Source organism: Ceratotherium simum, chromosome 10 (assembly GCF_057802395.1).
Source record: "Ceratotherium simum simum isolate JZ-2026a chromosome 10, ASM5780239v1, whole genome shotgun sequence".
NCBI lineage: Eukaryota > Metazoa > Chordata > Mammalia > Perissodactyla > Rhinocerotidae > Ceratotherium > Ceratotherium simum.
Genome location: NC_141909.1, coordinates 22,014,853 through 22,303,210, shown reverse-complemented (window position 1 = coordinate 22,303,210; position 288,358 = coordinate 22,014,853). Strand labels below are relative to the sequence as shown.

At 34.9% G+C, this 288,358-nt stretch overlaps 2 long non-coding RNA genes across 2 annotated transcripts; both read left to right on the top strand.

Moving 5' to 3' along the window:
* Positions 1–20,565: 20,565 nt before the first annotated feature.
* On the top strand, positions 20,566–22,750 carry LOC147916075 (uncharacterized). Its single transcript, XR_015553329.1, has 3 exons — positions 20,566–20,764; positions 21,561–21,748; positions 22,341–22,750. It is a non-coding gene; the product is annotated as an uncharacterized LOC147916075 (long non-coding RNA).
* A 51,184-nt stretch (positions 22,751–73,934) lies between these two features.
* Positions 73,935–213,387, top strand: LOC147916074 (uncharacterized). The gene is made up of 2 exons (XR_015553393.1): positions 73,935–74,101; positions 208,849–213,387. It is a non-coding gene; the product is annotated as an uncharacterized LOC147916074 (long non-coding RNA).
* The last annotated feature ends 74,971 nt before the right edge of the window (positions 213,388–288,358 follow it).

Below are 288,358 nucleotides of genomic sequence, written 5' to 3'. Positions count from 1 at the left end.
AGAAAGATACACCATGAAGCACCCAGTAGACCAACAATTCCTGGAGCTTCCGCAGGGCTGGGAATCATTTTTTGTTTCTACCCGCTAGTGTGGAGAGATCTTGTAATACACAAGGCATTGAGAAGAACTCTTCGAAGCATCATATCTTAGTAGTGGGGCTGAATTAGTACCAAATAAAGCAAGACTGTTCTGGAAACGTTAAGCAAAAGGTTGGAAAAAATGATATATCATGGCAAGACAAAGCAAAAGTAATCTGAAGTAGCAGCCCAAGGAATAGTTCTAGGAATAAAGAGAGACATTCCAAAACGTAAGAGGGGTAAATTCATCAAGAAGTCATAACAATCCTAAATGTGTATGTACCTAATAACAGAGTATCAACAAATATGAAGCAAATATTCATAGAACTGAAAGGAAAAATGGATCCCATTTTTTTCAAGTAAATATCTTAACAGAAAATTATGTTATGTATTCATTTTTATATTATGTATTATTTATATGTGTGAATTTTTCCTCCCATCTTAAAACAAGCACTCTAAGTGCAGATATTTTGTCTTTGTTCTCAACACATATCACTGAATAAAAAAAAAGTGGTATTTTGAAGCAAAGTTTCCCCCCAAATTTGCCATTTCACTTTTGTGCTATCCTTAAATCCTTACTTGCAACCTTCCTATTTTCTTCACATTGTATGTCTTTATTATTATTCCAAATTGTTTCCACATTTTCAAAGATTGCTTCAAACTTCCCAAAACTCTCCTTTTCCCAAATACGTATCTCAAAATTTTTGAGACCTGGGCTTTCTGGGTGTCTGATACTCAGAATGGCTTCCTTTTCACCTGTTACAACTCTCAGATGAGAGTCAGGCTGAAGCCTCTTCTTCCCTGAATTATCAGTTACCACTTTTCTATCTTCCAGAAGTGTTATCTCCCCTCTACTGATTGTTCCATTTTTGTAAATGTGGTTGGTTTAGATCTTCAATATTCCTTTGAAATAAATTTAACATGGTCTCTTAAAAAGGGAGAGATTAATGTTTGTGGTGAGACAGCTAACAGAATTAGGAACTTTGCAATTTTGAACATATTTTCTGCACTTCGGTCATCATTTCACATTTAAAAGGGGAAGTAGTTTATTGGAAAGCAAGTTTGAACAATAATTAAAATTTTTGATAAATGCATTTCTCCTTTTTCTAATTTTTTATTTTTAAGTAATTATAGAGTCATAGGGAGCTGCAAAAATAGTACACTGGGGTCTCATGTACCCTCCATCCATGAAGGAGATAAAAGTCCTGCCTTCCCATTCAGCCTCCTGGAACACGATCTCACAGGGAAGCAGAAGGGGTGCCTCATTACCACTTCAATATGACTGATGCCCTATCAGTCAGGTTTGGTGTGGTTTGATGTGGGTGGTTTTAGAAGTCCATCCACCTCTTGTGCCTCTGCTGGGGGTAGGGGTGGGGTGTGGAGGGTGGGAATGGTCATGTGTGGGGGTGGAATTGTCCTGCTGGGTGATGGAGAAAGCTCTGGCTTTCTCTAGACCTCCTCTTATATTACAGGGGTAGGAAAGGGGAGGGGCGCCTCTTATAGCCAGGCAAGGGTGGAAGTCTCTGCTTCCCGTGCAGCCTTTGTTGATGTGTGTACAGGTGGAGGGAGCCGCAGGTTTTCCCCATGGCGCTGGGCTGGAGTAGGGAAATCATATCTAACAGTTTTCTATTCTGCTAGACTGCCCCTTTCCTGGTCCTTTGGCTAGAGAAAGTGGGCTCTTCTTGGGGCTTTTTTTCTTTTTTAGTTTGGTCTTTTGGTGTTTCTAGGTAGTAGGTTTCTTCAGCACCCAGTCCAGGAAAAATGAGGCAAAAAGAAAACCCTAGGGAATTCACTGCCATATTATTCCGCAGTTATAAAAAGTCCCTACTTGGTCTGCCTTCTCTCCAGTTTTCAGAGTCTTAAGTTCGTTTTGTAGTTTTAGCTATACTTAGCATGAATAATACTGAGAAGTATGTCTATTCTATTTTGTCTAGGACTTGAAGTCTGTTTCTCTTTAAAAGCTGACTTGGTATGGAAAAATTTACTTTTAAAAATGTTAATTTAAGTTATCAGGTGAATATTTACTTTAAAATAAAATTCTTCACCTTGCAAAATATTCCACTGTGGAATTACGGTAACATCTCCGCTAAGTAAATTTAATATATGATCCAATTTCTTTGAATGTAAAAAGGTACATGACTTTTCAGGAATACATCATTCTGTAAAATAATTCAAATTTGTATCAAAAATTCTAAGACTAGCACTGGGATGATGATTTTAGAAACTACCTCCTTTACCTTTAAGGCATGCTGTGCAGTCTTTTTTACTTATTTTTCTTTGAATTTGTATTAATAGCAGGAACTCACAAATGTCCGGCATTCATTACAATGCTTTTTTGTGCTTTAACATATGGTGTAACCTCTACAGACAGAGAAGGCAATGCCATTTTCTCAGTTAATATAAGAAGGTAAGGCTAAAGGATTTGCCCAAGTTCTCAGCCTGAATATGGTACGAATACGAGTACAAGATCCTTGGACCATTAATATATCCATAATGCACATAGCTGTTACACAAAATTTAATTGGAACTTCATTTTCAATTTTGTGTGAATCATCAAATCTGTAGCTAAACCAGCATAATCTGGGAAAGTGTACAGGTACAGTCCATTATTAGAAAGAAAATAGTTTTACTATTAAAAGGTCACTAATGTGGCCAGACTCCAGAAAAGGATGAAAAATACTTCTGTCTTTTTCCCATTAAATGCTATTTGTCTAGCTTTGATAGTGATGTTGGAGTCTGTTCTTCTGTTATCTTCCTCCATCTTCTCTACTTTAGTCTTTTAACTCCTCTGCCCTCCCCCAGAGTCCTAACCCCTATACCCTGAGGTCCTTGAGATCTTGGTTATCCTTCTAGTCTCATCAGCAGTAATTATTCTGCTTCATTTTGGAGGTCGTCATCATCTTGGTCTCACTTTGAAGGACTGGCAGGTTTTTACTATGCCACACTGTGTGCTACTTCAACTTCCAGATTCTTAAACTGGGGCTTTGAAAAAATAAACAAACCATCTCCTTTATATTGTTGAACACAGTGACAGGAAAACTTGAATGAATCATGCTCATGGAGTCTGTTTCTTTACTCCTCCCTAAGTCAAGCAGAACCAGATATTGAGTAAAAGAGATGTTGAGGCAGAATGAAAATTTTGCTTTGCTATAGGTGGTTTAGAATTTTTAACTTAATCTTAAATGTCCTTCCATCACAAAGGACTGTAAAGATTAGAAACAGGATCTTCAAAGTCAGTAGAATTTCAACATGTTTATAGTATATTTCTAATTATTTTGTATATGTAAATATATATTATAAATACATAATATATAACAAATATAAATATTTATATTATATAATAATTCAATACTCCAAAATAAAAACCAAGCAAATGTACTTCTCCTGAGAAATTGATCTCTTAGTTAAATAGAAAATATATTTTATTTTTATGAGTGACTCCTTTTAGTGAGGTCATAATGAAGTCAACAATGAGGTCCACTTGGAAGTGGAACCGACAACAAGCAATGTTGGAATAGCTAGTCTGGTAGCTGAAATATAACACCCAGAAGATATAGTGACAGGTAATAGCTGGATATTGATGTACAAAGCAGTCAAGGAGGTAACAGATGGCATAGAGGAATATGGATGGATCATGATGACTAGAAGAATAGGAGAATGGGAAAAATGGGAAAATTTAGGTAGACTGTTGGGACCACAGAACTATGAGTACAGCTGTCATTCCCACTGCTACCATTTTAAATTGGAGCAGTGGTTCTAAAGCAGGTGTGATGATGTACACGTTAGAATCACCCAGGAAGCATTTCAAACATACCCCTGCAGACTAGGGAACATATGGGGAGGGGAGATGCTAGAAAATAGACCCCTGGAGATGTTAAAAAGTAGATTCCTGGAAATGAAAGATGATTATTTTGCCCATAAAGAATTATTTTTCTATAGTTTAGCTTTCTGCACACTAAAACAATTTAACTACTACATATAAGGTAATCTTGTTTTGATTTCTTTGGCTTATAATAACCTTAAGCATGAGGTATTAATTTATTAGGGCTGCCGTAACAAAATACTAGCCTGGGTGCCTTAAACAACAGATATTTCTGTTCTCACAGTTCTGGAGGTTAGAAATCTGAGATAAAGGTGTTGGCAGCGTTGAATTCTTCTGAGTTCTATCTCCTCGGCTTGTAGAATGCAGTCTTCTCCCCGTATCTTCGCGTGGTCTTCCCTCTTTACATGTCTGTGTTCTAATCTCTTTTTTGAATTAGGGACCATCCCAATGACCTCATTTTAACTGAATTGCCTCTTTATGGGCACTATCACCAAATGCAGTCATACTGCGAGGTACTTGGGGTTAGGACTTCAACATGTGGGAACACAATTCAGCCCATAATACATGGTGCGTTTTAGTAATTCTAATCCAATATTCTAAACATTAGTAAAATTATTATCACAGTTGTAATTGTGCATACCCCTTCTTTAAAAAAAAAATCCTTGTAGCTACCTTCTGGATTCATCCTCTGATTTGTTATTACTGTTAAAACGGGTTTCTGCTTTACTGTCTTTTTCTACATCCCTATCTGAATAATATGTCCTCTGTATCATTCTACTCTGTCACTAGGACCTTAAATGGATCTTGGCACTGAATGATCAGGTAATCTCTCACTGTTATTTGAAAGTAAACTCTCATAATTTTGTTTTTCCTCAATTCCCAGAGTTACCAACCTCTTCAGTCTACATAACATTTTTCTACATAATGCTTCAATCTCTTTTACTTTGTACTGAATCATTGATGGCTCGCTTGAACTATAACCTGCTTCAAATATAACATATTTGATACAACCTCATAAATACCATGGGCTTACTGAGCACCTCAAATTGCTCCGAAGTCCTGCAACTGTGTCTGTTTCCCATTGCATGTCATATCCCAACGACTGGGTCAGGTTCAAAGTTGCAGCACATTTTTCTCTGCCTGATCCTCCTTAATTAGCACAAGTCTGATCATATCTAGTAGTTTTAGAAGACAGCTCCAGCTGCCGGAATACAGTTTATGAAAAATTCTTTCTGGAACACTTTATGTATAGATTAATCCCTTCTCTTGATGTCATGCCTAAGACCCATAAAAAAAAAAAAACCAACCTGGAGACAACTGCTTTTGTCCCCTGTGCCACTCTGTACTGCACACTCAAGAACATATGGGGAGGGGGGGTTGATAGACAATAGACCCCTGGAGATGTTCAAAGTGTACCTTTGTCACACAAAGGAAGTGTCACGATTTGCTTGCTCATGTCAGACTTTCCTTGTGTTATGTTGTTGTTTTATAATTGACTAAGTGGACAAGGTTTGAGGACTGCTCTGCAGATCCAGCAACTCCTATCTTCTTTCAGGTGAAGTTGAACTGTGAGTTCTAAGGTCTATGTTTTGCAATAGGAGATAGGACAGCAGTTTTGACTTGGAGACTAAAGCACATTTTCTAAGCAAGCTTTCACTCTGGCTTTACTCTTGGCTAAAAATGTTGTTCTTTCTCTCTCTGTTATTCTTTGAGAATCCTCATAGGGTAGGGGTCCTATTAGGCACATAAATCCCAAACCATAGTAATCTTTACTAAGACTGCTATGTACAAAACAGAGCTGCAGGACTGACGGTAATGCTACCCAGCAAATACAAATTCAGGATGCAGATACAGGAATAGCAGTTACTAGTATTGGGGTTGATGTCTTTTGACAGAAGAACCGATCAGAAGCCAAGTTTCTAACCAGTTTTTCTGAATTAAATTTCAAAGATCTGGACAACTGAACTGGGGAGACACAAAGTTCTCACTACTGAACATTGCAGCTAGGATGTATTCAAACTATGGGGATATGATATAGAGTGAATATATTTGTGGATAGTAAAACAATGTTATAATTTTACATTAATAAATTCCTTACAGGAAAGGAACAGGTCTAATTCATTGTATTATCTTTAGTGTTTTGCACAAGAGCTAACCTGAAATAGATACTAAATAAACTTCCTACTCAAAAATTAAGAAAGACATTGTTAAAAGAAAGACTAAAAGTTAGTAAATATTCATCATTACATATGTGCCAGACATTTTGATAAGTGCAGGAAATGCAAATTTTAAAAGTCATTGCTCTTGACCTAAGGTCTTCCAATTTTACTGGAGAAAAGAATGAAGCCTGGATGAAGAAGAGAGGAAAATGCTCAATGAAAGGGATATAAAGGTGGAAGAAAACACGAGACATAGAAAATGCACAATAAGAAAGAAATAACAACATAGGATGAGAAGAAAAAGGAAAGAAGCAAAGTAGTGCATACTGAAGAGATGAGATGATACTGCAAAGGAAGGATAAATAAATGAAGTGGGGAAGGAAGGGACAGGGGAGTAACAAAGAAATATAGTATTGAGGGCAAATTAGACGGGAAAAGAGGACCAAAGGGAATAGGAATATAACAAAATGTTCCTACATCTGCTGTACTTAATTCATTGCAGTAGATGATATGTGCTTTTATTCTATAGGTTTAGTAGTAACTGACTTGAAATTAAGATATTTAATTTTGAGATTTCTTTTCAACACGCTAAATTGGAGTCACTGATTGAATAAATGACCACTATGTAGAATAGTAATGATCAAATTTTAAAAGGGTAAATACTTGACAGAAACCTGCTGCAATAACACGTGCTATCTTATGTAACAAACACAGAATTTCCATTAACTCCAATTTAAATCAAACTAAGAATTTATTATGAACACTAAATATTCTTGTAAAATTATTTAAGAAATAAATCTTCCATTATGATATAGGAAACATATAGCTGAAATAAAACACAGATGCTAGAGTTTTTTTTCCATTAGGGGTTTATAATCAGTCATAAAATATGTGTGCCATAAAATTGTGTAATAATGCAATTTGTGCCTATAGGCACATTCTCTCTCTCTCTCTCTCACACACACACACATACACAGTTCTTCTCTCTGGGTAATTTCAATTGTTGTTTATACTCTTTTTAACTGTCATTACCATTTTCATTTATTTTTCTCTGTGACTAATTGCTCCCCACTCTAAGGATGTAATGAAATCTGAGAATAAAAAGAAAAACATCCACATGTTTCTCTCCCACGTTCTCCACATCCCTTACCAAAATCCATCCTGAGGTCTTTTAAGCTAAGAAAAAAAAAATGATTAGAGAGAGCCTCTGTTTCCTGACTGCAACAATCTATATTCATCTTTGTTGCACAGTAAAAAATATCAGATTGGTCCAGCCCCTGGCATTGCTTATTTGTATAGCCTCAGCCTCCAGCACCGGGTACCAACTAGCCCCAGGTATGATCTTGCCCCAAGTGGATCTAAGCCGTATTTTGAGATATTCTAAAATCTAAAATTATCTAGTGAAAATGAAACACATGCAATCTAGGTCATTTCATACACTGTTATTTCAGAATATGCTACAGCACGTGGAATGAGTTGGTCATTAATATCAGGGATTCACAAAGTCTGGAAATGTGCCTAGAAATCAAAATCTATCATAATGCCATTATAAAAATCAGGATGAGAAAATAACTGCTACTGCGTTGAGAAAAATAAATGTTGCTTGTTATCATTTGCCATCTTTATCTGAAATATTTTATAATTATAAAATGATTGACATGCAAATAATTCTCATCATTGTAAGGTAAAATCCACAATTAAATTATATTATTATGACCTGAATAAAGACCATGGAATAGGATAGTAAATATTCATGAACACATACATTGAAAGAAGTGTACTTTTTGTTACCCCAAATTTGACTGAGTTCCCTAAAGAGCCAGTGAGTTATTTTAGACTGGCAAGGAGGAGCAATTCAGGAGGAGTTCACTATGTGGCAGCCCATATTAGTACCCATTCCATTGAACATCCTGAAAATGAATAAATCGTTCTCACCATTACATATATATATATATATATATATATATATACCCAATGTGAGTTAACCACTTTCATAGATTTAGAATGTAATGTCAGGATGAATCATTCTCAAGCATGCTTCTATGCTGAAAATTAATCTTTCTCTGATATTCTGTTCTTCCACAATACAGTAAAAATGCTTTTTCAAACTATTTCCCCTTGTTTTGCTCCTCTGTTACCTACGCTTTTCAACTAAGATATTTTCTGTTTCCTGAGTATGGCGCCACTTTCTGCCACTGAGTCTTTACCTTTTCCAAAACCTTAGAATAAGTCATCGGTTTCCATGATATCGGGATACCTCCTACTTCTCCAATCTCCTCAGCACCCAGTCCTTTTCAAAAATCCTACTTGCTTAAAATCTTACTGGACTAGATCACGCATTCTTAAAACCCATGATATGGTCACCAAAAGGGCTAAGGGTGTTTCTTGGGGAGGGGAGTAAAACATTCTTAGATATTACAATGGTTTGTGGGTCTCCAAATCTTAAATGTATACAACAAAATTTTCATCCTTAGTATTTAATTCGTAGGATTGGGTAATGATTAAGAAAAAATTGTCTAAAAAGTCTCCTTGTGGGGAGGGAAGTGTTAATGAAAAGAAGATTGGGAGGAGTGGATTGGAAGGAGTGGAGGAGAAGATTGGACTAGATCATCTTCCCAGAATTCCTCATATATTTGTAAAGCTCTGTGTCAATATTCGTGTTTATTTCTCTACTTGGAATGACTTTCTTCACCACTTGGTAATTCTCCTTAGGGAATCATTCATTTGTTTAGATACAGTTCATACGTTAACTCCTTGCAGCTTCCATGAACACATCCATTCCACTTGCTGCAGGAAGATTTATTTTTTTCACTTGTGTTCCCATAACATTTTACAGGTACTTTGCCTAACTGTATACATAACTACTTATTTATATATTGCTCTTCCCCCATGAGAATGTAAGCCCCTTAATCTTAGAGTGCATATTTCATTCACCTTTGTAATTCCTAGCTCTAAGGGGCACATCTGATACTGAATAGGAATTTCATAATTGATAACTGCATTGTTTTCTTCCATTCATATCAAACACTTAGCTTGGTGCCTTGTACAAGTAGGTGGTTAATAAACACATATGTATTGAATTTGAAAATACATGATAATTGAATAAAATATCTCTACTTTCCATAATTTCTCCCTGTCAAAATATAACTCATCTTTTAAAATTTGTTTCCAAAGTTAAGTATTCAATTGAGTGTGTTTAAAATTTCTTTTGAGTCTAGATATCATTTATATATATATTTATCTTATAAATATTTTTGTTTTGTTTAATAGATCACATATATTTCTCATTAAGTTTTGATTCACAGAGTTTGTAAGAATTGTGTCATATTTACTCTTCCTCAACATGTAATGCACTGGAGGTTCATTATTCATCACATCATATTGAATATGCATTATGTTATATCAGGATTAAAATAGACAAGCGTGTCATTGTAAATGAATAAAAATATATAGAAAAACTTCCTTGTGAAAATGGTATGATAACTCTTTAAACAAGCATGTAAGTATTGTATTTATTGGAAAGGAATTTTGTTTCTACAGAGAAAGCTTATGGGAAGGCAAGTATGAGATGAGAAAGTAAGTAAATAGGTCTAAGAATAACAAAGGTATTGTTAGCATATTAGGCAAGATGGAAGAAAAATTAGGAGAAGAAAGGCCCTTTTAATAGAGAAGTGACAAGTGAAATTTGATAATTTTTCTGTGAGAGAGGAAGAGGTAAATATATAGCCCTACTTAATTCTAGATAAATTATAGCCCAATCTGTTCACCTAGTATGAAAAAAGAATATTAAAGTCACATTTAGGTTTGTAGAACAGAGACATAAACTGAGTATGTGCTTTACAAGTTATGTTGGCACCTCAGTGCTCTGTATAATGAGCGTAAATATGAGACTGTGTAGATGACAACAAAAAGGCCTGCCTGAAAGAAATATATGTATCCTATATGTATATCTATCTGTATCTATTTATATCTCCATCCACTGATCACTATATTTATATATGTAATACAGTAAATATAAATTCACTACATATCGTTATTAATATATTTATTTTATATCTATTTTTACATAATATATATTTATATATGCATTTAATAATGAATATAATTATGACAGATTATAGGTATAATAATATAATCTGTTATTTTTATTAGTTTTTAAATTGTCTTCTAATTTTAGACAACATTTAACTTAAAGGAGGTATTGTTTTATCCTCCAAATGTTAATGAAAACATGAAGTAAACATATTAATAATGAAGGTCAAATTATAAATTTAGTCTTTCTGTCAAGCTAATTTATAAATGACATTAAGGAAAAATCAAATACATCAACTATATTATTGAAAGTACTCAAAGAGAAAGATTAACATGCCAAAAAAAAAAAAATCTTTCATATTTACTTAAATCACAAAGGCAGATGAATGTAATTTACAAAAGCCAATGGAGAAATTTAATATTGGAATAAAATAATACAAAAGATTAAAAGTAATTAAAATGCCAAGTGAATTTTAGAGAGATGGAGGCCCTATATAAACACTCTTCATGTTGAACTATTTTTCAGAATGGAAGAGATTATAAAACTATAAGGAACCAACATGCGTGAAGACAACAGGAGATAATGAAAGGAAAAGATTTCTATTAAGGTTTATATCTGATACCATGGTATCGGACATTTCTTGTGATGATAGTGTAGATCCTCCTATATTTCAAAACTTTCTTCAATTTCTAGCATAAGCATAAACGACATTCACACTTCTTAATAACAAAATTATATAACATATCTTCGTCTAGTTGAAAATAATATAAATGCCCTTCTAGGCTGTAAAAGAAAAGGTCCATCACACACTTTAGCACAGTGGTATTCTAAGTAAATCGGGGTTAGAGATCAAATAAATACACTTAGAATAGTTAGTTCCATCAGCACACTCAGTAGGCTGCACTCTTCCTTGTTGAATAAAAATTTCAAAGATCACCTCCAATCTATTCACTTGCTAAGAATTTCACTTATCACATATACAAAATGTTCTCCTCTCCTGGTAATTAACACATTTCTTGGTAGCAGCCCAATAAGTAAAAACAGTTTCTTCCTTTATTGTGCTGTGGACTTAATCTCAACATGATGCCCCTCTCTGCCCACCCTAATTAAGAAAACCGGCATATGAAACTTTCTGCAGATGGATTAACAGCAGGGGCTGTACAGACTTCCTTCATAGGCTTAATAGTTCTATCAGCAGCCCACATCACTTGAAAATCAGGAGTGCTGTCTACAGTTCATGGGCTTCCTGAGCCTCCAAGCTTCCTGCCAATGTTCGTCTACAACGACTTCAAATTCCTCTCAAGGTTCTCCAGAATACTTTTCTACATGTCAGTTTTTGCTGCCACCATTTTCTCTATTTTTTTTCCCCTGGCTCCCACACACTGTGTTGATTTGGACAAGAGATGATTCTTGCCATCTTAACAGTCACACATCAGAATTAGAGGCCACTGGATTGAAGAAGATAATCAGCAAAATGGAGTAACTTCTAGCTAAAAAAGTTCACCTGGTTCATTTTATTTTTTTAATCTTGGAGAGCAATTAGAATGCTTCTGTGTCTTATTGGGAGTCTATATATGTTGTGTTTTTTCTGTTTTGTTTTGCTTTTACTTTTGCAAGTTTTACCCGCAGAAACAGATCCTGGCTTAGTTCTATCCAATTTATATTTGTCTCCTATGGAGAAAGAGCAAGCAAAAACAAGCAGCCCAGTTTCATCCCAGCTGCTCCCATCTGGATATCTCATTCTTTCTTTCTTTCTTTTTTGTGAAGACATGACTAATGCATCCCCACTCTGGTTTTCTTACGTACTCCTAGTGCTGGCCAAAGATGGAGCCTATTGCAGAATAAGTGGCGTTCACAAGCGTCATGCTTAGAACAGGCTCTCACTCCTCTGTGGCACCTGGTCTTCACTTATAAGCTCTAATGTAAAAAGAGATAGAGAAAAACAGACATATAAAGACTGATTCCTGTATTCCTTATTTTCATATTAGCAACCCTTAGAAAATCTTGCATGTATGGTGATACCTTCTAATTTTCAGTTAACATGGGGAAAAATATCTCATGTAAGAATTTACAATAATTTAAGGAAATACAAGGTTATATCAGTTGGCTGTTACTTGCATAAAACATAACCTGTTTTAATTACTAAAGGAAAAGGCATGTAATTAAGCCTCTGAACTCCCAAAATCTCTAGGAGGAACAGAGAGCTGGGTTTGGAGGTTACACAGGCAGGAAGGACATCCAAAGCACACAAGTGTAGTTGGTGCAGTGATGCATTGCTCATATCTCCCCCTCTAGGACCAAGATGCTGGCATTCTTGGATGCTGAAGGCTCACAGATTAGTCTATCTCAAGGAACTGCCCTCAGCCAAAAGTAGCTGCCTCACCTAAGATTATACCCCACCTTAGAACTAACCCACATCCAATGACTGGTTTAAGTGGATGCAAAGCCTGGCCTCCTTATCTCAATTTGGAAAAACTCTGAATCGCTATCCCAGTTCTGGAGTGTCCCATGGGATAGGCTGAGGGTTCTGACTCAGCTTCACGGCAGTTCCTATTCTCTTCTCCAGTCCTGCATCTTTCACCCTTCCAAAACTATGGATCCTGAAAGCACTCTCCAGTAAACCTGGGCTGGTATCTCCCCACATCAGAATCTGTATCTCAGGGAATCCCATCTAAGACATGGATTATACCACCCCTGACCCCACTGACGTTGCCCTGGTCAGAGACGTGGTTGGCACCAACCACTGCACCGAGCAATGGATTCCAGAAACAGCCTCTGACATATCAGAAAGCCACAATCCTCACTAAAAATGTAATTGTATGTCACCTGTATCCTCAGATTGCTAACTTTCAAGTGAAAGTTTCTACTAAAATTTTAGAGATCGTTTAGTCCATTTCCTTGGGTAGGCGTTATTAGCAGCCATGCTTCATAGCTTTTCAATATCTTCAAGTAAACTTCCCTTTACCGGGGAATGAACTACAGTATAAATCCTTCTCCAAAGGATAAGCAAGGAACTTTGTTTCCCAACTTCCTTTGCTGCTAAAGGCACAGACTTAGGATCTGCAACACCAGTTACTTATAGCTTAATGAGACTTTCCTTTTAAGGAGAAAATATAGTACAAGTTCTAAATTATGAACATTTAAATGAAATTTTTTTCAATCTCATTCATAAAGTTGAAATTTATACATATTGTATTTTGTGTTATATTAACAATAATTTTGATAAAATAATATCTGATCACTATTTGTCTGAAGTCCTATATTCAGCGAATCCTAAACAGAATCTCTACCAATGTTTTATTCTTCAATGAAATTATTGTAGAAATGAAAGCATTCATATTGAAGCGTGGGAAGGAAAATGGAATTCTGGTGCCTCTGACTTCATTTAATTTTTTAAAATTCATTTCCCTTTGCTAAAGGTGATATAAATTTCAAGTTTCTGCTAATTTTAGAGTTGCACAGATAATCTTCATTTAGCCAAATTAACCAAGTGCTTTAGTTTCTGTTTTATTTTCTAAATAAAAAAATATTGTACAAACCATACATATTTCTCACAAGTACTCCTCCCAAGTATTAATTGTCATTATTTAAAACAAGGTACACTTTAAGAGATCAGATTTGAGTAAAAGATCCTAGGCTAAGTTGTCAATCAACTACAAGTAAGTAAAATAAAGATCCTGTGCTTTTTCTTTGATATAATGTGAATCTTTTATTACATGACGTCTATGGATATTTCTGTTTCTAATATTTCATCATTCTATGATTCCAGATAATGCTGCTAAAATTAATTATGATAAACTTCAGGTGGAGTACTAATGTAAACACCCACTCTTCAATTTGGCAGACAACAGAAGACATGAATCTTTCAAGACAGAAGGAGAAAACAGAACCCTTTACACAATTAATGCTGATAAATTGAGTGAGCAACAAGACTGGCTGGAGGCAACATTGGAGGAGCTGCAACATCATGGCATGTCTCCAGTTTCTCAGTTTTCTCTCATCAGCTCCAGCCATCTTGGTCAAAAGAATCTTTCCAGCTCCAGAATTAATCATTTTCATGCTTCTGAGTACATTCTAACTGGGGGAAATCATAATTATATCCAGGAAACTGTCTTGTGACTTTGCATCTTGTCCAAATGCCCAGACCCAAGATTTGTGTTATCCACTATGGATTCCTGGGCCCCAATATTGTTTCTGTATTGCCATAAACCAGAGAGTGATAACTGGGCCCCAATTTTATCCCTGCAACACAGCACTCCTTCAAGTTACCTCATTTCTCAAGGCCAGGCTTCTGAGTGTCCTCTCTTATTTCCCTTGCTCTTGCTTTTCCCCAACACAGACAGAAAATTAACTCTCAATTCTTTTGTCCTCAATTCATTATTCTCTATTGAGAATATTTAGGGAGTACCTATAATATGGCATACATTATAATAGTCACTTTTCATATAATATCTTATTTAACCGTTACAACTTTACTATGATGTATGTACTTTGTTCTCAGACAAATGAGAAATCTCCTCAGAGAAATCAAGTAGGTAATCCAAGGTCATACTGCTTAATATAGAGAAGAAATTTGTATATATTTCATATATATAAATATATATATTTTATTCCAAAACTTTGCTCTTGAAACATAGAGTTGTGAGCTAATTACCTAACCTTATCTTTCTCCCTATAAACAAATTGTTTTAAACTTTTTTTTTTTGGTGAGGAAGATTGGCCGTGAGCTAACATCTGTTGCCAATCCTCCTCTTTTTGCTGGAGGAAGATTGTGGCTGAGCTAACATCTGCGCCAATCTTCCCCTACTTTATATATGGGGAGCTGCTGCAGCATGGCTTGACAGGCAGTGCATAGGTCCACGCCTGGGATCCGAACCCACCAGCCCAGCCCTCTGAAGTGGAGTGCACGAACTTAACCACTACACCACCAGGGTGGCCCCCAAATTGTTTTAATTTTGACTGAGATAACTGTGATTTTGGGTACTGTGACTTTGATAGCCTAACATATCTTTGGTAAGCAGCCTCAATAGCTGATCTGTTCTCTCAGTAACTCTGCTACTCAAATCTTGGTGAGGTTCAACACTCCTCCATCACAACACAGAGCAAATTAATTGGTACTCAAGATAAACTATATATTTAATCCTGTCTGTGTCACTTTCATTCAGTAGCCTCTGCACCAGTGTTACTACCTAGAGCCTTCAGACATATCTGAGTCTTACATTTTGTCAGCTGCCCCGCCCATGTTTTTTAACATCCTCCTTCCCCAGGATGATAAACCCTCTCTTGTTACTCCTCGTTTCTCTTATCAGTAAACAGAGAAACTAAATTATTTTACATAAATTTTTAATGAAACATTACTTCACTAAGGAAAAGATATAACTCAAAGGATATTTAAAAGATTTTTAAAATTTTTATTATGGAAACTTTAGGCATATACAGAAGTGAGAGAATAGTATAAGAAGCCCTGATCTACCAAGCAGCCAGCTTCAAGAGTAATTACTTAATTACTTCATCCACAATCTAGTTTCATCTTTACCTCCTTGAATTATCTAGAAGTAAGTGCCCAAAATCATACAATTCATCTATAAATAATTCTTACATATTTCTAAATGATTAGGATTCTTTAAAAAATATAACCATGATACCATTATCACATCAGAACATTAAAATAATACCTTAGTACCATAGTTATCTAGTCAGTATTCACATTTGCCCTATTCTTTTCTTTCCTTCTTTTTTTTTTTTCGTGAGGAAGATTAGCCCTGAGCTAACATCCATGCTAATCCTCCTCTTTTTGCTGAGGAAGACCGGCTCTGAGCTAACATCTATTGCCAATCCTCCTCCTTTTTGTCTCCCAAAGCCCCAGTAGATAGTTGTATGTCGTAGTTGCACAACCTACTAGTTGCTGTATGTGGGATGCGGCCTCAGCATGGCCGGAGAAGCGGTGCGTCGGTGCGCGCCCGGGGTCTGAACCCCGGGCCGCCAGTAGCGGAGCGCACGCACTTAACCACTAAGCCATGGGGCTGGCCCCTCTTTCCTTCTTTTTTTAAGTTGGTTTGCTTGTATGAGTATTCAAACAAGTCCACAGATTGCATTGGATCGATACGTTTCTGAATACTATTTTAATCTATAGATTTCCCTACCTTCTTTTATTTTTCTTGTAATTAAAAAAAAATGTTTGGTTATTGCTGGGAAAACCAGGTCATTTGTGCTGTATGTGTCTCACATGCCGAATTTTGCATCTTCTAGTGCAATTTAATTTCTCCTTCCATTTCCTATATTACAAATAGACTGATAGATCTACTGGCTTGATCCAACTCAGATTTTATATTTCAGGCTCTAAGAGTCACAGGTAGTATTTAATATTACCTGTGTGTGGTCTTCCTTCTTTTTTTTTATGTTAATATTGATTAGTGGGTTCAAGTGTTGTTAGCTTAATCCTCTTGAGCTTCTCTCCTAATAATTTAGGCAGTCATTGATAACCATTTTCTATGTTAATAATTTCATTAGTGGTGAATGATGATATCATCAATATGATGATATTCCAATTCTATCATACATTTTACCCTTTATTAACTAGAATGCCTAATTTAAAAATTAACTTCATAAATTATTTAGTCGTAGTTTGTACAAGAATTTTAGGATGAATGCTTCAGTCTTTGCCCTTTATTTCTCAGTTTTCAGAGTGCTTTGATTATCCAGTATCCACCTAACAAGTCTAATGAGTTTTTTATTAAGTAACATTGTCAATTCATGAACTTATCATATTTTATTAATTATTAATTTCAATCATTTTTTCAGTTGGTTCCGCTTGTTTGCTCAAATTGCCTCATCCCAACAATAGAAGCCTCTTCAAATTGGACCTGGATACTTATGATATGCTCCTGGTAGTTTTTGATAGATTCTTTGATTTTTTGGGATGTTTGAGATCAACTCTGTACATTTTTTGCACTGTATCTGGATTTAGCCATTTCTTTGAGGACGCTTGATTCACTCTAATGGGAAATGCTATTTAGAAGACCACTGTCTGTTTGCCAACATGCTAACTGCTACATGGTTGGTCATTGTTTCTAGGCTATGAGGCTTGAAAATATATATGTAGAGCCAGCCCTGATGGTGTAGTGGTTTAAGTTTGGTGCTCTCACCACTTCAGCAGCCCACGTTTGTTTCCCGGTCGTGGTACCACACCATTCGTCTGTCAGTTGCCTTGCTGTGGCAGTAGCTCACACAGATGAACTAGAAGGACTTACAACTAGGATATACAACCATGCACTGGGGCTTTGTGGGGGGGGCGGGAAGAGGAAGATTGGCAACAGATGTTAGCTCAGGATGAGTCTTTCCCTGCAAAAAAAAAAATATATGTATATATATATTTTATATATATGTATAGAAAGGAGAAAAAATGTGTTTGTGTGTGTGTGTAAGGAAAATATCTTTCCATTGCCAAAGCTGAACTAATAAAATGTTATCAACAATATAGATACTCTAGGTACTGAAATATTGCTATGTTGTGGTGGGATATTCTTTCTCCTTTTGAGCTAAGCACTTTTGCCAACTTCTCATAAGTCAGTCTTTTGTGTCTTAACCCACTCATTGGTAAAATGAGAAAAGTTATATTTCTTTTCATCCATATGACAGTGTTATGATGACACATTTATAAAAATCTGGAAATCTTCCAAAAATAAAAATGATGCAGTCAGCTTTCAATCATCAGTAGGCAGCTTGCTCTTTGGTAAATCTTTCAAAATTTTTGACAAGAAACTGCTAAATGATTTATTTTATTGGCAAAACTTTCTGAAAATGAACCCCCCCCCCCAAAAAAAAAGAATAAGCAAAAGCTGTAAGAGTAGTTAATAGCCAAGGAGTCTGGTTACAACAATCAAAGAGGACGCAATCACTGACACACTGTTTGCCAGGTGCAAAGGGAATAATTAAGGTACCTAACAAATTCCATTGCAAAAAGTAGGATACTATTTTGTGCACCAGACTGCAGCATAAGACTCAGGACCTATAAAGACCATTTCGAACAATGGGACCATCTGTAGAGGAGCGTTTGATGACATTTTTGAAGCATCTGTGATGAGATGGGTCACTCACCCAGACTTCAACTATCTCACCCTCACTGGGGTTCAGTGGAGGAACTTTGAAGACACCCAATGAATAGCCGCTACTGACATTTTCTAAAAATAAGACGTGAGAAAGGAAAGTTTCAACAAACTTCTTCAATTCATTTCCACTCAATAAACATTTTTGAAGGCTCACTAATGTGCACTACCTATGCTGCTCTTTGCATCTCTCCTATCTATCAAATGTCCTTCTTGTTTCAGATCCCTGTCAGATCTATCCTTCATGCTGCTGGTATAATAATCTTTTTCAAACATACTCTTGATAGGGTCACTTCTCCACCTCAAATCCCCGGGATAAAATCCAATGACTTTAGCAAGACACAAATGTCGTTAATGATTTGTCTCCTCTATCTCCTCTCATATCTCTTACTTATCCCCATGCCCCTGACATGCAAAGCTATTTATATGTCTTTTGGTATTATGCACATCTGAGACTTTTTGCAATGCTCATGCTATATCCTTTTCCTGAAATGGTCATTCTGTCTTCATAGGACTATATACTAATTGGCCTGTAGATAACTCACATAGTCTTTACATAGAGTCTTCCATGATTTTTCAAGCTTCCTTAAATATTTGAAGGTTCTCTCCATTAGAATGTGAGCAATTATAATGTAGAAGGCTGGATCATGTTTCTTTGTATAACCTACCCTCACTTCTGCAACAGTACCAGTAAAAGTAATTTTTTTAAATGAGTTATTTAATTATTTAATCAATCCTACAATATATCAAACAGTTGCCCTTCCATCAGAGAAGTCCTTGGTATCTCAAAGACATACAGAATCTCTGTTTCAAGGGGATTTGAAAGAGAACGTTTCTTAGTAGAAAGCTTTATAAGTGTCTGAAAAGCTAACAATGAATGTGAAGCATGAAATAGATTACACTGAGAAATTTTATACTTGTCAGGAAGGAAGTTGATTAACTTTCTGGATTTTCAAAGTGGCAGTTCATTATTTTATTGGTTTCTAGCACAAGGGAGACACCTGAGTTTAAATCCAAGTAACAAAGGGATTCTATAAACAAATAATAATTGCATTTGTATTGACAAGCATCATTGCCTCATTGCCTCAAAGGATGCCAAGACATCCTCCAGGCTGTCTTGCTGCTCAGGCCACTGCAAAAGCAGCAGGCTTGGGAATTAGGGGACTTTCCAAAGTCAAATATCCGGGTAGCGACAGAAACTGAAACATGCCTCCATGTCTGAACTAATCCACTGTGCATTTTACTATAATGAGGGCTATCACATTACAAAGAATATATATCACAGTAAAGTACCTTCATTAGATTTTATTAGCTTTAAAATTAAAAAAATCATTATTGACCAGCATTTAAGTTTTAGACTCAAATTTTACTCAAAATTATTGTCGTACTTTTTCTTTCTCATATACACATTTTAAAACCTACCCTTTCACATTGTTTGTTCAAATTGAATTATGTCTTAGATCTTTATAAAAGGAGCGTTACAGTCCTTTCTAAGAGTTAGTCTGTTTGATAGCCATGTTAAAGAAGTTGCATTTGTCTTATAGCACTGAGTAAGGTTAGTACATTACAAACAAAATTAATGAGGGGAGAATAGAGCAACTAACTTTTTATATAAGAAAGTAGGGATTATTTAAAAGGAAGCAAAGTACAAATAAGCAAAAATATCAGAAGAGAGAAGAGTTGAGAAAGGTAAAAGAAAATAGAAACGAATGAGGCATTATAATGATTAATACTGTTAATAAATATTAAGTAGAGGGTATAGAAATTAAAGTGATATTGATATAGTAAGAAAAGATTTTTACATCTGAAAGCATAGTAAAAAATAATTCAGAGAGACGTCGAGGCTGGCAATTTCAAATAATATCAAATAATACTAAATGTTATCACTGTGTACAAGAGGTGGTTGTAGAATCTCTGCAGGATTTTAATAAATTTTTAATTAACATTCATCTGCCTGAAATGCAGAGATGCAAAGTCCGTTGTAGGAAGAAGGCAAAACTGATAGATCTCTCACATATACTCTTTACTATGTAGACACAGGTAAAGGAAAGATGTCAGTACGGTAATATAATATATAATAAATATAATATAGGGAAAGTGATGGTTCAAACTTATAAAGTACATGCTTGGTGATAAGGATGACTTGATATAACATAAGAATAAAGCCAACAAATACATTCTCTGAGGATGTCATCTAATGTTAACACCTTCCTATTTTAACAGTTAACATCTATATATGTGGGTGTTTTTCTCCATTTGTAATTATGCTACATTGTGATTTAATTCCATCATGAAAATAGCCTGTAAAATTAATATTATTCTACATTGTTTCCTGTTTAAGATATTGCTCTAATGCCTCTCCCATCCCTTCATCTTGCAAAATATTCAGTAAACTTAAAATCACTTTCTGTCTTTCTTCACAGAATTTTCCCCATCTATGAAGCACTCATATAAGATATTTTAAAGTAGTAATTATCTTCCCAAGATTTTGATGGAGGCTCGTTTATTACAGAGGCTGCTAATTTATCTTTGCTCCCTTCCAATGAAGTTTAATAATATCTCTAATGGTAAGCAATTCCTTCTAATAGGAGAATGCTTTACTCACTGTACTCCACTATGGGGTAATATTAAAAATCTTATTCATTTGAACTAATAATTTCTCTTTCTTTAGTATATACAAGAAAATTAATGAAAACTAGATTTTTTTTAATATTGGAGTCAACTTCATGTACCTCATAATAAATTTCCCAAATTTAATGCATAAAATATTGAGAGCTTGAGGTATACTTTAATATTATAAATTTCTCTTTGAAAAATTTGCTTCATTGTTAAGCCAGGTTCTAAGGTTAAGCAGATGTAAAAATTCATGACTCTTTAAAGGTTTAAGGTAAACTTTGCAGTATGTACAAAAGAAAGAAGCTTGCATTAGACTTTTTAAAGGAATACCAAATACTAAAAGATAGATTTTTTTTCCATGTAGACATAAAAGTTACTCTACTTTTGGAGAGATGGATCCAGTACTAGTTGTATAATTATAATTTTCTTTAACTTTTCTTATACTTATTTTCCTGCATTGAAACTGTTAAATGAATAAATTATAAATCATAAATTTACCAAGGCCATCATAATAAATTTGGTCTTTTTGGATAGAGAGACTTATCACTTCAAGTGGAAGTGGACTAGAAATCAACTGTTTGTAAAGTGGTAAACACATTTTTTCCAAACTTTGACTATAATAGAGAGATTATAAATGAGATGCATTATCTGCTATATTTAAAATAAGATAATATAATACAAAATTTGAACATATTCATGTATTATATCTAAGATTTTTCTTCTATTCTTTTTTTATATTGGATTTAGTAGTCCAGCATTTTCATATTTATATTGTAAGAGACTTTTTCAAAAGCATACTGACATCTCATTGGATTTGTAATCATCTCTCATACTCTGCTACAAACTCTGGCATCAGCTCTGTCAGGACAGGAGTCTCTGACATGTTCCCTCACTGCCATATCACCAGCACCTAGAAGAGTGCCTAGCACACAAGAGTAAGTATTTGTAGAATGAATTAAAAAGTTAATGAATAGATATTGATTTACAAATTAATTTCCACAAATAATTCAATTTTAGAAGTTGTGTTTTTCTATGACAAGCATAACACATGATTACTGCCCTCAAAGACTTTACCTTAGACTATTCTTTGAGTTCTAAAATCTTAAAATCCATAGGCATGTATACACATGAGACTCCAATAATCAGTTCACTAATAGTCACCAATATGCAGGTGAGAGGCCTTAACATAGACTAAATCACACTGATCCAGGCCACGGAACATAACCATCTCAGTTTTGATATCCACCAGGTCCAAGGCTGCTTTTATCAGAACCTTAAGGCAATGACAACTCCATCCCCACTGTCCCGTCATCCTGCGTCACACAGCAAGTGTTAGTCCCCCTTCTTCTCCCACAGACCTTGTTTCCATGTGTGAGGGTGAATTTTATGTGTCAATTTGACTGGCTGAGGGATGCCCAGATAGCTGGTAAAACATTATTTCTGAGTGTGTCTGTGAGGGTGTTTCTGGATGAGATTAGCATTTGATTCAGTAGACTGAGTGACAGAGAATTAATGTGCTCTCTGCAGGCATCATCCAATCCATTGGGGGCCTGAATGGAACAAAAAGGTGGAGGAAGAGTGAATTCCCTCTCTCTTCTTGAGCTAGAGGTCCAGCATCTCCTGCCCTTGAACATCACAGCTCCTGATTCTCAGGCCGTCAGATTCCAGGACTCACACCAGCAGCCCCGTCGTTTTCAGGCCTTTGACTTTGGACTGGGAGTTCAGTTCCCCTGGTTCTCAGGCCTTTGGATTCAAAGTGAACTGTATCACTGGCTATCCTGGTTCTTTAGCTTGCAGATAGCAGATTGTGGGACTTCTCAGCCTCCGTAACTGTGTGAGCCAATTTCTATAGTAAAGCTCCTCTTACATATATCCATATATATCCTATTGATTTTGTTTCTCTCAAGAACCCTCACTAATAAACATGATACTTGGTATGTCTTCAATTCCGTATTCTTTTTTCCCTCTTGCAATCTCTCCCCTCCACTTTCTGGAAATTTATTTTCCATTATAAATAAAATACTATAAATCTCTTCTTCTTAAAACATGTCTCCTTTACTTGATTGCCTTCCAAGGACACTGCATCCCTTGGATCCTCTATATGGAACAATCATCAATTTTAGAAAGGATTATGCTAAGTCATGTGATGAAAGTAGGAGTTGGCTGCTATTAGCGTCTTTGAAATTAACAGCACTAAGGAGTGGAGACTTTGTATTTGAGTTACTCTGGGATTGAGATAGAGGCACTAAAGATACTACAAAATATCTTTTCTCACTATTAATTGAGTGGTCAGTTTTAGATTTTTATCAAATGATGTCTTGACTTATTGCTCCTTAAGCCTGTTGCACAGTCGTTAATCTTTGTCCTGGGAATGCCCTTTCCTTCTTTACCTCATTACATCTATATTACTCCAGGTCAAGTCAGGAAAAGAGAAATCACTCTTCTTATTTCAGTGAGATTGACATTAATACGAGGGATTGGGATACTCAAGTGATGGAAAAGCTGGAAGGGCAACCGGGGAGGGGGGGGAGGTGAGACAACCAGCATTTAGCAACATCTGAAAACTTCTGCCACTTCCTTTTGCTGATAAAACAATGGAAGATGCAGTTCTACCTGTGCTCAGAAACCAAGGCATTCCGGAAGCAGCTAGAACCTTGAGGAGAGTAGGAAATAGGAAGGTTCCCAATAGAAACCATGATCACAGAGTAAGGAACTGTCTTTTGCAATTTGGCGCCATGTAGAGACAGAGTTGCTGCTGGAGATACCACCTTAGAGAGATCAGGAGAGAGAGAGAAACACCCTGGCCTCTTGTTCTTCCTGTACTCCAAGCTTCTGCTAGTAGCTTCCATGGCTACATCTACCAGGAAGCGAGTTTTCATGGAAACCTGGAAATTGGGGAACACTGCTATACAGAACAGAGCAGAAAAGGGACAGGGAGGAAATATGAGAGGTAAGAGGCAAATGAACAGCACAATAATAGGCTTCTAGATAACAAATGCTTTGTTTCTTCTTTTTCTTACCAAATCTTTTGTTATTTAATTTTTTTTTTTTTTACCCTTAATGCATTGGTTCAAGCTCCCATTTCAATATTGGTCAGAAATGACAATAATAGGTACTTACATTTTCTTTCTTATTTTAAAGAGAATGATTCAAAAATTTCCTCACTAATGATGGGCTGTGTCATAGGGTATTGTTTTTGTATGTATTCTTTATGAGTTTAAGTGAGTTACTTTCAATTTTTAGTTTGCTAAGAATAGTTATCATAAATGGTTACGAAATGGATGCGTTTTTATAAGTTCTTTACTTATCAATAGAAATGATTCTATAATTTTCCCTTTAATCAGTAAATGTGGGAAATATATGCATATATGTCTATTTGTTAAATCAACCTGACATTTTTCAGGATAAATTCTATTTATTCTCATTATATTATATTATATTATACTATATCTCATTATATATATATAACTTTTTTATATGTTATTGAATTTAATACTAATTGCTTATATATTGTTAAATTTTTCATCTTTGTTCATTGGTCTCTATTTTCTTTCTGTACTCTTTTCTGGTATAGTATTAAGTTTAATGAATGAAGAGAATGAGTTTCAGGATATCCCTCATTTCTATTGTCTAGTTTTCTATAATATTGGAATGATCTACACATTGAGAATTTGGTAGAATTAGTTGATAAAATCTACTGGTCCCAGTGTTTTCTTTTCATTAGTACTTCAATTACTTTAATAATTATATGATTATTCAGGATGTTTATTTCTTCTTGATTTAGCACTAATTATATTTTTCTAGATGTTTGTATATTTCTGCCTATGCTTTAAATTTATTTAAACAATGTCATTAATAGTGAACCCTCATTTTCTTTCTAATCACTGTTGTATCTGTCATTAATTTCATATTCATTCTTAACATTGATTTTCCAGGTGACATCTGTTTTCCTGGATAAGCCTAAATAGCAGTTGATGAATTTCATTACCAATTTCAAAGAACCAATTTTTGGCTTTGTTGATTCTCTTTACTAGCGTATTTTTAATCTTATTTATTTATTTTCTTATATATTTTCTAATCACTGGGGTTATTCTTTTGTTGTTTTTCTAAACTCATTAAAGTTTAACTTTATTTTTTATGCATTTAAAGCTATGCATTTTCCTTTATATAAAACATTTGTTGCATCTATCAAGTTTTGACAGATACTATTTTATTATCTTCCACTGCTAAAAAGCATGTATATTTTCATTATATACGGCTGTCTACTACATTTTCTACAAAGATGCAAGTATATAACCAGTACTGTCCAATGTGACAGCACTAGCCACATGTGGTTATTGAATACTTGAATGTGTCCAGTGCAACTGAGAAACTAAATTTTTAAATATATTTACTTTAATTAATTTAAATTTAAATAGCCACATGCAGCTAATGCCTACTGCATTGGACTGCTCAGCCTGAGAAAGACATGAGGCAGTAGCTTGTACATGATGGTTATATAACAGAAATGCTTTAAAGTAGCAGTTATACTGGAGGCAAGACACTCCTTGATTTCAAACTTTATTACAAAGCTATAACAATCAAAAAAGTATAGTATTGACATAAAAACAGACATTTAGATCAAGGGAACAGAATAGAGAGCCTAGAAATAATTTCACACATATATGGTCACTTAATTTATGGCAAAGGAGCTAAGAATATACAATGGGGAAAGAACAATCTCTTCAGTAAATGATGTAAAAACTGGACAGACGCGCAAAAGAATGAAACTGGACCACTGTCATACACAATACACAAAAATTAACTCAAAATGGATTAAAGATTTGAATGTAAGGCCTGAAACCACAAAACTCTTAGAAGAAAACACAGGCATAAACTCCTTGATATTGGTCTTGGCAATGATTTTTTTAATCTGATACCAAGAGCAAAGGCAACAAAAGCAAAAATAAACAAGTGGGACTATATCAAACTAAGAAGCATCTGTAAAGCAAAGAAAACCATCAACAAAATGAAAAGGCAACCTACTGAATGGGAGAAAATATCTGCAAATCGTATATCTGATAAAGCGTTAATATCCAAAATATATAAAGAACTCATACAACTCAATAGCAAAAAAACAAACAATTCAGTTAAAATATGGGCGGGGGGGCCGGCCCTGTGGCTTAGCGGTTAAGTGCACGCGCTCCACTACTAGTGACCCAGGTTCGAATCCTGGGCGTGCACCGACACACTGCTTGTCCGGCCATGCTGAGGCCGCGTCCCACATACAGCAACTAGAAGGATATGCAACTATGACATACAACTATCTACTGGGGCTTTGGGGAGAAAAAGGGAAAAAAAAAAAAAAAGGAGGAGGATTGGCAATAGATGTTAGCTCAGGGCTGGTCTTCCTTAGCAGAAAAAAGATAAGAGGAAGATTGGCATAGATCTTATCTCAGGGCTGATCTTCCTCACCAAAAAAAAAAAAAATATGGGTAGAGGGTCTGAATAAACATTTTTCCAAAGAAGACATACAGATGGCCAACAGGTACATTGAAAGATGCTCAACAACACTAATCATCAGGGAAATGCAAGTCAAACCACAATGAGATATCACCTCACCTGTTAGAATGGCTATTATCAAAAAAACAAGAAATAACAAGTGTAGGTGATGATGTGGTGAAAAGGGAACTCTGTGCACTGTTGGTGGAAATGGAAATTTGTGTAGCCACTATGGAAAAGAGCATGCACGTTCCTCAAAAAATTAAAAACAGAACTACCATTTGATCCAGCAATTCAACTTCTGGGTATTTATCCAGAGAAAACAAAAACACTAACTCAAAAAGATATATGCATCCCCATTTCATTGCAGTATTATTTACAATAGCCAAGATACAGAAACAACCTAAGTGTCCATCAACAGATGAATGGATAAAGAAAATGTAGTGTGTGTGTGTGTGTGTGTGTGTGTGTGTGTGTATATATATATATATATATAGTGGAATACCATTCAGCCATAAAAAAGAATAAAATCTTGCCATTTGCAAGAACACAGATGGACCTTGAGGACATTATGCTAAGTGAAATAAGACAGAGAAAGACAAATACTATACAATCTCACTTATACATAGAATCTAAAAAAAAAAAAGAAAACCAAGCTCATAGATATTGAGAACAGACTGGTGGTTGCCAGAGGAAGGGGATGGGGGTGGGCGAAATGGGTAAAGGGGGTCAAAAGGTACAAACTTCCAGCTATAAAATAAATAAGTCATGGGGATGCAATGTACAGCATGGTGACTATATTGCATATTTGAAAGTTGCTAAGACAGTAGATCTTAAAAGTTCTCATCACAAGAAAAAAACTTTTTTTGTAACTAAGTATAGTGATGGATGTTAACTAAAATGATTATGGTGATTATCTCACAACGTATACAAATATTGAAACATTATATTGTACACTTGAAACTAATATAATGCTATAGGTCATTTATATCTCAAAGAAAAAATAAAAATAATAATAAAAAAAAAGAATAGCATTATCCTGCAGACTGGAAAACATCTAGGATTGGGCCAGGGAACACTTGGCATGTAGAGAAATCTTAATAAAAAACTATAACACACAAAAAAAAAATGAAGCAGGAGTTGTTTCATAATGGTTGTACATCTGTAGGTTGATATGTATAATTCACTAGAGAGGCAAACCTTGATGATTTGTAAGAGGGGAAATCACATGAGTTATATCCTTGAGTAGACAAATGTGAATGATTATGGGATAGAGTGTACAAGAGGAAGACTTAGCATCAGATATAGTACCAACATATTTTAAAAATTGTTATGAGAAGCCTAAATCTTCATGCCTTGTAGCAGAAGATGAAGCAGGGTGTGTGAGCATACACGCAGCTGTGATGATGACAGTATGTAGTCTTTTCAATATCCCATCTCCCCTTCCTAATTATTGAATAATCTTTGTATTACTAGAATTGGACAATATTTCCAGTTTAAAACTAAATGTCATAGCCACTCTTGCAATAGCTTTGGCCAGTGAGAGTAAGCATGATTCATTGTCTGTGATCAATAAAACAAGTATTTTCTCCCTTACCCATTCTTCTGTCTACTCCCTTAGAACGAGGAAGAGTAGGCTGAAGCTTCATCAGGAATCTTGTATCTCTGATGTATTGAGAACAGAAGACACTTAAATTGTGAATCCACCAGCAGACATGGACTGTCTACCTCCAAATGTGTTTTATCTGAAAGAAAAAGAAACTCAAACTTGTTTACACATTTTTTAGTGTTTATTAAACAAAATTCTTGAAATAGACATAATTTGGAAGTGAGGTTTTGGTAGTAACACAAACTAAAATGTTAGCTGAACAAAAGCAGTGAAGAGGCATTAAACAAGTTTCCCATGGTTCAAGATAGAGTTGGTATAAAGGAATAATAATAATTATAAACATTTGGTTAAACCATTACTTGACATATATCTGAAAATAGATCACATGCTTCAGAGACTGTAAAACTAAAGAGAATGGTAGGAAATGCTTAGAATATTCCATGTGATGGCTCCTTCTTGCTGTTATTGGCAAAGTTCTGCAAGAAAAAGACAAATCCAGGATAATGTTATTGAAGCTGCAAGCAAAAATGAAAGGAAATAACTGTTTTGATAGTGGGGATGCTCTCTGCCATGCCCTGCAATCAGAGTTCACTGAGAGTCCTGGCTGCACTGTTCTGTAGCCCAAACTGGAGCCCTTAAAGCAGTTCTTGCAGAGGTAATCTTAGCAGGAGAGAAACTGTATCACCAGACTTTTTAAAGCATCTTCCACTGATAATCCCTGCCATATATTGAGATGAAGCCTACCCATGATGAGCATACTAAAAATGTCATCTACAAAAAAATAAAAATAAAAAAAAAATTAAAAAAAATAAAAATGTCATCTTCTTAATTATAGTTTCATGTGGTTGCAGGGGAACTGACAATTTAAGGCAGGAGAAGATAAATGGAACATAGTGGTCAGGAAGTAAAACACAAGAATCTTTGTGCTTGAAAATTATATCTAGAAAAGTTCTTGGTTGTAATTAGTCACACAAGCAATTGCCCAGAAGTAAAGAAACAAGTAGCCTTATAGAATTTGGAAGTGTTAATTACAAAAATATTTAAAACCTGGCTGGTTGTACATATACCTGTGCATGTGACTATACAGCCCTTAGAACAACCCCTGGCCCCTAAAACTGTCCCAGTCTGTGAAGCGTTCTGTGAAACCTCTTCTTCCTCAATGCTCATTTCAGAATGAGTCATAGAGGTAATGAGTAATAAAGAAACATTTGATGAATCACGCAGAGACAAGCACAGGGGAGAAGCAGAAAGTAAAGGCCTTATTCTACTACCTGCGTAAGAAATGTTAGCTAGTCCTCATAAGTGGGTTTTGATAATTGTTCTGAGTCAGTGCCTGGTGTGTGTTTTCTGTTCTTCTCTTTTCTGACTGGGAAGGTTCTCTATGCATATGTATGTACATCTGTGTGTGATTTTCCTCTACATTCTCTACTATCGTATATTGGGTGTGATGGGGCCAGACATATTGTTTTGCAGTTTATATGTTCTTTCTCCTCAGCAAAAACAACATCCAGATCAGATGGAAAGGACTACATATCACTCAGCAATCTTATAATTTGAATTAAGACTTTGAGGAGCAGGGGGCTGTTCTGAGATTACTTGTTGTCTATCCAACATCCATTCTCCCCATCTTCCTCAACATAGAATCACTGTGTTATTAGTGCTGCCCTGTGCCCAGATTTCCATGAGGATGGGGAGATGATAAAATATAAGTAAAGAAAACGAGTTAGCACTTCTTGCAAATGCCTTTAAAGGGTGTTGATTGAGCTGGAGATGTGTACTTTTCCCTTTGCCCTGCTTTTTCTGCCTGGAATGCAGAAGCCATGATTGGAAGTCCTGTAGTCATTTGGTGCCCATGAGTCCAACTTGAGGGCAGAAGCTATTTGTTAAGAATAAAGACCAGAAAAGTAAAAGAAGTATAATTCTATGATTACTAAGGAGCTGCCACGGTGTCCCTGGATTTTGTCCTCACAGATTTTATGTGATTTAAAAACATAAATTAGGGGAGGGAAAAAACCCACTTGTTCCAGTCACAGTTTGGGGAGGTCTCTGGACTGGATGGCAATTTAGTTTCCTAACCAATGTAATGTAGTTCTCTTCTGATGGCTTTTGTTTTACCAGTGAAATAAGAAACAAACTCTTCAGCTGAGAGTGAGTAGGACGTTTAAAGAAATGGGAATTTGGAAAGAATGGAGATGTGAAATAGATTTTTAGAGAACTGGATAATAAATAGACTAAATTTATATATAGAGAGAGCAGAAATATCAAGCAGCACTGAAGGCTATCTGAGTCATCATGGATTTAAACTGAAACTAGTTAGTAAATTTGTGTCTTTTTCACCTGCCATCATTAGCTAGTGTAGACAGAGAACTGGATTTAAACCTCTTATGGTTTTACCAGGCAGTAAGGAGCAAGAGTATGACTCATTACTAATTGCTCACGCTCTGTATGTATCAAATGCAAACATCCGAAGAGATTATATCTTGTTGAATATAAGATATATATCACCATTACTGCTATGGATCAAACCTAACAGGTCAGTGGTTTACTTACTTTCTCCTAAAAGCAATTTAGACATGGAAGGTTCTCGTGGCATAATCAAATTCAATCCACCTATTCATGCTCACATTATGCCTAAAAAATGCAGAGGTAGCAATTATATCTATGGGTTGAAACCGTTATTTATGTTGCCTTTACTAGAGCAGTGAGAACTAGTTCACACTGAAATTTTGTTTGGAAACATTAATAAAAGACTTCAGTGAAAACAGCCATTTAGCTACTTGCCCTCTCCCCACTTTGTCTTATCTGGTACAGAGTTTTTGTCTTTTACATTAAAAATTATATAAATTATAACTAGCATATTACTCATCAATTCTTACATCAGCAGTTAGTTTCATATTGCTGAAATTACAAGTATATGTTTCAGTTTTCCCACAAGAAAAAGGTGTAAAAAGTTTCCCTTAATTCAGAGTAAAGCAGAATTGTGCTTTTTAAGAAACACATCAGTCCACTACGACCAAAGCATTTAACTAGATTGAAGATATCTTAAAAAAAAAAAAAAAAGCACTGCATTTTCGGGATTTTATTGCGTGAGTTCATGAATGTTACAATATAGTGAGCTTGATTGCTCTTAAGTGTTAAGTGGCTGAAACACAAACAAGAAAACCGGTCAATGCAACTGGACCAGGAAGAAAAAGTTACATATTGGCTATATATTTTCTTAATCATGTGCCTGAAACTCAACTTTCATTGATTTCATATAAAAGCATTTCTAATATAAAGAGCACTTCTGAAAAATGCTCCGCAAAAATCAAGTTTTGAAAAACATCCTAAAATTACTGAACACGTTTTTTAAAATCCATCCAAAGCAGAAGTTCACATCTTCATATACTTAGTAGAGAATGTTTTCTGAATAGATGATTAAAAATGAAAAAAGGTTAAAAAAATGATTTGATTTTACTGACAATAGCTAAGACTATAAGAATGTCTGACTCGCTGCAAAGTGGATAAATGAAGTAAATCTATAAATAGTAGGACATATTTGGCTAAAAGCATCCTGAAATGAGCAATACGGAGTTAAATTAATATCTGAAATGGCATTCATTAGCAATAATTATTTTAATTATCATTGCTTCTTTTTACTCAAATTTAAGATCACTGAGGATTAATGAGATCATCAATTCAAATTTGTTCCAGGTTTTCATAGGATTTCTTGACTTATTGGGTAAATATTATGCATGAAATTAGAGATCTTAAATTTAGTGAGGCTAAGTCAAATGCTGACATGATTTTTTTTGTGAAGAGGAGAGAGAAAAGCAGCCTTGGTGATAACCTAATTAGGTTGATGTTAAGTGAATGAATTTTAGGCATCTACTGTAGTGTAGAAGATAATATTCTGGATGCAGAGTTTTGTAAATTAGAAAATAAACTGAGACCCAGGTTTAGGGTGGCAACAGTTTATTTTGCCTTTAAAATAAGTCAAATATACTTTTATAGACATACACACAAATTCATATATACATATATCATTTACAATAAATATCATTTAATAATGGGAAGGATGTGTAGCTCCATGAAAGTTAAAAAGGCAACATTTTAAAATATAGAACATTTATGAAAACATATGCCTTTAGCTTTATGAAAACTCCATTTCATCATACTTGCTTTTCTCTTTTTACTGTGGATACGTAAAATCTTTATATCATCAGATACTGGTCAAAAGATTAGCATTTGGGATCCCCTGGTATAGTGGATAGCACTTAGGACAGAGTCAGAAGACCAAATGTGAGTTAAGCCTCTGCTATTTACTAATCTTCTTGGGAGTGCTGTCACATTTAAAGCCACCACTTCCTTTTCTGCTAAATAGACAAAAAAATATGATTCTTCCTAATTCAAAAATCTGTATAAAATGAAATTTTCTACACAGTGTAATACATTAGTTATTATTTTCCCTAAATAGTGTTTATAATGAATAAATGCCAGTGTAGAAAGAACTCTCTAGTGCTAAAATATCATAGGGTGCTACGTTTGGCCTGGCATATAAACAGCATTGCTGGAGCCAGCCCAGTTGGCGTAGCCGTTAAGTTCGTGAGTTCCTCTTCCGCGGCTAGGGATTCGCTGGTTTGGATCCTGGGCAGGGACCTACTCACCGCTCATCAAGCCACGCTGAGGTGGCATCCCACATAGAGGAGCTACAACCCTACAACTAGGATACACAACTATGTACTGGGGCTTTGGGGAGAAAAAAAAAGAAAAAGATGAAGATCGGCAACAGATATTAGCGCAGGGCCAATCTTCCTAAAAAAAAGTGAGAAATCATTTAAAAAAAAAACAGCATTGTTACTAGAAAGGACAATAGGACAAGAAGACTTAAAGTAGTTGTTCACATGTGGGTGTCACTTTATCAATAACATGGGTTCTGGGTCTGTAGTGCCTGGAAAATAGTTCACAACTGGTTTATATAGGCTCTGTAAACCTCGCAAAATTGGGCAAAAACAATCAATTTTCTGAGGATGTGTGTACAGTTTTTTGAAATGTTAAAGACCACATATTTATAAATGAGGAAATTTTTCTTATTATAGGAAAAAATAAAACAAATAACTTAGATGTTGACACAAGCCACACATTTGTCAAATTTTTCTGTGGTATAAAACAAGAGAAATAAATTCATTAGATGACAAAATAAAGTTTCAAATATATATTTATTTAATATAATGAATAGACTCAGTTAAGACAAAATTGAGTATAAATACATGTAAAACTTAGCAGAACTGTAGAGAAAATAGATGGAATTATGTAATTGTGGGGGATGTAAATTCATCTCTCTCAATACAAGAGAGACAAAAAATAAAAGACAACATAAATGAGGCATATCTTAAGGATATACATTGGACTCTGAACCCTCCTAATAAAATACACTTAACCCTCATAATAGAAAATACACTTTATTTCCAAATACTCATGAAATATTTAAAAATTAGAAAAATTTTGTTACAAAAATCTCTGTAATTGCAAATACATAAATGTGGAATTAATATAGACAGTAGTTTGATTACAAAATGCCATACCTCCCAAAATTACCCAGAAAAATATACAGGGCAAATCTACCAAACCTTCAAAACTCAGAAAATTCCAATGTTATTTAAATTGTTTGTAAAGTAGAAAAAAAGAAAGAAAAGATCCAAAAACATTTTATTAGGTCAATATGAGACAAACACCAAAACTTTATAAGTATACAGCAGAAGAACGTTAGAGATATATCTTGCTATGAAAATATAATAATTCTAAAAACGATGTTAGTAAACAGAATCTATAAGATCATTAAAGAATACTATATCATGAATAAGGAGAGTTTATTCCAGAATTACAAGGTTGAGTGAGATATTATATTATACTAGATAATATGATAATTAATTATAACATTTTAATGTGTACACGTTTTATACAGTTATTAAGGAGAAAAATAGCATGATTTTTCTCTTATTTAGCATTCATAGATGCTAAATAAGAATTTTTAAAAATTCAATACTTATACTTGATTATTTTTAATCCAGTAGAATTGGAATCAAACGATACCTTTTTAAGTCATATGCAACAGTTAGACAATCAAATCATTAGCAGTAAGAAAGAAAAGAGGTATTCCTATTGAAATCATTAGAAAAAAATGATACCCATCATCTCCACCACTATTTAGTGTTTTTTGTACAGTCAATGCAATTAGATAAAAGTAAAAATATAAATGATGAATATGTGAGAGGAAAAATGAAAACAAATCTTCTTATAGATGCTATGAATATGATTATTAAAAAACCAAGTCAGTTAATTGAAAAGTACTACAAAGAAAATGACAACTAGCATACAAAATTGTTGTCTGGAAATCACTAGCCTTCATATATAAAAACAACCACCACTCAAAATTTATAATGGGAGAGAAGAGACCATTTGTTACAGTGTGTACACACATACACACATATAGCAACATAAGACAAATAGAAATCAAGTTAACAAAAAAGAAAGTGCAAAACCTATACTAAGAAATATGTAAAACATGCATGAAGGAAAAAAATGTAAATTTTTTTAAAAAAGAAATGCATTTCATGCTATTGAATAAGAATATCCATCTACATAAAGTTTTCCTAGATTATTCTCAATTTTCCCTAGACTATTTGATAATTTAATTTGCACCCCACAATATCAAAGACTTTTTTTTCCTAATACCAAAGATGCTCAATCTAAAGTTCAGATAGAAAAATAAGTGATCAAAAATAGCCAAGAAAACTCTGAAAAAGAAAAACAATGAATCAGGACCAGCAAAATATTACAAATTTCTCAATAAAATAATGTAGTACTCCTCTAAGAATAGAGAGACCAACAGTTCAAACAGAATGTCCAAAAATGTATCCAAGTCACACAGAATTTAATATATAATAAAAGTGGCATTTCTAATTAATAATGGAAAGATGGATTTTTTAAATCAACCATGTTTGATAACGAATTAATCATTTGGAAAAAAAGATGATGTAGATCTAGCCCTCACATTGTATATCAGGACAAATTACCAGTAACTCGGGGTTTTAAATGTAACAAAACTAAACTGTAAAAGAAAGAAGAAAAATTGGTAAACTATCTTTACTCTTGAAGTAAGCTTGACTTTTAATCTTTAAGTGAAGGACTTTTTATCTTTTAATCTTTAGCTGAGACTTGACCTTTAAACTTGAAGTGAAAGACTTTCTATCTGTTAAGAAAAATTCCAAATCAATATTGAAGTTGTAACTCTATGTACATTTTAAAAAATCTCTTTATGCTTACATAATACATAAAATCAAACTATAAATGACACACTGGGAAAGTATTTTCAGTTTATAGCACAAGTAATGGATTAACCGCCCTACTATGTACAGAGTCACTATAATTTGAGAAGAAAAAATACCTACAAGCAACACAAAAATGGTGAAAAGACTCAAACTGTACACAGAAAAACGATTGCTAAATTTATGAGATTTCTAATCTCATTCATAAGAAAAATGCAATTTTAAAATGCATTAAGATATCATTTTTCAGCTCGCAGACTGACAAAAATCCAAGAGTTTGTGAACATTCAGTTGGAGTACCTAGAGGAAAATCTGCTTTCTAGCACATTACAAGTGGGAGTACAAATTGGTAAACTCTTAGAGAGGAAAATCTGGCTATATCTATCATCACAACTAACGTGTCTAACCTCGGACCTCCCACAAACACCCTAGGGAGTTTCCCTCTATGTATTTATGCAGATATAGGAAATTATGTCCATACAAAGTTATTTATCATAATATTGTTTGTAATAGCAAAAACTGAAAACAATCAAATGCCTATTTAGACAGGACTGGTTCGTGATACTATGATAGGCCAACACAAAAGAATATTATACATCTATGAGAAACAACAACCAAAAGAAAAAAAATATTTTTAAATGAATAAATTGCCTACATATTGATATTTTCAAGTGAAAAATACAAGTTCCAAAGTAAATCTTACAGTGTGCTTTATTTATGGAAGGGGTGAATAAGAGCACATAATCATATTTTGTAATGTAATACTGGAATGATACACAAGAAAATGAAATTGGTTACATAGGGAGGACCAAAATGGGGAGAAAATAAGTTAGAGCAGAAAAGGGTGGGATCGAAACATTTCATTGTATAGTTTTGTATATTGTTCTAATATTTTGACCAAGTGAATATACTATCTATAACTTTAAACTAAAAGGTAATGGTTCATTAAAAAATTTTAAATTGATTATCTTCCTCATTTGGTTCCTTGCTGATATAATCTTCGCCCATCCTTATTGATCTGAACACTGAAAAATACATTTATTATTATCTGAGGATTGTTGTAAAATAACAAATACTGAGATTAGATTTCTTGTGTATTTTCTGATTTCAATAAAAAGAGTAGCTTTTCAACTATTTTCCTGGAAATGCATTTATTTCATGATATATTTTTAAGTTATGTAACATTCTATAATTTAAAATTTTTAAATGATGCATCATATGTTACCACATTAAATGTGCCTCCCAATAAGAATCTGACAATAATTAATTGGATTTCACATCATATCTGTTTACTAAATTAAGGGTAATATCTTTTTACTGGTAAGGGCATACATTTTTTCTAGCATGTGGTAAAACTGTTTCTTCAGGCCAGGTATATTACTAAATACTGCTTTAAAATGTCAGCTTATGTTGAGTTAGTAAGCAGTGAACTGACAGTAAGATCAAGTTCATTAAATTACAATTGTTTCTGAGATGATATTAAATTATTTACAAAGTGAACAATTACTTGCAACTTAGGTCATTAGTGAAAAGCTTTACATTACCTAAAATGTTTGAGAAAATAAAAATCTTTCATTCTTCACATTTTCTGAATATATATCTAAACTTCTGAGAATGGATTCACACAATGCCATTGTAACAGTTATACTGAGGAAATATTTTTTAAAAGCCATATTTTAAATAAACTGATAGAAATTAGAATTGACTACTATCAAACTTCTGACAGATAATTATATTCCAATTTTAGAAAAATATAAAAATATAGGCAAAGAAAGAAGAGCAACTGCTATTCTGTAAACATTGTAAAAATCTATACAATAAGGAGTACATTTGAATCTTCTATCCATCCATTTTTCTTCAGCATAAAGCATATAATATCCTTCTGCATGTAGAAGTCATAGTATACAGTAACTGTGAGTTCATTTTCTTAAAAAATGAAACTAACTTTCAGTTCAACAGAGACGAGAATTAGAACAAAACCTGAGGACTAGAAAATACATGATAAAAGCCCAGGTTTAGGATGTAAAAAAATCTAAATATTAAAATAAGACCAAGCATAATGAGAACCAATTTTCAAAAGATAATATGTTTAATAGTCGATGATATAGAAAGGATGATACAATTATTGAAAAAGTAGAGGTTGGAGGAGGACAGTCTGCAAAAAGGCTAATAATGCCAACTTGATTGACTATTATAACAGAAAATCTATGTCAGCAATATAAAATTGATATATGTATTAAAAAGATTATTACTTTAAAAATGTAAATGTTTTACATTATATTTTGCTTACTTTTATAGGGATTTTTATTAGGGATTAATGTATGAATTGGAATTAATCTATAAATTCAAGGAAATCACAGCCAAAACACCAACAGTGGTGTGTGTGTGTGTGCGTGTGTGTGGTGTGTATGTGTGTATAAATTGACAAGGTCATCCTATATTTTCAGGAAAATGCAAGTAGTAGGGTCAATATGAAAAGAAAAAAACAAAGATGGATAATTACTTTACCAAATATAATTACCTGGAAATAAACCTATAGTTAAGTCTGTGTAGTATTGCTATAAGGATATACACAAAGAACAAAAAAGAAGAAAGAGTATTAACTTTTTTGTATGTTTGAATATTTTATCCTTTTTTTCCTTCTTTTATATTCTTGTATTATTTTAAACATGGTTATAGTAGACATTATAACATGTTCTTTGTTATCATCTGATACAAATTATTACTTTTACCACTTCTGCAATACCTCTAGAACCTTAGGTGACTATATTCCCGCCCGCCTTTTGAAATATTCTTTTGTGCATGTTAGTTCTACATATGTTTTAAGCACCACAATACATTACTATGAAATTGTTTTGTACGTTTACACAATTACAATTATTTTATAAATATAGACATTACCATAAAATAATAACCTGAATAGTTCTCTTTGGCTAAAATATTATTTTTTAAAAGCATGCCATCTAATGAAAATCATCTCAATTTTGTTTTTTCTGAATGCATGTTAATTTTGTTTTAATTTTAAAGTATATTTACACTCAGCATATAAATCTACATTGGAAGATTCTTTCAGCACTTTTCAGACATTATTCTATTGTCTTTTGGCTTCTATCATTTCTAATAAGTAAATGAGTCACTACTCTTTGAAAGTATTATCTCTAAGATACGTTCATGTTTGATGGTCTTGCTTTGGTTTCCAACATTTTCTGGATCTGAGGCTTGAAGTTATTTCATCAGTTTTGAAACGTTCTAAACTATTTTCTGTTTGGGTATTTCTTCTATCCCAGACTTTCCCTTGCCTCCTTCTCATAGTCCGATTGCACATATGTTAGATATTTGGGTATAGTTCATGTGTTTTCCACACTCTTATTTTTCCATTCTTTTTTCCCTCTGTGCTTCATTTTGATTATTTTTTTTATTGAACTGTTTTCCAATTCACTAAACTTTTCTTCCTCTATGTATAATCTGTTACACTTATACATTTCATTTTAATTTATGATGCTTATTTTATCATTTCCACAATTGTCCATTTCATTCTTATTCATACATCCCAAATATCTGATGAAATTCTCCATAATTTTACCTATTTAATCTATTTTATCTATTTAATCCATCTTTTTCTTATTTTCTTCAACATTTTAATCATAGTTATTGAAAGTTTTTATCTGCTTCCTACAATGTCTGGGTCATTTATGAGTCTATGATGTCCTACAGCTGACAGATTCCTATTTTCCACAATGATTTGGTAGTCATATAGCTCAGTGATATAAGTGATGTAAGATTAACCCTTTCAAGGTCATAAAGAATGATTCTTAAATAATCTGAGCATTCTTCTCGGACAGTGACTAGTTTAGGGTTATTAAACATTAAGTATGTATCAACCTGGACATAACGGAAAATCTATTCTGGAATTTTAAAAGTGACACAAGAGACATTTATCTCTTCCAGACACCAAACTTTATTGTCTGAGAAGGTGAATCTTGGAAGAGCTTAAGCCATTCTTATACCATGAGAGCGAATATTAGAGTAGTTAATTCTCAAAATTTTTGTCTCATAAAACCTTTAACCAATAAAAAAACTGTTAAGAACTTCAAAGAGCTTTTACTATGTGTCTCATATTTATCAATATTTAATATTTTATAATTAAGACTGAGAAATTTTTTAAACATTTAATGATTAGTTCATTTTAAAACAGCAATAAAAAATTCATTCTGTAGTAATATTACTTTTTTATGAAAAATAACAATACACTTTAAAGAGAAGTGTAGCATTGTTTTACATTTTGCAAATCTCTTTAATTCCTGGTGTTGTGGAAATAAAAAAGTCATGTGAACAAAAAGACCCCTGCATATCAATATAGGAGAGATAAAAGGACATAATTTATTATTGAGTAGGCAATCAGAAATAGATGTATGCAGGCAGCCCATTCCAGAGACTATGGATTTAGAACAAAATCTCACATAATTCATACTGCAAAGCCTAATAAAGAACAATAACTTCTTTTCTCCCAATAAGAGTTAAAGGGTTGCATCTCATGAAGGTCTCCTTTACATCTACTGAGAGGCCCTTCAATAAATTCCAGAAACATGTATTTATATACCTACAGGATTTTTGTCCCTAACTTTGAGATATCTCTACTCTGTAAAAATTGGAGACCTAGTGTACCACATTGAATAGTGTCCCCCCTAAATTCATGTCTACTTGGCAGGTCAGAATGTGACTTATTTGGAAATAGAGTTTTTGCATATGTAATTATCTAACTTAAGATGAGGTCATAATGGATTAGAGAGGGTCATAAATCCAATGACTGGTTCTCTAATAAGAAAGCCATGTGAAGACATACAGAAACACATAGAGAAAGTCATGTGAAGATGGGGACAGAAATTGGAGTAATGCAGCTACAAGCCAAGGAAACCTACACATTGCTGAAAACTACCAGAAGCTATGAAGAGGTAAGGAAGGGTTCTTCTCTTGAGTCTTCAGACGAAGCATTGATCTGCCAACACCACAATTTTGCACTTCTAGCCTCCAGAAATGTGAGAGAACAAATTTCTGGTTTTTTTAAGCCACCTACTTTCTGGTACTTTGTTACAGCAGCCTTGGGAAACTAATACGGATTTGGGTACAGAGGAGTGGGGCACTGCTGTAACAAATACCTGAAAATGTGCAAGTAGCTTTGTAATTGAATAATGGGTGGAGGTTGGAAGAATTTTGAGGAATATGGTAGAAAAAGCCTAGATTGCCTTGAAGAGACCATTGATAGAAATATGGTCAGTAATAACGATTCTGTGAGAGCTTAGAAAAAGCGAGAACCACAGAGAAAGTTCTCTCACCTTAGAGAATACATGTATCATCATGAACATAATGTTGCTAGGAATAAGAATATTAAAGGTGCTTCTGGTGAGATCTCAGATGGAAATGAGGAGCACGTTATTGGAGAGTGGTGGAAAGCCAATCCTTGTTATAAACTGGTGGAAAACTTGTCTGAATTGTGTTCAGCTGCTGGGTGGAAAGCAGAATTTGTAAGTGATGAACTTGGATATTTAGATGAGGAGCTTTCCAAATAAAGTGTAGAAGGTGCAACCTGGTTTATTCTCGCTATTTATATTAAAATATGAGAGGAAAGAGAGAAATTGAAGAAGGAACTGTTTAGCAAGGTGGAACCAGCATTTGATTTGAAAAATTCTCAGCCTATCCAGAAAGTGTGCTCTGGAAATGAGGCCAAGGGTGTTGTGGCTGGACAGTTTCACTGAGAGGTTAGATCTGTGACTTATGGATCCAATCAGTCATTTCAACAGAAGTCAGGAAGAGTTATCCAGGGAAGATCTGTAGAGAACACTTGTGTCTTATGAAGTGGATCCCCTTGACACCCATGGAAAATCAACAAAGTTTTTGCAGATTTTATATCGGTAGTCATACTGCCAGCTTGGACTGAATGGGATAGAGACGGGACAAAATGAAGACAGGCTGTCAGAATACTAGGATTCTACAGGCAGGAAACGAGTTGAGAGGCCAGACCTTTGGTTGTCCCACCATTGCATTTTGGAAACAGATGACATGTTTTGTAGTTCCACAAGCACACAGAGGGAGAGGAATTTTGCTGCAGGATGGATCATGTCCAGAATCTCACCCATACGTTATTTAGATGATGAGATTTGAAACTTTACTTTCAATCTTGCTTAAAAGACTATAATGTATTTATTTATATATATTTATAAATATATTTTTATTTATATATATTTACATATAGTTTATTAACATATATTTGTAGATATAAATATATATTTTATTAATATAAATATATATTTGGTAACATTTCACACGTTTATTATCAAGTACAAAAATATTTATGTCCTTCAAAAATATTTGAAACATTTCAGTTGATGATATTTAGATAAGATTTGTATTTAGAGTTAATGTTGGAATAGGTTAAGGCTTATGGGGATGTTGGGATGGGGTAAATGTACTTTGCATGTGGGAGAGTCTCCCTCCAAAAATCATGTCCACACAGAACCTTAGAATGTGTGAGCTTATTTAGAGATAGGAAGTTTTGCAGATGTAACTAGTTAAGATTAAGTCATACTGGATTTGACTAGGACCTAAAACCAATGGCTGGTGTCCTTACAGGAAGGTCATGTGAAGACAGACACACACAGAGAGGGGAGAAGGCTGTGAAAATGGAGGCATAAATTGCAGTGATGCAGTTACAAGCCAAAGAAGATAAAAAATTGCTGGTAATCACCAGAAGCTAGGAAGAAGCAAGACAGAAATCTTCCTCAGGGCCTTCAAAGAAAGCATGGTCCTGCTGATACCTTGGTTTTGGACTTCTAGCTTCCAGAAATGAGAAAATAAAATTCTGTTATTTTAAGCCAACTAGTTTGTATTACTTGGTTACAGAACTGCAGGAAACTGATACACTGAGCTTAATCCTTACAAGATCTTTCTTTTATTTCAAAGGTTAGAGGAAAGACTCAGGACTCAGCTTCACCATGTTTCCAAGGAAATACACTTAGAAAAGAGGGAAGGAGGAAAGGGTCTCTTTGCCTTAAAGGAGAAAATCATTTTCATCCACCTCTAAAGTAGTTTAAAAATATTTGAGGATCCCAAAGAGTTTTGGTTTATGTAGATTATATATATTTTTACTTAATGCATTAGAAATTTAAACAGAAAATTTGTAAACATTCATTTATAATGCATTTTTAAAAACAATAAAAAATTAGATATTAATGGAAAAAATGTTTTATGTACAATTTTATATATTTCCCTAAGTATGTAAATGTAAACACTGCTGATAGTAATCATCTTGTATGATGAAAATTAGACAACCAGACAGCCAAAAATAAGTGATTACTGAATACTTACACCCTAAGTGTATAAGATAGGTTTGATTTGTAGCTTCACCAAAAAAACAATACAATTCATGGATTATGTTTAGTGAATATCTTTATCCCCTTAGAGCCATTAGATTTTTATCAGTAAATAGGCTCTCTCAGTTGGTATTCTGCACTGTGATTCTTGAAATAAAATAAATTAAATTTGTGGACAGCTGAGATATTTACAGTGGACAAGTAAATGGACTCAGCAAGGTGTATTGCATTTATTGGGTACCTATTGTGTGGTAAGCATGGTACTTAGTGTTTGACTCTTACAAAAACAGAGAAAGTAAAATATTATTATCTCCATTTTACTGATGAGAAACTGAACCTTAGAGTAGTTAATTAATGATTTCAAGGTCACCAAGTGGGTAAGAGCAAATGGAGGATCTGAGTGTCTCCAAATTCATATAGTTTTTCTCCACTACATTATGCCACACTGCTTTCATTTAGAATCCCGACTTCTTGCCCCAGTCCTTCCGCTCTAAGACTATTAAATTGGGCTTGCTAATCAAATGCACTGAACCACATTTTGAATTGATGAAGCTGAGGTAGATTTTATTGGCTACATGTTGTCTACAACAAAATTAGAATTGAGCCATGTACTTTTCTTCCCACTCCACGCCTAACTCAGAAACAAAAATAAACAAGCAACTAAGGAAAATACCTTATAAAGACTGGATGACCCAAAATAACATATAATATATCTTTCCTCTTACAAATACTTCCATTACCATGGAAACCCATACAACCACAGGGACATCAATAAAGATTTAGATAGAAATCAAGTCAAGGTACTAGTCTTTCCTTTGATATTGGAGATTAACACTTTACCAATACATTTGTCTTTGTGATTCTAAGATCACAAATTACCAAATGTTTACATATCCCTAAGGAAGATCACATCAAAGGATTATAGTAAATAACAGAAGATTTCTAAAACAATTATTTGGAGCAAGTAGAAAAAAAAGGAAACCACAGGAATGCCATTATGTAAATGTATGACCACTTAAAGGAATCTAATGCTATTATGCATCAAAGGGGAGGTTTCAAATTGGGTCTCCTTCTCTTGAATCAGATCCAAGTTGGTTTTATGTTACCACATCTTCTAATCTTTGATATTTCTCATTATTCCTGTTCTAAATAAAAATGTCTATATCTTTCTACCTTCCTGTATTTTCGTCATTCATATAGAAAGAAAATAATTTATGACTTGCCAAACTACAACAGGAAGTAAAAGACGCAGCTCCTAAAAGTTTGCAAAAGATCAAGTCCCCTGAATCTTAGGCCAGTAAGATTACTTAATCTAGTAAATTGTCTCTCAACTTTTCTTAGAATAGGTAATTATTAGGTCTGTTCTCTATGAGATTAATTTGGTAAAAAATAATAGAGGATCAATTCAGTTACTTCAGTTAATCTAGATTTTGTTCTTCTTCCCAAGAAGGCAGGCCAAATGGTGGTCTACTATTGGAGCCAAATAGTACCAGCATCACTACTCAGCCTTTTCATACATTAACAAATAGAATGATGCAATTAAAACTAAGAAATTGAATTTATTGGTGAAATATAATTAAAGACAAAATCTTCTAACCCAGAAATCCTCTCCACAATGGTAGTAGAGAAAAACAACACTTTTATTATCGAATAAGCATTAGACCAGACTGTGATGTGTATTACAGGTGCTAAGAGATTGTAAAGACAGAAAGAAATCTCACTTTTTATGTAGCCAAACAGATACACCCATTTCACACATGTTCTCAAGATAAATAATAACCTATCCTCAAGTCAGAGGACTTGACATCACCATTGGCCACATACAGTTCATCCTAACTTTACCTGGTAATTGGGGTGACCATCTGCGTTAGCTAAGTAGCTTTATCCAGAGGAGAAGCCCACTGAAGTTAGGCTTCTATCCTTCCACAGAAACTGGGAGATAGGAGTGCTATCCCCTTTGATGTTTACATTTCAAAGAGATGGCTCCCACATCCTGGAGGAAAAACATTTCTGTGTCCTAAAGCTGGCCAAAGGCCTAGCTCATTTTCAAAAGGATTTATACACGTATACACATTTCAAAGAGACAAGTATTTATAATTTTGAGTTTTCTAAGGCACATTCTCTAAGAAAAAGGAGGGAGAGAAATCTTTTCCCTTACTTTCAACAGAGAGAATTAAGCCTCTTATTTTGAATTTATACTTGCCCTTACAGATGATACCATTTCTAAGAAATGTGATATTTTGTGTCTCTGCTACAGTTTTCCTTTATACACCAGAGACAACTCAGATTTAATTAGTTAATTTCATAGAAAAGGTAATCTAGAGTTTAAAAGCTATCATGTTAATCAACACCCAGCAAAATACAAAGCACTTTTTAATTTGAGTCTACTATCACATAATAATAGGATAATGTAAACAAATTGTTAAAGTTCTTTCACCAAAAACTTTCTTCCCAAATACCATGAGAAAATTGCCCTTTGATGTGCATCTACCCAATATAATTAAAAGATAAATGGTATAATTTCCAGAAATTCAAATACATGTTATATAACATCAATAGAAACTGATGATAGTTTTAGTCTGACACAGCAGAAGCTTGGATTTCCCATACAATTAACCTAACAGGATCAGTCTCTCCGAGTTCTTTTTCCTCCTACCAAAAACTGCAATAATAAAGCCTACTACTTTGTTATTGTCAGTATTACATAAGACGAGCACATGTTGATTGAGGGCTTACTATGTGACAGATGCTGCCTTAAGTAAGAGAGAGTTGGCAACCAAAAAAATCTCTCTCTTCATGAAGCTCACATTACTATTAGACACATAATATACTTATGAAAAATTACGTGGGGGCCAGCCCTGTGGCGTAGTGGTTAAGTGCGTGCACTCTGCTTCGGCAGCCCGGGGTTCACGGGTTCGGATCTGGGCGCTGACCGACACACTGTTTGTCAAGCCATGTTGTGGCGGCACCCCATATAAAGTAAAGGAAGATGGGCACAGATGTTAGCCCAGGGCCAGTCTTCCTTGGCAAAAAGAGGAGGACTAACATCAGAGGTTAGCTCAGGGCTGATCTTCTCCACAGAAAAACAAAAAAAAATTACACGTATCATAGTTTTATGTAGTGATAAATACTATAAAGAAAATAGCAGAGAAATGAGATCCATTATGAGCAGATGCTAATTTAGGTAACTGAGCTAGGAAATCCTTACTGAGAAGATGGCATATAGAAGAGATGCAAACGAAGCAAGAGAAGAAGCCATATGAATACATGATTGGAGGAGTGAAGAGGAAGTGCCAAGGCCTTAAAACGGGTGTATTTGACATGTCACTGTGGTGCAGTTAGGAAAGAGTAGGAGATGAAACTGGAGAATTAATCACAGACCAGATTATACAGATTTTTATATGATTTTATAAAAATTTTAATTTTATTCCAAGTGTGGTGAGAAGTCATTGGAAAATTTTGAAACTAGAGTTTACATATGTATATCTAATACTTCAAAAGGGTGATACTGTTTATCTTAGGAAAATTAGACTGAAACAGAGCAGGGAAACTAATTGAAACTCTATTACATCTTGGCAAGAAATTGATGAAAGTGGGAAGAATAATTGTGGTGGGAATTGGTGGGTTTAGGGAATTATTTTGTGATTTGGGTCAAGTGTATTTGCGTAAGAATGAAATGAGAGGCATGAAAGAATGGCAAAATTTAATGCATACCTTGTGCGTTTTGGTTTGAACAAATAGATGCATTTTAGAGCCACCTATTGAGTTATGGATGCAGCACAAACAGCAGGTTTTCGGTGAAAAGCTACAGTTGGACTTTTGCCATACTAATTTTGAAATGTCTGTTAGACCTTCAGTTAAGTTTGAATTATTATAATTTTAACTTGGATAATTTTTTATGACTTATAAGTATAATTTTCCTAACCTGAAAAACTACAGGAGGTTATTTTATCACATTTCTTTATATTCAAAATGAGTACGAAGACTTCCAAATGGTAAGAAACTCATCAGGGTCATACATCTACTTAGGAACAGACCATATCTCCTAAGACTAGGACACTTCCCACTATATACAACGCCTACTATTATCTTTTTGGAGAAACATCAAATATGAGAAGTGAGAGAGGAACTAAAGACAAAGTTCATTGTCGACATATGCAATTGTTGGATTAGAAGTTTTCACTTTTATTTTTTTTAGGATATGTTCTAAAACATCCAAGGCAAGACAATAGCATAATCAACCCCCTTTATATTCATTTCCCAGCTTCAATAATTATTCCAAGTTTTGTTGCTAAAATTTTCTGACTGCCAGGTAGCTCAGTAAACACTATCTCACATAATTTAAATGTCATAAGAATTGTGCTTATTACTTTACATTTATTTAAAACATAGTTTATGTGTGAGAAACTGATTTTCCCTAGGTCATAGAATTAAATGGTTTACCCAGACTCTAGCATATACCTGATGCCAAAAAACAACTTTTCCTTTGCTAGGTTATGATATAATGTATCTAGAAAATATCTAAGGATATTTGTGTGTGTGTGAGTTCGGTTATAGAGAGAGGCAGGAAGAAGTGAAGAGCAGGAGAAGGAAAAAGGAGGAGGGAGAGGGGGAGGAGCAGGAAGACAAGGACAAGGAAGGAGTTTTAAAAATCCTATCAAGATTATATACTTGAAATGATTTTTTATTTGAAGAATTTGTCTTATAATTTGTCCATATATAAAAGAATTTATAAAAAATAAATACAAAATATCTAATTAAATTTCTAAATAGTATTTTTGGAATGGGCAAGTACCTTTTTAAATTTCTCTCTAAAAAAAAGAAAAACATTAATTTCAGAACAGGAATATAGAACTACAACATAAATGACATTGAAAAGAATTGCCTGTGTGTACTTATTCACTATTAACTTTGAAAATTAGGATACGCATTCTTAAAGAATATTTAATCAAGGATATAACTTGCTACCTAAGCAGTCAGTCAATTTAGTTTAAGTATTTGAGCTGAAAAATAGACTTTTAACCCCAAAAGTATATATTGAACACATAATCCTATATAAAAGATCATTGGATTTACGATTTTAAAAAAGACTTTAATAAAATTAAGCTAAGAAGGGTCAAATACATCTGAAAAAATACAGTAAAATAATTTTCAATATATCTTCTTAAAAAAAAGCTAATGTTAAATTATGGTTACAAAAAAACTCTGGATTGGGGAAAATGTATTGAAATTGATACCACATTTAGATATAGTTATTGAAATAAATTGAGAAGAAAAAAATTTCTCATTTTAAACTAATTTAGAATTTATAATTATTTATCGGTTTAATTAATCATAGACAATGTTTTCTTATCTACTAATGATATAAAGTAGTTTCACACACTATCACACTTGTGTACATATAAAGATATAAAAAAGAATCCTTTTGAGTTCTCAATAAATGAGACACATCTTCCTCTTTCACCTTGAAAAAAATGCTGTTAAGTGGGAACATGTAAGATATTTTTGGATATTTTGGAATTTCCTTATTTCCATATATTTCTTTATTTCCATTTTCATGTTGGCCTTCAAATTACAGGGATATAATGAATGTATTATTGGAAAAAAAATCCAAAATTTATATAGACAAGGACTTACATTTTTAAGCATAAAATGGAACATGAAATTTAAATTTCACATTGTTGAAGTCAAAATGGTTTAATTATAGGCTTCTATTTCTTCTTTGCAAAGCTCTTGAGGAAACAGTAGTCATGAAAATGCTATTAATAAATCCTAAAAGAATGATATATTATTATGCCAAAGGCTAGATTTAAAAAAAAAAAAAATTCTATATGATCCCATAGAAACTAAACTCTCTCCATCTTGAGACTTTCTTTTACTAGTTATAGAAATTGACATCATCACCAGGCAGGATCACAGACATTTTGGATGCTGTTATGGGCTGAATGCTTGTGTCCCCTGCCAAATTCACATATTGAAGTCTCAACACCCAATGTGATGATATTTGGAGATGGAACATTTGGGAGGTAATCAGGCCATGAGGGCGGGGCCCTGGTCTGGTGGAATTCATGCCTTTATAAGAAGAGACACCAGAGAGCTAGCTAGCTTGCTCTCTCAATCTCTCTCTCTCTCCCTCTCTGTGCCAGGTGAGGACACAGTGAGAAGGCAGTCATGCGCAATCCAGGAAGACAACTCTCACCAGAAAATGACCATGTTGGTGCCCTGATCTCAGATTTCTAACCCCCAGAACAGTGAGAAAATAAATGTCTGTTGTTTAAGCCCCCAGTCTATTGTATTTTGTTATGCCAGCTCAAGCTGACTAAGACAGATGCTAACACCATCATGTTGTGGTTTCTCCAGTTCTGCCTTTGTCTCTGAGAAATTTTAGCAAAGGGAAAGCCTGTGTCTTCTTATTCAAAACTTTCCAATAGGAGTAGAAAGAAAAAAAGAATAAGATGTGCCATTATATAATGAGTTTTGCTATCTCAGTCTTTTCTCTTTCTTCTATATTCTAGATAAACATACTTTTATTTTTTATATTGAAGGATTCAACATTTTTCACTATATTGTTTTCGATTTAATAATATTTTAAAAATAAAATTTATTTAATATGCCCAGATATCATAAAGACTTCAATTTATTAGGTTCTAATTATGTGCCAAGAACCAATAATGGAAAATACAAAAGATACAGAACTAATAACATTTAATCTTCACACATGTCCTAAGACAGGCATAATCAGCCTTGTTTTCTGATGATAAAAATTAAATCTTAGCAAAGTTAAGCAAATTTTTCAACTTCATGTAAACAGTTAGTGGCAATGCTGGGATTCAGTCTTTATTTTATTAGATTCCAAAGGTTTGCTAAAATTATTAAGAATGTAAGGATGCTTCCTGGGGAATGCTAAGAAAGTAGCCCATAGACCCTATACTAAGCTTCTTCAGCAATGTAGAATCCTCCCTGCCCTTGGCTCAAAGCTATAAATGGACCTTTTCAGGGACATTCTCTGCCTTGTCTGCTTCTTTCTCACTTGCATAAAAATTGGAAACCTATTTCTTCACCTTTACTTCAACCTAACTAAACAGTTTAGGATTTTCAATACAATCATCATTTTTTCATTTAGTTTTTATTGCTATAGACCATCTTTATCTCACCTTGACATTTCTTTTTATTTCTACAACTTAAAACACTTTTCAATGCAAGTGGGAGAAAGAGAATAAGCTGCCCAGTTATATTCATGGATTGTGTTATCTCTTTATTCCTTCAATTTTCAACTTGCTAGATATGTTTTCCATATTTATGTTGTTTCATTTTTGTTATTATGGTACTTTCAATTTTTAATAAATACAGTATTAAATAAAATTTAATAATACATATATATTATATTTAACAAGAAACATGATCTAACCAATTAATTAACTGGTATATATTTTAATTCCTAATTGTCATTTTTTTTATATTTAAACTCAGAAAATTAAAGTTCCTGGTACTTCAAGTGGTCTTCAAGGTGAGCCTAAGAATGTCACAGAGCATGTGGACATGAGTCACTGTCTATATGCAAAGCTGCTGGGAAAGTGTCCCAAAACAATCCAGGCAGGAGAATGATTAGCTCTCTCCAGAAGGAAAATAAGAATGATTCCACACTCACGGAAAATGGGAAGAGTAAGGGTAAGAGAAAAGGTGGAATAATGAAAATCTAGAAACAGAGAGGAAGATCACCAGCCCTCTTCCAGGACAGATTGTGTTCTTACTCACAAAAATGTCCTGCCTCTCCCTGGGAATGGTTATTCTTTTGTGGCTATCAGCAAAGTCATACTCACGTTATTTTACCGGGACTACGGAATGTGAGGGAAAATGAGACGTTTAACTTCTGATTAGTAGATTTAAAAACACTGTCATATGTAGGCTGATCCATAGATTGGGCCCTGGAGTGAAGGTGACATTGGAGAGGAGATGCAGCTGACCCTTAAAAAACAAAATTCCTTCATTAAGTAGTAGATAAAAACAACAATAAACAAACACATAGAGACAGAGATTGGATTGGTGGTTACCAGAGGGGAAGGGGGGAGGGAGGAGGGCGAAAGGGATAATTCGGCACATGTGTGTGGTGATAGGTTGTAATTAGTATTTGGGTGGTGAACATGATGTAATCTATGCAGAAATAGAAGTATAATGATGTACACCTGAAATTTATACAATGTTATAAACCAATGTTACTGCAATAAATAAAAAATTAAAAAAAAGAAAAAAGAAAAAAAAAGAAAAAGAAAAAAATAACATTAAGACCAAAATAAAAATCTATATAAATCACTGAGATGTTGGAACCATTTTTACTGTAGCATAAACTAGATTTCTCTATTGAGAATCCTTCTCACACTTGATTCCCAGAATTCCGGCAGCATGGCTTATGCTTTCCAGGAAGAAAATTATATCATATTACACTGGAGAATCTGATTAGTTAAGGTAAAAAGAGATGAAGAATCTGCCAGTCAGGAGTATTATAGCACAGTAGTCAGTTGATGAATCTTAGTAGATGAGCCTGAAGTTCCTAGAAAGAAATTAATCTTTCCCACAGGAAAACCATCAACTGAGGTCTCAAATAATTTACATAGATAGAGTTCCAACAAATATAAGATTACACAAATATGTGCACATAACCTGGAAACAACCCTAAGAAGTGTGATTCAGCTAGAAACACTAGCTCTTTAGTGCCCTACTCTTCAATAGGAACAGGAAAGCAAGAATAACAAAGGGTTACAAAAAAGTTTTTAACAGAAACACAGAATCCAAAACAAACCAATAGAAAGGAATTTGGTAGAAATTTGAACTATTCTTTTGAAAAAATTTTAAAACTTAATTAATATCTTCAGATGTAAAAGAAAAAAGAATCCACAAATCATTGAACAGAATACCATAAAAAGGAACATGAAAAGAATAAGATGGAACTCTTAAAATTATGCTAAAAAGTTTGAAAAGCAATAAAATTATTAGAATATACAGCTGATGAAATAAATGAAAATTAGAAGAGATAATTTAAATAAATTAAAGAATTAATCCAAAAATGCAACATCTCAATAATAGAAGTCTTAGAAAGAAAACAGAGTAAAAGGAAGTTATCAAGGAAATAACAGAAGGCATTTTCAACAATTTCCAAACAGAAAGGGCTGATAGAGTAGCTGGCACAAACACTATATAAATATAAACCAAAAAAAATTCATTTTTGGCTTTTCTATGGACTAGAAATATTGAAAGATTCTTGCTATAAAGCACTAATGATGCTAGAAAAAGCAAATATTAAAATGATTAAAAGAGATTGAAAGAAAATACGGGAAATCATTTCTGAAGTCAACAAAAAGTATGATCATGAATGTGGGGAAGTAAGTGAGAATTGAAGACATTGGGTATTCCCTGGTTATCTATGCATTTTCTTAGAGTTTTGGTTCATGAACGGATAATGGAAAAAAATCTTTGAACCCATACTGGAAGTCTATTGTAGACAGATCATACTGCATACACATAGGACTTTAGAAAAAGTTAGATGGCAAAGGTAAAACAGAAAAAGCACACTTAGCAGTGACAGTCAACAAAAATTGTTGTCTCAACCTTGTTTCTGGCTGGAAGTTAAAAATAATAATCCATAAGAATTCATGGCAAATGGGTAGCTGACACATGGATTTCAGGTTTCAGTATACAGTATTTGTGCTGAAAAAAATGGAAAGACTGCCATCTGGAAACCAGGAAGAGGGCTCTCACCAGATACCAGAAACCGAATCTGCCAGCACCTTAATCATGGACTTTCCAGCCTCCAGAATTATGAGAAGTAAATTTCTGTTGTATATAAGCCATCCAGTCAATGGTCCTTTGTTACAGCATCCTGGCTAAGATAGATACGATTAGGCCCTCTGTGTCTGCTAACCAGTGTTTATAGAAATTAGGTTCCCACTCTCCCACTGAGACTGGGAGAAAGGACCTTTCTTGATGATTACATTTCAAAGGAATGGCTCCCAAACTCTTAAGAAAGACATTCCTGTGTTGTAGAAGATACATATACATCTCCAAAGGACAGAGAAAGGATTTACAATTGCAAGTTTTCTAAAGTAAATGCTCTAAGAAAAGGGAGATCAAGGGCCTTTCATCAGGTTTTGATTAGAATAAACTAAAAAATTTTCTCTTGAGCTTTCCCAGGAAAAAATTTAAGGAAGGCTGGGTCATCTCAGGAACACGGTATTAGGCTACTAGAAACCATGCTAGAATTTGGTCAAGATGGTTGGATGGAGTCCTTGGTGTTGAGATATGAAGATCTCAGTTGATTTCCATTTTCTGAGCTTTAAATTCCTAGGTCAAGATAAGGGTTGAGAAGCAAAAAATAAGCCTCTAGTTCTACCTTTAGGGAATCTCACATCTTATATGTGCAAGACAAGTTTTCTGAACAACAAACTTGATTTTTAATTTTATGTGTGGCTGGTATAAAATGAAAAGTGAATTCACAACATTTCCAGGTCTCTTATGTTAAATATATGGAATTGTTTAGGAAAGAAAAGAAGCCAAAGAACTGAAAAGGAGACATTTGGGTGTATTCTGATAATTATGAGTATGTCGACTCCCCAAATCCTATTAAGACTCTTTTTTCGGTGGAAGCAGCCCTCGCTCCACATTCTGAGGAGGTGTGGTAGAGTATATTGATGAGGGTGGTTAATGGTATTTCCGCAGCCATACACTTTTTCTTACAAACTTGTAGTCCACTTCCATTCTGACTCTGGGTACTGACCACGTGACTTGGTGTGGGAAACAGAATATTAGCAAATGTGATGCAATTAGAGGGATGAAAAAATCCTTGTCCATTTCAACCTGTTCTCTTGCTCCTCTACATTTACCATGAAAACATGTCCAGATTAGTTTTTTTTAAAGAAGAGGGACCATGTGAAGCAGAACTGAGTTGTCTTAGCCAAGGCCACCTGTGACACTGTGATTTACAGTAAGAACATATATTTGGTCTTCCTCCCCATTTCTGGCACTGAGCTCCTTGGAATATCTTAAGTGATAAGTGCCATAAGTCTTTTTTTATGTTAAGGAGGTGACTTTTGGACCACATCTGAGGATGGGGGCTGGTTGCCAGGAGAGCCAACCATGTGATTAGAAGGTTGGAACTTTCAGTCCCACCCTCGACCTTTGGGGAGGGGAGAAGGGCTGGAGGTTGAACCAATAGCCTATGGCCAATGATTTAATCAATCATGCCTATGAAATGAAGCCTCCATAAAAATCCAAAAGGACAGAGGTCAGAGAGCTTCTGGGCTGGTGAACACATGGAGATTCGGGGAGAGTGGAGTGCCTGGAGAAGGCATGAAAGCTAAGCACCCTTTCCTCATACTTTGCCCTATGCATTTCTTTCATCTAGCTGTTCCTGAGTCATATCCTTTTACAATAGACCAGCAATCTACTAAGTAAAATGTTTTCTCTGATTTCTGTGAGCTGTTCTAGCAAATCAATTGAACTCAAGGTACGGGTCATTGGAACATCTGATCTACAACCAGTTGGTCAGAAGCTAGTTGGGGATAACCTGGACTTGGCAACTGGAGTGTTGGGGGAACCCTCCCAATTGGGATTGGGTGTAGAATACCCTATTTACCATCCTAAGCAGTCATCTTTCAGCCTATGTGCCAGCTAAGACACAAGAACAAATCCAAATTAGGCTAGGGCTAGTGTACAAAACTGCTCTTGGTGGCACTACTGAAAAAGCAGGTGTAATATGTGTAAAAAACACATTGATTAAAATTTGAGATGTAATCCTGGCAGCATATTCATAAATATGTCTTCTCCCTGAGCTAATCAAGAGCCTTAGCTTAAGTGATATCACGTAGGTTAATTATTTTGTCCAAGATAACACACTTCGTTTGCTTCATACACATTTTGGGTGCTAAAAACAAACAACAAAAAATAAGTCTCCCATTTCTCTTTTTCCTTTTATCTGTTTCTTTCTTTCAATCCTTCCTTTCTTGCTTTTTCTCTTCCTTCCTTCCTCCCTTCTTCCCTTTCTCCTTTCCTTTCTTTTTTCCTTCTTTTTAATTAATATAATTTGACCTCCACAGAACAAAAATTCCTCCAAAATTAGACCATAAAATCATAATTGGACTCAACTCTATTTTATAATATATTTCACACATTCTTTCATGGTATTATGCTTAAACTTAGAAAAATAATTAGTGAATGTCCTTAAATTATAAAAAGGAAAAAATAATGTTTTTACACATATAAAAATACTATAGATAAATTATTAATGTATTTTAAAATAACCAATTACTTATGGGAGACAATAATTAATACTTGGAGTAAACATATTTTAAGGGCATCTTCATTTAATTTAATTGTTGCTGAATATAGAGAATCATTACCATATAAGCATGTTAAAAACCTACATTTTACAATTCAATACAACAGTATATTTACACAAGCAAGAAAGAATATAAAAAAGAACATATTTAGGGCTTAAAATTTTGGTTTACACTTTTGGGAACTGAGCCTAACTGGTATACTGAGAACATGGTGATTGTCTTTATCTATTTTTTCTTAAAAAATATTTCTTTCATTCCTCCTCCACTTAAAAATTATATTTAATGAATTTAAGGCAGAAATAAGGCCAGGGTTTTTGCTTTTATCATTTTTAAAATCCAAATTATTTAAATTCCATATGATTCTAGTTATTTTCTTTGGTCCTACAGAGAATTTTTTAAGGTTATTTTACACACACGCACACACACACACACAAAATGATATAATACACATACAATATATATTATACACATATAATATATATAATATACTGTTACTTGGAAAGAGGGTGCTATTAGACATTCACTTTAACTATGAATTAACTTAAAGTATTATTGTAACGAATAATTTTTATCCTAAAATGTATGTTATAAATACCACTGTTAATATAAAAAATCCTCTTGAGATGAAGGGTAACTCATCTCCCAATTACACTGGGTGCCATATACCCACTACACTGGAAGGTAGAAATAGAAAATGATGAATTACATTGCAATTACTTGTTTGCCATTTACACTTGCCTTATAATTAGAGTGAAGATATGCTCTACAAAAAAACAGAAAATGTTATCTCTTAGATTGTTTCTGAGGACATAAAATCTGGAGATATATCGTCCATGACATTTTGTTCTGAGAAGTATTTGCTAACTAACTATATCCCCAATAGCTAAAGAATACATGAGGTTTCCTAAAGCACTTTTACTTCTGCTGGCTACAAGAAAATATTTAATAACTGTAATACAAGAGGAACTGTGCTAGGTCCTGGAAATATGAAGATGAAACACAGTACCATTCTCTCTGCAGAAGGTCATAGGCTAGGGAGGGAGACAGACAAGCACTCATAGTCATAACAAACGAAGATACTATACTTTATTTGAAAAACTCAACATACTCTATAGGATCTCTTCTCACCAAGATACCTTTTACTAAAGCAATTAGTAACTTGGAACTCAGAGAGATAGAAGGCAAAGAAACATACAAGCTTGCTTCACACCCCAATATGTGTGCTGAACTCAGGCACCGACTTAAACTAATTTTGACAAGGGAAATGACCTAGAACTTTGTCAAAGGGTCATTACTTCATAGTATCTTTATGTGAAGGTTTTTACTTATCCACAGAGAGTGCAAAGAACTATAAAGTGTCTAGAAGTAGAATTCTCTTTTAAGTATCGTATTTATCCTGTGTAAGCCAAATAGAGATGAAACACAAAAATTATAAAACAATTTGTAAAATGTAGTTAGCAATAAGACCATTTGGTGGGTTAGTGATATTATGCAGAACTCTTTCATAGAATCATTCAGCTGAAAGAGGATGAAAAATTATTGAGTTTAACCACCTCATATGTTACAGATTAAGAAACAGAGACTTGAGAAATTAATGACTTGCCCAAGGTCAAGCACTGGGTCTTCTTGGTTCTTAGTTCAATTTGTCCACTCTAGGACTCTAATGGAATCTCAGAGGTAGAAGAGAAATAATCCTATTGCATCTGGAGAAAAAAAAACAAGCAAATATTTTTCAGAAGTCTTATTTGGCCTGTAATTTTACTGCTTTCTCCATTATGCTTCAGAGACTCTGACACAGAAGCTTTGAAAGTGGTGAGTTCTGAACACAAAAATAGAATGTCTATGGTTTTATTCATATTTAGGAGCAGCAGGATGAAGGAAGTGAAGCTGCAGCTGTACTTTTCCACGTTACTTAGCAACTGGCATGAGTCAAGAAAAATCATTGAAACTCATAGGCACTGGAGGGAGCATGACAAATGACATGGAAGAAAATCCTATGAAGTCGATCTACATGTCGACTATCAACATGCTATTAAGAAATAAAATAAGGGTCATTCGTACATTAAGGATGTAAATTTAGTTTTAAAGACTGGCAGTGACTGCGCAGGGAGCCTTCCACAGTGTCTGGCCCAGCGCCTGTCAGATTCTCCAGTCAGATTCACTGAACTGAATTATTATGCAAATACTTCTGGCCTAAACCACTGATATAGTTTATAGAAGATAAAGATAAGTTTGCATCTTAGCATTGACATATTTTGGGGGAAATTTATTAATGGCATGTTTATGATATGCCAAAATGAAAAATAGGAAATATCTTGAGATATTCAAAATGTCTCTAAAATCACCATGCACCATGCACAACTAAAATATGGAAGACTTTTAGGTAAGAAGAAATAAAGGCTAACAAATGAGATATTATATAAAACAAATCAGTTAAAGAAGGTGTAAGAGAATAATACTATATGAGTTACTAGATATTGAGAAAAGTATTTTGCTTTCAAATGTAAGTAAATGTTCCCTAAAATCACAGATGAAGAAATTATTTCCAAACAGAACACTATAATATTTAAAATTTTAGAGCAATATTGATTACACAAAAATGAATGCATACTATGAAATAGTTTTTAAAACCCTAGAAAGGATATGTTTCAGCAAAGTTTGTAGAAACCCAATATGGATGGAAATTTCATATATAGACAGTTTACCTAAAAAAATAAATTATAAAAATTAAAGGATACTATTTCAGTGACTGTGGTCTGCAAACATTCTAAATCAATATAATTTGTATGGGGCTGGCCCCGTGGCTTAGCGGTTAAGTGCACGTGCTCCGCTAATGGAGGCCCCGGTTCGGATCCCGGGTGCGCACCGACACACCGCTTGTCCGGCCATGCTGAGGCAGTGTCCAACATATAGCAACTAGAAGGATGTGCAACTATGACATACAACTGTCTACTGAGGCTTTGGGGAAGAAAAAGGGAAAAAAAGGAGGAGGATTGGCAATAGATGTTAGCTCAGGGCCAGTCTTCCTCAGCAAAAAGAGGAGGATTGGCATGGATGTTAGCTCAGGGCTGATCTTCCCCCACCAAAAAAAAATATATATAATTTGTCAATAACTTGAACTAAGCTTTTTCTTTTTCCTAATGCAAATCAGATAGGCCTGTCCAAAGTCAATCTCTGAGCTATCCACAGCCCTCCATCCTCATTGCCTTCACCTTAACACAGGCACCAGTCATTTCTCATCTGAACTACAAAAATAGCCATCTAGTGATATCACTACTGCTTCTCCAAACGGCCATTTAAAAAACTCCAGAAGAAGTCTGAGTGATGTTTATAAAACATATTTTATACACATTATTAGATAAATCACTTCCTTTCAATTGTTTCAAATGTTCTGTAGAACTCTCTAATTTCATCTCATAGACTACTTACTAAGTTTATTCATTCAGCCCTTTTTTCAATCCTGTTCTAGAATCCCTCAGGATCTGGCTGTAGGTTTAAAATTCCCTTTCATTATTATTTTTAATTTCTTCCAACATGTGCAGGTTTTCCCCAATGCACAAATAGGCTCGCTTCACCTCAGGGCCTTTTTACTTGCTGTTCTCTCTGTCTGGTATATTTCTACCCTATATCCCTGAAGATATGCTTTTCAACTCAAATATTATGAGTTCAAAGATTTTTTTTCTCCCAAAAGCTGCTAAATAGGCTTTTCTCCTAAACAGTTACTCTATATCACCTTTAAATTTATTTTTGTGAACACACTGATATCATGCTAAATTAAGTATTTAATTAGTTTTTACTTGTTTATTGTCCCTATGCCTCTATCAGTTAGCAAGGCTCTTTAGAACAGAGCCTTTGTATGAATTGTTCATTGGTGCATTTTCAGCACCGAGAACATGTTAGTCACATATTTTGCACCCAATAAATATTAGTTGAATACATGGATGGTAATCAACACAGACACTTATTGGTGGAATGGAGATACACTACCAAACACACACCCAGTTGAAGCCAATCAAATACAGGACATAATGTAGAATGAAAGGAGTAGGCAAAAAAGAATATAAGAATGTTTAAAATACTGTTTTTCAAACTCTGTGCAAGTTGAAGAGCTGGTCTCACTAGCAAAGGAAGCTTTAGAGCTGGTGCACAATAACCCATGTTCTTTTCTCCACCATGGTAAATGCCAAAGCCTTGTGTTGAGACGATGGCATCATAATGTGTTGGAGACCCTAATAGCCTAGATTCACTAAGTGATACAGCAGGAGAAAGAAATGAACATTTGACCTGTTAGGAAACTAAGTCCTAAACCCTTAATCTCATAGGAAGTCTATGGACAGACTTCAGGGAGTCAATACATGCATTTAAATTATATACAAAATATTGAGTGTATATGTATTTCTTTGAAAAAGGGGCTCATGGTTTTATCAGAACTTCAAAAATATCCTTCATTCTTTGCTATCATCACAGCTTCCCACAACCCCACAAAATAAACAAATCCCAAAACAAGGCAACTTGGTTTATATACAGGTAGAAGGTTTTCATATCAAGTTAGAGTGAGTGACACTAAATTAAAGTCCAAGTCACATTACTAATATTCACACTCTCTCTAGCGTATTTTGTTTGATATATTTTATTTATTGTGAAAAGAGGGCATTTATGCATTTATTCATTTATTTCTAACATTATCAACTAATGAGGTTCTAAAATGAATTCATCTCTTCACAGAGAATTTAATATTCCTCTAATGAAAAACCACAAAGTCAGGAAACCTCACACATCCAGTATATTCATTATTTCATTCATTCGTTTAGAATACCAGAGGTAATAGGGGGTTGTGACTAAGAGTGTAGCCTCCAAAACAGAGATTCTGAATTTGAATCCTGATTACGGATAATTATGTTACCTTGGACAAATTACTTTACAGCTCTGTGCTGCAGTTTCCTCATCTGTAGAATCAGGACTGTAACAGTGCCTGCTTACAATTCTTGTGAGAAGATTTAGTGTACCGGAAGCAGGAGGTGTGGTATAGGAAGTATAAGAGTTCTCGTTTTGCATGGTTCTGATATGCAGTAGTTTCATTTACCATAGTTTAGTTAAATAACATCAGCCCCTCAAAAACACAGTTTAAATTTCAGTTACCATGCTATCTTAACCCAGAGTATTTGCAATAAGTACAATCTTCACTGCTTGCTCTTCAGTACACAAATCATTACAGAAACAACAGAGGTACATCATACTCAGCGGCTATTCACATCACTCCTTTCAAAGTCTGTTGGTGATTGGTCACAACATTATCTGTTATTCAGTTCGCACACAGGCAGCAAAGCATTCAGTTGGGTCTCCTCCTTGCCTTGCAGAGATAAACTCATATATTTTATAAAAATGAACAGTTGAAAGACGGAATTGAACAAAAAGATGAAGGTGTAGCAAATAAACAAACAAAAAATAACATGAAGTGAAATTAGAATCATAAGGTAAATGGAGTTAAAGGAAGGAGTTATTAATATATATGAGCAAAATGATTGTGACAAAAAGGACGAGGATGTTCTGGAGGAAGTAACACTGGCAAAAAACTTCCTATTAAAGGAACTCTCAGAGGGATTTCACAACACTGAAAGCAAAAGGGATGAAATGTTGCAAGCTGACCCAAACTTAGAACGAAGAATGACAATTTGCCAAGGCATTGAAAAGATGCTCGCTCTGTACCATAAATTAAGCAATGTGAAGTAGAATGCAAGCCATGTCCGAACTACTACTAACTGTTTTACAAAGAAATAAAATTTTGATCCTCAAGGTTTCAATATTTTAAATTGTAATGTAATAAATAAATATTAATTTTACTAATGTTATCTTCTTATACATTTAGAACCTACAGTAAGAGAGTTTTTAATGTTTTGACAAAAAAATTTATAGATCATAGAACAACTGTAATCTTTCCCACTGATTATGATTGCTTTGCATGATTTCAGCTTCCATGGTCATTTTCACAGTTTGGCGCTACCATGCAAAGTGAGAACAGCCTATATTAAATAAAAGTTAGCCACAAATTATTGATGCATTTTTTTTTATCTTATCATTATTATCTGCCTTGGTGATTTTTGAAGCTTTTTTTCTTTCTTTTGATTTTTCCTGTCCGATTTTATCTTGCTTGTACAGACCTGCATAGGTTCTTAATTAAAGTATATACTCCTTTTCTGCTAGAATAGTTAAAACATATTTCACTTTCAGATTTTAGTTTGTTCTTGAGCTTGAGTATGGTATTTTTTTCATACAGAAATTTAGAATTTTTAATTAGTGAAGTTGGTTAGCCTTTTCTTTTTGTTCTAGTTCTTCTGCACTACACGTACTAGCTAGGTAGTCTCTGAGAAGGTGATTAACCTCTCAATCTTGTCTTATTATCTGTAAACTAGAGATAACCATACTACCCACTTCATACAGTTATTGAGAGAAATATGTGCTAAGCTTTATAACACAGGCTGCCCCCTAGGAAGAACTATGTATATCAAAGTTTTTTTTTTTATTATTATTAACAAGTATAAGTATATCTATTAGAAGTTGAATTAGAACAATAAAAAGACATGCTTGCTATAATTAGAAAGCTCACAGTCTCATGGGAGACAGAGAAGTAAAGTTGCTTGAGTAGTGATAAGGGTTAGAATAGAGATGAAAAACACAGGGGACTAAGAGAGCATCCCTGAACGTAGGCCAACCCATTTGTTGGCACTAGGAAAGTGATTCAAGAAAAGGTGACAATCATACTGAAATTGAGGTGAAGAAAGACATTTAAAATAGTGACAATAGGATGTGCAAAGAGAGCACGTGTAAAAGAAGAATGCTAAAATTTGGGAAGTACAAGTGGCTGAGGATGGCTGGGAAAAAGTAAAGTGTCTGAGTGTTTGCAGCATTAATTCCAACTTCCTATTAAGGAAAGGAAAGGACATATTATAAAGTGTTAAGTGAATCATTATAGGAACAATTGAAAGACATTGAACAGAGGATGGTCATACACATATTTGGAATTTATAAAAATCACCCTGGACGTGGAAAGGAGATTGTCTCAAGCACAAACAAGGCATAGCAAAACTCGAATGTAAGGAGCAGTTGGGGGAATGATCCATGGGAATCTGAATGACGGCAACAGTAATGGCTTTGTGGAATGGGGAAGATTTGAGAGACAGTAACGAGACTCTGAGACATTAAGGAAGAATAATCTACAGACTTGGTACCAAAGGGGTGTCTTGGCCAGAAAAAGGCTGAATTTAAAGATGAATTCCTAAGAGAAAAAAATCTGATTATGGAATTTAACAGCATCTAATCTTATTGTAATATGTGACACTTTTTAAATGACATTAATTTTAGTAGGTTTAGCAATATCTCCTTTATTTTAACTATACAGCTGCATATTTAACTACAGATAAAGATACTTTCCTATGAAGATAATCTGCAGGAATTTTTTAAAATAAAAAGCAATGAATTACATAACACAGTGCTTTATCTCAAAAGGTTTAAGGATTTATAACAAAGAAATTCTCAGCTCTTAAGAGCAGAGTGTGACATTCTGGGTACACTTGATTCATATGCATCTCAATATCCTTTTCATGAGGACCCTCAGGAGCAACTGCTGTCTGATTTAAGTATGAAGTACAGTGTATTTCTCCTTAGCAATTGTTTTGTTTGTATCTCATGGACATTGTAAATTGTATAACTTACGAGCTTTTTTATTTATAAGTCTGGTCTATTTTTGTGGTTTATCTACAGTAGACTTGTAGATTATTATGACATTATTTTTTATTCCACTTTGTTCTTACATCTTTTTTTCTGAAGTCACACTCTTATCTTTTCATTTTATGCATCCTTGTAAGATATATTAAATCATTTTGGGAACAATATGTGACATGCATAACAGATAACAATCATTCCTGTGGCTTGATTCTCTCTGCATTGCAACACATGTTTTCCATTCATTAAAGGTTGTAGAGTCCTCTTTATCCCTATTCTGTAAAAGCTCTCCATGTAGAATCACTTTTCAAGAGGTTGATGCGTTGGACACATACAAACATTACAGAAAAGTATCTGAAGTATACAGCTACTGCCTCTGTGATTCTGAAAGCCTTGTCTAGTCCCTGCCTTGACCTATGTCTGAGAAAATGATGATGCCTTTGGATAAATGTGACAGGAGAATAGCCCCCATAGGTGCTCACCTACTGTAGAGATAGACATCCTTCCTCACTGTGTAATAAGACACCAGCTGCCCCCTCTCCGTTTATGTTAAGGCTGGGGTATAAAACGTGGAGTAGAGCAAAGGTCTCAGTGAGACAAACATAATCCAATGTTTGACATTCCCTGAGGACTGCTAAACGCTCCTTACAAAACTCTACTGGGAATTTCAAATTCATTATGCTACGGAAGAATGATCTAATTCAAAAGCATTTCTGCTTTGATAACTTATCTACCTTTAAAAGTCACATTTCTTATTTCTATTTTCTGGCTGCATGGGGAGTAAAAGAGAACATATTTGACAGCATTTGAAAGATAATTGATGGTGACAGAGAAAATCATATAGCTTTGAACTAGAGCATAAAAATGATAAATCTATTACATGGGATCTTTTTCTCTCTCCATCTTTAGGTATTTGGTCCTAAAATGGATCTAATTCATATAAAGGCAACATTGTGATATATCAGTTATTAGGGCTTAAAAGTCTGCTACTACAAATGAAAGGTATATTGTGTATGACAGTGGAGGAAAGGAGGCTGTCTTAAAGAGAATTGTGACGTTTTCTTCCAATGTATTCTCTCTTTAGGGCAAAAGACCCTCCATTCATATTTTATGTTCTCTGGATAAAAAATGTGCTGGAGATAGAATAAGTTGGAAATAAATTCTATTCTATTCTTAGCAGTAGAACTTGCTAAACTTATTTTCTTATTAAGCATTTAGATCAATGAAATAAACTATTTCTATTTTTGGCACATTACATTCTTTATGTCAAAATGTAATTCATCCCTTTTTTCTTATACATGATGAAATTGATATATTAATTGATGTGACATTTAAACAAGCTCTTCTACTGTAGGAAAAAAAAACAAATGAAATAAATCTCTGAAAATGGGTTCTGGTATTTTTATAGAAACAGAGGATCATATGAAACTGAAATGTCTCTCTTGGTCAGAAGTAACTTAGTGAAAATAAGTTTTCAGAGGTTTGCGTATTTTTATTATCATCAATATGTAGGGAAGGTGCTAGATTTTCTAGCTTTAACTTCTCGGTATTTGTTATATAAACCTGATATTTCTTTCTAAAATAATGTTGCAGAGGTTAAAATGAAATAATACACGTAAAAGCTTTTGAGATATGTGTAGAGATTCTAGGACATGATGGCCTGCACTTGGTTCCCTTCTCCTCTGATCCCAACTCTACGTACTTTCCTTTTATCATACAACAAACGCTGTGATCTTTGGGCAGTTGGGTGCAGCTGAGGCATGGATAAAACTGGTGAAGAATATCTTCATTAAAGTGCTGGAAATGGGCTAGAGAACAGAGCATCCAACAAAGAGTTTGACCTTTAGCTCTCCAGGCTTAAGTCAAGAAATAGATGTGACTATTCCTTCACCCTACTGTCTCTTAAAAAAAAAAAAAAGTGCAAATGGTTGTTGTGCTTGCGGGTTTAGTCTTTCTTGCTTTACCCCTGTGAGAATATAGGGATTCTGGAGAGCAGCAAGGTTTTCTCCAGGGCCCTCAGCAGAGGGCTGACTACCTGCCCTGTAATGCAAGGCTGATTCCATTGTCTTTATACTTTCAGGGTTCCCACAGTACGGGGTGCTCTCACAAACACACCTGAGATTCTAGGAGCCCTGAAGAAAAATAACAGCCCACCAAAGGCAGCCCAACAGCCAAAGAGAGGATAACCAGGCAGAATAATCAGAATAGACACTTAGTGAAACTAAACTGTTTAATGAGAGAAGGGAAGGACCAAATTAAAATAAACAAACAAACACAGGAAGAGAACATAAGGAGAACAGTAAGCAGCACTAAAGTCCAAAACTCAAACCAAAAAACACAAACAAAACACTCACGCATACACACACATCCCAGCAATAACTAAAAATTATAGGAACTTAAAAAAACCCATTCTGGAGTTTAAAAACAATTTCATCTCAAATTTCATATTAAGAATAAAAGGAGAAAGTGGTCTCTATTGAGATCCAACTGTGACATCTAGAACAAGAGTCAGCAAAGTTCCTCTGTAAAGAGCCAGATAATAAATATTTTGGCTTTGTGGTAGCCTGCAAGTAGGGTAAAGTCTCAAGTCTTGACAGTAAGCACAAATACATATAGATTTATTTTTTCAAAGACATTTATTAAAGAACATATATAGTAGAGGAAAATAGATGAAAGCCAATAAATAAGTAAATGACTGAATAGATTATAGAATATCCACACCACATTATATAGTATATGTCATAATATATAATTTACCCAAGGGGAAGGGTAGTAGTTTTTTAATATAGGAAGAAGGCTCAGAAAGGGAGGAGGGGCCAGGCAAGGAAAAAACAAAAGATTAATCAAAACTCATTATAAAAAGAAATTATCATATAAACATTAATTTATGGTAATAATATTATTGCATTGTTTGTATTCAGAGGGTTGTGTTTACCCTGGCTCTGCTAAACATATTGTTATTTACACAAAACAGTCACACGAAGAATGACACACGAATTCTAAGAAGATTGGAGGACGGATGTTAGAGCAAGAAAGGCCTCAGGAGTCACATGAGTCAGTCACCTCGTTACACACATGAGGAAATTATAATGCAACAGACTGTACACAATGAGAGCGGATCTGCAAACGTATTAAGGGGCAATGCAAAATAATTTTACTTAGGATTTCTAAAAACATTTAAAAGAACTCAGTCCCTGTGTCATTATGCCAGTTCAATTTGTACATGACAAGCTAGGTTACTCAGGTTTGTTTTTTTCCTGGTTCAGTGGGTAGGAGTTCACAATCAAAATCAAAACAACAGGAAACAGCATTGAAAGACATGCACTTAGAAGACCTTGAAATCTTTTCTCATTCTAGGATAATGCTCTAGCTGTTTTATCTGCCCCTGGCTCCTAACGGTTCTCTTTGGGTTCTTAGCCTAGTATTTGACTTCTTTCTTCTTCTCTAGCAAGTGTGGTTCAGTTTTTCTTTTATATGAATTTGCTGAAAACAAACATAAAAAAAAAACCACCTATCATTGAACAGGAATAGCTTTTTAATTTTAAAATTATAAAAAAAAGACTTTCACTACTATAGGAATTAGCACACATGTCAGCAAAAACTAATACGTTTTTGATGATTTTTATACAATGCTAGTGCCTTACAATGCATTGTCTCCTTTCCAACACAATGCAGTCACTAACAGTCATGAATTTAATCCAAGTACAAAAAATAAAGTAATTCAGGGTGTTTTGCTTTGAAGATGAAGGCATGGGTATGGATGTGTGTGTGTGTGGGCGCGCGCACGCAGGCTTTCACCATAATGGCTTGTACATCACTGCATTTGGTTTGTTTTTATTGTTTTTATCAGAAAGGGAAGACTGTTATTCAAAATGACCTCTGACCATTCACTTAATAGAAATCAGTCTGTGCTACTATTGCTATTCCAATCACTAGAAACAACAAAAAAAATGGAATGGTGAGATGTTTTGCTGGAATTTTGGTAGCCAGGGAAGCCATATCGATTGACATTACAAGTGTGCTGGGGAAGAAGCTGGTTTAGATTAAAGTAATAACCATAAAACAAAAGGGATCTAGGGGGAAATACAAACATACCAATGCTCTTTATATTTTGTAGATATTTTCTCAGTATTTCTTCAGTTCAAGGTCTTCAACTTTTCCTCCCAGTTTCCAAAGCATATTTCAACACAGGCATTCAGAATGGCAAATGTTAAGCTTTTTCCGTGAGTTCGTATTTGTATTCTAAGAATTTCAGTCCCTTGAAGATCCAATACTAAACATTCAGAGGTGTTTAGGGCAAGTTACTTTTATTGTTTCTTTTTGTTAACCTATTCAATGTAATTAGCATTTTAACTAAAAGAGGATAACCTGAAAAATATAAATATGTCTTCCTTGGTAAGCAGGAAGGAGGCATGAACAGTGCATGCTGACTCTTAACCAATCTGACTGAATTTTAATTACAGCCCTACCTTTTGCTAACTCTTTACATTTGGGCAAATTTTAAAATATCTCCCCTATACAATTTTTTCATCATAAAATGAGGATAATCTTATAATCTAAAGCACAGTGCTTTTATAACCACAAGATAACGCACGTAAAAATCTTGAAAGAACCCTCATACAATGTAAGTGCTCAATAGATGCTATCTATTATTGTTAGGACTTGGTAAATGTGTTTCTCTCTTAGAACATTCAGGGCAAGCAGAAAAATATGAGAATTTCTCTGACTGTCATTTAGTTTTGCTATTTCATTTCAAATATATATAATTAACATATAGTTCCTATGGATCTTTAATCAAGTTGGCCAGAAACGTGCTTTAATTTCTCAAGAATAAAGCCCGAAATATTAACAATGAGACTCAAGAGGAGAGACGAGAGCCAAGAGAGGGTTAAGAAGTACAGGTAAGATTTAGTGAGTACCTATACTTCCCCAAGGTTCTCAATCTAGGTGAGGCTTCTCAGGAACACCCACCTTGTGTGTTTCAAGTACTCTAAACTCTAGGCTGCCATCACTCTTAGTTAAAGGTTGAGGTCACTGCTGATTTAGCCTTCAGTTCTCCTACCATTGCAACAAACGCTATTTCCTAAGGATAAGTCTTCTTTCACTGTTACATGGGTGCTTGATGGCACCGTGTTCCTTGGCCAATGCAAAGATAGGAGCACCATATCAAGCTGACATATTCTTTAGTTACTGTAATAGACTGAATTGCGTCCTCCCCAAATTCATATGTTGAAACTCTAATCCCTAGTACTACAGAATGTGACTATCTTTGGAGACAGGGCCTTTAAAGTGGTAACTGAGGTGAACTAAGGTCATAACGGTGAGGACCTAATTTATTATGATCTGTGTCCTTATTAGAAAAGGAAAATAACCAGAGGCCATGCATGCATTGAGCAAATTCCATGTGAAGACATAGCGAGAAGGTGGCTATCTGCAAGCCAGGGAGAGAGGTCTCAGGAGAAACCAAACCTGCCAGCACCTTGATCTTAGACTTCCAGCCTCCAGAAATGTGAGAAAATTAATTTCTGTTGTTTAAGCTATCCAGTCTGTGGTATTTTGTTATGACAGTCCTAGCAAACTAATACGGGTATTGAACATGGATGGGCAAGGACTCCAGGATTTGGATGTATTGCCATTGTCCAATAGCTCTTGTTGTGCTATTGTTATCATTCCCCAAAACAATCATATATGGATGGGGAGATATACGAAGAATTCCTCCATGAATACCAGGAGACCTTTACATTCTATGTAATGTTTCTCCAAATCATGGAGGAAGAAAACCTTATGGATTTTGCCTTGGTAACTTCTTCCCATCCTCAGCCTCTAGGAAAAAGTACAGGTAAAGATACCCTCATTTCCCAACACTCACCTCTGCATCCAGGTGGTAGGGGTTGTAGGCAAGTGAGATTCAAGGATTGCTTCTTCTGTCTCCAGGCTTCTCTATAAGGGTCATAAAACTTGGAGCTGAATTGAGGCCAAATACTGCCCTCTAGCCAATCAAGATAATACTGACTAATATCATGAAAAGGCTTGGATTTCAGGTACTCTGGTCAGGCCTCAAGAGCCTAGGAGACCAAAATAGTGCTTATTACTTCCATCACATCCACAAAATTCTCCAGGAAATGTAGGTCTTCCCACAGTTCCTGTGTATGAGTAGCTGTTTTTCCACAAGTCTTGAGGCCCAATGCCATTAGGTCTTTTAGTGGCTGATGTGTCAGCTCTTGCTCATATTAAGCCTGAAGAATGAAAGCTTTTTGAACTCCATATGGCATAGATCTCCTTGTCTTTGAACTTGCCCCTTTGCCTGTCTTCTGTTAAATTCTAGTTGAAAGGTCCTGGAGATTCTGGGTAGCAGTTGTGTGGGGATGGGACAAATAGTAGCCAGACAGGTTGGACCTATAATCAGTGGGTGATTCCTTGGTGATTCCAAGAACTCCAGAACATTTGCATCTCCTCAAATTCTACCAAGTCATTACTTAGTAGAATGTAAATTGCATCATGCCTACCAAATGTTGCAACCATCCTCTCTTAAGGAAGAATTTTGGAGGACCTTGATCTCTATTGCCTTTAGTATGGTTGCTAAATCCATCTCATCTCTTTAAATGTACCTATCTGTGCAACAGACTTCTAGAGCTTACCCAAAATCAGTTTCCTGTCCTTCCTGGGCATAAAGAAGATTGAGATTTCTAGGCAGGCTTCAATTCTCAGAATAACATTAAGATGAAGCTACTAGTTTTATCTTCGTGTTACACATGAAGAAACTGAGGTATAAGAAGATAAATGACTTGTTCCAGGTCATCAGCCGGTTGGTGGGGGCAATATTCAAACACAAGCAGCATGGTCTCCAAGCCTGCATCCTTAAACACCAATCTATTGCTTATTCTTCTTTTTGCCAAAATTAATCTCTCATTTTCCTTTTAAGTCTCATGTTTTATTCCATAAGCCTGTTGTATGAATTCCACCCTAGTAAAATGAGGTTGGTAAAAACACTGTAGAGGAAGGGTAGGGGGTAGGCAGGATGTGAAGGGTAGATAAAGAACCTGTCGTAATACATGAGGAGCGTAATTTAGCTTTCAGTGTAGGAGATCACGTTGGAAAGTCCACCTCCTCACCAGATAGACATGTATTGCTATTGGACCTATCAAACACTCAAGTAAGAAACTAATTAGACATCTGCTTCAAAGAGCAATAAATAACTTTTAATATATACATGAACAAAATCACCATTTAACTGATGATCATCTTCCTTAACTAACCTTGGATCATTTAAGCTTAAGCACCTTATAAAAAACACCAAAGAAAGGAGCACATGGTCAGTTAAGCCACAGGCTATTAGAGATGACCTAAGCCTGGCATCTCCCTCTTACTATGTCACTCTCATAGACTGTCAGATTTTACCCTTGGATTCCTGGATTTGTGAACAGATCTTTTTCTGCACAGCTTCTATTTCCAGTTCAGACTCCATGCTTATTGAATCAGGAAGAACTTTTAAAGGAGATATTTATGGCTAGCTAATCTGACATCTGACTGTTCTAGGAGTTCTTACTTGCTTCAAAGCCTCCTGGCCACTCTCTTGATTCTCTTCTTGACTTCCTCTATCCATTCTCCAAACAGTATCCAGCATGATTCAAAAAATAAATAAGCACATAACTAAATAAATTAGATCATACCATTTTCCACTTATATCTCTTAAATGGCTTTCCTTCACATTTAAAATAAAATTCCAACTCTTCATTATGGTCTGCAAAGCTCTGCTTTATCTGGTCCCTGGCAACCTCACAAGAATTCAAGACTTACTATAAAGCTACATTAATCAAGATAGTGTGGTCTTGGCAAAAGAATAGACAAATAGACCAATGGAACAGAATAGGGAGCCCATGAATAGACCCACACAAATATTATCAACTGATATTTGACCAAATAGTAAAGGCAATTCAATAGAGAAAGGACAGTCTTTTCAACAGATAGTGCTGGAACAACTGTACATCTATATGAAAAACAATGAATTTGTAGACAAAGATATTATATCTTTCATGAAAAAATCACTCAGTGATTATAGACATGAATATAAATGAAAAACTAAAAAACTCCTAGAAGATAACATAGGAGAAAACTTAGATGCCCTTGGGTTTAGGTACAACACTGAATGTACTCTCCATGCAAAAAAAAAGTTGGACTTCATTGAAATGAAAAACTTCTGCTCTGTGAAAGACACTGTTAAGAGAATGAAAAGACAAGCCACATACCGGGAGAAAATATTTGAAAATACACATCTGATAAAGGATTTCTATCCAAAGTGTAAAAGAACTCTTAAAACTCAACAATAAGAATATAAACAACCCAATAAAAAATGGGCAAAAGATCAAAGAAAACATCTTGCCAAAGCAGATATATGGATGGCAAAGCAGCAAATAAAGATACTCAACATTTTATGTCATTAAGGAATTGTAAATTAAAACAATAATGAGATACTGTTACACATCTATTAGAATGGCTAAAATACAAAACACTGACAACACAAAATGTTGGTGAGGATGTGGAGCAACAGGAACTCATTCACTGTTGGTGGAAATGCAAAATGGTACAGTCTTTTTGGAAGAGAGTCTTGCAGTCTCCTAGAAAGCTAAACATAATCTTATCATATGGTCCAACAACTGTATTTTTTACCCAAAGGAGTTGAAAACTTATGTCCATACAAAAGCCTGCACACAAATGTTTACAGCAACATTAGTCATAATTACCAAAACTTGGAAGCAACCAAGATGTCCTTCAGTAGCTGAATGGATAAACTGTAGTACATCTATGCAATGGAATATTATTCAGCTCTGAAAATAAATAAGCTATTAAGCCATGAAAAGACATAGAAGAACCTTAAAAGCATGGTATTACGTGAAAGAAGTCAATCTCAAAAGGCTACATTCTATATGATTCCAACCGCATGAAATTCTGGAAAAGGCAAAACTATAGAGACAATCAAAAGATCAATGGTTGCCACAGCTTGGGTGGAAGAAGGAAGGGATGAATACATGGAACACAGGGGATTTTTAGGACAGTGAAACTACTCTGTATGATAATGTAATGGCAGATATACGACATTATCCATTTGTTATGACTCATATATTTATGCAACACTAAGAGTGAATCCTTAATACAAACTATAGGCTTTAGTTAATAATAACGTATCGATATTAGTTCATCGATCATAACAAACATACCACACTAATGCAAGATATTAATAATAAGGGAATCTGTGTGGAGGGGAAGAGGTGGCATATGGCAACTCTGTCCTTTCTGCTCAGTTTTTCTATAAACTAAAATTGGTCTAAAAAATAAAGTCTATTAATTAGAAAAAAGACAATGTGGCTAAATAGAAATGTACTTGATAAGTGCCATTGGAGGTCAGAGAAGGAATCTATGAGAGTAACCTGGAAAATCTGCCCAGTGATGAAGGTGGGATTTGGGATTCGGATTAGGCCTCCAAATTACTTAGAATGTGGATAGGTAGAGAAGAAGAAATACAGCATTCCAGATGAGGAAGACAAATACAGCACAAGCTGCTGAAAAAGTCTTTGAAATGTTACATATGCTACCAAAATAGTCACTGAGGTCACCTATTGCTATGGGCTACTGCTATGAATGTTTGTGTCCCCCAAAATTCATATGCTGAAATCCTAATGTCCAATGTGAATGGTATTAGGAAGTGGGCTCTTTGGGTTCTGCCCTCATGAATGGGATTAGCATAAGGGATCATCAAAGGGATCCCACAGAGCTCCCCAGCCCTTTTCAACCATGTGAGGATATAAGAAGTCTGCAACCTGGAAAAGGGCTCACAGTCCACCAGGCCACTGCTGTAATCTTGGACTTCTGCCTCCAGAACTGTGACAAATAAATTTCTGCTGTTTATAAGCCACTCAGTCTGTCGTATTTTGTTATAGCAGCATGAACAGACTGACACCTCCTTTTTCAAAAGACCCAATATTAGTGTTTGTCAAGATTTGTTTTCAGAAACAGGATGAGCTTTTTTCCTCCCAAGTAGTGAGGATGGACTTGTGTATTCACTCGATTATGCAGCATGTGACAGACTAAAGTTAACTGGTCGGTTGAGTGACTGAAACTGGTTCTGAGTTGTATCTTCTCTCTGTAAGCAACAGTCAGTTGCGTAAGTACAAAGGAAATTTCTTGAACAGAACTTGAGGCCACGTTTTAATATCACTAGATGAAATGAGTATATAAAAAAAGACCTACTAGTTGACAAACTTTTCAAAGTCTTAGGAGCAGCTATTTCTGTCCTCTCTGCCACTATGTCTCACCACTAAACCAGGGCCCCCAGGGTCACAGCTTCTTAATATCTATTCTTTGAAACAACCACTCATGTAGGAGCTTTTTCCAAAAAGCTAAATAATGAGCTGCTACTTAAACCCCATGCTAATTTACAACCAAATCACACAAACACACTCCTTATTAAGAAAAGATATTATAATACTGGTGTCAAAGGTTTAAAATGACTGCAAAATTCGCAAACTTGAAAAAATGGAAGTTTCTGGCAACTGGATTATTGGTCTCTTAGACCTAATTATTTGTCTCTTAGATCCTTCCAGAGAGAACTCCAGCTTCAGGGTCTCCTGCCCCTGCAATAGATCTCAAGTCTGGATTTCCTGCCTTCAATTTCTCCTGAAACTAAGATGCTTCCCTTACTCTTGGCTCCCCTTCCCCAGGAGCCTCCTTCTGGCCCCGCCTTAGGAGACCACACCGATTTTCTTAGCAGCCAGCCTATGGTGGTTCCGACTGTGACCTCTATATATTGCTCTCCTAGGCCAGATAAGGATTTGTTTGTTCTTTAGAGGGAGAAATAGGTGAAAACCTCGGTGCGTTTATTACCATGACATCATTTAAGTCCTAATGTTCCAGCCCCAGTGACTAAATGTTGATTCGTTTGTGTAATTCTCACAAAAGACTCTGTGAAGTGGGTACTAATATTACCTCCACATCACAGGGCAGGAAACTGAAGAAAGAGTGGGTAAGTAGTTTAACCAGTCCCAGAGTTAATCACGATGGTTTGAGCCCAGGGGGACTGAGTTGGCCACGCACTTACCCCTGCGCTTAGGTGGTGACGATCATCTTTGGGATGCAGGCCCGGTGGGTGCTGGCTACCAGTTCTGATTGTGACAGGCCCGAGGCGCCCTGGAGGGCTAGGGCGGCAGCTGCCCTCAACCCCGCTGGCCGCGCCTACCTGGCCGCCCCGAGACCACGCCCTCACGTGCGCTGGCCGGGCGCGGGGGCGGGGCCCGGCGGGATCTCCTCTCCGGGCAGGTTAACTGGCGGCCGCGGCGGGGCCGGTGACCTCGCGGCACGGCGCTCTGAGGAGGTGGCGGCGGGGCAGCCACGGCCCCGAGCGCGGTGCGGGAGACGGCGGCCGCGCTGGCCCTCTCGGCTTTCCCGGCTCGGCGCCCAGGCCCGCGTCTGCTGGTGCTCAGGGGTAGGTGCTGGGAGGGCGGGTGCTCACGCCCCTCTCTAGGGCCTGCGCGGGGTGAGTCAGCAGGCCGTGGTTCCCGCGCGAGACCGGTGGGCGGCCGAGTTGGGGACGCGCCCTACGTCCGCCGCGAAGAGCCGGCTTTGCGCCCTCTCGAACCCCCAGCACAGCGGCGCCCCCGCGGTGTAGGCGGATCTGGTTCCTTTCTGGCTGGTGGGTTGCCTTCATGGCCCAGCTTTTGCTAAGTTAACTCTAACTTGAACTTCATCGCGCGTTTGTCTGTGTGCACGCTGCGTGCCAGGCCCTCGAACAGGCCCCCAGCCTGTGCTCCACGGCATTACTTGTGACACGTATGATGATACCTGGAATTTGTAGAGATCTTTGCCCTCGTCTCATCCATAAACATTGGCTCTGCACTATGGCCAGGGGCCAAGTATCGCTCTTGCGTGCCTTTTTCTCCAGACTGATAGGATTCAGGAGTCCAGCTACTCTCCCCAGACTCTTCCTGGGGGTGATGAGATGCTCCTGTTATATAAATTCTAATGGTAGGAACTTGGCATAAATATATATTTATTAATCGCACTTACTGTAGAAAAGCAATATTTCAATGAATAGATGTTTTTGACTTTTTGTTTTAATACTAACAGGGCATTAGGAGATAAGTTGGTGGATTCGGCCAACTTGCTAAATCTTTTGGGGCATTTTGCCTAGGAGCTTGGTTTCTTCAAATGTGCAAACTAGTGAGTGGAATCGGATGATGGGTTCTAAAATCTTGATTCTATAACTCAGTAAACAGATGCGATTCATATGAGTGTTAAGATATCCAGATAACAGCTCTTCTTCTCCCAATTAAGTTGCAACTTTTCCCCCTTTCTGGAGCTGCAGTTTGGGGTGATCTAGGAATTGGGTTCTCCATCTGACAGAAAGCCTTCCATTTGTAAAATGCCAACCTGTAAAACTATGACTCCTTCCTGAAGGTGACCATGGTCAGCGAATGGTTTAGGTCAAGTGGATGCATCTCAGCATCCCCAGTTTTCTGTCTGAGTTACTAATTAATGCTGCTTTTAGTCTTCAAAATGCTAATGATAAATTTTGAAAGAGAATCACTTTTCATTTGTACTTAAGAAGAAAGGTCTTAATATTGACCTTACACTTTTCCCCATTTGAAATATTCAGATAAACATATGGCAGAATTCTGATTTTTGCCTTGTTTTATATTGTGATGAAGGGAAATACTTCAATATCTAAGAATTTAAAACCTTTTAAAATGATACTTGGAAACAGTCTTGAGAAATCTTTAGCTTCACTTTCTGACTGAAGGAAATTGCCAGATTTTGCTTGATGAAAAACATGGTGCCTGTCTTCTAAGAGCTGAAATACCAGTTGTGAGCTGCAGGCATTTGTGAATAGGTTCCTAGATGCTGTAAGGGAATTTGTGTTCAGAAATCAAGTTGATGGCTCTCAGAGGGAGGACTGGAAGTGCTGGTTAATGGGTTTGAACCCAAGGAAAAGACCACTGTCCTCCACATACCTGGTGCAGGGGGCAACGAGGCTCCCTGCTTTCTCAGTAGTTTTACTTGCCTCTGTTGTCACATGGCTCTCTTTATATGTCTCCTTATAAGGACACCAGTCATACTGGATTAGGGCCCATCATAATGACCTCATCTTAAAATGATTACATCTGCAGAGACCCTATTTCCAAATAAGATCTTTCACAGGAACCTGGGGTTAGGACTGCAACATATTTTGGGTGGACACAGTTTAACTCAAAACACTCACCACTGCTTTCTGTTTGCTCTGGCAGGTAGCTTTGTATTTTTAGTTCTCTAACTACTTGTAATTCTTCCATACGTTAAAAAGGCTGTAAAGACCAGGGACCTGGTTTATGTAAAAGAAATAAGAAATAAGGTCTATATGCCAACCTTCAGCCAGAACTTCAAAGACAATGTTTTTTTTTTTTTGGTTTTTTTTTTTTTTGCTGAGGAAGATTCTTCCTAAGGTAACATCTGCTGTCAGTCTTCCTCTATTTTGTATGTGGGCCACCACCACAGCATGGCAACTGACAAGTGGTGTAGGTCTGTGGCCGGGAACTGAACCCCGCCACTGAAGCGGAGCGTGCCGAACTTAACCACTAGGCCACAGGGCGGGCCCCCCGACACTGGTTTTTTAATGTAGACACATACAATAAGAAAATGTTATGTTATTCTGTTATCCCTTTATATTGTAACCTAATTCTTTGAATTTGCCTGGCATCACTTTTCCAGGGAGCTCAAAGTACATCCCATGTGCTATCTCATTAATCTGTATGGTTTAAAGCAGGTGGCAATACTTACTTTTGTTATTTCCTTAACATTTAAAAATTGTGTTTGTTAGTAGAGATTTGTTTTGCCAGTCTTCAGTCTTGTTTTCAGAGGCAATCTGAGTCTTCAGCATGAAATCTCAAACACCACAGAGGAGGAAAACTAAACTTGGGACTAGCAAAACCAGTATCCAGTAAATGTGTGCACTCTTGGGAGCATAGTATAAGAAGTTTTTTCCACTCAGTCACGGTGCCCGGTTTTAACACCCATAACAACTTCTTTTTATATTTATCTATTTTTTGTAAATTTTTGGTTACTGTCTGGTAAATGTCGTCCTTTTCCTTTATCTTGATAATTCTGTAATGTTTTAAAACCTCTTCTGGAAAAAAAGTCTTAAAATTGTCATATCCTAAATGTTCTAAGATTTATATATTATTTTTTGATAGAGTTAAATCCTTTGATGTGTGTCACATCTTGTCTCATCTCCTGATAGTCTTTATTTGATTACTCTTTGGGGTTTGACATCATCATCATCCAGGTGATAGGAGTAGGTAATGAGAAAATTCCTGGAGGGTGGGGACTATGGAGATGAGTTCAGAGGAAGGAAGAGGAAAAGCAATACCCCACCTTTAGTAACTTTAAAAAGTTTTAGAATAGACTTAGATTTACAAAAGAGTCATGAAGTTAGTACATATTATTCCCATATACCTCACATCTAATTTCTCTTAACATCTTACATTACTATGGTATGGTATTGTATTGTTTTGTATTGTATTATATGGTATGGTATTTTGCCATACAAATTATTATAAGTTTATTATTTAGTGTGCATTCTTTGAAGCAAAGGTGATTCTTAGTAGATTCATATATCAATCAACTAATATTGATATGATTATTAACTAAAGTCCATACTTTATTTAGATTGCCTTAGTTTTTACCTGATATCCCTTTCTGATCCAGGATCCCATCCAGGGTACTATATTATATTGAGTTGTCATGTCTCCTTATGCTCCTCTATACTGTGACAGTTTCCCTTTATCTTTAGTTCTACATCTGTTGATTCCTGGTCACTGTCTAGGCCACTTTAGATATATTATCTCATATGTTATCTCATATGCTCCTCACAATAACTGTGAGAGGTGGAATTAACTCTGTTTTGCAACAGAACAGTCGGGCAGTTTGCCCAAGGTTGCATTATTAGTGAATGATGGGGCCAAGGATGGAGCCCGGGTCCCTGAAACTCCAAAATCTACGCTTTTGTCTTATTCTTTGTATTTGTAATAACTAGTACTGTGCTAAGGAAATTAGCACAATTTCCTTACTTGAACATTATTTCAGTCAAGCCAAGGTTTCTTAACCTCAGCACTATTGGCATTTTCTGTGTTGTGGGGGCTACCCTGTGCATTGTAGGATGTTTAATAGCATCCCTTCCCCCTACCCACTAGATGCTAGTAGCATTTCGCCCTTCCCCACTGCCCTCCACCATGTAGCGTGACAACCAAAAATGTCTCCTTACACTACCATTCATCCCGTGGTGGGTAAAATCTCCCACTGAGAACCAATGGGTTAATACTTCTTAAAACATTCTTTTTTTGTATATGACAATCTATAACAAGTATTGAATAAGCCACTGTACTGTGTTTAGGCAATTAAAATATTTGAACTTCTAAAAACTATAAGGACATTTGAAAGAAATAATGCATTATCTCACTGTTAAAGTTTTGTGGGAAAACATGGACTATATGATATTTATGTTTCTTTCTCTAGTCTTAAGCCTGAGAATGAAAATAAAATTTTTAAATATTCATTTAGAGTTTTAGTGTTTAGTAACTGTGTGTATGTTTACCTTACATTGAGGTCCAATTTTATAATATGTATATTGATCTGCTTTTAAGAATTTTAATATAATCTCACTATTTGAAGTGATTATAGAAAATTTGTTTTGCCCTTAAGTAGTTTTCACAGCAGGGACATAATTGATGCTGACAGTGTGGATCATGCTTGATGCTGATTATCACCTTGTAACTTTTGAGTAAATGTAATTTACGTGACATATCTGCTTTATGACTTGATTTTTTTTAAAGGAATTATTATAATAAGTTGATTATTAGTGTACATTCTTAGAAGCAAAGGTGATTCTTAGTGTTACGAGACCAAATGTGGGTCCCTTCTTGGGAGTTAAATAAAACTGCACCAGAAGTAGTTGTTTCACAAAGTAGAATTATTATTTTTTTATTTTTTATTTTTGGTGAGGAAGATAGGCCCAGAGCTAACATCCGTTGCCAATCTTCCTCTTTTTGCTGCAGAAGATTAGCCCTGAGTTAACATCTGTGCCCATCTTCCTCTATTTTGTATGTGAGATGCCACCGCAACATGGCTTGATGAGTGGTGCGTAGGTCCGCGCCGGGGATCCGAACCTTCAAACCCTGGGCCACCGAAGCGGGGCATGTGAATTTAACCACTATGCCACTGAGCCAACCCCACAAAGTTGAATTTTTATTTGCAATATGCAGCAAAGAAAAATGGAGACCATAGGAAATAATTTCGCAAAGCTAATGGCCCCCGTAGCACAGGAAGGTGGGTATCTTTATTTGGGGTAGGGAGTGAATATTCAAAGGGGAAGTTTTATCATCACGTGTAGAGGTGGGCATAAGCTTGTACATGTATGGTTTGAAATCATGTTTCTACATACATTGCAAGACCTAAAAATGGCTGCTTTGCCCCTCCCAGAGGAGGGGAATTTATGATGTTAATGAGGGCAGGTTACTTTAGTACAACTCTCAGCCTATCTGTGCAGGTGTCATTCTTGTGATTGTGGTCTGGGCAGGTCTGGTCAGTTTCAGAGCGACTGGGTCCAGGGCGGTTGTTGCTTAGAGCTTCTTCCTGGAACAAAGCTGAAAACCACATAAGCTCAAGGCCCCAAGATGTTAGATAAAGGAACACCTGCACCTTTCAAGAAGACAAGAGAATTAGGTTAAACACAAAGGTCAGATTTTTAAGCAGGGCAAGAGAAGCAGGTTAGGGTCCATGTCTGGTGACGTTAGTAGTATTACAAAGGTTACATTGATGTTTAATATTGTCGTAGATGTTTACCCCTTTCATTAAACTTCTTTGTTTGAATTCAAATGTATAGGTAGGACAGGTCTTTGCTTTTGAAAAATAGCTATTGTTTTCAAGCAAATATGAGACTGCTTGAAAAATGATAACTAGCCTAGATTTATTTGGTGCTTAAGAGCATGTGTAGGGTGTTATAGATATAGCTTAAAACAATTTCTGAGCCTCTTGTTAGGCCTTCCAAAAAGTTTTGTATCTGACAGTCACATTTGTTCCTATGCTTCGTTTCTTCTAGATCTGCCCTATTTTATTTGGTGTTCAATTTCCATATTTAAATGGAGGGAGGTAAAATTTCAGTCTCTGAAACCCCAGGATCGTTAATTTACATCCAAAACTGACCTTAAAAACAGTGTTTGGCACTTGCATCAGTAGATGAGGAAACCAACCTACAAAGATTCTCTTATCCAGGGTTATTGCGGCTGGTCACTAGACTCTTTGATTTCTGTGGTTATGATGCTTTTAGAAAAATGCTTAACCAGATATAAATACGGAAGCATCGAGATGTCGGTAGTGATGAATTTTAAAGAGTTGTCCAGATCATATGCAAGTGAGGTGTGAGGACAAGCTAAAGCTTAAATTCTGATTGCTAGACTTAAAACATTCATTGTATACTTCTGGTCTTTTGAATCCTCTTTAGGAATCACACTCATCTTACTGGGCTATGGACTGCTATACCAATATTCATTTTAGCTGTTATTTTGTCTTAGGTGATAGATAAGTAGTTTCCAGTCAGCATGTAGGGTATCTGTATTATTTGGCAAAGTCAGCAAAAAACCCCCAGATTAACATGGTGTGGGTTTTGGCCTGTTTGCTTGTCAAGTCCTGGGCCCATGATGTATTAAAGTATTTGTGTGAACATGATCTAGTTTGGGTCTGTGGGTGATAATGCTTGAGGGGAAATCTAAGATGCAGTTGTTGGTAATTAATGGTCAGTGAGAACAGAGGGGACCTGAAAGTGCTGAATTGTATCATGCCTGGAGGAATCTGGAAACAGTGTGTGGTTCACAGGTGCATACTATCCTGCTCGAACCTTAAATCTTTTATACAGTGTTATTCAGCCTGCAGAACTTCCTGGTTTCCCATATTCAAGCAGCAGGTTACTATGGGGAAATTCACTCTTTACCTCTTAATTTCCCTGTGAAGATTATCCTTTTCCATGTTATTAAGGCTTATGTTCCCTCCTTCTCACCGCTTTTAACCCCTTCAGTTGTCCTGTTGACCTCAAATTAATAAATGACTCAGCCTTACCTTTTAGAATTTGTATGCTAACTTACACCTCAAGTGTTAGGATTTGTGTGTTTCATCTTTAATATTATTACTAGTCTAGAGATCTGTTTTACTGGGACTTAAAATGCAGTCTGATCCCTACAAGTTTGAATCTTGTCTGTCTTCCTTTCCTGTTACCTCTTATACTTGTGTACTACGGATAGAAGCAATTTATGGTACCCTACCTTATTTTAGAAGTCACTAAGTATTTTTAAGTAGTTTGATTAAGGGTTCACAAATCATATTGTTTTATTTCTAATCCCTGTGGCTCTCTTCAAGCTATTTCACTTAATCCAGTCTCCAATGAAAGATTAACACTAAAATTACTTATCTGGTAACTAACTTTCAATGATTAAGTATTATGAAGATGTAGTATATGTTTACTAGCTATGTAACTGAGGTGTTATGGACTGAATGTATATGACCACACTCCCTCCAAATGCATGTGTTGAAGCCCCAACCCCTAGCATAGCAGTATTTGGATATGGGGTTCTAAGGAAGTAATTAGGGTTTAATGAGATCATAAGGTTGGGGCCCTGATTTGATAGGGTAAGTGTTCTTATAAGAAGAGACACTAGAGAACTCTCCCTTCCCCACACAAACTGAAGAAAGGCCCTGTGAAGACGAAGTGAGAATTTCCCATATTCAAGCCAGAAACAGCTCTCACCAGAAACCAAATTGGCCTGAACCTTGATCTGACACTTCTAGCCTCCAGAATTGTGAGAAAATGTTATTTAAGCCACCAATCTTAATTAGGTTTATTGTTATGACAGCCTGAGCAGACTAATAGGGAAAGTTTAACTCACTGAGCCCCAATTTCCTCAAAATAAGATTAATAATAACTATTTCAGAGAGTTGTTTGTTAAGATTAAATGAAAGAAGGCAGAGCATTATCACATTGTAAGTCTTCAAATGTTAGCTATTAATAAAATGAAGATTTGAAAAAATATTAAAGAGTAGATGTTGAATTCATTTAATGTCAGTTATAAATTCTGGTAATTTAGGAAGTTGGGTGTTTTCAAACAATTTAGCATTGTGGCTGAAGATAGTACTGCTACTCCTGGACTCCAGTAATGACCTGGGCTTATTTTGAGATTCCATCAAATGCCTGCTTCTGGCTCTTTTCAGTAGAAACTAAATGCTGTACCAGTGGTAATAAATCTAGTTCCATCTTGATTTATCCAGTTAATTCTCCGTAATTGAATTCTTAAAACTGCTTGCAGGCTATCTGGAAGGCTGGCAACAATTACTTTCTTTGTTTAGTACTTGCTTATGAAGTATCTTCATTTAAATATTATTTTGAAAATTAAAAACAATCAGGCTAACTAACATCAGGGTAATGGGTAAGTGGTAAACTACCCATTTATTTTTTGGTATTGGAAACATACAAATAAACAGTAAATGGCTTTGTATGTGTGTGTGTTAACTTTCATGGTAAAGATGTTAAAATTGCTAGTAGCTATGCAACAAAATTATGCTATAAGTGAACACAGTGTAGTGATTGACTGCATTCCTTATTTATTGCAATACAGAAGATGAATTCCAAATGATCTGCTTAAAATGTATGACTAGTGCATTAAATGGAGTTTTAATATCCTTCAGGAACTTATCTTATGCTTTCTTTCATCTTACACATTCTAGTTTATCTAAAAAGGTAGGAAGGTAATTTCAAGCAGTAATTTCTTCAGTTATAATTCCCCTTAATCCCTTACTGTTGTACTGGTGCATATTGTTTTCCTTTTAAGACTATCTAAAGGGCAATAATAACTCTTCAATTTCTCTGCCAAAATATCCTAAAAGTAAAGGAAGGAATATACTCAACACAAATGGAAGCTTAAAAAATTAGCATCACTGAATTTTTAGAGGCTCGCTGAAAAGTGTGACATAGAAAAGGGCATAGAAAAGTGTATGTATGTTTAAAAAAAAATGAAAAAGTTATGGCCAATAAGCTGGTGATTGACTAGACTCATGTTCCGTTGACTTGTTGAAACCTAAGGTCCATTTCCTTTTTATTGTTTTTTCTTTACTTTGTAGTTTTGCCAAATGTCAGTTTATTACAATGAAGCATAATAAGAAAGATTTGAAAGCTTGTTTTTTGTTTAGTTAAAATCTCACTTTATTTCTCTGCCCACCCTATCTGCAATATGTCGTAAGTTCCTATGTAGCAGAAACCAAATGCTTAATTTATACTGTTTAAAAAGTACTTAACTCACAAGGCTGTATAGTCAGAAGCTTAAAATATTTGTTTATTCCTTAAAAAATATATATGCATACATACATAAAAGTTATGTATGGCTGATACATGCCTTAGAGTCATGTAGACTATGAGGCCAAATCCCTGTACCACTTATGATGTTTGGAATTTTTGCTTAAACCTCTGTTAATCTGTTTTCTTTCTCTGAGAGATGATACCTGTCTCCTGAAGTTGCTATGAAGATGAGATAGTTTATGTAAGGCACTAGGAGAGTGCCTTGCAAAAAGCTGACAACTGCCAATGGGTCCTGCCTGATCTGCCCCCACTCTCGTCCCAAACCCCAGCTCCACGCCCTCTCTGATTTCACTCGCTACTCTTCTCTCGCTTGCTCAGGGCCCTTTGGGCACGCTGGACCCCTTCCCGCTCTCCAAGCAGAGCACACTCCTACTTTGAGCCTTTGCTCTCTCTCTGCTCTTTCCCTAGATACCTGCACAACTGGCTTCCTCCTTTTCAGAGGTGAAAGGAGCTATCACCTTATCAGCAAATTCTTTCCTGACAGTTCGTCTAAAATATCATTCTCCTCCTTACCCTGCTGTATTTTTCTTCTCAGCCCTGATCTAACACATATTTATCGATGCATTGTCTGTATTCTCTCACAAAGTATGAGTCCATGGCACGGGGACTTTATTTTGTTCACTGTTGTATCCTAGCATATAGAACATCATTTGGTATACAGTAGAACATCATTTGGTGTACATTAGATATTACACTTTGTAATGAATTGCTATTAAATCTTCGCAAAAGACGAAAACCCTACATTTGAGGATAGTAATTGCAGCCTTTATGGCTTCACAAGAACACCTTACCAAGATAGTCAGACGAAGGGAGCAAGCTATATTTACCTACCAGGTTAGTATATAATTATCTTGGATATTGGCATGAGTTTTGTCTACTTCTTATGAAATGCTGACTGGCTTCATATTACATTTTGAACAGTAAATTAGGCTAAAATCTGAGTCTGTGGGTAAATTTGATAAAATACAGTGAACTTTTGTTAATTTCACTGATTATGTCCTAGAAATCTTTTTGTTCATTTTGTATTTAACAGAGACAGTTAACGAACTTTGTCTGCCTCAAGTTACAGTTATAGTGTAAAAAATGTTAGACTTTATATAAAAAGCGGCATGAGAACAGAGAAGATGAAGGCAGGCAGGTGGGAGCCGGGGTGCAATGTGTTTCATATGATATATTAAGGAATTTGGATTTGATCCTATAGGTGTGAGGAGGCTATGGAAAGATTTTAAGCATGGTGAGATTGTATTTTAAAAAGGTCATTCTGGCAGCTTTATGGACAGCCTGGGAAAGCCAGTTAGGAGTCTATTGCAATATTGCAGTTTATGGAAGATGAGGGCTGAACTAAACTAATTAATCAAAACATACTAATTGTTGACTATAATTGGAAGCTTATTCTATAAGAAATTAAATTATTTTTATAATGAATAGTAACCTGAAAACATTTTATAGTTTTCTAAATTTTATAATACAGAATCAGAATTTGTGCTAGAATTTATCTTAAAAATCATCTAGCTACATTTTCTTATATCCTTGATGAAGCTGGTGCCCAGAGAGACGAAGTGACCTGGTCAAGATAACACAAGTGGGTCGTGACGGAGTTAGTTGTCCTAATTCTATGGCAATGGAGTACATGATTTTTTTTTTTTTTGGTGAGGAAGATCGGCCCTGAGCTAACATCTGCCAATCCTCCTCTTTTTGCTGAGGAAGACCAGCCCTGGGCTAACATCCATACCCATCTTCCTCCACCTTATATGGGACGCCGCCACAGCATGGCTTGACAAGTGGTGCGTCGGTGTGCGCCAGGGATCCCAACTGGCGAACCCAGGCCGCCGCAGCGGAGCACGCACACTCAACTGCTTGCGCCACCGGGCCGGCCCCCATGATTGTTTTTTTAACTATATAAATTAATGGATTAAATGTAAAATGTTAGCCGTTTTATTTCTTAAAATTTAGCATTTTTTTCTGAAGCTACCCAGGTGGCATTTTACTAGAAATAGTATTTAATATATAATTATTTTGAAACTTGAACTTGTTTTCCTCTAATCTTTCCTAGCCAAAGTCAGAGATAGGGAAGATGTGTGACTCTCTGCAGTAATTGACTGGAATACCTTCCAGACCAGATGGTGTTAGACGTGAGCAGAAATTTTCCGAAGCAACTCGATAGAACAGACTTAGTGAAAGAACTTCTGTTTGCCGTTAGCAAATATTACGGTGGTAAGGAGCCTCTGTTAGATTGCTTTTCTGAAGTTCATGAAGGAATTTCAGAGCTCTTAGGTAAGATCTTACTAGATATTAGAACTTCTCTTTTGGGGAAACAGAAAATGTTAATTGTCTTCAACATTAATCAAAATATTCAAGCTAAGTGTGGATCTGGATTCATCTTTAATATCATCAAATATGTAGTCAGTGTTCAAATTTTCTGGTCTCAAATGATTTTGACAATTTTTTCTAATAAGGATACAAATACTGTCCATAGGAGGAAATTTACCAATTGCAATTTAAATCTTGTTGATCTATAGATCTTTTCTCTCTCTCTCATTAGTTTTTATTGAAGTTTTTCCGTGGTTATTGAATAAACCCATTTGTTGTCCTTGAGTTGCCCACAGTCTGGATTTTGCTGGTTGCAGGCCCCTTTATCATATGTTCCTTTGTATCCTGTATTTCTTATAAATTGGTCATTTAAGGATAAAGTCTTCAACAACTTTTTAACCAAGTTAATGATTATTTTGGAACTGCTGCACTGGCAAGATATATTTGGTAAATGCATAATATTTGATTACTAGACAATTGTACAATTTGGCAAATTGTGCAATTACAATACAATTTTGTTATTGTAAGGATGAACGATTTCAAACCAAATGGCTAAAAAGACTATATTTGACTTATTTTTAACTTAGACTTTTAATGAAGAGTGGGAAAACTTAAATGATGCAAGAAAAAGCTAGTATGTCATCATAATCTTTCATTAAGATCTTATAACTGATACCGGCTGGTCTTTAAATGGAAGAAGGTTGAGGATTCACATTTACAGTATAATCTATTCTCCTAATGAAGCAGGAAATAACTTGTTATAAAAAGTTATAAGAACGTGTATGCAGTTTTTTGCATATTTATAGGTGAGAGAACAGAAACACTCTTAACAATGAGGTGGAAAGAGTGTTCATGATTTAAGAAAGATGAAGTTTTTCAGAGTAAGCTACTGAAATTTTAGTGAAATAGTTGGCAGAGCAACTATGTATATACTGTGGCTTTGCGACTTTTATTTTGCACATAATTGAGTACACTGATTATTTGACAAACAACTTTCCGGGGAAGACAGAACTAACTACTTAGTTATATTCGTGATCCTAAAAGGCAACATTCTGATAGACATGATAATTTCATAGAAAATACTGCAGTAAAATCAGCTTTACTAGTTGTTAAGAAAGTTGGTCATGTTTACTGCAGGCATTGCCAAAGTTTTAAGCTGAACATCCAGTGCTACCCTGAGTGCCTTGGACCACTCTCTTGTGTTTACCAGAGCTGTCCATCACTTTGCTCTGTGCCTTCATTCGTCCAACCATGGTGCCTTCTGGGGGAATCTTCCCTACTCATGTGCATGAAGTCTAGGTGACACTGGGCCTTGCCATCACCCTAGGTGAGTAGACTGGAGCCGAGCACCTGATCCAAGAGCAGCATATAGGCTAATGAGACTGACCTAGCACAAGAATCAGCCTGACCAACCACATTGTATATATGAGTAAATTAAATTATGAGGGAATAGCAATTGAGAAAATAGAGAAACCAGTCTGTAGTGTAGAGAGAAAAGAGAAGAGTAGACAAGCAAGAAGCAGAGATGTGATGAGACATCCCTGTGTGGCCGGAGGTGACAGAGTAGTAGCTGAGTTCTAGAGCGTTGCCAGCTTTTCCTTCCAAGCCCTGTGTGTTTTTTTTTTTACCTTGAGGTAACTTGAGATCTAGTCCTTGTGGCCTTGGTCAAACTGCAGTGTGTCAATATACTCTAATACTTAAAGGAAACAATTCAAAATATATCAACAGGGCCGGCCCTGTGGCTTGGTGGTTAAGTGCGCGCGCTGCGATGCTGGTGGCCCGGGTTCGGATCCCGGGTGTGCATCGAGGCACCACTTCTCCGTTCATCCTGAGGCCGAGTCCCGCATACAGCAACTAGAAGGATGTGCAGCTACGACATACAACTATCCACTGGGGCTTTGGGGGGAAAAATAAAATAAATAAAATCTTTAAAAAAAAAAAAACAAAATATATCAACAAATTACAGATTAACCATTCCAAATCAAAACTGGTATTGTGACAATGTCCTCTCCACAAATGGAAACTGATTATATTAATCTTTCAAGGAAGGTAAGGAACTCTTACTTGGGATGTGGGAAGTGAGGGTTAAAACTCAGAGATGTGGTTCTAGACGACGTTGCACATTAGAATCACTTGGGTCGTTTTTAAAAACCCTTGCCTGGCATCAAACTCAGAGCTTTCACATGGTAATATTAGAACCTATTCCTCCAGGAGGCTCTAATATATAGATAGGGCTGAGAACCACTAATCCAGAGACATTATGGTACATTACTCTGGACGCAAGTGACAACGCAGCGTTTTACTTGTAAATCTTAACAATTCCAGTTAATATCTTAAGGATTCTTTTTCTCCTAAAGTGAATCTTCATCTGATAACTTACATATTTTTTAAGTAAAAATACTTGTTTAATGTGCCAGTTAGTGAATGGTTTGAGGGTACTGTATTGTGCTCAGCCTTCAATATTTTAGGAATAAATGCCTACATGTGATCTATTCAGAAGCAGTGTTTGAAAGCATTAATTCCATGCTATGTTGTTTTGTGGATTATTTATTACCTTTGTGAGACTTATTACTTTTATGAACTTAACTCATACATAATTTAGGCTATTAAAGCATTTTATAAGTAAACAATAATACCTTAATATTTTAATCCTTTAAACTAAAAAATAATGTGAATAATATTAGTGTTTCCTTTAAGATTGTTTTTATTATTTTTTGTTTGTGTGTGTGTTCCTAGGAAGTGTTTGAATGGGAGACAGAAGAGAGTGAATGATGCATACTCCTTGATAACAAATGTATATGTCCATGCATACCTCGCTTTCTTTCATTTAATATTAGAGACTGAGCATTAAATAAAATTTTGAAAAATGTTTATAACCACCTAGTATTTAAATTGAGCATATATTTGTACTTGTATTGGCACTGAAATTATTTCCAATTTTCTTTATCATAATCTATGTTAGATATTTTTTATAAATTAAGTGCATCTCTAATTATCTCTCATAAATTCCTAGAACTGGTATTTAAGCTGTGCATATTTAAGGCTCTCGATGCATGTTTTCTCTGTGTTTATTAACCATTATTATTATTATTTTTTTTGCTGAGGAAGATTCACCCTGAGCTAACATCCATTGCCAATCTTCCTCTTTTTGCTTGCGGAAGATTCACCCTGAGCTAACATCTGTGCCAGTCTTGCTCTCTTTTGTATGTGGGTCATCGTCACAGCATGGCCGCCGACAAGTGGTATAGGTCCGCGCCCAGGAACTGAACCCAGGCTGCTGAAGTGAGTGTGCTGAACTTAACCACTAGGCTATGGGGCTTGTCCCAATTAACCATTATTTTTGAAGGAATAATATTGAATGTATACTTCAATATATATAGAAAGAGTAATACGTATATCTCAGAGTAAAATATTTAGCTTGTGTCTATTTTAAAAATAATTACCAGAAAAAATCCTCTGATATTTATATAAAACACATTTTCTACTTTTACACTAATTTGGGAAGCAGTATGCTCAAAATATTGAGACATTGTATTAGTAGTAGTTAGTAGACAATGCTTTGGTCTCCTAGTCCCTTTTTAGATTTAATCAGAGCATTACAGAGCTCACTAATAGTTTATCATTCTTGTATGTTTCTCCTTCAGCAAGTTTTCTTCAGTTCTTTATATAGATTATGAATATTTCTCATCAAAATCTTTACTATTTAATTTCTATTGATATTAAATGTAGGACCATCATTTATTATGGTTGTTTTTCGCATTGGAAAAAAGATAATGGTGTTTGTAAATTATTATAACCACTCATCCAGATACATTCTATTATTTCCTATTTATTTTATCCACTGATTTCTTTAGGTTTTATGTGCACAGAAATATTATCTGCAAATAATTATAATTTTATATCCTTTTCCACCTTAATAACTTTTTACATAATTTTCTAAATGCTTTGATATTCTTTTTTTGCAGAACTGTATTAAATAAAAAAAGAATACATCCTAATATGAAACCTGAAGCTAGGAGCTGTACTTCTAGTCTTTAACCTGTTTTTTTTAAAAGATAATAATTAATGGGAATAGAAACCTCTCAAAGTGCATGTAATGCTGATTATTGGTCAGTGAAATCACCAAGTCAAGCAATATTCCTTACCTCTTATGTTCGTTTATGTGGCATGCCGATAAGACTAAGTAGATAATAGTCTTTCTCAAATGTTGAGTTTATTGGTTTGAATTGCACATATATTTAGCAGATCTCTTTGTAGAAATCTGGCATATGTAGGATCCTTGCCATTATGCCAATATTGTAGCCTGTTGAGCTTTTCGTTGTTGGGAGTCGTTTTTTCCTTGATATGTATCACAGAAAAACCAATGTTACTACGTGTATGATGTTTATTTCCTTTTATATGGCTTAAGTCATCTGGCAGAGAGAATAAATTCTTAAAATAGCTACAACCAAATGATGAACTAATCAATAATTGTAAAAGTGTGCATAACTTTATTTGTATCTACAAAAAACCTATACAATTAGGCATAAAGTATAAATCTTTTCACTTAAAATAATTCAATTCAACAAACACTATTTTTATGGTTATTTGGTACTTTATAATACAAAGATCAAAAAAATATAATTCCTGTCCACTAGTAGCTCATAATTTTCTATTTTAATTTTTGGTATTTATTGACTTTGTTATTTAGTAATTATAAATCCCTTCCTATATGGTTGTAAGCTACAGCTGAATTTGAGACAGAATATTTGCCTTCAAAGGACTACAATAAAAGTCACTGTTTAATTGAAATATTTCACCTATGGAGAGAATCTTGTCTACCAGAAATTCTTTACATATTCAAAATCTTGAGACCTTGGCCTCGCCATATATTCCACTTACACTACTCCACTCATATTGAGATTCATGGCCCCTTTGTGCATTCTGCAACTTACCAGAGCGATTGTAGTCATTTCTTTAAGTTATCCAATTAGCTCTGCAGTGCTCTGGTCATAGTGTTGCCATTTGTCTCCTTTTACAGGTGAACCTGACATTTTACATAAACTGACTCTATAAACTTAGATTTGTATGTCCAGCATTTAGGTGTTTGCCCTTCTGATTATATGTATGTATAGTAATACTTACATATATGTATTATATAATTATCTGTATGTAATTCTTTAGAATCACTGTATGATAAACAGTTTCTGGAGAAATCTTTATTTATTTATTTATTTTTTTTGTGAGGAAGATCAGCCCTGAGCTAACATCTATGCCAATCCTCCTCTTTTTGCTAAGGAAGACCGGCCCTGAGCTAACATCTATTGCCAATCCTCCTCCTTTTTTTCCCCAAAGCCCCAGTAGATAGTTGTATGTCATAGTTGCACATCCTTCTAGTTGCTGTATGTGGGACGCCGCCTCAGCATGGCCAGACAAGCGGGGTGTCGGTGTGCGCCTGGGATCCGAACCTGGGCCGCCAGTAGCGGAGTGCACGCACCCAACCACTAAGCCACGGGCCGGCCCAAGGAGAAGTCTTTTAAATCAGTTAATTTGTTTGCTTAGTATTTATTATCATGGTTTATAAATTCTAGTAGTTCAATTCTTCACTGTCTTAATACATTGCTTCTAATGCTTTAGAGCACAAGTGAATTCCATTTTGAGCCAGTTAATTCCATTGGTTGTATTGCCTCTTTTTAAAAGTGTTTAGTATGAGGCATTACATAGTCCTCATTCCTGTTAGCATTCTCTTTCAAATACTAATCCCGTGAAAGCATTTATTCTTTGTACTCCTTGAGAGACTGAAATATAGAGAAAAAGTGAAACTAGCTAAAGTGTGATTCTTAATATTTTCAGAAAACTGGTAAAATTATATGGTTATGAAGTCAAGTGATTGAAAAGAGACATGAAAAGACTACAAAATCCTCCTTAGCCTTCTAACTTGCTGTGTTCCCAGAAACAGAACATATCTAATATAGAATTTTATCAATAAAATGAGGGTAACGGAAAGTATATTAAAAAGTGATGTTTGCAACATGCGTAATTATAACTGTCCTGGAAATGTTCTAAGTACCTAGGCATTAATTCAGAAATTTAAATATTACATTTAAAAAGTAACTCTTTTTCAATGAGATTACCTCATTGCAAAGGCAGCAATATGGATTGAAATGGCAGTAAACTGAAAACCACTGTATATTCCTGGGCATGATATGATTTGTATTAGAATTTTGTTTCTCATTTGTTTATTTTTTCTTTTGAGTTTCTCTTTACAAGTTATGGTGACTTAAGGTGGCTTTAATTTAGAAGGATTTTGTTAAATTCTGTAATGAATCTTTGTCTATAATTTTGTGTATGTTTATTTACTTAAAAATCTCAACCTGATCTAAAATCTTTTAAAATACTTTCTGTTCATTACTGTAATTAACACTTATAACAAACTATCAAGTGAAGGCACTATTTGTTCTTAGAAAAAAAGAACACGATGTCAGCTGATCAATTTAAAGGGATAAACTGAAGATTTCAAAATACTCGGAACCAGAATGTGTACTGTGGAGGATATTACCAAATTTTTAAGACTAGATGATGCCTCTCAAGGAATATAATTAAATCAAGAGGAGAGATTAAGACACTACGCTTTCAGGGAAGCTTGTAGGACAGCCTGTAATCAAATATCGTTTGAATATATACAGTGAATATCCACTATTGGAAGTTTACTTCTCTGAATTCGCTTAATTTTTAAGGAAAATCAAGTATTTTCCTTCATTAATAATGTAAATTAGTGTAGACTTAGAATTTCAGGTCATTTCATTTTTCTCACTCAGATAGGGATATCTAATTTTTCACGTCATCTAGTATATTAACATCACTTACCTGAATGTTCAGTCAGTGAGAATATTAAGCAATCTTCTGTAAATTGGAATAATTCAGGAGAACTTTGAAGATTTTTCTCTGTTAACTAGGCAGTTGGGAAGCATTTTTAGTGTATCTAGAATTCCCCTGACTCTGTGTCAAAAACTTGGAAAATGGTTTTCTAAATTACTTTCTTTCGGTCTCATGCTCTCTTGAAAAATACTTCTACTATGTTAGTCCATAAATATAATAATCATTTAACATATGTGGAAAACAGTCCTTAAAATAGACTATTTTTATTTTTGCCTTCTAAATCTTCTCTAAAACCAAAACTTAAAACATAATTTTATAAAATATTTGTATTAATTTTTTAATATGAGTAGTTCTTTCATAAGTTATATATTCAATGTGATTCATTAAATATGAGGCATAACACTATTACCGTCTTGAAATAACTAGAATATCTAGAATTTTCTCAAATACTCCATATTCAATAGTTTATTTTTATTTTTTAAATTTTTTTTGGTGAGGAACATCCATGCCCATCTTCCTCTACTTTATATGTGGGACGCCTGCCACAGCATGGCTTGATGAGTGGTGCGTCGGTCCATGCCCAGGATCTGAGCCCGCAACCCCAGGCTGCTGAAGTGGAGCGCACGAGGTCAACCACTACGCCATGGAGCCATTTTCTCAATAGTTTATTTTTAAATAAATGATTATGAATTTAGAGTGTTGTAAGTGCTCTTAGATATCCCCATTCCAGTCTCTAAAATCATAGGTGGAAGAAATGACTCTAGGAGAAATTAAGTGACTTTCTCAAATTCTTTAGCTAAGATTTGAACCAGATCTCTGGGCTACTAGTCCACGAATACTTTATTCAATTTGTTATTTGTATTCATAACTTCTCTGAGAATCTATAACATTAATAAATACAGAAATTGCTGTATATAAGAACGCACATGCATACTCAGACCCATTTGCACCCACGTTTTTTTGTGTGTGTGTTTTCCTGTTATTTAAAATGATAACTTTCTGCCTTAGAGGAGTTCATTATAACCTATAGATACTAGTGAATTAGAACAAAAAAGGATGTTTAATAATGACATAGGAAATAAGTGTGGTCCTATGAGCTCAGATTCCAGAAAGGAAGTTACGTACCTAACTTGAAACCAGCTACATAAATGAAGAAAAAGCCAAGTCCACTGTAGAGCACTTCTGGCTGTATTAAGTACAGGTGTCGATATAGTTTTTATGGACTGTAGCTGTGGGGGAAAAAAAGAAAGCCTCATCTATAACTAGCAGTATGGATGTAGCAATTGTGGAGAGGTCTTTGTATATGTAAGAAAAGACTAAGAACTTGTAGTTAATACTACCAGGTCTTAACAAAAGTACATGACATTACAGCGTAGCCCATAATAGACCAAGATTATCGTGATCGCAGAGAAGATGAATATAACCTGGGCTATGAGAAAAGTAATACTGGCCTGAATAAACAAAAATTATCTCCCTAGCTAAGGTTTGATTTTCACTGATTCTTTAGTGACGAGATCCAGCTGCATCATTATATTGTCTAGCATTCTTTCTTCTAAAAACCAGAAACTGATTCTGGGTAATTTAGGCAAAAAAAGTAATTTTTTGACAATATGTTGGCTCCTCACACTTTCAGTGGGAAGGCTCAAAAAGCTTGGAAAGAATCCAAGGCAGGATGATACAGGAGAAGTAATTCGAGCAGTACTCTCAAGTGAGGTTACCATCTCGTCATGCTGCTGCTGGGCCCTTCCCACCAGAGGAAACTTGATCTGACGCCGAAGACTTGAATATAGGAAATTCTGGGAAACCAATTGCTGATCCACTTACAAGGAGGTGGTAAAATAAACTCAAATTATTCTACGATGCATGAGCCCATAGCAATGGTGTTTACACTTTAATGCTCAGTAGGGACACAATTCATTTCTTCTGTCTGAGAACATTTCTTTCAATTAGCTAAAGATCCAATGGAGTTACTTATCTTCCTCTTCACAGTTATATCAGGAAGATATGATTTATGCAAACACCAACCAAATTCTTTCACTGTGGAATGCGCAAGGAGTGTCTATAGTGGAATATAAGGGAATATATGGTCCAATATTTTGCAAACAAAGGTATTAGGATGTAAATAAATCAACTTTTTTTGGTGAGGAAGGTTAGCCCTGAGCTAACATCTGTTGCCAATCCTCTTTTTGCCGAGGAAGATTGGCCCTGAGCTAACATCTGTGCCCATCTTCTTCTATTTTATGTGGGACGCCTGCCACAGCATGGCTTGATAAGCAGTGTGTAGGTCCGGGCCAGGATCCGAACCTGTGAACCCTGGGCCGCCAAAGTGGAGTGGGCAAACTTAACCACTATGCCACCAGACCGGCCCCTCAACTTTTTTTTTTTTTTTTAAATTTCAAAAATATAATTCTGTAGTCTCAATTTCACCTCTGCATCTTCAAGCCTGAGAATTTTCTTAACACTGTTATTGTTCAAAAGATTTGGGACTTATTTGGGTTGTTTGTGAATTTTTCAAATTATGCTGCAAATATATACTATATTTACAGTGATAAATCCCTACAACTCAGTGGCTTAAAACAGTAAGCAGTTATTACTATTCATGATTCTAAGACTCAGTGTTAGTTCTGGTCTCAGCTAAGCTCACTCATGTGTCTATACTTTGCTATGTGTTGGGGAGACAGATCTCCAACTTTGGGCACTCTCCCATGTTGTAAGTCAGCTGGCCAGTAGGAAATAGGATAGCCTTGGCTGGGGGAGTGGGCTTTCTACCATGTGGCTTCTAAACCAATAGTGGCCTAACTCATGGCAAGTGCACATTCCAAGAGTAGTGCCCAGGGACTCTTGAGGCCTAGGCTCGAAACTGCAAAACTGTCTTTCCATTGAGAGACTGAATATAACAACCAAACAATGTTTAGACTATGTATATATAAAAAAAATAGAACTCTGACCCACTATCTGCAGGAACCAGTCCAGGAAGCCAATCTATTATCTATGGTTACCAGTCCAGGAAGCGAAACTACTCTGTCAACCGGCTCAGGAAGCCAAACAATAACTCTTATAACAATCAGCCCCAAGTGGCTAGGACTTGATTAATAGCTGACAGCTTCCCTAATTTTTGTCCCCACTCACAACTTCAGACCAACTGGAGAAAGCCAAATATGTACCCCTAACCAATCACATAGGATATTCCACCTCTGGTTAGCTTGCCTACAGCTTCCCCATGCCAACAGCTTCTAATCAGGGCATACCTGAAACCATCCCATTCCCACAACACACACTTTGAAGTTTTCTCATTCTTCGGCCTGCCTTTGAGTCCTTGCCAAAATGCGGGTGAGAGTGGCTGACTCCCTTGCTATAGCAAGCTCTGAATAAATAGCTTTTGCTTGTTCTTATTTAGGTGCTCTTCACTTATTTCCACGCCACCGTGTTCTCATGGTCAAAGGAAGTAAAAAAGCCAGCCAGGTTCAAGGAGTGGAGAAAGACATTCTACCTCTTGATGGGAGGAGCTGCAAAGTCATATTTTAGAAAAGACATGGGTACAAGGAGGGGATATTTTTGCAATCAGTCTACCATACTTACCTCTGTGGGTAAAGAACTTTCGTTCAGGGTCCGGCCCTGTGGCTTAGCGGTTAAGTGTGTGCGCTCCACTACTGGCGGCCTGGGTTCGGATCCCGGGTGCGCACCGACGCACCGCTTGTCTCGCCATGCTGAGGCCGCGTCCCACATACAGCAACTAGAAGGCTGTGCAACCATGACATACAACCATCTACTGGGGCTTTGGGGGTAAAAAAGGGGAGGATTGGCGATAGATCTTAGCTCAGAGCCAGTCTTCCTCAGCTAAAAGAGGCGGATTGGCATAGATGTTAGCTCACGGCTGATCTTCCTCACACAAAAAAAAGAAGTTTCATTCAAGTAATACTGAATTCTTGATGTTCTATTTTAATAGATCTACCAATTGAAGGAAGACAAATGTAACTACTTCTAATTTTTAATATTTTAATTTAAGATCACATTAATGACTCAGTAAACTTTATAGTAATGCCCCACCCCGTGCCTTTTTCCTGACTAGATCCCTTAAATTTACTGGTTTTGAGGAAATGATTCTCTGCAGAACTCACTGTCTGTGCGTTTAATGCAGCGAAGGGCATGCATTAAAAAGTAGTGTCAGGAAATTGTTAATTCTCACTCAGGAGGCTTTGCTCCAATCATGCCTCATTTCAGGGCGGTCTAATGTGTTCTCTAATAAACTGCCCTTTTCTGTTTGTAATACAGATTTTCATGCCATTGAACTGACAGTGTCTTCTTATAATGAACTTTGACTCTGAGCTTTGGAAAAAAGTAACAAGAACTAAAACCTTCACTGAGCAATTTTCTTAGCCGCTAATGTGCAGCACTTACTGCCAGAACCAGGGAGACAATTTTCTGATTGATTTGAAAAGCTATGAGAAAGAAAAAATCTGAAGAAACAGCATATCTACACGAGTTCTTCCTTAATTATCTTTGTACAGTTAAACTTCAATAAAATAACTGTGAATCCTTCAAAATTCTATGCCTCAGTAGAGACATTAGTTCATTTCTCTTTGGCAAAACGAGATGCTGTTTGCCCAAACTCATCAAATAACGTTGTTAATATATAGGCGTACTATATTCACACAAGACTTGTTGCAGTGTCTGGTAATTTGGTTAAAATAATAATTAACAGTAAACATTTTATGCATAAAGTATTTGTCCCTGGGGGAGGATCAGAACGGAAATCTGCAAGCAGAAGGTAAATGAAAAACACAAAATTGCTACAATTAACTGTAAATTCGAAGTACTTGATAAGACATGAGTTTGGGTTATATACTCTGAAAATGTGAAGTGTGCTATGAAGAAAAAGCAATGACTTCAACCCCGTGTCACTTATAAGGCAAGTTTTCCTATAGCTTTTATTGCGAAAATTTAACATATTAAAATCCAAAAATCTTATATGAATTTTAAAATTTATAATTTCTGTCAAAGGTAAAATGTACTTAAGAAAATAGAATATATGAGAAAGAAAGAATTATAAATGCAATTTAAAAATCACCTAAAATAAGAGCCATCCTAACAGATCAGGTGATAACTCGTTGTGGTTTTGATTTGCATTTTCCTGATGATTAGTGATGGTTAGCATCTTTTCTCATACCTGTTGGCCATCTGTATGCTGCCTTTGATAAAATGTCTATTCAAATTCTCTGCCCATTTTTTTAATCAGAGTTTTTTTTATATTGAGTTGTGAGTTCTTTACATATATTAGATATTAACCCCTTATCAGATATATGATTTGCAAGTGTTTTCTCGCATTGGTAGGTTGCCTTTTTATTTTGTTGGTTTTCTTTGCTCTACAGAAGCTTTTTAGTTTGTTGTAGTCCCACTTGTTTATTTTCACTTTTGCTGCCTTTGTTTTTAGTGTCAAATCTGAAAAAATCATTGCCAAGACCAATGTCAAGGAGCTTACTGCCTATGTTTTCTTCTAGTTTTATGTTCAAGTCTTTAATCTATTTTGAGTTGATTTTTGTGGGTGTAATATAGTGGTCTAGTTTCATTCTTTTGCGTGTATCTGTCCAGTTTTCCCAATACCATTTATTGAAGTCACTGTCCTTTCCATATTGTATATTCTTGGCTCCTTTGTCATAAATTGGCCATATATGAGTAGGTTTATTTCTGGGCTTTCTATTCTGTTCCATTGATACATGTGTCTGTTTTTATGCCAATACCATACTGTTTTGATTATTATAGCTATGTAATATAGTTTGAAATCAAGGAGCATGATGCCTCCAGCTTTATTATTCTTAAGATTGCTTTGGCTATTCCTAGTCTTTTTGTGACTGCATTCAAATTTTAGAAGTATTCTAGTTCTATGAAAAATGACTTTGGAATTTTGGTAGGGATTCCATGGAATCTGTAGATTGCATTGGGTAGTATGGAATTTTAACGATATTAGTTCTTCTAATCCCTGAGCATGGAATATCTTTTCATTTGTATTTTCTTCAGTTTCTTTCATCAGTGCCTTTTAGTTCTCAGTGTACAAGTCTTTCATCTCCTTGGTTAAATTTATTCCTAGCTATTTTATTCTTTTTGATGCAATTGTAATTGGGATTTTTAATTTCTCTTTCTGATAGTTATTACTATATGAGATGTAACAGATTGCTGTACGTTTTTGGCATCCTGCCACTTGACTGAATTTGTCTGTTCTAACATTTTTTTGGTAGAGTTTTTAGGGTTTTCTATATATAACATTATGTTATCTGCAAATAGTTTTACTTCTTCCTGGAGATTATTTCTTAAGCCCAGTGTCAATTGTTTTCTTATTTATTAAAATGAACCCTTTATATATTAAATATATCTAACTTTTGTCATAATCATTGCAAATATGTTGCTTTTAAATGTATAAACTTTTTTTCAGAGTAAATCTAGTTTAATCACTGGATTAAATCTAGTGATCAATTCCTATAGATTTCTGCTTTTAGGGTATCTTAGGGTATACTAGCACAAACAAAGAATTGTGTGCCTGCTATTAATTTTAAAACTTACTTTTTTACATTTAAAGACTCAATTGTCTAGAATTTATCCTTCAGATTTCTTTTTCTCGAACATCAGGAGACTAAATTTCTTTAATTCCCCACTGAGTGAGTTGCTATCACTAATAATATATTAAATATTCAAAAACACATAATTTGGCAACAATCAGGCATGATTAATTGACACAAGTTAATACACATCAGAGTAATACACCGGATGATAGTCACCCTTCCCCAATCCACACTAAAGTGTGTTCCTCAGAGTAAAAACAGAGTTGGGCTCATAGTGTGTGAAGCATGAGCTATTATGTCATTCACAGATGAAACATTGAATTACTTCTAGTGAAATGTATTGCAATTGCATTATGCCAACTCAATGAAGCCTCAATATGAAATGAAAGTAGAAACAGTAACATTATAAAGGTGTTCAATAAGAAAGCAATAATTTCTACAGATTTACACAAAGATTAAATATAGAAAAGAGTCAGAACTATATTTACCTTCTTGAAATTTTGTGAACATCTGAGTGATGGGGATTTTAATTTCAAAATTGTCATTCCAAACATGTCCAATTCCCCAGGCAACCAGCATATCAGTATATTATCTACCTAAATGTTTAATATTACACAGTTTTATGTAATGTTATTAAAAAAAGTAAATAAATATACAACAGCAACAAAAAACTTCATCCTGGGTGGCTCTATCTTTACTTTTTTTGAGTGAAACTATTGAAAATATACTTGTGTTATATTTATTTCCATAATACTATTGTCTCTTGGTGTTCCTTCTAATTATCTGGCTATTTCTTTCTGTCCTTCATGGGTTCTACAAGACGAATAAACTTCAGCATTTTCCAGGTTTATAGCTTCCATATCTTAGCTGTTCTCAATTTGCTTACTCTGCTTGAACAACTTAAATACATTTTAAATATTGAAAGCAATTAAAATTAAATACAAATATATACTAATAGCTTTAGAAGCTATGCGTGATCTGTGTTATAACCATCTTGAATGGATTTCCACTCTTTTAAAGCACTAGGAGGGCCAGCTCTGGTGGCCTAATGGTTAAGTTCGGCGCATTCTACTTTGGTGGCCCAGGTTCGGTTTCCAAGCACGGACCTACACTACTCTTCTTTCAGTGGCCATGCTGTGGTGATGGCTCACATACAAAAAGAGGAAGATTGGTAGCAGATGTTAGCTCAGAGTGAATCTTCCTCAGCAAAAAAAAAAAAAAAAAAAAAGGCACTAGGAAAACATGCATCCACCTACTAAACTGGATAATTACAGTGCAAATCTAATGAAACTCCACAAATCCAACCTGCTCTCACCTCTAAGAAACTGGGAAATACAAATCGGTGAATGGCCCAGACCTGGATCTTGAAGATGACTCTTTCAGGTTTTTCATGTCTGTTTTGTCACGAGTTAGACCACATAGCTGCATTCAAAGATAAGCAATTTTAAGTCTTGCTGTGCTCAAAGGCCTAAGTTCCTTGGTGTGTATGAACTCAAGATATTTGAATGAGATGGGCAGCCTCCATCAACTGGAACTGTTGAACTGCCCTCTGTAGATGGGATGCTCTCACATTTGGACAACTTTATTTGGGAACTACAGAAGTTTACCCAGAGGATGAAAAGATTAACAGCCAACAATTTTTTTTGATTTATATGGAAAAGAAAAATAGTAGAGTCTGGAATTACTTCTCACTCCCATCAACCGTGAGTTCTATTCTCCAACTGAAACGCTCTTTGCATGTTTCAAGATGTGTGTGCTTCAAGCCCTGGAATTTTTGGATACCTAGATCCTGGGAGTGTTCGAGTGAGGACCACAGTGTAGTCTTTTATCAGTCTTCCCCAAAGTGCACATGATTCACAGAAAGTGAAAGGGTTGCCTGCTGTGAAGTTACTAGTCTCTTCCCTATTCACAGCACAGTGTTCAACAGTCACTCTCCCAATTTCTATAAAACCGGTCTCAGTCTGGTTTCTAGAATCCTTTTCAAGGCCTGGATATTTGAAAAAATAAACTGCAACTTCTTTGGACACTTCATACAAGAGGGGAAGAGGGCCCAGGCTTTGAGGTAAATCACTGAATTCAAATCCAGATCCCACAGATTATTACCTTGGGCAAATTATCTAATTTCTTTGAACTAGTTTTCTCATTGGTGAAATGATTACAATACCACAGTATATCCATTGGTGAAATGATTACAATACCATAATGACCCTGTGTGTCTTGACAAGAGCACAGATGAAAACCCCCAGGCACAGATTAGGTCCTCAATCAATAGTCCTTTGGGAGAGCCTATTGTAGAAGCAGGCAGTAGTCTGGGAAAGAACAGAAGCAGCAGGGCAGCTCTAATGTGAGAGATCCTGAGGGAACTGCCCCACCTTAGATGTAGTTACTATCTGCAAGATCGCTTTCTTCTCAGGACTTTGCACTTGCTGTTCCCTCTGCCTGGAAAGCTTTTCCCTGGTGTTGTTACATAGTACTCACTTTATTAAGGTCTCTGCTCAAATGTCACCTCCTCAGAGAAGCTCCTCCATCACTCTTAGTTCCCTTCCTCTGCTTTATTTTTTCCTCATTGCATGATATGTTGAGTATTTGTGTCATATAGAATGTAAATCTCTGAGCACAGGCTCCACGTTTCTAAACTGAAAATATTTTAATTCTCCTCATAGACTCTGCCGCATCACACACCAGGCCTCCCTATCATCCTGCGTTTGCTTTAAATTTATAATTTTTCTCATTTTTCAGGTCAGAATAATATTAAGAACAAATTAACTCGTTCTTTGCATACACTGCGATATTTGCAAATTCTTTGAATAACCTTAACTAAAAAGCATTGCTTCTCTTTGGTGTATTCTTCCACCGCTTCTATGTCCAAATAATTCTTGTTATTCTAGCAAATGTAATTTCTTTACAAGATTAACACATCAAGACACTAACTGGACATTGGAGAAAAACTGAAATGGAGGCATAAGTTAACAAAAACAAAGCATTTTACCAGGATGACCTCTTCATCAATCTTCCGATAATCCTTCACTGATGGTTATAAATTTGCTTCTACTAACCCGTCATTACTTCATATTCTCTCTAGATTGCAAAAATCCAGGTGCATGTCTTACCTCCCTGTGAGCCTAGAAACTCCTCGAAGGCAAAATCTAAGTCAGATGATTATTGCTTTTTTATAATTACAGTTTCATACACAGTGCCGTTTGTAGAGTAGCTGTTCAAAATGTGCTGAATGATTAATGAATGAATGAACAAGTAAGCACATTTTAATGAGAAAAGACTGTTATCTGATGACATAACACTGGCTTAAATGCTGCCTGCACAACTGATTACCCCTGTGAGTTTAGGCAAGTTGCTTCAACTTCCTGTCTTTGGTTCTTTATCTATTTAAAGGGGCTGAAACGTCTCCTTGAGAGAATTGTTTTGAGGACTAAATGAAGATGCCCCCAGTAGATATGCAATAAATGTTCCTTCACTTTTCTCTCTAAGGTCAGGATCTACTCTCTTGGAAATTGTCCCCTATCTACTGTCTTCCTGACCACATTGGAAGTGGGCAAAGTCCCCTTCCCTGGGGACTTCACTTTTTTGGCTCCTTTCCAAAGGCTGATTGGAGGCCCAAGAGTCATTTTAAGGCTTTGACTATCACAGTGACTTTTCAGCCATGTTTCTGGTTTCTTTTTGACAGCAGATGTATCTAAAACCTGGTATGCTTCTTGTTATTTTAAAGCAGTCAGCTCTGGGTACCAATAGCCACTCACATATAAATATATTTTTAAAGACATGGTTCTCAGAATAGCTAGCTAATTGGTTTCTCATCTGCTGTTACTCTCTTGTTTCTCTAAATCTGTGGTTCTCACACTTTTTGATCTTAAGAACACTTTTCCCTCTTAAAAGTCTTTGAAATTTCGAAGAGCTTCTGTTTATTTGGATTATATCTATCTATATTTACCATATAAAATTAAAACTAAGAAATATTTAAGTGTTTATTTTAAATTCATGTAAAAATATGTCCACTGCATGTTAATAGAAATAACTTTTCATAGAATGTAACTGTTTTCCAAAACATATATTTTGCAAGTCTCTCTAATGCCCAGCTTAAGGAAACACAGCTGGATTTTCATATTTGCTCCTGCTTCAGTCTCTTGTGATATGCTGTCTTGGTTGAAGTATATGAAGAAAATTCAGCCTCATATGATACATAGTTGGAAAAGGGAGGAGTATTTGTGGTGGTTGTATTTTCAGATAATTGTGGATGTTATATTGCACTAATACTGAACAAGTGGTAGTTTCTTAAAGTTTAGTTCCAGTGTGGAACTTAAAACTATATAAAGAATTATTTTAAAATCTATTGGAATATCTTGTACTGTGAATGGATCATCTTGTACTGTGAATGAATCTTTTACCCATACATAATTTTATAACATCATATATTGGCCATTTGGAAAGTATGGGTTCACTGAGTTAAGCAGTTCTTTTCAATGTTGGGACATTTTATTATACAATATCAAAAAACTACATTCATCATAATTACCGTTGGTATCGTCCTTTATAAGCCTTTAAATATTATGTCAAGCACATGATAGCAGATACAAGTTTGGACTGAAAGCTGGAATTGTATCGTTGAAAACAAACACTCGCAATTGTTTCCCTTCAGGTGACTGCCTCACTTAATTCGTTTTTAAGACGATATTTGCAAATGCCCAAGTTGGCCTAACCATAGTTTAGTTGGTCCTTAGAGTGAAAATGAGATTTTCACTCCATGTAAAAAGCTTCTAGTTAGACATGGATCTCAATTATACCAGGGCATTTCCTTGAAACAATCGTTGTTCTTTAGTATGAGTAAGGGCAAATACAAATTAAAAGTAATGAGGCATAATTCTTCCTGTTGAAAATAAGGAAGCTTCTTCCCCCTGTCTCTTTTCTTAGAGTATTTACCTTAGAAACCTTGTAATTTTAAATTCTGCCTCCATCTCTTTGAATTGTATTTAAATCTCATTAAATGCTAAATAAGCCTCTTGCCAGCTTAACATCCTAGGAAAGTTTTTCTCAAGGATCTGGAAATCATCTCTTTGGATTGTAAATATCCAAGGACGATTGTGCCCCCATCTCCCAGTTTCTGTGAGAAGGTCTGGGAGAAGGGTAGGAGTTTAACTTTTGGTGGATGCCTTGCTCCCAGTTGTAAAACTGCCTCCTGTCATAAAAATAGAAGTTTATTTTTCCATTTCCAAGCCCAATTAACTAACACAAATGGTCACCCCAATTACCAGGTGACTTTAGGATGAACAGTGTAATAAATGGTGCTGTCAAGTCCTCTTACCTGAGGACTAGTTATTATCCTTCGAACATGTAGGTAATGGGTTGTATCTATTTTTCTATGTAAAAGGGCAAGATTTCGTTCTTTGCAGTCTCTTAATGGACTGCCTATGATGTACATCTTATTCTGATTCAATACTTATTCAATAATAAAACTGTTTTCTTTCTTTACCACCTTTGTGGAGAGGTTTTCTGGGTTGGGAGAAGATTTTGTTTCCAATTATATTTCCCCAACTTATGCAGACATGTTTTACGGGTACTTCCTGTTTTGTCACACAGGATATTAAATATGTGAGCACAAGATTCAAGATTTAATTAAGTCAATAATTTATAATGCTTTATCAAGGACAGCATTAAATGAAACTTTTCTGAAAGCACTTGGCAGTGAAGAATTCAGTGACTGTTAGTGCAGCTTGGTGACAGTACCTTCACCATTGGTTTTGCCCGTTACTGAAAATATGACATCTTAGTTTCACTAGAGTCGTGGTATCCCAAGGGGTCCCCAGACTCAACTAGAAATTTAACTGAAAGTACCTTAAACCTATCAATCTTAGGTGGGAGAGTCACAAGATTAGTCTTTTTCCCTGAGCCATAAGATCTAATTGAAAGTTGTCTGGGCACCGCATTAACTCACAGTGTTTTTAGCACCTTCATCCTCTAGTGTAACAAACTGAAGTATATCTTTAATAAGTGTGGCACAGAAAGCGATATTTGAGGTTTTTCACATTGACAGTTAAATGCTCCACTCAGGAAGTGATACACAATCCTTCAGCCCATCACCCACTGGCCAGAACTAGTCACATAGCCCTACCCAACTATAAGGATTATGGAGAAGTTTGGCTGCTAGAAATCTAGTTTAAGTTACTAAACATCTGACTTGTTCCCCCAATAATAATTTTTTTAAAAAGCAGTTGGTACAAATTTTTAGCTTTTCCTTATTACTATTTCAAAATATTTAAATAGGAGGCATAGGTTATGACTCCTACAATGAAGGGGACAAAAACAAATTATTATAATTATCATATCAAAACTATTAATAGTTATTCCCTATAATCTCTTTGAGAATGGGTATTTCCATTTAAATAAAATTAATGGAGTTATTTCCTTGGTCTTAAAAATTAGAATTATTAAATACCCCAATATAAAGATGATGCATCATATTTAGTTCATCTGTTATTCTAACAGGCAATACACTAGCTTATTACTAGTCTCAAAAAACTTTATATTGCTATATGAGTTAAAAAAACAAAACACTGTAGTAGCTTGGATTGAAAACCTATTTTTTAGAAGTATATGTCATGATTTATTCAAATTTATATTCTATGTAGAATTTCAAATTTAATAAAATATTTGCTCTTGTAGTTATATTACCGGCATGGAGTTGTAAATCCATATATTATGGATTTAGCTCTGAGTCCTAGAAAAAGCTCCAATTGGTTAACACAAATTCTAGCCTGAGGATGGCAATTACATAGAATAAATCACTTGAAAATAATGTGCTGGCCATTCAAAAAATTATCAACTATAAAAATAGACCCCATGACCTACAAATAATCAAGATTATTTTCCAGATTTTGAGTTTACATTTAACAATAGAAGCAAAGAGAATTAATTGTAGCAATGTCTCTTTAAAAAAAAAGATATATCTATCTATATATATATGGAATAGTATTATCAATGATAGTACAATTAAATAAGACTTTCAAATATGCTTTTATTTAAGGGAATTTAAGAGTTTGAAAGATATTGGTAGCACAGTATGCTACCATGTGTTAATTAAGAAAATTTAATTTCTCATGTTTTCCTGTTATATCGTCATCTAGCTGATAATGCTAACATGATGTAAAAATAAGGAATAGTACTGTACCTACTAAACCCTTTAATAATAATAGGATATACTTTAAAATACCTGCTGTATATGAAGGTGTTATATAGATTGCCCATCAAATCTGCATTTAATTATAAATAAACAACATTGTAAACCGCAAAGTAGAACGGTATCCTTGAACAGAACTTAGAAACAAAAAACTTTACCAGGTTGATTGAAATTATGATGAGAATTGTTACTTCCTAAGAACTAACATGGTACTATCTAGGAACTTGCAATTAAAAGTTCACTCCATACAGGTTAATAATTCTGAAGTGCTGTCCATGTATACTAGTACTAAACAATTAAAAGGATGACAGATGGTGAGAACCAGGTTTCTCACTATTAGACGGGGAAGCTACAGATAAGAAAGGGGAGAAGGCTAAAATAAACCGTATGTTACCAGATTAGAACTGGACAATTAGTATGACCTCATGTTTAGCATAATATAGATGGATAGATAGAAACAATTGTTAATAATGTTTGTATACATGGGTTAGTATACACACTGTCAAAGCCAGAAATAGCAAAATTAAAACCACTAAATGAATAAAGTAGTATTTAGTAAGAGTTTATTGTGCATATAAGAACAGTTGGCCAACTGGGAGTTCTCAAACCAACAGTGGAATAGGGCTCAGAGGTATATTGTTATGAGATAGCTTATGTGGTGAGAATGCAGAGGCTGTTTTTTCTTTACAACAATTGGTTATATTATTAGTTTCCATAGTGATAAGGGATTGGTTAAAAGTGGTTACCTCATGCCAATTTGGGGGAACAGCTTAGGTTTCAGTTATGATTTTCAGAGGCATTTACAAGAAGTAGTGCAAGTTTTTGGCTTGTTTTGCAGAATAAGCTAAGTTAAGTTTTACTTATGTGGCTTAAATGGTTTTTTCTGCTCAGGGAATTTTTCCAGGTTGGTCTCCATTTTGTATTTTACTTTAACAATATGTATTTCCTAGTTATGTTTAAGGAGAGAACTTAGAAGCAACAATGCCCCAGTGGCAATGAGCACACCCAATACCCAGATCTTGGTTTCTAATACCATTTTCCTTGGAGAAATGGCTGATAACTAGGGCAGGGATATGGAATATACAAGATGAGCCTTAAGCATCTTGTACTACCAGAAAGTAAAGAAATGCTGAAAAGATATGCAATGATGAAGGTATATCAAAGGGAAACAGGAAAAAACTGAAGGGGCTCTCAGTGGCCAAAGCTGGAAAAATTTGAGTGATAAAATAACATAGTATTAGATTATAACACAAACTATAAAATGAAGACCAATGAGTCCATATTGACATAAATAAACAATTGAATATATAAATGGGAGAGGAGTGACAAATTTCCTGTATGAGAGAATTTCATGTAATTTATGTAGATACTTCCCCTTAAGGAGGGGAGACCTAACTCTCCTTCCCTTAAGTGTGGCCTGTGTTTAATGACTTGCTTCCAAAGATTGTAGTAAGGAAAGGAGGGTGGTTACTTTATGGTGCAGAAACCTGATGAACACTCTCAGCCAGGTGATTGAGGCTAACAGCATCAGTAATAAGTCATGTTAATAGCTCATCTCTTTAACGTGTTGTGGTAATAATGGCTCTTCACTTCTGTGGTAATCCTGCCAAAAGACCATAACTGCTTTCTCACCATGAGAAGAATCTCAGACAAACCCAAGTGAGGTACATTCTACAGAATAACTGACCAGTACTCCTCACAACTGTCAAGGTCAACAAAAACAAGGAGTCACACCCTAGAAGAGCCTAAGAAGACATAATAATTTAATGCAGTGTCATGTCCTGGATATAACTTTGAAACAGGAAAAAATGAACACTAGGGGAAAGTTAACGAAATCCAAATAAAATACAGAGTTTAGTTTTAAAAAGCCCACACTACACTCACAAGTTACTTAAAACTGCCATGAGTGGCATGGCTCCCTTAGAGTTAAGAGAAGCTCACGTATCCTCAGAGACTTATTTCTTTGATGGAGCAGACCATGTAGCTCCTATCATTGAATGTTCTAAAAATCTTAAACTATAAAAGGTTTTGCTAGGATAGCTCCACTATGACTTGATTATGATTTTGTAGTTAGTTATTCCTATTGTAAATTCACATTAAATTTAAAATTAGATTTCAAAAGTATGCATCTTCATTTCTCTTATTATGCTTGTTTATGAAACAGAGGTTTTATTAGATGTTCTCATCATCTAATATAGTTTTTGGCACACCAAGATTACAGAAAGGCCAAAACCAGAACATAAGATGGGACTTGAAATACTAGGAGAGATTATTGCTAAAAATAACCACTGTAGTATTGTACTGAAAGCATTTTTGTGATCAGCTAAGCTGGCGAAGAAAATTATCTCTAGCATCGTGATCTATTTTTTGACTGTCTTAATGGCTTCTAATATTCATGATTCTCAGGCTCAATTGGTAGATTTTTCTGCATTGACTATTTGTCATTTTTTTTAATTGGTGAACTATAGCATCTCAAAGGATTTTTAAATTATTATCAGGTTTTTACGTTTTATTCTTTGCCAGTATATCATTCAGGAAGAATGGATTAAATGTGCTGAAACCAAAAGCAATGAAAACTAAAGAAGATTCTTAATATGAAAGGATAAGATTAATATCAATGGCCTATCTGATTCAAGGCTATGTTATCTAGTTTATGAACCATTCTTTGGCTCAAATTTTGGTCAGGTATATACCTGGTCATAAACTCTGTGCTACCAAAATGAGTAGGGAAATGATGCCCTTAAACTGCAATATATTTTTATTTCTCTTACAGTGGCTTTTGAATAACTTAACCTTCAAACCACATTACCAACCCATTTATGTTTTCTTTGTATTACAGTGTTAATGGTGCCACCTTTTTTCTTATTTTTATCCCATATTTATGCTCCATAGTAATAGAAATGCTTTCATTGAGTATAATGCTTTTAAATCATTTTGCAAGTACTTCTATAGCCTAGATAGAATAAATACATACATCTTAGCCAATCATATAAATGGTAATTTTGATAAATGCCGTACATTAATACCTAATTTAGACATTTGCTTTTTTTGTCAGATGGAGAGTTCTAATTCAACTTGTTTTATTTCTCCCCAATAAATAGCTAAGTGCAGAATATAAACTAAGTTCAAGAAATTACATTTTTACAGGGAATACTCAGGTTGAGCCATAATAGTGGAATAAAATGGCAAAGTATATTTATATGATGCTTGTGTGACTTAAGTATTTGGGGGGTGTGTTTGATGTTATTTTAATGAAGAGGCATAATTCCCATAATTTTAATTACCTTTAAAATAATCAGTGTAGGATCTCAAAAGATTGAGCTTAAATGAGTCCTGCTGTCCTTGCCAACCATTCCTTCCCATTCCAATCAGCTGCTGAAACCTCACTGGGGCCAGCTCCTTTCAGGACATTGAGGGTGTCATACACTTCTAGCTGCACACACTGATGGCTACATCCACTCCTAGCTTTCTGAAGGAGAAATTGGACAGGAATGATTTCAAGCTGACCCAAAAGAATCCTGGGAACTGGCAGAGGTTCAGTGGTATGGGTATGGATAAATCGGAGGCAGAGGGTCTGAAGCAGGAGCCAGATCTGCACAGATGAATGTTCCCTGGGTCTTAGGAGAGAGAAGGCATGCTTGTACTATGGAGTTTTCTTGCAAGACTAGTTAGCCTCACTGAGTCCCAAGAGGCTGCAGGGTAGTCTGTCCCCTAAAGCTACTTAGCACTCATCTCTGTCAAGCTTTGGAGCAGAGGGAGCATAAGGAAGGATCTGTCAACTTAGTGACTCATACTCCCTCTACATAACACAAAGAGAGGCTGCTGTGCTTTTATCAATGGAAGGTTGCTCTTATTCAAGGTACTCTGAAGCTGGACTTGAGCTCCATGGAGCAAGCCAATGAAAAAAATTTCCAAGGAGACTTGGCAATAGCAAGTGGGAAAAATGTGTTAATCACAGAAATTTATCTCAATAAATAGGAAATATAATGTATACAAATAGTGTTAGTTCAGTGGGAAAGGATGTAATAATTTATACATGCTGGAACTACTGAATATCCATTTGGAAAGAAAGAACTTTGAAAACTTGAATAACATACAATTCGATGGGTTTAGAGAATTATATGGTAAAGGTGAAAAACAGGAGAAATTTAGAAAAAATAGCTAGGTGAATACTTATATAACAGTAAAGTTGGGAGTGACTTTTAAAAAAAATTAAAACAAATCTTAGGTGCTCTCAAAAGCACAGTTGGGAGTGACTTTTTAAAAAAATTAAAACAAACCTTACATGTTCTAAAAAGGAATCTAGGTGAACTTATGCAAAAGTTTAATGTTTTTGGATGTGAAGTCATATTATAAAAGTCAATATTTAGATGGCAGAAAAAAATATTTAATATATAGGTGAGAGTAGGTATCCATAATATATACAAAGTTTTTATAAATTGATAGTAGAAAAAATGGCAAAAGATCTATGACCAACTTCACATTAACTTGCATATGAAGTGTAAGCTAAATGTCGAAGTTTTTTTTCCCCAGATGGATATCACACTGTTCCACAGTTAACAGTTCGTTAAAAAGGCTATCCTTTCATCATTGAATTACGGTAGTTGCCTTTGTAAAAAGTCTCTTGGCCATATATATGTGAGTCCATTTCTTGATCTCTATTCTGATCCGTTGATCTTTGATTTCTTCTCACAATTGTTTTAACTATAATAGGTCATTTACTTTTCAAAACAAATTTTATAATCAACTTGTCAATTTCTACAAAAAAATGCTGCTGAGATTGTGATCAGGATGGTATTGAATCAGTTGCTAAATTTAGATAAAAAATGCCACTGTAACAATATTCATTCTTTCAATTCAGAAACAGGCACTCTCCCTTTATTTAGTTCTTTCATTTCTCTCAGCACCGTTTCATGGTTTTATGTGTACAGGTCTTGCGTATATTTTGTTATGTTTATCCCTCCATAGTGTTTTTAATATGACTTTAATTTTTTATTTCACTTTCCAATTGTTCAATGCTATTTGATTGTATATACTTATGAGACATATACACACACACCGCTTGTGTCACCTGGCCTTGCTAAACTCAGTAGTTCTAGTAGCTTTTTCAGTGATTTCTGATTAAAGGGAGTTTTTTTTCTGTCCTATTGTTACGGCTTTTATTTCTTATTCTACTATTGCCCTGGCTAGGACGTGCAAAACAACATTGAATAAGTGTTGAGGGGACATCTTTGCCTTGTTGATGATCTTAGGGTGAAAGCAGAGGAAAGCATTTAATCCTTCAACAATATGTATAATGTTAGACATAAGTTTTGCCTGGATGCCCTTTTCAGGTTAAATTCCCCGCTATGCCCAGTTTACTGATTTTATATTCTTTTAAATCATGAATGGGTGTTGAAGTTGTCAATATTTTTCTCCAGCTATTGAAATGATCATGATTTTTACTTATTTAGTCAATTAGTATTGTTAATTAGTGATTTCTTTTCAAATGTTAATTCAGGCTTCCATTCCTGTGATAAATCCAACTTTTTTTTATTTTTATATATTGGTGGATTTTTATCTAAAATTTTATTAAAGATTGTTACATCAAATTTATAATGTGTATTGGTCTGTAGTTTTGTTTTGTTTTTTGTTAATCAGCATGTGCTAGACTCAAATTACATAGAAAGTGTCCTCTGTTATTTTCTGAAAGAGTTTTTGAAGACTTGGCATTATTTCTTTCTTAAATCTTTGGTAGATTTCACCAGTGAAGTCAACTGGGCCTAGATTTTCTTATTGTAAGGAAGTTTCTAATTATTCAGAGTCAGATTATCTATTTCTTGAGTGAGCTTTAGTAGTGTGTGTCTTTTAAAGAATCTTTCCATTTCGTCTAAGTTGTCAAACATAATGGAATACAGCAATAGAGTATTCCATGCTATTCCCTTGTGATTCTTTTAATGTCTGTAGTACTTGTAGGATATCTGCTTTTTCATTCTTGAAATTGGTATTTTGTTGCTTATTTACTTTCTGTTTCTGTCTTCCCGATTAGTCTGGCTAGAATTTCATAATATTCTTTTGCTCTTTTAAAAAAGAAACAGTTTTGGTTGCATTGATCTTTTGTTAATCTATTTCTTTTCCATTCAGTATTTTGATTCCTGATTTTAACTTCATTATTTCATTTCTTCTGCTTTCTTCGTGTATTTTGAAGCTCTGTCATTAGGTATATATATTAAGGATTGTCATGTCATCATTATAAAATCTCTTTGTATTCCTAGCAATGTTCCTTGTCCAGAAGTCTTTTTGGATTACTTTTGATAGTGTTTTCATGATATAGTTATCCATCCTCTTTAACCTATCTGTATCTCTCTGTGTATTTATATAGAAAGTGGGTTCTTATAAAAAAGGTATATACTTGAGTCTTGCATTTTCATCCGATCTGACATTTTTATGTTTATTTGGGGTATTTAAATCATTTACATTTAATGCACTTTTTGATATGGTTAAGTTTAAATCCATATGATTAAGATTAAGATGTTTGTTTTTTATTTTATCCCGTTATTTTTTTTTAACTCTTTCTTTCTTTTGGAATAACATTATTTTCTAGATAATGTTATAGCAATTCTGTTGTACTGTAAGAATCTCAAATCAGTGTACTTCTATTTACCCCCTCCCATCGTGTGTACTGTTCTGTATTTTACTTCTGCATATATTCCAAGCCTCACAACACATTACCAGTAATTTTGTTTCATTCACTTGTTTTAAAGAAATTAAAAAATGAGAGGTTTTTATGTTTACTCACATAACTTTCTAGAACACTTAATTTCTTTGTGTAGATCCGAATTCCCTTATAGTATCATTTCATTTTACCCTGAAGGATTCCTTTAACTTTTCTTATAGTGCATGTTTGTTGGCAATAAATTCTCATTCTGAGAAAGGTTTTATTTTGCCTTTATTTTTAAAATATATTTTCAGTGTGTAGAATTCAGTACTTTTCTTTTAGTAGTTTCATAATGTTGTTCTGTTCTCAATCTTGAATAGTTACTGACACAAAGTTGGCTGTTATCCTTATCATTGTTCCTCTATATATATATTGAATCTTTTTTTCTGACTGCTATTAAGATTTCCCTTTTATTACTTTATTCAGCAATTTTATTATGATGTGCCTTGACGTGTTTTTTGGTTTGTTTGTTTATTATACTTGCAGTTCCTTATACTTCTTGGATCTGTGCATTCATACTTTTCATCAAATTTAGACAATTCGCTGCCATTTTTCTTCAAATATTTTTTTCCTGCTCCCCACCACTGCACTTTTCTCAGGATTCTAATTACATACCATTAGACTGCTGAATTTTGTCCCTCAGGTTACTGATGTTTTTCTGATTTTTTTTTTTTTCTGTCCTGTGCTTCCTTTTGGATAGTTTCTGTTATATCTTCAAGTTCACTGATCTTTTCTTCTGCAATATATAATCTGTTAATCTCATCCAGTGTAATTTGCTAGATATTTTAATGTTTATTATATCATTTTTAATTATATATCATATACCACTAATAACAATATAACAATATATATAGTAATTTGTGTTGCTTGGGATCAGTTTGCATCCAAGATTTTGTAAATGCAGGTACACAGCAGCCTATACTCTAATGCTAATATTGCCCCACTACTAAAACACAGTCGTTCTGCAGATTTCATCTGATGCCGTGTGTATTATGAAGTCTCTACATTCTGTCTGGTGGGAATGCAAACAGTTCCCAGCCCTGTGTCAGCTCCAGAAATTGTTTGATGGACTGCTTGCCAGTGGTTCTTTCTTGGGTCTTAGAGTTTTACCCCAGGCATGTACAGATCAATACTCTACCAAAGACTTGAGGGGAGGTTTACGCTATGTAGTTTTACAGATCTCTCTTTCTATGTGCAACTCCCTTAACTCCAATATTGTGCTACACGAATTATGGCCACCTTAGCCTTTCTGAACTGCAATGTCTGTCTCTTTAGCTCTGCAAGATCGATAGACTCTGGTTTCACACAGCCTTTGCTGGGACTTGGGAACAGACTCCTGCAGTAACCTAGGACAATTCTAAGATCTACCTCATTTTTTCTCTTCTTTTAGGTATTACAGTCCTGCAAGGCCTCTTATCCAATATCTGAAAACAGCCTTTTCCTGTATTTTCTGTAGTTTTCCAGGTGTTTATGGTGAGATTACAATTCCTGAGTCAAAGTTTTTCAAGCAGTTGTATAAACTTTCAAATATATAAACTGGAATATTTTCTGAGCTTTTAAACAGCTGATCTTTCTGGATCTTTTTTATTGAAATTAATTTGTTTATGTTTTATTAAAATGGGATTTATTGTTCTCTCTACTGTGAAATAAAGTATGTGATGTTTCTCCCCTCAATCTTGTCTACCTGCTGCCACAAACACACAATGCCCCCAACACACACTCACACACAAAGCACACACAGTGCACACTCACAAGTCACCTCTTTGGGAGGTCCGGTGGCATCCCTATTTCTAAGTCATTTGAGTTAGCAAGAGCATGTGACATCATTAATTACTCCTTAAAACACCACCTTCATTTTGCTTCCAGAACACCATCTCTAAACTTTTCTTCTCAGAGATTGCTGCTCAGATTTCTTTACTGGTTCCTTGTGTTCACTCAGAGTTGTCAGGATGGGGTGTTCTGGGGCTTAGTGTTCGGTCCTCTGATGTATTCTATCTGCATTTACTCCTTTGGTGATCTCATCCAGTTTCATGTACCATTTATGAGCCAACACCTACCAAATTGATATGCCCAGCCAGATGTTTTATCTGAAGTCTAAATTCACACATGCAAATATTTGCTGAACACTTGTACTTGAATCTTCATGAAATATCTACATTATAACATATGTGAAACTGAACTATTCCACCCATTCCTTTGTGCTGTTGCTTCTAAAATTGTGGTAATTTGAGATTATTGTCTAAAAATTATTTTATTTATTAACAAGTTTTTTATTACCTACCAGTTCTATTTAATATTTCTCCATTTTTTCTTTCTTTTTTTTATAATTTTATTTATTTATTTTTCCCCCCGAAGCCCCAGTAGATAGTTGTATGTCATAGCTGCACATCCTTCTAGTTGCTGTATGTGGGACGCGGCCTCAGCATGGCCGGAGAAGCGGTGCGTCGGTGCGCGCCCGGGATCCGAAACCGGGCCGCCAGCAGTGGAACCGGGCCGCCAGCAGTGGAGCGCACGCACTTAACTGCTAAGCCACAGGGCCGGCCCTCTCCATTTTTTCTTAATTTAATTTCTTGAGTACATCCTTGAATAATTATTTATGTTGATCAGGGTGGTGATTTCCTATCTTTGCATTTTCCCCAAATGTCTGTATATTGTATTCCCATTTGAAAGCTTCTGTACTCAAACTGATTTTCTTTTTCAACGGAGAAATTTCAGCCTAGACATTTCCTACAGTTTTTTTGCTCAGATATTTACCTTGCTATTTGACATTTCTTCCTGGATCACTTGTTAGCAACTCAAGACAATTACTTACCTACTGGAACTTTTATCCATCTTCTCCTCACTCTCTGTTCCTTTCCTAGTGTCCCCATCTTGGTTTACGCCACCAATATTTGACCAGTCAATTTCACCAGAAACTTGGTAGTCATCGCTGGTGGCTCATTTCCCCTTAACATGTTTATCTAAGATATCAGCAAGCTCTATGTCTTCCTCCAGGTGTGTACCTTGCATGTCTGTCTTGAAACCTTGTGTGCAGGTCTACTACAATTTGAGTCCCCAGACAGCATTTTAGACTTAGGTGCTGAATAGCTACCTCAATGATCTTCCTGCTTGCCCTCTTGCTCTTACACATGCTATTCCTCGTCAAATAGCCATGAAGCACCCTTAAAAACATAATCCACATCATAGTTGTCCTGTGACTTCCCATTTTATTTAGAATAAAGCAACCCAGCTTATGTCCTAGATGTCCTTTTGTGATCTTTTCTTCAGTTTATACCTTATCTTGACCCTCTCTCCTCCTCTCTGGCCTCCTTTGGTTATTTCTAAAATCAGTGTCTTTCCTGTCTTCAGACCTTTTCACTTTCTGTTTCCTCTTTCAAGAAAGCTTAACCTTTGATTCAAGGTTGCCTTCTTTACATTTTTCAAATTCCAAATTTAATGTCTTTTATTCATAGATAACTTCTCTAATAACATCTAATGTGCCTCCAAGTTGTACTTTCTCTCACTAAATCCTATATTTTTATGGATATATTTTAATCTATGGTTACTTTCTTCATTTATTTGCTTAGTTTTTTGGTTTTGTACACTAAAATGTAAGACCTAGAAAGTCCAGGATTATATATGTTAATCTTATTCACTGCCATGTCCTCAGTGCCTATTATATGATAATCCATAAGTAATAAGATTTTGAATGTATTTATAAACTAGACATCATATGATGACTAAATGCTTTTAAATACAATATTGCCTGTGAGTTCTGGGCAATTTCAAGTATTTATGCCTTCAGGAAAAACCTCATGGAGAATAGAACCAGTTTCTGTTTGGTTATAGAAAATTAAGATTAGGAGTTCATTCCAACTTTTGCACGTTGTTAAATAGTTGCCCAGGCATATTTGATTAATTGGTTACCATCTCTCTCTTGAAAAGAAAACTAGTGCTATCTGTAGCCAAAGATGCAATCATAAGAGCAAGTGAACCTGTACTCGTTGATTTGCTCTCTTTTTTGTCACCGCTTAACATTATATCATTTAAAAAAGACTGGAGCTTCATGGTTCAAAATCAGTTTGAGAAATTCTTCTAAAGAACTCTGATTAGCAAGGATTGGTTTGCATGATTATTCTTGGAAACCATCGCTGTGCCCGTGAGGGTAAAGTGAAATAACTGCCAGTCCCCTCTAAAGCCATATGTTTAGAGTGGGGAAGGAGCAGTTGCCCAAAAGGGTGATGTAGATTCTAGGAGATGAAGAGGAAAAAAGACATTGGTCAGTCAACAAAGATTTTCATTATAAGACTTTATGCGTTACTCCTTCCAATTGCTAAGGCTATTCACAGAACAGGAAATGAAATACATCTACCAAAACAGCAATGGTGTATCTGTGTGTCAACAAAGCATTTGCCAAAAATCTCTTATTACATTTTCACAGAAAGATAAAGGACTATTAGCCAGAAATGATTAAATGTGTTCAAAAGCTAGCAAGGACTCCTAATTAAAAATTGTGAATTAATGAGAATTTCTAGTGAAGTGTCACAGGGCTCTGTCCTTCGCTCTTACTCATTCAATATTTTTGTCAGTAACTGGAACGAGTAAGCGCCTGTGCAAGTGAAGCGAAAGCTGTTGTGGGATGGTTAATCTCATAGATAAATATGTTGTAGTTTCTCTGTATTTGAAGTCCAGGTACTCACAATAATTTTCAGAATATTGCTTGACCTCCTTGATTTACCTTAATAGACTTTTTATAACCTTAGGTTGTTCTCAGACAGGCATCCTTGGACCAAACCGTTCAAAGCTATTCACAGTTCCACAATCATACCATGATCTCCTGGAGTGTCTCTTCTCCTCTCACTAACCCCCTTTTCGTCTAGCCGACTCTTTATCATTCTCAATACTTAATTATCATAAAAACCCAGTTGAATTTAGTTTTAACTTTTGTGTTTCTATAACATCCTAAGTAAAAATGTAACAGCACACCTTTACAAAGTATTGTATTTTTTGGTTTGCTTTTGTTTATTTTGTTTCATTTTTCTAGACAAAACTGGAAGCCACTGAGAAGGGCCTGGAATAAGTCTTAAATGCCTCTGTTATTAGGCCTACAGTGCCTAATAACAAATAATAGAAAATTAGTAAGTGTCAGTTTAATAAATGGAAGTAGGAAGGAAGAAACTCAACATGATCTTGCAAAGGTAGAATGTAAATTGTAAGAAATATATATGAAGTTCTAAGATTTGGTCAAGGGAAAATTTGCAATTAAGGTAATTAGTGTGGCAGAAATCTGGTAAAGAGAATGTGTAGGTTTTAGTTCACTTCACAATCAATATGAAATAGCATGATGTGTTTCTTCAAATAGACTTCTTTAATATAGAATGTGTAATTAAGTTGATGGAAAACAACAGCACATATTTTTTCTGTGCTTACTCATTTGTTCTGTAGAATGTGCCTGGTTTGGGGATACAGGCTGGGCATGACACACTCCCTATTCTCAAAGCTCTTATAATCTTACATGAAGATTGTCAGTTATCATTCAGTTTGATAAGCGCTGGGTTAGAGAATATGACAGGAAAGAATGGGAGCCCAGAGGAGGCACCTGCTGCATCCTTTAAAGGTCTGAGTGGAACTCGAACTCCAGGAAGAAGGAACAGCTTGTGGAGAATCTTGGAGGTGAAGCACATAGCTCATTCAAGTTAAGTGTGCGATCTGGGGAGAGCAGAGATGGGATAGGCAGCTCGAATACATGCTCCGTTTTGTAAGGCACATGATCTCTCACTCTGCCTCAGTGAATCACTGGAAAATTGGGCTTTTACAATATATTTTATTATGACTTTAATGTCGCATTGAATTTAAAGTCAGGTTGTATCATAGATGTCCTCTTCCTTCACACTATAAAAAGAGCCATTTTGGATTGCCTCAGAAGGGGCTGTGACCTTTGACTAACTCTTATCTAGACTAGGGAGTTATGCACAAGCAGTTACCTCCTGCTTTTGTGTTAGGCTCATTCTCCCTCCTTCCCTCCCTTCCTCGCTCCCTTCTTCTTTCTTTCCTTTGTCAATACAGCAGTGTATTTTTTTCCATTTTCATGTGAATTATTTTTTTACAGGGAGCATGATTTCTAATGAACCATGTCCTTACCACTCCCTGCCATTTCACATATTGTCATTGTCATTGCTCTTGAAGACTTACTTTGGGCCCTAGCTCTAAGTAGAAATAATACAACATGAAACTTTTGGGGCACTTGTCTCAGGTAATTAAATGTCTTTGACTAGCTTAATTTTATCTGGCTCCTGTCATCGTATAGAAAACTTAAAATATAAATTAATCATGAATACAGGGGGAAATCTTTAGATGGTTCCTACCCCAATTGGTAGACTTATAGGTCTTTAATTAAAGTAATTGAATATAAGTATTTATGATTTAAAATCATTATGAGATATGCCTGTTAAACAAACTCCAGAGACTTTAAAATGTCTTCAATCATTAAATGGTCAAATCACTTTTAATAAAATCCACAAGCATAATTATTCCAAATAAATTATGTAATTTAACTGGTATTTTTATGTACGAATTAATTTTTTTTTTAGCTCAATTTGTGTTTTCTGTCCTTAGAGGGATGGTTGGAGGTTAAAACCCAGTGGTAGAATGAGCAACCAGCACTACATTTTTTTCTGGTGCAAGGGAACCAGATATATGCCAGGAATATTTAGATATACATAATTATTCATCAAACATGTATTTTGGTACAACATAGTTTAGGAAGTGTGATGATGAACTAAATTGTATTCAGAGGTGGGCAAGGATAATTATCATGAGTTCTAGAGATTTGGATATAAAAACCAAAGTTCTTATCCAAGAAAATGGAAGATTTCAAGGATATGTAAGAGCCTGTCATCTTTGAAATTCTCTTCTGTGGAAGAGGCAATTGGTTCTCACTACCATTTTAATTGTTGCTTTAGAATGGGGAAAAAAACACTGCAAATTTAAGTAAGGTGCAGAGAGATATATTTGCATCCTTAAAGGAGAATCATACAATTAGGAAAATATACAAACCATCTGGAAACTTATTCCCTTTCTGCCAAATATCTGTTTTCTATTTTTCCAGCTAGTGGTCTTACATCAAATCTAATCTCTGTGTAAGATAATATGCACAAACCAACAACTGCCAATGCCAACTATTTGTCCTTGGCAACATAGGGCATGCCCAATGTTTTAAGAAATAATTAGATTATTTTGGAGTTGGTGTAACTTCTAGGGTAACTTTTCTTATCACAAGGTGTTTTCATGAATAGGAGATATGTTTTGTATAAAAAAAAATTTCATTATTTCAGAGCTATCATATTTTACTTTTCATTAACCCAATAGTAATGGCTAGTTCAAACATGGGATGGAAAAGTATGAGAACTAAATTACAGTTTATCTATGCCTTCATTCCATGATAAAAAAAATATTAATCAGGGTGTCAAAAGGTAAAAAAAATAATAGCAATAAATATTGAGTATATCTGTAAATATTTCTTCATCTTATTTCTAAAATGTAGCCAGATTTTTCAATTTTTTAATTCAGGGACTTTCAAGGTAAAAAGCAGAAGCAGCCTGTCTTAGTCCATTTAGTGTTCTATAACAAAATACCACAGACCGAATAGCTTAGAAACAACAAATTTATTTCTCACAGTTCTGGAGGCTGTACGTCTCAGATCAGGGTGCCAACATGGTGAGGGTTGTCTTCTGGGTGACAGACTTCTGTCTGTATCCTCATATGGCAGAAGGGACAAGGGAGCTCTCTTAGGCTTTTTATAAAGGCATCAGTCTCATTCATGAGGGCTGAGCCCTGATGACCTGGTCACCTCCCAAAGACCCCACCTCCTAATACCATCACAATGGACATTAGGATTTCAACATATGAATTTGGGGGGGACACAAACCTTCAGACCATAGCACAGCCTAATATTAGTTTCTTTCCCTGTATCTTCGAAAAGTATGAACAATTGGACAGATGATGTTAGGGGTCCGTTAATAGGATGAGAGAGAAAAATTGTGGCAAGGCAGGACAAACAATTTTTGGAGACTAGAAAGGTGACTGTATTTGGTGACAATGTTGAATTTTACATGAGCCTTGTAAAACAGTGAAGGTTAAGAAATCCTTCCATTCTTTGTGTTTCAAGAAATGGCTCACTGCAAAGAACCACCTTCCCCATATGACTTAGATAAGGCTCATGGATGCCCTCCCTTTTTACCTATGACAGTCAGACAGGGACCCTCCAAATTCCCATTCTTTGCCTCAGAAATGATTAGCTGAACTGCTTGTCTCCACTGGTCAATGGGAACAAAATACTTGTCAACCAAACTTTGGTTAAGATTCTCTCCTTCCTCCAGGACCCTATACTTTGGCCCACTCACAGCCTGAGCCAGCAACAACCCGTCTGAGAATAGGCTGTTCTGGTGAAACATTCTTTGATCTATCAGGCCGCCCTTTCATCCCACTTGCCCATACTCAGTTCTTTCTAGCTTTGGTTACTCCTCTCTGTAAAAGAAAATCCCTTTTGCCTCATATTTGAGATGCTTGTAGATCTTATGGTCACAATGTTTTCCCAGTTGTAAGAGTCCCTTCCTTCCCTTGTAATAATCCTTTTGAATAAAATCTCTCTTTACTAAGTCTTGATCTTTCTTTTCGTATTTTAACTACAGGAACCCACATATGACCTTTGGTACCATCAAGGAGAGAGCAATAACCCAGAGGGGGGCAACCTCTCTGCAGTTCCTATGCCACAATCATAGCTATAGCTTGGAGCAACAGAATAGACCAGAAGGGACTTTATGGACTAAAACATTAGGTGTCTCCAGATAAACCTATGCAGGTTGAGGATCTGAGGAGTGATCGTGATTGATATTTTCACAATCTAGGCACAGTGGGAAGTTCAGAGGTAGAATTAATTTTGTTTATTTGTTTATTGGTGGCTTTTCAGGTGAAGAAAGGAGAGTTTATGCAGCAGCATATAGAGGGTTTTCTTATTTTATGTTTCTTTATCCTTTATTCCCATACAAATATCCCCTAGATGCAACCACATTAGTATGTCTTGATGTAGGTTTGTGGGGGTCTGTTTTTTTTTAATTTACATTAATTTACTTCAAAGATTTGATTTAAATCTCACTCTAATTCTTTTCTTCAACACTTTTTTTAAGACCTATTAGCTTTTCGGTATATCCATTTAATCCATAGCTTGTAAATGCTGCACAGTATGTTTTATCATGAATCTACCACATTTCATTTAGCTATTTCTCTAGAATAGGGCACAGGAGTTGCCTCCCTCCAACTCTGTATTAAAAATGATGCTCAAGTAAATATTTGTATGTAACTTTGTGTCTACTGTGGTGAAAAATTCTCAGGTACATAAAACCAAGAGTGGAATCACTGTTTAATTGGGCAACTCTATTTTACTTAAGTTTACTGAATGGGCCTGATTAATTATGAAATTAAAATAATTTTTAGTCTTGTAATGAGTGGATAGGAGTTTCTCATGAAATCCCCTCCAATTCATGATATCATTTTAGCATTACATTGGATTTAAGGTAGTAATAAAATTATTGTAATTTGAGCTTTTAGGATTACTAGTGATTTTAAGCATCTCTTTATGTACATATCTAATGTGATTTTTTTCTGCAAATTTTCATTAGGTTTCTGAATTGTTTCTTGCTTTGTAGATTTCTTTTTGTATACTCTAAATATCAATTTCTTGTTTTAAGATGTAGCCAATATAATCTGACTTGTTTATTACCTAATCTATATCATTTATTTAGTATAAATCCTTAATTTTGAGGTAGTCAAATCTAACAATAAAAAAACCCACATTTTTTGTACATTTTAGGCATTTTAAAAGAAGTTCACTCTGATGCAAAGACATTTTCCAATTTTGCCTATTAGGTTATAATATGTTCTTTTGTATTCCGGTCTTTAATTTCAGGCTCCCTTTTATTTATGGCAAAAAAACAGAATCTTGCTTTGTCTTTGGCTGTGTAGTGAACCTGTTTTCCCAAATCCATCTAATTTACATTTATCATCACATTAATTTTTGTAAGTTCCCATTTATGTACTATTTCTTGATCTCTCTATTTTGTTACAGGAACTTATTTATATCTATCTAAACCAAGACTATACTGTTTTCATAGCAATAGGTTTTAGAATGTCACAGTGTCTGGTATGTTCAAATCTTCTCTCCTTCCCTATCTTTTTGAACGTTTACACAGCTTTTCTTAGACTTTTATTTTATTGCATAGATTTTAGAAATTAAGATTCTAAAATGAATAACCAAATTACAACATCATGCAAGTTAATTTATAAATTCATTGAGAATTGACAAAAGTGTATAATAAATTAATGATAGCAATATTATAGCAGAGTTTTCCTTTTATTCAGATCTTTTAGACTATAATAGAGTATTAAAATCTTCCCTTTTAATTTCTACTACATTCTTGTTACTTTTTGTCCCCAAGAAAAGAATATTTTATTCTCAGGGTAGGTTAATCATTACCATATTTCTCTAAAATGCAAACCTCTCACCATCCGTATTAAAAGCTGCTTCTTTCTTTATTGTCACTCATTGGTTTCTCTTGTTAAACTACAAAAATGTTTTTAAATTGTTACTTTCATGTTACAAAATAATAGTGCTCATCTGAATAAATGTGGGAATTAGAGAAAACTGTAAGAAGAACATGCATTCTGCTACCCCAGAAAACCACCTTTAACATTTGAATTTCATTTAAGTCGCTTTTTTCTACTCCTGTATATTTTGCAGTGATGTCGAAGATGCATTTCCTTGTAGTATTTCTTTTTCCTAAATTCTACAATTTTAAAATTTTCAAGTAATTCTGGAATCTATATTTCTCTAATTATCAAGAAAAATAGTATCTTTTTAGCTTTCTCAAATATCTAAATTATAAAAATGATAAATGTTTCTCAGGTAAATAGATACATGAATTTCTACCTGTAGTCGTTATTATATTTTCCAAAATGTACAGTTCTTAGGAACAAAAGTAACAACCTCAGATGACGTTGAAAGGAAATATTTTATATATTGCAAACATGCAGTCACCTATCTATGGCCCAATTTATTACTGTTATTATTAAAATGTAGAAAATGGAAACTGTTAAAAAAGCTTATTTTTCTGTCTTTCCTGTATCCCTATAAGCATAGAGTTCAAATCAATGCAAATCCTTTCATATGGGTAAGACATTATCTGATTATATTATTTGCAGAGGATCAAATAGCATCGAAAGAAGGCAGTTTATCTCTATGATCTCAGTAGACAAATTATATTTACTCAAGGATATATAACAAAATTGATAAGAGAGCATTACAAGAGATTTTGTCCCAAAAATCTCTGTCATTCGGTTAGTAAATTTAAATCTCACTATCTGCCCACAATATAAATTGATGTATTTCCTATATTAGTATAATAGAAACCCTATTATGAAGTACGGTATTTTGTCATTTTTCTCTATTTTGTAATATATTTAAAGTTAGTCTTTTACATATAATTACACATTGAAAGTACAATTTGAAGAAATACTGCCAATAATCTGAAGGGAGTTGTAATTTAATGTGAACCTCTTAGGTTTGACACACTTTGTGAAACTAACCAGTGGTTTCCAAGAAATCAATAGTGCCAAATCAAAATCTTAAAGCACACAAACTACTTTAATTTATTGTTTGCAATTTTAGTCAAGGAGAATTAATATAGTTTTAAAAGTATTTTGCTCTTTTCCAGCTCTCTTTTCTCATTTCTGTGCCACAACAAACGGAATAGTCTATAAGAGAAAAATATGAAAACATAGAAAATAGGACCTTTAACTGTTTAGTAATTATATGTATAATGACGTAAGTTTTCAGCTGTTACTTATCTAAGGCATGACATGTCATGAGTTGAAGTGTCCTCCTTCAAATTTATATGTTGAAGTCGTAATCCCCAGTATCTTAAAATGTGATCTTATTTAGAAATAGCGTCATTGCAGATATCATTATTTAAGATGAGGTCATGCTGGAGTCGGGGACAGAGGGGCCCTAAGTCAGTATGATTGGCGTCCTTATAAAAAGAGGCCTTTTGGATTAGACACAAACACAGGGAGAACACCCAAGTGAGCACTGGAGTTATAACGCCACAAGCCAAGGAATTACCAGAAGCTGGGAGAGAGGACTGGAACTAATCATTCTGTACTGCCTTCATAGGGAGCATGGCCCCACTGACACCTTAATTTGGGACTTCTAACCTCCAGGACTGTGAGATAATTTCTGTTACTTAAGGTACCCAGTTTGTGGTACTTTGTTACCTGAACCCTAGCAAACGAATACCTATTCTGGTACTAGGGATTGAGGGGTGGCAGTAAGAAATACCTAAAAGTGTGGAAGTGGTTTTGGAATTGAGAAAGGTAGAGGTTCGAAGAGTGTTGAGGTATGTAATAGAAAAGCCTAGATTGCCTTGAAGAGACTGTTGCTAGAAATAGGAATGTCAAAGGTGCATCTGGTGAGGTCTCAGACAGAAATGAGAAACATGTTATTGGAAACTGGAGAAAAGGTGATATTTGTTATAAAGTGGCAGAGAGAACTTGGCTGAATTGTGCTCTACTGTTTTATGAAAAGTAGGACTTATAAGTGCTGAACTGGTTTCTCCTTACTGCTGTTAGTAAAAAGCTAGAGGAAAGAAGTAAGGAATTTTTAAGCAAAAAGGAACCAGAACTTGAAGATTTGGAAAATTCTCAGCCTCTCCATATTGCAAAAAATGAGACAGCATGCTCTGGAGAGCACACCAAGGGTGTGGCTGGACAAGTAGTTGCTAAAGAGATTAGGCATTTGACCTGTGGATCCAGTCAACCACCTCAGTAGAAGGAGTAGAAGGAGACAATGATAGGATGAAATGAAGGAAGTCTGTTGGACTTCCGGGATTCTAGATTCAGAAAATGAGCCAAAGAGCTATTCATCTGTGAATATGTGTTATCCTTCAAGAAAAGAGAAGATTGACTCCAAAAGTGAGTCAGGGACTGGCTCCTCCTTGGTTCTTAAAGGCAGGGATACCTCATTGGATCCAGAAGTTAGGACCACCACCCAGGGCTGACGGAACAGGAGCAAACTAATATATTACAACAATCTGTGATGTCTTATGATACTCCTTTTTAAGGACTAACATGTGCAAGGGACTTTTTACTTCAGATTCCTGGATGCCTTTGTATAGATATAAGTTAAGAGGAAACATTTTTGGCTTTGTTATGCAGACACTTACTCTATCAGCAGATAGAAAATGTCTACTGTTTTTTAAAGCCCAACACTAGAATTCTATTAGACAGCGCTAGGAGAAAAGAGTTACTAAAGAGTTAATCTTGAGATGACTCAAATTTGCAATACTAAAAAGAAAACAGAGGGTGAGTGTATTAACAACTACAATGTAGGGCTGGAAATGTTTTCTGTCAAGAATTTTTTCCAATGTTGGGGTAAAAAATGAAGATTTTAAGCATCTAATGCAATAAACCTATTCAGGAGCAGAGCAGTTGTGCTGAAACCTGAGAGCAATGTTTCCTTTTGGAAGCCCCGTGTTTGTCACACTGGTATGTCTGAGGTCTGTAGAAGATATATACACTATAAATCAAAATGCCAGGCAACTTTGAAACCGAGTGCTAAATAAAACTCATTTTAACGAGACATTTAAAGCTAATACAGCACAAAGTAGAAAGAAGTCCAAAATAGGTTGCATAGTTGACTATTCAAAAACTAAACGTAAAAATTGATATTTAAAATACCCATCATTGAATGTCAGGTTTGAAAATATATAATATCCAATACAATATTAAACTGTGGACTAAACTTTGGGTAGAGGGTCCATTGGAAGGATTAAAAAAATCCTTCAATGGCATAAATCCTGGAATAAATTTTGCAGTGTACTGAGGAATTCCTCAGGACTTGGAGCTAAATTTCCACGGAGCATCAGGAATTTCTCTGGCTAATAGAGTATGTCTGAATGGTTTAGTAACTCTTTATTTGTGTCAATTTCAAAAGATTTTGGACCAATGCAGTTTATAGTAGAGTGAAACTCATCTTTTTCTCTGAAGGACTTCTATGAAATTTAAAGGGGACCATCACTCTACAAACAGAGTTTTGAAATATTCACTTTAGGTTACCCACACACTTAATAACAGAAAGTTAACTCTTCAAGTCAACAGACATTACAACATATGCCAAATATTTTGCAGGCAAAGATTTTGTAAAATGCTAACACAATTTAGTTAATTTAGCAAAGGCCTTGGAAGCTTTTATTCACTCTGCCTCTGTTGTGAGGGTTCTAATTAAATGCCTTTTCTCACTAGGTTTAACTGTGATAAATTCCTGCTTCCAAATTAGTCTTTTGTCTTGGTTTCACTCTTGTTTTCTGTTTAAATTGTACTTTTACTTTCCAGTTTGAGGAACATGATTCTAATTAAGGCACTAGCCTAAATAAAATAGATACTCTTTGTTCAATAAATACAAGAAATACACGTGTTAAAAAAATAGTTGAACAGGGAAATTATTGTCCTATATATTTGAGTAATTGCTTGCATAACTCTTGACAGCTTAGTGGTAGAAAATAGTCATAAGATATATCTGAGTGTTTGGCTATAAAATATTAACACTTTTAACTTGTTATTAAAAATGAAATACCAAAAATATATGTCCTTTATATTTGTAAAGGGTTTGAAACTTTTATGAAGATCGTAAAAATATTTCAACAAATGTCTAGATTAATTTTCCTTTAATGTATAAAAATTATTTGTCACTATAGATGTTTCATGTAGTCTTAAATTTTAAAGATTCTCTATGTATCATCATTGCTATTATAAAGACTTAATTATAACTTTTTGATGTTGTGATTGAAGCAACTAATTTTTCACCTTGCTAAAGAAAATTTGAAATATCGTTTGTACCCATTCAAAATTATTCTGATTTTGAGGGTCTTTTTAGAGATAATAGAAATTTGCACTAGTTCTACAACTCTCGGGTTTCCAAAGTTAATTAAAGCCTTAAAATGTTCAATTCCTGAATGTTTCAGAACTAATAAGTTAATTATTTATTAATTGACTACTCCATCTTTTAGTATCAAATGTAGGCTTTTATTTGAAACATTGATAGTCTGTTGTCAAATGGTCTTGGAATTTTCATCTAGAATTGAAAGGCTCCAAGATTACCGTATTTGAACTGAGTCATATGACCACTTGAAAAAGTCATTTTCATCATAGATATTACAGTTTTTAGTGATTAATAGCATTCCACTTAAATTATTAACTATATTAGTAGTCACATTTCGCTCTATTCTTGACAGAATTAGTTTACACCATGGTTGACTAAATTTTTCTGCAAAGATCCTGATAGTAAATATTTTAAGCTTTTTGAACCATACAGTCTTTTGTCACACTACTCAGTTTTGCTGTGAAAGCAGCCATAGATAATACGTAAATGAATGAGTGTGGCTGAGTGCCAATAAAACTTTATTTCCAAAAACAGCCACCAGCCCAGACTGGGCACGTGAGCCTGTTTGCTGATGCCTAGTTTATACCATTTTAAGGGTCCAAAATATATTTTCAGTTTTCTGCTATCCATCTCCTGCTAGTTATTACTTTTACTCAATGTCTAAAATGGAGGTAATAATTTTTACTCTATTTCTTTACTTTTACTACCATCCTCATAGTTATCCAGGTACAAAATCTTATAGTTGTCTATAACCTGTTTCTCTCCTTGGCCTTTCATGTTCAATCAGTTAACGTATTTTTGTAGGTTTTAGTTCCATAGTATCTCAAATTTTATCCTTCCATTGTGTTTTCCATGATGCTACTCTAATTTAACATTTTAATACTCTTGCCTTGAACATTGTAAAAAATAAAATTCTTAATCAGTCGTTCCATAAGTTTTTTTTTCTCTCTCAATTATGTTCATTCATTTAGTAAGACATACTGGACATTAGTGCAACTCCAAATCACAACTTCATTTCTCTCTTGAGCCCACTTCAGTAAGGATTCTGTCCACCCATTGTATAAAATTACTCTTATTTTGGTCAACCATGCCCACTGAATTGATAAATACACTGGTCAATTTTCAGTTCTCGTTAAGCTTGATCACTTGGTGGCATTTGACAGAGTGCTCTTTCATTCCTCCTTGAAACGTTTTCTTCCTTTGGCTTTCAGCACTCCTCACATCCTTGGTTTTATCTCTAATGTCACTGGCTGTTATTTTTGTCTTCCTCGCTCCTCACTTCCCTGATCTCTTAATGTTGGAATTCCCCAGAGCTGAGACCTTTCCTGTTGAATAAAAATCAGCACAATATTTTTCTTTCCTGATGTGGAAGGCTTAACCTACTGTCTTTCCCTTTATGTATGGTATGGCCCATTTCAATGTTTTCAAAGGTATTGGAAGTTAATTTTTGTTGTGAAAATAGAGTTTCAATAAAAGTGAATTATTTGTTGCATATTTAATTAGAGATTTCAGCACTATAAAATAGGAAAGTTGCTTTTGCAATAGGTAGCGATAAGAACTTTTCTCCAAAGTAGTTATTTATTACATACAAGATATAGGATGGGATTTTTAAAAGCGGCGTTGTCTTTCTTGGAAGTCTCTAATCTATCCCATTACATAAGGCAGGCAGTCAATTCTAAGATTTTGTAATATAAGTTAAAATTATGTAGATTAATGTATATTACCATAAAAACATCAATAGTTTTCACAAATGTTAACAAGCTCATGGTATCTTCTAAATTGAGCCTTTGAATCTTTAAAAATAAGTGGCTGAGGGGCCAGCCCAGTGGCGTAGTGGTTAAGTTCGTGCATTCAGCTTCAGCAGCCTGGGGTTCACAGGTTTGGATCTGGGCGTGGGCCTACACGTTGCTCATCAAGCCATGCTGTGGCATTGTCCCACATATAAAGTAGAGGAAGATGGGCACAGATATTAGCTCTAGGTCCAGTCTTCCTCAGCAAAAAGAGAAGGATTAGCAACAGATGTTAGCTCATGGCCAATCTCCCTCACCAAAAAATAAAATAAAATAAATGGCTGACACTTAATTTTAGACTATACTACCAGTCTCCAGTTTGAATTTTTTTGAATGTTAAACATGCAGTCAATTGTGCAAATAGAAGGTGTCTTAAATCCAATAAACGACTTTGACAATTGTGTATTTTTTTCAAGAAGAGTGAGAAGTGATTACATCAATATTAAACAATTTATTATTCTTTAAAAAAAGTGTGGCATGTTCTACAGCCAAATAGTTTGAAAACAAGCATGTATGTAATGGTGTGGTAAATAATTTCTAAAGATGACTGTCAAAATTCTTCCCATGTATATATTGGATCTATTTGCTACCCTTGTATCTGGGAATATCATGTAATTTGCATTGAACCAATACGATGTGGCAGAAGTAAAAGTATCTCAGATCTGGCCTTAAACCTTAAAAGACCTGGTAGCATTCATTTACCCTCTTGGAATACTGAGTCACTGTGGAGAAGAGATCCAGGATATCCTGGTGGAGAGACAGTTGCCTGGTTCACATCTAGCACTGAGGTGCCAGACATTGAAGCCCTTTTGGATTGTTTGGCCCTACTTGAGCTTGCAAAGGACAACAGACCCATGAGAGACCTTAAAGAATAAACCAGAGCAACCAATTAGCTGAACTCAGGCTAGACTGCAGAGTAAGTAAATCAAATGTTATTGTTTTAAGCTGCTAAGTTTTTTGACAGTTTATTATGGTGATAGATAACATGATGGAATTGATAGCTAATACAGATGAGTGCCTTTACTGGAGGACTTCTCTAAGTCTTCAATCTGGCAAATTGTATTTTGACCTTGGAATGGGATATATTTGCAGCAAATTCTCTGGTCAATTTGAAACAAGCTATCTAGTGTGCTAAAAATGTTTAATATTTTCCAGATATTTCTGACGTTCTAAAGCAGTACTATCTAATAGAAATATAATATGAGCAACAGATACAATTTAAAAATTACTAATGGCCATCTTCTAAAAACTGTAAAAAAATAGGTAAAATTCATTTTAGAATATATTTTATTTAACCAAATGTGTTAAAATGTTATCTTTTCAATAAGCAACCAAAAAACATATTGATGAGATATTTTGTGTGTTTTTCTCTGCTGGTCTTCCATATTCAGTGTGATTTTACACTTAGAGTGCATTTCATTTTGGACTAGCCACATTTGAAGTACTCAATAGCTGTATTTGGCTAGTGGGTACTATATTGGATAGCACAGCTCTAAAATACCTTTGCTTTGTGCCTGTTATTTTCTGACTTTCATAATTTCCTACCACATCATCCTTATCCATTCAAAAATATCTGTAAGAGAGTAACTATGTAAGTATTACCTTTTAGTTCTCTTCCTAGAGTTCACTAACTGTTAGAAACATCTGCTACCTGATGTCTCATGTTTTAAACTTTGACTTTATCATTGAATGATTCACTACATATTATTCCAGTTGTTATATATGTTTTTCTTACCTGTCCTATTGAATAATAAGATACTTGAGAGGGAATAATCATAATGTTTTATTGCCTATTATATTTCTTTGAATCTAGTATGTACTTGTTAATAAGTAATTAAATAGGTTTCTATTTTCCGTTCGTCCATTCTCAGTGTCACGGTTAATTTCAATATCGTTTCAACAGTTATATCATGGTCATAGTATTCTTGGGAATTTACACGTACTGTAGCACATAAGGATATGCAAATTGCTAATTTTCTAGTGTGAGGTTTATATTTCACTATATCGGATTTTTTTACTCAATAGTACCTTAGAATTTGCAAGGGAGCAAAATATAATTTACTCTTGTTTTACTAGGTTTATTTTTCTCTTCCTGCCCTTTTACTGTTTCCATGTCTTTATATTTGTGCGTTCTTCTCCAAAATATTCTCTTTCCAAATTCTGCTGGTCCACTGACCCTTTATTATTTTCCCGGCCCTCGTTGATATAACCAGAAGATAATATGCAAAATACTTTTAACCAACAGATTTTACAAAAGTAAAATTATAATATGTTTGAAGGAACACTGTGTCACTAGATTTCAGTGTTTTTCATAATTACCAATCTAATACAATGGTAATTCATAATGACAACTTGGGTTTCATAAATATATATGGTACTTACAGCAAACGATGAATTATTGAACTAAGAATAGGTGTTAAGTAAATAAAAAATGTTGTAGATTTATTATTTTAGGTGGTTTTTAAATGAGCTTTTTAAGAGCAATTTTAGTTTTACAAAAAAAGTTGCAAAGATAGTACAGAGAGTTCTCATACACCCCACACCCAGTTTCCCCAAATTGTACATCTTACATTAGTATGGTTCTTTTGTCACAACTAATAACCAATATTGATACATTATTATTAAAACTCATACTTCATTCAGATTTCCTTAGTTTTTTCCTAATGTCCTTTTTCTTCCTAAGGATCCTGTTCAGGATAATGTCTTGTATTTAATCCTTATGTCCCCTTAAACTCCTCTAGACTGACAGTTTCTTAGAAATTCCTTGTTTTTGATGACCTTGACAGTTTAAGGAGTGCTTGTCGAGTATTTTGTAAAATATCTTTCAAATGGCATTTGTTTGATACTATCTTCATGGCAAGACTAAGGTAGTGAATTTTGAGGAGAAGACTATAGAGATGAAGTGAATTCTCATCTCATGTATATTAAAGATACATGCTCTTAATATAGCTTATAACTGTTGGTGTTAAACTTGATCATCTGACTGAAGTAGTGTTTGTCAAGTTTTTTTCCCTTTCCGTATTCTTTGGGAGGAGGTCATTATGTTCAGTCCAGACTTACGGAATGGAGAGAGATGCTCCACCTTTTTGAGGGGGACTATCTACATCTACATAAATTATATGGACTTATTCTGCACAGGACAATTACCTGTTCTCTCCTGTTTATTTATTCAATCATTTGTTTATATTAGTTTGGGCTTATAGATACCTGCTCTATATTTTGGGTTATAATCCAGTATTTATTTTGTTGCTCACATTTTTCCGGCTTTGGCCATTGGGAGCTCTGTCAGTTGGCTGATATATCTTTGTGACAGACCCTCTCACCCATCATTGTTTGATTTCTTTTGTTGTTTTATCTCCTTACTTTCTGGCACTATAAGATGCTCCAGGCTTATCTTGTATATGTCCAGCTCAGCTTCTAGAATCAGCCATTTCTCCAACAAGCCACAGTTCATTTTATTGGAGAATGATATTAGAAACTATAATCAGGGGACTGGGTATGCTCATTGCTACTAGGATATCATTGCTCCTATGCCCTCTCAGCTGATAGAGCAAGAAAATTTAGTTATGTGTATAGTAATCCATGTATATACATTTATAAATATTTCTTTATGTACCTATCTGTATCTATTTGTATTAGTTTGCTAGGGCTGCCATAAAAAATACCACAGGCTGTGTGGCTTAGACGACGAAACAATAGAAATTTATTTTCTCATGGTTCTGGAGACTAGAAGTCCAAGATCAAGATGTTGGCAGGTTTGCTTTCTCCTGAGGCCTCTCTCCTTGGCTTCAGATGGCTGCCTTGCTGTGTGATTTTTTTTTTCCTGTGCATGTGCATCCCTGGTGTCTCTGTGTAGGTCAAATGTCCCCTTCTTTTTTTTTTTTTTTTTTGTGAGGAAGATCAGCCCTGAGCTAACATCCATGCCTATCCTTCTTCTTTTTGCTGAGGAAGACTGGCCCTGGGCTAACATTTGTGCCTATCTTCCTCCCCTTTATATGGGACACTGCCACAACATGGCCTGACAAGTGGTGCCACGCTGGGCGCCCGGGATCTGAACCCCAGGCCACCAGCAGCAGAGCACACGCACTTAACTGCTATGCCACGGGGCCGGCCCCATGTCCCCTTCTTATAAGGAATACCAGTCAGAGTAGGTTTGGGACCACCCTAAAGGCCTCATTTTAACTTAATCTCCTCTTCAAAGGTCCTATCTCCAAATGCTGTCACCATCTCAGTTACTGGGGGTTAAGGTTGCAATATATGAATTTTGGAGAGACAAATTTCAGTTCATAACACTATTTTAAGCTAAACATGATTCATACTGACATCTCGCACTCTAATCTATTACCACATGGATCATTCTCTCCTTGCTTATCTGTAACATCCCACTCTAAACATGATAAACCTAGCTCCCTTCATCTGCCATCTAGTTACTTAGTTTAGTTGTTCGATTCCAGTATACGTGTCTAGCAATACCAGAATTGTTAACCTGTACTCCTGGGTGAAACAACTTTATCAACTAGAGTATAGTGTTTATGGACAGCTTCTTTTGCTTTTAGCTTTACAATCTTCATACATTTCTAAAGTTACTTATTTCAGCATCTTTTGCCCTACCCCCTCAGAGTTTATTTCATACATTTGTAGTACCATGAGATTCATTTCTCACAGTTTAAATTCTGTTGTTGGTTCCTTCGACCTCCTAAATGATTTTTTTTTTTTCCTGAGGAAGATTCACCCTGAGCTACCATCTGTGCCAGTCATCTTCTGTTTTTTAGTATGTGGGCTGCCAGCACAGCATGGCCACTAACAAAGAGGTTTAGGTCTGCGCCTGGGAACCAAACTCGGGCCACTGAAGCAGAGCCTGTTGAACTTAACCACTAGGCCACCAGGGCTGGCCCTCTAAATGATTGTTTTTTGTTTGCATACGTTAAAGTTTACTCTTTGTGCTGTAAAGTCCTATGGGTTTTGACTTATGCCTAGTGTCATGTTTCCATCATTATAGTATCATGGCCTAAAAATCTCCCTGTTTCTAACCTATTAGACCCTACCCAAACTGCTAGAAGCTATTTTTTTTTTCTTTTGGTGAGGAAGACTGGCCATCAGCTAACATCTATTGCCAACCTGCCTCTTTTTGTTTGAGGAAGATTGTCCCTGAGCTAACATCTGTGCCAGTCTTCCTCTATTTTGTATGTGGGTTGCTGCCACAGCATGGCTTGACAAGTGGTGTGTAGGTTCGTGCCCTAGATCCAAACCTGTGAACCCTGGGCTATTGAAGTGGAATGTGTGAACTTAACTGCTATGCCACCGGGCTGGCCCCCTGGAAGCTGCTTTTATCTCTTTGTTGTTTATATAGTTTTGCATTTTCCAGAATGTCATATACATGCAACCATACATTATATAGCATTTTCAGGCTGGCTTCTTTCACTTAGGAATATGCATTTAAGAATCATGCATGGGGGCTGGCCTGGTGGCTTAGTGGTTAAGTTCGCCTGTTCCACTTCAGTGGCCTGGGGTTCGCCAGTTTGGATCCTGGGCGCAGACTGACTCACCGCTCATCAAGCCGTGCTGAGGAAGCATCCATATAGAGGAACTAGAAGGACGTAAAACAAGGATATACAACTATGTACTAGGGCTTTGGGGAGAAAAAAGAAAAAGAGGAAGATTGGCAAAAGATGTTATCTGAGGACCAATCTTCCTCAAAAGAAAAATAAAAGAATCATGCATGTTTTTGCAAGGTTTGATAGCCTATTTCTTTTTATTATGAATGGTATTCCATTGTGTGTATGTGTATGTGTAGATATATATATATGTATAACAGTTTGTTTATCCGTTTATAATAGTTGATTTTAGGGCTACAGTAGGGTTATTCACTGTGATTCTTGTTCTTGAGTTTTACTCCTGTTGTGGTGTGCTTAACTGAAGAACTGTAAAAGGCTTAAGTGATGAATCAGGACGGTCTTTATTAACTCTACCTCTGAGTTTAGTAGGTGATTTACTAGTACTGAAGAAATATGACTTCTTTAAACATAAAATGCTTTTGGTAAAGGCAAACAGTTTGAAATAGCTAAATGGAGCAATATAATGCTAGAAAAAGAATAGTTAATAAGATCTTGACCCTCATTGCCTCAGACATAGGTATATAATTTTAGCTCCATCCATCATAATCCTATACAACATTTCGGAAGAACACTCTGATCTAGTTTCTTAACTTTCTAATATCCTTTTCATCTCCTTTCTAAAAGCAGATATCAGGCCCTCTCAAGACTGTATTGTATTTTAGCGTAGTTTCTGTGTTGCTCCTGAACATACACAAAGCTCTACCACCAATTTTACCGCTCTATTCTTTCTCCCACCACAGTCCTATTTCTAGAAATATCATTTAATGTGATGAGATTATTTAATATGATGAGAATTTAAAGAAGAAAGATAATACCATTAAGTGTAGTTTTCAGGAAACGTTCTTAGAGATGGTCAAATTTCAGTTGGGCCTTCGAGAATGATTAACATTGTGGTTGACAGAGAGGATAGGGGGAGCATGTTTGTCAATGACATCCCAAGCTAGGGTAGACATAGAGATAGTACTAATTTTAATATACCCATATGAGAGTAGAGAAATTGACCTTCATGTATAGGATAGCATAAGAACTTCATGGGAAATAAGTATGAAAAGAATTTGTGACTTAAATGTTGACATCAATTGCAGTAGTCAAGAGTGAGCTATTAGGTCATTACTGAATCTGAGACTGAGAAAGTTCTCCATCAAATCCTGATATATTAAATCAGGCTCAATTGGCTAAAAAGAAGAAAAAAAATTTTCCCAGTCTACTTCGAAAGGGATAATCTTTCTTTCTAACATTTACAGCATATGCTATGCACAGAAGTTCTCTCGTCAGCTCTGATAATCTCTCTGCCCTTCTTCATTTCAGAAATCTAAGACTTAATTTTCTAATCAAGGAGGAAGAACAGAACTCTGACAATAGAGCTAGCAAGTGTTTTATGGTTGATTTTTTTATTTTGTTGTGTGTTGTTTCCATTCTGTTTCCAAATCCTTTTCCCTTCTGAGTTGGTGGCAGACAGCTGTGTCTACTTTAGGTCATGAACGTTATGTTGAAGGAGCATTTATAATTCTATATTGTGTTAGGTATCCAGAGTATTTGTGACATAATAATGATGATGATGATAATGATTATTTTCATTTAAATGCTCTAGCATTAAATTTACATATAATAATCTCTTTTAGTGCCTTATACTTCATCTAATTATAGGGCTTTTGATCAACTGGTCTCTGGAAATGAAAATGATCTTTTACATAATTGGCCCCAAACCCAAACCTCTGCCTGGATATGTTGGATTTTGTCTCCTCTTACACATTCTACTTCCTGTATTTTGTCAGGGTCTTTTCTGGGGGGAAAAAAATTAAATATGCATTTTAAAATGTTTAAAGAATATTGGAATTCGTCAGCAATTAAGAATGACCAAATTATGTATATATCTGTATATTGATGAGGACTCACTCAGAACTGAACATCACCAATTATAATTTAGAAATTTTTCAAAAAGTTAATCGATATACTGTATGTATTAGAGTTCTCCAGAGAAACAGAACTAATAGGATATGTGTGTGTATTTATATTTATATATGGAAAGAGATTTATTAAAAGGAATTGGCTCACTCAATTATAAAGGTTGACAAGTCCCAAGATCTGCAGGGTGAGTTAGCAAGCTGGAGACCCTGGTGAGCCAATGATGAAGTTCTTGTCTGAAGGCTGGCAGGCTTGAGACTCATGAAAAGCTAATGTTTCCATTCGAATCTAAAGGCAGGAAAAAGCTGACATTCCAGTTTTAAGGCAATCAGGCAGGGGGAATTCTTCCTACTCGGGGAGGGTCAGCCTCTTTGTTCCTTTCAGGTCTTCAACTAATTGAGTGAGGCCCACATACATTAGGGAGGGCAATCTGCTTTACTCAGTCTGCCAATTTAAATGTTAATCTCATCCGAAAACACCCTCAAAGACACTCAGAATAATGTTTGGCCAATTATTTGGGCACCCTGTGTCTCAGTCAAGTTGATACATAAAATTAACCATCACACTATATTTTGAATTAATAATAGAAAAGAATACTAGGTTAGTGATGGAATAAGGAGGAAAATCTTGACACAAGCCCCATAATAAGGTGCTGAGATTAGGTAGGTAGAAAGATAGGTAACCTCTATCTTACAATGAACCTATTAAGTGCCAGGGTATGAATTTTTAGACTTTGCCATTTTTATAGTATTTATTATATCTTTGGCTATTTATTATACAAAATTAGATTGTGTTTTATATATTGCACTCTATGTCCATATTCTATCAGAAAACAGTGAATATTGGACATGACTCATGCAGGATGCTGCCAATGACAGCTCTAGAATGGGAGGGCACTGGAGGCCAGTGTTGCCCTTAGACCTGGTCAACAGGCCCTGAATATCACAGATACTCAAACATAAAAGATTTTTTTAGTTATTTAAGGAATTTTTTTGAAAGTTAATCTTAACGGTTGAGCAAAATGGAGTTTACAGGTGAGGAAAACGTGAACCAAGGTAACCATCTAGGCTAGAGGATGAAGTTCTGAGTGGGAGGGGGCTATGGCTTCTGTCTAGATTTTGTTTTAAGTTAGCTCTCCAAATTCTCCTAATGAAATGCCTAGGCAGGTTGGTTTCCCCAGACCACTGTGCATGCTCCCTTTTCCATGTGTGTATGAAGTAGTTGTGGAGCTACATAGAATTGCCTGTCAATTCTGAATTGGAAACAGGTGATGTGAGGGAGGAGCACTTGCTGTCTCCATGGGCAGCTTGACCTGTCAGGCCTCATCCAAATTTCAGGTCCTGAGTTTGGGAGCTGAGCTCACTCTTCTCTGTACTCTGTCTAGAACATCTGTATTATCACTCACACGGCAGAGCTGACCCTGGCAATTATAGTATTTATTATATCTTTTTTCTTTTTTGTGTGTGTGAGGAAGATCAGCCCTGTGCTAACATCTGCCAATCCTCCTCTTTTTTTTTTTTTGCTGAGAAAGACTGGCCCTGGGCTAACATCCGTGCCCATCTTCCTCCACTTTATATGGGATGCAGCCACACCATGGCTTTCCAAGCGGTGCATCAGTGCGCGCCCAGGATCCGAACCTGCGAATCCCGGGCTGCCGCAGCGGAGCACGTGCACTTAACCGCTTGCGCCACCAGGCCGGCCTTGTGTTTATTATATCTTAAACATCCTTATCTTCTCATTCTCAGTGAAATTACTGGGAAGCAGGATGCCTGGCCCTTCATGGAAACACAACCTGGGACAACCGCTTAATTTATAACTTTTAAATAACGTCATGTGGCACTCAACAACAAGGATACGTTCTGAGACATGTCAGACGATTTCGTCGTCATGCAAACATCATAGAGTACTTACACAACCTAGATGGTATAGCCTACCACACACCTAGGCTATGTGGTACTAATCTCACGGGATTACCATTGTATATGCAGTCTGTTGTTGACTGTAAGTCACTGTGTGGTGCATGACTGTATTTAAATGTGTGAAATGTGGGCCTACGTTTGCACTCTTGACTTGTTGCGTGATGGTCAAGGCAGTACGAGACACTGCATCTTATTCAGAGAGCCAGGAAATTTATAGAGGAGCACCAAGCTTCTGCATCTTATTCCTGAAGCAGGTATGGGAACTGTAGAGTGATTGTAAAGTCAGTGCACAGGAGAGTTGAAAACAGGCAGCAGAATATATAAGAGTGTAGGGGATGAGTTCAAGGGATTTAGGGGCTGATCAAAGAGTGGAAAAGTACTGGGTGCTAAGTCAGAGTGGAGAAAAGTGTCTCCAAGGTTTCCCTTGCCTCCTATTGGTCCCCACTTCCTCCTTCCCAAAAAGGAGTCCTCAGCAGTGGTGCCTGAATAATACTTCTGCCCAGTGCTTCAAATAAGAGACCTAGGAATGAAGTGACTGGACTAGGAATGCAAATATGTGAAGAACATGGTGGGCCATGTGTGACAGATAAAGCCTTCATAATTGCCTGTGGTCAGGCCTGACAGATTTTTAACCAAGAGCTGGACTCAATATACAAGCAGGCTCGGTTGCCTCAATATACAGGCAGACTGGAAAATGTTTTTTTGAGGCAGTGACATGTGATTTTTATATAAGTGGACATCAGCCAAACAAAGGCAGTATAAAGAAGGCCATCCAAATAAAGTTGTTAACATAGACTCGGACCTCGAAAGTATGTTGTTGTAAGAAACTGCACATACTGAAGTGTGCTAGGGCTGTGACATAGAAGGGAAAGTGGGTTTAAACAAGAGGAGAGGGTAGAGAAAAGGCACAATTGACTCTGAAAGTACCCACCTTTAGTCATCCTAAAATTGAGAGAAATTATCCTACAGTAGAATATGACACTGAAAGCAAACAGATAAGTGGAAATGGGAAAATACAGTCATATCAGAACACGAAAAGCTAGAAGGAATTAATAGTAATATCATCATCATCATCTAACAGTGATTGAAGATACACTATGAATTCTGTCAATTCTCTTTTCAAGTGTTCACTTTCTCTAATTGCCTCAATTTTGAGTTTTTAAAAATAATTCTTTCTTATGCTATTTTTGCTCTCTCTCTTTATGTTGATTCACTTTGGCTTCTTTAGAAAGATGGGCTTATCATTCTCTTCCGCTGTGTGGGAATATCGTTTAGAGTATCCTGATTTTAAGGGGGGACATTATTCTGCTCTTTTAATTTTTTTCCTACAATAAATAAAATTAAACACAGGAAAAAATAGAATTTATGTTTAAGAAAAGTGACTTTTTCCCCTGTACTCCAGAAAGAAGAGAGTAAGTCAGGGTGGCTCCTAAATTACCTCATAATTTCTGAGATCTTATTCTCTTCAGCTTTTCTTTCGCTGAAACTTCTGTTTTCTTTGCTGCTATTTTTCCAGTTCTGCTCTGTTTGAATTCACACTCAGAAGTTGGTCTTCAATCTGAAGCTTTGTCTGAGGGAGACGATTTCCTTGGCCAGCTCCATGAGTTCACTGATCCCTGGTGATTCCAGCACTGCCCAGCCATGTAAAGGTTCTGTTGTTCCTACCGTTTAATTGGAGCTCGCCATGCACTCCCACTTCTTTCTGCAGGATTCAGATTGGCCATTTTAGTTTTCCAGTTGGCAATTAGGATGTTTTCCTACTCTTGGGACTTTCAGAGGTTTCTTTGCTTTTTCTCTGCTTCTTCCCTCACGTAACACTATACTCATTACTACCATTCAGGTTTTGTGTATGTTTGTTTCTTCTCCACCTATTAGAGTTTTGGAGTTTTATCACTTGGGTTTGTTTCAATACAATATATTAAGTTTCTGGCTTGTTATCCTAGTTGCTCTGTCTGTTTTCTGGAGGTATATGGGAAGATTCAAAATCTACAGATCACTATCATCTTCTCAGAATCTTTAGATTTTTAAAATTATATTATACAGGTTCAGTGTTTATTAAGTTTTACATGACAGGGATTATGGTGTGTAATGAGTACAAAAATAGTTATTGTCATATTATATCACCTGTTAAGATAGTAGACAACAAATAGGAATTATGGTGCTTGGTTATAGTGGGAAACAAAATAGATAGGAAGGGAGCAATTCATGCTGGGGTGTGTCTGTCCACTTAAAGAGCAGGCATTTTTCAGGAAGGTAGTATCTAAACCAAACTCTAAAGGAAGGACATTTATTTTTTTTTAATTAGTGATATAGAAAGATGTTTATGCAGAAGGCTTGAGAGAAAAATTATACTTTCTGGTAATTATAGTTTAATATGACTGATATATATATGCCAGATAAAGAGTTTATACCTTATCTGGAGAGAAATGAAAGGCTCCTTAAGAATATTTGGCATGAGAGTGATATGATCATATTTTATAACTACTATTTATCCTTAAAGCAAACTGAATACAAATTATTGACTCTGTTTTGGGGCTGATAGGTCAGTGGTTTACCCAGGTATATTTAATACACAATAAAAATAAAAATGACCCTAGTCAGGATGCTTTGGTATAAAAAATACGGTACCCCAAGACCATTGCCCTCTAAGACCTTACAGTGAAGATGAGGTAATGTAAATAGCATGGGTAAAGTTCAGAGTTAAATAGGAAAAAAAACTCCATTGATTGGAGTGATCAGAGAGTGCCTTGTGGAGCAGGTAACACAAGAACTAAGCATATACCAAACATTTTAATTTTAATTCCTATGTTGGAACCTTAGATGATGGGCACATCACAGGAAATCTCTCTACAGAATTTTGATGATTTGTTTAAAATGTTAAGGCAGAGTATTTTAATTATTTTATTGAGGTCATATTGGTTTATGACATTGTGTAATTTCAGGTGTATATTATTATATATCAGTTTCTGTATAGACTGCGTTGTGCTCACTAATAGTCCAGTTTTTATCCATCACCACACATATGTGCCCATTTACTCCTTTCACCCACACCCCACCCCCTTTCCCTCTGGTAACAACTGATCTGTTCTCTTTATTCATGTGTGTGTTTATCTTCTATGTGTGAGTGAAATCATATGGTGTTTGTCTTTCTCTGTCTGGCTTATTTCACTTAACATCATACCCTCGAGGTCCATCTATGTTGTTGCAAATGGAACAATTTTTTCTTTTTTATGGCTGAGTAGTATTCCATTGTATATATATACACCACATCTTCTTTATCCGTTCATCCATTGATGGGCACTTGGGTTGCTTCCACATCTTGGCTACTGTGAATAAAGCTGCAGTGAACATAGAGGTGCATAAATCTCTTTGTATTGTTGATTTCATGTTCTTTGGATAAATATCAGTAGTGGGATAGCTGGATCATATGGTATTTCTATTTTTAATTTTTTGAGAAATCTTCATACTGTTTTCCCTAGTGGCTACACCAGTTTGCATTCCCATCAGCGGTGTATGAGGGTTCGCTTTTCTCCACATCCTCTCCAACATTTGTTATGTTTGGTCTTGTTAATTATAGCCATTCTGACGGGTCTAAGGTGATAACTCATTGTAGTTTTGATTTTTATTTCCCTAATAATTAGTGATGTTGAACGTCTTTTCATGTGCTGTTGGCCATCTACATATCTTCTTTGGAAAAATGTCTGTTCACATCCTCTGCCCATTTTTTGATTGGGTTGTTTGTTTTTACGTTGTTGAGTTGTATGAGTTCTTTATATATTTTGGAAATTAACCCCTTGTCAGATATGTGATTTACAAATATTTTCTCCCAGTTGGTGGGTTGTCTTTTTGTTTTGTTCATGGTTTCCTTAAGGCAGAGTATTTTTTAGTGCACTTATACATAACTTATATTTTGGCTTCTGCCAGTTATCTTCTCATTCATATACGTTTTTTTTTGGATCTACAAGCCTTTGTTTTTACAAACTAGATTCACAGGAAACAATTTTGATTCTTCAATTTCTTTTATCCATCAAACAATGTGAAACTAAGTCCTATAAATCTTATTATTATACATCCTTGTTATCACTTGGTTAATTTCATTCTTCCCGTACTGACTGCTACCACCTTAGTTTAGATCTTAGCATCCTTTTTTAATATGGCCCCTACCAATATTTTCAATCTCATCTCTTAATAATATCTTTCATCCAATGTCTGTATCTCAACTTTAAGCCCAAGAAGATGGCTTTCTATAGTTATTAAAAAGTGGGTTTTTTCCTCTTAAGTGTTTGGCTTCCAATAGGAAAAGATAGTAGGTATTAAACAAGGCTATACTCATTCTGCTTAAGGAAATGAAAAACAGTGAAGAACATTGCATTGGAAATGAAAGCCTGTTGAATTTTAACTTCCATCTGACCAATTACTTGTAATTTCACTAAACTTGTGATTTTGTTATTTAAAAAGTGAAGTTAAATAGCATGTGCAAGTTCACACATAGTTTAAAACAATGAAAGTGAGATTCAAAACTTGATTGGCTTATCCAGACACAAACTCTTAAAGTATTCCAAGTCAACTTTAGTGAGCACAGCAACAAAATTTATTTTTCCCACGATAGACAAACTGATCACATATAGGGTTGTTATACAATAATGTTTTGTTTGTTCCTTGCTTTTATTCTGGTTTTCATCATGTTAAGAATTTTGAAGACAGACCAGAGTTAAATCCTGGCTTTGCCATTGTAAAACTCTGACCTTGATAAGACAGTTACTGTCTCGGAACTTGTTTCCTAGTTTACAGTAATTGCGACAGTGAGAGATTTGGCATGAAATGTAAAGAAGAAATGTAAATTGATTATTATTTGCCTAGCACATTGCTTGGCTCATGTTGTATACTATAAACATACTAAAATTTGGTTTTGTGTGAAATTTTAAGAAACCTGCAAGAACACATATTTTATTCTTCCAATTCTAAAATAAGGACATATAATTCATCAATTCCTTTTTTTTTTCAACACATTAAAAAATTGCTAAGAGATACTGTTGAGACAGGATGATGCAGTTTTGGGCTTTGTGTTGAGAGAATGTGGTGCAATTGCAAGTTAACTGAGGAAAAAAAAAAGGTCCAGGTTCCCTATTCTTTTTCTTTCCCCTATCTTGGTTTATAGTATTTGACTTTATTGTCAGTATTTCATGGTGCTGGTTTCTGTGTTTTCAGACAGTATGTGTGTATCTTTAAAATGTAAAGTGACTTTGATCTTCCTACAAAACACACTCACAAACCTACATACACATTTCTCCTAGGAAAATTTATTGATGTTTAACTGAGCATCAGGGAAGTAAAGGAGGTAACTTGAATGAAAAACAATTCAGATTGAGTACAGAAGATGTCTTATTATGTTTGGGTCTGAATATTCTTAAATTATAGTCGTCTAAATTTTGGAAATGGTACTATGAGAAGGAAAAATATATGTATATTTTTGTGTGTGTGTGAGGAAGATCAGCCCTGAGCTAACATCCATGCTAATCATCCTCCTTTTGCTGAGGAAGACCGGCTCTGAGCTAACATCTATTGCCAATCCTCCTCCTTTTTTTTTCTTCCAAAGCCCCAGTAGATAGTTGTATGTCATAGTTGCACATCCTTCTAGTTGCTGTATGTGGGATGCGGCCTCAGCATGGCCGGAGAAGCGGTGCGTCAGTGCGTGCCTGGTATCCCAACCCGGGCCGGCAGTAGCAGAGCGCACTTAACCACTACGCCACGGGTCGGCCCTATATTTTGGTTTTAACATGAAATCAGTGTGGAGGTAGAAAATATATGTCAGAAAATTGATTGGTGGGGCCGGCCCCATGGCCCCATGGCGTAGCGGTTAAGTGCGCGCACTTCGCTACTGGTGGCCCGGGTTGGGATCCCAGGCGCGCACTGTCACATCGCATGTCAGACCATGCTGTGGCAGCGTCCCATATAAAGTGGAAGGAGATCGACACAGATGTTAGCCCAGGGCCAGTCTTCCTTAGCAAAAAGAGGAGGATTGGCATGGATGTTAGCTCAGGGCTGATCTTCCTCACAAAAAAAAAGAAAATTGATGGGCAAGTAAATAGCAGCTGGTTTTTAAAAGGACGATTAATCCTTTGATCTAAACAATTACCTACATGAAATATGTGCCAAACCTTATCAACACACCTCTCATTTTTGTTTCCTGTGACACCTGCTCGTGCCAGTTGGGTCATGGTCAGAAGAAAAATCAGTGTCAGTGACATGATTAATTCCTCACACATCCAGTCTTTATTTTTACCTAGTTGCCCATTTGGCTGATTGTTTGAGTCATCTTTCATATACTTAGAAACCAGAAAAAAAAAATCACCAGAATCTCCAAATTCAATGGGTGTGTCAAACATTCATAGTATATACAAAAGCAATATTAACATTCAGGTGATTTGTATTCACAATTTATAATTCACCTAATTTACAAAAGGTTTTGAGGCAGTATTTCAGTTTTCCATGACCACATTATTTGCAAATTAACGTTTTTGGTGGAGTGGATTCTTTGATGTATTTGGATGTAAATTCATATTAAAATATAATATGATCAATTGCTAAATATATATCCAAGGATAGGTTAGGAAGTATCTTTGAAATGCATGGTAGATACTCACTTCTTTCTCTAATCTGCCCATCAGTAGAGACCCTCAAAGTACCTTTTGCCAACCTTTGCTGGGAAGATAATGGATTAGAGAGCCGTCGTGCTGAGAGGACATCAGATATCAGATTAGGGTTTATTAGTGAGTACACATATCAGAGCTTTCTTCGGTCAGGGAAATTATATACTAGGAGAAAGGAGTAATTATAAGGAAGAGAAGGAATAAAGTGAAGGTATGTTTATTTGGGGAATGGAAGGAATAGTAGGTCAGAGAAAATGAAAATAATTTGATTTCAATTAGTAAAAAAGGAGCCACATGTCATTTTCCTATACATTTAAAACACTTCCATGATGGAGTAAAATAGCATGGCTATCCATGCCTTTTCTGTGGTTACTGCTTTTATAGGAACTCTTACATAGAATTTGTCTGCTTTTTTTTTTGTACTTATAGTTAACTCTTGGTGCTGAAAATATCTTTCACTAGAGTCAATAGTAACATCTAAAGAATCACTATAGGTATCTGAATATTTGTGTTAGCAGTCCTATAAACATGGAGGAGCTAAGTTATGAGCTTCAATTTTCTAAACTGCAAAAATAGAAAAGTACTATCTGTACTCTCTGTCTTATCTGTCTTATATTGATCATTTGGAGATCAGATGTAGTAACATTTGAAATAACTTGGAAAAAATATCAAAAACCTGTAGTTTATAGTTTCACTTGTTTACTTTTGCTTTTGTTGCTTGTGCTTTGGGTATTATATCCAAAAGTCATTGCACGTCAAGGAGCTTTTTCCTTATGTTTTCTTCTAGGAATTTTATGGTTCAGGTCTTATATTTAAGTCTGTAATCCATTTAGAGTTAATTTTTATAAGTGGTGCAAGAAAGGGTCCAATTTTATTCTTTTGCATATGAATATCCAGTTTTCCCAACACCCATTTATTTTAAAGACTATGCTTTCCCCATTGAATATTCTTGGATCCCTTGTCAAATGTCAGTTGATCATATCTATGTAGGGTTTGTTTCTGGACTCTCGATTCTGTTCCATTGATCTATGTGTCTGTTTTTATGTAGGCACTACACTGTTTTGATTATTATAGCTTTGTATTATAGTTTGAAATCACGAAATACGATGCCTCCAGCTTTGTTCTTCTTTTTCAAGGTTACTCTGGCTATTCAGGTCTTTTGTGATTCAGTATGAATATTAGGATTATTTTCTCTCTTTCTGTGAAAAATTGCCATTGGAATTTTGATAAGGATTGCATTTAATCTATAGATGGCTTTGGATAGTATGGACATTTTAACAGTATTCTTCCAATCCATGAGCACAGGATATCCTTCCTTTTATTTGTGTCTTCTTCAATTTCTTTTGTCAATGTCTTGTCTTTTTCAGTATACAACTCTTTTACCTCCTTGGTTAAATTTATTCATAAATATTGTTTTTGATGCTGTTGTGTATCACACTAAAAAGCTTCTGCACAGCAAAAGAAAAAGTGAACAAAATGAAAAGGCAACCTATGAAATGGGAGAAATATTTGCAAATCATATAACAGATAAGGGGTTAATAGCCAAAATATGTAAGAACTCATACAACTCAATAGCAAAAAACCCAATAATCCAATTAAAAAGGGAGCAGGGGATCTGAATATACATTTTTCCAAAGAAGACGTACAGATGGCCAACAGGTATGTGCAAGATACTCAACATCACTAATCATCAGGGAAATGCAAATCAAAACCACAATGAGATATCACCTCACACCTCTTAAAATGGCTATTATCAAAAAGACAAGAGAGAACAAGTGTTGGCAAGGATGTGGAGAAATGAGAACCCTACTACACTGTTGGTAGGAATGTAAATTGGCACAGCCACTGTGGAAAACAGTATGGAGATTCCTCAAAAAATTAAAAATAGAACTACCATATGATCCAGCAATTCCTCTTCTGGGTGTATATCTGAAAGAAATGAAATCACTATCTTGAAGAGATACCTGCATCCCCTTGTTCATTGCAGCGTTATTCACAATAACCAAGATGTGGAAACAACCTAAGTATTCACTGATGGATAAATGGATAAAGAAAATGTGATGTATATGCATACAATGCAATATTATTGAGCCATAAAAAAGAAGGAAATCTTACCATTTGTAACAACATGGATGGGCCTTGAGGGCATTATGCTGAGTAAAATAAGTCAGACAGAGAACGATAAAAACTGTATGATCTCATTTATATGTGGAATCTTAAAAAAAAAAACAAAAAACAAAACCGAACTCATAGAAACAGAGTAGATTGGCACTTACCAGGGGCTGGAGGGTAGGGGAAATGGGGAGATGTGGGTCAAAGGGTGCAAACTTCTAGTTATAAAATGAGTAATTTCTGGGAATCTAATATGCTGCATGATGACTATAGTTAACAATACTGTATTATATACTTGTAAGTTGCAAAGAGAGTAAATCTGAAATGTTCTCACCACACATAAACAAAAATTATAATGAGGTATAATAGATGTCTTAACCTTATGTGGTAATCATTTTACAATATATCTGTTTAAAATTATCATGTTCTATACTGTAAACTTGTACAATGTTATATGTCAGTTATATCTCAATAAAGCTGGAAAAAATATCTATACAACTAAATATCATTGTTACAGAATATATTGGGAAACAAACGATTCTGAAATTTTCATCTTAGTCTCCCTATTTCTTGAGGTCAGTTCCTGAGTCTCCTAAAACAGATTACACACTGAAACTCTTACTAATCAGGTAGTCTCCTCTTCTTTATTCTTTACTCCTTTTCTTTCATTATGTCTTTAACAAAAGCAAAACAATATTGTTACTCTAAAATGAGAATTGGCAAAGTATTCTCTTCCTGGCAAAGTATTGTCTTCCAGGCAAAGGCAACACAGTCCCTGGTTTTGTACAGTTCATGAGCTAATAATGGTTTTTACATTCTTAAATGATTTAAAAAATTATAAGAATAATATGTGATGTCATATGAAAAGTATGTGGAGCTCAAATATCATTGTCCATATATAAAATTTATTGGAACACAGCCATGCTCATTTATTACTGTATTGTTTATGGCTTCTTTCTTGTTACTGCAGTAGAGTTTAATGGTTGTAACAGAGAACCCCTGTAGTTTTCTCTGTTTTCACTGCTAGACCCACTACAGGTTGCAATGATACAGTTGTAACTTCATAGCGTTTTGAGTGTCATATGTATTACTTTATTGTGACTTGTTTTTCCCATTTATTACTAGTGTACATACTTCCCATGTCATGACAAGAAGAGAAAAATGGGCTTTGGATGTTGTGATTTTAAGTCACAGTGCAGTCACAATTATTTTGTTAGCAAATTAGAGGGCAAATAATTCACTTTATTATACAGTGACACTATAGTAGTGCTAAAAGAATATAACATACATGTACATTACCAGAATAAAGACTCAGCACAATATTCCCAACTTACAGGAAAACAGTGATCAGAAAAATTAGAAAACTGAAAATGGAATATCTCATCATGGAAGAAGTTCACACACACAAAAATAAGGATGAAGATGTAACCAAATTTTCTGAGTTAGTCAAACATTGAAAGCCATTTATTGCTGGTGAATTAATTGAATTATGAGTGATTGCAACAGATGAAGAAATGTGTCAAACAACAAGAAAAATCCCCTCAAGTTAAGACTGTAAGCCTTTCAGAGAGAAGTTGCATAAAGAGTTGAGAATTATGGGAGCAACATTCATAGTCAGTTGAAAAACATGGCAGATATTTTCATTGGTTTTCTTTGACTCTTGATAAGTTGACAAATGTTACCAATACTGTTCATTTTTTGGTTATCAGATGAGTTGATGCCAAGTATTAAGTGACTGAAGAATTAAACTCTCTAAATAGTCTGTATGGAACAACTACAAGAGATAAAATTTCAAAGTGGATGAGAAAATGCTAATTCAGTACAACCTGAAGTGGAATTTGTTAAGATGTGTTAGAGCTGATGGTGGGAAAAGTATGTGTGGAGCAGAAAAAGGATTAGTTGGGAAATTTTACAAAGGTAATGAAAATGCAAGGTGTCTAAAGCCTTCAGTAATTAATTGTTTTATTCATTAACAGGTACTTTGCAGAAAATATTTTATTCTATCATGTAAAATTTAACCAGAAGTTCATTGATGAACTTCATTTCTCTTGTGGATTTAACCATTGTTAAGTTGTGATATTTAGTCAGAAATACAAGTGGAGTAACCTCACTATCCCTATCACACTGCAGCCTGATGCGTTAGCTGTGGTGATGTTTTATTGGTATTTTTTTGAGCTTAGGACTGACATACATTTTTCTGAATTAGAAGAACCATCCTCAATCACTATAGGAAATACTGAATGGCTTTGGAAATTAGCTTTTTATGCAGAATAGATAATGTTTCTCAAAGAATGCAACCAAAAATTAACAGATAAAATAGTGCTTATATGTGAAACTTACACTACAGTAAAATCATTTTGATGACAGCTAAAATTATTAGAATCACAAGTAATATCAAGGTTTTTTTTAAACAAAAATTTGTTTTGTGAGGAAGATTAGCCCTGAGCTAACATCTGTTGCCAATCCTCCTCTTTTCTTTTTTTTTTTTTTTTGTGAGGAAGGTCAGCCCTGAGCTAACATCCGTGCTAATCCTCCTCTTTTTTGCTGAGGAAGACTGGCTCTGGGCTAATATACATGCCCATCTTCCTCTACTTTATATGTGGGACGCCTGCCACAGCATGGCTTGATAAGTGGTGCATAGATCCGTACCTGAGATCTGAACCTGCGCACCCCGGTCCACCGAAGTGGAGTGTGTGAACTTAACCGCTACACCACCAGGCCGGCCCCAATATCAAGCTTCTTTATCCACTTCCTGTGCTATCAAAAGTTAAAACAAGAAGTATTATCTCCATTCCAATACACATTTTCAGTGGATGTATTTTCTTGAATTTTCAAAGGAAATTTCCATGTTCCCGAATCCATTTAACTGTGTAACACAGGAGCTCTACCTAACCTTCAGCTGGAGGTGACGACTCTGCAATGTAATGACATACTGAGTCAAATATAAAAAGAATGTAATAGATTTATGTAAATGACTTCTGAGCAATAAATGTGCTCAATAAAATTATGCCTATGGATTAATATCAGTAACTGATCATACCTATGTGAGAAAAATTTTTCAAAGATAAAATACATAAAATTTCATTTCTGATAAGCATTAACATAAATAAGCATTAAGTTATGAAACCTTGCAGTCAGTTTTGATGATAGGAGATACTAAATTTGAAACACAGTCAAGCAAAATGTTATCAACCTCCCAAAAAGAATTTCATGTTTTCTCCTTAATAGACCTATACTATAAAAAATTACTTATTATATTTATTACATTTTAGAATTATAAATATAAAAAATCTGTGAGAGTTTTATTTCTTTTTATATAAATATCTACATAAGATTTTTGCCTCTTGGCCCACGAAGCCTAAAATATTTACTCATGTGACCCTTTACAGAAAAAGTTTCTTACCCCTGGTATAGAAGAAGTTAAAGTGAAAGTATTTCTGTAGTTGTCCTGACATCATTAACATTGTGTTATTGTTAGAGTAGCAGGTCATTGGAGAAATAAGGTCTGATGAGTGAAAACTAAAAGATAGGGTCTCCTTTCCATAATGGGGGAACATTAGGCAAATACTAGAACACTCTTTGAATGTGATTTTTGGGACAGAGCTCATACTTGAAGCTCTTGCTTCTGCTCTACTACTTCCGTAAGGAAAGAAGAACACGGGCACACAGAGACAGAATGTTTTCCTTCTGAAACATACTTCTCTTACAGGTAGAGTGGTAAGTTGATATGAGGCTTTTATTTTGATTGCTTTTATCATGAGCATCTGCTCACATTGGCACTCAGGGATTCAGGAAGTCTCATATTTGTTGCTCAGTGCCTGGATGATGGGAGGTTTGAACTTGGCAGGAGAATAAAGGCCTGTTTCAGCAGTTGTTCATCATGTAATAAATTAGTAATTTTATTGCCTTTTTGTTATTGAAATTCAGCATAACTTTACAGGAACTCAAAAGAGTATGGATTGGAAGATTAGAAGGGTATGGTTCAGGTATTCTTAAACATGTATTTATTTTGTTCATAACATTGGTTTTGTCTCAATGAAACTGGTTTCTTATGTTCATTATTTCTAACATTGTAAGTAGAAATAGGTAGGTGATTTCCTAAGGAGTCTATGGAGACTAAACTTTGACAGATGGCAGGGATCCTGTTACTGTGCCATTTATATTCACATAAAGTTGCTGAAGTTCTTATAAAACTCTTCAATGCTGAAATCATTTTCTTAAATTATCAAGGTGAGGAATCACATTGTAATACATGAATTTATTGGAGAATTGTGCTTTCCTACCATTATGAAAAAGACAAAAAGTCCTACTCCCCATTCCATCAGTAACTCAAACCTAGAAGCAGAGAAATAATGCTATTTCCTCAACCTCACCAGATAGTCTCACAGGCTTAGAGCTAAGTTGATATGCCCACAATTATTTTCCCATCATATGTTTAGTAGCTCCTATCAGGCCTGCCAAACACTAAAATTAGATTTTTTCTGGTGATTGTGGTTTGCCATGATATATTTATATTGCCATTATAAATTCAGATACAGAAGATATGTTGGTGGTTTATAAGGCATACAGTAATTCTGCTGCGTACAAGATCAGAGAACCATGGTTTATTGCAGACAGCAAAGTCTATGACAAGTTTCAGCTATATGCTGCAGAATCTCTGACATTTTCAAAATATATATTTCTCCTACTTACTGGCATTATTGGAATGGACATACATTTTGTCCTGGAATACAAAACAGGACAAAATTTAAAGGGCATTCAACTATATTTTTTTTAGAGACTGCCCATAGTATAGAAACTAGTGTATTCCAAAATTGTGTTTGAACTTGAGTGTATGAACTGTATTTGTTTTAGCTTTCGGTATTAGCAAAACTACAATACTAAAGATAAGAATAAGAAAAGAGAATTAAAATTAGATATAATTAAAGAACACAAAGATGAATAAGGTCGTAGTGATATTTATCAGTATCCATTCATTAAGATAGGGACAATAAATTAATAAAAACATCCTTAAAAGCTGTGTTCTGGGAATTCCATGTTAAAACATGTGTGAGGACTTACAGGACCTGTTCCCTGACAAATTTTACTATGCCATTCAGTTCTAGTGTTTTTGAACTTGAGGATGAAAATTCATTAAAACGTCTTAATAACCAAGGCTTTTAATTTTTAGAACAGATGTTTACATGCATGCTTCACTGCATTGTGAATAATATGACAGATGCAATTATCTTTCAAAATACTGAAATGCTTGTTATGTAGAAATATAAGCATATAAGAATTCCTTAAACTTACAAATTATTGTCTGCACGTAATGCATATATATTTTTTCATATCACCGCAAGTACTCTGTCACTCTCATCAAATTAATTGTATTAGTAGCAGCTACTTTTATACTGATGACTTCCTAGGAGCCTTGTATTCAGCTTATTGCTTTCTAATCTCTTGGAATGTTAGTGACATTGTCAGAAGATAATAGCTGTGATGTTTGATGAAAGATAATAAATAGAATTATTTCAATTTCCTAAACTCAAAGGGGGGTGAGATTGTATAAACTTAATAGAACAATTCATCATTTTGGTTTAAAGCTCAGATATTTTGAGTGTTTTCTTTGTGATATTTACTGTGTGATGTGTAAAATGATGCTAATATATTGATAAATTGGCTTTGCCATTAATATCATGAATCAGCTTGTATATCTGATCATTCTTTGAAATAATTTTCTTTGCATGTTATAGCCTAGGAAAAGTAACCTAAGGCTAGAATTTTATAATTTGATGTATTTTCCTGAAATACGGAATCTCCAGCCTTTGTCATATCTCCTTTATTGATATTAGGCTTAAGGATGAGTTTTGATCTCCTAGGTGGTAAGGTGGATAGTCAGTTTCTTCACTGAATGAATCTTTTTGCTTGGATTACTAATTATTTTCATGTTTAATTTTGCATCTAATGCCTTTATCTAAATATGGCAATATTTTCTCTGAGCTAAAATTCTGCTCTAACACTGGAACAGAACCAGACCAGTGCCATAATGTCTTGATTACTGTAGCTCTGTAGTAGCTTTTGAACTCTAGGATTGAGGGTCTTCTAACATTGGCTCTGTTAATTCATCTTTATCATTTTTTCCTTTTTATTCCTCAAACTGGATAATGTCCATTGACCCATCTTCCTGTTCACTGATTTGTTCTCTGCTTGCTCACATGTGCTCTTGATCCTCTCTAGTGAATTTTTCAATTATTATACTTTTCAAATCCAGAATTTCTATTTGGATGATTTTTATAATTTGTATCTCTTTAATGCTATTCTGTATTTGGTGAGACATCAGTCTTATACTTTCCTTTAATTTTTTTAGATGTAGTGTTCTTTAGCTCTTTGAGCACATTTCAATTACCTGATCCTTTAGCCCCTAGCCACGTTTAAAATAGCTGGCTTAAAATCTTTGGCTAGTAAGTCCAATTTTGGGCACCCTTGTGGAAACTTTGTATTGATTGTCTTTTCCCCTTGTGTTTGAGTCATACTTTCTTGTTTTCTTTGCATGTTTTATATTTTTGGGTGAAAATCCCTTTTCAAATGTTACGTATAAACTTTGGAAATTAGGTTCCCTCCTCCTTTCTAGGGTTGGTTGGTGTTGCTGCTTGTTGTAGTAGTTATTGGTTGTTGAGTGACTTTTCTGAACTAAATATGTAAAATCTGTATCTTTGACATGTGTGTTCACTGAAGTCTGTACTTGGTTAGTTTCATAGTCAGTTAATGATCGGATAGAGATTTCCTTGATGCTAGGAACAATAGATCGCCCAGTCTTTCCTGTAGGACTCTGAGTCTGGGGCATGACTTCTACAATCAGCCTGGTGCTTTCAACCTCTGCCTTAGTCTTTACTTCCTGCTTGCACAGAACCTCAAGGTCAGTAAGAAATGTGTGCTTAGGACCTTCCTAGCTCTTTCGTGAGCATTAGTACAGCCCAAAGCATGTGTGTTGCCATCTAGATTCTCAGCAATATGTCAGACCTTTTCTAAGCCCCTATGAACATCTTATTCCTCAGCTTTCTCCTTTTAAACATTTTGGTTAGTCCATTGTTTGCTCCAACTGTTACTCATCACCTGATGTTAAAACATTTGACAAGTGCCTCCTGTGAAGAAGCAGTCAATACTGGGAAATTTCTAATGAGTTAAAAAACATGCTTTTGGATTGGTTTCTTCCAGGGAACCACCAGACAGATCAAATAATCTTTTCTTTGTGAATAAAGCTTTAAAAGAGTTCAAGTTCTGATCTGCTCTCTCCAGTAGTGGGAAAGCAAGTTATTACTTTCCAATGCTGCCACAAAATTATGGAATATGGACAGGACTGCAGTAAGTAGGTGAAATTGTCACAAAACTCACTGTTCTTACGAAGATTCAACCATTTTTATTGAGTAAGTTGGTGTCTGCAACCCTTTGGTTAATTTCTAGTTATGAAAAAGGATTCTCATTATTTTTGCCAGTTTTATCATTGCTTTTTTGAGGGGGGAAACTTTTGGAGGTCCTTACTGTGACTTTTTGGCTGATGTCTGCTTATGTAAGAGTATTGTAACCAAAAATTCCAGCAGACAAAACCATATTCATAGTTTAGTTGAAAAAAAAGTTAGAGTCGTGTATATTTAGTCTGTCATGTATATAGCCTTATTCAAACTTAGCTTTACATGTTACACTGCTTTGAAGACTTTGCCAGCCACTGTGTTCAAGTACATAGCTTGCTTCGTAAAGAACATAAACACAACTGAAAATCGTATTTAAAATGTGCTCAAAACTTTCTACATACTTTTTTTGTTTAATAAATGCTCCTTTCATTTAAGAAATTGGGAATGTAATTAATATATATTTAATATATATTAATATATATTTACCTAATAAAATGTTACAAAAATATACAAAACTTGATTTCTCACCAAGGGAGAGTTGAATGGTTTCTTTTACTGAAATCAGTCACTATAAAAATATGTGAAACGATAAGTTGTAAACTCCTAGGAAATTTGCAAGAGGTTCCAAGGTTTAAATTTTACATTTTCATGAGAAGAAAAAAATATGCCATACTTAAAGGCATCCTTCTTAATAAAGATGACTCCTATAGAAATCTTGTGAAATATTTTCAGTATTTATTTTTTGTGCTCTAACTGGAAATGGGCCAACTGATAGGATGAATTCTTGAAAGATCATTCATTTTTTTCCTCAAGCATTGATCTTCCTGACACAAGACATGAAGTTAGGTGCTTTTATAGGTTATGAGACATTTCAAAGAAGAAATATGATAAATGAGGAATATGAAGTGTAATTTGTAGTGCTATTTAAAGGATTAATGGAATATAGATGAAATTACTGAATTGAGATAATTTAAATGGTTTGAACATATTGTGTTATTTTATTGAAAAGGGATAGTGGTGGATATATATGAAACTGTAGTAAATTAAAAAAAAACAACTGACAACTCTCTAGATTGGGATGTATCTCACATTTAATGAGCTAGAGTTTAGAGAGCCAAAGATAAATAACAAAATTAAGGATTTATAAATTTAGAATCTTGATAAGGTACACAGAAAAGAACAACGTATAATAGCACTATAACAAACAGTGAGTATGGAAATAATGTTTACAGTTTACTGAATTACTAAAATATACATGAATTAAAATGTTGGCTATTGATGGCTAATCTCATATCTATATTATTTGGGAAGAGCAGGGACTTCCGTGGTATAATTTTAGGAAAACATTTTTCTAACTGAGAAATTATCCTCCAATTTGTCTGTATCCATTCCTTAAGTGTCATTTTCACACCATTGGCTTATTCATATAAAACTAGTATGTGTTTGTAATTCTGATCTTGAATAAGTAGAAATTTAAAAGTTCAGTGTCCATTAACCTTTTAGATAAAATTAGTTTATCAATTTCTAAAGTAAAATAATACTGTGCAGAAGTGGAACATCAAAAAGGCCTCTAAACCAATGGACTTTTTAGAAGAATGAGGAGTTCTAGAATTAGAATTTGGATTATGTTGTAATGGTCAATACTTGCTGCATGTGGCTGAATGACTTGCCTGTCTGTTGGTGTGGCATTCCAAAACATAAGGATATGCTAGCAAGAATAGAGGGAAGATGATCTTTCGGCTGGGTTGGCTATACTCCTAACCTATTTGTTTATTTTATTGTAGTCTGGTGACTTCAGTTTGGAGAAACGTCTAGAGTTTGTGAGATGCTGAATGATAAGTAGATTTAAGTGGTCCTGTGTAAAGCCAAACCCTCCCATGCGTATTCACTGAGAACTTCCATTAATTGTTTCAACTCCAAAGTCGGGTGGCTCTTTAGTAAACTGAGGATTTTTATTTCAATGGTCATTTTCTAAGCTTGTATTCCAGATGAAATGATTATCACTCCCAAACTTCTTACTTATAAATACTAAGCCTTCAGAGGAAAATTATCTGAAATATGAAAATAAGGCAAAAACATCAGTAACTTATCGTTTTAATGTTGTGTTAGGGTAAAAGATTGTCTAGGGGAATATATTTAATTCAAATCACTATTTACTATTGATGAAAGGTCCTAGAATTAGTGAGGTTACATGTTAAATTGTAGAATTTTGGTGAAATGTAGATTTTGCAGCCATGCAAATAATTTGTCTGGTGGAAAAGATAACCCAAGTAGTTATGGTTTATGATATTGTTGGTCATTACTCAGCTTTGTAGCTAGGTTAGTGGGTTTATCCTAACATTGCCTAAAAACAACCGGTTTCTCAAGTGCTTGTTGACTCTGTTTCATTATTGCACTGGTTCCTTTTTTAAGTTCCATAAAATATTTAGCATCTATTCATTTTATATTTGTATGAGAGACATTTTAAAACTCTTTAAAACTTTTCAATTCCTTATCCATTTTAATCACTGTTTTCAGAGCAAAATGGTATTCTTTCCCTCCACAAACTTCCTGCTACTGCAGAAATTATCCCATATGAAGATATTGTATATTAGCTTTCATAAATTGGAAAATAATATTTGTATACTGTTCTGAGTGATCTACATTAAGATAATTCTGTTTTAGTAGGAATGTCATGGATTCAACTTGTAAAAATATTGTAGTAGAAAAGCATTATTAAGGTCAAATATGTTAGTTATATATCTAATCTGTTGATCTTAGAGGAGAAACAGTTAAATTATCCTGGCCACTTTTTTCCCATTCCAGGAATATCATTATATCATTAGGAACTTCTTAAGAATATAAATCCCCATGCCTGAATCTAGACTTCTTGAATTAGTATATCTAGGAGTGATGCTGTGTAATAGGTCCTTTTTGAAAAAGTATCCCACTTGGTTAAGATGCAGAATCTGCTTTTGAATTATAGATCTAGTTTTCCGAGGGAGAGCTTCTGAGTAACAACTTCTAATAATTAATCTCAGATTATGAGTGCTAGAGATAAGAATAGAAAACTGAAAAATATATATGACAGAATACTCTTTCCAGAGCTAAATTTTGATATATGTAGCAAAGTGTACGGAAGGTGTAATGCAATCTTTTATGTTCATGGAACTCCGGTAGGTAGATACTCTGTTTTGTATCTTGGAGATAGAAGAAAAACACATCTGCCAGCTCCAAGGATGACTTTTTAATGACATTTTTAGTAATCATAAAGAATTCATATAGGCCAACATTAAAGAAGTCATCCTCAGAAATCAAAGCCCTGAAAACTTATTATTAGCTTTGAAAGAGACATTAGAGGACCAGGAGCAGTGGAAGCTATGACACTTTGGGAGCATGTTGGAAGCATACGTTTATTTCAGTTTGAGTAGTAAAAGAGCAGTTGTGTGAAGTCAGCCTGGCGAAAAGAAAAAAGGTTTACAATGAGGTCGTCAAGGAGCTAGTTTGTTAGAGAGCTGATAGCACACAACTAAATCCAAATGTTTTGAATTATATTTTTCTTAATTTCATATCAATAACAGCTATAAAATTTGTCAATTCCAATGTTCCATTCTATTACCAGAAACACTCAAATACAAACAAAACAAAAAGGAAAAGAAAATAAAACTTAATTACATCTGAAACTAATAGTATGTAATGGTGGACGTCACCTCACCAGCTTTAAAGCCAATGAAACTACCCTGAGGAAAATCCTACTCAGTCACGTTGAGGTTTAACTGACCAATCAAAAACAATGGATAAAATGTTAAGTATACAGCATCTGTGTTTCCCTCAAAGTTCATTCTAAGATACAGACCCAATGTTTACCTTTCAGGGCAATCTGAAATCATTCACACAATACTCCAAACTGCTGGATGCATCTTTATATATCTATTCAAATTAGAAATATGTGTCAAATAGTTATAGCATGAGTGTATCTGTGAGTAAAAGTGTGTGAATGTGTTTGTGTGTGAGAGAGAATGTGTAAGGGTGTTAATGAGGTGGTGAATGTGTGTATGAGTGCATATATCTATATATATAATTGTATGTGTGTGATCATATATGTGTGTGAGTGTGTGGGAGTGATAGGTGTTAATGGTATATTTTACTGTCTGGAACTGAGTCACTGTTGATAGTGTCTTATTCTGAAAGGTCTCATGAAAAAATATGTCACCTGGGAATGTGTGGGTGTATGTATGTGTGTTTAAGTGCATCTCATCTGTTAAAAAGACAAGTTCACAAATGGCTGGATTTCATCGTTTCTTATGGCTGAGTAGTATTCCATTGTGTATATATACCACATCTTCTTTATCCATTCGTCCCTTGATGGGCACTTAGGTTGCTTCCAAGTCTTGGCTATTGTGAATAATGCTGCAATGAACACAGGGATGCATGTATCTTTACGTATTGGTGTTTTCAAGTTCTTTGGATAAATACCCAACAGTGGGATAGCTGGATCATATGGTAGTTCTATCCTTGATTTTTTGAGGAATCTCCATGCTGTTTTCCATAGTGACTGCACCAGTTTACACTCCCACCAGCAGTGTATGAGAGTTCCCTTCTCTCCACATCCTTTCCAACACATGTTGTTTCCTGTCTTGTTAATTATAGCCATCCTGAGGGGCGTGAGGTGATATCTCATTGTAGTTTTGATTTGCATTTCCCTGCTAGTTAATGATTTTGAACATCTTTTCATGTGTCTGTTGGCCATCTGTATATCTTCTTTGGAGAAATGTCTGTTCAGGTCTTTTGCCCATTTTTTAATTGGGTTGGTAGTTTTTTTGTTGTTGAGATGCATAAGTTCTTTATATATTTTGGAGATTAGGCCCTTATCAGATGTATGGTTTGCAAATATCTTCTCCCAATTGTTAGGTTATCTTTTCGTTTTGTTGATGGTTTCCTTTGCTGTGCAGAAGTTTTTTAGTTTGATGTAGTCCCATTTGTTTATTTTTTCTATTGTTTCTCTTGCCCGGTCAGACATGGTACTTGAAAATCTGTTGCTAAGACTGATGTCGAAGAGTGTACTGCCTATGTTTTCTTCTAGATGTTTCATAGTTTCAGGTCTTACATTCAAGTCTTTAATCAATTTGGAGTTATTTTTTGTGTATGGTGTAAGGTAAGGGTCTACTTTCATTTGTTTGCATGTGGCTATCCAGTTTTCCCAACACCATTTGTTGAAGAGACTTTCTTTTCTCCATTGTATGTTCTTGGCTCCTTTGTCAAAGATTAGCTGTCCATAGACGTGTGGGTTTATTTTTGGGCTTTCGATTCTATTCCATTGATCTGTGTGTCAGTTTTTGTGCCAGTACCACGCTGTTTTGGTTATAGCTTTGTAGTATATTTTGAAATCAGGGAGCGTGATACCTCCAGCTTTGTTCTTTTTTCTCAGCATTCCTTTAGCTATTCGGAGTCTTTTGTTGTTCCATATAAATTTTAGGATTCTTTGTTCTATTTCTGTGAAAAATGTTGTTGGAACTTTGCTAGGGATTGCGTTGAATCTATAGATTGCTTTAGGAAGTATGGACATCTTAACTATGTTAATTCTTCCAATCCAAGAACACGGAATATCTTTCCATTTCTTTGTGTCTTCTTCAATTTCTTTCAGCAATGTTTTATAGTTTTCGTTGTACAGATCTTTCACCTCTTTGGTTAAGTTTATTCCTAGGTATTTTATTCTTTTTGTTGCAATTTTAAATGGGATTGTATTCTTAATTTCTCTTTCTACTACTTCGTTGTTAGTGCATAGAAATGCAACTGATTTTTGTATGTTGATTTTGTATCCTGCAACTTTACCGTATTCATTTATTACTTCTAAAAGTTTTCTGGTGGATTCTTTAGGGTTTTCTATATATAACATCATGTCATCTGCAAATAGTGACAGTTTCACTTCTTCCTTTCCAATTTGGATCCCTTTGGCTTACATGTATTCTGATGAGAATTCTATTTTTCTTATCATTGTTTCTCTACATGTAATGTCTTTTTTTCCCCCAGTTGACATCAAGAATTATCTTTTCATCTTTGAATTTCATCAGTTTAAATATAATACCTAGATGCGCTTTTTGTGTGTGTGGTGTTTTTTTTCTTGTTTAGATTTTTGATATTTATCTTTCTTAGAGTATTCTGAGCTTCTTGAATCTGGATGTTTTTTCAGTGCATTTGGAAGCGTTATAGCCATTGTGTCCTCATACGTTTCTTCTTCACTGTGCTTGTTCTCTTTTCCTTCTGGGATTTTAATTATGTTGTACCATTTGATATTGTATACATTTCTTATATGTATATTGTCCACATTTCTTGGATGCTCAGGGGTTTTTTCCCCTCTCTTTTGTTTCACTTTGTAATTTCTTTTGACCTATCTTAATGTTCACGGATACTTTTCTTGGCTTCAACAAGTCATCTTTGTGACTGTGTGTGTTTTTCTAGCATTATCATCTCAATTCTTTTATATAATTTTCATCTTTGTTGAATTTATCCATCTGTTCATACATGCTGATCACCTGTTCCACTAGAGCCTTTAACATACTAAGCAGTCGTTTTGTATTCTTTCCCTTATAGCTCCACACGGGATAGTCTCTGAATAAGGTTCTGTTCATTGCTTTGTCTCTTGGCAGACAGTTGTTGTCTTCTCACCTCTTTTTGTGTTTTAAATTTTTAGTTGCTAAACATAGTGTCTAGAACATTAGAAGCTGGGATGTATAAAATTTATGCCTTGAAATAGTATGCCTCTTTATCTGCTAGGATGTTAGTGGGGGATTGGATCAATCCTATCAGGAGTTGAGCTGGGTTTGGGTTTTGTTGTTTCTGTGGTTACCCACAGTGCACTACAGGCTTCTCATTCTTTCGGTGTTATCTTACGGTGAGATGGGTATGCTGGAGGGTTTTTCTCAATATTCCATCTTTACCCTCAGTTTTAGACCTTACCTCTGTGTCTGCGCCTCAAAGAGTGGTGGTGATTCTCAGTGGTAGACTGCTGTGTCTTGCTGGTTGATGCTTGCTTGCTGCCGGTTGTTCTAGATGGGGCTTTCTCAGTGCTCCTGCGCCTCAACCAGGGTAGGCGATCTCTAATGGCTTGGCCTCCGCACAATTTTATACAGTGGTTTTCTTTCTTTTAATCTTCCCTCAGCAGCAGTATGCCTTACCCATACCCAGGAGGGTGAAAAGGTTTGCTGCCTATCATTTTTTTAATAAATGAGAATTATCCTTCCTTAATTATAAAATGTCAAATGACTTTTGGTTCCTCTATACATGACATGAAGATGGAAGAACAAATGACTTTTAACTAATTATCTTTCTTCCTGCTTCTTAGAGAATAACTGCCGATTATTGATGGATTTATTAATACTAATTTAAGTATTATGGTTTTTCTTTAAGGAGTTATTTATAACTTTGGCATTATATTTTGCTGATTACTTAATAAAGACATGCCAAAATATTTATTTCATTGATTCTAGTATTAACCACCAAACTTTTCCTTTTATAATGAATTTCCTATTCTTATTCTCTATTTCTTTTTCCTTTTTGTCTTTATTCGTTTTACATCTCCATCTTCATTTGAACATTGTTTGCTTACTATATGCCAAACATTGCTGTATTTAGAACTTTATGTAAATTGATTTTTAATTCTCATAGTCTCATATCTATGATGATATTGTTATTTATACAAGAAAGGATAAGAAAATTTGTCCAAATTACATAGCTAGTAAAAGGAGAGTCAGAAACTAGAGCTGAACAGACTGACTTCAGTCTAATATTCTTAACCATTATAAATTATATTTTGTCTCTAATTTAATTTGAACTCTCATGCACCTGTGGTATATCTTTCAGCATGCATGTACACACATGCATACTTGTGTTTCCAGAAAGGATGTGAAATTCTACAAATGTCTTTTTTGATGTATGCACACATGAATGCCAAATTTCTTTGAAAAAGTATTTTACTTATTGTACTTTCATTCTTTTTCAAATATTGTTCTATATTTACTTTTTAAATTTAATAATTTAAATCTAAAACTTGCTTTTTCTTTATAGCTGAACTGACTTTTGCCTGAGTAATACTGAAGTCTTTTTTTTGTCCTTGACTTTAAAAAGGCTATACTTCAAGGTTAGTTTCTTTCCCTTAATTTTATCTGATGTGGTTGCTTTTATATCTATAGTATTATGTTGTCCCTAATTTTAGTAAAGTTTGATTTTCTTTTTAATTTTTAAAGTAAAGTCATTGTGAATTTATCCTGGAGTCTTTTTACTGAACATTATCCACATTTGAGATCCATGTGTCCTGTCATCTGTATCTATTATTCTAATCTCCATTTTTACCTCTGTGTTCTGGAAGGATATATTTAAGAGGTCTTCAACATCACTGACTACATTTTCTTTAGTGCTGATTCTGCCTATACTTTTTTGAATGCAGATTTTATCCTCATTGTTTCACTTTTAAGGTCCACAAATGATTTCATTCTCTTAACAAGGTCCACTTTTATTTTGGTTGGGTAACAAATTCTTTAATCTTTCAAGGTTTTTTTTCCTCTCAGATTCCATGCATTTTAAAATGATTAAGAATTCATGGCAGGAAATATCTAATATATATTTAGGTATCTTTATTGTATACTTCTCAAAAAGTTTAATGTTTTTTCTCTTCTACACATTTTATGGGCAGGATAATTTTCTCCCCTTTTATTCACTCTTGAATGAAGAGAGATCAATCCAAGCTTGGCTTTTGCTGCAAAAGTGTAGATTTTTCTAAGACTCTTTAACTGTCCAATTGGTTTCCATTAGCATCATGGTCTAAAATGCTAAGGCAGAAGTTTGGTTGATGTAAATTTTGAGAGCCAGTTCAATTAGCCAACAGTCAAAGCAAGTTGGCAGGCAGCCAGAACCCTAGGAAGTCATTTAGATAAATTTCATATTCATATAATTTATTCTCTCTGTTTGGTGAGGATGCTGTGGCAGAGGCCATGTTTTCTGTGAACCAATTTCAGTTTTGACCAGTTACCACAGCAATTACACTCTTCTGTCTCTGTCTTTTTAAAGCATCATACTTTGTTTGGAAGAAGCCGTGCCTTGTCAAGAAGCAGTTGTCCAATGGCATGATTTTTGCTTGAGAGTGCTGATAAGAAAAAACAGAAATCTCATAACTTAACGCTGTGCAAATCATGGAGTCATAGCTGTGAAAGGCATACCATTGAGAATTCTAATAGTTTATTCTACATGCATAAAATCCAGATGTATGTTTGGCGTTGTTTCAGTATTCCGTCCTGGTGCTATGCAGCATTCTTAGGGAGGGGAAGGTTGTAAGTAAACGCATGCTCATCTCCTTAAAGCTGGGCCTTTCTGAACTGCCCTTAACTGACTTTCTAGTAGTGATGCAAACCTTAACATTTTTATGACATTGCATTGGTCATTGCAATATCAATAAATAAATGCCTTCCGTGATTCACCATTATAATCGTAAATAGACTTTCTCAATTTGAAACTTTTACATCTTTTGGTCTTTTTGACACACATTCTACCATTCTATCATCTTTTCTTCTTGCATTTCTGGATATTTCTTACCATTTTTTCTTCGCATGATTTTTTCTAGCCTCTTTTCTTGCAATATAGTGTCCCTCATCTTTCTTGTTTGAGTCTCTGCTTTTAGTCTCTACACATTGTTCCTCGGATCATATGTAAACATGATTCAAATACAACACACTCGCTCTCTCTCTCTGTCTCTCTTTGACATGGTGGTTCCAGTCCATATATCTCCGCTGAGCTTTAGTGCGTTCCACTCATCTGTCTCTGGGAAATCATCATTTGAGTATCCAACAGGCACCGCAAATGCTAAATGTGTGCTAAACTTTTCCTAATCATTCAGGGCACCTTCTTTATTCCTGTTTGCCTTGAATAGCATCACTTTCAAAAGTTAAACTAAATCAGAAGTCATGGAGCAATTCTTAATTATGCCCTTTCTATGTGCTTGATAACCAAATAAAACCAGTTCCTAATGGTTTGTCATTATATTTATTGATTAAATCTGAGTTACACTAATGCTTTGGCTAACATCTTAGAACCTTGGACTTACCTCCCGCCTGTTTTTCACTATGCTCCAGCAACTATAGCTGCATGACTTCATGTTTCATCGTACACATTGACAGTCCCTATCAATTTTTCCTGCATTCCGATTTCATATTTTTAATACAAAAGAAATAGAAATATTTTTTTAAAAATACAAATATACCATTAAAAGAAACTTTTCGAATATGAATATGTATTTGGAGTATTATGCTTAATGCAGATACACAGATATCATTACTTGATAGATTTGTCTTTCTTTTTTACAATTTTCTCCTTATTGGAAACTTATTTTATAATGCTTATAACCTAATTTTCTCATTGTAAATTTGGTAACAAGTATTTTCCTAAACTATCAAGACAAAAAAATCCCTGTCTTTTAATACATTTTGCATAGGACTGTCATTGCAACTGTCAAGTTTCTTAGTATTATTCATATGTGTATTTTTCTCTTTTGGACTTTGAGGTCCCTGAAATCAGAAATTGTGTTTTAGTCATCCTTTTATTCTCAGCGTATATTTTAGTGGCTGATACATGGAATCTGTTCAAGAAATCTTTGTTGAAAGAACAACTGTGTGGTACATCCGCACAATGAATCTCAAAAACATCCTTATGCATTACCAAGTTGCCCAAACGTTTAGGCTTTTTCTTCTTAACTATTAAATACTTATAATTCTTAGTTTTTTTTTTTTTTTTTTCCTTTTGAGTAAAACAGTAATTTATGGGCCTACAGGTACTAACAAGAGAACCACAGCTGTCAAGCCAAAAGGGAGTCTCTCCCGGTTTGTTTTTTTTTTTCCAGTAAAATTTTAGAAGAAAGAAAAAATAATTTGTATTTGGTTTGCCAGTGATTTGTTAGTCAACTTGAAAAATTTGAAAAGTTTCTGAACTGCTATGATGTTCAACTTAAATCAACTATATTAAAACAATCTATACCATTGATACTGTGAATAAACAACCTACTGAATAACTTTAGAAGAAACTTGAGAGTCTAACTAATATTTGTGTTTCTGAAAATGTAAAGATTGATTTTCGGTAATTATAAATCATTACTAGAAATTATGTAGATAATCTCACATATAGATACTTGAATCTATTATAAAAACTCTCATAAGTCTTCTGACACTTTTCTATCCTAAGTTAATTTTTCAACTTGTGATTGATTTGAGAAAACTGAAGTTAGAGTTCACTGAGAAAGCTAAACATTTAGAAATGTTCAATATTCATGGGGCCGGCCCCATGGCTTAGCGGTTAAGTGCACGTGCTCCGCTACTGGCAGCCCGAGTTCGGATCCCAGGCACGCACGGACACACCGCTTGTCCGGCCATGCTGAGGCAGCGTCCCACATACAGCAACTAGAAGGATGTGCAACTATGCCATACGACTATCTACTGGGGCTTTCGGGAGGAAAAGGGGAAAAAAAGGAGGAGGATTGGCAATAGATGTTAGCTTAGGGCCGGTCTTCCTCAGCAAAAAGAGGAAGATTGACATGGATGTTAGCTCAGGGCTGACCTTCCTGACCAAAAAAAAAAAAAGAGAGAGAAAAAAATGTTCAATATTCAAAATATGCTAAGTCCAATTTACTTTGAAATTTAGGCATACGTATAGGATAATAAAACATTTACCATGGAAATACTTGCTAGGTTTATTTTAAAACAGGAAAACTTACAGATTAAAATGAAATATAAATGACCTTTTGATAGGAAGAGAATGACAAGATCGACTTGGCTAAAATCATTGAAAAGCAGGTGGACAACAATTGAGAGTGAGAAAAATGGTGATCTTAATGAGATCAAAACACATGATTGTTGGACAGGCCTGTGGCTTAGCAGTTAAGTGCGCCACTCCACTACTGGCTGCGCGCACCCACGTACCACTTCCCCGGCCATGCTGAGGCTGCGTCCCACATACAAGGGATGTGCAACTATGACATACAACTATCTACTGGGGCTTTCGGGAAAAATAAAAAGGAGGAGGATTGGCAGTAGATGTTAGCTCAGAGCCAGTCTTCCTCAGCAAAAAGAGGAGGATTAGCACGGATGTTAGCTCAGGGCTGATCTTTCTCACACACACACACAAAAAAACATGATTATTGCACTTGTCTAAATAGGGGAATTTGAAGTCAAACATAGACATGATGATACTCACACAGTGTCTATTTGCCTATCTACCCCATAGAATCTGAGAGATCATGTAACGTTGTGCCAAAAATATTTGATTGAGTAGAGAAATGTGTCTTGCTTCCAGGGTTGAAAATAATTCTAAAAATACATGTAGTATCACCTTAGGTTTCTCATCCCAATTAAAAAGACTGGAATCCCTATATTATAGAAAAGTTTAACATTGTGTCCAGAGTACTTTGAGAGTATTTAATTTGGAAAAGGTAACAGAGAATCACGGTGTGAAATCACAGTACCACTTCAATGGAGGGATGAAGAAACAACAAAAAAATAAGATAAGCATTAACAACAGACAGAGATGAAGGATTCTGAGATGACATAAATGGATTTAGCAGTAATAATCAATTTAGATTAACTTGGGTTAATTTAGACAACTGTTTGATACCTGACTTCAATTAGGTAACAATAAACAAAACAAAACCAAAATAGGATTCTTGGTAGTCACAACTATGCTTGGCCATTCACAAAAATGAGAAAACGATTTTCAGGAGCTTAAAGTTGTTGAATGGGCTGCTAACTGATAGTCCCTCATGTCCTCAAATACATAGAAAACTCAGATGACTTCATACTCAGTTGTGAGTGAGCCATTCAAATTTTAAGATTAAAACAGACAAATGCAAAATCTATGTAAATAGGTGCAAGTAATAAAGCAAATTATGTAGGACAGGACATTCAACAGATGGCTTTAGTGAAACTGTGCTGCATTGTAGTCAGGAAATTAGGAGTGTGATCTTGCCAATTTGATTTAATGTTAGACACGTTGGTCATTGAAATAAGATATTTTATTTAAACATGCCAATAAATAAAACTTATTTTTATGTAAATACAATCACATGGAAAACTTTTAATCTGCTATGTCAAGTGTACTTGCTTTTTTGGTTTCAGAGTTCTACAGTTTTTGCTAACAAAGCTATATATTTGTTGGTGTGGTGAAGTGTGGTGCAAGTGAGAATTAAGTGAATTTTTCTGTGATTGACAGTGAGAGTTTGTATATGGATGTTTTAGTGGACCACTGCTTTTTCAAATGAGAGAAATATACAAGAAAGAGACAGCAATAATTTAAAATGTGCCTTACAGAAATAGAAAAGCATGTTTATTCTTATTCACTTGTAATTACGTTTACTCATAATTGAATGAAGAATACATATTTTAAGTAAAATGATTCTAATTGGACATACAATACTGTTGTCAGGTAATGCTATATTTAAAGGAAAAGAGTTTGAATTCACACGTAACAAATGTAAATTAGCCCTTCAGGTAGAGATTTATGAGCTTTCCCATATTTCCTGTGTCTTTTGCACACTGCTAAATAATTATAAATTCTCTTTATTTTCAAGAAAATTCTGGATCACCGCCGAAAGACCTTTACACCTAAAACTGAGTGAGAATCAAAACTCTTAGATTATGTTCTTTGAAGTATAGGAATGGGTGACAAGAGTAAATATCATACTAGAAAATAATCTTGTCAGGAATAAAATTTCAGCCATAGACATGTCTGAGTTAACATTAGCGTTTGGATTTAGTTTTGATCAATTATACCAGGAAATAACATCACATTTTGAATTTCCTTTTTCTAAAATCTGTTAACAGAGAAATACAGTTGTATATAGAGGTTATTGTATGATCAATGCCCAGGTGCCCGGCACCAATTTCAACAGCCTTTAACTCATATTCAGTTTTATTTCATCTATATCCTCACCTTCTCCTCTACCACTGCCATCATACCTGACGACTTGAAGCTACTGCCAAAGATCATATGACTTAATCTATTGATGTTTCATAACATATTTTAACAGATTGAATTATAATCCAAAATAAAGTTCATGTATTATAATCTTTTAATAAGTCTAAACTTTTTTTTTTTTTTAACCTGGTGGTTTAGTGTTTATCTTTCTTCATTGTCCTTGCAATTTATTTGTTGAAGAAACGGAGTCCTTTCTCTTTTAGAGTTTTTCACAGTCTGAATTTTGCTGATTGCACTCCTGGTTTCTTAACATATTTTTTATTCTCATTTTTTTGTAAATTTTTGGTAATATTAACATGTTGTTGCAAGAATACTTCACAGGTGGCATTGTATACTTTTATTATGAGGAAGTTGATATCATTTGTCTTCATTTTCTTTTTTTTTTTGTGAGGGAGATCAGCCCTGAGCTAACATCCATGCCAATCCTCCTCTTTTTGCTGAGGAAGACCGGCCCTGAGCTAACATCTATTGCCAATCCTCCTCCTTTTTTTTTCCCTTTTTCTCCCCAAAGCCCCAGTAGATAGTTGTACGTTATAGTTGCACACCCTGCTAGTTGCTGTATGTGGGACACCTCCTCAGCATGGCCCAACAAGCGGTGGGTGGGTGCGCGCCCGGGATCTGAACCCGAGCCACCAGTAGCGGAGCGCGCACTTAACCGCTAAGCCACAGGGCCCACACCTGTCTTCATTTTCTTGATTTTGACAGCCTTTATCATTGCAAAATCAATTTATTAGTAGTGTGAAATTGGTGATATTCTAATTCTGTTATTGCTTCTTTATTTAATAGTTGGTGTCCCTATATAAAAAGAAACTTCATCATCTATAACTTGGTTACCTTGTGAAGAAAGGCAAGTTAAATACTTAATATTTTCCTCTAATATTTAGTTTTTAGGATGAGTTGATATCCTAGATTCCTCCAAAGTTGATTAATGAATGTGTTTTTATTTCTTAATATCCTTATTGGACTCATTTATTTTAACATATTTGATCTGTTTCAATCTTTTGCAGCTGCTCATCCTGTCATTGATCATTAGGAATTAAGTTGCTGCCCAAGTCTTCTTGACAAAATGCAAGTAGTGATAAGCTTCTTTCTTTCTAGTATTAGAAGGTCTGCCAGGCTCATGTGTACATGTGCTGCCCCCAAAAGAGGAATCCAACATATCTCCAAGTAGTCTTGGTTGCACTGAGAAGAAAATGGCAATTTGAGACCCAAATCTGGATACTAGCAGTGTTTATTTCTACTGGATTGGTTATTTCATATTGTAAAAGTCAGAAGTAGAAATTAGTTTTGGCATTTCCAATTAATTTTGGGATTGAAGATATTTTACTTCTTAAGTTTATATTACTTTTCATTTATATTACTTTTCTATCATGATGAAAATCTTTGTTCCAAATAATTATTAATTTGCCTATTCCATCCACAGAAGGCTGAAGAAGTCCAGATTTGGCTGCTGTTATCAGATTAAAGTACAGAACTTCCCATTGATTACTTGGTGATAATTTTTGGTTTTCTGCCTCACAGGAACACCAGAAGTACTTTTGTCTTTCTGGCTCTTCCTCCTAGACATTGGTGACATCACATGGGTCTTGGTGTGATTTGGGCAATCTGCTCTGATTGTGAAGGTAGTTAGAATACATTTTCATCTGGTTTTGCTATAGATGTTGTCTTTGGAATTTCTGTTTTGCTAACATAGTTGCTTTGATGTTACAGAAGGAAGGCATTTGGAAATATAAAACTGGTGTCTCAGCCATTTTCTTGTATCCCTGATAGTCTTAATGAGCATCACAAAGGTAAAAAGCAGAGGGGGTCGAGCTAGATTAAATCTACTATTTTTCTTAAAAGCTCGTAATGAACAGGAATTGAGAACTCAAACCAGAGCTCAAACATTAAATGACTTACGGTGAGTTTCATGGGATTTTTTTCCTCCCTGTCTCTGGCCTAGACCCAATGGCAATGCAGATCCTTAAGCTGCACACTGAGCAGACAGAAAGGTCTTCAAAAGAAGTACTTTTTTTCTGGTTTGAGGAGTGTGAAAAGGGGTCATTATTGGGCATAAAAAGTGGGCTAAATCCCTTTGTTTTTTTATCTCTATCTTATGCCTTCAGGCTTCATTTCTGAGCCTGAAATCTCGTGGCAGAAACCGTGAAACTGACTGTTCTGGCATCTAAAACTGGAAGAGAAGAGAATCTTTCTTACCTAAAGAACTGAGCTCCAAAGAGAATGGAGAGAATTCCCACTGCTATTTTTCTCTTTATCCTCTTGCCCCAAGGACAAAAGCAGCCATGGGGAATGTGCTACAGACAGGGATATTAAGCTCCAGCTTTCTAGCAAGAGGTCTAGGAAGGGTTGCCATTGGGAGTAGGAAAGCATTGAGCAGAGAATGGAGCTGAGCGATTGTGAGAATGGGATGGCATGAAATTCTCTATGAATGCTTGGGCTCATCCTTGATTTGCACATTTTAGGACCTGACTTTATGATACCAAACTACTCGAGGACTAAGGCTATGGCTAAGCTCTCACTTGGCTCTAGGGTGGAGCACATGTAGGATAGATCTAAATAACACTGAAAGGTCATTAAATTGACCTTTAAATTCCTACTAAAACAAGGAAATAAAATTAAAAAAAAAATGCTATTCTGCACAAGATTTAACCAATATCTATATTCTGATGATATTTGTCGGGAGAGAGGGAGAATCTCCCTCTGCCCTTTTCCTTAAGGTTCTTATGGCTGGCCAAATAATTAACAAGACAGGTTAGCAGGAGAAAATAATACCAAGTTTAATAACATGTATACATGGGAGAAAGCAGGGACACTGCGTTTCTCAACACAATAGCAGAATTCTTGTCTTAAATACCATGTTCAGCCAATGACAAAGGAGGATGTTGGGGGTGGGGGGAGTCAGTTACAGGAGATTACCACTAAAGCACAGTAAACAAGAGTAAGGTTATTATGCAGATTTAAGGCCTCACCTTCCACATTGATAAGTTTCTAGAAACGAGGTCATCCCCCCTCTTCCCAATACAGAGAGTGAGATACCTTTACAATTGGAGATTTCCCTTATAAATGTAAATGTCTTTCTGGCAACTCCATGCAGGGCCATCCAGAGAATGTGGCCAGAGACAGAACTTCTGATAAGATGGGCTTGTTGGTGCCTTTTCTATTCTAACATCTATTTTATATTATATTACAGCCATCAGATAGAAAATCTGTTCCAGGAAGGAGTTACTATGTCAAATTCTTTAGGCAGTTAGTGGGGGAGGTCAAATGTCCTCAGAGAAAACAACCAAGGTAAAGAGACGGATTTCAGGGTCGCCAAATCTTGATCTCCCACATATTCAAAATGCCCAACATACATTAATAATGCCCAATAGTCCGACATTACTCAACAGACAGAAACAAGAAAGTCTGACAGATTCTCTAGGGAAAGATAATCAACAGATGCTAAATGCAAGATGAACAAGATGTTGGAATTATCAAATAATCTAGAAGTGATATTATAAACATGCAAAGAGGTAAAGCAAAACACTCCCAGAATAATGCAGAGATAGAAATTCTCAGGAAAATAGAATATATAATATAGTACCAAATGGAAATATTACAACTGAAAAATACAGTAGCTAAAATAAAAATTTCATGTGATGGGCTCAGTAGCAGAATGATTACTAGGGAGATTAGTAAAGTTGAGACTAGGACAATAAAAATTACCTAGTTTGAACAAGAGAGGGCAAAAATGTGGAAAAAGAATGAATAGAAACCTAGGGTCCTGCAGCACGATGGCAAATAATCTAACATTCTTGTCATTGGAGTTCTAGGACCAGAGAATGGATATGACACAGAAAAAAATTTTTTGAAGACTGAGTGTCTGAAGCCTGTGGAAACAGAGAAAATATTATCATGTTTATGCATGGTTAAAGTTTTTGATCGAAAGCAAACTGGAACGTGGGTTAAAAGAAAAATCTTGAAAGTTTCAAAGGGAGATAAAACCTAGAACTATCCTTTACATTCCAACAATGGATTACATGAGGCAGGAAGAGAGAAGAGGAACTTAATAGCAGTTTTTATATAAGCACCTAGATTCATAAGTTTGGGATTCCTCTCCTGTAGGACAAAATATCAAACTCAAGGGAAAAAAGCAGATAACTTGAATAGCCCTATATCATTAAAATAGATTGAAAGGGCACATTAAAACTTTCCTAATAAGGAACTCTAGGTCTAAGTGGTTTCACTGGCAAATTCCATTAACTAGCTGAAGAATAAATATCACCAATTTTACAAAATCTCTTCCAGAACATAGGAGAAAATAATTCCCAACTTATTTTTATGAGACAACTTTACTTTGAGGCTAAAACCACAATTTTGTTTTTTTGATTTCAAAATCAATGTATTCTCCCATATTAATAAAGATGAAAAACATATATCAATTGATGCAGAAAAAGGATTTGAAAAATATTAAACATTCATTCATGATTTAAAAACCTAGTCAACTTTGATAGAAGTGAACTTCTTTAACCTACTGAGGTCATCTAAAAATTCCTGCAGCTAACATGATATTTAGTGATGAAAAACTTGATGCTTCCCTTCTAAAAATCAGGAATAGGCAAGGATGTTCACCCTTACCACTGTTATTCATCATTGTACTGGAAGTCCTAGTAAGAGCAATAAGGAAAGAAAAAAATAAATGGCATAAAATTTGGAAAGGAATAAACAAAATGTCCTTATAAAGAAATTACATGAATATTTATTTAAATTCCAAAATACCACACACAATCTCCTAGAACTAATAAGTGAGTTTAGGATAGTCACAGGAGACAAAGTCATTTTATGAAAATCAATTGAATCTCCATATGCTAACAACAAATAATTGAAAACTAAAATGAAGAACAGCAACAACTACAAATATACCAGTACCATTTTTTATAGGCTTCCACTCCCAAAAGGAAATACTTTGTTGTAAATGTAACAAGAATATGCAGAATCTATGTGCTGAACGTTACAAAATAATGATGAAAGGAATAAAAGACCTCAGTAAATGGAGAAGTATGCTGTGCTCATGGATTTCAATACTCAGCATAGTCCAGGTCCATTCTCCCCAAATCAATCTGCAGATTTAATGAAATTTCATTCAATATCCCACTGGGAAATTTGTAGATATAGACAATCTGACTCTAAATTTATATGGAAAGGCAAAAGAATCAGATTAAGCAAAACAATACTGAAAAATGTGAACAAAGTTGGAAGATTCATACAACCTGCTTTTAAGACTCACTGTAAAGCTACATTAATCAAGAAAATGTGATATCAGTGAAAGAACATCCATATAGATCAATGGAACACAGTAGGAAGTCCATAAATAGATTCACTCAAGTACTGTTAATTGATTTCTAACAAAGATGCAAAGGCAATCAATTGAGAAACCATAGTCTTTTCAACAAATTGTGATATATCAAATGGGCATCCAAAAACGAACTTACATCTATACTTCACACTTATCAAAATTAGTTCAAAATGAAAATAAATATAAAATATGGAACTCGAACATTTTTAGGGGAAAACATAGAACGTAATCCTCATGGCCTTGAGATTCACTTAGGTCACTTAGATATGAAACCAAAAGTATGATCCACAAAATATTGATAAATTGGACTTGATGAAAACTAAACTTTTTTTTACCCCAGAGAACTTAATAGAATGAGGACACAAGCTACAGACTGGGATAATGTATTTGCAAATCACGTATCCAACAAAAGACTTATATTCCGACTATAAATATAACTAAAAAATCAATAGGAAAACAAGAAGTATGATAGGATTGTGGGAAAAATATTTGAACAGATCTTTCACCAAAGAAGATACATTGATAGCAATTACACACATGAACAGGTGCTCAAAATCATTATCCCCTAGGAAAATGTAAATTAAAACCATAGGGAGATACCACTACACATCTATTAGAATGGCTAAAATAACTGAAACTTTCATACTTTACTGGTTATAATGCAAAATCATCCACCCACTCTGGAAAATATTTTGGAAGCTTCTTATAAAGTTAAATGTCTACTATTTATGTGATTCAGTAAACCCCCTCCTAGACATTTTTTCTAAAGAAAAACTTTTCACACACGAAGCGGTACACATTAATGTTTATAGCAGCTTTATTCATAATTGTCAAAAATAAGTAGCAGTCTAACGTTATTCAACTGATTAATGCATAAACAAATTGTGATACATCCATTCAGTAGGATAAGATACTGTCAACAAAAAACGTGATTGAAACATGCAACGTGTATAAATCTAACTAGAATTATAATATGTAAAATAGTCTCAAAATATTACATCTTGTATTATTCCATTCATATGACATTCTAGATAAGGCAAAACGATAGGGATGAATAATGGATCAGTAGTTGCCAGGGATTAGGGGTAAAATCGAATTTGGACTAGGAAGTCAAGCCCGAGAGAAAACTTTTTTGGGCAAGAGAGATAGAACTCTTCTGTATCCTGATTTTGATGGTGATTACATGAATCTATATATGTGGTAAAACATAGTTGCACATCTTGAAAAGACCATTAATTTTTACAGTGTTTTAAATAAAATAAATCACTATTGTATTTAGATTCCATTAGATACATTTGTAACAATGATATAGTAGTTTTATTCTAAAATTTCAATATTTACAACACTGTGGAAAATACATTATTTTCAACTATTTAAAAAAATTAAGCAGATGCAAATTAACAATAGAATGTATCTTAGTTGTTTTTCCCTTAAAAGCAGGATTGAGATGTAGGCAGTTCCTTTTGGAGGTGGTCACAGTCAGTATATTGGAGGAAATAGGGGAAGTGCAGTAAAGTAGGGACATAGTTCATTACTGAATGCATTCATTAGTGGGTTGTTGTGGAGGACAAATAAGGCTCAGTCTTGCTGTCTGTCCCTTGAGTTATCATGTGGAATATGCCTTAAAATTGTCCAACCGGATTTCAGGAAGATGGGGGCTGCTCCCAGAAACATCCGTATTCCCTCACACTGTACAGCACAAATCTGTGAAAACTCACTGGTGCAGATGAAGTCATCACACTTACACTAAAAAACAAATATTCGTTGTTTGTTGGAAATTCAAATTTAAGTAGACTTCCTGTATTTCATCTGGCAACTTGAGCAAGAGGGGGTTATATCTTAAGGTATAGTGGAGACCTTATGGTGACCAAAGGTGGTGTATCTCCTACTTTATCTGTTGTGTCTTGACTTTGTTATGGTGTTTTTGGAAAAAAAAATATTTTTCTGTAGTCAAACTTAGGAACATTTTCTTTGCCTTGCATTTTGAATCGTACTTAGAAAAGCTGTTCTTTGCCTACACTAAGCTTAAAATTTTTTTGTGTGTAGTTTTATTTTTTACATACATGTCTCTCTTTCATTTGGAGTTCATTCTTGTATTAGTAAGAATATGGATCTAAATTTTATCTCTTTTTAAATAGCTACCCAGTTACCCAAGTTTTATTTATTTAAAAGGTTTATATCTACCATAGTGATTTGAGAGTCCATCTTTATCTAAATTTCCATGTGTACTTGGATCTATTTCTAATTTTCTATTTTTTTCGATATACCAGGATCATCATTTTCTTATTTAGAGGGGTTTTATAGTATGTTTTAATGTCCAATAATGGTTGCTCACTTCATAGTGTTTTGTTCTCAGTTTTAGTGGATATTTCTGCATATTTATTTCTTCATATAAACTTTAGTATTAACTTGTCTAAAAACATAAAAAGACCTTGGATATTTTTCATTGTGAATGAATTAAATTTATAAATTGATTTAGGGAAAATTGACATCTTTATAGTGTTGTGTCATCATAATCAAGACCAGGGGATATTTTTCCATTTTCCAAGGCTACCTTTTTGTCATCTAGGAGTTTTAAAAAATTTTCCTCACATAGATTTTACACATTTCTTTGTAACTAACTACAAATTATTTAATTTGTTTGCTACTGTTTTAAGTATGGTTTTCTCTTATGTTATTTCTTCAAATTTTTTTGTTGGCTATATGAAGGCTTTTGACTTTTTTCTATGTTAAATTTATATTCTGTTAAATTTCTACTTTTTTCATTGTTTTCATTAGTTTTATCATTGATTCTGTTGGGATATTTCAGGTTACCACCCGATCTTTTGCAAGTAGATACAGTTTGACTTTTTTTTTTTTTTTTTTTTACCATTTCTTGTGATCCTAATTAAGTTCTATTTAATTGCATTGACTACTATCTGTTGTACAATGTTGAGTAGTATGTAATAGAGATAGTGGGATCTTTTCCTTGTTCTTGAACTTAGTAGTCAGGCTTCTAGTCTTCCTACATTTCGTAAGATAATGGCTTAAGGTCTAAAAGTCTAGAATGTGTGTGTGTGTTTGTAATCATTTTAAGAAAGTATTCCTAAATTTTTATTTTCCTGTGAGCTTTTATTAGAAATAAAATGTTAAATATTTTCAAAGCTTCTTCAACATCTATGGAGATAAGCATATGGTTTTTACCCTTAGATCTATTAATGAGTTTTAAGATTTTAATAGATTTCCTAAAATGAGATAATCATACATTCTTGGAGTAAATCACACTTGTTCATAGTATACTATTTTCTTAATGTGGTGTTGTATTTAGTTTGCTAATGTTGTAGTTAGTATTTTTGCATAGATATTAAGTGACATTGGTTTTAGTTTTCTTTCATTTGTACTATGTTTATGAGATTTAGATATTATGCTTGCTTTATAAGAGGAAATAAGGAGTTTTCTTTTTCAGTACTCTGGAACAATTTATAATACAGTGGAACTGTTTGGACATTGAATACTTGGTAGAAATTCGCTGAGAAACTTTCTATGCCTGGTGCTTTCTTTGTGTGTAATTCTTTAATAACTTTCAGTGTTCTATAGAAAGCTGACTATTTAGACTTCCCATCTCTGATTATGCTGTTTTAGCTTTTTTATAAAAGTTCTTTTAGGCTGAGTGATGGTAGGGAGTAGGGGATGCAGTGTGGGTAGATGGCATGCTCATTCTTTTAATTTTGCTCATACTAACAAGTCTCTGTGATTTGAATGAATAAAATTTTGATTTTTTTATGGTAACTGAGAAATTATTTTCCATTCTTGGCCACAGTTTAATGGGTGAGCATTTCTTTTTCTATTCCTTTTTTGTTTTTTTAAATGAGTCAGACTGGAGTGTGTGATAAAGGGAGAGTAAATAGCTTTGGTAGGATGTAGTCTTTTAGAATATTTGTTTTGTTCCTCTCTCATAAGATTCTTTTTGCTTGTCTTATTTTAAGATTAAAATACATCTCATTCTCATAGGGAATAATTTATAGCTTCTAGTACCTTATGTGATTCTGGAGCCTCTTATTTTGCCATAGAAGATCAGGCATATAGGTCCTTCCCTTATCTGCCCATTGCTCCTCTGAGTTTTTTTCTACCTCTAGGAACTACTCATCTGTTCTCCAGTCAGTATGACCTCCTAGATCTGCAGGTGTATTACTTACCTATTTCTGTGTAACAGAGTATCCCCAAACTTAACAGTTTAAAAAAACAAACATGATCTCGGTTCCTTGTGGGTCAGGATGCAGCTCAGCCGTATGGTTCTTCTTCAGTATTTCTCATTGGTTGAAGTCAGGCATCAGCCAGGTGGTAGTAATTTGAAGACTTGACTGAAGCTGGAGTTTTTACTTCCAAGCTCATTCACGTGCTCGTTGGTCGTCTTCAGTTCTCCACATTCTGTTGTACCAACAGCCTTGGTTCTTCAGTGTGCCATGTGGGCTTCTTCATAGGGCTGCTCATAACATGGCATCTTGCTTACCCTAATGTGTGTGAACAGAGACACAGACACACACACACAGAAAGAACCCAAGATGGAGGCCAAAGCCTTTTTATAACCTAGTATCAAGATACCTCATAACTTCTACCAGTTTTTTTAATAGAAATGAGCCAGTAAGTCTAGCCCACACTCAAAGTAACTTTAATGAATACCTGGAGGAGGACTATTTGAGGCTATCTTAGAAGCTATCTGTTTATAGAGGTCAAGGTTTTGGGCCTTTGTATCACTACCTTTTGGCTCTCTTCTTGGTAATAGCCTGTTTATTTTTTTGGTCACCAGGCTACAAAATTAATTTCTTTTGGTTATGCTTCCTTCTGTTTTTGCTATTAGTATATTTTTTGTTGGTTTTCTTTATTTTATCTATTTCATTACCCATTGTGGAAGAAAAATATTTGCTTTAGGGTCAATCTGCCAAAATAACTTCAAAATCTCTCAAAATATCATTAATATTATCTAAAATTGTCCCCAAATATACTAGTATACTTGGGAAGATAGTGAGATCCAGAGGACTAGATCTGTTTTATCAGCATTGAACCATCAGACAGGTGTACTATGAAAAAAACTGATGTATTGGATAAAACTAATCACTGTCAGTTCTCAAGTTATTCCAACTTTAAGCTGCTGTGGTTCCTGTTCTAAAAGTCTGTGATATCATCCTCTGTGGAATCCCTGTGAATCAAGAAAGTCATTAGTGACCCACTTTAATATTTAGGTGTCAAATATTTGGCAACTATTTTACAGATTTGTCTGTCAAGACCGTTTCCTAGCTGATCTGAGACTGCTGCCTGATTGAATATCTGCCCTATATATTATTAACTTCACTCTTTTGGAAACACTTCCAATGACAAACCATGTCCTGTCATTTTCAACCTTCGTTATGCCATTATAGTTGACATCTCCTGAATATCTGCTAGCCTAGAAATATTTTCCAGATGTGACAAGAATCTTGAACTAAAGTCTCTGAAGTGGTCATCCTAGATTGACTAAATGCAGATCGATGTGTGTGGTGTCACAGAAAATAAGATAATGGAATAACATAACATTTGGCACAAACATACAATATAAAAACAAGATAAATATTTTGTTTAATATTCGAGTGTTTTAAAGCACTGTTACGTGTTAAATTTTTTTTTTAAATATAATGCCACTATTCAATTGGGTAAGGTTTATTATTTTAGTTATATAAATAAAGGAAAATAAAGATCAGAAAGGCCAATGGCTCTCCACTGATACAGCCATTTTGTTATAGAACCCCCGATTTCTGACTCCTAGCCCAGGAAAGTTTTCATAATGCTATTTTCCCTCTCCTATTGCAGTAACCATGAATAACTGAAGCCAGTGCCTACTTGCTCTAGTTAAAATAGCGATGGACTACTCCCAGAAATGATCAACAATAACATCATATTTCATGCCTCCTTCATCCCTAATACACAGAGTCTCCAACCTACCCTGAAATTGAGCAGTCTGATATTTCTCAACACCGTGGCAAACTCTAAGCCAATTTCAAATTCTCTATGTTTCCAGTATGTCCCTATAATTTAGATTGAGATGGGACAGTTGTATTCATTTTGAACTCCTTCCCCCTCTAGACCACATAGCTCCTGGCCCTAGCATCAATCAGAGGGTGAAAGTATAAATTTTTCTTCTCCTTATATATCCTTCCCCGTTCATCTCAGGTAATTTGATGTGGTTCAATTTAGTCTTGACTATGCTGTAATCTCTTCATACTCAATGTCATGTCAACTCTACCCCTCCTGTTTTCTGCAAAACACACTCTATTGACATAATCAGAGAAATCTAGAAAAGCTGCCCAAGGCTGACTGTAGTCTTTCTAGATGAGTTTTCCAGCTACACTGAAAGAACAGACACAGCATCCCCAATACTGTTATAAATTAAAAATATGCTTGTTATGTTAGCATCATATAAGCCAGGAACATTGTTAGTTTAAAAATATATCTAGAAGTGTTTGGCATTTCCTGGGTATAAGTTAAATGACATGGTTTTTGTTACAACATTCATAAGTTATGAAACCACAAAACTTATTTTCCACCCTTTTAGAAGGGAGATTCATCATTTTTGTTATGTTTTGGGATAGTGAGTGTGTGTGTGCATGCAGACAAGTGGGGAGGGAGTAAACTTTTGCATTCCTTCTTGAGTCATTAGGTGAGACATTTCAGGCCTGACTGTTGAGAGTACCATTTTGCACAAAACAGGGGAAGCATTTCCAGGTTTCTGTATGAGATGAAGGAAAAAGAAAATGAAAAAAGTTTGAACTCATAAACTAGAAGAAGAATCATCAAATCTTTCGGAAAGTTATTAACCTCATAGCTTGGGTGTGAATGAATTATTTTTCACAGAAACCAATTGATGGGCTAGATTTCATAACCAAAGCATCATGAAGACAAGAAGGAACAGGAATTTATGGAAATTTTAAATTCTTTTCTGGAATTTCATACCTTCATAAAATTGTGATTTGGATCAAGTTAAATCTGATATCTGAGAGGCCAAGTGTGCAGCTTACATCTGGTTTATACAATAGTATAGTGATTATCACAAAACTGAATTTTACTAACAAATGATACACATTTGAGAGAGAAAATGTTTACTCCTCTATCAGTAAATTGAAATAAAATTATATGGGAGCATATCACTCATATGAACTTCTATGTGAAAGAGGAATCTTGATGTACAAATTCTATATTTTTTGACCAATGCATCATACTTAAGAATGTCAAAATCAGTGGGAAGATTTTACGTAATCATAACTTATATAAATACTTGAACTGGATATAGGGGTAGAATGGAAATGCTAGCTAGCTAGCTAGGTAACTATTATTCGTTTATCTAAAATCCAATAGAAATTTGCGAGAGCATGGCATCAGACTGCTTCAGGTTTGAAATCTGGATTCCTACATATCAGTTAAAAATCTTGGAAAAGTTACTTAACCTTTCTGTTTCTGTTTTCCTGTCTGTAAGATGGAGATCATCATAATTATGTTATAGGATTATTGTGATGATTAAGTTAATATAAAAGACTTCATAAGGGCTAGGATTTTAGAAGTATAATATAGACAAAGCACCTAGTATGCTACTTATTGTCATTATCATTGTCTTTTGTAACTTTTAAGTTAAATTTCCCTTCTTAATATTTCTCAAACACACTGAGCGTGTGTTTACCTAAGCAATTTGGAACATAAGATTTGTCTGCTTGGAGCTCACTTCCCTTATTTGTTTTCATAGCTCACTACCTCAATTCATTCTGCTTTCTCTTTAAAATGACCTAATGAGAGATGCCTTCTTTAATTACCTAGTCAAAAATAGTTCTTTCCTTAATTATTTTCTTTATATCAATCACCATTTGGTATTCTTATTAAACTTATAATTTGCCCCTACCCTCCCATTAACATGGAAGCTCCATGAGAAGGGAGACCAGCAGAGCGCTCCTCACTTTCCCAGTGCAAACATTTTTATTGAATCTGAAACAGTAGTCTTCCTTTTATGGAAATGTGGTCAAAAGAGTGCAATTCGTACTTTAAGGAGTAGCATGTTCTTGTAAAATTCTTATGGACTAATCAATTTAAGGGCAGCCAACTAAGCTCTTCCATAAATGGTAGAAGAAAATTGTCATGAATGAGAGAGAAAAAGACGGAGAGAGAGTAATACAAGGTACCTGACTATTCCTAGGTGTCATATGTTTAACTTTACTTTCACAGATATAATTTTTATATTTTTAAAATGATCTATATTAACCATAACTAAAATGCATAAACTGAAGAAATATATAAATGTTACTTAATGTTGACCACTAAATTTTGAGAGCTATGTTTAATGAATGCACACATTTGGAGGCAGGGGCTTTATGAATTTCAAAGTATATTAATGGGAGCTAAATGAAAATCAGTTGTGTGGTAGAAATCACATGTGGTAGTAAGCTGCCCCATTCTTCTTTCTTGCTTTAATATACAGTTCTTAACCCGCAACCCCCAACATTAATTAACACACACACACACTAGTCAACACATAATCCAGATTATCCGTTTATATGTTTTCGTGAGATTTCTTGATTTGGAACTAGAAACATTTACCTGTTAGAAGAATGTGATAAAGTGATATTAAGAAAGAGCCAGAAGCCAACAGGAAGCAAAGATCTATCCATATATCCATATGAGGACACAATGAAGCCATTCGTTGATAAGTAGAGAGAGAGAGATATTGATTCATAGTGGTAGTCCCATTTCTAGGGAGAGACACCATAATTCCTGCAATCCATTTTTAATTCTATGATCCCTTTTGTATCTTTCCACATATGTGAGCCAAAATGTTCACTTTTTGTTTAGAATATTTGGTGCACTTTTTTTTATGACAACAACAAAATGTTTACCAATGCTATAGTCAAATATTTTTTGAAAATTCTGAATTGGCAAAAGGTTCAAGATCTTTACAAAAGGGATCAGTAACCCACAAGATGGGGAGAGTGTGTGGTATTTCACAAATATATTTGATTGCAAAGCATTCTCTATTACCTGCAAAAAACACTTTGAGGGACAAGTTCCCAATAGAAATACCTTAGAATTACAAAAAGTTTTCTCATATCTGATCTCATACTAATTTCTGTATTCTATTTCTGTTACGTGCGCTTCTTTTTGGATATGAACACTTAAGCCACATCAGACCATTAAATATTTAGCGAATCTTCCAAATACTTTCACAAATCTGTTTCATTGTACATGGCTTTTCTTCTAATTTATTCATTCAAGATCCATATTTTAGTAGTCTTCTTCCATAGACAAATTTCCACCCACACATTGTTACAGAGTTCAGTTTTCACTAACTTTATGCAGTCTTTTTCTATGCCTGGCATTTTCATCTTACATTTCTACTATCTCTGTCAAACATTGAACTATAATTATGTGTTTGTCTGTCTCTTGCCCTAGAGTATGAGCTTCGTAATTTCAGGGACAGCGTTTATTCATTCTTGTGTCCTCACTAATATATACAATAATAATATAGTAGAGAATAACAACATGTTGAGTTGACTTGAATTAAAATTATGAGCCGCAAGTTAGAACAGAGTAATGGAGGTATATAATATTGTAGGAAATCTCTCAGTTCGTCTCTCAATTGCTCCTTAAACGTTTTTTCTTCTATTTCCTTTTTAAATTCTAACTTTACACAGAGTATAAAGGCAGAAACTGAAATGAGAAGTTGAAGAACAGAAAAAGAATGGTGATTAGTAAGTCATTACGCTGAGCCCAGGCACAAGATCCCACTTGCACTTCATTGCTGCTTTCAGATCATTGGCCCTCCCTAGTCCTCACACTTCTCATTTGCTTCTTATATCATGCATTCTATCACCTACTATTGCCCTTTTTTACAGTCTTATGGAGACCTAAATCACTCTAAGCATCCTATAAAGATTTTAATTATTGGCTTGCTGTCGTTCTGTTCGGTACTACTCTTACGGTAATTCTGGATGATTTCAATATACACATAGATGACCCTTCCTATAATCTAGCCTATCAGTTTTAACTTCCACTCTGCCAATCAACTTCTCTTCTACCACCACTGCAGCCACCGTATCTGTGGGCACAAATTTAGATCTAGCCATTACCAATAACTGTTAACAGCATCCTACCCTTCAACATACTCTTCCATGTTTCCAACAATCCAATCCCACAGAAATCTAACGTGTATTCATTGTGCTTTAATACCTTAATCTTATAACTTTTCTTTTCATCCAAATTAATTGTTCATTATTTTAAAAACTCCACGTGCACACTCTTACCTTATAGACCCTTTTGTAGACCTCTATAGTATTTGTGTGATGCTTCATGAGAGTGATAAATACAGCGCACTTCCTTCTTCATACTGTACTCACTGAGCTGAATGTAGCTAGAGAAAACGTGCAACTTGTCTGACTGTTCTCAATTTCAAATCATGTGCGTTAACCTTAAATAGATCCTTAGGACTTCTAAGCAATCAGAATACATTTCCTTATTTCATTCACTATTCCAATATCCTAGAAATAATCCATATTTTCACTTTTCCTATTATCACCAGCAGCTCCTCACTTACCCTTGCTCTACCAGATGTGCTTCTTCCTATTTTCCTGAGAGGAATGAAGCAATCAGAAGAAGAATCCATCCACAACCTGCCATCACTATCTGAACTGACCTCCCTGCCTCTAGCCTGCTATGATGGAGGAAATGACATCCTCCTATCAAACCCAACTTCAGTGCTTTTACACTGGTTTCTATTCCCTCTTACCTACTAACATTTGCAGTCAATCTATTATCCCCCTTTCTTGTGCATCATTTTTTTTTCCTGATCAATTTGATCATTCTCATCAGTATAAAAGCATGTGTCATGCCTCTTGTTCTGAGAAAAAAACTATAAATCCCTTAACCAAACACCCCTCCCTTGAGTTTTTACTTCCTTTGTCTTGTGCACTTCAACAATAAAAACTCAAGAGCTTAGACTCTTGTTTTTCTTTTCCACTCATTCTCTCTTTTCATAAAGCCACACCAATAAGGCTTTATATCAGACACTACTCAAACAAAATTATTATTTTCCAGGATAACAGTGATATTCATTTTGCTTATAACAATGGACAATTCTGGGTCCTTGGCTTTCCGGAGACTACACTAACCCAATTTTCCTCCCCTTACACTAACCCCTTCTTTCTGTTCTCTGTGCTGGTTTGCTTCTCATTTCTCTGATCTCAGGTAGGTAGGGTTTCACTTTTGATCACCTTTTCTTTTTTCTGCACAAACTTCCTTTGTGATTTCATTCATTCTATGGTTGAAATACCATAGATACACTCTGACATCTAAAATGTTATCTCTATGCTAGACCTTTCCATTGAACTTGAGATTTATAAATTCAACTTGCTATTCACCATCTCTATTGGAATGTCTGATGGGCATCTTAAAATTAACACAAAACTGAACTGGTTTTCTTCTCCATCAGACCTAAAAACTTGATATCATCTTTTATTCTTTTTTTTCTTGCAATTCATATCCAATCTGTCAGCAAATCTATTGTCTCTAATTCCATGATATATGCAAAATCCAGCCATTTCTCGTCACCTCTTCTACTGCCAGCTAACTTCAAAATAGTTTCTACTTCTATGAAATGTGTCATTTGATTGGGATTGCATTGTATCTGTATATCACTTTGTGTAGTATGGACATTTTAAGAATATTAATTTTATGAACATGAGATTTCTTTCCATTTATGTCATCTTCAATTTCTTTCATCAGTGTTTTTTTATAGTTTTCAGTGTACAAATATTTCATCACCTTGGTTAAATTTATTCCTGAGTATTTTATTCTTTTTAATGCTATTGTAAATGGGATTGTTTTCTTAATTTTTCTTTCAGACAGTTCATTGTTATTGAATCAAAAAGCAACTGCTTTTTGTATGTTGAGTTTTGTATCCTGCAACTTTACTGAATTTTTTTTTTAGTACTAACAATACTTTTGTAAAGTCTTTAGGGTTTTCTATATATAATATCATGTCTTCTGCAGACAGACTATTTTACTTCTTTCTATTTTGGATGCCTTTTATTTCTTTTTATTGCATAATTGCTCTGACTAGGACTTCCAGTACTTTGTTGGATAGAAGTGGCTAGCGCGGGCATCCTTGACTTGTTCCTGATCTTAAATAAAAGCTTTCGACTTTTCACTATTGAGTATAATGTTAGCTGTGGGCTTTTTATATATGGCCTTTATTATGTTGAACTATATTACTTCTATACTTTATTCATTGAGAATATTTTTAAAGATCTTATTTTTTAGAGCAGTCATAGGTTTACAGCAAAATTGAGAGGAAGGTACAGAGATTTCACATAAATCCCCTGCTCTCACACACGCATAGAGTCCCCCATTATCAACATCACAAACCAGAGTGGAACATCTGTTACAGTTGATGAATCTACGTTGACATACCATAATCACCCAAAGTCCATAGTTTACCTTTGGGTTCACTCTTAGTGTTGTATAGTCTATGAGTTTGGACAAATGTGTAATATCAAGTGCCCATCATTATAATATCATACAGAGTATTTTCACTGCCCTAAAAATATTTTGTGCTCTGCCTGTTCATCCCTCTTGCCCCCACCTTGTTCAGAGTTTTTGTCATGAACAGATATTGCACTTTTTCAAATGAGTTTTTTACATTTATTCAAATGATCATATGATTTTTGTCCTTCGTTCTGTTAATGTGGTGTATCATATTTATTGTTTCTAGTAATTTTCTCCTTTTCTTCTAAGTTATCAATTTGTTGGCATATAATTGTTTTGTTTTGTTTTTTACTTTTGCAAATATCTTAATTAAGTGGGTTTTAAAATACTTCTCTATGCTCATTAGAGAATGACTATAACATCTGTTCCCTGAAATTACATTGTCGTCACCATAGCAAGTGGGTAGCACTCTTACAAACATCTTTTATATGTGTTTTTTTCCCTACCTTTATTGAGATATAACTGACATTTGGCATTGTGTAAGTTTCAGGTGTTGTATAAGTTTCAGGTGTTGAACATGTTGATTTCATATACTTAAAAATTGCAAAATGATTACCACCATAGCATTAGCTAATACCTCCATCATGTCACATAATTACAATTTCTTCTTTGAGATCTTTCTTTTTACATAATGTAGGCATTATATTGCTATGAACTTCCCTCTCAGGACTGCTTTTGCTACATCCCATAAGTTTTAGTATGTTATATTTCCGTTTTCATTTGTCTCAAGTATTTTTTTATTTCCCTTTTGATTTCTGCTTTGACCCTGTGGTTGTTCATGAGTATGTTTAATTTCCATGTATTTGTGAGTTTTCTAGTTTTCTGTCTGTTAGTGATTTTTAGTTCCATTCTATTGTCGTCAGGAAAGATACTTGATATGATTTGAATCTTCTTCAATTTGTTAAAACTTGTCTTGTGTCCCAGCATATGATCTCTCCTGGAGAATGTTCCATGTATATTTGAGAAGAATGTGTATTCTGCTGCTGTTGGATGGAATGTTCTGAATAAATCTCTTAGGTCAATTGATATATAATGCTGTTAAACCGTACTGTTTCTATATTGATTTTTTTCTGTCTAGATGATCTCTCCTTTGTTGAAACTGTGGTATTGTGGTCCCATACTATTATTGTATTGCTCTTTATTTCTCCCTTCACTTTTGTTAATATTTGCCTTATATTTTTAGGTGCTCTGATATTAGATGCATATTTACATTTTTAAAGTCTTCTTGGTGATTTGACCCCTTTATCATTATATAATGACCTGCTTTGTTGTGACAGTTTTTGACTGAAAGTCTACTTTGTCTAATATAAGTATAGCCACCCATGCTGTCTTTTGGTACCATTTATATAGAATATCTTTTTCAGCTTGTGTATGTCCTTAAAGCTAAATTGAGTCTCTTGTAGGGAGCATATAGTTGAATCCATTCAGACACTCAGTGTGTTTTGGTTGGAGAATTTAATCCATTTGCATTTAAAGTAAATATTGATAGGTAAGGATGTACTATTTCCATTTTGTTAATTGTTTTCTGGCTATTCCTGATTTCTTCCTTTCTTGTGCTTTTCCTTTGTGATTTGATGATTTTTTGCAGTGGTATCCTTTGACTCCCTTTTCTTTATCTTTTCTGTATCTACTACTTTTTTACTTTCTGACTACCAAGAGGTTTATATATAACATCTTACAGTTCTAACAATCTATTTTAAGCTGATATTTAACTTCAGTCACATACAAAAACTTCACTCTTTTACTCCTCCCTTCACATTTTATGCTGTTGGTATCACAAGTTGCATCTTTTTATATTGTGTATCCATTAACAAATTATTATAGCTATAGTTAATTCTAATAATTTTGTCATTTAACTTTTATAGTAAACTGATTTACATACCACCATTATGGTATTAGAGTATTCTGGATTTGACTATATATTTACCTTTGCCAGTGAATTTTATACTTTCATATATTTTCATATTACTAATCAGCATCCTTTTGTTTTTCCTGGAAGAACTTCCTTTAGAATTTCTTATAAGGCAAGTTGTCATGAATTCTCTCAACTTTTGTTTGTCCAGGAAAGTCTTTCTCTCTCGTGGATTTCTGAAGGACCGCTTTGCTAGGTATGGTATTCTTGGTCGGAAGTTTTTTTGTTCAGTGCTCTGAATATATTATCCCTCTCTTTACTGGCCTGCAAGTTTTCTACTGAGAAATTCACTTACAGTCTTATGGAAGTTCTTTTGTATGTGATGAGTCTCTTTTCTGCTTTTAAAATTCTCTCTTCGTCCTTAACTTTTGATAATTTGATTAAAAGCAGTTTGGTGAAGACTTCTTTATATTCAATGTATTTGGAGTTCTTTGAATTTCACAGATCTGGATGTTCATTTCTCTCCCCAGATTTGGAAAGTTTTCTGTCATTATTTCTTTAAATAAGTTTTCTGCCTCTTTCTCATTCTCTGCTCCTTCTGGGACTCTCATAATGTGTATATTGATTTGACTCTTATGGTGCTCTAAGTTCCATAAGCTTTACTCTTTTTCATTCTTTTTTTATTTTTGTTCCTCTGACTGGGTAATTTCAAATGATCTTTCTTTGAGCTCACTGATTCTTTGTTCTGTTTGATTGAGTCTATTGGTGAAGCTGTCTACTTAATTTTCAGTTCAGTCATTTTGCTCTTCAGCTCTAAAATTTCTGTTTCATTCCCTTTTACACTTTCTATCTTTTTGTTGAACATTCTCATTTTGTTTATTATTTTGCTAATTTTGGTTAGTTGCTTCCTTAAGACAATTATTTTGAATTCTTTGTCAGGAAGCTCATAGATCTCCACTTCTTCAGGGTCAGTTACTGCTTTATTTTGTTCCTTTGGTAGTATCAAGTTTTTTTGATCCCTCATGATCCTTGTAATATTTTAGTGGTGTCTGTGTTTTTGTTTTTGTTTTTGTTTTTTTTGTGAAGAGATCAGCCCTGTGCTAACATCTGCCAATCCTACTTTTTTTTTTTTTTTTTTTTTGGTGAGGAAGACTGGCCCTGGGCTAACATCCATGCCCATCTTCCTCCACTCTATATGGGGCACTGCCACAGCTTGGCTTGCCAAGCAGTGCATCGGTGCTCGCCCAGGATCCGAACCAGTGAACCCTGGGCCGCCGCAGCAGAGCGCATGCACCCAACCGCCCACGCCACCAGGCCAGCCCGTGGTGTCTGTGTTTTAAAGAAGTAGTCACCTCTTCTAATCTTTACAGACGGGCTTCAGCAGGGAAAATTTTTCACTAGTCAGTCCAGCCAGAGATTCTGTGAGGTTCAGCAGGTGGGAACTGTGAGTGGTCAGGTGTGGTCACTTGGTCCATGAGTGTGGGCCTGGAGCCTGGATTTGCAGGAGCTGGCCTGGGACCTGGATCCACCTGGGCTAGCCCGGCACTGGGGTCCACTGGGGAAGTTCTAGATCCAGAGTCTGCAGGAGTGTGCCTGCAGCCAGTGTTCACTAGAGCTGGGCTGGTGCTAGGGCCAGCCTGAAGCCTGGGTCTGTGCAGACTGGCCTGGCACTGGGGCAGGATTGCAGCCTGGGTCTTTGGGGACCAGCCTGGCACTGGGGCAGGTTTTGTTCTTGGGTCTGCAAGCATTGGCCTGACACTGGGACCTCTGGCACTGGACTGGAGTCTGGGTCCATGGCAAAGTCAGATGTTCACTTACTCTGTTTTCCCCATGGGAGAGCTCCATGGTGGAAGGGATCTCTCTCAGCCCTGTGCTGCATGGGCTTAGGGGAGAGGTGACCTGGATACGGTGAAACTCTCCTTTCTACCCTTTTCAATGTGTCTTTTCTTGTTTCTATGCTCCACTTTGGTGCTGTGTTCTCTCACTTGGAATCCAAAGCTCTTGTGAAGGTATTTTCCTGTGTGGGTGGTTGTTTATATCAGTTTTTCTGTGATAGGACACAGGCTAGAATCACCTATTTCACTATCTTGTTGATGTGCCATCAAAAGTGTCCTCTTGGGGCTGGCCCAGTCGCATAGTGGTTAAGTGCACGTGCTCTGCTTCAGCTGCCCGGGGTTCGCAGGTTCGGATCCCAGGCGTGCACTGACGCACCACTTGTCAAGCCATGCTGTGGCGGCATCCCATATACAGTAGAGGAAGATGGGCACGGGTGTTAGCCCAGGGCCAATCTTCCTCAGCAAAAAGAGGAGGATTGGCATCGTATGTTAGCTCAGGGATAATCTTCCTCAAAAAAAAAAAAAAAAAAAGGGTCCTCTTCATGGTTATTTCTTTTGATCCTCAAAAGACTAGTGACGATTTATTAGTACCATTTTAAAAATGGGAAAACTCACAGTAAATACTATTGCTCTCAAATTATTATATGTAATCATTTGGAATAAGAGTGAAAACCAAGGTCCTCACACTCCACGTTTCCATTGCATTACATCATAGAAATTCAAAGAAGTAAAGACAGCGATAGAGTTTGAGAGAAAAACAGATTAGGGAGAAATTGTGATCAACATAGCTAAAAAAGCATTATTTAGCTACTATAAACAATAATGCTTTCAGTAGGGCTCTGTTTACTCTAAAATGCTTTTTTTTTTTTTTTTAAAGTTTCAGGTGTACATCATTGTACTTCTATTTCTGCATAGATTACATCATGTTCACCACCAAAATACTAATTACAACCCATCACCACACACATGTACCCAATTATCCCTTTCACCCTCCTCCCTCCCCCCTTCCCCTCTGGTAACCACCAATCCAATCTCTGTCCCTATGTGTTTGTTTATTGTTGTTATTATCTACTACTTAATGAAGGAAATCATACGGTATTTGACCTTCTCCCTCTGACTTATTTCACTTTGCATCATGCCCTCAATGTCCATCCATGTTGTCTAAAATGCTTTTATCATAGCCAATGGTGATGGGATGCCAACGTCTATAATAGGATATATGGTAATTTCAATAACAGATGATTATATATTTTCTAATATTGTTTAAAATGATCATGTTATTACTCTGAAATATGAAATGAGAACTAAATTATTATAGACTCTTTGAATCCATAATCTCTATAGTACTTATGAAACTACATTAATACACCACAGCTATTTATATGATAAAACTATGAAGTAAAATATGTTGAAAAAATAATTTATAAAATAAGAAACTGTAGGAGGCGGAGTCAAGATGGCGGCGTAGGCAGACTCTGAACTCACCTCCTCCCGTGGACACAGCCAATTTACAACTACTCGTGGAAAAATTACCCCTGAGACAGAACTGAAAACTGGATGAGAGGAACTCCTGCAACAACGGACAATCCTAACTGAGGTGGAAGAGGCAGAGACTCCCTTCCAGAGAGGAGAAACGTCGCCTTCACAAGCCGCCAGCGTCAAGGCCGCCGGGAGCAGCGCACAGGTACGCACCCTCCCTGGAGGCGCGGGGTCCTGAGCCGGGGAGCGCCCCCGCTGTGGGCATTTTGTGGACCCAGCACAATCGACACCAGTGGCATAATATCTGACTGTGCCTGCTACTAAAGCATTGGGGAGTACCCCCAGAAAACCCGGTTCACAAAGAAACTAAAACTGGCTCTTAAAGGGCCCGCGCACAAACTCACCCGTTCCAGAAAGCATCCTAAAATCACCAGAAAGAAAGGTACACAGTGCTTCGGTGACAAGAGACTCACCTAATAGGCCCTGAGTGCATCTCGGTGAGGGGTGAGACCTCTCCAGGGACTGGGACATTGGCGGCGGGCCTTGTTGTGGCCTGGTGTGAGCGTGCTGACACAGACGCCATTGGAGTTCTCCCTGAGGCCTGCTAGCCCAGGGTCTGCTCCACCCACCCGCTAGAGCACCGATTTAATCCAGCTCAGCCAGGGCAGGCAGCCCACCCTAGAGACTGGCCCCACCCAACAACAAGCCCTCAGGCAACGTGTGGGCCTGCATAGATTGGTGACTGGATTCTCTGCGGCCTGGCAACTGAGCTGACTTGAGCAGGGCAGGGTGTGCACAAGGAGCGGGTGGAGAGTGTGGGGTGGTGGCAGAGTGTGTGGGGCTCCCGCTGTGGAGAGACTGGGTCCGCTTGGGGAGGTCAGGGCGCTCACACGGGGCAGGACTGTGTTGACTGTGTGTGTGGACCTGTGGGCGGCAGGGCTTGTCAGCCACAGAAGACTTGTGCTTCTCAAAGACCCACATAGGAGGTTTGCCCCACTGCCATTAAAAAAATGGCAGTAAGTACATACTTATCAATAGCTACTTTAAATGTCAATGGACTAAATGCTCCAATTAAAAGGCATAGAGTGGCTGACTGGATAAAAAAACAAGACCCATATATATGCTGCATACAAGAGACACACTTCAGACCTAAAGACACTCACAAACTGAAAGTGAAGGGATGGAAAAAGATACTCCACGCAAATGGCAATGAAAAGAAAGCTGGGGTAGCAGTAACTCATATCAGACAGAATAGACTTTAAAACAAAAACTGTAAAAAGAGACAAAGAAGGGCATTACATAATGATCAAGGGAACAATCCAACAAGAGGTTATAACACTTGTAAATATCTACGCACCCAATGTAGGTGCACCTAAATATATAAAGCAATTATTAACAGACATAAAAACAGAAATAGACAGTAACACAATCATAGTAGGGGACTTTAACACTCCACTTACACCAACAGATAGATCATCCAAACAGAAGATCAATAAGGAAACATTGGCCTTAAACGACACACTAGAACAGATGGACCTAGTAGATATATACAGAGCATTCCATCCAAAAACCGAAGAATACACGTTCTTTTCAAATGCACATGGAACATTCTCCAGGATTGATCACATATTAGGCCACAAAACAAGTCTCCATAAATTTAAGAAGATTGAAATAATACCAAGCATCTTTTTCTGACCACAACGGTATGAAACTAGAAATCAACTATAGGAAGAAAATCAGAAAAGCCACAAATACATGGAGATTAAACAAAATGCTACTGAACAATGACTGGGTTAACGAAGAAATCAAAGAAGAAATCAAAAATACCTGGAGACAAATGAAAATGAAAATACGACATGCCAGAATTTATGGGATACAGCAAAAGCGGTTCTAAGAGGGAAGTTTATAGCGATACAGGCCTATCTCAACAAACAAGAAAAATCTCAAATAAACAATCTAACAATGCACCTAAAGGAACTGGAAAAAGAAGAACAAACAAAGCCCAAAATCAGTAGAAGAAGGGAAATAATAAAAATCAGAGCAGAAATAAATGAAATGGAGACCAAAAAAAATAGAAAAAATTAATAAAACCAAGAGCTGATTCTTTGAAAAGATCAACAAAATAGACAAACCTTTAGCTAGACTCACCAAGAAAAAAAGAGAGAAGGCACAAATAAGTAAAATCAGAAATGAAAGAGGAGAGGTTACAACAGACACCTCAGAAATACAAAAGACTATAAGAGAATACTATGAAAAACTATATGCCAACCAATTCGACAATCTGGAAGAAATGGATAAATTCTTAGAATCATACAACCTTCCAAAACTGGATCAAGAAGAAGTAGAGAATTTGAGTAGACCAATCACCAGTAAGGAGATCGAAACAGTAATCAAAAACCTCCCCAAAAATAAAAGTCCAGGACCAGACGGCTTCCCTGGTGAATTCTACCAAACATTCAAAGAAGACTTAATACCTATCCTTCTCAAACTCTTCCAAAAATTGAGGAGGGGGAAGCTCCTAATTCATTCTACTGAAGCTGACATTACCCTGATACCAAAACCAGACAAGGACAACACAAAAAGAAAATTACAGGCCAATATCACTGATGAACATCGATGCGAAAATCCTCAACAAAATACTAGCAAATCGCATACAACAATACGTTAAAAGATTATACACCATGATCAAGTGGGATTTATTCCAGGTATGCAGGGATGGTTTAACATTCGCAAATCAATCAACGTAATACACCACATTAATAAAATGAAGAACAAAAATCACATGATCATCTCAATAGATGCAGAGAAAGCATTTGACAAGATCCAGCATCCATTTATGATAAAAACTCTGAATAAAATGGGGATAGAAGGAAAGTACCTCAACATAATAAAGACCATATATGAGAAACCCACAGCTAATATCATCCTCAATGGTGAAGAACTGAAAGCTATCCCTCTAAGAACAGGAACCAGACAAGGATGCCCACTGTCACCACTCCTATTTAACATAGTATTGGAAGTCCTAGCCAGAGCAATCAGGCAAGAGAAAGCAATAAAAGGGATCCAAATTGGAAAGGAAGAAGTGAAACTGTCACTATTTGCAGATGACATGATTTTATATATAGAAAACCCTAAAGAATCCACCAGAAAACTTTTAGAAGTAATAAACGAATATGGTAAAGTTGCAGGATACAAAATCAACATACAAAAATCAGTTGCATTTCTGTACACTAACAACGAAGTAGCAGAAATAGAAATTAAGAATACCATCCCATTTACAATTGCAACAAAAAGAATAAAATACCTAAGAATAAACTTACCCAAAGTGGTGAAAGATCTGTACACCGAAAACTATAAAACATTTCTGAAAGAAATTGAAGAAGACACAAAGAAATGGAAAGATATTCCGTGCTCTTGGATTGGAAGAATTAACATAGTTAAGATGTCCATACTTCCTAAAGCCATCTATAGATTCAATGCAATCCCTATCAAAGTTCCAACAACATTTTTCACAGAAATAGAACAAAGAATCCTAAAATTTATATGGAACAACAAAAGACCCCGAATAGCTAAAGGAATGCTGAGAAAAAAGAACAAAGCTGGAGGTATCACACTCCCTGATTTCAAAATATACTATAAAGCTATAGTAACCAAAACAGCATGGTACTGGCACAAAAACAGACACACAGATCAATGGAATAGAATCGAAAGCCCAGAAATAAACCCACACATCTATGGAAAGCTAATCTTTGACAAAGGAGCCAAGAACATACAATGGGGAAAAGAAAGTCTCTTCAACAATGGTGTTGGGAAAACTCGATAGCCACATGCAAACAAATGAAAGTAGATCCTTACCTTACACCATACACAAAAATTAACTCCAAATGGATTAAAGACTTGAATGTAAGACCTGAAACTGTGAAAGTTCTAGAAGAAAACATAGGCAGTACGCTCTTCGACATCGGTCTTAGCAACATCTTTTCAAACACCACATCTGACCAGGCAAGAGAAACAATAGAAAAAATAAACAAATGGGACTACATCAAACTAAAAAGCTTCTGCACAGCTAAGGAAACCATCAACAAAACGAAAAGATAACCTAACAATTGGGAGAAGATATTTCCAAACCATACATCTGATAAGGGCTTAATCTCCAAAATATATAAAGAACTCATGCATCTCAACAACAAAAAAACTACCAACCCAATTAAAAAATGGGCAAAAGATCTGAACAGACATTTCTCCAAAGAAGATATACAGATGGCCAACAGACACATGAAAAGATGTTCAAAATCACTAACTATCAGGGAAATGCAAATCAAAACTACAATGAGATATCACCTCACGCCCGTCAGAATGGCTATAATTAACAAGACAGGAAACAACATGTGTTGGAGAGGATGTGGAGAGAAGGGAACTCTCATACACTGCTGGTGGGAGTGCAAACTGGTGCAGCAACTATGGAAAACGGTATGGAGATTCCTCAAAAAATCAATGATAGAACTACCATATGATCCAGCTATTCCACTGTTGGGTATTTATCCAAAGAACTTGAAAACACCAATTTGCAAAGGTACATGCACCCTTGTGTTCATTGCAGCCTTATTCACGATAGCCAAGACTTGGAAGCAACCTAAGTGCCCATCAAGGGACGAATGGATAAAGAAGATGTGGTATATATACACAATGGAATACTACTCAGCCATAAGAAACGACGAAATCCAGCCATTTGTGACAACATGGATGGACATTGAGGGTATAATGCAAAGTGAAATAAGTCAGAGGGAGAAGGTCACATACCGTATGGATCCTTCATTAAGTAGTAGATAATAACAACAATAAACAAATACATAGGGACAGAGATTGGATTGGTGGTTACCAGAGGGGAAGGGGGGAGGGAGGAGGGTGAAAGGGATAATTGGGTACATGTGTGTGGTGATGGGTTGTAATTAGTATTTTGGTGGTGAACATGATGTAGTCCATGCAGAAATAGAAGTACAATGATGTACACCTGAAATTTTTACAATGTTATAAACCAATGTTACTGCAATAAACAAAAAATTAAAAAAATAAAAAATAAAAAATAAAATAAAAAAAATAAAATAAAATAAGAAACTATAAAAATAAACATGTAACTATTTCTCTGTAAACTAGAAACCTTGCGAAAAAAGTTTTCATCTCTACTAATTTACCAGTGCACAGAATATTGACTTCAAAATCCAATTAAAGTATATCAAAACATGATATTGACCCACAAAGAAAAAAAGATCTTCACATTTTCTGGGGCTCATAGTGATAGTGATTTAATTAAAGTAAAATAAAGGGTACTTATATCTTGTTGAAATAGTTTTCTATATTAACACAAAAGTATGGAAATGTAGACAAAACAACAATATAGTTATATTATTTTCTAGGCCTTAAAAAATACAATTGCTGAGGAAAATTGGAGAAAGGAATGAGAATTATGCTTCGCTTTCAAGATCCGGCACAAGATTGCCCCATATGATTTCGAAATACCTTTAGGGCAAAGTAATAAAATAAATATCAAAAATACAACACCTCAGTTGCATTAGCAGATGATAGAAATAATCCACTCTTTCTAGTCAATTAGAAATAGCATTCTAACGTGCACCATATTAAGTATTAGAAAACCTGAACGTTGAAATAGATTGATTTCCTTTAATACCAGCAACATTATAATTTAGTCAGTCACTTCCATTTAAAGAATTCATAATGATTGTAGGTTAATTTAATAGGCAACAACAGCAAAATTTAAAAATTGTTTTTCTTACAGCATTACTGTATTATTCTATAGTATTGTAAAATGTGAAGTGAAATAATTACTACATTAAGTATTTAAAATAGTGATAGTTATAGTAATAATCATCATAAGATCAGCTTAAATTTTAATAAATAACTTATAAGGAATTATCTAAAGTAGTTTACATGATTTATTTTATATTTATTATACATTTAATATATTCACATTTTTATATATATGTAAGAATGTTTTATACTTCATATATCATGTTTAAAATGTAAATATTTGTTACTTTGGTTATAGAATTTGAACCAGCAGAATTTACTTACAATATGCTTTCAAATTGTTTCCTTTTTTTGACAGCTTTATTGAGGTAAAATTGATGTACAAAGAACTGTGTATATTTAATGTGTGCAATTTTATGAGATTGGACGTATGAAAACTCTCTCAATATCATCATCACAATCAAGACATATACAACACCTCCCAGAGTTACCTGGTGTCCCTTTGTTTTGTGTGTGTTAAGAACACTTAACAAGAGATTTGCCTTCTTAATAAATTTGGAAGTGCAGAATACCGTATTGTTAACTATAGACACTATGCTCTACAGTAGACCTCTAGAACTTATTCATCTAGCATAACTGAAACTTTCTACCCATTGAATGATGACTCATTTTCTCTACCCTCCACCCTCTGGGAACCACTATTGGATTCTCTGCTTCTGTGGGATTGACTATTTTAGATACCTCAAATAACTGATTCTGTGAAGTATTTGTCCTTCTGTGTCTGGCTTATTTCACTTAGCATAGTGTCCTTCAGGTCCATCTATGTTGTCATAGATAGCAGGATTTTCTTATTTTTAAGGCTGAATAAGATTTCCTTGAATGTAATATCACATTTTCTTTATTCATCTGTCAATGGACACTTGAATTGTTTCTATATAGGCTATTGTGAATAGTACCTCAGTGAACATGGGAGTGCAGATATCTCTTCGAGATCCTAATTTCAATTCTTTTGGATATAAAGCCATACCCAGGATTGCTGGATCACATAGTAGTCCTGTTTTCAATTTTTTTGTGTGTGTGTGAGGAAGATTAGCCCTGATCTAATATCTGCTGCCAATCCTCCTCTTTTTGCTGAGGAAGATTGACCTTGGGCTAATATCTATGACCATCCTCCTCTACTTTATATGTGGGATGCCTGCCACAACATGGTTTGATATAAGCAGGGCATAGGTCCGCCACCGCCGGGATCTGAACCTGCATACCCCGGGCCACGGAAGCAGAGCATGTGAACTTAATCACTACGCCACCAGCCTGGCCCCCAGTTTTTAAATTTTTAAGGAATCTCAGTACTATTTTACAAAGCGGCCCTAACATTTTATCTTCCTACAAACAGTGTACAAGGGTTCCAATTTCTTGACAACCTCACCAACACCTGTTATCTTTTTTTTTTAAGTAATAACCTTCCTAACAAGTGTGAGGTGATATCTCATTGTAGTTTTGATTTGCATTTCCTGATAATTAATGATGTTAAACATCTTTCCATATACCTGTTAGCCATTTGTATGTTGTCTTTGTAGAAATGGCTGTTCAACTCCTTTGCTCATTTTTAATTGGTCATTTGTTTTCTTTTGCTGTTGAGTGTTGAGTGTTTTTTTAAATATATTTTGAATGTTAAACCCTCATCAGATATATGGTTTATAAATATTTTTTTCCATTCCATAGGTTGTATTTTGATTCTGTTAATTTTTTCCATTATTGTGCAGAAGCTTTTCAATTAGATGTAATCCTGTTTGTTTACATTTGCTTTTGTGGCCTGTGCTTTTGGTGTCATATCCAAGGAATCATTGCCAAGACTGATGTCAAGAGGATTTTCCCATATATTTTCTTCTAGGAGTTTTATAATTTCAGTAGTTACATTTAAGTCTTTAATCCATTTTTAATGATTTTGGTATGGTGTAAGATAAGGGTCTGATTTCATCTTTTTGCATGTGAATATTCAGTTTTCTCAATACCATTTGTTGAAGACAGTATCCTTTCCCCATTGTGTATTCTTGGCACCCTTGTAAAAGATCAGTTGCCAGTATGCGTGGATTTATTTCTGCGCTCTCTGTTCTGTTCCATTGGTCTATATGTCTATTTTTATGCCAGTACCATGCTGTTTTAATTGTAGCTTTAAAATATATTGGAATCAGGAAGTCTGAAACCTCCAGATTTTTTCTTTGTTCTCAAGATCATTTTGGCTGTTCTGGGTCTTTTGTGGTTCCATATGAATTTTACTATTGTTTCTATTGGCAACAAAATAATATGTTTGTTTATTTAAGTCTACTTGATATTTACTTGCATGCAGTTTGCTCCGGGATTTTCTATTTTTATAAATTAATATGCTGTTATAAATAATCCAATGTGATATTACATAGAATTAATTGTTCTCTTAAATTAGATAATTATATACTGTTGATGTCCTCCAGTTAAAGACCCTATAAATGCACTTGTAGTAAAATTAAGTTAAATTCATTAAACTTCAGGAAGCAGGGAAGACAACAAACCAGTGGCAGCCTTGGGGAGTCTCAGTAAGAGGATGTTAGCCGGGACTTCTTATAGGATTCAGACTAGTTTTAGGTGATTTGGTGGAGATTCAAGTAGGTGTTTGCTTTGGAGTGGGTGCTGTCATAACTTGAGGGTGATTCTACCATTGCCTAGGAGGGAAGACGAATGGAATGAGTCTAATATTGTCCATAGTGAAGTAGCAGCAGTTGCAAGTGGGATGTTTGGTTATTTTTATGGTTACATAGATTTTTTTTGTCTATGCTCAGGTGTGATTAGAGCGTAGTGCCATATTTTTGTCTCATTCTATCACAGTCCCAGAGTGACTTTATCTGATGTTCAAGTTCTGTGAAATTGTTTATGTACTACACAACAACAGCAGGCCTGGCTGGTAGCAATAAGCCATCTACTAGCTGACAGCTGTTAGGGATTTCTTTTCTTGACCAATACCAATAGAAAAAATTTTAACTACATATTTTTTTAAAATATTAATACTTGTTCTGTAATGAGCACAAGTATTGTTAAACTGTTCTGTAATATTATTTTTATTAAATTCTTTATTATAAGCATAATTCTGATCATACTAGTATTTTCCCAGTAGCCGTTATTTAGTCTTTTATTTTAGGTTTTTAAAATAATTTGTTCAACTTCCTGTTAGTGACTTAGGCCCGTTAATTCCTTCTTGCCTCCTCTTCCCGCATCCTGTACTCATTGCCTATGCATTTTATCTTCTTTTTTTAATGTCTCTTCATCCCCCTGCCTTCACACAGTCACTGGATAATTTATTCAAAGATGGATTGGAAGACACTATTCATTTGAAACTATAGTTTTGATCAAAGAATTTGGCTTGTAATAAGTTTATCAATGGCCTTTAGACATGTGGGCATGTTAGTCTGAACAGTATATCAGAGAATAGATCATCAGATCAATTGGGAGATTTCAGAACCTAAGTTCATACACAAAGATTCATGCAGATTCCTGTTTACAAAAGATAAAGACAGGTAATTAGCCCACATCAGGTAGCTCAAGGTTTGTAGTACATGTTTTAAGCCCCTATGTTTTGGAATAATTTATTATGTGTCGATGGGTAACAAATGCAAACATATATAAGCAGATGAGGCACAAGTAGGTGCATGATCAATGGATTGAAGGTCCTGAAATGATTGAAAGATTTTTCGAGTTGAAGCAATAAATGTAGGCCACTGGAAAAGTCAAGAAACAGTAGAATTAGGATTGGACATACATAGGTATTGTAGTTATTGAAAATGACCCTGACAGGAACAATAAAAGACTTATTACTCTTTCCTCCAATTATTGTTGTCATAAGATTTGTCATTCAGAAGTCTCTTATGTGACTATGGAGGGTGATCAACTCTTTTCCAAAAATAATTTTTATGCTTCAGATGCTTGTGGTGGTTTTAGTAGGGCTAAAATTTGTTTTTTTATAGGTTCTAAGTAGATACTCCCAATTGGATGTAAACAATTTTGAATCTCATGCGACCATTCTGCTCTGCTATCTGTAAGCTTTACAAAAAGATGTTTATGCAATTATAATTGTGTGTAAACCCTTGTATACTAGTTGATGAATTTGATATTTATTTGTAAATTATTTTGACATGCATTTGAATCAATGAAATCCTACTCTTTATTTTGTTCTTAATAATGATTTCATACAAAATATATTGTCTGGCACCCTGAGGTGTGTATTGATCAAATGAGTGTGACTAACTCTTATTTTGGCCTTAGAAAAGTAATTCATGACTAAATATGGTATAATAATTACAATGTGGAGAAGAACTTCATGGGGATGGGGATATTGAAAGGAGCCACTATAAAAATAAAGTATAGAGTTAGAAATGAAGATAAATGTCATTCACCAACTTAATGAAACAAATTCTGTTGAGATTCAATAAATCACTTCTAATATAAGCATCTATAATAAAAGAATAGTATACTTTCGCTTCCATCCTTCCATCCTTCATGCCGTTGTCATATTTCACTGAAATGTTATACTTCCCATGTCAAAACGTTATTGTTTTGATTTAATAGACAAATATTTTTCAAATAAATTAAGGGAAAATGAACAGAAAAATATAACAACTGAGATAGTTCAGGAGAAAAAAGATGGATTGAACAACAGAATGGAGATGAAAAATAAAATAGTTTGTTAACTTGAAGATAGACGAATAGAAATTAACCAACCTGAAGAACAGAGAGAAAACTGATTTAAAAAAGTAACAGTATCTCAGGGACCTGTAGAACAATATTGTCAAGTTTAACATACGTGTAGTTAGAGACCTAGGAGAAGAGGAGAGAGAATAAGGCAGAAAAAAGTATATGAAGAAAAAAAAATGGCCAAAAGTGGGACTCAAATTCCCAAATATGATGAAAGATAAATTAAAAAATTCAAGAAGCTAGCCAGACCCCAAGCAGGATACATTTAAAGAAAATTTTGCATAGGCACATCACATCAAACTGAGAGCTGAAAACCAAAGTTAAAGAGAAAATCTTGAAAGTACCCTGAGTGGGAAAAAATACACATAACAGCCCTAAGAATTTGATGGACTGCTGACGCAAAAACCGTGGAGGTCAGAAGACAGTGGACAGTGGTGGAAGAAATTCTATATAGCACTCAATAGTCTGTGAAAATATCCTTCAAGAACTCCATACCCAGTTACAATATCTTTCTGTATCTAGTGAAATATCCTTCAGGAATGAAGATGAAAAAAAGACATTATCAGAAAAGATAGGAGATTCCATTGCCTACAGAATTGCATTGTAAGACATGCCAAAGGAAATTTTTCAGGCTGAAGGGAAATGATACCAGATGAAAACTCAAATCTTCAGGAAGAAATAAAGAGTATTGGAAGTGTTCTGGAGGCTGGAAAATCCAAGGTCAAGATGCAAGCAGATTCAGTGTCCTGCAGACCTTCCTGCGAAGGCCTGCTTGGTCTCTCACAGCTTTCTGAGGATAGCTTCTTCCCAGGAAGCCCTCTAACTCTCGTGCAAAGAGACCCTCAGGAATCTTATGCACCAGTCCTCCAGGCGTGCTCTGACAGGCCTAAATCCTAGAGTAAAATCAGCCTAGGTAATAATAATAGCTAACACTCATTCATTCAACAAGTGTTTATTGGGTTATTACTTTGTACCAGAGAGTGTTCCAGATGCTAGGGATATAGCAGTGCACAAAGAAAGATAGGAGACAGAATCCCTGCATTCATTAAAAAAATTAACATTAATTTAGGATAAATTGTAATAATTTAAAAATTAACATTACAACATAACCTCTAAAGAATGACACAATTATAGACGGAACTTCAGATGAGAATAGAGTAAGAAAAATTACTCAGTCCAAAGTATGTTAAGAAAGAGTATCAAAGATACAATGAAGAGAGGAAACAAATAGAAAACAAGATGATTGACTTAACTTCAACCACACCAATGACCACATTAAATGTAGATGGTTCATAACTCCAATTAAAAAGAGATTATCAGAATCAATAAGTGAAGACACAACTATATGCTGTTTATGAGACAAACTCTAAATATGAAGACACTAATATTAAGACACAGATAGGTTGCAATCAAAATTCTAGAAAGAAATATACCATACAAATTGTAATTATAAGAAACCTGACATGGTATATTACTATGAGATAGACTTGGCTTCAAAATAAAGAACATTACCAGAGATAAAGAGATACATAAACACTGTAGCAATCACGTCATGTGTATGCACCTAATAATAATAAAGCTTCACATGCACACCACAACATAGTTCTAAATGTGCACATACTTAACAGTAGAAACATAATTGATGAATGAAAAAGAAAAAATATAGACACATCCATAGTTGTAATTTGAGGCTTAATATTCCTCTGTTAATAATTACAAGAAGTAGACCAAAAAAAAAAAACCCAAACAGTAGGGATTTTACTGTTTGAGCAACACTATCAACCAATTTGAACTACTAGAAAGATATAGAACCCTACAGCCAACAGATGGAGCACACGTTATTTTAAAATCAGTAAACCTGCCCTGTTAGGGAGTATATGTTTGTGTACCTGCAAATTCATGTGTTGAAGCCCTGACTCTCAATGAGGTGTTATTTGGAGTGGGGCCATGGGGAAGCAATTAGAATTAAATGAGGTCATGAGGGTGGAGCGCCCATGATGAGATTAGTGTGCCTGTAAGAAGAGGAAGAGACATCAGAGCTCTCTCTCTGCCATGTGAGGATATATGAGAAGGCAGCCACCTACAAGGCAGGAAGAGGATTCTCATCAGAACCCAACCATGCTGGCATCCTGACCTCAAACTTCCAACCACCAGAACTGTGAGAAATAAATTTCTTTTGTTTAAGCCACTTAGTCTATGGTATTTTGTTATGGCAGCGCTGGCAGACTAAGACATTCCCCGGTGTGAACAATATACTGGTCTATATAACACAAGCCCCAATCAATTTCAAAAGTTGAAACCTTTCTGAGTATGCTTTGTAGTGACAATATAATTAATTATTAATAAAAACATGTAAATAATCCCAAATTATTTGGAAATTGATCAGTGTGCTTCTAAATAATCCATTGGTCAATGAAGAAATAGCAAGAGAAACTAGAAAATATTTTGAACTGAACACTAATGAAAACAATATGTCAAACTGAGATGTAGCTAAAGCAATGCTATGAGAAAAATTCATAATTATAAATGTTTATATTAGAAAAAAGTAACATCTAAATATAAATGTTCTAAGCTGTCATCTTTAGAATCTGAAAAAAATAGCAGGGCAAACCCAACATAAATAGAAGAAAAGAAAAAAAGAACACTATTGAAATCGGAATAATGCTTGCCTCTGTGGTAAAGACAGAAGAAAGGGGCATCAGAGAAGATTCTAGGGTGATGACAGTGCTCTATATGTTGATTGAGGTGTTGATTTCATGAGTGTATAGATTGATCAAAACTCAAGGAAATGTAAAATTAAGATCTGTGTATTTTGTGTATGTAATTGTACATTGGTAAAAAAAAAGAACCTCAATATAAAAGAAATGTATTGTATATAAATGTGTTAACATATCCAAAGCAAAATATCAGGGACTATACTTATCCTTTCAATTCAGATGCACTCTGATAACTTACATTCTATTTTTAACAATCTATTCTATTTTTTATATAATACAACCAGTTCCAAATCTTTTTATTGATTTCATCACCTTAAGATCACTGCTGGATAAGGAACAATGCATTAGAATCTAGAATGTACTTATACTTCATTCTTTATAATAAGACAATGTGATCATTGAGTATATAGAGAATAAAATTTAGAACTTTAATTTGTTTCTATATTTGAAATACAGACTAAATGCAAAAAAAATATTTTAATGCCTGCATTACTAATTCATTCAGCATTTATGACCTTCTCCCTTGTAAAAAAAATAAAGAAATCTAAACATAGTCTTTACTCAGCAGCTGTAATATGATGTTGGACTAAAATGGGGCCAATGCTGTTTATCTGAAATACAATCTCACAGCTGGAAAGTGTCAGAACATTATCTCTTAGAACTGCAGTAAAATCTGTAGCAAATTCTCTTTAAAACTGCAAGAAATCAGTATCTATTGAATTTTTATTTCATTTGTTTTATTTGATTTTTAAAAACTTGTTTGAAAATGACATACATGCATGCATACTCACATACATGCTCAAATGCTTTAACAAATAGATGATAGAAATATAGGTCAAGAAGTAAAGCGGGGTTGTCAGAAATGAAGAGTTGTTATAAAGATCAGATAAGCACACAGTTTCTTTCAAATACAGCAAATGAGATGTGTGAGGGTGGAGTGGGAATGATAGAACCACTACATGCAGATAAATTCTTTTGAAAATGTAATTTCTACTTCAAATGTAGACGTTTGTTGACGTGGGGCTGGTATGGGTGTCAGTGTGATGGTGTGTATAAAGTGTGAGATGGGAAATAAGGACTAATTTGTTTTTAAGAGACACATCTTATAAAGACATCAGTAAAATAAATGAATCTGTTTGGTTACTAGACTTTTTTGTTCAGATCATGGGTAAGGATTGAGAGACTAGAAAGGAGCTCAACTGATTTGCATCTTCTACATTGGTGAATTCAGAGTATTCTTTCTTAGAGGAAGGAAGACTATACTCAAAAAGAGAGTGGAGGTGCCACTTTGAAAGCACAGATTTGGACTGAATTTAAGGAACTCGGGAATATTGGAGGGACAGAGATTTGGGGATACATGCAATATCAAAGCTTGAGGCTTTCGAAAGATAATTGGGTGACAAGCGCTTGAAGAAATTTTCCCCAGGCATTCTTGCAGCACCTTTCGCATTTTTCGAAAATGCTGTAAAGAAATAAATTGCTTTGTCTTTGCTTTTGGATGTTCATCTGAATTCGAAAACTAGCTGAAATAGCCATAAAAAGATCCACTTTTATTGAGTTGTATTCATAAATAAGTTCAGAACTATCTGTTTAAAGCGTATATGCTAGCTATTTTTTTAAAATCAAAGTAGCTTGTTATTGAGTGTATACATCACATTTTCCCTCTCCTTTTGTTTTAATAATATGTGTAGTCCATGGTGAAATCATCATAAACATTTGCCTGCCTAATTTGCTTTCAGGTTTTATGTCTTAAAGTTTCTTACTTTCTGGGTTTTTGCAACTTAACACTTTATTCACTACTTCAGCCAGGTATACAGCAGCACCTAGTCTTGCTTTTTACCCATTAATCTTCCTTTTATTCCCCTCATTATTGTCAACTCTGCCCCAAACTGATCATTATTTTATAGCATTAATAAACTGAGTGTTCATTTTCTCTGAATAACAAGCTAATGATGGGTTAAGTCTACTCCTGTAATTGTGACATCTTGAGTATTTCTTGATAATTTTAGTCCTTGATTATTAGGTAACCCTGCCTTATTTCACCTGTCTCTGCCTTTCCTTTCTCCCTGTGGCAGTATCTTTTGTAAAGTGCCATCTGTTGGTCCAATTCTGTCTCTCTTTCTAAGGCAGTCCTACCAGACACTGCATATGGCAACAGACTCCTTGCTCCTTCATCGAGAACTCATCCAGAAGTGCAGAAGGAGTAAGGTGACTTATATTAGATCAGAAAACCAGAAGCCAGTTTCCTGCATATACTTTGCTCTTAATGAGAACCATAATTTGATTAATCAGATGGATGAACAAAAACTCATGTCATGCCCAGTAGTAGCACTTCACGATCTGCTCCTCCGAATAGTGAATCCATTTATAGCATTGGATTTCTGCCTTGGCATGTTCTCCTAATTTTCAAAATTGAACTGCTGCCTAGGATGCCGCGTTTCTATCTTCTACTTATTAGTTGGAACTCTGGAGGCCAACAATTATCTGAATAGTATCCAAACTACTAATTTTTTAGACAGTATTCATTTGACCATTTGGCTATCTCTATTGGGACCAACCTTTGCAATTTTGGTACTTCCAATATCCCTGTTAGATCGCTGCCTAATCCTGGCTCTCTGAAGCCCTACTGTTACATAGGCTCATGAATGGCTTGTATGTGAACTCATCAGTAAACATTTACCTGGACAATATACATTTACCCTCTGAGATTGTATTAATATTCTTAATTCTATGTCTGATGCTAATTAGGATATATGAGAAGTCCAGAATATGGCTATCTGAATAATCAAGGCCTTAAATAATTTTGTGTGTTACAGGCTGTTATGCTTATCCTTAAAATGGAAACTAAATGGAAGAAAACTTTGCTTTAAATCTGAATATATTTATTAGGACATAAATTACTATGAAGCAATGAAAGTAATTATTAAATCTATTTATTTTATTACTGTATAATTGACTTAACTATTTCATATCTAACATAACTATATAGAAGTGAAATGGTGGCATTTCTAACTTGGAATTCTATGGTTTTTAATTCCCAAGTCCAACTGATAATTAAAACATACCTTTAAAAACTCTCTACAATGTTTGCTATTGAAAATTATTTCTGTGGCCTGAAAACAAAATTAGAAACAATGAAATGAACTCTGCATTCAGTAACTACTTTTTTGTATATTAAGCACATTTAAAAATGTTTGCAGTAGGAAAACAAGAGTTTCAAAAGTTAAAGCTAGCTTTTCTTCAGTGTTACCTAAATGTAATGAAGACAAATGAAATTTGATGTCCCGAATTGCTGTTCAAACTACCCTGTCTCTCTAGCTCACTGGCACTGTTGAGGCCAGTGATGCCCTCCAAATTTCTCACCTAGAAACAGTCTTTTAAATGTTTCCTTTTCCATTAACTCCATCCTGTTTCCTATTCACCCTGCACACTGATGCCAAGTGATTTTTCCAAAGTATTATTTGATTAGCTCATTACCTGACCACCAAGCGTTCCACACCTCTTCAGTTGCCCTCTATATAAAATTTAAAGCCCTTTATAAGATGCATAAGTTACAAGTTCTGGCTACTTACCTTATTTCTTAATTCCAGGTTTGTTTATTTTTTTAATACTCAAATTTGTTTTCCTAGGCTTTGACTCTGCAAATGATACTTCCCAGTTTCTCTGACCAGCTGGCTTTCTGTTAGAGTCTACTAATCAGAGGCATTAGAGGAAGATCAGAAGACGAGAAGAAATAAGAGACTTTTTTTTTATATTTCACGTCCCTGTCAATATTTCTTCGGTGATAGCGGTCAGTTACCATCGACTTCTGGTGGCGTTCCTGATGCCAGCATCACTGGGCTCACTCAGGCACCAGGAGCAACAAGCCATGCCTGTTGTCAGGCAGAGGGCCAGCCTCACCGCTCTCCCAATCCACCGGGAAACAAACTTGGGCTTGTCTGAGGCCGTAACAGGCTGCTGCCCACATAGCACTGTGAGCCCTCTCCAGAGCATGTCTCTTTCTCTTTGGTCTGAACAACTTAGAGGTCTGGGAGGACAGCGTCCCTCCCAGAACCCTCCTCATTGCACTGCTTCTTTGAGCCACTAGGTTCTCATAATAATATCTCTTCCTTTTAGCTTCCTACCGGTAGGGGTTGGAATTTATTCTTGTAATTATTGATTTCTAGATAAATACAAGGACACCATTTTGCTCTTAGCTATCCAATATATGTTTAATTAATTCCATCTATTAAACTTCTTTAAATACAGAAGTGCAGTGGTGCCATGGTAGATGTTTAACAACTGGCTCTCTGGTAGGGGTGGGGCAAGGGGATCTGTCATTTGTATAATTTGCTCATTTCTAAAGTGTGAATACTCCCATCATGGCAGATTTCAAGCTACCAGTGTGGTGTCACTGAATGTGGAGTTAGGAAGGAAGACAAGTACACAATTGACTCACCATCATGTGCCCACTTCAGCACACAATGTGTTTTCTGTGTTCTGACTGGACCATGAATGAAACGATAATGGATACAATGAGTTTTCAGGAAATAGACCCTCTGATGGAATTCTGAGATTGGCCTTGGCTCCATACTGAGTTTCTTTACAATGGAAAAAGGTCTACTGGGTATATGGCATGCCTTGGCATCTGGATTAATTAAATTACCATCACTGGTTGCTTAGGATGAAGTACCTGAGGAAGATCAGGCTTTGGCAAGACATGTGGCTACATGTGTACACGTGATTACGTGACTATTAGAGTGATGACAACTATTAATGGGATGGGATGGTTATATATAACTGAACTGCAGAGTTTACAGAATGAAAATGACAAGCTCAGGAAACAAAACTTTCAACTTTCAAGTCACAATGATAGAAACAGAGTTCTACTGTGGTAGACTTCTCGTAGCTGTAAAGTAGATGTGACTGAAAATCATCCCTAAAATGAACTTAAGCATGTTGCAGAATTACAGTGTGAGCTGAATCCAGAGATTTATCAGGTATCTAATGTAAAAACTACGACCTCTTTTGGAAAGAAATGGATTCATGATTTGCATGGTCTCCAGTGAAACTAAGAATCTTGATTGTCCAAAGCATCTGTAGCCTCCACTCTCAGTGGAAGCAACCCGTTTTTTATCTTTACTTAAAAACATTGTAAAGTTTTTAGGAAGTCCTTCACCAGAGAACGTTTGTTCTTCTGAAGATTCACTACTCGATTCCTTATTTCATCTGTAACTAGAATCATAATATGCTACAGGAATTCTAGTATGACATGTGACACAGGAAGACATAGTATATTCTCAAGAAGCATTGCAAAATTTTGCTAATTTGTATTTATGGAAGTTTAAGGGAAAATGTGTAAAACTGGATTCTAAAGATGTTAGAATAAGGAAGATAAATATATTGGAGAAATTTATCTTTAGAGGTAACTTGTTAGAGATTCTGGATGCTATCTGTATATTCAGGTAGTTGGAAGTGGCTCAAACAATTTGTGTGGTGGCTTGATTGAAAGCTGAACTCGACAGTGACTACTTTTCAGTGAAGTTAAGGAGTCCAAACTTCTTTGATATAATGTAAAGGAATGAATCAAATGTTTAAGTCAGTGGAAAAGTTGCAGTGCGTTCTTTATGAAAGACCTGCGCATATGCATCCTGTTACAGACTCAGTACTGAGAAGAATATCCCTTTACTAAAGAATTGAGAAATGCCTTAGTGAGAGACGGCCAGCTTCCATATACAGCTCTGTGACTGCTGGACCCTTCAGGTGAGGGTGATGGCAGGAGATGCTGCTGTGAAGATGATCTCCCTAATTTCAGTGGTAATTTAGGACTGACACAGAGGCTTTATTGCTTTCCTTCACCTCCAGCAATAAAGGGGATAAAATTGCCATATTTGGAAACAGGGACAAAACGGTAACAGAACGATTTAAACTGCAGAGATTTTGGTGGTGGCAAAATGATCCCAAGTTTCAGAGACAAAATATATGAACAATGTACTAGAGTGTTGCTTGATTAAATAAATAAATACATAATTTCTAGATCTGAAGGCACAAATCTGACTTAAATTTACGTGGTAGAATATCTTAAGATCATTCAAAATTGATATATATCATCCCCTAGGCTATCATCATTAGGAACTATGGCCACTTAAACTATGATAACTATACCAGGGCAAAATAAAACTATCCATGTTGTAGTAGACAAAGGCTTTGAGTTGATATTATTCCCTGGGCACTCAATATGTGACTGTGGGACACCAATCAAATTAGAGTTTTATGGACCTCAAGTAATTCATTGTTTGGGCACAGATATTGTACATGGGTAGGTCATTGGGTCCATGGAACCAATTTGTCATTAATTTGATAGTTCTTGAGTGTGAAATTGGAATAAACTTATTGGTGACCAGAAGATTTCCCTTCTTCGTTCCCTAACCAATGGACTGAGGGCTATTATGGTAAGTAGTAATGTGTGAAAGCCCTTTGATAGTTTTTCTCTGGAAATTTTTGCAAATCTGGTAAATTTAGTCTATTCAAGAAGGTTTATTAATCTCCAAAAATGGCTATAGATTGTAGTGCAATTTTACTTGGTCTTTATTTTCAGTTGCACTGCGGTTTCAAGTGTGATATCCTTACTGGAGCAAGGCCTGTATAATTGAATATGAAGCCCCTGATCTGGCAATTGTCCTTTTCACTATATTGATTAAGAAGGACCACTAGAAGCAGTTTCCTTTACCTGGAGAGGAAAACAATACATTTTCATGGTCTTGCCTCAGGTCTATATTAATTCTCATCCTCTCTGCAGAGAGTAGCACAAAGATCTCGATTTCCTTGATGTAACACAGAATATAACACAGAGTCTCTATTATATTGATAATAGCATGCTGATTGAGGAGAAGGAAGGAACAAATAAGTTATACTTACACTCTTTTTTCTTAACCTGCATTAGTTTATTCATAAAAATCATATTACATAGTTATTCTTTTAATTGTTTATTTTCTGTGTCCACCTACCAAATATGAGTTTTACAGCTAGTTTGTGACCCTGTTCCTAGCACATTGCAGAGTGCCTATTTCAAAAACTTTGGATGAATTTAGAGGAGAGGAAGATCATTAAGAAGTTGAGTAATCACAAATATGGTTACTGGCTTTGTCACCAATTAGTCATGCTTTTTGGCACACTTAATAACTTCACCATGTCTTAGTTTTATCACCTGCAAAATAAGAATAATAAAAGTAGTTGCCCAGAAAGATGATTTGTTTATATCAAGTAACATACTGTATGAGAAATCACTTATTTGAATGCTTAGTACTTACTTGTTGACTCTTGCAAAATCTTTTCATTCCCGGTCAATTTAGACATTGTGTGCCACTGCTAATTTGAACATTTGCTCCAAATGATGAACAGTCACTTAAGAATAAACCTTCATGTTATCAATAATGTATTGTATACATTTTATATATAGAGATATTTGAAGATGATAAAAATACTATAATTTAGAATTTTCTCTTTTCTACCAATTTATCTCAATTAAAACATTAGCATAGTTTATTAATTATTTTTGTATGCATTGAATTTCTGTATTTAAACTGCGTGGGACATCAAGCTGTGTTTTCAATTAACTCAAAAAAATCTCCTTCCATTTGCAACAGCAAGGAACCCCATCATAGAGGGTAATATCAGCAATCTGTTTTTCATCTTATAATTACACAAGAAATCTTCTGACAATGGAATGCTCACGAGAGACACAATCCAGTATAATCACACGTAGATGCAGATCAGTTATTATGTCTTACTTTCTGTTATCTTTATTTTTAAAAAGATCTAGCTACTTTTTGTAGATTTGACTCAAAGGCAAATAAGCATTTAAGAAACTTATGTACTAGCTCTTCATCTTGTTGAGTTGTGCCTTTGCTTTTATTTTCCTTAATTGATGTTTTTCTTTTCTGTTAAATGTTGTTCTTCATAGAATGTAGTAGTTACATGTGCTAGCTTTTGGAGCCTAATTGTATCTTGTATTCGTTTACTATCAAATGTTTGTCCTTAAGCAAATAAATCAATATTTCTGGCATATAATTTAATCTTTAAAATGGAATAATAGTAACACCTCATGGAATTAGTATAATTTTTAAAGAAATGAATTGAGTTATAGCTGGTAAAACATTTCTGAAAAACAATAAATTAATATTTATTAATATTTTCTTATGTATTCTCTTTATTCAAATATGTGAACTTTTGGCTACTTTCTGAATTGGGAAACATAGATATTCAACAAGCCACCACAGATTTGACTTCCTAAGTAGTTTGTATTTTGTCATTCCATTACCAGCATGATGAAAATCTGATCAATTAACTTACGGGCTTTTTGTAGTCTAAAGCAAATTTCTTAGCTTGGCAAAAGGTCTTTCATCATTTATATATTACGTTTTTGTCCGCTCTCCTTGCATGGCTTCCCCTTTTGGTAATTTTTGTTGCAGTAAGGTCAAAAGACTTAGTTTCCCCAAAACACCATTTTTAGTCTTTTGTGATTTTCTGTTTAGGATGAACTACACAATTTTGTTTGGAAAACTATATTCCTTCTTCAGGCTTCAATAACACCATTATGTTCTCTGATTAAGACATTAAGCAAGAGTCTCTCATGTCTTTCTTGCAATCTATCTGTCATTTACCTGTATTATAATATCTATATATCATATCTTTCCAAATGATACTCAAAACCACCAACAAAATGCAGCTATCTGAGGATTCTGAAAATTAAAAGATGGCTGAGAAAATTGGGTAGGAAAATGCAAAGTAAAAGAACAGCCTCTATAACCATGAGGCCCTGCTTGCTTTTGTTTTTTTTTCTTAACTGAGTTGTCTACTCTTTTTATCTATGCAAGTCAGTATTCCAGAACTGTGAAGCAGGTGTCTGCAGTAAATACTCCAAGAGAAACCCTCTCTTTCTGTCCAAGCACAGGGAGACCCACCTTCCCCACTGGACAAAGATTTGGTGGGAAACCCCTCCCCATTTTTTTTGTTTTGTTTTCTTTTACATTTTTTTTTGTTTTTTGGTGAGGAAGATTTGTCCTGAGCTAATAGCTGTTGCCAGTCCTCCTCTATTTTGTATGTGAGTCACCACCATAGCATGGCTGACAAGTAGTGTAGGTCCACGCCTGGGATCCAAACCCACGAACCCCAGGCCGCCGAAGTGGAACGCACCAACTTAGGCTGGCCCATCTCCCCATTTTTCTTTTCTTTTTACTTTCCCGGTCACAGCCATAAAACTACAATCCTGTGGCAGCAGAGGGAGCAGAATCTATGCTGATGTCTAAAACTGTAGACAATGTCTTCTCTCTGACTAGAGGAACAGGGACAAGCCGGCTTTATGATACCAAGAATGTGAAGAGAATCCTCATTATTTTTCTTTCTCCTTTTTCTCTTGATGCTTTGCTTCCAAGGCAGTCGCACTAGCAGACAGTATGTGATAGCATGTGGAAATTAAAACATGAGAGTATCAGAAAAAGAGCTCCCTGGCAGTCAGAGACTGAGGAAAAGTATGGAGAGTAGAGAGCTCAAGAAAGAAAGCCCCTGAATTGGTGTATAAAGTGCTGAGTTCAACTCTGAGTAGTTCACTCTGGAACTGATCCAACACTGGTCTGGCAATGGCTTTAAGAACTAGACTATGATACAGAACACTGCTGAGGCTCCAGACTGGGCCCTGGGTAGTGCACATGTGGAGTACACCCAAATAGCACTGCAGAATCTTTGAAAACTAAACTGACATCAGAGACAAAGCCCATGGAAAGACTTGTGATGTGAACCTAACCAGGTTCATTTCCTGCTTTAACAATTTTTTTTACAAAAATCAATATTCTCCAAAAGATGTAACAGGACTCACAGTTGCATAGCAAAATATAGAAAGTGTCCAGTATATAATCCAAAATTCCTTGAAAAACATGGAACCAGGAAAATCATAACAACCCTCAAGAGAAAAGTTAATTAAACTTTGCAAAGTCTTAGAAATTATCAAAGACTTTAAAGAAGCTTATATAACCATGCTCTATTAAATATAGGCAAATATGCTTGAATGGAGAGACAAAAGGCTTAGTTAAGAATTGACAAATCCAATAACTGAAATAAAAATTGACTGGATAGTCTCAATAGTAGAATGAAAATGACAGAGGAAAAAATCAGTAAACTTGAAGATAGAGCAATATAAATTAACCTACCTGAAAAAGGGAGCAAAAAAATAAAAATGAAAGAAAGCCCCAGGGACATGTAGAACAATATAAAAGTGTCTTACGTTCATATTTTTGGAGTCTCAGATGTACAGGGGAAATATTAATGAAGAAAAAATATTTAAAGTAATTATGGTTGAAAGCTTGCCAAATTTAAGGAAAAAATTAATTTACAGATTGAAGAATCTTGGAGAATTCCAAACGCAATAAATTCAAAGAATGCCGTACTCAAGTACATAGTAACAAAACAGATGAAAACCAAAAATAAAGATAATACTTTAAAGCAAACCAAGAACTCAACATATTATAAATAGAGAAACACTGATACAAATGACTGCATATTTCTCACTAGAAAAAGTAAAGATCAGAATATAGAAAACAATATTTTTAAAATAATAAAAGTAAATGATTGTCAACCTCAGCATCCTATCCAACAAAAATACCCTTCTGGAAGAAAAGTGATAGAAAAGATACTTTAAAATTTAAAAGAAGCACAAAGCAAACAAATAATAACAGAAAAAACAATTAGGTAAATTTGTCAGCAGCAAAGCTGCTGTAATAGAAATGCTAAATGAAGTTCTTCAGGCAGAAGGGAAAAAATACCAGAGGAAAAATTGGAACTTAAGAATTAGAAAATAGCAACAATGATGATAAATGTCTCAAACATAACAGCCTGTATTTTCTTCTTAATTTTTAAAAAATATATATGATTGCTGAAAGCAAAATTATAACTTTATCTGAAGCATGTTTGGTGTATAAGGATGTACAGATGACAATTATAATTTAAGATAGGGTAGTTAAAGGATTATAATGTGTAAAGTTTCTATATTTCACTTGAAATTGTAAAATTTTAGCTCTAAGTTGACTGAGTAGTTAGATATATATAATTGTAATCCTTATAGCACCACTAAAAACATGATTCAAAGAAATATAGTAAAAAAGCCAATAGATATATTAAATGAGATTTAAAAAATAATCTGAAAAAGGCAGGAAAGGTGAAACAGAAGAATGAATACAGAGGAGATACTCAGAAAACAAATGAAATGATAGACTGAAATCCAGCCACATCAATAATTACATGAAATGTAAATGACCTAAGCACAACACATGGATACTGTCAGGTTGAGGGGATTATACATTATCTATAAGACCCTCCTTTGAGTATAATTATAGACAGTTAAAGAGTAAAAAGATGTGTATAATCTAATGATGTGTATAATCTAATCTAAGGAAAGCTTGAATGTGTATATTATCAGGAAAGTGAAGTTCAAAATAAGGAAAATACCTGGGATAAAGAGGTGTATTCAATGATGAAAACAGGGTTAATTCACCAAGAAGATATAGCAGTCCTAAATGTGTATGCACCTAAGAAAAGAACTTCAAACTACATGAAACAAATACTAGCAGAATTGAATATATAAATATATTCACGCTTAGAAATTTGAGTACTCTTGTCTTGCTAATTAATGAACAAGTAGAGAGAAAAAGAGCAATGAATGAGAAAGCATAAATAACTGTATCAACCAACATTACCCAATTGATATTTATATAATACATAACCCCCAATAGAAAAATATACATTTATTCAAGTGCACATCTAGCATTAAAAAATAAACCATATCTTGGGTTATAAAACAAACCTTAACAAATTTAAAAGAATTGAAATTATACAAAATATGTTCCTTGGCCCTAATGGAAATAAACTAGGAATCAACAATACAGTGTATATTGAAAATCTGCAAATATTTGGACATTAAATGACACACTTCTAAATAATCAATGTGTGAGAAAGGAAGTCTTAGAGGAAAGTAGAACATTTTAAACTAAATGAAAATACAATTTATAAAAATTTATGGGAGTGAGTTAAAGCAGTGCTTGCAGGAAAAGCAAGAACATTAAACATTAGAAAAGGAAAAAAGTCTTAAATTGATGATCTAAGCTTCTACCTTAGGAAACAAACAAGTGACTAAAAATCAAGCAGAAGAATGGATAGAAGATCATAGTGGAAATAATGAAAAAGAGAACAGAGTATGAATACAGTAAAATATGTATGTAAACAAAAGCTGTTATTTTGAAAAATAAATAAATAAAATTGATGAATCTTTAGACAGATTGATAAAGGAAAAAGAGAATGCCTGAATTATTATTATTATTTTTTATTGTTTTGCAAGGAAGGATTCGCCCTGAGCTAACATCTGTTGCCAATCTTCCTTTTTATTGTTCTTCTTCTCCCCAAAGCCCCAGTGTGTGGTTGTATATCCTACTTGTAAGTCCTTCTAGTAGTTCTATGTGAGCCCCCACAGCATAGCAACTGACAGGCGGGTGGTGTGTTTCTGTGACCAGGAAACGAACCCAGGCCGCCGAGATGGAGAGCGCAGAACTTTTAACCACTAGACCATCAGGGCTGGCTTGAGAATTCATGAATTATTAATATCAGAAACTAAGGGGAACAGTCCCCAAAGACGTTGAAAGGATAATAAAATAATACTAAAAACACCATTAATTTAACAACCTGGATGAGATGGACCAATTTCTTCAAAGGCAAAAACTACCATAACTCAGGAAGGTAATCTGAATAGTCCAAAATCTATTAAATCAATTAAACTTGTAGTTTAAAGACTCCCCACAAAGAAAATTACCGGTCCAGATGGCTTTATTGACAAATTCCAGCAAACATTTAAAAAAGAAACAATAACCATCCATATAATCTCCCACAGAAAAGAGATGTAACACTACCCAAACCATTTTATGATACCTAAATTAGCCTGATGGCAGTACCAGATAGAGAATACAAAAAAAGAAAATACAGGCCAACATCAGCCAGGAACATAGGCACAAAGATTCTCAACAAAATATTAGCAAATAAAATCCAGCAACATATAAAAAAGAATATGTCACAACTAAGTAAAAGGTTCATGCCAGAAATGTAAGGCTGGTTTAACATTAAAAAGTCAATCAATATAATCTGTCATATTAACAGACAACAAAACAACCCACGTGATCTCATCAGATGTGGAGACACTCATTTTACAAAATTCATTCTTTCATGATAAAAGTTTTCAATAAAATAGAATAAAAGGGAACTTTCTTAATCTGATAAAGAACATCTATAAAATCATACAGTTAACGTCATACTTAATAGTGAAAAACAGTGCTTTCTCCATAAGATGGTTAATAGGCTATAATATCCTGTCTCACAACTCCTATTCTGCGTCTTACTTATAGTCCACATTTGTTCAATTAGACAATAAAAGTTATAAAAGTCATAGGTTGGAAAGGAAGAAATCATACTGTATTCACAAATAATATGATTGGCTACATTGAAAATCCCAAGTCTACAAAAGAATCCTAGAACTAAGCAATGAGTTTACCAAAGTGGCAGAAAACAAGGTCAATAAAGGAAAATTATTCATATTTCTATGCACTTACAATGACAGTTGGTAATCAAAGTTTTCAAAAAGAAACAGCACCATTTCACATAGCTTTAAAAATGAAATACTTAGTTCTAAATTTTACATGGTTTGAAGTTACCAAAATGAAAGAAATCACAGAGGACCTAAATAAATGGTATTGTGCTCATGGATTTGAAGACCCAATATTGTTAAGATACCGGTTCTTCCTAAATTGATCAATAAACCTAACATAACATGAATAGAGTTGGCTAAACACTTCTCAAGTATCCTAAGATTATTCCATATATCCTTGTGATATCTTCTGGCGTTCTGAGAATATACTTCTGGAGATTTTGTTTTATATATTTGTGATATGGCAAGCAAAACAAAGTTTCCTTTTGAGAAAAACATAAGCTTCTTGAAAAAATCTTGTGTCGTATTTTTTTCCCATGTCCTAATTTCATCTATTTTAGAAACTCAAACATCTTAATCTTTCATTTTTTTTTAGAATACAGTCGGCCCTCCATATCCGCGGATTCAACCAACCCTGGATCCCAATCTGCGGATGTGGAACCCGGGGATACAGAGCGCAGACCAAGGGAATTGAGCATCCGAGGATTTTGCTCTCGGTAGGGATCCTAGAACCAATCCCCTGCTAATACGAGGGGCGACTGTATATTAATATTGCATTTGTAAATATCTGGTACTCTTAGTAAATAAAGTTTATAACCAAAAATGGTGTTTTTTCCTCAGTAGCAGTTTGCTACTGTCAGTGGCTCAAAACAGAATTGGTTTGAAAATTGTCACTTAATCTGTTTGCAAAAGTAGCAAAAGGAATGCTCTTTGACACCTTTCAGTAATTAAGATATGTCACTGGAGTCAAAGTAAATAGAATTTGCCTATTGTCTAGTGCGTTTTCTAAACATAGCAATTGCCAGAACTATATTCAGGTGACACCACACATCCAGTGCATTCAGTCAAACTGATTTGCTCAGATGCAGCAGTCTGTATACCTAAGTGGTTGACTAAAATGTTGACAAAATTGGTGTAGTCATATGGCATGGGCACTCAGGTGATTATGTTTGGGTGCATACTATATGATAATTGTATAATTATATGTATAATATATATGCATAATAATAATACTATCAGTAAATGTAAAATGGTGCTTCTGAGGAAAGATAATGTTGTTTTTTTTTAATAAAATATTCTAATTTCAAGACCTACCTGGTAGTCAAAACCTCAAGTTCATAGAATGAAATGATTAAGGAAATTTACACTAAGGCACAACGATTTCTAAAATCTATAGTTTTTTCCTCCACTGACAAGAAATTTTAAATAGCCTTTGAAATAATGTTTGCTTTTAAAATGGATAAATGAGTGCATCCTGGGACCATAAATTCCTATATTCTGTCCTCAAAGCACATTTTATTGAACAAACAAAATTGAAGACTGCACAAGTGATTCTTTTACTATTCCAATGTGTAGGAAGATTCCAGAAATTATTGCATGCTGATATGTATTGTAGACTTGAGGATGTTTTGCTCCTCTGATCCAGAACCTGCTTTCATTCGTTCTTGTTCAATGAAATGGAAATTTCAGGACACCAGATCACAGTGATGGCTGCAAAGGTTCTGTGATATGTGTACCTTTTAAATTGTATGTTGCCTGAAAATACATGGATAAATCTAGGTTACTTTTGGATCGCTGATTGAAGGTGATTGGCATTAATTGCCTGAATTGCCCTAAATCCAAGATCTGAGCTTGCTTGTTGACTGGGGCAGGTTTAGGGAATGGGTGACATAGTGGCTTTATCTGCATCTTTTGGCAGAGCCACTCTGCTGAAGTAATATGTGTTACTGTTTATTAATTTCCTGGCTAAAATTGTCACACTATGATAAAATGTAATTATAATCTGAAACTATTGTGAAATTCTAATTTATTTTATCTTGGATACGTAGGGTCGTATTTCTTCATATTTCCTTTAGGGAGATATACATATCAATAAAACAGTAAAAAGAGTTCAAACTAGGGTTTGCATTGTATAGTCATTAAAGCTGACTTGAAGAGAGTCATCTGAGATACCAACTTCAAACATGCTGCAAGTAGCAACTAGTGCAGCTCATTAAAGCACACTTTGAACTTTTGTCTCACATCTTCAAACGTGTGAAGCCGTCAGTGTTACAGCTCTCTAAAGCGTAGAAAACTCTTTCTCTGTGAGAGCTATAATAGTATATAGTCATTATGATTTTGGCTTAAAGTTACCAACGAACAAAGTAGGCAAAACAAAAGCAATATTCCATTTGCATAATTATTTTGGTAATTTAAGCTGATGCAAGATTCTTGATAGACACTTTTTTAAATTGCTGAGTATCTATAATGGAAAATGTGGCTAGTTAAGTAATTTTATTTAAATTGGTTATATTGGAATTTATGTATTGTAATCAAGTTTGAGTCTTTTAGCACATTCTGCCTTCCATCCTGGGATCCTCTGACCTCCTGATTGATTTTATTTTTAATTTGCATAAATTGAGGTCCACTGTTTGTTCTGTGTAATTCTATGGTTTATAAAAAATGTGTCGTGTCATGTATCTACCATCACAGTACTACCCAGATTAGTTCCACCACCCTAAAAAAAATCCACTATTATTCCCCTAGTAAAACACTCCCCACTCCCACACCTTTGGCAAACATTGATCTGTTGTCTATACCTCTAATTTCATTTCACTTTTCCCAGACGTCGTATGAATGGAATTGTGTATTATGTAGTTTTTTTGATCTAGCTCCTTTCAGAATAGTGTCTTTGGGATTTATCCATAGCTCTTTCATTTTTCATCATTGACTAGTATTCCAATGTGTAGATGTACGATAGTTTTTTTTTAGCCATTCAACCTTCTGAAGGATATCTTGGTTGCTTCCACTTTTTGGCAGTTATGAATAAAGCTGCTGTAAACATTCACATTTTGTGTGGACCTAAGTTCTCAAGTCAGTTGGGCAAAATATGTGGGAGCATGATTGCTGGGTCCTATGTTAAGTATATATTTAAAAGAGTTTCTTACAAAGTATCTGCCACATTTTGCATCCCTGTCAGCGTGTATGAGAGTTCCTGTTGTTCTGCATCCTCACCGGCATTTGGTATTGCCATCATTGGAATTATACCCGTTTCAATAAGTCTTTTAATTTGCATTTCCCTAATGATGAAATCCAGCCCTGGTGGTCTAGTAGTTAAGATTCAGCACTCTCACCATGGTGGCCCTGCCTCGTTTTCCTGTCATGGAACCACACAACCCATCTGTTGATTGTCACACTGTGGTGGCTGCATGTTACCGGGATGCTGAAAGCTATGCCACTGTTATTTCAAGTACCGGCAGGGTCACCCATGGTGGACAGGTTTCAGCAGAGTTTCCAGACTAAGACAGACCAAGAAGAAGAAGCCGGCACTTTCAAAAAAATTGGCCATGAAAACCCTATGAATAGCAGCAGAGCATTGTCTGATAGAGCACCGGAAGGTGAGAGGATGGCGCAAAAAGACCAGGCTAGCTTCTGCTCTGCTGTACACAGGGTCGCTAGGAGTCAGAATCCATTTAGTCAACAGCACTATCAATAAAAAGTGACAAAAGATGTCGAGCATCTTTTCAATTGCTTATTTGCCATCCATATATCTTCTTTGGTTCCTATTTCCTCAAAATGTTTTCAAGAAAACTTCTGTTTTTGTTTTCTGAGGGTATTGAGTTCCCACTTAAAATTTCATCAACCTTCCTTTAAATCACTTTGATTTTTTAATTGGCAGTCCTCCTAGGATAATTTCTAGCCAAAGCTCACAAAGGGAACTTGACCAAAAACATGTTGCCCTTCTAATTGCCCTAAAGCAGATGTTTACTTCACCGAAATAACCAATACAGATATTCTGTTGGAAAATGTTTGCCAGAACAATGAACATTTTATTTTGACCACTAAACTGTGATTGTTACCAAATAAAGATATTGTTGAGAGAAACATACGTTCAATTTGAGAAAAGGAAGTCAACCTCCTAAAAGGACATTATGCTATTATGTGGATTGCCTGAAATGAAACTATATGAAGTTATATATAAATTTTAATATTTATATGTTAATGATAATTTAAAATAATTTTTATTTTAGGGATGAAATCTATACTTTTAATTATTAGAAAATGTTACATATAAAATATAAAGTACTTACATCATCTTTAATATAAAGAGTATACAATTTTTCTTTTGAATCTATCTTCTAAATTATTTGATTTTTATGAACTTAAATATGGTTGATTGTAATATCATAAATATTGCACAATAATTATTATATACAATATCACCTTCTGGCTATGTCACATTTAATCAAGTATTAAGATGTAATATTCATAACCTTTTTAGAATTTCCTATATATGTGGCATGTTGTACTTTAAATATTTATTATTGTCTGAGATTTAGATATTATTTTCTGACAAATCTACATTTCAGATAATTACCACTTAATGTGAAATATCTTATTTCATTGTGTGAATGAATGATGCTATTTTCAAGAACAACCCTAAATCTAGTTTCCTGTCCAGAAAGAGTGACATTTATTTGATTCACCACATTCACTTTCCTCTTTAATATTTGACAGCTGACAAGGTATATTTTAAAACTGGTGCTCAAACATGCAGATAGTGGATAAAGCAAGATGGCTGCCCTAAATAAGTGACAATATTCAATGTACCTAATTACCATAAACTTAGCAGTTTTTTTTAAATTTTTTTATTGAAGTCATAATAGTTTATAATATTGTGAAATTTCACTTGTATATTATGATTTGTCAGTCACCATATAAATATGCTCCTTCACTCCTTGTGCCCACCTCCCAACTCCCTTCCCCCTGGTAACCTCTAAACTGTTCTCTTTGTTCACGTGTTGGTTTAATCTTCCACATATAAGTGAAATCATACAGTGATGTCTTTCTCTCTCTGGCTCATTTCACTTAACATAATACCCTCAAGGTCCATCCACGTTGTTGCAAATGGGACGATTTTGTCTTTTTTTATGGCTGAGTAGTATTCCGTTGTATACATATACCACATCTTCTTTATCTGTCCAATCATCAGTCAGTGGGCCCTTGGGTTCCTTTCACTTCTTGGCTATAGTGAATAATGCTGCAGTGAACATAGGGGTGCATAAGTCTCTTTGAATTGTTGATTTCAAGTTCTTTGGATAAATACCCAGTAGCGGGATAGCTGGGTCATATGGTGTTTCTATTTTTAATTTCTTGAGAAATCTCTGTACTGTTTTCCATAGTGGCTGCACCAGTTTGCATTTCCACCAGCAGTGTATGAGGGTTCCCTTTTCTCCACATCCTCTCCAATGTTTGTTATTTTTTGTCTTGGTGATGTTAGCCATTCTAACGGGTGTAAGGTGATATCTTAGTGTAGTTTTGATTTGCATTTTCCTGATGATTAGTGATGTTGAACATCTTTTCATGTGTCTATTGGCCATCTGTATATCTTCTTTGGAAAAATGTCTGTTCGTATCCTCTGCCCATTTTTTTATCAGGTTGTTTGTTTTTTGTTGTTCAGTTGTGTGAATTCTTTATATATTTTGCAGATTAACCCTTTGTTAGATATATGGTTTGCAAATATTTTCTCCCAGTTGGTGGGTTGTCTTTTTGCTTTGTTCCTGGTTTCCTTTGCCTTGCAGAAGCTCTTTAGTCTGATAAAGAACCTTTTTATTATCTCATAGTTCCCATAGGTCAGAAGTCTATAGCACAGCTTGTTTTTCTTCCAGGTTCATGGGATCAAACTCAAGGTGTTAGCAAGGCTGGGTTTCTTTCTCTAGGCTCTGGGGAAGTATGCATTTCCATTGTTTAGGTTGTTGGCAGAATTTGGTTCCTTGTGGTTGTGGGACTGAAGTACCTGTTTCCTATTTGGATGTCAGCCAGGAACCACTCTTACCTCCTAGAGGCCTCGCTTAGATCCATGCATATGTCGCACTTATATCAGAACCTACAATAATGTGTTGAACCTTTCTCATTCTCGGGATCATTCTGACTTCATCTTCTGCTCTACCTCTCCTGCCTCCTGCACTGCATCTCTCTGACTCGTGCCAGAGACTCTCTGTTTTTAAGTTCTCATTTTATTAGATTGGACCCAGCTAGATAATCCATAATCTCTCTACTTTAAGATCCTTAAAATTAATATAACTTCAAAATCCTTTTTGCTATGAAATATAACATGTTCAGAGGTTCCAGGGATTAGGATGTAGACATCTTTGGGTGACCATTCTACCTACCACACTTAGGCACTAGACTGAGGTTACTGAAATGTAATAGATGCCAGAAGTTAAAGATTTTGAATGCTTCATCTAAATTTGGCTTCTTATCAATTAAAGAAAACCTAATTGAATAATTCATGAAGCACCTAATTATACTCAAATTGAATAGCAAAAATTAAAAGCATTATATATTGTTAGCTATATATTTAACTTACCATAAATTTGTATTTAAAAATGGCTTAAAGATAAGCAATAAAATTATAACTGGATACAATCTACAAATATGAAAAAAATGCATTTTGAAGACATTCTACATTTGGGTAATTTTTAATAAAATGTATTAACTTAATAAAATATATATAAAATTTTTTGTCCTTGAACACCTATAAACATTATAAGAAAATGGGATAGATACTATCATCATGACATACAAATTGTGTTATATTGTTTTTACTGCTTGTGTTAGATCAAAGATACTGTTTGTTTTATTTAGCAATAATTTTTAGTCATTTCAGTGAGTGAAAATAAACTGCTGGTTTTTCTAAAAGTAAAAATTTTATCTGTAGTAAAAAGCAAATGTGAATTAACGGGGAGCATTCTGGTGTCTTATTCAGACCAAATACCAATGAATGTTCAATCTGCAGCCAAATCATTGAGATAGTCCAATCATGCTCATGATGAAAATCATGGAAACTCTGCCATCCATAGTGGCAACAATTTGATTGCAATCAAGCTTCTGACCAAAGGTATTGAAAATTAAATATATTTTATATTATCAGCAATATATGTTATTTCCATTTCTCTTTCTAAATTGTGCCCCCAAGCTACTTTTAAAAAGCCTTTCAAGAATCAAGGAAAGAATGGCATTATGATTTTAAAATTTATCTGAAAACTTCTTTCTCTGAGTTAGTTCATGCAATTTTTTATACTGTAGCCCTCTGTCATCTTGGCAATTCGGCAGTAGGCATTCTTCTTTTCTTGGGTGTATGACTTGTCAATCTGAAAATAATCACTGTTGGGAGGGGAGGGAAATGGGAGTAGCTTTCTTCTTTATTATTCGATGCACTATTTGGGGGTTCACAAGAAGAGTTCCCCTCCTACCAAGTAGGTTACGTGGCATTTTATTGTGCTCAGAATTTCCTGTTGGTTTTGTGAGCATTGCATTCACCTGAGTTAGGACACCAAATGTAGATTGTAATAGGGACTAGATCATTAGATAACTCAAAAAATAAATGAGGGAACTAGCCATCCAAAGGAGAAAATTTAAGTTAGAAGGTCTGTAAATTATGACTTTTAATGCTAGCTTGTTTAACAATTAATCCAATTTTCTCAGTGTTCAACATTAAGAAAGTTTATTTCTCACCTGCAATACCCCTAGTGGCTCAGGAATCCGGACCCTTTTCATTTTGTGATGCTGACAATTTAAACGTGTGATGCCTGCCATTTTTGCTCACGTTCCATTGTTCAGAACTCAATCATATGGACTCACAGGGAAGGCTGGAAGACATAGTTTTTCTTTGTGTCCAAGAAGAGGATATTGAAATGCTTGGTCAACACCCAACATATTTCTGTCACAGGAAATTAGAGACATTGCGATAAATAAGATGACTAAACCATAAAAATGTGTCAACAAGCAGGAAATCAGTAGAATATTTAAGATGATACACATGGAGTGAGCAGAGATACAGAAGAGTATGAGAATCAGTATGTGACTCATGGAAAAAACTCGACTCAGGGCTTCTTTGTGGTTGTGTGTAGACCAAGAACAGAACATGCTGGTGATTCTGAATTTGTTCCCCACATATCCGTTATCTGGCATTCCTTGTTATACTCTGTGCCCCAGAAGCCTGACTTCTGTAGTATTCAGTTGGGTTAGACCTTTAAGTGGTCCTGGGAGGAAATAGGGCACGTAAAGAAAGAGAATTCCCTGCTTCAGTGCCATTTCTCTGGTAGTGGTGCCTCCATCTAAGATTCTCATGACTATAGCTTCCCTTGAATGAATGTCTATCCATGGTTATAGCTCTCACAGGCCCTTGTAGCCCTTTACTCTCCTTTTCTCTCAGTTCTGGAGGTGAGGATAATGGCTTCCTGCTGTTGGCAATATTTGTATCTTTTACCATATACTCATTTGATCCATAGCTCTACCTGGACCCATGTAAGAATCCTTGCATTAAAATTTCTTCATTAAAATCTGGCGCTAATCTTGTTTCCTGCTATGTTCACATCCAATACTAGTTGAAACTGTGGCTTTGTTTCAGTGGGTTCCAAAGGGCAGTCCAGGGGATATACATATTTATATTTGTATATTTATAATTTTTATTGTTGAATTAAACATATTTCAAAGTTGTAAATTGATAGGAGCAAGCTATAGTTTTTTTGTTTTTACCAGTGGGATGTCCTTATAGTTACATACCAATAAAAATTACTTTTCTGTTATTACTCAAATATAGTTTTATGAGGGGAAGAGAAAGGTAGCTATCTGTGTGAAGGACTAGAAGACTATCACTTAGAACTTGTACCTTTTGACCCCCAATCTGTTTTCTGTATCTATGAGCTTGTTTTTTTGTTGTTGTTAGTTTTGTTTTTTAAATGCTACATATGAGGTGACAGATGGTAACTAGACTTATGATGGCGATTATTTCACAATGTATACAAGTGTCGAGTCATTATGTTGTACACCTGAAACAAATATAATATGTCAATTATACCTCAGTTAAAAAACTCTAGACTTCTAATTCAAGTGTAACAACCACAATTTTCCTACTTTATGTCTGTCCATCTATCTGCATTAGTCACTGTTCTCCAGAGACACAGAACCAATGCAATGGGACATACATATACATACATACATGCATGTGTGTATAAACACACAAACACATATTTTAAGGAATTAGTTCACATGAATGTGGAGTTGCAAGTCTGAAGTCTTCAGGGCAGACTGTAGGGTTGGAGACCCAGCAGATGTGTTGATGTTGCAGTCCTGAGTCTGGAGGCAGAATTCCTTCTTTTTCAGGGGACCTCAGTCTTTTTCTTGTATGGCCTTGAAGTGATTGGATGAGACCTACTCACATTATGGAGGATAATTTGCTTTACTCAAAGTCTACTGATTTGAATCTTAATCACATTTAAAACATACCTTCACAGCAACATATTGATTGGTGTTTGACCAAACATCTGGATACTATAGCTTAGCCAAGTTGACACATAAAATTAGCCATCACTCTCTCATCTATCTGTTGTCTATTATCTATCTATCAATCATCTATCAGTCTACTTATGTATATTAATTTCCTATTGCTGGTAACAAATTACCACAAATTTAGTAGCTTAAAACAACACACATTTGTTATCTTACATTTCTAGAGGTCTGAAGTCTGAAATGGGTCTCACTGGGCTAAGTTTAAGTTACTGACTGAGTTCCTTTTGGATTCTCTAGGGAGAATCAGTATCTTTGCCTTTTCTAGATTCTTGAGGCCACCTGTGTTGTTTGGGTCTTGGCCTCGTTACTCCATCTTTAAAGCCAGCAAGATTGGGCAGAGTCTTTCTCACATTGCCATCTCTCTAGTCCCATTGTCTCATGTTTTTCTCTGATTCCACTTTTGCCTCCTTATTCAACTTGTAAAGGCACTTATGATTGTGTTCTGCTCCCCTGACTAATCTAGGATCATCTCCCTATTTACGGTCAGATTACTAGCAACCTTCGTTCCTTAGACAACCTCAATTCCTCTTTCTCACATAACATAACAGATTAACAGATTCTGAGTATTAGGATATGGACATGTTTGAGGGTCATTATTCTATCTACCACACTCTATGATCTATATAGTCTTTTAACCTCCATTAACTTCACAATATTGGTATAAAATTATTAAATATAAACTGCCTAGAGTTTTTATGAGGACTAGAAATATTTAATGATATGGCACAAAAATTCAACAGAACTGAATAAACAGAAAAGAGATGTTCTGTTCATTCTTCAACGAGGAAATAACACTTCCAATCAGAGAAGAAAAAGGATTTTAAATGTTCTTTCCATTAATTAGCATGGAACTTGCAGAAATAGAACATATAGACACAGGACCAGGAGCACTCTAGGTAGAGCGGCTGTCATTATGTTCACCACAAAGTGGAAAGTCAGTATTTTGTAGTGCTCATTGTAGTGAAGCAAACATTTCATAAATAATAAATAATAAATATTGAGTACTTAAAGACATTCTCAGTGTAAGATCCTACCTATTAGTTATTATTGGGAGTCCTGAAACATGGAACCCAATGATGTGAGAAACATCAGAATAGTTAGTATCACTGTATGGTTGACAAATTTTGTTTTGAAATAATCTGGGCCTGGGCTAGAATATAAGTTCTAATCTTTTCTAGTTACATAATTATTTGTTCATTTTCACAGGCTATTTGAAAGCTTAAAACAAGATCAAGAACAATAAAAACTTATACACAAATTTTTATAGCAGATTTATTTGTAATAGCCTAAAACTGAAAACAACCCAAATGTCCTCAGTGGGTGAATAGTTAAACTTTGGTACATTCATATAAGGGAATACTACTCATCAGTAAAGGGAAACTAGCTACAGATACATGCTACAACATGGACGCACCTCAGGGCATTATGCTTAGAGGAAAAAGCCAATCTCAAAATAGTATATACTATATGATTCCATTTATACAACATTCTCAAAATAACAAAACTGTGGAGAAGAACTGATTAATGTTTGCTAGCAGTTAAGGAATATATATATACACAGAGAGAGAGAGAGAGAGAAATAACGGGAAAATGGAAACTCCTTTTTGTTATTGGCAAATGACTGGCTTGTGATTGCATGAGGTTAATGTATATTTCAGTTGGGGGAGAATGTGAGATGCCAGTGGAAGGTAATACTATTATAGTATTCTCCCATATATCTTATTTATTATTCTTTATTCTTGTGTTCTCAAAGAAAACTGTGGTGATGTTAAGATAGCTTCAATGTTAGTACATGTATATAATTTCAACGGATTTCATTTTTATTTTGCTTTACTAAACTCTTTCCATGAAAATCTCCATAAAAATTTCTACTCTGATAAATCAAGTCTAGTGTTGTCTTTCATCACAGCTTCAACTACAAATTCTATTTGATGAACAAAGTAACAAATCAACTTTAACATCGAAAAATTTTCATCAGTGATGCAATCTTTTTTTCTTCCTCTTTTTTTTGATTTCCTTCAACTTCCCTGATTTACTGATTAAACTGCACTATATCAAATGCATCTTCTCAGATAACTTTGAGGATGATAAAAATTGTGGACCTTATTGTCTATTACTTCTACTTTAATTCTGTATTTTAAACATCACTGAAAAATAAATATAACTTATTAAAATTTTTCACATATACATATGCACATATAAATCAGATGATAAATAATCAATATTTTTGGGAAAATACTAATAGATTATTTTTCTTTTGCATTTCTGAATTTCTTTGCAATTTTTCAAAAATGGTGATTATAAATGTTGAAAACACTTTCAAATATATAGGTAAAATAAAAAATTATCTTCTATATTTTTATACTTTGGTTTTGTTAAATCTTTTAATAATTTGGAATTGTTCTGAATTTAATAACCAGAGAATATGATCAATATACTAAGCTCACTATAGCTAATTTATTTCATAACAAAAAATAATTACAGGGCCGCCCCGTGACTTAGCAGTTAAGCTAAGGTTAAGTAGCAGTTAAGTTAAGTAGCAGGCCGCTACTGGCGGCCCGGGTTTGGATCCTGGGCGCGCACCGACGCACGGCTTCTCCGGCCATGCTGAGGCTGCGTCCCACATACAGCGACTAGAAGGATGTGCAACTATGACATACAACTATCTATTGGGGCTTTGGGGAAAAAAAAAGGAGGAGGATTGGCAGTAGATGTTAGCTCAGAGCCGGTCTTGCTCAGCAAAAAGAGGAGGATTAGCATCGATGTTAGCTCAGGGCTGATCTTCCTCACCAAAAAATAAATAAATAAATAAATAAATAAAACTGTTTAAAAAATAATAATTACAAACTTTAAACTATCTCCTTCAATATTGCAGTGATATTGAATAATAATAAATAAAGCTATGAGTAAATCAGTTGTAATATAACCAGATAAGAAATGTTCAATCAATCCACCTGATTTGAGTTAAATCTAAAAATAACTTTAGCCTTAGTGATCATGCTGATAGCCATAATAGATAATGGTGCCTGAAGTGTATGCTCAAGCCCAGGTGGAATTAGAAATATATCGTCTGTATGTTCCATGACATAAGGTACATATTTCCAATCCAAGTACTCATCATGTTTTCTTGTAATTAATATTTTATCATCAGTTTACTAGGTAGGCTGTGATCTCCTTGAGGGTAGAGACTGTCATTTTTTTTTAACCCAAATGACTAGTTCTGTGTCAAGTTATTATTCAAGTATTCATTAAATGATTGGATGTATAAGCTAATGTATTGTCTTTTTAGCATAATTTTTATTGGAGGTAATGAGCATTTCAATCTCAGAAGTTCCACTGGAGTACCTGTATTAAATTTTCTATTGAAGTAGTTCACTAAATTCATTGGCCTTTAAGTCACATAGACTTGTCTTGAATCCCAGTCCACTAACTCAATAGCTGTACCAAATTGCACTCATGGTTTATATGGCCATATAAGTTCATATGAATTTTAAAGAAGAGAATAAACATTCCTCACTCTGCATAGTGCCTGGACAAAATAGGCACCTTTTCATTCCTATTTCCTTCCACAGGGGCTTAATTTCTTAATTTACTAAGTATTCATTAACCTCTTTCTTAGTGCTTGACAATATATCATGATATTTTAAAAAAAGGAAACACGAAAGGCATGTTTCTGATCTTGAAAAGTTTGTAATATTATTGAGGTGACAAAATACAGCAATATACAGAAAAGAGCGAGGGAGATTGATTTAAAAGTTTCCATACCACTGCTAAAATATTTGAGAGCACTATAAGTCTGTATTAAAACTCAGAGAAAGAGTGGTTAGTGACTACTCCAAGGAGAAAATAGGAGCTACAGGGAATCTTGAAGAAAATGTTGAGCATGATAGTGAACATGTTTTACGTTGGGTATCCTTAAAGCAAACAGGAGATGATGTTTTGTGTGCAAGTAATTGATTTAAAAAGTGTTCCCAAGAGTGTGATGGTAAAGGGACAGAAAGAACAGAAAAGGAGATTTTGATCTTGGGTAAAATTACACAGTGGGTAGGTTCAGCCTGATCCCACAGAAGGACTCTGGAGTGTTCAGTTATAATTCAGAGTTATTCTGGACAGGGACAAAGGAGCAGGGGCTTTCACAGTCTGGTACCCATCAGTGTTTAGGTAAAGGGTATGTGTGTACATGTAATGGGAAGGAAGGGGAGCTGACAACAATTCCAAGGCACTTGCAGCCCTTTGTACATGAGAAGGACATAAGCTCCCACTGTCTGAGGGCCATTTGTACTAAAAAGAGCCACTGCTGCTATGTATTTGAAGATAAAGTATGCCAAAGTCTACACACTCAAAAATGGAAAAAGGTGAACTGAAGCATCTTCATGGAGTTCAGTCATTATCTATGATGTGCGTGTGTCCGGTAGAAGGGGGGCTGGTGGCAACTTAGAGGAAAAACAGAAATGATAACCCTCAAGGAGGGAAAGAAGACTCTTATGAAGCACGAAACCATTGACCTGTAGTTCTTTTCATCCAACTACTCTTCCAGGGCAGAACTGAGATTCTACTTACAATGTTTTCGGAAAGTTATTCTTCAGCCTTTGCTTTAACATTTCCAGAAGGAAAGAACTCAATGTTTCTCAGGTCAGCTACTGTTAGAATGAATCAGTCCTTTTGGTTTGTTCAAATTATTAGGCTCTTATTCATTCCATTGTTCACAGGTCACAAGGGATTCCAATTACCAACTAGAATGCCTTCTCCTGGTGTTTTTTCTTTTTTCTATTCAAAGGAGAAACTCTTAGAGTGGTACTTCTCTATGCTCCCCTGAAGTCAAGCCACAAGCTATTACAATCTTACTAGTCTACATTTTATTACATTTCACCTAGTCTTCCAGTCAGATACTTCAGATACCAGTGTACTTGTTTTTTTTAAGTGTCTTTTAGCCCATGCATCTCAAAGATAAACAAGACTATTCCATGACCTTAGTTTATCTTGCCAGGTCTCCCCTCAATCCCAGGTAAGAAGAAACATTTTTCATCATATCTAGAGTCCCTTGTTGTGAATCAAACCATGTCAGGAAAATGAAATAGAGTGTCCTCTTGGTTCCAATGAACTTCTCCTGTTATGAGTGTTTCCCTATAGTCATAAGCAGGGCAAAAGGTGGGAAAATGGAAAGGTAATTTGGGAAACATTGAATTTTTCAGAAAAAGAAATAGTATCTCTGACTTAGTTGTTATATTTAGTTTATATATAAAATTTCAAATGCTAAAAAATTACTTGTGTTTCTCTTTATATATCCCAATGAAAATTAGGTTTAAAAAGGTTTAGATGCACTGACCTTGAAAAATATTTAATATTCTATGAATTTTCAAATTTATACTGTATGTTCCCTGAGGCTGCTTTTACTTGACTACTGCTTCAAAAACGTATTTAAAGATTATAGAGGTTATGTATATATTTTGTCTTTTTAATATCATATTTCTGTTTCTCTTGTGATTATTAAACTGCTTATTCATTTTCCAAGAAACACATGCGGGTTTTTATCTCCCCCAAATTTATCAGTCTTAGCCCTTGTCACAAATCCCATGTCTGGATTCTGCATTCCTGTTTTAATTTTCCAACTAACAACTATCAATTTTGAAAACTTTTACTCATGGTAATCCCTGAAAACAGAAGCACTTGTAACCGAGAGAGAAAAAATAGTCTGTTTTTAGGGGGCTTTTCAAGGTTTTCCCACAGAATCATGGGCATTTTCTAATCTAAAAACATAGTATATTTTATCAAAATGATCCATTTCCTGTTTTTTTTCCCTAATAGACTATAATTCCAAGACAGCAGAGCAAGGTTATAGTCACTCTTATATTTCCTACCTAGTGTCTGTCATGTATTAGTCAATAGTTATGCAGTAAATGGAGGAATTAATGGTGTTCAAGATAGTGATAAAGGAGAGTTTTCTTACATAGTTATATATTTACCATAATCTTCTCCATGCTTATTACATATCAATTCATTCTCTAACACATCTTATCAATTGTATATATTTTTGACATTGTCTTAAACTTGTTTCAAAGTTGTACGTTACAGTTGCTTAGAATCTTCTAATTCACGCCAAGCCATTCCGTAAATCCTACTTTAAATAGTATTGCTTGAATCCTTTTGTTTATATTCTGTTCCCATAATTAGTGTTAATGGCAATCTGGGGCTCTTTTCAACTCCAAGAGTATCCATATTTCTTTATTACTATATTCAAAGTAATCTCTGGGAAATAATTTTTAATGGGATATTACATACGACTTAAGTCTGATTGGACTCAAATGCATATGATTAGAATTTGGAATTTACTCATAAAAGAAAATCAGTTAATAAGAGCCTATGTAGCTTCTTTACTCCATTTTTGTTTGTGTTTAATGATAGCTTGGTGTTAAAAGAACAATTTGAGGAATAATTTGTGTATTTGTAGTAAAGATACTTATATAGAAAGAAGGCAGTAACGGTGCTAAAAGGCAAAGATATGCTCCAGAATTGGTCCAGATCAGCTTAAAAGCAGTTTGTTGGGTCAAATGGAGAATAGAGCCTATAGTGAGGCTAAATACTTTTATTCCCCCTGGGAAAACATATACTAAATGCAGATTTTGTTAGCTATTCTATGTCATTTCCACTGTTGTCAAATATTTTGGCCATACCGTATTTTTATTAAAGAGGGAAAATGTGAGATCTTTATCTTCATAATCTCTAGGAGTTGAAAAATGTAAGGATATTGCATTTAAAACTGAAATATTATCGATAAGTTTTCACTCCCCATGATATTATTACTTTTCAACATGTTTTTATTTTTATAGACTAAAATATATATATATATGGAAACACAGAGTGCTTTGTTGTCCAGTGCTCTTTTTCAGTCCTAAAATATTTCCACAGAAACGGTGATGGATACATATGCACTGAATAAAGAAAGGAATAAATAATTTGAAGATGTGATGAGACGTCTTGCATTCATTTTTGTGTAGATATCTCTGAATTATGTGTATATAGCTCTGAATAGCTCAAGTATATAGAATTTTTTTTTGTGGCAAGGAAGTTCCAGGGAGAAGGAAGAGGATTGGTAACCCTCTCCTTCCTAGAACTATTAGAAATATTCGTTGATGATGGGCCTTTTTCTGAGTTTTTCTTAGGTTTCCTGATTGAAATGAGCATCCACACTTTAGTAAACAAGATTCTAAAGCAAGAGTGTTATGATATCAGCAATCTGTAGCATTGCAATATTCTTTACATTTCACTTTAGCGTTAAGTTATAAGCCATTAAATGGTAAAGTACATTTGTAATTTTTTAAGACATTCCAATAATTTCGTATTTTGGAAGATAGTAGGTAGATAATCAAGTTAGGAAGGAACAAAACGTTGAAGGGAAAAATGTACAGAGTTAGTTATCCAAAAAAAGAAGAACACTGAGTATCTGAAGACTTGCTTCAGGTATGAAAGTAGAAAAGGGCCATAAGATGCAGCCTTGGAACCTCACTTAGCAGAGTTAAAGTCTTCGTGCATAATGAAGTGAATTTAAAATTGTGTTTATAATGATTTTCATTGACTTCCCTTTAATTCAGCAAATGTTAACTCTGAGCTTATCCTATGTGGGATCCTTTGCTAGGAATGGTGGAGAACATCTTTTAATAGAGTAAGAAAGATAAAACATGTGGGAGATAATATTCCTTTTAAAAATCTTGTAAGAAACATAGTGTCGCTTTATGAATATTTTAGCTTCTACATCATGCATTATCTTATAAAGAAACCTAGTAGCTGCCCCAATACTTTATTGAAGGCTTTCAAAAACAAAGCAAGGAAAGCAACATCACTAATAACAACAGAGTTGCTTGAAGGAATATTCCTGACTATTTATTGAAATCTAGTTTGAATCATTATGGGATTGAAAATATTTGACAGAACTGATGTACCAGATACAGTTCTAAAAATAGGAGAGTGTACTAGAAACATGAGACCCTTAAATTCAATGATGGTAACAGGTGCAGCTTTAATGAAATACATTAGCATGTTAAAATAAACAAAGCTAAACATAGTCAGATGGATAATGATCAACATCTTTATTTACTGAATTCCACAGCAGAGACTAAAGACATCAGAGAAATGTACCTTTAAAATGAGATGTGTGATCTCGAAGAAGCTATTTTAGCTCTTGCAGATTTTAAAACATAGTTGCTCCATTTTTTCTATCTGCACAGTTAGAACATAAAGAGCTGGTAAAATTATTTATGTACTTCAATAAAATAAATTTTCAGAGTCACTGAATAACTGACTATGCAAAGTTCCACTTATCAGTATAGACCCAGAGGGCACAGAACCGTAAACGCATGAAGTGCTCCTGTGGAGTTTCTAACAAATAACCAGATGAAATCCCTTCCCAAAGTCCAGTTTCATGTCTTCTAACCAGTTTTCATAGGAGGAACATTAGGAAATTTTCGCTAGGAAGACTATTTTGGGCATATAGAGAACATCAATATTTGGAGAGCCCTGGGTATATCATGATGTGAGTGAATTCTCGATCTTTTCAAGTTTTAGGAGAAAAGTGAATGTTCAAGAAGATTGCGATTACCTGACAATAGTGTGGAATGAAATCCCTTGAAATTGGTACATTTTGAGAGATGACACTGATAGGTCGGGTGGATTGCCACAGGCCACATGGGTGGAGCTTGTATTGCCTGGAGAAAATATAAGGGGACCGGAAACCCTGATAATGGGAAAAAAAATTTTTCTTTCCCAAGTTACTTGCTTGGGTTAGGCAAAAAGAAATTGAATTTTGCAATGACAAAAGGGAACATGCTGACCTACATGTTTTCAAAAGACAATAATTATATTGTTTACGGCCAATTCAAAACAATTGGTGTACATCCTTACAATCCATTCCTTTAGTATCTTGATGGGGCCAAGTGAATTCCTACCATTGCCAGACTAAATATTTCTATGGTTTAGGGGGTAAAGAATGCACTTTTTTCTTCCAGGATAGTGTTGTAAAAATAATGAGATTATTGGTAAGTAAGAATAACAAAACTAAAGGAACAGATATGAAATAGTTGTCATGTCATAAACTCAGCTAGGTAATTTGGGATCTTTGAAGAAAGACTTCAAACTCTAGCAACAATAAAAAAGAGGGGGGAAATCAGCTAGAAGAAAGGTTTTCAATTTTACTTTGAAAAAATAGATATGTTGCTAAGCTTCTCTAAAACACTGTAGATTTCTGAAACATACAGGACAGTTTTTACAATTTCCAAACACGCATTAAAAAGTTTTTCAGTAACAATCTGTTTCCATAATAAAACTTATTCAAAACATGCACATTATTAAGAAGAGGTCAAATTTGCTAAGACGATTGTGGCATAAATAATCATACTAGAAAATATGCATCGTTGGAAATTGCTAGATTATGGTGTTAGACTTTATCAATGCCAAAAAGCTACACAATGTTTCCTAGAAGAACAAAGAACACAATCATTTTTTTCATTTTTTCTTTTAGATAAATTTTCTTCCTTCTTTCCTCCCTTCTATATTCACTTATTTCAGAATATTTTTATTGTGAAACACTCAGCTTAAGAAACTGTTTTACAAACAATTTTTGAGTATGAAGGAAGATAAGTAAATAAATAAATATAGTGAAACACAGCACGTCTCCAAGAATTTAGGACCAAAAGAATAGTTCCTAGGTGTGAAGTTGCAACTGGTTCTAGCAATCCACCAAATTTCTTTCATTTTGAAAGCATTGCCACACAAATCTATCCTCTTAGTTAAATTATTCTTCTTCCTCAACTCTAACCCAGTTGTAAAAAAGGAAATAAGAAAAAAATTTTTTTAAAATCTTTCATTTGATACAGAGAAAATATCAGGAACAACCAGTAATATTGAAATACATCCTATTTAAAGAAGAAAAAAGGGAAAATACACAAAATTAAATTATTTAGTGGTACAGTTCTTCAAAACACAGGGTTTTGTTCCCCTGCGGTGTATGCATTCTCAGTGCTTACATTACTCTATTCCACTCTGGATCTTAGAAGGCACAATATAGGAGCAAAATAAGTACACAGCTGACTTATGATGAACATATAGCATAAATGGGGGGAAAATTATTATTAATTCAGTGAGATATTGGAGTTGCTTTTTCTGTAGCATTATACAGCAGTCTCACTCACATAATGCTGTTATCTACCCTGCCTTCTTCATCCCCAAAAAGTGTGTCTGTATATGTGTAGTAGGCAGAATCTAAGATGTCCCCAAGATTTTCTACCCCTCCTATGTATACTCTGCATAATTTTGGAGGTTATGAAATTAATGAATGTTATTCCAGTGGTTAGATTATGTTATATGACGCAGTTCCTTCTTTAAGAAAGAGAGATTATCTGGATGGCACTGACCTAATCAAATGATGCCTTTGAGAGAAGTGAGTTTTCTCTGAACGGTCAGAGAAAATGAAGTCAGAGAAATCCAAGCACAAGAAAAATTTTACACTGTGTTTTTAGTTTGAAGATCAGGAGGACATGTGGCAAGGAAATGTTAGTGGCCTCTATGTGCTGAAAGTGGCCCCTAGCTGTCAGCCAGCAAGAAACAGGATCTCAGTCTTAGAGTCCCAAGAAACTCAGTCCTGCTAACAACAAGAATGAAGTTGATTTTTCCCTTGAGCCTTCAGATGAGAAATTAGTTTAGTAAGTACCTTGCTTTCAGCCTTATATGATACCTCATCAGAGAACTAAGTTATGCCGTATTGGACTTGTGACCTACAAAGACTTTGGGCGATGTTGTTGGTAATTTAAGGAACAATATGAAATTAATAAATGCACAAGTACACATATATGTATATTAAGTGGACACTTTAAATCATCATTACATAACATATTTGAAGAACTTTATCGATGAATAATTAATTATAAAAATCTGTACACACATAAAATGTATAATTTCATAAGTTTTGACATACATACACAACTGTTAAATCACCAATGTAATAAAGATTCAAAACATTTCCATCACCCACAAACATTTTCTAGTGTCCTTTTTGCAGTTCATTCTCTCCACAACCAGCTTCAACAACCACTGATCTGCTTTTTGTCATGATAGATTAGTTTGCACTTAAAAAAATTTTTATGTGACTGGTATCGTACAGTGTGTACTCTTTTTGGTCTGGCATTTTTCATTCGGCATAAATATTTTGAGATCGATCCGTGTTGTTGAATGTATCAATGTTAATATACTACATTTTATTTATTCACCTATTTACTGATATTTAGTTTGTTTCTAATTTTTAAAATTTTTTCTGGATAAAGCTGCCATGAACATTTGATACAAGTCTCTGTATGTTTTCATTTTTCTTGGTAAATATTTAGGAGTTGAATATATGGAGTATATGATAGGTGTATATGTAACTTTCTAAGAAACTGTCAAATATTTCCCAAATGTTAGAGTTAAATTATATTTCCTCAACTTTTCCGAACCTACTTAGAATTAGTGTTGTATCCTATCTTATAAAATGTAGAAAACTTACAAGTGTTGGATTCTTCATATCTTCCCCTCATTCTTTACACTGTATAGATTTTAGATGTAGGAATGTTATAAATTCCACATGACAATATTTGAATTTATGCTGTAAGCTGTAATATGTATTGTAAAGTCAAAAGGACAAAAAAAGAAAAAAAATAATATATTCATACAGATAATTAACATTTATACCATTTATTTCTTTAAGTATGTACAGATTTCATTGTGGTATTGTTTTCCTTCAACTTGAAACTTTAATTAGCATTTTTCATCATGCAGGATTTAAGACAGTGAATCTCTTAGTTTTCCTTTATATGAAAATGTCTTTATTTTGACTTACTTCTTGAGGGATATTTTCATTAAATATAGAATTCTGCATTGACAGCTATCTTGATTCTTCCAGACATTTAAAAATATTATTTCATTCTCTTCTGGACTCCATAGTTTCTGATAAGAAATCAACTGTCAATTCACTCTTTATTCTGTATTTAAAGTACTGGTTTTCTCTTGCTATTTTCAAGATTTTCTCCTTCCCTTTGGATTTCAATATTTAAACAATTACATGTATATGTATGGCCTCCTTTGTATGTCCAGGATGGATTTAATATCTTGAAACACTAAATTTATGTCTTTCGTCAAATTTGGTAAGTTTTGACCATTGTTTTTTCTACCACGTTCTCTCTCTTCTCTCTTTCTGGGACTATAGCTGCCCGTCATTTAGACTTCCTTTTGTATTATTAGATTTCTTTGTGTATTTTAATACCTGAAATTCTCTTCAGTTTTTCAATCTGTTTTTTGCTTTCTCTTCAGAGTGCATAATTTCATTAATTTATTTTATGTTTACTATTTCTTTTGTCATCTTTGTACTGCTATTAAACCCTAAAATTGTTTCAGATACTTTATTTTTTATTATAACAGTTTCTTTGGTTCTTTCATATATTTTCTACTTCTTTTAAGATTCCTGTGTTTCTATTTATGATGTTTGTTTTTTCCTTCACCTCATTGAGTGTAATTTAAATAACTGTTTTAAAACCCTCTTCTGATAGTTCCAAAGTCTAAGTCATATCAGAGATACCTTCTGGTGATTACATTATCCCTTGAAAATGGCCCATATTTACCTGGTTCTTTGTATTTCAAGCGTTTTGGATTGTACCCTAAACATCGTAAATTTTATGTTTTGAAGACTCCGCATTCTCTTATATTATTCTGAAGAACATTGATGTTTTGTTTAACTTGTTTAGATTCAAACTGGAAAATCTGTCAGCATCAGTTTGATTCACAGTTATTTTTCTTCCACTCTCTCCTCTAACCAACTCTCTAGCCACCATGGTTTCCTGTAGTCAATCGCCTGGTTCTTCATTTGAAAAAGAAAGCAGACTACTAGTGAAGTTTTAGCCATCCTGCACCACACAACAACTGCAGCCTTCCCTCAGTGAGAAGTCACAGTATGGCCCTCACTTCATGGTCATAGCTCCCCCCAAGTTTTAGTCTCTCAAAACTCAGCTCGCTTTTGTTCATGTTCCATAACCATTGAATAATTGAATTATTGTTGGTTGTTTATTTTATTTTACTCAGAGTTTATAATTAAGTCAGATTGTCAGTCTGTTGTGGGCTTACATCACTATTTCGGAAGCAGAATCTAGGTATACATTTTATAATCCTGAATGGTCAAAGTGTTTCATTTATGTTATAGCCAACTCACAGAATTTACATGGGATATAAGGATTAGAATATATGCTGAGACCTGTGAGTCCACTCTTCCCCTGTTGATACTTAGCCATTACTCAATATTCCATGACTCACATAAGTTTCTTCAGTTCCTTTTGTTGATATGGAACGGATGGTTTATTCATTCTGCAAACCCAACAAATACATAAATAAGGGAAACCATTAAGCTAACATTACTAGGATTTGATTAGAATACTCTTACGCAATGGAGTAGAATGGATGTTCTATGAGAGAAGAAATATTTATCTCTTTTTTAAACATATATATTCACAACACTAAAATCATTAAACAGAAAACTGACAATATTTTTTGAATAAATGAATGAGGAAGGGAGATATCTTAAGAGTGAAACATTGGGCTCATACAAATAAAGAACAAAATAGATCAAAGTTAAGATTAGTAAATGAACATTTCATGGCCTAGAAAGAGAGATTGAGACAAAAAATAAAGGACCACAGCTGGGTATGAGAGTGCCCAGAGAATGTGTCACTTGTGTGCAAAGACAGGAGTAGAAGAAAAAAATAAATATTTTTGCTTCTGTTCATTTGGCCTGTTAACTTTCGTGTGGTTTTCCTTCTGTATCTATCATATAGATGTAAAGAGAAAAAGCCATAATAAGGTACATTTGAATTCCTAAATTCAAACTTTGAATTTCCTTGGAAACTATCAGTAGCCCATCTTCTGGAATGAATGTTTACCAGTGTGAATGACCAGTTAAAAACATTTTTTAAACTATATATTTTTATTGAAAAAAACACACTAGTGTCTGTCAGGATACCAATGATTTATGTCACTAACAACGCAGACTGTGAGCAACATTCAACGTTCACCAGTTTGGTTAGCTAATTGTACAAAAATATAATATATGTAATTGCCCAATTTTCAGTAATGTAAATGTATAAAGTATTGGAAGAAATGAGGTAAGATAAAAGATAAAGTAAGAACAGTACTGAGTGCTATTATAGAAGAGTAGAAAAAGAGCTTTGGGAATTCAGAAATGGGCACAGTTTTTAGTATGATGGTGGGAGGATATCAGAGTAGATAAGTGGGAATCAAAGCTTCATTAGAGAAATAATATTCAAAAATGAATCTAAGAAATTAAGAAAAATATCAGAATTTTGTGTTTATTATTCTAAAATGTTCTCCTTCACTTAGCCCCTCTTTTGACATTATATTCACTTATCTCTTCTCTGTTGGCCCTTTCCATTGAGCAGATTAAGATGCTGAAATAGCTAGGAAAAAGTATCCTTACTTACAGTATCTATCTTAAGCAACTGCTTTATCATTCTTCCTTCACCTTCCCTCATTATTTTATTTCCCTTTAGCAAGTTTTAGGAAACTTAAACTCTCTTCTTATGCTTCTTTAGCTGCTAGTCTCTATTTTTCTTCAAATATTAGCTAAGATTTTATTTCTTCTAGAATGTCTTTTCTCTAATACTACCACCAGTTTGGATCACATATCCTTCTAGATATAGGCTATGGTTCCATAAGATTCCTCCATGTTTAACATTTAGACTAAGGAATGGAAACAAAATATATCTATATATATTCCTAATACATATGGACATATGGGTATCTGTGTGTGTGTGATTATTTTAAAAACAGTAGTGTATAGACTACACTCTGATTTTTCTATATCTAGAAACCAAAATATGCATGTGCTCAATGAGTGTTGAGTGAATGAATAAGTTCACGATATGTAAAAGATAAAATGTGCATACATAAGAAGTCATGCTATAATAAAATAAGTACACTAACATGAGTATAGTAAGTGAAGTTATTTATTTTTATTGAAGTATAATTTACATACAACATCTGTTAGTTTCAGGTGTATATCGTAGTGATTCGATATTTATATACATTATGAAATGATCTCCACGATAATTCTAGTTACCATCTGTCACCAACAATATTATTGACTATAATCCCTATGCTGTACATTACATCTCTATGAGTTATTTCTTTTATAACTGGAATTTTGTACCTCTTAATTCCCTTCACCTATTTCACCCCACCCACCCCCCTCTCGGTAACTACCACTTTGATTCCTGTATCCATGAATCTGTTTCTGTTTTGTTTAATTTGTTCATTTGTTCTGTTTTTTAGATTCTACATGTAAGTGAAAGCATGCAGTATTTGTGTTTCTCTGTCTGAGTTATTTCACTTAATGTAATATCCTCTAGGTCTATCCATATTGTTGCAAATGGCAGGATTTCATTTTTTTTTACTGCAGAGTATTCCATTGTATATACATATACCACATCTTCTCTATCCGTTCCTCTATTGGTGGACACTTAGGTTACTCCTATATCTTGGCTATGGTCAATGATGCTGGAATGAACATAAGGGTGTGTATGTCTCTTTGAATTAGTGTTTTCATTTTCTTTGGATAAATACCCAGAAGTGGAATTGCTGGATCGTATGGTAATTCTGTTTTTAATTTTTTAAGGAAACTCCATACTGTTTTCCATAATGGCTGCACCAATTTACATTCCCGCCAACAGAGTATGAGAGTTCCCTTTTCTCCACATCCTTGCCAAGGATTGTTGTTTTTTGTCTTTTTTAATAATAGCCATTCTGACAGATGTGAGGTGGCATCTCATTGTGGTTTTGAGTTGCAATTTCCTGATGATTAGTGATGTTTAGCATCTTTTCGTGTGCCTGTTGGCTATCTGTATGTCTTTTTTGGAAAAATGTCTATTCAAGTCCTCTGCCCATTTTTTAATTAGGTTGTTTGTTTTTTTGATATTAATTCATGTTAGTTCTTTATATATTTTGGATATTAACTCCTTATTGGATCTTTGATTTGCAAATATCTTCTCCCATTCAGTAGGTTGCCTTTTCGTTTCATTGATGGTTTCCTTCTCTGTGAAAAAGCTTTTTACTTTGTTGCGATCCTGTTTATTTTTACTTTTATTGACCTTGCCTAAGAAGACTGATCAAAAAACATATTTCCAATACCAATGTCAAATACTTGACTGCCTATGTTTTTTTCTAGGAGTTTTATGGCTTTAGATCTTACATTCAATACTTTAATCTACTTTGAATTTATTTTTTATACAGTGTAAGATAGTGGTCCAGTCTGATTCTTTTGCAGGTAGCTGTCCAGTTCTTTCAGCAACGTTTATTGAAGAGACTATCTTTTCCCCATTGTATATTCTTGCCTCCTTTGTTATAGATAAATTGACCGTATATGCATGGGTTTATTTCTGGGCTCTCATTTCTATTCCACTGATCTATGTGTCTGTTTTTATGCCAGTACCATACTGTTTTGATTACTATAGGTTTGTAGTATAGTTTGAAATCAGGGAGCGTGATACCTCTAGCTTTGTTCTTCTTTCTCAAGATTGCTTTGACTATTTGGGGTCTTTTATGTTTCCATACAAATTTTAAGGTTTTTTCTTCTAGTTCTGTGAAAAAAAGCCATTGATATTTTGATGGGGATTTCATTGAATCCATACATTGCTTTGGGTAGTATGGACATTTCAACAGTATCCATTCTTCCAATCCGTGAACATGAACATGGTGTATCTTTCCATTTATTTGTGTCATCTTCAATTTTTTTCACCAGTGCTTCATGGTTTTTAGAGTACAGGTCTTTCATTTCCTTGTTTAAATTTATTCCTAGATATTTTATTCTTTTAGGCACAATTGTAAATGGGATTGTTTTCTAATTTCTTTTTCTGATAGCTTGTTATTAGTGTATAGAAGTGCAACCAATTTCTGTATATTAATTTTGTACTCTGCAGCTTTATTGAATTTACTTATTAGTTCTAACAGTTTTTTGGTGGAGTCTTTAGGGTTTTCTATGTATAGTATCACGTCCTCTGCACATAGTGACAGTTTTACTTCTTCCTTCCCAATTTGGATACATTTTATTTCTTTTTCTTGCCTAAATGCTGTGGCTAGGATTTCCAATACTATGTTGAATAAAAGTAGTGAGAGTGAGGATCCCTGTCTTATTCCTGATCTTAGAGGAAAAGCTTCCAGCCTTTCACTGTTGAATATAATGTTAGCTGTGGCTTTGTCATATATGGTCTTTATTATATTGAAGTGCATTTCTTGCATACCTACTTTGTTGAGAGCTTTTATCATGAATGCGTGGTAAATTTTCTCAAATGCTTTTTCTCCATCAATTGAGATGTTCATATGATTTTTATCCTTCATTTTGTTAATGTGGTATATCACTTTGATTGATTTATGATTGTTAAACCATCCTTACATTCCTAGAATAAATCCCACTTGATTGTGGTATATGATCCTTTTAATGTATTGTTTGATTTGGTTTGCTAATATTTTCTTGAGGATTTTTTCATCTATGTTCATCAGGGATATTGGCCTGTAATTTTCTTATTTTTGTGGTGTCTTTGTCTGTTTTTGGTATCAGGATGATGTTGGCCTCGTAAAATGAGTTTGGAAGCATTTTTTTCTTCTTCAATGTTTTAGAACAATTTGAGAAGGAAAGGTTTAAGGTTAAATGTTTGGTAGAATTTACCTGTGAAGCCATGCTGTCTTGGCCTTGTGTTTTTTAGGAGTTTTATTACTGATTCATTTTCATTGCTTGTAATTGGTCTGTTCAGATTTTATATTTCTTCATGATTCAGTCTTGAAAGGCTGTATGTTTCTAGGAATTTATCTATTTCTTCAAGGTTTTCCAATTTGTTGATGTATAATTGTTGTAGTGGTCTTTTATGATCCTTTGTATTCCTTTGATGTCAGTTGTAACTTCTCCTCTTTCATCTATGATTTTATTTATTTGGAGCCTTTTTCTTTTTTCTTGGTGAATCTATTTAAAAGTTCATTGATTTTGTTTATCTTTTCAAAAATCAGCCTTTAGTTTCATTGATCATTTCTATTGTTTTTATTTCCACTCTGATCTTTATTATTTCTTTCCTTCTGGTACTAGAACTGCTAAGATTTGGTGTGTCTTTGTGAGGTGGTGAGTCAGGGTCTTCCTGTGCCACTATCTTGGACCCTCCTCCACCTAGTAACTGAAGTTATTGTTCAGTTTTGTGAGGAATAAGTGTTCAAATTGGGTCTGATTGGGTGAGGTTGGGTCCAAGATAGTTTTCTTCTAGATTATGAGGAAAAAAAATTCTTAGCTAGCGGATGGCCTGTTCTCTAAAGCCCATACCACATTAAAAATCTATGTTTCTGGGCCTGGCCCCATGGCTGAGTGGTTAAAGTTCCACACACTCTCCTTTGGCGGCCTGGGTTTGCAGGTTCAGATCCCAGGCGTGGACCTACTCCGCTCATCAGCCATACTGTAGAGTTGTCCCACATATAAAAAGTAGATGAAGATTGGTACAGATATTAGCTCAAGGCTAATCTTCCTCAAGCAAAGAACAAAAGGAAGATTGGCAATGGATGTTGGCTCAAGGCGAATCTTTCTCAGAAAAAAAAAAAGAAATAAAATTCTATGTTTCTTTTTTTAATAACACCTTTATTGAGGTATATACAAAAGAACTGCACATATTTAATGTGTACAATTTGGTGAGTTTGGACATATGCAAATACATGTAATACCAACACAATCAAGAAAATAGACAGATCTAACAGCTCTCAAATTTTCCTTGTGTCACCTCTTTTTTTGTGGTAGAACACTTAACATGAGATGTACACTCAACAAATTTTGAAGTGTATATTACTATATTGTTGACTTTAGGCACTATGTGTATAGCAGATCTCTAGAACTTATTCACTTAGAATAACTGAAACTTTATATCCGTTGAACAATTTCCCATTTCTTTCACCCCCCTACCCCTGTCCCTGGCAATCACTGCTGTGTTCCTTGCTTTTATGATTTTGGCTATTTAGATATATTATATCAGTGGAATCATGCAGTATTTGTCTGTGACTGGCTTATTTCACTTAGCATAATGTCCTTCAGGTTTATCCATGTATTGAAAATGGCAGAATTTTCTTCTTTTTTAAGGCTGAATAATATTCCATTGTATGTATATACCACATTTTCTTTATCTATTCATCTGTCAATGGACACTTGGTTTCTTTCCATAGCCTGACTATTGTGAATAACGCTGCCATGAACATGCTTTCATGTACTTCTGTAGGTACATCTTCAATATTTCTGATTTCATTTTCTTCAGTTGTATACCCAGAAGAGGAAGTGCTGGACCACATAGTATTTGTATTTTAATTTTTTGAAGAACCTCCGTACTGTTTTCCATCATGGCTGTACCAATTTACATTCCCATCAGTAGTGTAACAGGGTTCCCTATTCTTCACATCCTCACCAACACTTATCTTTTTGATAAAAGCCATCCTAACAAATGTAAAGTAATAAATCACTGTGGTTTTGATTTGCGTTTCTCTGGTGATTAGTGATGTTGAGCACCTTTTCATGTACCTATTGGCCATCTGTATATCTTCTTTGGAAGAATATCTATTCAGGTCTTTTTAAATCAGATTATGTCTCCTTTTTCCTATTGGGTGGTGTATTTTTTATATATATTTTGGAAATTAACCCTTTATCAGATATATAGTTTGAAAATGTTTTCTCTCATTCATAGATTGCCTTTCATTCTGTGGTTTATTTCCTTTACTGTGCATAAACTTTTTATTTTAATGTAGTCCCACTTGTCTATTTTTGCTTTTGTCACCTATGCTTTTGGTGTCATATCTAAGAAATCATTGCCAAGACCAATGTCAAGAAGTTTTTCTTCTGTGTTTTCTTTTAGGAGGTTTGCAGTTTCAGATATTGCATTTAAATCTTTAATCCATTTCGAGCTGATTTTTGTTTATGGTGTAAGATAGGGGTCCAACTTAATATTTTTGCGTGTGGATATCCAGCTTTCTTACCACCCTTTGTTCAAGAGACTATCTTTCCCTCATTGTGTATTCTTGAAATCCTGGTCAAAGATCAGTTGACTGTATATTTGTGGGTTTATTTATGGGCTCTCTATTCTGTTCCATTGGTCTATTTGTCTGTCTCTATGCTAGTACCATACTGTTTTAATTACTGTAGCTCTGTATATATTTTCAAATCAGGACGTGTGATACCTTCAGATTTGTTCTCCTTTCTTAAGATTGCTTTAGCTATTCTGAGTCTTTTGTGCTTTCATATGAATTTTAAGATTGTTTTTTCTATTTCTATAAAACGACATTTGGATTTTGATGTGGATGGCATGAATCTGTTGATCACTTTGGCTAGTATGAACATTTTAATAAAATTAGTTCTTCCAATCCATGAACATGAGATGTCTTTATTTGAGTGTGCTTTAACTTCATTTATCAACTTTTTGTAACTTGCAATGTACAAGTCTTTCACCTCCTTGGTTAAGTTTATTCTTCAGTATTTTATTCGTTTTTATGTTATTCTAGATAGGAGTGTTTTCTTAATTTCCTTTTCAGATGGTTTGTTTTTAGAAATAAACCGATTTTTGTATGTTGATTTTGTTCCTGCAACTTTACTGAATTTATTTATTAGTTGTAATAGTTTTTTGGTGGAGTCATTAATGATTTCTACATATAGGATTATGTCATCTACAAGCAGAGATAATTTCACTTCTTCTTTTCCAATTTGGAATCCTTTTATTTCTTTTTCTTACCTAATTGCTCTAACAAGCACTTCCAGTACATTGTTGAATAGAATAGCAAGAGTGGGTGTCCTTATCTTGTTCCCAGTTTTAAAGGAAAAGATTTCCATTTTTCACAGTTCAGTGTGATGTTAGCTGTGGGCTTTGCATATATGGCTTTTGTTATGCTGATATAAGTTCCTTCTATACCTAGTTTATTGAGTGTTTTTATCATGAAATGGTGCTGAATTTTGTCAAATGCTTTCTCTGCATATTGAGATGATCAAGTGATTTTATTCTTTGTTCTGCTAATGCAATATATCACATTTTTTGATTTGCATGTGAGCAACCATCCATGCATCTCAGGATAAATCCCATTTGGTCATAGTGTATGATCTTTTTAATTTACTGTTGAATTTGGTTTGTTAGTGTTTTCTATTTGAGGATTTTTGCATCTTTACTCAGTCTATGTTATAGGTAAAGTGATTAGGGTATATATATTAAATTGAATCTAATAAGACTATATGTTTGAAATAATATCAGGCAAAATATCACTTTGGTATAATTTTTTAATCATTTTAAGAAGTCAATTTGACAGCATATCTTATTAATATATTTGATCCAGATATCTACTTCTGGATGTTATGTATAAAGAATAATTCATAGGAGACCAGAAGCTACATGTATAAAATGTGTAAAGTTTTTTTTTAAACACTGAAAAAAACTTAATGTTCAAAATAAGAAAATATTTAAGGTAATTAAGATTTTAAAACTCATTAGAGAATTATTATTAATGATGAATGGTAAATAATGAGATATATGGATAATTGCATGTAAATAGTGTTAGATGATTCAAAGAGGAGCATTTTTAGAACTATGTCAAAATTATGTTATATGATTAAAACCAGAAGTTAAAAAGTATCATTTTGGCAATTGAGAATGGTGGTGAAATGGTTTTTATTATAGCATATTTAGTAATGCTTTTTAATTACAGAGATATAAATTTAAGATTTAAATTTGAATTTTGTAATTTAATGTACTATAAGGAAATAGATTATAAATAAGCAAATTATTTATTTAAGATTCACATAACAGTTCAAAACAAGCATAAACAGGGAGTGATTGAAGAATGTATGTTGAAATGACTTGGGATAAGAAAACCAATGATAAAAAAAAATAATAACCTGTATACTTTTCTTTTTGAATAGAATTCAGTGGTGACCCAGTGTTTTCATTAATATGAATTAAAATCTCCAAAGAATACTTTAGTAGGGTCTTGGTACAGAAATACCAAAAATGAGAAAGGTAGCCAAAAGAGATAGCCCATACTCTCCTAAAGAAAAGGTATAAAACTGATTGACAGTTTCTGGAAATAGGTGACAAAATATACTTTATACGTAAATATATATACATGTATTTTTATGATTTTAGTTTTAAATTTTGTTTATCCATTAATCTGTCACTTACTACCACCTAAAATCATGCTACCTAATAGGATAAGATCTTGAGAAATTTTTTGTATTTTATAAAATGAAAAAAATAGCAAAATAATTGAATTAATCTAAAGAATTTCTAATTGAGAATCAATTTGTGGTGCATGACTATCAATTTGGGGAAAAAAATGGAAACATTGAAAATAATCCTCCAATTTCAGTGAAGGTTACAGCAAAACACACATGACAATACATTTGTCAGATGGACTATTTCTGTGATGGTACAGAATTTTTGTTGAAGAAACTCTCTTATTTAGAAGAATTATAATCCTATTGTGAGAATGGAAACGGAAATCAAAAGCTCAATATATACATCCTTCCATTAGTTAAGAGCTAGGATCAGGAGACACACTTGTTTTCAGTGACTCCAAATTCAATTTTTGCCCCATTCTCCTAAGATGTAATTAGGAGAAATGCACCACATAGAAATCTGGGACACTTAATGAAGGCATATATTATTTTTAATTATGCATTTAGATAAATGCAATAACAAATAACTAATTGACTCTGTTCATTTTTTTTTTTTTTTTTACTTTGTATTGGCAATGTTTTAACTGCCTTCATTATGCACCTGCATCTTCTTCCTTTGTCTCTGTCAAAAACATACATCCTAAATAATAAATAAATATATTATCTAGTTACAGTTGTGTGCTCGCTATTCATTAAAAGTCTATTGGCCTAGATAGTACAAATATAATAGGTTGAATTTATCATTCTTAAATAAAAACAACAACCACAAGAAGATAGGAAGATACATAAAATGATTTAGAGGTACATGGACTAGTTCACCTCAAATTTATATGACTCTCACTCTGGTTTTGTAGAGAATATTTTGTTTCATTTTATTTTAATTAGTTACATTATTCTATCAAGTAGTGCTGTTTTGGTGGTTGACAAATATGTAAATATGAAGTGGCTTCAAGAACCTTAAATTATTTCTTCAGTTAATGTTTTAAAGCTCTCTCCCTCATGAAATTAAGCTTCCCTGAAATGTAACCCATATGATGCCTACATAAATTAGACCAGTTTATCAAATCTTATGCGACAATTTATATATAATGCTATCGTTAAGACAACACTCTCCCCAGGTAAAAGTGTACCTATATTCATCATTTAAAATATATTTCTTTGATTATTTTTAGTGAAGTGTAATTTTAAAGCTATGTGTTAAGAAGCATATATAGTTATGGCAAGTTATCATACTTTTCTCCATTAATATCTAACCTAAAATATTTTTAGAATAACTCAGAGACATAATCAAGAAGTGAGCAGAAATATCAACTCAGTGGCAGCTGTTATAATTTATACATAATCTAGTGCACCAGGGAGCTATACATTCTAAAAGTAGTAAAACAAACACCAGATACCATACTATGGTTGAAAGTTTTATTGTATTAGCTAATTGTAATTTAGAAAAATGATTGCATTTCCCTAATTAAATGAAACAGAAAGAGAGACAGAGATTAGCTACATTTAAATTGGTGATTCTAAAGTTTTGATTATGTGAGAAGTATTGTGGGTTTTATTAAAGATGCATATGCCTGGATATCAGAATCATAATGTCTGGGGTAGGGCTCGGCCTTCTGAATTTTTATAAATATTGTATGCCATAATTAAAATGTATAAAGAATAATACAATTACACGCAGTGTATGTATCACCCCAGTGTAGTGAATAAAACTTTACTAGTATATTGACATTACTTGTTTAACCTCCTCTTGTGGCATTTTCCTTCTTCTGTCTTCTTAGGGGTAACCACGTTCCTCAATTTATGGTGGTAAGGTTAGGAGAAAAGTATTAAAAGCCTTCTGGAGGTAAAATATATTAGACCAAAAAGAAATAGAACAAAATTGTAGCTTTACAATGTTTCTTGGCTAACTCTTCAGACAGAGAGTGATTTATCCATAAGCAGAGAAATTGCAAACCTACATAGAAAGTTCTTATATACAACTTGATCTCTCCACTGTCTGATCCAGGCAGTACTTGTTCTTTTGGATGAACAATGTAAATAACTCTCAGAAGGCTATTATCTCAAGAATAAGATGAGTCATTTACATTTTTATGTTAATCAGTTTACCTTACTGTATTTTAAAGTTGAAGTAAAGTTCCAATTTTGAAGTTTGGGTGCTAACTAAAGAAAGAGTTCTTGCTAGATTGCATAAAGGGGAACCTCTGTTATCCACAGGGAAGCAATATAAATATTGTGTGCTCAGAGAAAGGAGGAAAGATGAAGATTGAGAAAGACTGGAGAGAAATACTGAAGGTAATGTTCAGCATGCTGACCTTTTAACATGAAAATATGACTCTATTTTTTATCTGCATGGATGAGGAAGGATAGTGTATATACAAACTGTTGCAAAGATGGCCAACAGCTGGGTAAGTGCCCTTAGTAATATCTTGGGAGACCTAATCTGATGCTTTCAAAGCATTGATCTCCTGTGTTTATTTTATCATATAACAAAATGTGTTAAAATGTCTTCACCCACTGGAAAAATTAAGAAGGACGCAAAACACCTTGTATAATCATTTTGATTTTGTAGCCCATCTTCCAAACGTAACTGTTACCAGGAATTTGAAAATATGTGACTAAAAGACGAGACCCTGCTGCTGTTACACAGGCTTGAGTAATCCAGTGCCACTCCAGGGCAATGCTGCTAATAGTAATTTATTTCTGATCAGGTCTCTCAAAGCAAATATATTTGAGGTTAGAATTTAGATTAGAAGTGGTTCAACTTTAATACCAGCCATGTGTATGAAACTACATTTGTATACCTTAATTCATATTCTCCCATAGTTACAAAGACCAACCACAAGGAATTTGAAAATTAAGAGCTATTTTTTAAATGATTTAATGGCAGTACATGATTGGTCATACATGCTTCTGGATTTGCTTCCTTTTGAGTTGGCCTGGTAGTAGAGCTGGTGCATACCAACAGCAAACATACCTGCAAGGCAAAACAAAGGATAAATCGTATGCACACATGCACAGACATTCATGAATTCAATGATTAGTAGATTATTCATTTATTCCCCAAATGTTTCATTTTTATTTTAAAGAAAACAATTTAAGTCCACAAAATGGAGTTATTACTACATGAAAAAGAATTAGTGATAAGTAAAAACAGATAAGACACTTGTTCCACCCACAATATAGAAACAGAAGGAGTAAAGAAGATCTCAAACATTATGTATTCTCAAGAATAACTGATGAATGTATTAAAAAAAAAAATCTTGGCTGTATTTAGCCACGAACATAATCTAGATTTTCAAGCAATGACATTAACCAATTTGTTTGATCTTTGTCTCTGAGAACTAGGATGTAAAAAAATAATTAAATAGTCATAGGAAAAAAGTGGTGACAATTGTAGTATTTTACAAATCAATAAATGTTTATAATTCCAGAAAAGTAACCAGAATTTTTGAAAAATGTCTGTAGTTTATGTTTTCCTTCAATCTCTTGAAATAAGATCAAAGTAAGGATTAAGAAGACAAGCTACTTTCTCAGATTTCTCTAACATGATTTTAAACTTATTTAAAAAATTAACTTCTGATTTTACTGTGTAGTCCCAGAAGGAAGTATCTATATTTACAAGTTGAGTCACAATGTTGACACGTAAGTATAGGATATGAAGGTGATCTTACTATGATCTGCCATCCTGTAAGTTTTGGGCAGATATTTTCTGTTTTATATTTGCTATAATTAATAAATGAATTTATTAATAATGTATATACCCCTCTAAAAATGGTTTAGGTAGATTTTATAATCATTGACAATGTAAGAGGTTGGAAAAAAAAGAAAAAACAGCTGAGGCAGACAAAGGAACATAATATCTTTTTTAAGAAAAAAATAATGTAACGGAAGAGGTTTGTGAATTAAAAAAAGAGAGGGGAAAAAGGATTTGTTCCAGGAGAAAAAGAATAGTAATTTGAATATTCAAGTTTATGCCAAACAAAAGTAAAAAAAGTTGAATAGGGGATATCTGCCACGAGACACAGCATTAAGCAGAATAGGAAAATTCCAAAGTGCAAATTGGAGGCAAAAGGTCTGGGTACCAAGTAAATACCTGCATGTTATGGCTTCTCAGATATAGTTAAGCTGAGGCAGAAAGGGCCTTTTCTGTGGGCAAGACAAATGAATTCTATGGATAAGAGATAAGAAGTAAATATAGTATGCTTTTGAACCTTGATATTTTCTATTTAATTTGCTAAGTCATAACTAAGATTATTGTACCAAATGAAATAGTTAATTTTACATGTATTAACAGTCATGTGATTTGCCTAGATATCTTTATAGGTAAATTTGCTACTTGGAGATTTTCTAGGCAGAAATGAACATTTGCTCACCTTTGCAACCATAGTGTGCTGCTCCGATATCATGTATTATGTAGCAGCATAGTTATTTAATGAAGAGTAGTCTGGGAATCCTGCGGTGTCAGAAACTGCTTCTTTTTATATTTTGTTCCTGGCATAATATCTGTGATATATTAAAGTTTTGCCATTAAAAGTGCATTTCCGCATATTCATCTCCTGTTTTTCTATAAATAATACAGCTGAATTTTAAGCTTCTGGGTCTACTCTATCCTCTACAAAACAAGTTCCATTTAAAATTTGAGAGCTGTTACTAATTTAAGGAACATGCCAAATTTTCACCCATACCAAAATTTCAGACTAGAAGGGGAATTCATTAAGAATTTCTTTATCTTTTGAAAATGTCTCTTCTCAGTGGTTTCATATTACCCAAACTATTTATTCTAATTTTTTTACATCATACATATAGCCAAACATTCCAAAAAATCATCATAATTTTCAAGTTAATTAATCTACAAAATTTAATTTCAGTAAAAGTCCAAAAGTAACTTTAGGAAATTTATTTCTTCTAATTTTGATACATGAGTTATTCTAAAGTTAGAAAAGCATACTCATATGCAACATAAGATGATATATTTTCTAGGACTGAGCAGACTTTAACTCACCTAAAAAATATTCGTCTAAGTTGATGTTTTGATTCGTTCATGAAGGTACATTTTTAGATTTAATAATTTACCATTATTATTCTTATTTAATTTACAAAATTAAGCTCATAAATGTCTAGTCTACATAAAATATAGAACCAAATATACAGAGGACAGAATTGAGAATATATTATTTGAATTTCTGTTAATCAATGCATTGGGACAAACTCGAGCACTATTGTTTATTACTATAATATCTCCTTGTGACCACGAGTTCCCAACAAGTCAATCAAATGTTTTATCAGGGAAACTTATAACTGTAGCAATATACTAGGCCTCAAAAATCTAAAACTTTTAGTTGAGAGAGCTAAACGTTTAGTTGAGAAGAATCCAAGAAAGTGATAAAATTTGGTTATGCCCAAAAATATAATCATTCCCAATGATTACTTATAATCCAAAATTTAAAACAAAATTTCATATTATCTTCCAACTCAAGATTATTTTCTAATAAAAATAAAGTGTTAATGATTTCTTAAGATTTATATTTGATTATCTTTATTTTGGCCTACATTGTGATTGATGAGCAGAATTTATCTAAGTGATTCATCAGTGTAGACATCAGCATTAATAGTAAAGAGGACCTTGATTGCTGATATCTCGAGGATATGAACCATATTCTTCATCTCCAAATATCTTGCCTAGTATCTTATTTAGAAAATGTATCAGTTTGACTTTTAGATTCTAAGAATGGTATATAAAATTTGCATATAACATGAGAAACTAGTGTGATCAGCAGGCATTGGGAATTTCATCAAAAAAACCTATTTTACCATACAATTTTGAAAGATTAATCATGTTACATAAAGGGAGATTAATAATATTATAAAGATTATGTGGTCTTAGTATTAAATCAAATATATCTTTATGAAATATATTCTACATGTTTTGGTGCAGTTATACACTCACACACATACACAGACATAAATATAGACATGCACATCTGAATCATGTTACACAGAGATAGCAGTAACCCAGTGAATAATGCCAAGGAAGGGGCTTTGTCATTTAGGAACTTCCTACTATGACAGCTACAATTGACTCAGGGGGTTGAGATTTCTAACACTCAGAAATTAAATGAAATTTCTATAAAGAAATTAGTTGGAACAATTAAATTCTTTATTTGTTCAAGAAATATTTGCTAACTAATTTAAAATAAAACAACCATCTGAATGTAAGCACGTGATAAGAATTTGTTTTTTCCGTCATTCTTTCCATTCACTGGAACATTTTCAGCATTCATCATAGTTTGTGACACATAGAATATGCTCAATAAATATTTACTGAATAAATAAATCATATATTGGCAATTTTGACAAAATGTTTTTCTATAGATAAAGGGAATAGCATGCAAAACATTTCCCAATATTCTTGAAGTGTTGTTTTCAATTACTCTCCTGATATTAAAAGTCCATTTGTGATATCAAACTTTATTACTCCAAAAACAACTGTTTATTGACTAACTATTTTGTGCCAGTCACAGTATTATCACATAATGATAAATGAGGCAACCTTGTTATATGTTGTGGCACACATACACACTAATATATTGGAACACCAGTAAAATATATCTTATATCTAAATAAGTCCTCATAATTGAAGCCTTTTCCTTCAGGTTTATAGGGAAATGGAGGAATTTTCAAGTTCGTTTCGTTTTCCATTCACATTCTTTGCCTGAAATACAAAGATGAATGCATCTAAAATTGTGCAAACTGTTACATATGATGTAAATATTAGTGTTTTTTGTTGTTTTGAACCTAGAAAATTAAATCGTATTTTCGTAGATCATTTGGACATGATGGTGTCTTCTAAGAGCATCCCTTTAATGTCTCTATTTCGTGTAATCATTGCCTGGCTTGTATCGTAGTGAGTTATATGCTCTCTCCTCATCACAGAGGGCTAGACTGTCATCTCCTTCATTGGCAGGAGAGATTTTTACAGTTTCGTATTTCCTACTGTCTAATACTCTACCCTTAGGAGCATAAAAAAAGTATGTTACATAGTAGTCTTTGTAATAAAGCAAATTTGGATCTTTCTAAAAGTAAAATTATATCTGTTCACTGAGAATCCAGGTTATTGTCTCTGTCTCAAAATCTGTAAGAGTAATGACAAAAAAAAAAAAAAAAAACAAGAATCAGCTAACTGATGCTGTTTTTATGAAGTGTACTTATTTATCAGTAGACCTCCAAATCCACGACAGCACAGATTTTAGGAAAGCCCTAGGTGATGGCAAGATTTATTGGCAAACTATACAACTAGCACAGCTGGAATTTTCAAATGACCTAGAGCCTGTAGAATCATCAGCTCTCTGGTTTGCAAATTCAAACAATTCAGGTCAACAAGGCTGCTCTACATGAGAATAATGTGGCCATGTGCATAATTTTAACCTTGTGACATTAAGGAGTTATGATGTATGTCTCATTTGGCAGAGCTTAGCCTGTAGCTAGATTAAAAAAAGAAAAAAAAACCTTCAGACAATTGAAGATAATTTCTCACACCCAAATAATATCTAAAAAAACAGAAAATATACTCTACAAATTAGAGATGCTCATGCCAAAATAATCAGGAAATATTACTTCTGCTTGCACAAATAAAACATAAATAAGTAACACTGCAAATACAAATATCTACAATAGAATGTTTAACCCAGGAAGCCTAAGTTAGGTTGTCTGGAAAGAGAATTTTAATCGTCAAAACAACAAAATAAACAAATAAAAATAAAGATTTACTTCCTAAATTGTCTTTAACAATTTGGATTCTTTTTTTTTTTTTTTTTTGCTTTCCATCTTTCTGGAGAAGATTGCAGGGTTCAGTGAAAAATAATACCTATTTAATACTGAGCATTTTATAGTAATACTTTAGGGAATTTTCACTCGATGTTTTCAAATGTATCCTTTCGTTAAGTGAGGGAACCTGAGATTGCACCGTGAAAGGTCGGCACTTTGGATCTACTTGGAAGGATCTTTCCACCTGGATATTCTGCAGTTTGTTTGATAAATCATATTCTGAGCATGTGCTACGTGGAAAGTTCCGTGCTTGGTAGGTCCTTAGTATACCAAGATGGATCAAATGTTCTTGTTCTCCAGAAGCTCAAAGCATAGATGGAGAGTTTGAAATCCAATAAGTATGGTAAAAACTGTACAAAATATGCAAGCATAATTCTTTAAAAAGATGAAAAAGAAGATTGATTTAAGCTAAGAAAAGCATATTTGAGGGAATGAGTTTAAATTGTATCTCAAATGTCGATAAGACATTTAAAAGCAATACTTTCTAAAGTTCTAAATGAGGCCTGGAGGAGGGAGAGTAGAGGGAGTTACAAGAAGAGTAAGTTAAGGGGCCGCCCCGTGGCGTGGCGGTTAGGCGCGCACGCTCTGCTAATGGCCGGCCGGGGTTCGGATCCCGGGCGCGCACCGAGGCACTGCTTGTCAGGCCATGCTGCGGCGGCGTCCCACAGAAAGTGGAGGAAGATGGGCACAGATGTTAGCCCAGGGCCAGTCTTCCTCAGCAAAAAGAGGAGGATTGGCATGGATGTTAGCTCAGGGCTCATCTTCCTCACAAAAAAAAAGAAGAAGAAGAATAGTAAGTTGATGAGTGTGCTAGGAGATGGTGGAGAGACAGAATAGTGTAACGTAATTTCAGAATCGTAGCTCCTTAGGGAATATTTAGAGATTTGCATATTCCACTACTAGCTACAATATTATTAAAGGCAATCACAGAAACATATAAAATCAGGTATGGTAGGTATATTAAAGATAATCCACTCACATACTCCCTTTTCTTTATATCTTGTAGTTTCTAGTTTCTGTGGAGCCCCTGACCTTTCACAATGGGAATTGTGGGAAATTGCCTGTGTAGGAGGTTTTGAAGATTGAGACCCAGAGCTTTCTCTTCTTATTTGTTCCTTATGCTCACAAAGAAGCCAAGTTCCAGGGTTTAAATGTGGTTCGTCCTTTCACAGCTAGAGATAATGACCTTCTTGCTTATGAAAAATATAGTAAAAAGTTATGAGGAACGTAGATCCTTCTCTGTTTTTTAAATCAAGATGTAGGTTATATTTTAGTATATAAAATGCAAAATACACTCGAAAGTGGAATGTTACATTCAATTTTGTTTTTATTGTCTCTAGAGAAAATATACAAAAAAAAACATACCAAAAGATTAAAAGACGCCTCCATATTTATGAGAAAACTATATTTTTAATTTTTGACATATATCATGAATTTCATATAGCTGGCAGCTATTTTTCTCTCTGTTGTCTTTTTATGGTTTTCTTTCTCTTTTTGACAGATACTTTGCTATAACGTCAGTTAGCTTTCACATATGATTTTAATGAGATAGACGTTTATTTCTCTTAAGGAATTTATTTAAACGAGTATTTTAGATTGTAGACAGTCGATGAAATAGAAAAATATTTATATAGTCCTTAAGTTGAGTGAATCCATCTTCCAAAACTGCTTTTTATTCTAAGCTAAGATACTGTGTCCTCATCATGACAACACTCATGCCACATGACTTTCGTATAAAGGAATACATTCAACCTAGTATAGGATTTAACTTGATATATGAATCTGTCTACTTAAAGGTACAATGACTATCTCAACTTCCTGCTTTGTGGTGGTGATATTTTTTAAATTTTATTTGTTGTTATTTGGTTTGTTTTTCTTATATTTAATATTAGAGCTATTGATTGCAGTTGTTTTTCACAGTTATGTTACCAAACCAGATTCGTTTTGCCCGCTGCACGATTATGCCAATGGCTGAGAGGAGGAGTTTGCAAAGAGAGAGGAGTTAATCACAAGGCGGCCAAGCGAGGAGGTTGAGAGAATCAATCTCAGATCTACCTCCTTGAAAATAGGGACTCAGGGATATTTATAGGATAAGGGGGGGGGTCTGGAGTATGGGAATAGATGGCTGGAGGTAATTTATGATCTGCACAAGCATAGTCAAGCTTCATGCCTATGAAGATAGGATGCATCTTAACACAATGACCACATTGCCATGACCTGAGGGTGGAGTTTTTACCCCCTTTACGTCAAAAGCTCACTTGTCCAGCATTTGCGCAGGCCCAGTTGATGTGTTGGTGATCTCAGCCAGCCCGAACTGGACAAGGGGTTGACTCTCAGTTCCTGAAAAACTCAAGCACTCCACCTGTTACCATGGTGACCCACACCTCAGAGGTGTTATCCAGAGGGTGGGTTTTAGTAATGCATTATCTAACTACTTTGGCAAACAAACAACTGAGTAGAGTTAAAGCAAGTTGGCCCCCAGTTTCACTATGCCCATTACTTTCCACTTATTTTGGCCTTTTGCCAACTTCACTGAAATATTTCATAAAATACATATCAAATACTAACTGAAAATATCCTATAAAATAAGGTTCCTAAGAAAAAATTCTAGTAACTTATGATATAGAATTCCTACCACAAGCATTGCAAAATATGACCACAGACAAAAACAAATCAATACAAGAAAGGGTGGTATTTATATTATGTATAGGTCACGATTGCAAGTGAGTTTTAGAGATGGGAGGAAAGGTTGAAAAGACATTTGTGGTGAGAATTATCAGTATTTTTCTCTCTGAAAATGCCCGGGTAAATTCTGTTGGAAAAAAAATACCAGTAGACAAAGATGTTGTGGACAGGAGGTCATTTTTATTCTTCCCAGTATATGCGAAAAGCACAGAAATATATATATGTAATTCTATCTCATCCAAACATGTCATAAAAATATTTTTAGGGTACTCCAAACTAAAGAATGTAGACCAGGAGGGAAGTGTTAGTAACTGGCTTGCAACCCATTTTCCCTCCCCTAGTAATGCTCATGAAATAGAATGCAATGATGTGTTCAAACCTTGTAAACGAGCTAATCTGACCTCCTGATGGTATTTACTAGTGGAAACATAACAGAGCATTTTTATCTATTAAGTACATTTAGCAGGATATACCTTTTCTGTCTAAATGGCTTATAAACAAACCTCGAAATTATGGGTTTATAGGTCATAGACTGCTAGAAAATGTCAGTGACAGCTTGTAATTATCAGAGTGTAAATGAAGATATTGTATGACTAAAATGACTCCATTTATGCTGATGATGCCCTGAGACATCTCTTGGGAACTTGTATGTTAAATTTGAATAAGAGCTACCCAAATATGAGAAGAAAGGATCTGAGAAGCTACAATGCTGGTCTCAGACGTTGCCAAGTTTGTCAACCTGTGGCTTGTGATTGCATCCTTTGAACTATTAGTAAAACTTTGTTGAGGGTAAAAGATATGCTTTTTGTGAGTTGACATTTGTGTTATCTCAGTTAGTTTATCAAGTCAGTTTTTGATTTGCACATATGAGTTACCCAAAGATACTAATAATCCCATTCTCAAGTAGTTCTCCTATTCAGAAAACACCTTATTATGGCAATTGGTGCAAGTTTGGGGAGAAGTTTAATAATTCCTTGCAATTACCCTAAAACCCAGCAATTGCACTTCTTGCCATTTGTTCCAGAACACTGTAAACATATGTTCAACAAAGATTTATATATGAATGTTTATAGCAGCGTTATTCATTGTAGCCCCAAACTGGAATAGCTCAGATATCCCTTTAAGGAGTGAACGATTAAACAAACTCTGGTACATATATATATATACCTATATATATATATGTGTATATATATATATATATATACCGTGGAATACTCACCAATAAAAAGGAATGAACTATTGATTTTTACAACATAACTTTGGGGAATCATGAGTGTACAAGCTGTTCCAAAAACGTTACATACTGTATGATGTTCATAACATTTTGAAATGAAAAGATTTTAGACATGGAGATCAGATTAGTGGTTGCCAGTGGTTAGTGGCAAAAGTCAGGGGAGATTCAAGGGAATGGATGTGGCTATCAAAGAATAACACAAGGTGTAGTTGTCATGTTAGACTGTTCTTTATCTTGACTGTGGTAGAGGATACATGACCTGCACATTTGATAAAATTGTATAGAACTAAATACGCACACATATACAAATGAATGAAAGTAAAACAGGCTATCAGAATAAGTTCAGTGGTTTTTATTAGTGTTAATATCTTCATTGTGATATTGTATTATAGATTTGTAAATTGTTGCCATTGGGAGAAACTGTAAAATGTACATGATTTCTCTGTATTATTTCTTACGTTAGTGTGATTCTACAATTATCTCAATTAAAATTTCAATTAAGTAAATATATACAATTTACCTTAGAAAATTCTACCCTACTTCAATATTAATAGAAAAACAGGACTTGTCTGAATGTTTGTGTGCTCCCAACATTCATGTGTTAAACCTAACGACCAATGTGACGGTACTAGGAAGTGAGTCCGTCTGTAGGTGATTAGATGCTGAGGGCAGAGCCCTTATTAATGGGACTAGTGCCCTCATAAAAGATGCTGGAGAGCTCCCTCACCCCTTCTGCCATGTAAGGACACAGCAGGAAGGTGGCTGTCTATGAAGCAGGCCCTCACCAGACACAGATTCTGGCAGTGCCTTGATCTTGGAATTCCTAGCCTCTTGCACTGTGAGAAATAAATTTCTGTTGTTCATAAACCACCTAGTCTATGGTATTTTGGTATAGCAGCCCAAACAGACTAAGACATCTTGTATAGAAAATAAAAATCCATTCATTTTATTTACCATAGAAAAGAGAAATACATATGTAAGACATATATAGCCTTCACATGTAAAAACGTATGTTGTGGTCAATAGAGCAGACCCTACTTTGCTCGTGCAAAGGCACAATGTAGTTGGAGTGGCGGTTTAGAAAGATATTTATTCAGCATAGCAAAGATTGTTCCAATAAATTAGAGCAGCTCAACCATGGAATGCACTGCCTTTTTAAATAGTGTATGTCCTTATCATCAAAAGTACACATGGGGAAAATACCTGGATATCTGGTGGGATACTAGAGTTGAGAGTCAAAAAATTTAAGTTTGGACAAGATAATATCACAAATTCACTCAACATTTGAATGTCTTTGATTTTATTCATCAGATTATTTGTGAGATACTTGATTAAATATTTTTTGATTTGCATTTCCCTGATAGTTAATGATGTTGAACATCTTTTCATATGTCTGTTGGCCATCTGTATATCTTCTTTGGAGAAATGTCTGTTCAGGTCTTTTGCCCATTTTTTAATTGGGTTGGTAGTTTTTTTTGTTGGTAAGATGCATGAGTTCTTTATATATTTTGGAGATTAACCCCTTATCAGACGTATGGTTTGCAGATATCTTCTCCCAATTGTTAGGTTGTCTTTTCGTTTTGTTGATGGTTTCCTTTGCTGTGCAGAAGCTTTTTAGTTTGATGTAGTCCCATTTGTTTATTTTTTCTATTATTTCTCTTGCCCGGTCAGACATGGTGCTTGAAAACATGTTGCTAAGACCGATGTCGAAGAGCATACTGCCTATGTTTTCTTCTAGAAGTTTCATAGTTTCAGGTCTTACATTCAAGTCTTTAATCCATTTGGAGTTAATTTTTGTGTATGGTGTAAGGTAAGGGTCTACTTTCATTTTTTTGCATGTGGCTGTCCAGTTTTCCCAACACCATTTGTTGAAGAGACTTTCTTTTCCCCATTGTATGTTCTTGGCTCCTTTGTCGAAGATTAGCTGTCCATAGAAGTGTGGGTTTATTTTTGGGCTTTCGATTCTATTCCATTGATCTGTGTGTCTGTTTTTGTGCCAATACCATGCTGTTTTGGTTACTATAGCTTTGTAGGATATTTTGAAATCAGGGAGTGTGATACCTCCAGCTTTGTTCTTTTTTCTCAGGATTCCTTTAGCTATTCGGGGTCTTTTGTTGTTCCATATAAATTTTGGGATTCTTTGTTCTATTTCTGTGAAAAGTGTTGTTGGAACTTTGATAGGGATTGTGTTGAATCTATAGATTGCTTTAGGAAGTATGGACGTCTTAACTATGTTAATTCTTCCAATCCAAGAGCACGGAATATCTTTCCATTTCTTTGTGTCTTCTTCAATTTCTTTCAGCAATGTTTTATAGCCTCATGCCCATCAGAATGGCTATAATTAACAAGACAGGAAACAACAAGTGTTGGAGAGGATGTGGAGAGAAGGGAACTCTCATACACTGCTGGTGGGAGTGCAAACTGGTGCAGCCACTATGGAAAACAGCGTGGAGATTCCTCAAAAAATTAAGGATAGAACTACCATATGATCCAGCTATTCCACTGCTGGGTATTTATCCAAAGAACTTGAAAACACCAATGCGTAAAGATACATGCACCCCTGTGTTGATTGCAGCGTTATTCACAATAGCCAAGACTTGGAAGCAACCTAAGTGCCCATCAAGGGACGAATAGATAAAGAAGATGTGGTATATATACACAATGGAATACCACTCAGCCATAAGAAATGAGGAAATCCAGCCATTTGTGATAACATGGATGGACATTGAGGGTATTATGCAAAGTGCAAGAAGTCAGAGGGAGAAGGTCAAATACCGTATGATCTCACTATTAAGTAGTAAATAATAACAACAACAAACAAACACATAGAGACAGAGATTGGATTGGTGGTTACCAGAGGGGAAGGCGGAAGGGAGGAGGGTGAAAGGGATAATTTGGCACATGTGTGTGGTGATGGGTTGTAATTAGTATTTGGGTGTGAACATGATGTAATCTATGCAGAAATAGAAGTATAATGATGTACACCTGAAATTTATGCAATGTTATAAACCACTGTTACCGCAATAAACAAAAATAAATAAATAAATATTTTTTCATTTCCTACTTAGTTTCAAGCACTGTGCTGGGCACTGGATTTAAAATGGAGAGCAAAGTTAGATAAATTCTTGATTTCCTTGAGTTCGCAGTCTAATGAGTTAGATATACTTTAATTGAATGAGCACGTGTATAATGGTCACATCAAAACCAACTGACAACTCTAGTAAGTGCTAGAAAAGAGAAGTAAAAGGTACTATTAGGGGGCAAAAAATACCTGGTATAATCTTAACTTTCAGGAGGAAGTTATATTAGAGCAGAGTTCTGGTAGGTGAACAGATTTTAACTCTTCCTTGAGGAGACATTCAGGAGTAGGATGGATGGCAACTGAAGGAAGAAACAGAATGGGCAAAGGTGCCATGAAGGAAAGAAGGCTCATGAGGCTGGAATGGAGAGGACCTACAAGGGGTGAGTCTGAAGATAAGGAGTAACTTGACTATTCATTGTTTAAACATTTTTTCTCTTAACAATAGCAATGGCTGAAATTTGGTCTTGAGCATGTTGTTGAAAGGGGAACAGTTATATTTGGGAAAGATAATATGATTCAAGGGGAAATAATTGTATTTGCATTCAGGGAAATAATTATCTTTGTATGCTAATACTATTTCTCTGCCTGCATCGTAGAGACTAGAAATTATAAGGATTGTTTACTAATGGAGATAATCGGATTATTATTTCAAGTAAATGATGATAACTTAAACTAGAAAGAAGAAAAAGAATACAGAGTTTGAGGTGTTTTCAGCTTGTATATTTTGAAGTTAGTATTTGCTTAAAATGGACATGTCACAGAGGTAGTGGGCAGGGGAAGGAAGATATGAGGATGACAGATATATTTAGGTGTATTAGGTTTAGATATATTAGTTTCCCAGGTTGTGCAACTGAATGGTGGTCATGGCATTCATTAAAATATGTGACAGTGGAAGAAAAAAATTTGATTAACAAGATAGCCATTCGTGTGGTTTTGTACAATAGGACGCATGAATCTGGAGCGGGAGTTCAGAGAGAAGATGGCTGATCATGGCCGCAACTACGTAGATGGTCCTTGTTAATGAATCATCTCCTCTCTGCCCTCTGAGAGCAGAGAGGGAAATTTTAGTTTTGAAGAATGGCATCAATTAGAGGCCATACAAAGATGGAAAAAATATATAAGGTAATGGCTGGATAATTTGATTTAGTTTTATTGGAGTTAAATGGAATAGACTTTCCAAAGGGGCATTATCATTTGAAAAGGGTATTTTGAATAAAATGAGCCTGAGGGATAATAAATTACATAACATTCTTAACAAGTCAGAATGCACAGACAAGTTTTGTCCTTCAATTACAGCATGGGCCAACCCTATATTATAAAAGGAGGAAAGGCTGGCTGCAGGTGCATGTAAGTTGATATAACTGATACAAAAGGTTGAGAGACTGAACATTTAATGGTTTTTATTTTTTCTTGAAGCCAGAGTCAATGCTGTCTGCTAAGACAGAAGGGATAGTACAGGTAGAGAAGTGAATGGTTAGACAAAGTAAAGAAAGTTTGAAATTGTTACTTTGAAAGTGTGAGAGTTAGCCAGAGAAATATAGCGTGATTTCTAGGCCAGATTGAGATACCGCTGAGACCGATGCCTCTTTATTTATTGTGGCAATAATCAACCCTCTTCTTTGAATTTCTACAGCGTTGTTAGGGTGTTCAGGGACAGGCCTGGAAAAATCAAATTGTTTAGTTCTTCCAGGATTGGAATTCTTACAGAAAACTTACGGCAAATGCTGCTTTTGTTCAGCAAAGTCTGTATTCTCTTCGTGGGTACAAGACTGGGTTACTTCCCTTACATCTGGACCTGACCAATGGTTGCCTTCTAGCCAAAGAAATGTGAGTGAAATTTATCTTACGTATGTTCAGGCCTGACACATGAAATATTCCCATCTATTATTTTTTGGTCCTTCCTTCATCTGACTGTCAAGGCAATCTTGGAAGCCACATGCTGCAGAGGCAGAGAAATCACCAAACAAGTTCCCTAAATGACCATACCCAATGAAAGTTATGACTACCCAGGATTTTTTTGTGAGCAGAAATTAAATTTCCATTGTAAGCCAGTAGTAGTAGGTATTCTTTTTTCCGAAAAATGCCAGACCATAAATAATTTATTCTTTGTGGGCTATAAGTCTCTGTCACAACTATTCAACTGCGCAGTTGAAATGCAGAAGCAGACACAGATGATATATACACAAATGGACATGTCTGTGTTCAATAAAACTTTATTTACTAATATAGGCCATGGGCCAAATCAGCAACAGGAATGTGCTGACCTTAGTATTAAACATTTGTTACCTCAGACTAGTCTCTCCAAGCTAATACACATGTGTTATGAAAATGCATAGGCACAGGGAGATTTAATGTATTTTGAAGTGTAGTTCTGCAATAACAGCACAGAAATGAATCAAAACAAGGAAAGAATTGAAGAAAGGGGGATAATGATGTATAGTTAGTATAACTGGTGGAGTCAAAAATAGGACATCACAATAAAATTGAAGAATGGTACTAGTGGGATTGATTTAACAGGGAAACTGGAAGTAATTTTAAATTAGTCACATGGGAGTTGATGATAGGTTCTACAGTGAATTGTTGGGAGTAGGTGACAAGAAACCTAATCTAAATAAGTTGGGCATATTTATGGTAACTATATCACCTTATTACTCCAGCACATCAATATGAAAAGCCACGAGTCAATTAAGATTCAGTGTTTATGTAATGATAATGATTTGAATGCCAACACTCTAAAACTATATCATATATATGTTATAGATATATGTATAGGTATACATATAGGTATAAGTATTCTTTATTGATATAACATCAACACAGACACCGATACACACACACACACATATACACACACACACATACATTGTATAATATATATGTACAGTCATCCCTCAGTATCTGCAGGGGATTGTTCCAAGACCACCCGCAGATACCAAATTCCGCTGATGCTCAAGTCCTTCAGTCGGTCTCCAGTCCTCTGGTCCTCCAGTCCTCCACTCCTCCAGTCCTACACGGTCCACAGTTGGTTGAAACTGCAGATGTGGAACCCACGGATACCAAGGGCTGACTGTATATATATATATATATATATATGTGTGTGTATACGAATATAGACATACATATATAAATACAACTATAGCTATAGCTATAGATGCTTGTCCATAGAGTCTTTGCTACTAAGATACCAAACAGAGCATCCATTTCAGATTTACTTGCTGGTTTCTCAACTTAAGAGTAAAAATAAAAATATCTATTATCCATGAGCATATTCTAAAATAAAGTAGAACATAAGCATAATTAAATGGCCTCTGCGTGAGGAAAGGCCGTCTTTCTTCACAAAACAGTTGACTTCTCTGAAGTAGCCTAAATTCGTGTAAGGAACACACAAGTGAATCTATTTTATTATCACTCAATAACTAGAAAAGCAGCTTTGAAAGAAAACATAGAAAAATTATTTTAGATAATTATAATCATGAAACATAATTTCAGTGTAAAATGTCTTACTCAAATTTACATTTCCTAAATATGAGTTGATTTATGGCAGGTTAAGGACACGTCATATAATAACTTACTGACACTGTGCACTATATTGTTGGCTGGTTGAAAATATAAAAATAATTTATATTACCAGAAAGAAGGTAAAACAGTTCCCTCTTCATAGAATAATCTCTCAATTAATAAGTAGTTCATTTATTAGGCACAAATTCCTTTTAGCCAAGTTCATTAAGGTTGTTACATTTGCTGAGGTGCCAAACTATGATTAGCCAAATTACTTAAAATATTTTGCCCAAGCAAGAGTGGAATAATCACAGAGTTTTTTTCTTAATTACTAAGCAGCCTAGATGCAGTATTTGCTGAGATTTGTGACGCAATAAAAATCTGTTTAGCACTTACAGTATAAACTACATGTTTGGATATAAATGTGACTTCAAGTGAAATGATGGCATCTACGGTGGTACTTCTCACAGCTGTACTCTAATGGCTCTCCGCAAATACTGGCCAATGACGATATATCAATTATGGAAACAGATTTTATCCTTATGTTTTCTATTAAAATTTTTTGTTACAAGGTAATGAGAACTTCTATTAAAGCTATTTTTTTTCTAGAGAATTCAGATTACTGCCACCTGATACATCTTTACTTGAAATGTCATTTACCCTTAGTTTAAGTGTAACTGAAATCAGTTTATATTAAATATCTTTTGGCTTTTTATTAAAAAGAGTAGGATAATTAGGATTTAAGTCACTGATTCCTATTCCGCTGTGGATAACTAACTAGTACCTTTTCATTTAGGAGAAATTAAGATTTGGGAATCTTCACCCTTTGGGGATCTGGATTTTATAGTTACTTGAAATTACTTATAGTTACTTGAAGGCACTGGATGGGGGAGAAAATTGAGGCCGCCTCAGCTATTGCTGTTGAAAAGAAGGGAGAGAGGGAATGAGGAAAAGAGGGAGGAAGAAGCAGTACTTGTGCTGCCATCTGGCAACAGATTCTCATTTGCCACTTCACACAGCTAGTGTCCGGGTACATATCCCAGACTTTCCATCCCACCTACACATTGCTAATTGGCTTTATTTCTCATGTACTACTACTATTTATTTTTTTCTTTACAGATTTGGGCCTCTTGCTAAGCACTGGATGGGGATAGGGCGCTGTGCGTCTCCCTGTATGTAGTCTGAAAATAGATTCATATTTTAATGTTTAGGTGCACTTCAAATGCCTCACCTCATTACTCCAATGTCTTCCTTTCCTGAGTATTTGCTTTCTCTACCTCACTAATCATTCATTATGTAGGAGGGGGTAGGTTTAAACTCTGTCTCCTTGTATTTTGCTGACCTTACTGTTTATTTTTATCCCCATTACACATTATATTTTAAAGAGAAGAAGACAGGCATTGATTGAATATATTTTTTTTAATTTAAAGGATTCAATCTATGCAGAAATAGAAGTACAATGATGTACACCTGAAATTTGTACAATGTCATAAACCAATGTTACTGCAATAAACAAAAATTAAAAAAATAATAATAAAGGATTCAAGTATGGTAATGGAGTGAACTGGCTACAGAACCTTGTCAGAAAAAGGGTGTGACCATTAAAATCCATTTCCCAGACTTTCATTCACTTTCACTAACCGGAAGGGGAAAAGATAGAGTTGTAGAGTTGTCTCACTCTGATCTTACCTTACACAATCAGAGTGTCAAGAGGAGATTGCCCAAGGATTCCACCCTGAATGAGAAGCAGTAGCCTCAACCTTCACTGCTGGACCACATTGAGACTTAGAGCAGATCATCAGTCACAGAGGTGAAGAGGTTCCTACAGAAGGTCCTTGATCTCACTTCTATCCAGCCTATCTTACGCAATTTGTGAAACCAAAATCTCAATTGTGGAGAATCTTATTCTGCAGTATTAGCAGCACCCAAACACCAAAGATGGTTTATCTACACTTACTCACGTATTCTGACTCTTAGGTAAAGAAATCCAAGCTCCCCATTAACAGTTGATTGTCAATTTTACATAGAGCTAAGAGATTCTTTCATAATTAATAGTTAAAATGGCCAAAAAAAAGGAGCAGGAGTAATCTCTGTGCCTGTTTTCCTCATATGTTAAAGATAAGAATAATATTTGCTAGATTGAATTTTGTGCCTAGTAAATAATATATAAAATGTATGTTCCATTGCCTAATCAATAGGCGACATTTAATACTTGACTTGGTGGTCTAGTGGGTGAGATTGTCACTCTTACCACCGTTGCCCTGGTTTGTTTCCCTGTCAGGAAACCACACCACCCATCTTTTCATTGTCATACTGTGGCGGCTATGTGTTGCTGTGATGCTGAAAGCTATGCCACCAGTATTTCAAATACCAGCAGGGTCACCGATGGTGGACAGGTTTCAGCGAAGCTTCCAGGCTGAGACAGACTAGGAAGAAGGACCTGGCCACCCACTTCCAAAAAAATTGGCCATGAAAACCCTATGAATAGCAGCATAGAATTGTCTGATACAGTGCCGGAAGGTGAGAGGATGGCCCAAAAAATAGCAGTCAGGGGTCCACTCTGCTGTACACAGGGGCACTGGGAGCTGGAATCGACTGGATGGCACCAACAACAAGAATACTTGATTAAAGAAGAAATAAAACAATGCATGGGAATCTAGGTTGCTTTTAGGCTGTCATCACTACTCTCCAAATGGATTGGGAGAGTGCAGATTTTTGTACTTGTCTAATTTATTAAGCTGCTTTAATTCATGGAACATTATCCTATGGGCCTAAAGAATTGCAGCAGCTTCCAAAAGTTTCTATTCACCATTAAAGAGTTTATGTACTAGGTGTGTACAGTTTAATCTGTATGTTAATATGGTTACTTAGAATGGAATCATGGATTATACCAGCACAGTGGTTATATTGACAGATATATTCTGTTTACACTCTCCCCATCTGGTTACATGGCTTGAGGCCCATTCATAAGTTAATCAAACCTTTCCTGAGAGGGGCTGCCAAAAAGACATTGCTTTGGAAGGGCAACTGGCAGATTTTGGAAAAGCAAAGCCAATATAAGGAAGACAATTTCAATTAATATGTTGAATAATTACAAAGAGCTTGAACATTATAATTTCTGAATAAAAGGAAGATTTTTGGATGAAAAAACCTGATATGTAAATTACATAATTTACTTAAAAATATTTATTTAAAAATTGAGAAAATTAGTATATGACTAGAGGTAAATCTTACAATAAATCTTTTAGTAGGCAACTCGATAATAATGTCACTCAGATGATACATTTAAATGCTTCTAATTATTTTTCTCTCTTTTTAAAAAAGACTGAATCTAAAAAAAAAAAATTGGCAAGATATTCCTTCTTTTTCTGTTTGGCAGAGAAAACTTTCCATGAATTTATAACAGCTTTTTCCTTCCCATAGAGAAACATATGACTAAGTGATGTTTTTCTCACAGTAATAAGAGATTATATTTTGAAACCGTATATTTTAAGGGGGACAATGGTTTGTATGTTTTCTTTTTCTTTTCTTTATCTCTTACACTATCTGTTTTAGCCATAATACTCTATGCCTTTATCTAATTCTATTATTGTCTAATCTTTAACATTTAGTATTTTTCTGTAGTATCGTTTTTATCCAGGTTATATTCTTTAATGAAGGAGAGTCTATTTCTGGAGCTCAAAGATGTCTAAAAGCTGTTCACGCTGAAGGAATTGTATTTCAGTTTACAATGGACTTTTTGTAAATTTTGCCAATATATTAATCAAGGCCCCTCATGTGGTAAATAATTCTATGTACATACAGAAATTTCTCCATAAAATTCCATAGATTACGCATTAAATGTATAATTTGTTTTTTCTGTATTCAAATGCAGGTATAATGAATATCACATTATATGTTTAACACCTCAGGTTTTACTAATAACTAAATTTGTCTGGTGATAGTGGCTTTTGGAAAAGCTTCAGGAAAGCAATAACGTTTGCAGTAGACCTTGAAAAATGAGTAGGCATTAAGCCAATTTGTGTTGTATAGCATTGGTGTGCTAAAAAGGAAGCACTTGGCACTTTCTATTGCCAGCAGAAAAAAATGATTTATATGGTAGAGGTCAAGAATTCAGAATAAGAAAGATGTATAATGCTGTGACATATATTAAGGGGAAAATACCTGAAGTCCTGATATTCCATACTTCAATTTTAAACATTTCTTGGAAATAATTGTTCTCAATTTAAATACTCACACTGTTAAAATGTTTAAAATTAGGGAAGTTTAGTCTTTCTCTATTTGATTCTCATGCATAATTTTCCTTAATGCTAATAAAACCCACTAATCTTTACTTGGTGTTATGTATCTCATATGCATGCTAATGGGAGAGCCAATAGAATTTCCAGCAATAATTCCATAATATTTATGTATTTCTATATAAGTCACTTTCTAGTCAAACCACGAAAATTAGAATATGTCTGATGATAAGATCATAAATGACTTTTTAAAAAAATCTAAAAAACAATAATAGTTGAATTTATATGTAGTAAAATTCTAATTACAATAAATCACTAAAATAATACTCGTTATTAAGTCGAAAAGAAACGAGAAGTGTGCACTTGTTAGAAGTGTCATTGTTCTCATCTCGGTTCACTAGATTTCATTATGACGAAAAAGATATTCAGTCTTTGCCAAGAAAATTTGATAGAAGTAAATAATTATTGAGCAGCAAGAATAAAATGGAAACAAATTTGAGCTTATCTATTTTGAAGGAGAAAATAAGTGCTAAAAAGTTGAAAACAAAAATGCTCCTATTAACTCAGTTATTTTTAGCCAAATAGTGAAAACTCCAGTTGTTCCTCTTCTGTGAGGTAAACCTGAAGTGTAAGTATCCAGAGATTGAGAGTATTCGTTGTACTTCCAAGTCTTCTGTAAATCCAGCTTTAAAAAGAAATATTTCCACTTAAAATTTCAAAATTCTAATTAACATCATATTCATAGTTTATTAAATCATGGAGTTGGCCTTTTAGCTTTAAAAAAAATCGAAACTGTGCAAATGTAAAAAGGCACAGCTGTAATTAATTTTTTTTTTTTTGTGAGGAAGATCAGCCCTGAGCTAACATCTGTGCTAATCCTCCTCTTTTTTTGCTGAGGAAGACTGACTCTGAGCTGACATCTATTGCCAATCTTCCTCCTTTTTTTTTCTCCCCAAAGCCCCAGTAGATAGTCGTATGTCATAGTTGCACATCCTTCTAGTTGCTGTATGTGGGACTCGGCCTCAGCATGGCCGGAGAAGCGGTGTGTAGGTGCGCACCGGGGATCCGAACCAGAGCCACCAGTAGCGGAGGGCGCGCACTTAACCGCTAAGCCACAGGGCCGGCCCTGTAATTAATTTTTAAATGAGTTTAAATATTTACATAAAAACATGATTATTTTCTGAAAAACAATTTAAGATGTCTGTTGTTAATTTCCTAAATTTTCATCAGTGTCATAAAATATTTATATTGCTACCATTATATATAAGTACTGAATTACACACATATCTTAAGATATATATGAATGCACATTATATTTGGGAGTGGAGTGACTAAAATAACTAGTTAATGCAGTTAACTAGCTCATATCCCTTCCTGCCCAGCATATTAATGTTGGCATATGGAATATGGCTTTTATAAGTATGGAATATAACTTTAATTTTATCTCTAAGATAAATAACTGAACTTAAGTAGCATAAGTAAATATTTTAATTGTAGAGATAATCTTCGAAATTTTAAATTAAAAAAACCTGGGCCGCCCCATGGCTTAGCGGTTAAGTGCACATGCTCCGCTACTGGCGCCCGGTTCAGATCCCGGGTGCGCACCGACGCACTGCTTCTCCAGCCATGCTGAGGCCGAGTCCCACATATAGCAAATAGAAGGATGTGCAACTATGACATACAACTATCTCTGGGGCTTTGGGGAGAAAAAAAAGGAGGAAGATTGGCAATAGATGTCAGCTCAGAGCTGGTCTTCCTCAGCAAAAAAAGAGGAGGATTAGCATGGATGTTAGCTCAGGGCTGATCTTCCTCACAAAATAAATAAATTAATTAATTAAAATAAATTAAAAAAACCTTAGGAGTCCAATTTAATGAATAACCACGTTAAGTATATGGGAATTAGTTTTCATAGATTACTACATTATTATAGGTTAACAGAACTCGACAGCTATTAAACTGTATTTTTTTTACACTAACTAGATTTATGCTAGTGATGAATTAACTGCTAGTTTTAAAATCTAGTTTCTTTCGGCAGATAGAGCAGATTTATATTTCATAATAGAAGGGAGTACATGAGTTGAAAAGCAAAATGAAATACAAATGTCAGGAGGAAAGAAAAGAATTTAAGAGTAAGTTAATGAGGCTGTGAAACTCCTATATATGCTGATGAAACAAATGATTATGGAACTCCATGGTAGCTACGTGTCTTTTTTTTGTGTGTGTGTGAGGAAGATCAGCCCAGAGCTAACATCCATGCCAATTGTCCTCTTTTTTTGCTGAGGAAGACTGGCCCTGGACTAACATCTGTGCCCGTCTTCCTCCACTTTATGTAGGACGCTGCCACAGTATGGCCTGACAAGTGGTGTGTTGGTAGGCGCCAGGAATCTGATCCCGGGCCGCCAGCAGCAGAATGCCTGCACTTAACTGCTATGCTACGGGGCCAGCCCCTAGTTTTTTTTTTTTTTCCCATCTTACTCTTTTACCTCCTCCTCTTGGACAAAAAATCATAACTGTCATCAGAGAGCTGAGAGCGTTTCAAAGAAAAAACATATTTTCAAAAGGATGCAATCAAAATCCCAAAAGAGATTTATGAAACTTGATAAGCTCACACTAATATTGTAAGGAAGAGCAAAGGGTCACGAATAGCCAAGAAGAAAAATAAGAACAAAAGGAGATATTTATCTTAAGACATATTGAGATTTATATTATGACCATATTAATTGCGTTGCATTGGTACAGGGATAGGAAAAAACAAAACCAATGAAAAAGCAAAATGACCTCAAAATAGAGATATAAATTTACACATTTGATTTATTGCACAGCTGGCCTTAGGGATGACTGAAAAAATCGTGTTATATTTACAAGATGTTTTTAGGACAAGTGACAATCCACATGGGCAAAAAAAGAAACGTTCAGATTTGATTTTTACTGTACAGCATTCACAAATATTAACTCCATGTGGAAAAATAACCAAAGTCAAAATTATATATTTTAGAAGGCAGTACAGGATTTAGGAATTTTAAGGATATTAAATATGACACAAAACTTGCCAATAATATAGGAACAATTTAATATATTTGGATACATTTAATCTAAGACTTTTGTACATAAAAATACATAAATTGAAAGAGAAAAGTCAAACCAAACACTGAGAAAAAGCATTTGCAATAAGAGAATAGTAACCAGAATATATAAAGTATATCTGTGAATCAAAAAGCAAAAATAAAAATAATGACTACAAGTGGAAAAAAAGTCAGGAGGAGGCATTTTGCAGATCAGGAAGTGGCCAACAAGCATATGAGATGAGTAAATGACTGTGGTACAGCCACATGTTGCTATAGTGTGCTGCCATGACATTTGGTAAGGTCCCGGGGGCCTTGGCCTAACCACAGTCTCTCCTACTCCGCCTGCTCTCGTGGTCCCCTTGCCAGACAGTCCTGGGTCCCAAATGGACCAAGTGTAGGTCCTGCTTGTCCCTCAGTTGCGTGTTGCACTTCTCCACCAGTCCTCCGAAATTTGCAAACAACCAATGACATTCTCCCGCAGGACCCAAGGGGCACCTCATCCTCCTGACACTGCAAAGCTTGCCCCCCACAGCCCCTGATTTTTCACTCTGTTCTCATGTGACATCCACCCATGTGGCCCTGCGTGGCGTGCTGTGCCCCCCTTCTCTGGACTGTGAGTGTATATGAGAATAAACTAGTCTTGATCTCGTCTTTCCATTGTTGGTGTCATGAGTTAGGCCATCCCCATAACCCCAGGGTGGAGTCCCTCTCACCAACAGAGTAAATAAAAGGTGATGGAAACAATGACATATAAAACCACAGTAAATATCATATAAACTAGCCATTTTGGTAAACCCTGGAAAAGTTGGGCAATAAATGTTAGTGACAGAGTTTTTGAGAAATGGTAATCCTCTGCTACAAGTAAAATGATGAGGTCTTCAAAGGCCTTGCAAGATGAAGTTGCCCATATGTTATTGAGAGAGGCTTTTTTAAGGTAGAAAGGGAGACAATTAACAGCGTGCTTACATATGTTCAACACTAGAAATTTAGTGATTGAAACTGGAAACAATCTAGGGGCTGGCCCTGTGGCATAGTGGTTAAGTTTGGCACATTCCACTTCAGCAGCCTGGGTTCGCCAGTTTGGACCTACCACTTGTCAGCCACTCTTGGCGACAACCCACATATAAAGTAGAGGAAGATTGGCACTAATGTTAGCTCAGGGCTAATCTTCCTCAGCAAAAAAAAAAAAGAAAGAAAGAAAGAAAGAAAAAAATGGAAGCAATTCAAATACCCACCAATCGCAGACTAAATCCAGTATATTCATAAAATGCTGGTTAAATGTTCATAAAATATATGAAAACAAATCAATTAGAGCTCATTTACCACATGTAGAGATTTTAAAATGTGTCATGTTGAACAGAAGGAACAAGAGATAGCAGAACTTACACTCTAAGAGTTTCTTTATATAGCATATAAAAACAGGAAAATACGAGTGTGTATCTGTGAATGAGAGAGAGTGCGTGCGAGAGTGAGGTGTCTACGTGTGGTAACACTACAAAGAAAAGCAAGGATGATGACTAACACAAAAATTAGGCTACAGGCTCCGAGTGAGAGAGGAGAGAGCTGGCTGGTTGAGATGAGCACAGGAGCCCACAGGCAGGACTAAGTCCTAGTGATCTGTACGCTTAGTTATGTGGTGGATAAACGGTATACATTTTCTTGCTTTTCTTTAAGTTTTACATATGCATTATCAACTCTTTTTTGCATGTGACATAGTACAGAAAAAGGCTCTTATTACATGCGTGAGGATGTTTATCTGCTTTGTCTATCAATGTGCAAATATTGAAGTTTTATTAAAATTTGTTTTAATTAGATTAGGGGAATTGTTCACCTAAGCACAGTCCTCGTGATTCAGAAGGTACCATCCAGGCACTGAAGAAAGTTAGAAGTTGCTTATTGACATGCAGACAAGGATATAACCTGTAATAGTCTGAAGAGTTTGCAAGCCACAGGCTTAAATCAGGAAAAACGTTTATGAGCAGTATGGTCTCTTTATATTTCCCTGCTTTGTGCTCTGATGACTTGGTATCCCTTGGTATACAAAAGTGAAACTAGAATTCTATAATGGTGCAACTTTTGACTATATCATTGGTCAGTAATATAGATTATCTACCTATTCAATTAAAGCAAAATATATTTAAAGGAGGCCACTTTTGCCAATCATTGAAATGAAAAATATTTCAGTACATATCGCCTCATACAATTTTTGTATATTTATAAATGGAAACTATTTTATCTCCATAGTGTATTTATGCTTTATATCTGTTATCTCATGTGAATCAGACATATACTCAAAACTACGACATAGGAAACAGAAGAACCATTTTGCTTGAGCTTTGGTGATATAACTAATTTCACCCAAGGATCCCAGCTAATTAGTGGGGGCAGAGGGAGAGACTGAGAGGAGAGCCCAGGTGAGTCTGTCTCCCTAATCCTGCAAACAACATTGTGGTAGCACCAAGTGTAGGGGGTAACAAAGTACACTACATTAACAGAGCTACATGGTAAGTTGTTTCCCTTTATTAGAGCAAATTAATCTGTTATTTGAAAAATCATCCGCAAATTACACTGTTTTTAACTATGAAGAAAAAAATGTAATTTTTTTTTTAAATCAGATAAAGTGAAGAAGTGACTTCAAAGTTATGCAGCACTACCTTTCAGGTTCAAATCACTTTTTTTTTTGGTGAGGAAGATTAGCCCTGAGCTAACATCTGTTGCCAATCCTCCTCTTTTTACTGAGGAAGATTGGCCCTGGGCTAACTTCTGTGCCCATCTTCTCTAGTTTATATGTGGCACGCGTGCCAACAGCGTGGCTTGATGAGCAGTGCGGATGTCCACACCCGGGATCCAAACCTGTGAACCCTGTGCTGCCAAAGTGGAGCACGCAAGCTTAACCACTACGTCACAGGACCAGCCGCTCAGATCACATTTCTTATTCAATGTGGCTTCTTTTAAAACTCAGTAGTATTACAGAAAATGCAAATAGTTGTGAAATGTTGTAGCACAGTCATCAAATAAAAATGGAGTGTAACTACATACACACAGACACACACACACAGTTTTTCTGCATAAGTACTTTAAATTCACTTTGATATGACCCAACATATATAGACCAGAAGTTGGCAAACTATTATGTAGATGACCAGACTATAAATGTTTTAAGATTTCAGGCCTGTGGTATCTGTCACAGCTTCTCAAATCTGCCATTGTAGTGGAAAGCAGCCATAGACTACAATAACAAATGGGCATGACTGTGTTCCAATGAAACTTTATTTGCAAAAATTGCTGGGGACCAGATGAACTATAGTTTGCTGAATTCTTGTGTAGCAAATTTAGTACTGATATTGAAATTAAGTCATCATTTATATTCTTTTGACTTTTTAAATGTCTTTACAAAAATTCCATATGACTATTGTTTTGCATTTAGGTATAAATCATAACAAAATGTCATTTTTTTTACATTTTTATACAATTTTTACATTTTATATATTTTTCAATGTATAAATGTGTAGTAAAGAGTTTCTAAAACCTTAAAAGGTAGTTCGTTTTTCTTTTTCTACTTGAAACCTAAAAAACATCTTAATTTCTCTTCCAAAATAAAGATCAATAGTAATATTATTTTGAAATATCTTTCAATAATCTGTAATTTTACATATTTTAGTATTTGAATTATAAATTTATTCTTAAAAATTAATTTTATTGCTTTGTTACACTAAAATTATTGCATATATGTATGTGTGAGGTGGTTGTAGAGTATCTGGATATATATGTGTGTGTGTATATATATATTAGTATCTATATTTCTGTCTTTAAATCTGCCTTATTCCTCTAGACATCCCATCTCTCAAAAAATCTATTCATAAATTTTTAAGCATTTAAATGTATTCTTTAACTACTAAATAATTTAGTTTCTTGTGTTATAATATTTGTGCATATACTATGTTTACCAATGAAGGATCAATTTTTTGAAAGTTTTCCCATTGAATAATACTGTCACTAAGAATAGACATCATCTGTATTTTCCATATACAAAAATATGTTTTTCCATATAAAAATAAATATATATTTACATTCCATATTTATTTATATTTGTACTTATATTTCCATATACAAATACATGTATCTATTTCCTGGTAAGAAAAGTAACCATTCATAGCATTTGAATCACACCATAAGGAACCTGTGATATATGAAAGCAATGAGAAATTGTCAAGTTCAACAGATCCAATTCTGGACAATCCAGCATCCATTAAGACAGCTATCCCTTCTTTCTGAGGTGGAAATGGACTAGAAGATCTTTAACAGGGCTGAGATTGTCCAGCTGAAAGGAAACCAGAGCAGCTATGGTAGGGAATCTAATTTCCCTTGTGGGGGTAAGGGGTGGGGAAGTGTGGAGTGATGAGGGAGAGGGAACCTCCATGTTGGTAGCATAAAAGAGAATCTCTCAATATAGGTAATTATAAATGATTATAACCTCTGAATATAAATGATTCAGGTTTCGGCAACATTTCTTTCCTTTAACGAGCTTTTCATTGTAAGCTATATGAATGTACTCTGTGTGCATATGTACAACATATGCATCTCAGTCCAAAGTTGCCCAAGATATTTGCTATTGTAAATATATGTATGGTACAAAATTATATTTATTGGACAAAAATTATATCAACTTAATAAATCTCCTCTTACATCTATTATATCTATATCTATATCTATCTATCTATCTATCTATCTATCTATCTATCTATCTATCTATCTATCTATCTTTCTCTCTATCTACCTACCTATCTGTCTATATTCTATTGGTTCTGTTTCTTTGGAGAACTCTAATACACAAGGCTTAGGAAACTGTGAAGAAATAAAATGCATTCACTGCTTAAAACAACACAAATTTAAAATTTTTAAAGCATGATGACAGATAAAACAACATTTGTTTATAGCGTTTGTCGGGCAATGGTTTATAAACCACATTTTTTGTTTTAGGTTCTGCTTTACTCTTCAAAGTAGCAGTTCTGCCTAGCGGCTCCATTAAAGGAATGTAATATTGACTGTGTTTGGGGTATATGTTTTTTATGTTTTTTTAAAGTTAATAGACAAATTTTTAAGCAGTTTTAGGTTTATAGAAAAATTGAGCAGAAAGGACAGAAAAATTGAGCAGAGAGTACTATATACTCTCTTCCCCCCTTCAATTTCCCCTATAGTTAACATCTTGAATTAGTTGATACATTTTTTATAATTAATGAGCCAACATGGATACATTATTTTTAATTATAGTCCATAGTTTACGTTAGGGTTCACTTTGTGCTGTGTGTTCTATGGGATTTCACAAATGTGTGATGACAGGTGTCCACCATTATCACATCATACAGAATAATCCCCTATTTTAATAGGTTCTCTACCTATTTATCCCACTCTCCATTTCCCTAACATCTGTCAACCATTGACCTTTTTACTGTATCCATAGTTTTGCCTTTTCCACAGTGTCACATAGTTGGCATCATACAATACGTAGCTTTGTCAGACTGGTTTCTTTCACCCAGCAATATGCGTTCAAGCTTTGTTCATGTCTTTTTGTGACTTGAGAGCTGATTTCTTTTTATCAGTGAATAATATTCCATCATATGGATATACCACAGAATGTTGATCCATTCATTTATTGAAAAGCATCTTGGTTGCTTCCACGATTTGGCAGTTATAAATAAAGCTTATATAAACATTTGTGCACAGGATTTTGTGTGAATGTAAATTTCCAACTCCTTTGGGTAAAAATACCATGGAGCATGATTACTGGATCGTATGCTAAGAGTATAATGAGTTTTGTAAGATAGAGCCAAATTGTCTTCCAAAGTGGATTTACCATTTTGCATTTTCATCAACAATGAATGCGAGTTCCTGTTGCTCCACATCATCGTCAGCAACAATTTGGTGTTGTCAGTGTTTTGGATTTTAGCGAGTGTAATAGGTACACAGAGGTGCCTCAATTTTATTCTAATTTCCAATTCCCTAATGACATCAAACTGATTTTCAAAAATTTGATTCTGCTTCTTTTGTTGTTCTTGCGGGGAAAATTGGTCCAGTATAAGGGTGTTGATTATAGCTAGAAGCAGAAGTCTGTCTACAATAGTTTAAGAGCATTCTTGCCACTTTTTGGAGCTGCTTTTAGGTGCCCTAATATTTCTAAAATACCTTTTCTAGTTCTCATTGTGCTAGATAGATACACAGTAAGATTAACCTTGCAAATCATGTAGGTTAAGTTAGATTTGCTTTAGCATCTTCCAAGACTTTCTACTAATTTTGTCCTTAGACCAACATTGCAAATAATAAGCTTGATTACATTTGTTAACTTCATTGTTAAATTTGCATTAAATTTTGGTAATACTTTAAATTTTCTTAAATGGCAAATTTAAGACAATGGTTTTCTGTCCTAATTGATTATGAGACCTCTTTAAAGGGAATGCATATCAAGATAGGTGAGATTTTCATAACCTTAAAATTCTAATTTTATGCCCTATATGACTTTTAGTGAGAAGAGTTCAAGTTGTACAACAATAGTTTTTTTCCTCTACAGTAAAACTAAGAAAGTATTTTGGATATAGTCTCTAAGGAAAATTGCGGTATATTATTTTTATAACTGGATTAGAGGAAGATAGTAGATTTGAAAAAAATTCCTGGGCGAGCATCAAACTGTGAAGAATAAAATTTGCCCACACACGAGGGAATATCACTGGCTCTTAGAAGATATTGGAGTCTAAATATACCCACTTAAGAGAAACGCAGACACATTAAAATTTTTTCCTTAGGGAAAAATATTTTTCTACTTAAAATTGAATGTAAATATAAAGTAGGGAACCTTATGCAATATTTGAAAACCATCTTCACTACCAGCACTTAAATTGGGCTGCTCATGTTACTGTCATGTTGGGTATTAAAGTCTGATGTATAGCAGATCCTAACCACATCAGGTACTGAGTTGACCATGATATGTATTGTGGGTCATTTATAAGCAATCCAGACATAATGATAATACACAGACATTAAAATACATGCAATATATTCTATTAAATATGATTGATTCCATACTTTTGTGTTCTTATAATGTATTTTTAGTGCTTCTATGTCTTCTAATTTTTAAACAAAGTGAGAAGACAAGTTAAGGTATGCTTGTAAATAAAGAAATTGAAATTCAATTTAAGAATGTTTCATTATAATAAATTGTTTTTATTTTTATTATAAGAAATATTGCTTTAAATTTATTTACCTATTTTGCATACTTCTATTGTAAGTAAAATACCATAATATATTAGTATATTACTATATAAATTACTATATTACTATATAAATAATATATACTATTTTTAGCTGCTTGCTGTTATTATATTTCCTTACTTTGATATTTACCTATACTATTAATATATGCGTAAATACGTATAAATAAATTATAGAATTTGAATTCACAGAGAAAAACAAATAATTATGAAATATGTAGGGAAGATTAACAACAGAAAGAGAAGAAGATTCTAAACCTAGGAACATATGTTCTAATTCATTTTTGTGGAAAACCATGTTAGTTGCCTCCTCCACAATCTGATCTCCCCCACTACCTCATCTGCACTGATTATGCTCATTCAGTGAAAATACAACACTTCCAGCCTCATTTGCAGCTGTATGTGGTCATGTTACTAAATTTTGGACAATGATATAAGTATAAATATAGATATATTATTCCCTTCCTCCATTGGAACTCCGGCTGCTCATTGATCCATAAAAGCAAGCTACGTCTTAGGAAGGGTAGCAAGCAAAAGAAAGAGTCTGGGAACTGGAAACATCATGGAGTTGCCATATCAAACCTACACTGACAATATCTAAATTGTATTATCAGAGAAACAATTTATTTTCTTATTTAAATCTCAGCCATTTGGATTTTTTCTGTAATTTGCAGCTGGACAACCTGACAGATACATAATTTTTAAAAATATATTTGAATATTCCAAAGGTTCAGGTTCTATCTCCGTTAATTGGTGGTACAAGTATCTCCTCTGCCTAACCTAGAAAATCATTGTGAAAATAACATGAGTGAATAGATAAATACTATGTAATTAACAAAAGAGAAAATTATCTGTACAACTTCTATGGTGATCCTTGAACTACTGGCATTTGCCCGAATTACTCTAGACAAGTCAGGTGGTACAGAGGAGTCAAGCAATTCATGTAGGATTTATGCTGATGATGCTGAATCTACTTTCTAATAAACAGATACACATTTTTCCAACTATATTTGTATTGTTTTCTATTAATATGTATTATAGTGTCCTTTTAATTAAATAATCCAAGAAGAAATATGGAGCAAGAGATTAGAGGAAAAATAATTTATGAAGGTGACCGTGTGTTTATTCACTAAGAAGATTAATAAACACAAAAACGTTATAAACATATGCACACAAATGTTCTATGTAATTGTAGTTGCATTTTAGAAGAAGCGAAGAAAATATACTTCGTAAGTAAAGACAAAACTTTTATTAGTGTAATCTGATTTCTCTTTAAATATGTGAGATGTTTGATGTAATATGACTTTGGAGAAGAGGTGCCGGCCTTTTTAGAAGATTGCCTTTGATCTTTGACCTTGAAAAGAAATATGCCATCTTTAATAATTTTTATTTATTTATTTATTTATTTTCCCCCAAAGTCCCAGTAGATAGTTGTATGTCATAGTTGCACATCCTTCTAGTTGCTGTATGTGGGACGTGGCCTCAGCATGGCCGGAGAAGCAGTGCGTCGGTGCGTGCCCAGGATCCGAACCCGGGCCGCCAGCAGCGGAGCGCGTGCACTTAACCACTAAGCCACCTGGCCGGCCCAGAAATATGCCATCTTAAATGTGGGTGACAATTTAAGCTCTGAATGAAAACTGAAAATCAATGTATAAGTCTCTCAGGCTAGAAGTATCAGGTTTCAGTTGAGGCTACAATACAACTTAGAGTAAAACACACACTCTGGAAGCTACACAGTTTTTTAGTGACGTAAATTAAAGAGGATTTTCAATGTATTTTGCATGCTCTGCTTCACGAAAACATTTGAAATGTGTCTGGTGTTAGATATCAAATATGTCCCTTGACTCTTTTCATAAAGACTTGTGGGTACATGCACACTTACTATCTCTAAGAAGTGTTTGGGGTATTTTTAAGTGACTGGACGTTAGGACTTTAATATGGTTTCTTTTTAGCAAATATCTGAATCAAATGTGCTTCCTGGAGAAGCTGCAGAAGATGAAGCTCAAAAGTAGGTATGAGACTTTGATGAAAAACCAAAGACACAGCCAAAGTAGTCAATAAAGATTGCACCCATCTGCCTCTGTATTCGTGTACCTCCAGGTGAGCCAGTGGCACAGAAGGAATTGGTGCCAGTGAGTATTCAAGAAACATGCTTACCTGCTGAGAAAAGCCTGGAGACACCTTAATACTTCTCCACCTCCAACTGATATATCTACAGAAATGTGGCTTATAAACAGCAAGGAGACTTAAACTGTTTTATGAGCAGTGGTTTGATTTTTAATAGCATCGTTAGGCCATGGTGTGTAACTTATTGTCACTCTAAAAATGTGTATTATAAAAAAAATCAAAAGCTAATAAAAGTGTTAGGTGATAACTTCATCCATGGAAGGTCAGATGTAAGAGTATAGCAAATTGACTAGTTAATTGTTCTCATTATGCATGCAGTTTATCTTAAATTTGTATTGTTAATATGACCTTCAGAGGAAAAATGTCCTGAGCATCTTTACAGCAACTCACTCTGTTTTTTTAAATTGTTGTTTCAATCCTTTATCATGTGAAGAAACCAGCAAGAAAAGGTGTTTGATGTTTTATTCAAGTCTTCTATGGGATAAGATAATTGCAAGTGCTCTGTTTAAAACTCATGCAAAGTAATATTTACCTAGCCAAGGATTTATGTAAAACACGTAAAACTCTTAGGAATTGTGGGATTGAGAAGCAAGAATGAACAGACAATCATGATTAATAGCAATAAGAAATTAACATCAAAAGGTTTCTTTTCTTTATCGGAAGAAAAGAATCATAAAAATGTGGACACAAAATTTGCGCATATGTTCAATAGAGTCCAAATACTGGTCTTTGATGCACAGTGCTAATGAGATGTATTTTGTAAACACTACAGCAAAAAAGAATTTTTTTGGAATGTGTAACAGGCTGCAAGGAGATGTTAAAAAATGGCTGTTTTGAATGATGGAGACTGGATCTAAATGAAATCTTTCTCTCTGTAGAAGAAATTTCTCTCTTTTTCATGTTGGTGCCAAGATGACAGGACCCAGTGTTGGCACTAGAATATTCTTGTGGAGTCCATCTTTTGTTTCCACAGCCTAGATTAGCTTTCAGTTGCTCTTGTTGACAATGCCTGTGGGTTCTGATTAAGCTAGCTCATCTGAATTGAGTTAGCATCCCTTTGGCTAACCTACAACGCCCAGGTTAATTGTTCCTAGAGGCTTGGAAACATCACAGACAGTAGTAGAAAGGAATAAGATCATGCTAGAGAAAATAAAAAATCCAGTCATGTAGACATATAAGCAACAAGAAGCAATAAAAAATAAAGATATCTCAAAGAGAGTAGATGAAATCTTAGGCTGAGATGTAAAACTGGGGAAGTCTGACTGTTATAAGTAATCAGTGAAATAAAGATTTAATGAATATTTTGAATTTTAATGAGTGGGAAAAAAACCTTATATAAAATATAAAAATGTATCAGTATTTCTAGTTACTTTATCATTTTTTTTTAAGTACCTTACATTTAAGAATGGGCGTTTAATGGGAAGTTACATATATTTAGATGTTTCCTTTAACATATCAATGCTTTATTCCCATAGTCAAAGTAAATAGGAGAGTTTTTCTCCTTGTTCATTTTGTATGCAATGAGGTTGAAATCACAAAGTTATGAGAGGATACTGGGAAGTGAATTAGGAGGTCCTGTTTTTAACCTCAAGGCATCTATTAAACATTTTTGATAATGTAGATTTAGTCAACTTAAGTCTCTAATCTTTTTTCTACTTTTGCAAAATGGTAAAGAATCTGAAATCTACTGACTACGTATAATGTCCAAGGAAATTCCATCCCATTTCATTTTTCAATATTTTCAGTCAACATTATGAGGTAAGTCATGTTAGTCTTATTTTAAATGAGAAAAAGGTTAGATTCAAAGAAGTTAAACAATTTGCCTGAATTCTTCAAGTCTAACTCCAGTCTGACTCCCAAGACTAATATTTTTTGTCTACAGAAGAGTTGTGTTAACAATAGCCAAGACTTGGAAGCAGCCTAAGTGCCCATCAAGGGACTAATGGATAAAAAAGATGTGGTATATATACACAATGGAATACTACTCAGCCGTAAGAAACGATGAAATTCAGCCCTTTGTGACAACATGGATGGACATTGAGGGTATTATGCAAAGTGAAATAAGTCAGAGGGAGAAGGTCAAATACCGTATGATTTCCCTCATTAAGTAGTAGATAATAAGAACAATAAACAAACATATAGAGACAGAGATTGGATTGGTGGTTACCAGAGGGGACGGGGGGAGGGAGGAGGGTGAAAGGGATAATTTGGCACATGTTTGTGGTGATGGGTTGTAATTAGTATTTGGGTGATGAACATGATGTAATCTAAAATTAAAAAAAAAAAAAAATGAAGGGTTGTGTTAGACCAATTATAGGATCTTTTCTAGTTCAAAATTCCCAAATATTAGTATATCTAGCTGTGGTCAATTGTGACTGATGACTAAATATGATTTACACTTATTATTGAATTTAGGATCCTTTTAACTTACCTGATGTAACATGTTAAATCCAAGAGATATTTTCTGGTAATGGAAATGTCTAAATTGGATAAAAGCTACAATCAGAATGGCTAAAGAATGATGTCAAGACCAAGGTGTAGGTAGGATGGGAGTAACAGAAACACTCAAACACTATTGATATTACCTATTAGACATGAAAATATGTATAATATGTTACCTAGCAATGCCACGTGCACCAAAGGACATATCTAAGAATGTTCAAAGCAGTATTTGTAATTCGTCAAGATGGAATGTAGATCTAAATATAATGGAATAATAAAAGAGCAATTGTAAACGACAAAGGGAGAGAGGATATTTTCAGCACAAAATTGATGAAGTTCAAGCAGCCATCAGAAGTAGAATGGATTTATAAATTACACTATGTTCA